Source organism: Rhinolophus hipposideros, assembly GCF_964194185.1.
Source record: "Rhinolophus hipposideros genome assembly, chromosome: 16".
NCBI lineage: Eukaryota > Metazoa > Chordata > Mammalia > Chiroptera > Rhinolophidae > Rhinolophus > Rhinolophus hipposideros.
Window position 1 is genome coordinate 61,035,840 of NC_138062.1, and position 204,975 is coordinate 61,240,814.

At 55.2% G+C, this 204,975-nt stretch overlaps 13 protein-coding genes and 1 pseudogene across 31 annotated transcripts; 3 read left to right on the forward strand and 11 right to left on the reverse strand.

The window, feature by feature from the left end:
* Positions 1-9,725: 9,725 nt before the first annotated feature.
* On the reverse strand, positions 9,726-18,149 carry MISP (mitotic spindle positioning). Its single transcript, XM_081075757.1, has 5 exons — positions 18,097-18,149; positions 13,009-14,721; positions 12,301-12,431; positions 11,603-11,641; positions 9,726-11,035 (listed from the first exon to the last, which is right to left on the reverse strand). Exons 2-5 carry the CDS (start codon positions 14,678-14,680, stop codon positions 10,946-10,948), a joined length of 1,932 nt encoding a protein of 643 aa, XP_080931883.1. The 5' UTR covers positions 14,681-14,721; positions 18,097-18,149; the 3' UTR covers positions 9,726-10,945.
* A 1,798-nt stretch (positions 18,150-19,947) lies between these two features.
* PALM (paralemmin) lies at positions 19,948-43,658 on the reverse strand. 4 transcript variants are annotated; one of them, XM_081075758.1, is made up of 9 exons: positions 43,409-43,645; positions 33,242-33,293; positions 32,774-32,854; positions 32,469-32,599; positions 30,377-30,503; positions 29,063-29,084; positions 27,885-27,944; positions 25,356-25,487; positions 19,948-21,957 (listed from the first exon to the last, which is right to left on the reverse strand). In XM_081075758.1, exons 1-9 carry the CDS (start codon positions 43,411-43,413, stop codon positions 21,425-21,427), a joined length of 1,143 nt encoding a protein of 380 aa, XP_080931884.1. In that variant the 5' UTR covers positions 43,414-43,645; the 3' UTR covers positions 19,948-21,424. The 4 variants fall into 4 exon arrangements, with proteins under 4 accessions (XP_080931884.1, XP_080931887.1, XP_080931886.1 ...); XM_081075761.1 differs by having other exon boundaries at positions 27,885-27,947; positions 43,409-43,639; XM_081075760.1 differs by lacking the exon at positions 25,356-25,487 and having other exon boundaries at positions 43,409-43,658.
* On the forward strand, positions 43,457-51,223 carry PRSS57 (serine protease 57; the record flags this gene model as incomplete). Its single annotated transcript, XM_081077416.1, is given in 10 exon segments — positions 43,457-43,895; positions 46,675-46,778; positions 46,782-46,818; positions 46,821-46,866; positions 47,866-47,960; positions 47,963-48,006; positions 49,436-49,574; positions 49,577-49,701; positions 50,633-50,823; positions 51,220-51,223. Coding segments are annotated over 10 exon segments (1,224 nt in total).
* A 260-nt stretch (positions 51,224-51,483) lies between these two features.
* On the reverse strand, positions 51,484-57,517 carry FSTL3 (follistatin like 3; the record flags this gene model as incomplete). 7 transcript variants are annotated; one of them, XM_081076394.1, is made up of 5 exons in its annotated part: positions 51,484-52,748; positions 52,839-53,066; positions 53,529-53,744; positions 55,854-56,039; positions 57,337-57,517. In XM_081076394.1, 5 exons carry the CDS (start codon positions 57,437-57,439, stop codon positions 52,696-52,698), a joined length of 786 nt encoding a protein of 261 aa, XP_080932520.1. In that variant the 3' UTR covers positions 51,484-52,695. The 7 variants fall into 7 exon arrangements, with proteins under 7 accessions (XP_080932520.1, XP_080932519.1, XP_080932522.1 ...); XM_081076392.1 differs by having other exon boundaries at positions 51,502-52,748; positions 52,839-52,893; positions 57,337-57,513; XM_081076393.1 differs by lacking the exon at positions 57,337-57,517 and having other exon boundaries at positions 55,854-56,289.
* A 5,772-nt stretch (positions 57,518-63,289) lies between these two features.
* On the forward strand, positions 63,290-73,644 carry RNF126 (ring finger protein 126). 4 transcript variants are annotated; one of them, XM_081076385.1, is made up of 9 exons: positions 63,290-63,479; positions 70,218-70,276; positions 70,532-70,595; positions 70,833-71,077; positions 71,728-71,796; positions 71,869-71,938; positions 72,468-72,561; positions 72,774-72,889; positions 72,973-73,644. In XM_081076385.1, exons 1-9 carry the CDS (start codon positions 63,405-63,407, stop codon positions 73,120-73,122), a joined length of 942 nt encoding a protein of 313 aa, XP_080932511.1. In that variant the 5' UTR covers positions 63,290-63,404; the 3' UTR covers positions 73,123-73,644. The 4 variants fall into 4 exon arrangements, with proteins under 4 accessions (XP_080932511.1, XP_080932513.1, XP_080932512.1 ...); XM_081076387.1 differs by having other exon boundaries at positions 73,086-73,644; XM_081076386.1 differs by having other exon boundaries at positions 63,315-63,479; positions 70,866-71,077.
* A 762-nt stretch (positions 73,645-74,406) lies between these two features.
* On the reverse strand, positions 74,407-78,400 carry FGF22 (fibroblast growth factor 22). Its single transcript, XM_081076302.1, has 3 exons — positions 77,943-78,400; positions 75,555-75,658; positions 74,407-75,469 (listed from the first exon to the last, which is right to left on the reverse strand). Exons 1-3 carry the CDS (start codon positions 78,154-78,156, stop codon positions 75,275-75,277), a joined length of 513 nt encoding a protein of 170 aa, XP_080932428.1. The 5' UTR covers positions 78,157-78,400; the 3' UTR covers positions 74,407-75,274.
* A 5,641-nt stretch (positions 78,401-84,041) lies between these two features.
* POLRMT (RNA polymerase mitochondrial) lies at positions 84,042-108,035 on the forward strand. The gene is made up of 21 exons (XM_081076759.1): positions 84,042-84,165; positions 84,682-84,777; positions 90,791-91,392; positions 100,200-100,330; positions 100,487-100,679; positions 102,061-102,210; positions 102,475-102,639; positions 102,732-102,902; positions 103,186-103,410; positions 103,677-104,465; positions 104,826-104,948; positions 105,283-105,405; positions 105,677-105,856; positions 106,210-106,296; positions 106,375-106,488; positions 106,587-106,639; positions 106,840-106,938; positions 107,430-107,502; positions 107,585-107,676; positions 107,763-107,821; positions 107,914-108,035. Exons 1-21 carry the CDS (start codon positions 84,078-84,080, stop codon positions 107,961-107,963), a joined length of 3,663 nt encoding a protein of 1,220 aa, XP_080932885.1. The 5' UTR covers positions 84,042-84,077; the 3' UTR covers positions 107,964-108,035.
* A 74-nt stretch (positions 108,036-108,109) lies between these two features.
* HCN2 (hyperpolarization activated cyclic nucleotide gated potassium and sodium channel 2) lies at positions 108,110-133,320 on the reverse strand. The gene is made up of 8 exons (XM_081076760.1): positions 132,725-133,320; positions 123,805-124,228; positions 122,950-123,111; positions 121,731-121,949; positions 120,613-120,759; positions 111,273-111,513; positions 110,894-111,058; positions 108,110-109,527 (listed from the first exon to the last, which is right to left on the reverse strand). Exons 1-8 carry the CDS (start codon positions 133,303-133,305, stop codon positions 108,803-108,805), a joined length of 2,664 nt encoding a protein of 887 aa, XP_080932886.1. The 5' UTR covers positions 133,306-133,320; the 3' UTR covers positions 108,110-108,802.
* Positions 133,321-135,119: 1,799 nt separating this feature from the next.
* Positions 135,120-145,475, reverse strand: BSG (basigin (Ok blood group)). Of its 5 annotated transcripts, none has more exons than XR_013995123.1 (9): positions 145,247-145,406; positions 139,928-140,084; positions 139,253-139,335; positions 138,996-139,132; positions 138,645-138,921; positions 138,221-138,245; positions 137,986-138,068; positions 137,523-137,567; positions 137,300-137,411 (listed from the first exon to the last, which is right to left on the reverse strand). XR_013995123.1 is itself a non-coding variant. In XM_081076762.1 (8 exons), exons 1-7 carry the CDS (start codon positions 145,311-145,313, stop codon positions 138,005-138,007), a joined length of 810 nt encoding a protein of 269 aa, XP_080932888.1. In that variant the 5' UTR covers positions 145,314-145,475; the 3' UTR covers positions 135,120-135,381; positions 137,986-138,004. The 5 variants fall into 5 exon arrangements, 3 of the variants coding, with proteins under 3 accessions (XP_080932888.1, XP_080932887.1, XP_080932889.1); XR_013995124.1 differs by having other exon boundaries at positions 137,523-137,775; XM_081076762.1 differs by lacking the exons at positions 137,300-137,411; positions 137,523-137,567 and adding an exon at positions 135,120-135,381 and having other exon boundaries at positions 145,247-145,475.
* A 1,788-nt stretch (positions 145,476-147,263) lies between these two features.
* LOC308509145 (ras-related protein Rab-11A-like) lies at positions 147,264-148,619 on the reverse strand (annotated as a pseudogene). The gene has a single exon. The product of its transcript is annotated as a ras-related protein Rab-11A-like (transcript).
* Positions 148,620-160,397: 11,778 nt separating this feature from the next.
* On the reverse strand, positions 160,398-165,214 carry GZMM (granzyme M; the record flags this gene model as incomplete). The annotated part of the gene is given in 7 exon segments (XM_081075589.1): positions 160,398-160,571; positions 160,963-161,159; positions 161,162-161,205; positions 161,207-161,223; positions 161,325-161,460; positions 162,478-162,637; positions 165,151-165,214. Coding segments are annotated over 7 exon segments (792 nt in total).
* A 4,225-nt stretch (positions 165,215-169,439) lies between these two features.
* On the reverse strand, positions 169,440-177,674 carry CDC34 (cell division cycle 34, ubiquitin conjugating enzyme). 2 transcript variants are annotated; one of them, XM_081075654.1, is made up of 5 exons: positions 177,345-177,674; positions 174,353-174,439; positions 174,172-174,269; positions 173,350-173,484; positions 169,440-170,498 (listed from the first exon to the last, which is right to left on the reverse strand). In XM_081075654.1, the coding sequence occupies exons 1-5, from the start codon at positions 177,519-177,521 to the stop codon at positions 170,456-170,458; spliced, it is 540 nt and encodes a 179-aa protein (XP_080931780.1). In that variant the 5' UTR covers positions 177,522-177,674; the 3' UTR covers positions 169,440-170,455. The 2 variants fall into 2 exon arrangements, with proteins under 2 accessions (XP_080931780.1, XP_080931779.1); XM_081075653.1 differs by having other exon boundaries at positions 169,440-170,502.
* A 2,584-nt stretch (positions 177,675-180,258) lies between these two features.
* TPGS1 (tubulin polyglutamylase complex subunit 1) lies at positions 180,259-190,353 on the reverse strand. Its single transcript, XM_081077245.1, has 2 exons — positions 187,784-190,353; positions 180,259-181,064 (listed from the first exon to the last, which is right to left on the reverse strand). Exons 1-2 carry the CDS (start codon positions 188,155-188,157, stop codon positions 180,527-180,529), a joined length of 912 nt encoding a protein of 303 aa, XP_080933371.1. The 5' UTR covers positions 188,158-190,353; the 3' UTR covers positions 180,259-180,526.
* MADCAM1 (mucosal vascular addressin cell adhesion molecule 1) lies at positions 189,723-194,887 on the reverse strand (the record flags this gene model as incomplete). The annotated part of the gene is made up of 6 exons (XM_081077417.1): positions 189,723-189,865; positions 190,560-190,931; positions 192,309-192,632; positions 193,082-193,354; positions 193,845-194,041; positions 194,658-194,887. The coding sequence occupies 6 exons, from the start codon at positions 194,885-194,887 to the stop codon at positions 189,723-189,725; spliced, it is 1,539 nt and encodes a 512-aa protein (XP_080933543.1).
* Positions 194,888-204,975: the final 10,088 nt, after the last annotated feature.

Sequence of the window (204,975 nt, forward strand, 5' to 3'; positions counted from 1 at the left end):
TGCTCCTAACTCCGAAGGCTGCCGGTTCGATTCCCACATGGGCCAGTGGGCTCTCAACACACACATACACACACACACACACACACACACAAAAAGGCAAAAAAAAAAAAAAGTAAAAAAAAAAAAAAAACATTGATGTGAAATTCACAAAACGTAGAATTAATCATTTTTAGATGAATAAGTCAGTGCATTTAGTACATTTAGAATGTCGTGCAACCACCACCTCTATCCAGTTCCAGAACATTCTATCACCCAAAAAGAAGCCCAGTCCCCATCGGCAGCGATCCCCCCCCCCAGCTCCTGGCAACCACTAACCCACTTCCTGTCTGTGGACGTGCCTGTTTGGACATTTCCCATAAGTGGAATCACACCCTGTGTGGCCTTCTGTGTCTGGCTTCTCTCATGAGCACCGTGTGTTCAAGGTCCATCCACGTTGTGGCGAGTGTCAGCGCCTCCCTCGTTTTCACGGCTGAGTGACACTCCCGTGTGTGGACGGGCCACACTGTGTTTCTCCATCACCCACGGATGGACACTTGGGCTGTGTCCACCTTTTGTCTGCTGTGACTAGTTGTGAACACATTTTTGTTTGAACACCTGATTTTGGTCATTTGGGGAACATACCCAGGAGTGGAGCTGCTGGGATAGGGGTAACACTCTGCGTTTGGCTTTTTGAGGGTCTGCTGACTTTCCCGTGGTGACTGGCCCATTTTCCCTCATCCCACCAACAAGCAGGGGCCTTCCCGGTGTGAATGCACACAAAGCCCAGGTTCGGGCCCCCGCCGTGAGCCTTTCCATGTGGCCCCCACGGTCATGCTGGCTGAGTCAGCACTTGGAGAGGCTGTGCATTAGACCAAACCGTACGCTTTCATCATGTGAAACCTGTGTGCACAGGAGGGGAATTGGGAAATTTGGACAAGCTCAGGCAGCCCCACAGTGAGTTACCACCTTGGACTCTATGGCTGGAAAAACCTGCCAGGGATGTTTGGTGTCCTGAAAATGTAAACCCAAAGAATAATATCCACACACAAACCACACAGGCTGTTTACAGCAGCTCCATTCACAATGGCAGAACCTGGGCACCACCGAGATGCCCTCCAGGGTGGTGCACAAACTGTGGTCCATCGGATGATGGAAGGTTGCTCAGCACTAAAGAGAACGGGCGATCGAGCCACGAGAAGACACGGAGGAGCCCTAAGTGCTTATTACTGTGAAGGGAGCCGGTCTGAACAGCTACTCGCTGTATGGTTCCAACCACAGGACATTCTGGAAAAGGCAAAACTGCGGACATAAGAAAAGGAGCCGTGGGTGCCGGGGCTGGGGGAGGAGTACATGGGGAGCACAGAGGGTGTTAGGGCAGTGACACTACTCTGATGACTCTGGGATGGTGGATCCGTGTCACTGTGCCTGTGCCCAAACCCACAGACCATCCACCACCCAGGCAACACAGAGGCCTGCTGTGCACTGTGGACTTGAGTTAATAACACATCAATATTGGCTCATCAATTATAATGTACCACATCAATGCAAGATGCTATTAATAGGGGAGAAAATAATGGGGAAACTAGGCTGAGGGATATATGGAAACTCTCTGTAATTTATGCTCAATTTTTCTATAAACCTAAAACTGCTCCAAAAGATTAGAAACAGGGCGGGGGAGGCGGAATGCTAAGAAGGGCAAGATGGGACCCCCCCTAACACAGGTCCAGATGTGACATCGGAATGACAACCCAATTAAAAAATGAGCAAAGGACCTGAAGAGACATTTCTCCAAAGAGGACACACAGATGCCTGATAGACACATAAAAAGAGGCTCAACGTCACTAATCATGAGGGAAATGCAATAAAAACCACAATGAGATACCACCTCGCCCCTGTCAGGATAGCACCATCCATAAATCGACAAACAAGTGCTGGCGAGGCTGTGGAGAAAAGGGAGCCCTCGTGCACTGTTGGTGGGAATGCAGACTGGTGCAGCCGCTATGGAAGGCAGTGTGGAGGTTCCTCAAAAAGAAAATTAAAAAGAAATGGAATTACCCTGTGACCCACCAATTCACCTCCTGGGTATCTACCCAAAATACTAATTTGAAAAGATATCTGCACCCCCATGTTTATTGCAGGGCTATTTACACTAGTCAAGGCATGGAAGCAGCCTAAGCGTGCATCAAGAGGTGACTGGATAGCAATGTGGTGCATTTATACAATGGAGTATTACTCGGCCATAAAAGAAGAACGAAATTACTGCCATTTGTGACAACACAGATGGACCTAGGAGGTATCGTGCTGAGTGAAATAAGTCAGATGGAGAAAGACAAACACCATATGATCTCACTTACGTGTGGAATCTAAAACTGTCAAACTCATAGAAACAGAGAGGAGAGTAGTGGTTGCCAGGGCTGGGGTGGGGAAATGGGGAGGTGCTGGCTAAAGGGCACACATTTTCAGTTATGAGATGAGTAAGTCCTGGGATCTCACGTACAGCATGGTGACTGTAGTTAACAATAGTGTGTTGTGTCCTTGAAATATGCTGAGAGTAAATCTTCAATGTTCTCATCACAAAAACAAGGAAAGGGGTGAAGTGATGGAGGTGTTAACTTGATTGTGCTGGTCACTTCACAATGTACACATACAGCAAACCATCACCTTCCACACCTTAAATATATACAATTATACGTCAGTCAGACCTCAATAAAGCCAGGGGGGAAAGTGCTTGTATACAGATGGATTGGTGGAATTTTGCAACATGGTGAGTTGGAACAGACTATTTTTTAGTGTATCCTTCTATATTGTATTAATTAAATTGTACACAAACCTAGTGAGGATATATTTTTAAATTATACAGGAAAAATAAATTATACAATTCAATGGTTTCTAGTATATTCAAAGAGTTGTGCAAATATCACTACTATTGATTCCAGAACATTCCATCACCAAAAGAAGCCCCGTCTACATCAGAAGTCACCCCCATCCCCCGCCCCAGATCCTGGCAAACACTAAGCCCCCTCCTGTCTGTGGACGCGCCTGTTCTGGACATTTCACGTAAATGGAATCACACACTGTGTGGCCTTGTGTGTCTGGCTTCTCTCATGAGCACCGTGTGTTCAAGGTCTGTCCACTCTGTGGCAAGTGTCAGCACCTCCCTCCTTTGCACGGCTGACTGACACCCCATGTGTGTGGATGGGCCACGCTCGTCCATGGGTGGACACTGGGGCTGCTGTAGACATGTATGCGGGCCGTTGCGTGGAACATGTGCTTTCAGTCCTCTTCTTCATTTCCACCTAGGAAGGGAATTGCTGGGTTATACGGTCAGTCCATGCTGGAACTTTCAAGCACCATAGACATGAGGAGGGTGAGGCAGTGGCTCCCTTGGGAGGACTAACCCCCCTGCTAATGACTTAATCATGAGAGCAGCTCAGCCAGATCAGGAGAGTTTTCTGCAGGTTCTTGTTATAAATACTGTGTTTCCCCGAAAATAAAACCTTGCCAGACAACCAGCGCTAATGCATCTTTGAAGCAAAAATTAATATAAGACTTGGTCTTATCTTACTATATTTTACTATGAGATATATTTTACTATAAGATAAAATATAAGACTATATTTTACTATAATATAATATGATAATATAATATATAATATAAAACCGGGTCTTATTTTACTGTAAGACCGGGTATAATATAATGTAATATAATATAATATAATATAATATAATATAATATAATATAATATAATACCGGGTCTTACATTAATTTTTCCTCCAAAAGACACATTAGAGCTGATTGTCCGGCTAGGTCTTATTTTCAGGGAAACACGGTAGGGCCAGTGTGATGGTGCAGGGGGAGGGTCCCGGCAGGATCCCGGCAGGGTCCTGGCAGGGAGGGTCCCTGCCACTTTCTCCCCAGGCTTCAGATCCTGCCAGTGGCACCTTCCAGGCCCCTGGAGTCGAGAGGGGTGTGGCCAGGGCTGCCTTGCCCCTCAGCCACCAGCTGATTTTCAGTTCTTTTGGGTAGAATGTGAGACCCCAAATATTTAATGCCCAGAAAGGCCAGGCACTGAGGACCCAGTGTAATACCTCCCAGCACCCATTGCCCCTGGAGACCCAGAAGTGGACAGAGGGCCCTGTGATGGGGATGGGACACAGGCCCTTGGGGAGCCCTTGCAAGTGGCTTCATCCTCATTCCACCCCACGTAGTTACACAAATGAATGACCTATGAGGCAGCCAGCCAGCGGGGACGAGACATAAACAGTGGCCTTCCTGTCCCCAGTCTTTTCCACTGGACTTGGCAAGAAACAAGATTTTGTAACATGAAATTGAGAGTTTCCTGCCAAAGCTGCAGATTTGCTAGAAATACCCTAAAGTGGGCCAGGGAGAGCATCTTCTGGAAACATCCCTCCCAGGCTTCTACTCAAATCAGGGGCAAGAATGCAGAGCTGGGGCTGCTGCCCCAGGTGACCCAGGACAAGTCAGGGTGCTTCTGGGAACCTTGGTCTCTTTATCTATGAATGGAGCCCCTCTCATTTTCACTGCCTTCCATGTGGAAAAGCAGTGCTGCTGTTGGCGAATCATTTCCTCCATGACTCACACACTGAGCCTCCTCTCCTACAAAAGTTATTTCTAATTAAAACATTTAGTCTTTTATCTTAAACAAGTTGGTTTGTCCAAATGCACCATTAGTAGAGTCCAAGGTCAAAGCACAGGCTGTGAGAAGATACTTGCAGTGCATAATTCAACAAAGGACATTGGTCTAGCATATGCAAAGAGCTCTCACAAATCAATGACAAGAAACCAGCCAACCCAAGTTTAAATGGGCCAAGGAAAGAGCCAGTTCTGAGGAAGGATGCCCAATGGCCATAAGCATGTACTGGATGGCTCCAGTTCCAGAGAGGGGCCGCTGCAGGAAGAACAGCTACAACCAAAAAAATCAGCAGTGGAAAGCGCTGGCCAGAACTTGCCGGCTGGAACCTATAATATCACAGATGAGAATTGGGGGAAGGGGTGTGTGTGTGCAGAGGGAGCCAACTTTGGAAAGTTCTGGAAGCATCTTTTTAAAATTGAGATGTAATCATGTCCCATAAAATCCATTCTTTTAAAGTGTACCATCCAGTGGTTTTTAGCGTCTTCACAGACTTGTGCAAGCCTCACCACCATCTAATTCCAGAACATTTTTGTCACCTCTCAAGGAAATACCCTGCCTATCAGCTGTCAACCCCGACTCAGCAGGTCCCAAGCAGGAAACCATTACAGGAAATGCAGTTTGCAGGGGCAGGACTGGGACCAAATTATACATTCTGTTTGGTGTGTAAATACAAAACATGCATTTAAACCTAAAAGAACGCTGTGAGTTTTTTAATTTCTAAATTTTTAAATTTTTTTCCAACTACTTCCATGTTTTTTGGGAAAAATCCATTAAAAGATTTTTTTTTAAATTTATTGGGGTGACAATTGTTTGTGAAATTACATAGATTTCAGGTGTACAATTCTGTATTACATCATCTATAAATCCCATTGTGTGTTCACCACCCAGAGTCAGTTCTCCTTCCATCACCATATATTTGATCAAAACATTTTTAAATGTATGAAAACATATAGAGGGCATGTATTTTTCTGTCAAATATGGCTCTGTGGGCTCTGCCCACCACCGCTCCCCTCCTTGTTGCCTACAGCAGCCTAGGGGCATTTTGTGGGGCTTGGAGCTGAGCCTTCTGGGAGCTCAGGAGAGCTGGAGAGCCTCTGCTCGCTGGAGGAATGGGAACTTGCAGGAGGGCAGGGGGCAGGCTTCTCTGGGGGGCGGGGGGAGGGGGGGCGGGGGCGGAGCTGTTGCTGCATTGCTGCTGTTTTGCTGCCCTCTGGTGACAACATGCAGTTGCTCCTCTCAAATCTGGAAGTTCCTGTAAGTCCTTGCCTGGCTGTCTGGTGAGGATTGGTTTGTTTACTTGGTCAATAGTAACCAGAACCAACATTGATTCAGCACCTGTTTGTGCCAGGTGCCTGGTAACACTCATAAGGTGCCCCTCCCCCCAGGCTGAATGAGGCTGGGAGAGGAATGGGCAGTGACAATGGATACTTGGGCGAAAGAACCCAAGCCAGGGGACACATTCGCTCCACGTGGGAAGGCAGGCACCGACAACCCCATTGTGTCACAGGTAAGTACACTAAAGGACAGAAACCGTAGGTGTTCTCTCCAATGGATCTTCTGGGAGCCCACCTGGATTTCACCCCCTCTCCCTCACTGCTTGAGCAGGGCTGTCCAGATGGGTTTTACATGTTGTCAAATTCTTTTTTTTTTTTTTTTTTACTTTTATTTATTTACTTATTATTATTTTTTTAAGTCATTCTTTTTTGGGGGAGGAGAACAGGACTTTATTGGGGAACAGTGTGTACTGCCAGGACTTTTTTCCAATTCAAGTTGTTGTCCTTTCAATCTTAGTTGTGGGGGGCGCAGCTCAGCTCCAGGTCCAGTTGCCGTTGCTATTTGCAGGGGGCGCTGCCCACCATCCCTTGCAGGAGTCCAGGAGCCGAACCAGCAACCTTGTGGTTGAGAGCCCACTGGCCCATGTGGGTGGGAATCAAACCGGCAACCTTCGGCGTTAGGAGCACAGAGCTCCAACCACCTGAGCCACCGGGCTGGCCACTTTTATTTATTTTAAGTGTGTTTTTTCAGGTCCCATCAGACAACTCCCTAGCCACTTGTGGAGGGCGCCGCTCACAGTGGCCCATGTGGGGATTGAACCAGCAACCTTGCTGTTAAGAGCACCGCGCTGGGGGCAGCCGGTTGTTCAGTGGTTAGCGCACAGTGCTCATAACACCAGTGTTCTGGGTTCAATTCTCACATTAGCCAGTGAGCTGCGCCCTCCACAACTAGATTGAAAACAACGACTTGACCTGGAGCTGATGGATCCTGGAGAAACACACTGTTCCCCAAGATTCCCCAATAAAAATTAAAAAAAAAAAAAAGAAAGAAAGAAAAAGAAAAAGCACCGCGCTCTAACCAACTGAGCTAACTGGCCACCCCCAGCAAATTCTTTTTTTTTTTTTTTTAAAGTTAAACATTGATGGCCAAGTAAGAGAAGTGTGTGTTCTAAACTTGGCCCCTGGGCCTCCAGTTTGAGACCTCAAGAGCAAGGAATTCTTGGTCACTTCGTTTCATTGGCCCACCAGTCCTATGGGCGAAGGGGTTATCTCCCCTTTATTGATAGGGAAACTGAGGCACAGAGAGGGGAAATGGCTGGTTAATTTAAGACACCTGATGAGTAGGGAATGAGGTTTGAACCCAACTTCCCATGGGAGCCCATGCACACCCCACTTTAGGTCCCCCCAAAATGGCCAGAATCCTGAAGTGGCCCCAAGATTCCTGCCCTCCTGTACACACCCTGTGTAACCCCCTTGAGTGTGGGACGGATGTTATTTTCAGATGTAATTAATGTTCCCAAATCAGTTGACTTTGAGTTTGTTAATTCAAAGGGAGATTATGCTGGGTGGGCCTGACCTAAGCAGACAAATCTTTTTAAAAAAACCAGGGAGCAGCAAACAGCCCAGAGTGAACTGCTTGTGGAGGAGGCCAGGTGGTAAGGACCTGGGGGGGTGGGCAGCAAGAAAACCAGGATACCAAGGACTATTCAGCTGGGAGAGGTCGATTTTGGGGCCGTTTGTTGCCTGACTTCTCTCAACAAACATTTCTCATCCACTTGCCCCAGCAAAGAGTCGGGGCTCCACGATCTCCTCCAGGTAGGTCCCTTCTTCCAACTCCACCCCAGCCTCCACGGTCTGTCCTCCCGCAGCCACTCAAGGGCGCCTGTGAGCAGAGCACAGAGTTTCCGAGTCCTTGCTCTGCCTAGAGCCATCCCCTCGGGGTAAACGCCCAAGTCCCTCCGTAACCAGGGAACCCTGCCCGACCTGCGGCGTCCATCACCTTCTCCCTCTCACCTCCTCGGCTCAATCAGATCCAGCCACACCAGGTACAGACCTGCCCCAGGGCCTTTGCATGCACTGTGCTGGCTTCCTGGTTATATTCCTCTGGCTCATTCTCTCACCTCATTCTGGCCTCTGCTCAAAGGTCACCCTTTCTGAGAGGCCTCCCCTGACCGCCCTGGCTCAGGAAGCTGCCCTGTCACTGTCTGTGCTCTCTCTGCTTTTGGTTTTTATTGCCTCATGTTGTGCCACAGCCATTACATCACACATTTAAGTGTAATTGTTTGATTCCTGAGAGCTACATGGTGAGGACACTGTGTCCCTCAGCCACAGCTGGGTCCCGGTGATTTGAACAGTGCCAGACACTTACTAACTAATGAGAAACTGATTATTTATTGAGTGCCTATGGTTTGCCAGGAGCTGGTCTGGGCACTGGGTCCATGACAGCGACATGATACTCATCCCACCAGGTACCCAGTCTGGTGGGACAACAGATGTGAATCATCGCACAACAGTTCATCAGAGCCAACACTAATTTGGTGCTCACTGTATACCAGGCGGTAAGTACTTGGTTAAACAGTTAATCCGTGCCTCCACTGCCCTGTGAGGGGGTACTATACCATTCATATCCCCATGCTACAAATGAGGAAACTGAGGCACAGTGAGGGTAAGGGTCTTACCAGGTCACACAGTCTGGAAGATTATTCCAGAAATTGTCCTGGTGATCAGGCCTCTGTGCTCCTGGGCAGCCCCATTCTGTCCTGACTCAGGGCTGGTCATGTGCTGGCCAGAGGGAGGACAGCAGCACAAGTGATGCCGGCATTTGAAGAGCTTGTGTCTGAGACCTGCCTGCCCTACTGCTCCAGGATGCCCGCAAGTCCCTCTGGGGAAAAGCCAGCCAGCCTGTCAGTGGCCCCATCCAGGGCAGTCAGATTCAGCAACTAAAACTGCAGGATGCCCAGTTACATTTAAACTTCAGATAAGCAATGAATTATTATTATTATTTTTAGCATACGTATGTATGGGGCATGCTTATGCTAGAAAAATCACTTACTTTTGGCTTGAGATTCACATTTAGCCGGGTGTCCTGGATTTTATCTCACTACCCTGCCGCTTCTCCCCAGCAGACAACAGCCTCTACTCCCCCCAAAGTCCGCCTGCAATAGTCCACAATCCCACAGGAGTCGATTAACTAAGAGTGCCGCTCGGAGGGGAAGGTGGGGGACCCTGCAATTGCCGAGAAGCAGGCCTAGGAAGGAGGGAGGATTCTGGCATTTTAGTTCGACACTCAATTTGTATTTCAGCCTTTCTAATGGCCTGGGAGAGAACTCTCCTCCCTTCCTGGATCGCAATACACTGAGCTGGGGGAAAATCGGGGAAGAGAGTACCCACCCTTCCCACGAAAGAATGAGGCGCCACCAGGGACCTACAGATATGGGATCTGAGCCGTGCCGCCCAGTTTCCAGACAGACCCACCCTCCTTTGGGAATTCCACTGAGAATTTCTTTAAATCTCTCACTGAATACCTCCTGGGCCATCAGCCCAGCAGGTGGATAGAATTCTCTCCCCACTTTGTAAAGGACCTGCCTCATTAACAGAATTAAATGAAAAGCGAATCGTAGACACAAGACATTTCCAATGGTCCTGCTTCTGGCCCCATCAGGACATACTGGTCAGGATAAGTCAAGAATTTCAAAGAGAATGGTGCATCTTTAGGGCACTTCTAATTTTTTTAAGCATCCCCTGGTTGGTCCTCTCCAAGGACTTTTTTGACTTTTTTGCCTTCAAGACAGCCAGTACTTTTCGTTTTTTTCTTTATTGTGTTAAGAGATGCATAACATCAACTTTACCATTATAACCATTGTTAATAAGTGCACAGCTCAGTGGCACTGAGCACATTCACACGATCCTGTAGCCGTCCCCACCATCCATCTCCAGAACTTCCCATCTTCCCAAACTGATACTGTCCCCATTAAACACTAAGATCCCTCCCCTCCCCCAGCCCCTGACCCCACCATCTACTTCCTGTCTGTGAATCTGACTCCTCTGGGGACCTCCTGTGAGGGCAGTCACTGTGTTTGTCCATAATAAATACTGTGAGTATGACTGACGAGCAGTGACTGATTCAGTGGGACAGGGTGACATGGAAAAAGGCCTGGGGCTGGTGCCACAGAACACCATCACTCCACAAGCACTGGTTGAGCACTTACTGTATGTTGAGTGTGACCCTGACAGTCCATAGAGGGGCTCACAGCCCCGTGGGGTGGGGTGAGGGCCAGAGGTACCCGTGGAGTAGTGAGTATCACCAAGAGAAATGAACCAGACAGAGGAGGGAGGGTTTATTTCATGGTGGATGTGGACAAGCACTTTGAAGGGGGGCAGAAGGACCCCTTAAAGCCCTCAAATCAAGCCCTTTTCTCTGCCAGGTCAGGTGCTGTACACATGGTACCCCATAATAGCAGGTCTTTGCTGGTGCACCATGGAGGGGACTCCAGGGAGGCATGGAGGCCCTCAGATTGGGAGCTCAGGTCTCCTTCCTCAGACTGGAAGTCTCCCCCTGGTTGGAGTGGGACAGGTCTCCCCTCTCAGATTGAGACTTAAAGGGATGGGCCAAGTGTCTCCCCACTTAGAGCTGTAGCTCCTTAATGTGGCAGGATCCACGCCCACCCTCAGACCAGCCCCTTTGCCCTCAGACTAGCAGGAACAATTACATATGGAAGGCGGGGCCCTGGCCTCCTTCCTTCTTGGATCTAAGAGTGTTTGCAAAATCTTAGAAGCAAAAAGACTCAACAGAGGTCCCATTTCATCCCTGGCTTGAGACCCAGAAAGCAGAACAATTTCTCCAGGAAGGTGAAAACAGAAAAGAAATCCCTAGAGTCTGAAGGTGCACCCACCCTCAGGATTGTCGGCACTTCACTTGTGGTTCTCAGATGGTGAATTTAAATGGGGACCTGTTTCCTAAGGTGGGGGCTCTGTCAAGGTCTTGGCAGTTCCCACAGGGCCAGGCATGGCAGGGGGGTGGGCGCCTCCATCTCCAGACTCAGTCCTCATCCTCGCTGGCATAGACTCCAGCTTCCCAGCGTTCTGCCATGGCATTCTTGTGGCGGGTGACCCGCGTGGCTTCCAGGACCTGCAAGAGGAGCCTCCATCAGGGTCCTAACACCCACCCCGATATCTCCTCACACTGCTAACTCATAGGACAGACCTAGAACAGGGGTAATGCAGGACCATCCCCTCCTCTGTTTCAGACCTTCTACCCCTAGTAATACCACCAAGGAACATGCCAACTCATGCTGAGCTTCACAGCAGAGGAAATCCCGGGTCTGGCATTTTGGGCTCAGCTCAAAGAGGCCCACAAATGCAAGCCACAAATCCAGTGAGGTAGCTGGCCTTTACATTCCCGGACAAGCCCCTCCCTCAAAGAAAATGCCCTTGTCTTGGACTCAATCTACCCCTAAACCTTCACCATCTGACAAGGAGGCTGCATGTGGACTCCCTTTGCACAATCTGTGCCCACAGCAGGCAGCACAAGCCAATAGCAGTCAAATCCACCTCAAGCAGATACTATCAGTCATGGAGATACCCAACGAAGTCTCCACACCCAGGAGAAAGGTTTCTGATGGCCCTGATGCCATAGAGCAGGTGGCACAGACCAGGGAGGGAAAGACTCGGTCCTGGCCCCCAGGAGCACACTCACCTCGGAGTTGACGTGGTCTAAAGGGTTGATGCCAGCGTACTACAGAAAAGGAAAATATGTCAGCCCCCAGACCTCTGGCCCTCCCCCACCCCAGAGCCACGTGAAACCCAATGCAGAGCCCACTCAGTCACCACTTGGCCCACCATGGTCCTCCTGAGTGCCTCTCAACCACCCTAGATGCAAAGCCATGCACCATGCTGTTCCCTCATGCTGTTCCCCTCAGTGCAGCCTCAGTCTATCACTTGCATTTTTTTTTCTCCTTGTCAACTTCATAATAATAAGGACAGTTGACATTTATGGAGCTGTTCCTGTGGCCAGGCCCTGCTGTAAGGCTCTAAGGGGGCTGGTCTTATCATCATTCTCATTTCTCTCAGAGGAGACTGAGGATCAGAAAGGGGCAGGGACTCGCCCAATATCACACAGCCAGCAAGGAGCAGGAATGAAACTTGAACCCAGGTCCCTGAGCTCCACTCTGTGCCAGCCTACCAGGCTAAGCTGTGAGTATCAGGTGGGCAAGGCCGGAGTTGGGGTTATTCTCCATGGTGTCCCCAATTACCCACATGAAGGGTGTGGCTAGGCCTGGGTTCAAGTCCCAGCTTGGGTACTCACGGGCCATGTGGCTCTGGGCACATCTTGACCCACCTTTTTGTGGCCCTAATGGGGGGTGTCAAAGGGTACGAGCAGGGCTCTACACCCACCCACTGTTCCTTCTTCTTTCTCTGCCCAGGAGCAGCCTTGGCTGGGCTCTCCGCCGTCCACACCAGGCCTGAATGCAGGTGGATGGGGGTGAAGTAGTGTGACTCGGACACAGAGTAACTGCCCATGATGCCTGTGTGGGGCAGAAGGAAGGAAGGACCGTCAGGGAGGGTCCCAGAGTCCCTTGAAGACAGAACATCTGTCAGATCCCAGCCTGGGAGACACAGTCTCTGGCCAAGAGGCTGCACCAGTTTAGGAAATAGATGAATGGACAGACAGACAGAGCAGACAGCTAGCTGGGAAAACTGATAGGAAGACTGACCAAAATAGCCAGTCATGAAAGACTGGACAGACAAATGGGCCAATTATGAAGCGTGAAAAACAGTAAAAGTGACATGGGATATTTCATATTGACCAAAAGGAGCAATTGACAAAGGCTCCAACATCTGTAAACCTTTATGCATTTAACAACAAAGCATCCAAATCCATAAAGCAAAAACCCCAGGGCAAAGTTGACATCTGTCTCTAAAATCTACAGCTTAAGCAGACAGGCAGGCGACAGACCATCCAGCCTGGGGAGTGGATACAGTCCCCACATATCCCTCTAACCTCAGCCCTTCCTGACACCCCCAGACTCCACTGCCCCACCCTCCTCGGCTCCACCCTCCCAGACCCAGATCGAAGCAGTCATTCCCGGGAGCCCTCCTCACCTGACGCCTGGGAAGAGCTCCTGGAGTCTTGGTCACAGCCCTCGTCCGGGTAAGGGGAGAAGACGTCTGGGAAGAGAGCATTCCGCCGCTCCTCCGCCACCTCCCTCTCCCGCCTCAGGACACTCTGCACCTCCCTCTCCAACAGCTCAGATGACTGGGACTTTTGTAGCCTCAGCGCTGGGGCCCCAGCCACCTCCCAGCCCCAGATTCGTGGGGGCTCAGCTTTCTGGGGCACATCTGGGACCCTGAACCTCAGGGGACGCAGGCGAAAGTATTCCCATCGTACCACACCCCCGTTGGCTCGCAGGGGTCCCCTGGAGGGCTTCCAGCGCTCCTGCTTCGTGCCTGAGGGTTTTGCAGAGGTTGCCGAGAGCAGCCTCTGAGACCCTGCGGCCTTTGGAGAGGCCACCACCTTGGCCTCATCGGCAGAGAGCCCACTCAGCTTGCCGTCTGCGCGGAAGGCTGGGGACTCTTGCCGGGGCGTCCCGGGGCTCAGGTACGGCTGGTAGGCGGCAGGTGGGATGCGGTTCACCTTTCTCACATCTGGGACGGGATCGACCACACTGGCGTCTGGGGCCAGGCCCAGGATGGAGTCCGAGCTGAGGGCTCTCCTGAGTCCGGGCCGAGGCTCCTCCGAGACCCAGTCGGGCGTGCACGCCCGGCCCACTTGCAGGCCTTCCCGCCGGTGGTCCTCCTCGCGCTGCGTCTCCTGCGCCATGTCACGCTGCACGTAGAGCGACGGGCGCCCCCTGTCCCGCCGCGGAGCCGTGCTCAGGCTCACCTTGGTCAGCAGTGGCCTCGTGGGGATCTCCACCAGCTCCTGGGGGCTGGCGCCCCTCTGCAGCCCCCTCTGCTCGCGCAGAGCAGCCTCGCGCTCCTGCACCAGCCGGATCTCCCGCTCGATGGGCGTCTCCTTGCGGGCCTCCAGTGACTCCGCTGGGGACCGGGAACCACGGTCCTTCACAGCTCGAACACCAGACACTGTAGACACACCACGGACCTTCTTCTCTTCCTTCTCCTGGGGCTGGACTGAGACAACATACCCATTGGCCAGGGACAGCCCATTCAAGGCCTTGGGGGCCTGGCCGAACCCGGGTGGGGCACATGTGGGGGCCACCCTGGCCTGAGGGTTCTGAGGGATCCCCGAGTTTGCCTGCTCCAGACTCAAGAACTGCTGCCTCGCTGCCAGGAAATCGATTTGTTCCCTGTCGATCATGTTTTCCTCCAGGGGCATGGACTGGGGTCGGCCTGGGGTCCTGGGGTCCCCGTGGTCAGGGGTGCCACGGAGCGTGGCTACTGTGCCACTCCTCCTGACTGCCTGGTCCTGGATGACCACCCAGCGCTCCCGCTGCAGGTCTCGTGGCCATCTGGGCGTGGTGTCCCTGGTATCCAGCTGGGAAGCCTTCACCTCCTCGTCCTCGTGCTCCTCCGGCTGCAGGAACCGTTGGCTGGGGATGGCACGCATGCTGCAAGGCGCCCTGGTCCTCACCACGTCCAGCTGGGCTTTGTGGTCAGCCGTCCATGCCTGAGGCTGGTCCTGGCCCCAACCACTGGCCGAGGGCCCCACCTCCACCAGCTCAAACGTGTAGCTGGTGTCCCCATTGAGGGCTAGGCCAGCCACACCTGGTGAGTCAGGGATGCTGAAGATGGGGTATCTGGTCACACGGTCCATGCTCTGGGGGTTTCAGCTGGGGTGAAGATGCTCTCGGCTCCCTGAGTTATGAGAAGAAATAATGGCCATCAGGTCAGAACACTTGGGGAAAGGCACAATGTCCAGGCTCTCAAATGGCAAAGTCCTGCCCAAGTGGCCTCTGTGACTAGTTCCGGGATGGGTAAGTGATCCAGCCCAGCCAATCAGAATATTCCATCTCTTGGCCTCTATGATTGGTTCAGGGATGGACATATGATTCAACCTGGTCATGACATGAAATCCTGGGACTTGGCAATGAATATGGAAGTTGTACCCTTTTCCCTTTAGACTTGCCGGGGGCTATATGTGGTCCCTTGTGGACACAGCCTGCTGGAGAGCAACCCCAACCCCAACACAACGTCCTAAAAATGTTATTTGAGCTCCTGGATCCAGCCACACCTGAATCCCACACCTGAATCTTGCCCCTGTATGCACCCAACAACTCGCCCCATGTTTATCTGACATTTGCAGGTGTCCCTGCCTACCTCATCTTCCAGACGCTGCACACCTTGTCTTGTTGAGCCCCTGCTGCTCCAATTCAACTCCTCCTCTCTCCCTCTCAGTTCATCATGTCCGAACCCAACACCACCCCTGGGCAGCCTCCCTGGGTCCCCACCAGTACATGTGTCTGCAGTTCCCTCTGTAATTGCTTTCCTCTGACATTTACAGATAGCCCCAGTGGGCTTGCCTCTCACTGGGATGTCAAGAGGGGTAACTGAGGCCCGGAGAGGGGCAGCAAATGGCAGAGACTCCAGCTTCCTGGATCCCACATCCTGGTTCTCTCCCCAGCACCTGCTCAGCAGGATACCTTGTCCCATAAAAGACACCCCTCACCGCCTTGGTGCCATAAATCCAGGACAGGCTAGGGAACGCCTTGGACCTTGTCCCACTGGCTGGGCGACACCCTAACCCAGTGCCCTGGGGGCACCGGCCCCCACCAAGTGTCTGGGTTTCTGCTGAGTATGACTCTAGGAGACTTCTCAAAGGTCACACACCTGATCTCACACCTCCGTGGCTCCTGGCACCTCCAGGGTACAGTTCTCACTACCCACCCCAGGTGCTCAAGGCCTCCATCTGGCCTCATCACAAACCCCCAAACGCTGCAGGCACCCCCGACCAAAACCTGACCCTCCTCCTTCCCCTGAAGCTCCCTCTTCCTGGAGCACCCTCATTTCTGCTCCTCCACAGCCTCCTTGGCTGCACCCCACAGGACACTTCCTCCAGTGAGCCACCCCTACCCAGATTGTCCACACTATTGGAGCCCATCATGTGAGCGTCTCCTGTGTGCCCAGCCCAGCACACACATGTCAGACGTCACCTTTTTACAGCTGAGGAAAGGAAGACAGCCTTCTCAGGCAGCCCTCGTCCTTGGCCTTGGACCCTGGTTCCACCAGAGCTACTGTGTACATCCACTGACCTTTTACACCAACTTGCTTATAAAAGCAAAGTGTGGTTCTAAAAAGGAAAACACAGCTGGTTCCTGAACTGGGGAAGTGGCATCAGGCAACATAAAATGAATCATGGGGACAGTGTTATAACTAACACATTATGAATCACCCAATCTTTTGTATGTATCAAATATTGAAACTATAATTAGGAAAACATTTAAAATAAGCAGTCTTGGGTAGTGAACCCCAGGCACTGTCCCAGTGACCACGCAGCCCCCCACAGAGACTTTATCCTTGAAAGTTATTGGGGGGTGAACGCATTGTTGAAAGAGGAATAAGGTTATTTAAGCCCTGTCTTCTCCCACCTGAAAAACCACCAGCCCAGGATCCTCTCTTCCAGTGGCCCCAGTTGAGCACCCCTCCTGCAGCCCAGAGTCTGGTGTTCAGCAGGTGCTTAATAAAGGCTGGCTGAACAGGGTGTGGTCTCTGCAAACACCACTCACTCTAGCTGCTCAGGGTGTAGGAATTAGGTTCTTTTATTAGCTGCAGACAAGGCTGCCCCTTCAGGCCTGCCTTCCAGACCCGAACCTGTCCTCTGGGCCAGCTCTGTCCCCATGCTCTGGGGCTTCCCAGGGAGTGCAGGTACGGCAGCGGTGATGCAGGAGTGTTTGCCAAGTGAGTAGCTGTATCTTCGCTCACTACCATTTACAAGCCACATGGCACACTAACTCGGGCAAAAAGATCCATTTGCCCAGAGGATCTTGGGTCTCCCCATAGGGTGGGGCAAGGGTGGGGCCTCACTTCCTCCACTGCTCACTCCTCCCAGGTGATTCACTGAGGCCAACAAGGGTTGGGGCTCAGTCTGGGTCTTGGGTTCAAGGTCCTGGGGCCCCTCTCACTTGTGGCTTTGGGCAAGTCTCAGCTCATGACTCACATTATTTGCTCCTCACAAGAGCCTGTGATGAAGGGACCATTTTCATCCCCAATTTACAGCGGAGGGAACCGAGGCCTGGAGAGAAGAAGTTGCTCACCAGAGGTCACACAGGAGTGACAGAGCAACAGGTCCTGAATCCCAACCTCTCACTCCCAGGTGGTTGCCTCCTCCTCCAGGAAGCCCCTCTGGGATTTCTCCTCCCTAGCCCCACCTCATACCCTGGTATATACCGAACTGCAGCTGGGTTTCTGGCCCCTGGTGCCATGCACCTGCTTCCTCATCACTGCAACTGGCCTCCCACCCTAGGGGCAAAGGCCTACTGGAGGGGCCGAGGCTCAGACAGGGCAGCTCACAGAGCAGGGAGGGGCTCCAGGCGTTCTGCTTCCATCACACAAGGCTGCAATCCCCCTGAGCCCCTGGCTGAGCAGACCCCCCCAACCCTTTGACACACCTGGACACTGGGCCAAGTCTCTGCCCCATGGGATCCCGGCTACCCTCCTGGGGGCTGGACAGAGCCTCTGCTGACACCGCACATGCTGACTGTCCCACCCTCACCCCTTGTCCTGTGTGCCCCATCAGACCTCAGACCCCAGGAGTGTTGTGTGCTGCTCCCCAAGCAAGGCTCTGGCTGGTGCTCAGTACCTCCCCAGAAGCCTCCAGGATCCCTAGAACCCATGGGAGGGCTTCTCTGGCCTCTCCTTCAGAGGATCAAGGGCTCACAGTTCATGGATTTAGGAAGCCCGGGGTAGAGACTGAGGCCCTGGCAAGGCTCAGAGCCAGGCCCTCTGCTCCCCAGGGTGGGGGGGAGCCAAGGACACAGACCCCAGGGTCTCAGAGCCAGAGCAGAGCAAGGGGAGCCCCCCCCACACACCAGCCTTTGAGACACCAGCTAGGTCCAGAAGGGTATGAGGCAAGGATGGGGGGGCCTCTCTTTCTTCACCCCAAGGACCTCACAGGTGAGTGGGGGGTACCAACTGGCACAGGAACCCCCATGCCAAAAACAGACCCCACACCATGCCGGACCCCACCCTGCTGAGTTTTGTGTATCTCCTGTCCCTCTCATGCCCCAGCCTCACCTGCCGGCTCCTGGCCCCCGGGCAGCCTCCAAGCCTGGCTCTGCTCTGGAGACAGGCAGGGAGGCCTCCCAGTACCGCCCTGCCCACAGGTTGCCAGGGGACAGGGCCCCGCCCAGGGAATGCAGGAGCGCCCCCTCCTCTGTGGCCCCACCCAGGCTCAGGAAACAAAGTCCAGGGGAGAAAGGCGATACTCAGGCAGGGCGGAGGGCAGGCGTCATGCCCACTGCATGCTGCCCCTCCCCCTCTCAACCCCTCACACCAGCCCCACCGAACCCAAAATCACCCCAAAACCTCCCTCTAGCTGCCTTGCTCTCTCACCACCTATCAGCACCACTCAGAGAGGGGCCATCACTTGCCCAGGGTCACATAGCAGGTCCATGAACCAGCTGCCTGTTTCTCAGTGGGAGGGGGTCTGAGTCCCAGGCCCCTCCTTTGTGAGACCTGGCTCCCTTCACCCTTGGGCTACTCCAGAGCCTCTTTCTGGGACAAGCCCAGTTTGCCCATCTCTGGGGGTTCAGCTGGGTCTGGATTAGAATCCCTATAAACTCTCTGAGCCTGTTTCCTTCTCCATGAAATGGAGTCATCGCACAGCTGGGAGAATTCACTTGGACATAACAAGCTGATTGAGGACATCACAAGTACCAGAAAATGTTGGTGGGTGGGCAAGGCAGACAGAGGCACTGAGGGTCTAACTGAGGGGTAGGTCCTCCCAGGTGCTCAACTGTCCTGCCTGAGCCTCAGTAAAGGTGCCACAGGAGCCCAGTGTCTGCAGGCCACTGCAGTCCAGAAGTCAGTCTACCAGGGACGGGACACAATGGTTGGACTTCCATCCCCAGGGCTGGGACTCTGTCCTGCCCCTTAGCTGACTGTGGAGCCCCTCTGAATCTCAGTCTCTGCTTCCATCGAATGGGTCCCCAGCCCCGAATCTGGCAGGGCTGCCTGGGATAGGGGGATGTGAGACAGGTTCGGATAAAGGGCCCAGCCCAGAATGACAGCTTGAGCATGCAACATGGGCCAACTCCATCAAAGCCTGGAGCGTTCAACCTTGCGGTGTCCTTGCCACACTCCTAGGGGTCCTTTTACCTGTTTTGCAGACATGGAAACTGAGGCATGGCGAGCTTCAAGTCCTGCCTAAAGGCAATACAGTGTCAGTCGTGGGGCTGCGATTTGAACCTGAATCCACCATAACTGCCACGGTATTGCTCATGTGGGGAAACTGAGGTCCAAAAGAGCAGAGACTGCGTCACCCAATAGGCTGGGGCACTGTCGATACGAGGACCTCACTGTCCTGCTCCCAAGACAGGGTGATCCTTCACTCAGGGTTCAAAGCCCATTGAACAGATGGTCAAACTGAGGCCCAAGGGGACAGTGACTTCTCCCAGTCACAGTGAAAGAGAATGGGGTGGCAGCCCCCATAAATGCTTCCTTCCCTGTACTCTTACCTGTTTCCCAGAGACTGGGATCCCTGCAGAACTTGGGGGTTCCTTCTGAGGCCTTTCTGTCCCAGTGGGGGGCTGAGCCCAGAAAGGGGCAGCCTTGCATTCCAAGCACCAGAGTGAGGAGGGGCAGGTGTAGGAGGGCCCCACAGGAAAGAGAAGGCAAATCCTCCCCATGGCCGCATCCTCCTTACCTCCAGGCCTTACCTGCCCAGATGTGCTCAGGTACAGGTAGGGTCTGCACCGATGCCCCCACAGCGCTGGGTGAGCCTGAGGGGTACAGGGGCCACAAGCGGAAGAAGCCAGGCCTCTGGTCTGCGCAGTCTCCCTTTATGGTCTTCAGTCCTGGGCGGGGCCCCACCCCCTGGCCGGCCACACCTTCCCCCCCAGGGAAATCCAAGAACTGCAGGACCGGGGCTGTTCACACTGTTTATTCGCTTCTCTGGGAAAGTCAAGAACACAGGGCCTGTCACACATCAAAAGCAGAAGGGCAGCAAGGGCACTTCAGCGGAGGCTCGCAGCTCGAGGACTCAGCGACTGGAGGGAAGGGGTCCACACCGCTGCCTGGGGCCACTTCGGAGAGGACCTCTCCTCCCACCACCAAGGGGCAGAGCTGAGATGGGCCTGGGCCCCGGAGAAAGCCCCCATGCCCCCCGTGCTGAGGTGGGGGCAGTCTGGGCCTAGTCACCAGGCGGGGGGCCTGGTGGTCCCACAACTCGCACAGGAGAGGGTCTGTGAGTGTGGGCATGAATGCGCCGGCGACCTGGGAGACATATGTGCACACCCCAGGAGGGGAGCCCTTCACCCCTTCCAGGGAGATGGAGGGTAGGCTCCCATGGGGCTGGGGGCCAGTGAGCGTCTCCTGCTGCAACTCGGGAAAGCTCCCTGCTCCAGGCCTGCCCCCGTCAGCAGCCCAGGAGAGCTGGCAGTGGGTCCGACTGATCTCTGGGGTTTGAAGTGTGTGTGGGGATGCGGAAACAGGACCCTGGCCCAAGCTGGTCAGAGGAGATGCGGGGGCAGCCCCCCCAGAATCACCAAATTAGCACCAGGAAGGAGGGCCCAGTGGGGGTGGGAGCTCAGGATGAGAAGAGGTTTACATGGCCCCACCTCGTGCAGGGGCAGCTTGAAGACCCTCTCCTGCACCTTCCAGAAGACAGAGCAGTGGTCATGGAACCCTCCTGGCTGGGGTCGTGCCCCCAGGGCTCCCTCTTCCCAGGCTCCATCATCCACTGACCGCGCCCACAGAGATCATAGAGGTGGGGGCACATCAGGCTGGAGGTATCCAGAGGGGCCTATTCTTCACTTGAAGACCTAGAGCCAGGTCTCTGTCCGAGGCCACCCAATGAGGCACAGCCTCACCCCAACTGCCTGAGATCCGGCTGCCAGAGCCTTGGCTGGGGAACCCCACTTCCAGGGGCTGAGCAGGGACAGAGTAGGCCCCCAGGACCCCCTCGGCTCCTCAGGCCCTCTACGGCGGGACGTTCCCTTGGGGACCTCATTGGAGGTGGCAGGAAGGCACAGGCAGGAGGCCCAAAGGTGGGGGGCTGGCCTGGAGCTGGACAGAGGCCCCCGGTTCCATCAGCCAGGACCACTGTGGGGAAAGCCTATCTGTGGAGCTGCCGGGACATGGCGGATGGGCCTCCTCTTGGGAAAAGTGGGACTGTCCGTGACTCTCCTACCAGGTGCATGGCTCAGTGGTTTAGGGTATGTTGGGGTGGTGAGGGGTGGGGGACCCCTGTCCCTCTCTTTCCAGTGAAAGAAAACTCAGAAGGAAGATGTGACAACACAGTGTGTCCTGGGGCCCGTGATTGTGGGTGGAGGGAGGGCAGGCGCTGCCGGGCTGCGGGTGTCTGTGGCGTGAAGGGTAGGGCCTGGGACTGGGGGCAGGCATATCACATGACCGAGCAGCATTTACAGCGCTGCTTCTTCATGTCGAGGTCCTGGGGGTCGCTGGCAGGGGCCTCAGGCCCCACCTGGTTCTCCTCCCTGGAGCCCAAGGTGGCAGGGGGCTCAGCCGCGCTGCCGTTGGGCGGGGCATCGGCCTTGGGCTCAGCCGAGTCCTCGATGACCACCAGCTCCGCGGTGATGGTGTCCTGCAGCCCCAGCACCTTCTGGGTCTCTGCCTCGTCCTCCACATTCTGGTAGCCCATGAAGATCATGGTGACCGGGGGCTCCTGGCCAGGATGGACACCCGGCGGGCCTGACGTGGCCTCACCTGGCTGCGCCTGCACCCCGGTGATCTCCCGCCGGGAGGGCGTGGTGGTCCGCACGGCCTCCTCAGACACCCCCCGGGTCTCCGCTGCCCTGGCCACGGGCCCTGCCTCGCTCAGCGTGATCTCGTCCGCCTTGTGGATGAGTTCGTCCACCTCGGAGGAGCTCAGGGGCTGGATCCCATTCACCGCAGTGCCATCCACAGCGTGGACCACTAGTGGGGGGAGAGAAAGAATGAGACCGTGGACCACTGGTAGGGGGAAGAGAATGAGGCCCGAGGGAAGGCCTGACAGGTCTACAAGCGACCCTACAGGCTAAAGAGAAAATCATAAATTAAATGAGACAAACAATATAAGCTCCATATTGGGATCTGTGGACACAGCCGAACTGGCGCACAGAAGAAAACTTATGGGCACAAAAGCACTTGTTACAAAGACAGACTGGAATTCAATGAATTAGAATATTATTGTCTTGCATTTTGAATAATCTGAACTTTGCAAAGTAGCTGTGTTTTTTGTTTTATCCCCCCCTTTGAAAAGAGGGTGAAAACAAAGTTGAGAGAAGGAAATAATTAGCCCTAGGTCACACAGCTGGCTGGGGCAAGCGAGGCCTGTTTCCCTGACCTGAGGAGTTGCAGGCATCCTGATTTCTACCTTCCTCAGGGTTTATGATTCATCCTGAATTAAATTTAATCCATTTGCCCATTCTTTCTTGTTTTCTTGTAAATACCCCAAAGGCTACAACTTCTCCTCTGAGTTCAGCTTTAGCTGCAGCCCATGGATTAGATTACCATGTTCTCTTCCAAGTGTAAATATCTTATAATTTCTATTTTGATTGATTGCTTCTCTTAGCCAAGATTTATTCAGAGGATGTTTTAAATTCTGGGGAGTGAGGGACTGGTCGGAGAACACAGAGCATGAGACATAAAGGTTGCAACGGTCTTTATAACCACCTCTGTAGCTCAGGACATGGCCACTTTCTGAAAGTGCTCTCCCTGTGTCTGACAAGAATGGTCATTCTCCATGGGTCAGAGTTTTATACATGCAGTCAGTCTTTTTTCCCCCCACCCCCCTGAAATCAGTCTTGTTAAATGCATTTTCCAAATCTCTCCAACTTTTTTGCTCTGTCACTTTCTGAGCTGTGTTGCAATCTCGAAGGACAGGATTTCAGCACTGGGCAGAGTCCTGGCCAATGTGTGATGCTAGTCCCAGATCACAGCCTGAAACTCCGAGAAGCACAGCTGCCTGGCTGTTCAGGGAGAAGGGAGGGACCCACGGGGGCCCAAGGACTCGCCTCCGCCTGGGCCAAGGGTCAGGGTTCCATTTCCTGACTTCTGGCCAGAAGGAAAGTGCTCTCAACTTTCAGTTTCCAAATCCCCAGGGAGGGGTGTCCATGCTTCAAGGCCTCGCAGTGACTTTGGGCTGGAAGCCCAGAGGGTGGGGGTGCCTGGGTGACACAGAGTCAAGCTGAGTATTTCCCACTGGCCACTGCCCCAAGATTGGAATCTGAGTCCTTGGCCGCCATGGAAACAGATCACCTTCCCATTGCTAAGCAACCAGAGTCCAGTCTGACGGGTCCTGACTCCCAGGGGCTGGGCCAGGCTGATGAGAGTGGCCACAGGGAGGACCTTCTGTGAGCACAGGAATCTCATTTGCCCCTCATCCCCATGCAGTCATTTTTGCTAAGGAGACAAGGCAGCTGGGACTTGCCCAGGACCACGCAGCTGGTGAGGGCTGGAGTTGGGACCCCACCTGGGTCTGTGCCCCAAACCACAGCAGAGATGGGCTGTGACAGGACCCCATAATAACATTCTGGACATCCCAGAGGCCCAGACAACAGCTAAGAACATGAGGCTTTGGGAATCAAAACCACAGTGAGATGTCACTTCACACCCAATAGGATGGCTACAATAATAATTAAAAAGTGAACAGTAACAAGTATTGTCAAAGATGTGGAGAAATTGGAACCCTCATGCACTGCTGGTGGGAAAGGAAAATCGTTCAGCCATTGCAAAAAATGCCCCGCAGCTCCTCAGAAGGTTAAACCCCGAGTCCCCACAGGACTCAGCAATTCCATTTCCAGCTACCTGCCCAAGAGAAGTGAAAACATATGCCCACACAAACTTATAAAAGCAGAAGATGAGAACAACCTAAATGTCCATCAACATGGCTGGATAAACACAATGTAGCCCATCCAAACAATGGAATATTATTCAGCCATAAAATATGAACATGGATGGACCTTGAACACACGGTGCTCAGTGAGAGAAGCCAGACATACAAGGCCACACAGTGTGATTCCATTTATGTGAAACGTCCAGAACTGGCACCTCCAGAGACAGGAAGTGGGTTAGTGGTTGCCATGGTGGGGAGGGGGACTGACAGGTTTCTATTTGGGAAATGAAAACGTTCTGGAATTAGATAGTGATGGTGTACCATGTGGTAAACATACCCAAACTCACTGAATTATGCGCTGGACACTTCATGCACAATCTTCTCACAAGGGCAGTGTTTTGGACTCACTAATGCACTCCAGAGCTGAGCTATATTCATCTAAGATTTGACTCAGGAGATTGGTTCTGTGAACTCCATTCCATGAAGAGATCAAATGTTTGCCTTGATTTTGAATGTACCTTTTTAATATCTTCTTAAAACATATTTTGTTTACTAACATGGGTTTTTTTTCCATTTACTAGCAGCACAGTAAATATTGCCTAGAATTTCCCCCTCCCCGGCATCCTTTATGTATATCCTACAAGTCATGCCAAAAATGAACAAAAGTTTAAATGCCAAGATGTTTATGAAACTGCTCTGTAAATACTGATAAATTGCATAGTTTAAATAAGTTTTCCTTACTAAAAAAAAGAGTGAATGTGATAGTATCTGAAATATATTGAGAGAGACGTGTTTTTGCCCCAGGATCCCCTGCTCCTCCCTGTTCCAGGTTCCCTTGTAGGTACCTCCCACAGCCTGTTCCCTTCCCAATCTCCAGAAGGAACCCTAAAAACCAAACCAGATCTCGTTGTCATGCCCCTGGTTACCACTCCCAACCCTTCTCCCTTCCCCTTCCTCCACTCTGTACCAGCCCCCTCAGGCTCCTCTTGGTTCCTCCAGCCCACCAAACTCGATCCCACCTCAGGGCCTTTGCACATGCTGTGGCCTCTGCCGTGTGCACTGTCCCCCCCGTGACCTGCTATACATCCAATGAGCTCCTACTCACTTCCCCCGAGGAGCCCTCCTAGCCCTGTTCCCATCCTGCTAGACTCACTCATGGCCCCATCTACTCTCTGGGATTTTTGTAGCCTCTACCACAGCAGTAATTATTCCTATGAGTTATTTGTGAGCTGGGGACTAAAGAGCTGGGCTTGCTGGAGGGGCAGTCCTAACGGGGATTCAATTTCCAGAGCCCAGCCCGGCATCTGGCACTCAACCAGCCTTCAAGGCAGGTCCCTGGAGTGGAGGAAGGCCGGGGCTGCAGGTCAAGCTCTAAGCAACAATGGGCTGAGGGTGATGAGACCCTGGCCCTGAACAGCAACGCTGTGAAGTAGGATGGGGTTAGGCTCTGGCTCAGGCCGCGAGAGGGGCGTTGGGGGGGGGGGTGAGGGTTGCGTACCTTTGGTCTCGTCCTCGTAGACTTTGACGCCCTGAGGGAGAGGCTCCCGAGGGAGCACGGTCGTGCTGGACAGCACCCGCGTCTCCCCGGTCACCTTGTCCTTCTCCACTGTGATCTCGACCGAGTACATGGCTGGCACAAGAGGCACGGGTTATGCCGCAGCCGCCGCCCAGGTGTCCCCCCCCAGGCTGCAGCCAAGCCAGGGAGAGGAGCCGGGCGCAGAACCAAGCAGCGGGGACGTCCCAGGTGCGTCCCTCCCCAGCTCAACCTCCTTCCGTGGCCCCCCAGTGCCCTGGCAGCAGGTCTGGACGCCTCTGCTCCACCCTAGGCCCTTCCTTGCCTTTCCCACCCGGTCTGGAAAACCTCTAACTGCCCTGTTTGCTCCGAGGAGCTGGTGTGCAGAAAGGGCTGCCTTGCCCACGGTCACAGCCACAACTGGAACTGGATCAGCAGGCCAGGCAGTCCTGGGCCCCGCGTTGTCTGTTCTTCATGCCTCTTTTCAGTTGCCCATCGAACTTGTCCTCATCTACTTCTCTATGAAGAATGGATAACTCCCTCTTGAAATAAGTGAATGTCATTATCATAGGGCCACCACAATTTGATACCCAGCATCTCACCCCCGCTCTGTAGAAATCATTACCACAAAACCACACGGGACCTCACCCTGAATTCCAGTGTCACACCACCTCCTCTGCCCCCCCCTTGGTATCCCACAGAAGCCTCCAAATCACCACACCCAACAGCCCCTCCCAATCTGCGCCCTACACCTGCCTCTTCTGAGTCTTCCCAACCCAGTCAGGGCAACTCCGTTCTCCCTCCTCTCTCTCTTCCACCCCATGCTTTGTCCTTCTGCAAATTCTGTGGGTTCCACCATCTGAACATCCGGAACCCACGCGCTTCTCAACCCTTCTGCAGCCCGCGGTCTATCCTCCCCACAGCCACCAGAGCGCACCCATGAACACCTGAGTCCAGTTTGGCCCTCAAACCCCACAGCCTACCCTCCCCGAAGCCACCAGACGGCGCCAAGGAGCACCGAGTCAGCAAGTCCCTGTTCTGCCCCACCGCTCTCCATGGCTCCCATGTCCCTCGTGGTAAAAGTCCAAGTCCTCCCGTGTGCATGACCTGCCCTGTCACCTCTTTGCCCTCACCACCTCTCTCCCCATTACTCATTTTGCTCCAACCAATACAGGCCTCCACGTGTTTCCTCCAACACTCCAGCCGGGGTCCAGCCTCAGGACCTTTGCACATGCAGTGCCCTCTGCCCGGACCTCCTTTCCCCCAGATGTCTGCATACCTTGCTCTCTCACCTCCTTTGGGTCCTTGCTTAAATGTCACCTTCTAACTTTGCTCTCCCCTGAGTCCTCTGATTAAAACTGTCCCCTCTCCAGCTCCACATGCTCTGCCTTTTCTCCATAAGTTAATTGTATGGGCTGTCACCCCCATCAGAATATCAGCCTCCCTATCCCCCAAGCTGTGTCCCCCATGCCTGGCACATAGCAGGGGCTCAAGAAGCACTTGTTGAAAGAATGAATGTTATTTAACCCCACCTCCCTATACAGCCTAACACCCCTTCCTCCAGATATACAGTGGGGCAGGTCGTGCACTCCACAAGGTTGCTGGCTGAGGGGACAAGTGGGGGCACCTGGCCTCAGTGCTGGCAGGAGCTGGTCTAATTGGCACAGAAGCCCTGAAGGCATCTGCCTCTCTGGGAAACGCTACCCTCTGCCTCCTGCTCCCTGGGGCAAAACTCACCTGGGCCATGCAGGTGACCCTGGGCCTCCCCTGTAGCCCTCTCCTTTCCTGGGTGTCATCACATCCTGGCCACCCTGACCCTCAGAGGGTCTTCACCTCCCAACTCGCTCCAATAACAGCAGCAGCAGCAGCAGCCAGAAGGCCCTGCCATCCGTTATGACTCATCTTCACGTGGGCTCACCTCTGTGCCAGCCCCAGATGTGAGGTCACTGCAGTCCCACCCCTCCTGAGGTGCCAGTTGTCAGGGGGCACAGCAGGACTTTGAACCCGACCTTGTAAACACTCAGCACTAACCCTGTCTCTCCCTGCTTCCTAGAAGCACAGAAATGATGGCGGTCCATCTTGGTCACCTCCAGGGGCAGGGCCCTCACTCCCTCTCCTGGGGCACCTGAGGATGGTGAAGGAGGGGGATTTGCAGCGGGTGTGTGCGGGCATATTCGAGCGTGTGCGCCACCCCTAACGAGCCCCAGGAGCGAGCGGTGTAGTTAAGGAGATGGAAGCTGTGAGGAAGTGACGGGTTAGAGCAGCCATGCGAGGGGGCCCGTCTTCTCTGGGAAGCCAGGCCGGTGTGTGACCAAGGTACCAAAGCAGAGGGGTGCGCAGGCCCAACCCCAGGTTTGGAGCCATGGCCTCGGTCCAGCCACCGCCCCATAACCACGGCCCCTATGGAGAGTGCGTGCGCATCTGACTTCGCTCTGGTCCCTCCAGGGCCCCAGAGCCAACACTTGGCCCAGGACAGTGGCTGGACACGGGAGCCAAGGTTAGGGGCTGACCCACCTGCCTTCATCATGGTGGAGCCTTCGGCCATCGTCATGGGGGTGTTGGGGACATGCTTCTCTGCTTGGTGGGCAAAGAGTGGAGAGAGAGAGATGAGGGTCAAAGGAGAGAAGACTATGCAGCATGCCAGACACCCCTAAACACCCAGACACCCGCCAGACACCCTCCAGACACCTGGACACTTGCCCATACATCCAGACAACCCCCCAGACACTTAGACAACCCCCCCAGGCACCCAGATACTCCCTCGGACACCAGACACACCACAGACACACCTTCCCAGATACCTGGCCCCTCCCCTACTGTACGCATGTACCTGGACCCCTCCACATGCCCAAAGCCCCCCAAACACACAAGGAATCCCTCCCTCACAAAACACATCAGCTTACAGTCCATTTCCTGTCCCTCAGCCCAAGTGATTTTCACAAATTCCTGAGAGGGCTGCATGGATTTTTTTTTAATTATAAATTTTTAATTCCACAGTAAGATAAGGAGACACACTCTCCTTATGAATAATTAACACACAAGAAATCAGGCCAAAGACACTTCTGGCTACCACCTCCAATCCTGGGTGATGGGTCTCCTCCCACCCTTTAGATATGGAAGTGGACAAGTTTAATATATGTTTTAAAAATAGAATTTATGTTAAATAATTTTAACATACTTAATGTATTTAATAAACTATTATATTTGTAGATAAACACATATATTTAAATGTTCTATACACATGCGAAATATTTGCAAATATGTATATTATACCTGTAATAATTGGGAGGGGGGCATAAAGTGGGTCCCAGAGCTCAAACTTTAGTTTTTTTTCTGGTGTGTTTCCTGGACCCTTCCCCTTTTAAATGGCACCTGACGCCCAGGAGGGTGGGAACCTTGTTCTCCCAAGCAGCCCTCTGAATTCTTGCCCCCACAGACCTTATTTTACCGATGTGAAAACCGAGGCCCCACCTCACCTGCCTAGGAGCTCAGAGAAAGTGGATGTGGGACATAGCGGGTCGCCAAGCCCAGGCGCCCCCCGCGTGGACAGGACTGACCCAGAGCCTCAGCTTGGGGCTAAGACCTCATCAGACAGGCCCCTGTGAAGCAAGGCATGCACCCCCCCGCCCGCCATCCCCGCTCTGGCCACCAGAGGGCGCCGAGGCCCCAACCATCCCTTCCAGAAGCCGTACCTTTGGGCGTGCCCACGGGAGTCTGAAAGAAAGAAAGGAGAGGGGTCAGGGGTGCCAGCGCCCCCTCTCACTGACCAGGTTCCCACCCGTGGGGGGAGGAGCCTGGGGAGGACCTGTCTCAGCCGTGACCTCACCTCAGGTGCATCTCTTCCTAGACCCATTCCCTGTCCCCCCAGCCTGTGATAGCCAGATGTCCCTGCCCTGCTCCGAAGCATGCGTGGCTCCTGACTGCCCCCGAATCCTCCTTGATGATGCCCGGTGTCCTGTGTCGGTAGATCCCTGTCCACCAGCCTCTCCTTCCTACCCCCACTCCGGTCAGCTTCCCTGTCCTCCAAACTGTTCCTGGACCACATTCCTGTCCCAGGGCCTTTGTGTGGCCCCTCCACCTAGAAGGCTCTGTCTCAGGTTCCTGCTTGGCTGGCTCCCAACTTGGATCCCTGACCACGCAATCCACAGGAGATCCCCCATCACGTGCTAGTCCCTCAAGTTACCCAGCCAGCCAGTGTCTGTCTCCCCGGACAGGGGAGGCCATCAGCCCGGCCCACACCAGCACATGGCCTGTGCTCAGTCAGCCTCACTGAAAGCCCCCTCTCATCTCATGTCTATGCCTCCTCAACCTTCGAAACCCACCTCCTCTGGGAAGCCTGCCCAGCTCTCTCATGAATCAGATGCCTCCTTGGGTATCTGGGGTGGGATAACGAGGATGGGTAGGAGGAGAGGAGAAGTGTCCCACAGGCCCCTTGAGTCCTGAACTCAACAAAGGTGGTTGGGAGACTCCTGGTTTTGCATGGACGTATTGTGGCGACCATGAGCTTAGGAGCCAGCGTTCTAGTCTGGTTTTAACAAAACCTGGTATAGACATCAAGCCCTAGAATAAACAGCTAAGCCAATAAAGACACCTCGTTGTGTGGCTTTGAGTCCATCTCTCAACCTCTCTGGGCCTCAGTTTTTGTCTTCCATCAAATGGGGACAGTTCCCTCCTGAGGGGCTCTCACGAGGTGGTACCTGGAATGTGTTCGGCATGGGTCAGGCAAGCATAAGTGCTCAGTAATGACAACGATGACAAGTGGGTGGCATTCATGGAAAGCTCCCTTTGTGTCGAGTCTTGTGTAAAGTGCGTGTCATCCGTGGATCCATTGAACCCTCAAGACATCCCCGGCACATAGGTGCTCTTACCAGTGGGGAAACTGAGGCCCAGAGAGGCAAAGCCACATGTCCCAGGTCATATGGCTGGGCAGTAGCAGGCCGGGATTCGAATGCAAAGGGTACTAAAATCTGGCCATGGCAGGGGTGGGGGCCCTGGTACCTCCTTACCTGACGAGAAGTCAGTACCATCGCTGCCTTCTGGGCCTCCTTGGCCGGGCTTGGGGTTGCCATGTTGTCCTTAGTGGTGGCTAGGGGCACATCTGCCTTCTCCAGCACCTCAATTTCCTTCTCCAGCCTGAGGGAGGGGGGAGTCCAAGGTGACAGCCGTCAGCAGGCCTTTCTGTGAGCCCGGCACCATTCTGGGCCCTTTCTGTATGTACAGGGACCCCTTGACTTTGATGTTTCCTAACACCCTGTGAGGTATTCTTGTTACTTGCCCTCACTTTGGGGAAACTGAGGCCCAGCGTGAAGAATGCAAACAGCCAGGGACCTGAACCCAGCCTGCTCCGTCCACCTGTCCCTCCACGGCCCGTGCCACTGCTGACTTCATTCGCTTCCAACTGCCTCTCCTTTTTTCCACTCAAATACATTTATTTTTACAGGAAGCTTTATCTCTCCAGGAAAGCCGGAAAAACCATGTCACTTTCCAAGTATCCGAAGATAACAGTACACCTAAACCCCATGCAACAAAGCCAGTGCGTTGAATCCTGCCCCGCGGCCAGATGGCTCAGTTGGTTAGAGCGAGAGCTCTGAACAACAGGGTTGCTGGTTTAATTCCCACATGGGCCAGTGAGCTGCGCTCTCCACAACTGGATTGAAGACAATGAGCTGCAACTGGGCTGCCAGTGGGGCAACTGAACGGCTCAGTTGGTTAGAGCGTGAGCTCTTACCAACAAGGTTGCCGGTTAAATTCCCGCTTGGGACGGTGGGTTGTGCCCCCTACAACTAAGAATGAAAATGGCGACTGGACTTGGAGCTGAGCTGCACCCTCCACAACTGGATTGAAGGACAATGACTTGGACTTGGAGCTAATAGTCCCTGGAGAAACACTGTTCCCCAATATTCCCCAAGAAAAAAAATTAAAAAAAAAATCCTGCCCCAGCCATCACCCGCCTGAGGGACAGGGTGAGTCTGCAGCCCCTCAACACAGTGAGCCCAAGTCAGCAGGCTAGACACAGCTAGAGTCAATCTGGAGGGCTTCCTGGAGGAGGTATCCAGACAGGGGGCACTGAGTAAGCAAATGACGGTGGTGGTTCCATGGGTTACCTTGAGAGGGAGAAAGCCAACGCCCCCCAAAGCAGTCAGTATGTGTCAAACTCACAGCAGGGTTCAAGCCAGCCCCCCAGGCTGCACCCAGAGGGTGGTAAGTAAAGGAGCCACTTTACCCAGCCCCCAGTGGCTGGTAATTCCCTCAGGCTTTTTGACCTACCCAGCATGTATCCTCCACCCGGACACCCAACATCTCCACACAGGCCTATCTCAGCCTCCAGCTTGTTTGTTGGAATTAAGATTCAGAGGTCCTTTCTGCTCATTCACAGGTGGGGAAACTGAAGCCTGGGGATGGAAATCCCAGCAGACCCCTCACTTTCTTCCAAACCAAACACATCAGGGCAGGATCGGAGGTCCCCACGGCAGGGCCAACCAACCTCAGGGCTATGGCCCAGTGTGCTTTGGGACTGGGGCAGGCCACATGCCTCTCAGGCTGCTGCTTGGCTAAGTGCACATTCGGAATTTTGGCCGTCACTTCCCTCTGCCCTGACCCTGCTGCCCTGGAGCTGAGCCTGGGCCTCCTGGCCTACCCGGAAGCTCCAGGCCTTTTGTCCCAGCCCTGGGGGGATGGTCACTTTCCCCAGTCCACTCCCCCTCCTTCCTGCAGGCCCAGCTGCTGATGCCTCTGTGGTCACCATTAGAATGGAGCCGGGAAGAGCTCGCCAGCTGGGCTGGCGCCAGGAAGCCCCTTAGGGAGGTGGCTGCTGGCAACTCCCATCCTTGGGGACTCAGGAATTCGCCAACCCCACATCCCTCATGCACCTGCTTTATTGGGGTTTCAGGAGAAGGGAGGGGTCGTGCGTGGCCCAGACAGCCGACAGCCTAAGTTGCCTCCCTCAGTCACTTGGACTCTGGTCACGTGCCTGTGAGTCTCCATTAAAGCAGTGAGGTTTCGGTTTTCTCCCATCCCAGCCTTTGGGGGTCCTCAGGGCCTACTGCTTGGGCTGTGCCACCTCCGACTGTGTGCAGGTCCCAGCGGTCCCCCACCCACCTGGAGATGGACTCCTCCAGGGCCCGGGCCTTCTGCTCATCCTCCTGCATCTGTCTTCTCATGTCCTCACCCCCCTCTGACGTGGAGGACGGTGTCCCCTCCAGCAGCCAGCGTTCCCGCAATGCCTTGGACTGGGGGCAACAGGGGTTGGGGGCAAAGTTAGGATCAGGGTCTGGGTTAGGGTCGAGGTCAGGGTCACCTCAGCCTTCCTGCTCCCCCCGACCCCCGTATCTGGCAAGACTCAGGGTCCCTGGGCACTGCCACCGCCCCACCCCCTACAAGGCTAGGCTCTGCCCATTTGGTACCTTCAGGTGCTGCAGCTGCCGTCGGTCATCCTCTAGCTGCCGCCGCTTGCTGTCCATCTCCGCCTGCCTCTTCCGCTTCTCCTGACCAAACAGACCAGACTGGCTCAGGACTGGGCAGGGGACCACGGAGACCCCACCAAACCTACCCAGGGCTCTATCTACACAGACCCTGCTTTTACTGTAAAAGGCACTCACTTGGCCCACTGGCTCCCCACCTGCCTCCCCAGCCCATTCCCCCAGCCTTGGCATAAGGGCAGGGTTCTACTATACACCAGCCTCAGTTTTACCACCTGCATAGGGGGTCTAAGAGTCCACATTCGAAGGACTGAGGGGTTCTCTATGTTTTCATTTGTGGGAAAGTGCCAGCAGGCACTTCTGAGTCGCAGGGCCTCAGAATGAGTGTGGGGAACCCCTGAGACCCCAGGTCCTCCCACTGGCCACACCGTATGAGGGGCAGGAAGAACTCACTGCAATGGCCTGTAGCCGCTCCTGCTGGGATGTGGTCTCTGTCACCAGGACCCTAAGGGGGATGGGGACAGACAGGGTCAAGCAGGGAGGGAGTCCACCCCACCCCTGCTTTCAGCAGATCTGGTTCGAATTCCCACCCTGAATCTTCCAGGTGGGTGACCGAGTTTCTCTTCTGTACAATGGGACCCTTCTCTGCCCCCCTCAGAGGCAGCACCAACTTCTCTATCCACCCTTCTTACCTCATTAATTCTCCCCGCAAACCCTACTGCCACCCCCTCAGGGCAGGACCAAAGGACTAAGGGAAAGGTGAGGTTCTGTCTAGGGACTCAGGAAAGGTTTGGGGAGGAAAGGACATTGAGACTGGGCTGTGAAGGGCACATGGGGATTCATTGGCCTCTAAAGGCTAAAGGGTCTTCTCGGATGAGCTGTATAACCTCCTTGCCCAGACTAGGAGTCTGATCAGGACAGCCTCCTCCTGGCCCTCCTGCCCACCAGGCATTCTCCAACCCTGGGGGTTGGGAGGTAGGTCTTGAGCTCTGCCCCAAATCGTGAATGATCCTATAACCCTTCTGGGAGGCCTGGACAGGAGACTCAGTCTCCTTGGGGGCACAGTGGGGGGTCTGAGCATCGGAAGCTCCCTCTCCACTGTTCAATTACCCCTTCCCAATCCCCCCCCCCAAGCCTCTGATCTTACAGGGTCTGAAATTACAGACCGTGCTTTGATTCTGCCGCCACCCCCCAACACCCCTTGACCTTGTATCAGAGCCCGGAGCCACCCCGTGGCCTCCAAAGATCCTCCACCGCTCTGGGCCTCAATGTCCCCATCTGTACAGTTGAAGCAGACACCCCAGACACCCTTCTGTTATGTCCCCCTCCCCCTGTGTGAAACAGAAGTCCAAAGTCACAGTGTGAGAGTCCACCCCCAGCAGAGCCCCTGCCCCCACCTCCCCCCCCAAGGGCCACTCCCCAGAATCTATCCTGGCCCCCCCCCCCCCCCCCCCGTGCCTCATCCACCCGCCCCACTCAGGTTCAGTTTCCTGGCCTCACTGAGACCTCTGAAGTCATCTGGCTCCCACGCCCCAGCCAGGTGACCCCACCCAGATTTTCCCTTCCTGGAAGGTAGCACCTGCCAGCTGTGCCTCCTCAGGGCCCAGCAGTGCCAGCTGCACCCTCTGTGGCTTCCTTCTTTCCTGCCTTGGGAGGCCGCTTTCGGCTGGGTGGAGAAAGTCTTGACCCACCTACCCAGCTCACGGCCCTTCATGAAGGGCCAGATCAGCTAGACCCTGGGTCTGCCCCATCACCCTGTGTGATGCAGGCAGGGTGCCACCCCTGTGCTCCCTACATAGGCGCATCCCCTCACTTCTTGCAAACCCCACATTTCCCATCGCAGCCCAGGCCTCTACCATTACCTGCCACCTCTCTGGCCCCTGGCAGCCCCCTGTCCACCCCACAATCAGAGGGAACACCTCAAAACGAGAATCAGACCCTGTCACTCTCCTGCTCTAATGTCTCCCCGGCTCACATTGCCCCTTGAGAGAAACCCTGAGTTCCACATAGCCTAACCCCCACTCACCTCTCTGCCCCTGCCCCCTCTGCTCTCCATCTCCCTCACTCTGTTCCAGACATCAGGACTTCCTAACTGTGCCCCGACTGCACCAAGCTCATTCCTACCTCAGGGCCTTTGCACTTGCTGTTCCCTCTACCCAGTATGCTCTTGCCATGGCTGGAAACTGAAGCCCAGAGAGGGCAAGTTACTTGCCCAAAGTCACACAGCTAGTTAGTTGCAGAGCCGGATTCAAACCACAACTGCCCAGCTCTGGGCCACACACAGGCCTTCCCTTTTCCCAGCTCTAAGTAGGCCTCCAAAGACCCATCCACCCAGGAAGGAGGCAGAGCTAGGGAAGGGGGCATATAGTAGCTTAGAGCTCAGTGCACACAGGGCCCCACTGGGCAGAGGGACTGGCCGCCTAATACCGGGTGTCAAGAGCAGCGGTCAGGTGGCCACTCAGGCTGGACACAGGGACACAGGGACGGCAGTGAGGCCAGCTCCCCAGGCAGCTGACAAGGCGGACAGTGTCCTCGCTTGGGCGGCCTGCCCCTGCTGGCCGAATCAGGGCAGGGGAAGGTCAGGCGAACCCAAGAAGAGAATTTCCATCCTTCCCATCCGCGTCTCTGTCACAGCCCAAGAGGCTCAAGTTGTGCACCACGCTCAAGGCCCCTTCTCAGGCCCGGGGGCGCCAGAGCCGCCCTGCCCCGCCCAGGGCGCCGCAGCCTCTGGTGATGGATGGTGGTGCCCGGGGGAGGCGGTTGTCCTGGCAACTGCGCCGTCCCCATGGTAACGCGGAGGCCCAGCACGCGGGGGTGGGGCCGGCGCCACGCAACTCCCGCCCCCAGCCCGGCTCTGGGGGGCTCAGGGGCTTCCCGCCCTGGGCTTGAGGGGCTGCCTAGAGAGGGTGGGAGGCAGAGGGATAAATGGGTCTACCCCGCCCCGGCTGTTGGGGTGGAGGTTCCCTTCCGGATTTAGGGGCGCCCGTCCAGGGAGGGGCTTCTACCGGGGAGTGGACTGGACCCGCTCCTGGCGCGAGGTAGGTCAAGCCAAGATAATGCTCAGCATCATAAATCCGAAAAATAACACAAAATAGGACCACAGAACCCTCATGAAACAGCGACAAATAAGGACACCTTCCTCGGCGCACCCCACCTTCCAGGCGGGTCTCAGGTCCACTTTACAGGAAGCGAAACTGAGGCTGGGGTGGAGGGAGCCTGTAAACAGCCTTTGCTACGCGTCCATCCTGACAGTCCTGCGAGGCGGGGCGGGGGCGGGGGCGGGGTGGGGAGGATTACACTCGTTTTCTCTGTGGATGAACAAGCTGCTAAATGGTGACGTTAGCGCCTGCGCCCAGACAGGCGGGCTCAGCAAACGGAGCACAGGGTCTCCCTGAGGTCTGGCAGGAAGAGGCATGGTTCAGACACTCACGAGGGCACTGTGAGGGAAGCAGAGGCCAGATCACAAAAGATCTTAAGCGCTGGACAGAGAAGCTCAATTTTGGCCAAAAAGCGGCATGAGGAGGATTTAGAGTAGCGTGGCAGCTGCCCCCATTGGCTGTGTGACCCAGGGGGAATCGCTGGCGTCTCTGAACCTCCAATGGCTTCACTGTGCAATGGGCCACAGCTTGCAGCTGCTGGTGGGGGAACATACCCTCCTCCCAGACGCCCACCCTCAGGGCTCGCTGGCTCCTGTCGTTGCAGGATTATTTTTAAGGCGCCTGGAGCAAATTCTGGGGTGGAGCCGCGATGTGGGCGGCCCAGGACAAGGCGAGGGCGTCGGCTCCCAGCGGGTGAGATAATCCCTGCTCCAGGAGATGAGCTAATGAGGCCCAAACCCAACGAGCCCAGCAGAGGCCTCAGCTTTGTGGGGCGTTTATTTTGTAAAGGCCCAGAGAGGTTACACAACCGGCCCAAGGTCACCCAGCGGGCAGGACCGGCAGGGCAAGAGGCCGGTGAGGGGATCGCCCTTCCAGAGCCCATTCCCCAGCAGCTCCAGCAAGAACGAGGGGGTCCCGGCTCAGGCAGGCTCAGAGCCCAGCGCTGGAACATTCCGGTGCTAAATGAAAGGAAACAGCTGACAACGACCTTGGCAATGGGGGTGGGGGTGAGGGGGCTGGAAAAGGGAGGTGGCAGAGTCACGAGGGGCTGGGAGGTGGTGGTGAGAGGGGGAGCCCTGCTGCTCAATGGGCCCCTTCCCCCACTGGGCAGGAAATGTAGTGGGGGGAAGTCCCCATTCCACCCTCTGGTTCCCAGCTCCCTGTTGGGCCTTTGTCTCCCCAGAACCTTCCTGGCTCCGAACCCCCTCCCACAGCTGCATCGCCCTGAATAAACCTCAGCCTCTCAGTCGCCATTCAAGCCCTCCTCTGTTTGCTCCTTGCCCTTCATCAGCTTCTCACCTTCCCCTTTCCCGTCTCCACCTCCAAGCACAGCTTATGCATAGCCCCCTCTTCCAGGAAACTTTCCCGGGTCTCCTGCCCTCATCAGGTGACCCCCCAGGACCACTACTGTCACTGCTGAGGTGAAGAGCCCATGAGGCAAGAGCTTACTAGAGGTTGAAGGCAGAGAGACATCACCCCCATAGTGGAGACTGAGGTCAGAGCTGGCCACAGACCCAGAGGAACAAACCTGTTGCCTATTAACCTGGGCTCGGGATGGGGAGGAGATGGACCCTGCCCTGGGCCCTCGAAACAGGAAGGGCAGTGGAACATGGATGGAGGCACTGAAGGCAAAGGCATTCCCTGAGGCGGGATGCAGGGCAAATCCAGCTTCGAGACCAGCCCTAAAGACCTCTGGTTCCTGCCTAGCCCCCACTCCCAGGCCAGTCCCCGCCCCACAGCCTTTGCACTGGCTCCGGCCCCTGCTCTTCCTCCACCCGCAGGCCTCAGTAATTCCCTCAGGCCTTTCCTCAGACATCACCTCCTCCTTTAGGCCTCCTCTGACTTGCCTAATTCAGTTTCACCTCCAAATACCCCCACCAGCTCTCACCACCATGCAACACCCTGGACCTTTACTTATTTTGTTTCTTTATTTCCCCACAAGGACAGTAAACTGTCTCTTTTTGTCCCTGCCATGTCTCCACACCCAGGACACAGCAGGTAGGAGTAAATGTTGAGATTTTTGGACTGGACCAGCAAGTCAATTAGGGTCTTTCAATTTTCAGAGGAGGCCCTCACCTAAAGGTGTCCTTCCCTCATCATATTCCTGTCATCTGCATGGACCGACCATGTGGTCTATGACCATTTCCTTTTTTTCTTTTTAAAGAAACTCTGTCACATTTATCTGAAACAGGACCTGGGCTCCCCACATCTAACAGAGAACAAGGGACAAGCTCCAACTACCTTAGAAGTGACTTTACAAATTAATATATAAAACAACCCAAATATTCATCAATGATGAATGGACAAACACAACATGGCCCGTCCACACACGGGAGTGTCACTCGGCCGTGAAAAGGAGGGCGGCGCTGACACTCGCCACACTGTGGATGGACCTTGAACACACGGGGCTCATGAGAGAAGCTAGACACACAGGGCCACACAGTGTGTGATTCCATGTATGTGAAATGTCCGGAACAGGCACATCCACAGACGGGAAGTGGGTTCACGGTTGTCAGGGGCTGGGGCGGGGAATAGGGGGAGGAACTGCTGAAGAGGATGAGATTTCTTTTGGACTTGATGGAATGTTCTGGAATGTTTGATAGAAGTGATGGTTGTACAACTCTGTAAATTACCGAAAACCACTGAACTGTTTAAGTGGGTGGATTGTGTGGTGTATGAGTGGTATCTCCACACAATCCACTGGTAAAAATAAATATATACATTATATGTAGCAGAAATGCTGACCTTCTCACCAAGAGCCAGGTTGGGAACAGAGATAGGGCCCCGCCCACCCTGGGTTGCATCGGAAGATCTTGCAGGCCCTGCTCTGAGACTCCGCGATCAAAAGAGTGCGATACAAACTAACTAGGGAATCACCTGCCCATCATGGGGCCTTCCAGGCCCCCCCGTTGATGCCCCCCATAATCCCAGCCTGGCCCTGTCCATGAAGCGACTCCACCCAATCTGCCCTCACTCTGGTGCTTACCTAGTCTGCCCACCACAAGTTCTGGGCTCCCCTCCCGATTTCCAGCCTAATCCAGACTGTCCCTGTGATGGGCTCTGACAGTCCCTGAACTCCTGCTTGAAAGCCTTAGGCAGGAGACAGACAGTCCAGCCGGATTTCATACTCCTCAGACAGGAAGACCTCCATTCAGCCATCCTACACTGCACAGGGACCCTTTGGCAGCATGGCTAGGGCCCCCCTAGCCTCCCTGGCATCCAGAGACTGGGCTGCGTTTCTAACCAGGCTGGCCTGGCCCTGTGGGCAGCTCTGACACCACAAAATATGAAGTTGGATCTATGCCCAACCAAATGTTGGGCCCTGGTTCCCTGGCTCAGTGTTTCTCCCTGAGTTGCCCCCACAACCCCTGTCCAGGCTCAGCCCTGACTTGCTCCTCCCTGAGCTGCCCCTCCCCAGCTACCAGAGCCCCTTTCTGGTGCCTGACATCAGCCCTTGCTCCTTCCTTGCCCAGACGCTATCGATGGCTCCCCATGGCCCCAGGCTGGAGACTCCAGGCCTAGCAGGATCTGGCCCGAAAAACACAAACCAAAGCACCCCCGTCTCCCAGCACTTCCCCCTCTGGGCCTTTACGCAAGCCAGTCTTTCCACCAGGTACTCCGGTCTGCCTGCCTGGATAAATATTTAAATATCTTTCACAGAAAAGGTCCATGAAGGAATGGATCAGGAAACCCTCCCCCACACTTCAAGGAAGGCCCACCATGGGCTCCTGCAGGTCCCTCTGATCCTGCAGGGGGCTAGGATGGTCAGCAGGGAGCGTTTCTTAAATGATCAGATGAGAAGCTTCCTGGAGCAAGGATGGACGTAAACAGGGTCCCAGACTTGGAAAAAGGTGATGTGATTTTTTTCCCTGAACATTATGGGGCTATAGGTGGTGCTTACAGGGTCCAAGTCCGTGCAGCACCCACCCCTCTTCTAACTGAACCCCACCCAGGAAGGGTCTGGGTGGGCTCATGTCTCCAATCACCAGATGTGAAAAGTGAGTCCTAGGGAAGGCAAATGACTTGCCCAAAGTCTCATAAGGAGTCAGGACACCTCCTTTCCATGCTCCACTCCGGAATCAGCACTCACAGAAGAGGTCTCTAAGAGGAAGATGCAGGATCAGATGTCCTCAGGGACCCAGGCCACAGCTACAGCCACCAACTAGGCTGAAAAGCTGATGCCAGGGTACTGAGGAACTCCACAGACTACAACCTCTGGGACACAGGAAGGTACAAAGACACCTTCCCCATGTGCAACTCCTGCCCTGGCAGCTAAGAGGGCCACCCAGAAATCCCAGTCCCATCCCTTTCTAGCTGTGTGGTTTCAGGCATGTCATATCACCTCTCTGTGCCTCGGTTTCCCCAGGGCTGCTGTAAGGATCCAGCGAATTCCCACAAAGCACTCAGAACAGGACGTGGGTATAGAGCAAGTGCTCACTAAATGACTGCTAAGTGAACAAATGACACTGGCACTTCACCACCATCCCATGTCCCTGCCGTTACCTCCAGTGTTATCCTCAATGTTCCTTCCCCTTTACCTCACTCACTGTTTAAATCAAATGCTTGTTTTAAAAGGAAACGCTTCATTGTTACTAAGCCTGAGAAAACCAGGAGCCACTGCCACAAACATCAGAGTAAAAACATTGAAAAAAATAGATACACTGGGCGCTGGCCAGATGGCTCAGGCGGTTAGAGCTCCATGCTCCTAACTCTGAAGGCTGCTGGTTCGATTCCCACGCGGCCAGGACCAGCCCTAGTGGGCTCTCAACCACAAGGTTGCCAGTTCAATTCCTCCAATCCCGCCAGCGCCCCCTGCAACTAAGATTGAACATGGAACCTTGAGCTGAGCTGCCATCCCGGATGGCTCAGTTGGTTGGAGCACAGGCTCTCAACCACAAGGTTGTCAGTTCGATTCCTCAAGTCCCGCCCAAGGGATGGATGCCATTGCAACTAGCACAACAACTTGACTTGGAAAAAGTCCTGGAAGTACACACTGTTCCCCAATAAAGTCCTGTTCCCCTTCCCCAATAAAATCTTTAAAAAAAGAATAGATACAATGAAAACAAAAGCTTGTTATTCAATTATCACTAGATACTGTTGCTTTTTAACTGGCTGTGCCTCTCATTAAAAAGGGAGATGAGCAAGTGTAAAAGAGAAAGACCCAGTTAGCAACCAATGGAGACTTTCTCCTTGAAAACGTCCAGGCCTAAGGGGGGAAGGGATCTGGGAAGATCCTGTCCCAGCTTCCCTCTCCTTCTCCCGTCCAGGGTGCGCTGCACTCACCCAGGAGAGCACTTGGACATCTGACAATGGCTGCTCCAAGCTAAAATATCGTTACTTTAGGCGCCCAGAGGAGCAGCACCTCCCCGGGGGCCACACAACAAATCCTCCGCAGGGCAAGCTTTGCACCCAGCTCTTGAGCCCCACTCTTGAGCCCCAGGAGTGTCTCCACGTTCTGCCACCCCCACCCTTGTCCCACCTTTGCAGCATCAGCCATCTCTCTCATGGCCTTGGTGATTAGATACTTGCTAGTTTTTGATAATTCCTTAAATTTGTAAACTAATGAAAATTAGTTTAATCCTTAAATTGATGAAATTTTGTCAGATTCTCAAATTTATTTTTAAAAGAAACTTTCAGGCACCGCCATAAGCTGCAACCATTTCCCGTGACTCTGGTGACAGAATCCTTGGAAACGGGATGAGGTGAGTGACACGTTCTAGTGGCTGTTGCCTCTGTGTCTGGAACCTGCCTGTTCTGCCCTCTTGGAAAAGGACGAGGGGCAAGGGGCAGGTGTTCCAGTAGGGTCAGTACCAGATGGAGCCTCTCCCCACCATCGTCAACTCAAGCACTGGGGAGACACTTTCTTTCATGGCTATTGAGGCCAAGTAACACCAAGTCCCATTCCATCTCTGTACCCAGAAAAGCCAGTGATCCACCTAACAGGGGGACATGGCGCCACATCTGACCCAAAATCAATAAGGCACAGGGCAGGGCACCCTACTTGTGCTGTGTGACCCTGGAGCAGTCTCCACCCTAAGAAAGGGGTGATGGGAAAGGAAACAGTGGGGTCCAACCACAATATCTCCCCATTCCTCTACTCTAGGTGGGCGTTTTCCTTGCTTTTCACCTCTCATCTCCTTAGGCAGCCCCCCTGCCCATGGCCACACCCTGCCCGGGGCCTGCTGTCATGAGGCCCAAGGACTCCCCTTGGGCCCAGGGAGCAGAGCAGATAAACAAGTGGGGTATCATAGTGTAGACAAGTCCAGGCTCGGGCTCCCCTGAGCCCCTGGCTGGGCTCCCAGGGCGGGTGGGGAGCAGCCAGGCCTTTGTCTGAGTTTTCAAAAGCAGAGGACACTGGGTGTCGCCTTCCCAGGGCGGGTGGGAGGCGGGGGCTCCCACCCAGCTGAGGGTGTGGTGGGTCACGGGTGAACCCCTGGAGTGAAGTTGGCTGCTCAGAAAACACACCCAGTGGGAAGTGCAGGGAGAGCTGGACTGGCCAGACCTCTATGTTCAGGCCTCTGGTACGGTAGGGCCCTGGCCCAGAGCAGGGCAGCTGTGGCCCCCTGCACACAGGAGGCACACTGCCAGTCCCCAGACACCTACTTCCCACTCCCCGCCCTTGCAAAAACACCCCACAACCTCCCAGCGCCCACCTGTGGTAGTGGGGGCGTGGGGGGGCCATCCTGACACAGGAAGAATGACCCTGTGTCTAAAATGACCACGCACACTCACTCATCAGCTGCCCAGCAGCTCCTCAGGAACCTGACACAGACCCAGACCACCCACTCCATTCGAACCGGGTGCTAGCGTCCTCTTGGCTACAGCATTTGGGGCCCCATCTTGGGGACACTGTCCCGGGAGGGAATCAGCCCCAAGCTCCCCTGTTGGAAAGCACCTGGACCTCCGGTCTCACACATCCCAGACCGGAAGCCAGGACAGAAACCCCTCCCTCCAGCGGCAAGTCGGGATATCTGGCGGCTGGACTGGCCTTAGCAGGGGCTCCCTACAACACTCCAGACCCTTGAGGAGGGCAGCCAGACGGAGGGAGGACTGGCCGGCGCGTGTGTCTAGGGAGCAGAGAACAGCGAGGTCAGGCTGGCGGAGGGGGGGGCTCACTCAAGGCCTGGCCGGTGCAGTGGGAGGGGTCGCTTCATCACTCCAGGGCGCCCACAGGTGGCGGAGGGCCGGGGCTAGCCCAGTGGGCGCGGGCAGAGCACGGGCGGGGCGCGGGCGGAGACACCGACCTCCCCCTCCCAGTGTCCTGGGCTGCCCCCAGCCGCTACTGCCCGAGTTCCTACGAGGCCGTGGGCCGCTGGGGTCGGGTCGGGGTGAGGCCTCAGAGCAGATGTGGCCCAGCCCGGTCCCGCCCGAGCTGATCTGGGGGTCCCGGAAGCCCCTCGCCACCTCCCTCTCCACGCGGGGCCGTGACACCCTGGGTAGGGGGATGTAGTAGGGGCCTCGCCCCTCCCTCGGGTCCCCAACCCTCCGAGTCCCCGGCCCTGGCTGGAGCGCGCCTACTCACTCCATTTCCCCGCTGAGGTCCGGGTGGGTCCGTGATGCTGGACGGGGGATGGCGCGGGCGGGGGTGCTGGGAATCCGCGGGCTAAGGCCTGGGGGCCTGGGCAGCGCGGCGCGGGGGCGACGGCACCCGCCCTGGCATTGCTCCGCGCGCGGCTGTTTATTGTCCGGGCGGCGGGCGCGGGGGGTGGGCTGGGCGCGCACGTCGCCGCCGCTGCCACAGCGTTTCTCTGTCGTTCTCCTCCCCGCCCGGTCCCCTCCCACCTCCCGGCGCCGCGGTCCGCGCTGCGCCTCCTGCCGGCAGCTGGGGCTGCCGCAGCGCCCCCATCCCTGCGCGCGGGCCCGGCCGGAACCTCCCAGCAGCGGTGTCCCGTCCCTCGCCCCGAGTCATTCATCACATCTCCGAGAGGGGCTGATGCTGGCGGCCAGGAGGGTCAGCGCTCTGGCTCGGGACCTAGCCGTGACCGCGACAAAATCCCGTCTCTTCCCAGGTCCTGGTCCACAGGGGGGAGCGGGTGGGGACAAAGAAACGGGCGAAGGACGAGTGGGACCCGGGGGAGGTCCGGGAGGCCGCTGGGGGGAGCTGATGTCTGTGCTGCAGTCTGGTGGTCTGGGGGAAGAACTGGGGGGGGGGGGGGCGGACGGTGGGAGGGAGCCGGGCCCTTTGAGGAAGAAGAGCAATAACACAGCAGTTGCTGAGCTTCTGAGCACTTGCTGGGCCTGGGCCTGGGCCTGGGCCTGGGGTTGGAGGACGGTTAATGATTAAAGTCTACCTCCCAGCTCCTACAGCACGCTGCAAGCCTGTGTGGCCACAGTGAGTGAAGGGGACAGTGGGGGGCAAGGAGAGCTCAGGCTTTTTCCTGAGGGCACTGGGGAGCCACGGGAGTGTAGAGCAGGAGAGGGACCAACCCGGTTTATTTTTGTGAAGGCCTCTCTGGCAGCCAGGTGCAGAGTGGATCAAGGAGGGCAAAGAGAGAGGCTTAGAGGCTGGAAAGAAGCTGAACTGCCCCCTACCCCCACCTCCAGGACATGACAGACTCTGGACCAGGCTGAGAGGCAGGTGAATTCTGGGTGGATCATGAAGGGGGAGCCGACAGGACTGCCGGCAGATGGGATGTGGGGTGACAGGTATTGGGGTCCCTCCATTTCCAGACTGAGCCCCTGTATGGGAACTGTGGGGATGACAAAGGGTGCCCAGGTTGGAGTTCACAGTGAGGCCCAGTCTGGGTTAGGGGCGGGACTCCCTGGCACTAGGATGCCTGGATGAGATCCTGAGGGGAGCAGGTGCAGGCAGCAGACAGAGGCATCCAGGCCCACTGCTCTCCCCTTGATTTCTTGAAGTCTGTGTTGAGGTCTTCATGCAGCATGTGTCACCATGTGGACCCCACAGACCAGCAGAGAGGCAGAACCTATCACTGCCAATGTGTACACTGTGACCCTGAACTCCCAGGTTCTTGTGAGAACTCTAGTCCCCTGGTTCTGAACACACTTACTGGCTGGGGGGAGGGGAAAGGAGAAGGGGGGCGGCAGGAGAGGGAGATTCTTCCAGTCCCCTTAGTTTTCTTGTAAAATGGTTCTACTCAACAGGGCTCAATAAATGGGTGTGTGCAAAGGGAAATAGTTTTGGATGGGCTCTGGAGAAAGAGGCTGCAGGATGCAGCCCTGAGGGGGCAGGAAAACTGCTACTTCTTTCTTTACAAGCCTTTTCATTTTCCCCCTTTTACAATGAATGTGCATTCATTTAGCACTAAAACCATGAGATAAATTAGCAAACAGAAAGACCTTGACAAACATCAGGGGCTCTGGGTTCGGGTCCCAGTTTAGCACCACCTATGCTGTGTTACCCTGGGTCTACTTCTTGACCTCTCTGAACCTCAAAGAACCTCCCAGCTGCCTTACCTCTTAGGGCAGCTGGGAGAATGAGTATACGTGAAAGGTTTGGAACACGGCCCAGCACACAGTAGCTCAGGGTTTGGCAAACTCCGTAAAGGGCCAGATAGTAAATATTTTCAGCACTGCGGGCTCAGGTGTGCCATTGCAGGGTGACAGCCGCCAGAGGCAATACAGATAGGCATTAGTGTGGCTGTGTGTCAATAAAACTTCACTTACAAAACAGGTGGTGGGCTGGATTTGACCTGTGGGCAGTAGTTTTTGCCCCAGGCACTCAGCAAAAGTGAGCTGTAAGTAGTTACATCGCTGCCCCTTGTCCTCTGAATCCATTCAGTCCAAAAAGATTGATGGAGCATTTCCTGTGTGCCTGGCACTGTTAGGTTCTGGGCATGCAGAAGTCTTGTCCTCACAGAAAGAGCTTCTCTTTGGTCTATTAAATAAATGATTCAAGGTTTGAGGGATGGTGCATGCATTTTGTCGATAAAGAGGGTCTGCTAGGAACATCTCTCTCATACCCACAAACCATTCACGGGCCTTTCCCTGTCCTAAACATCCCAGGGCTCCCACCTCCCTCAGATGGAAAACCAAAGTCCTCGCGGTGGCTCTCAATACCTTGCCCAGGGCCTCTTGGGCATTCACACCCCAGACTTCGGACATGCAGGCATCGGCTTGCAGGGAACCAGCCAGGAGATGGCGCCATAAGCTGGGGAAATCCCGCCAGGCAGAGGTGGTGGGAGGAGGCATCCTGGGTGATAGAAACAGCCCCGGCAAAGGCGTGCAGGTGGGACAAGGCGAGGTGTATCTTCTAGAGCAGCGGGCTTGAGTTGAACTTTCTCCCTCCAGAAAGGCGTCCACACCACCCACCTTCCCCTCTCCACTCAGTACCTGCAGCTCCCATTCGTCTAGGAGAGGCGGGCAGTCACGGCACCCGCCGCCCCACTCCCTTCCTGGACCACTTGCAACTGGTTTCCATGTAAACGCCCTGTGCTCACCTTGGATGCCTCTGTCCCCAGGGACTCCACTTGGGAACTCCCCAGGAACCCCAAGGCCCCCACACAGACCCACCGCAGGAAACACCCAGGTGCCACCCATGCAGGCCCAGACCTGGTGCTGCTACACAGCCCCCCGACTGACTGCCCTCTGGGGCTTCAGTGGGGAGTGGGGCAGGAGGCCATAGGGGTCTCGACTGGGCCCAGGCCCAGGTTTTCTGGGGTGCAGACCCCCTCCCAACAAACTTGAGGGCCTTCACTGTGCTCCTGGTCGCGCACTCGCTCTCTGTGTCTCTCTGCATCTCTTTCCATCTCCATCTCTGTCCATTTCTGCTTCTTTCTCCTCCAGCTTGACCCCTATGCCATCTTGTGCCTGAGCTGCCCCCATTAGCCCTTCTTCCTGCCCCTCTTTTGACATGGCCCCGGACCCCACCTGCAGGTTACTGGGGGGCCCGGATCATTGGGGGCCGTGAGGTGACACCCCACTCCCATCCCTAGATGGCATCAGTGAGCTTTGAGGACCAGCACCACTGTGGCTCCTCACCTGCTGGGTGGTCTCAGCTGCCCACTGCTTCAACAACAGGTGAGCCCACCTTGGGGGGCTCTCCCCTTGCCCGCTGCCATTTAGGACCCTAGGATGCTGTAACTGCACTGCAGGGGAGGAGGTGTTCCTGGCCTGGGTATTGCCACATTCCAGGTAGGGGATGGGCAGGACGATAGACCCCACTGCCTCTCAGACAGCAAAGGGAAAAGGGTGGGCGGCCACAAGACATATGCTGAAGGAGCCACCTTCGTGACAATAAATAGATGTTATCACTGCGCTTGGTCTAAGTATATTATTGTAATAATTGCTAACGTTAACATTGAAATTGTTGGAAGAAGAAATTCTCCTGTACCTTTTTAGCTTCTTCCAGCTGGTTTAATAATTAAGTCTACATGAGACAGAGGAACAAGAGAAAATAATCTAATTTAATACATACGTACAGATGGGAACCCCGCACACATGACCGGTTCCAAGATGCACAGGGAACATTGGGGTATGTGGTACCCAAAGCTATGGACGAGGCCAGGGGTCTGGAGCATCAGATTGGAGCAGGGCCATTCTCAGGCCGATAAGAAGAGCAGATGCTCAGAAAGTAGAAGCATGCCCCGCCCTCTAGATAGGTCCTAAAATCTTATCTCCGCTGACAGCACTCATTATGGGCAAGGTCCCCAATTTAGATTCCTGCAAGTAGTTAAGGGAGGGACAGAAGTTTCTCATGGGCCTGCAGGGTCTTGATGGCTCAAAAGAATTCGCATGCCAAAGGGGCACGTGTTGGGGAAGCCTGTGTGGACCCTCGTCAGAGGTAATATTATAATTGGGAATTACAATAAATGTAATAAGCATTCAATTCATTCTAAACATAGTTTATAAGTTATTAAAATTAATATTGCAATGATTACAGTTAATGCTGTAATCAAAGTGGGAGTGGTGACAGACATTGTGGGGTTGACATTGCATTAAATGGATTGCTCCACCCCCATTTTGCGGATGGGGAGACTGAGGCCCATGACAGGTGGCCGTCCCCCCCACCCCTTGCAGAGACCCCCAAGCAGGCCTGGTGGTGCTAGGGGCCCATGCCCTGCGCACCTCAGAGCCCACCCAGCAGCTGTTTGGCATCCCGGCTGTCATCGAGCACCCTATCGGCCCATGACTCATGCCAATGACATCTGCCTGCTGCAGGTGAGCTTCGTGGAGGGGGGAACTGGACATAGGTCTGGCCTGTCCCCGCAACCCCCATGATGACTGGACATGTTTTAAAAAACAGCCAGAGAATCTTGGCTTGAAACACCTGAGTCAGGTCATGCCTTTGCTCCAGCATCCCCTTCTTAGGAAGTATCCCTTGAAGTGTCCATCCTGCAACCTGCCACTGTCCCCTCCCCGTCCTTTCTCCTTGTTCCACCTTTCTTGTGTCCACGTGCCAGCAACACCTGCACATATGCTACTTCACCATCCTTCACTGCCTCCTCCAAACCTCGCAGGCAAGACTTTCCCCTCATTTATGACACACAGCAGACCTCTGCGTTCAGGCTGACAGAGGGAACAAGTGAGGCACTTCTGCCGTGAAAGACTCCAATCCCTGCCCCTCGGTCCTTGGGGGGATTTTTGGCAGGAAGCGGCTCCTCCTACAGGTGGGAGTCCCCCCACACAGACAGTGCGTTCTTTTGGACCACCTCCCACAATTCCAGGCATCCCGGGGGCCTCCGTTTTAAAGGGAGTACATCCCAACCTTGCCCTCCAAATGTAAAAAATGAAAATGGAGAGGACAAAACGAGTCCCTGGGAACAGGAGGGTCTAGGGTGTGGGGTTCTCCCAGCAAATAGGAAGGAGGCAGTGAGTGTCAGCAGCCACAGTCTGGAACCTGCTGCTCCGATCCATCCATGTCATTGTGCCCAGGGGGAAACCAAAGCTGGGGGACAGTCAGGGATGTCCCCAAGGTCAGGGAGTGTGTACCAAAACCAGGGGTCCAAGTCATTCATTCCGTAACTGTTAATTGAGTGCCAGCTGTGTGCCGGTCACCAGGGACACAGCCATGAACAAACCCCAGAACTGGCCCCTTTAGAGACTCCAGTCTAACAGGGTGGCAGCTGGGTAAACTGGCCTTAACAGGGGCAGATGGGAACCCAGAGGACGCACGTGTTGTAGCCTGGAGGAGGTGATGTCTAAGCTGAGACCTGAAAGATGGATAGGAAAGGTGCTCCAGGCAGGGGGTACACTGCGAGCAAAAAGCATGGAGGTGGGACCAGGCCACGGCAGTAAATTCATTCTCGCTGGAGGGGAGGGTTGAATGGTCAGCTGACAGGTTTTATCCTGAGGGCAATTGGGAGCCATAGGAGGGCCTACGTCAGGGAAGGAGATGCTGGTGAGAAAGACTGTTTGGGCAGCTGGGAGGGGGTGGTGAGAGGAGGCCACAGTCCTGGTCTGAGGGGCTGAGGCCTGATGGGTGGGGGGGGGAGGAAGGGGAGACACGTACTGGCAAAAGCAGTAAGCCTTCTGACAGCCGAATGATGCCGCTGTTGGTTTCTCTCCATAGGCCAACAAACCAGGTGTCACAGATGGGTAAATTGAGTCAGGAGCAGAGGTGACAGTTGGGGGTGGTCTCTCCCTGCAGCTGAACAGCTCTGCCATCCTGGGTCCTGCAGTGGGGTTGCTGGGGCTGCCGCGGAGGAGCACCAGGGCACTCAAGGCTGGGGCACAGTGCCAGGTGGCTGGCTGGGTATCTGTGTCCAACTTTGAGAAGCTGCCTCCGGGCTGATGGAGGCCGAGGTCCGTGTGCAGGGCCTGGACATCTGCAAAAGCTCCTGGAAGGGCCTGCTGAGCCCTGCCATGCTCTGCACCCACAGTGGGGACTGCGGGCGGCGGCGAGGCTTCTGCTCGATATGATACCAAGGCTCGCAGAAGTAAGCGCAGAACAGATCTTTGGGAACTAAGTCCCAGCTCACCTTTGATCAGTGAGGCATGACTGCTGCACTTGAGGCCCTGGAAGGGCAGGTTGTTGCCCAGGGTCATAGGGCTACTCTGTGCAGGTTGTGCACTGCACAGCTACAGACTTGTGTATCTATAAGCAGTGTCCAGTAGGTGGCGGTAGCAGACCTCAAAAGAAGAGCTCCTCCTCCGATGTAGTAGCCTGTGGGGACCACGGGCAACGCTGGCCCTGCATCTTTTGTTCTAGGCAGAAAAGGGCAGTGGTTCAGAACGCAAATTCTGGAAGCCAGCTGCCTGGGTTCATATCCAGACTGAGTCCCTTCCCAGACGTGTGGCCTTGGGAAATTCACTTCTCTGGACCTTACTTTCTCCATCTATAAAACTGCCACTTCATAGAGTCAAAGCTGATTCCACATGACAATTAGAGTGGTAGGACTGGGAGAGGAGGGGAGGGGAGGGGAGGAAAGGAGAGGGGAGGGGAGGGGAGGGGAGGGGAGGGGAGGGGAGGGGAGGGGAAGGTGAAGGAGGGGAAGAGAGGGGGGAAAAAAGGGAGGGGAGGGGAGGGGAGGGAGGGAGGGAGGGAGGGGAGGGGCAAGAATTTCACAGTGGGGATTCAGAAAGGCCTGAGGGCAGCACCTTTGAGCTGAGACTTGAAGGAGCCTTAAGCCCTGAAAGAAGGCATGCCAGGCAGGTAGACCATCAGAGGGCTGCCATGAGCAAAGGGCTGCAGACTTGTGTGTTTAGTCTTTGCTGTAAGAAAACGAGGGGGCCATGGGAGGGTTTTGGGGCAGGGAAGGGTCCTGGTGGGATTTACACGTAGAAGCTCCTTTCCTGGAAGTAAGGCTGAGAGAGAGACGTGGCCTTTCTCTCCATCCCCAGGCAGACTGGGGGTGGGGTGGGGCTGGTGTGCAGGAACTGGGCCCATGGCATTGTCTCCTTTTCTGGCCTCTGGTGCTGTGACCCCAAGACCCCTGACGTGTACACGCAGGTGTCCTTCTTCATCACCTGGATATGGGATGTGGTTCGGCAGCACCGGCATGGCCTCCAAAGGAGCTGCCTGAATCACAACACTGGGTATACAAAACAGATGGCAGCTGATGCAGACAGCTCCAGCCTGGAAAATTCTATGGCCAAGGCAGGGGGTCCACGGGGGCCCCCAGACCCAGGAAGCCCGGGGTGGGGGGATGGGCATTAGTTCCAAACAAAAAGGGCCAAAATAACTGAATAAAATGTTAACTGAGGGGTGGCCAGATGGCTCAGTTCGTTAGAGCACGAGCTCTTAACAACAAGGTTGCCGGTTCAATTCCTGGCTGGACTTGGATCTGAGCTGCTCCCTCCACAACTAGATTGAAGAATGACTTGACTTGGAGCTGATGGGCCCTGGAGAAACACACTGTTCCCCAATATTCCCCAAGAATAACCAGAAGCAATGGTCCACCCATATTCCTGGAGCGTCTCCTTGGCCTCCAGGTGACTGAGGTTCTGGCTAGACCCACTACCTCCAAGCCACTCTCTTGGACTCCTTTCTCTGCCACCCACCCCAGCCCACCTGCCTCAGCCCTCTCCCTGGTGGCTGCTCCAATGACATACACCCATATCTATCCCCCAGTAGCTTCCACCGCCCACTACTCACCACCAACCCAGCAACTACTACTACTAACAGCAACCCAGGCTCCAGGCTAGTAATCCCTTACCAAAGTGCGCAATACAGAGGCTCAGGGAGAGATGGGCAGACCAGGTCTGGACCCCAAGGTGGCTTTATACAGTCTTTATTTCTTTCTTTGGCGAGGCACGACCCCAGGGCAGGGGAGGTTGCTTTGTTGAGGGGCTTGGGTGAACCCTCTACTCAAGGGCACTTTTCTGGGTGTCACAGATAAGGCACTTCCTGTGGGCTAGGAGAGGGTGAGAGTACACTGGCCCCCTGTGCTCCTTGCCCCAAACCTGAGGAGCTGGGCCCCCTCCCTGTTGGGTGTCCATATCTGGTTGGAGCTGCTGGTCTACATAAAGGCGGGGGGATGGGGGTGGGGGTTGGCACTGAGCGACAGTCCGGGGGAAATGGAGGGAATTGGCCCTAGGCCAGCATTGGGTGGGGTCAAGACCCCTGAGCCTGGCTGGTGGGTGAGGAGGGTCCCGCGGGGAACTGGGCCTAGAGGCCCAACAAAGGAGGGTTTGGTGGCACCGAGGGGTCCTGGGTCTGGACCTCACTTGTGGGCAAGGCAGCAGGTACTAGGGATGCTGCTCAGACACACGACTCCAGGAAGCCTTGGCATCTACACCCCACCGGGGTCAGTGGGTGAGCAGGGACTCCTGGGTTCCACCCTCAGTGGGCTGGGCACCACTGGACATAGTGCCATGTTCTGTGCTGATTCTGGTGGCTCCATGCCTGAGGCATATGTCAGGAAGCACCAACAGTGTGCCCACCAGGGGGCAAACTGGGCTTTTCTCAGGGGCCTTCACAAGACCTACTGGGTAAATGGAGGCAGTAGGGAAGGAAAGCCCTGGGTTCTTGGGCTGGTAGGCGACAGAGGCTGCTTTCTTGGCCTGTCCAGGGTCTGGGAATATTCATCTATACACACCTAGGCTGTGGACCCCCCTCCTCACTCCTGGTCCATGTTTTAGAAGGCTGGGGTGCCTTTTCATTAATTGCTGTCAGAGAATCCCCAGCCCTCTCAGTGGCAGCGATAGTTAATAGTTATCCCTAAGAGAGCAGAAGGGTGAGGTCCTCTTGGACTGTAGGGTGCCTCCAGAAGGAGCCCCATCCACCAGGACCACCCTCGGGCCACCTTCTCCCAATCCTTCCAAGATATCCTGTGTGGAGGGATCCAGGGCTTCCCCCAGTGGTCCAGGCCAGGCTCTGGGAAGTGTCCATGGGACATAAATTAGGCTCTACTGTGGCAATAAATAAAACGGAAGGCTCTGAACGCCAGGCCGAAGCCGCCGCGCAGGTCACACGAAGTTCTCCTCCTCCTCTGACTTGGCATCTGACAGCTTGGGGATGCCTGCAGAGCAGGAGGTACAAACAGAGAAATGGGCGCGCAGAGAGGGGCTGGGGGCTAGACCCCGCCGCTGCTCCCCACCCTGCCCCGTACCTGTGCAGCTGCCGGCGTGGCGCACGCCAATGGAGCGGCCCAGGAAACAGGTAGCCTGGCGGAGGTGACACGAGGACATGTAGGTGACGTTGTTGTTGCCGCAGAGCTCCTGGCCAGGGCTGGAGGGCGCGGGGCAGGGCGCCGAGCGACACACCACGCAGTGGGCGCTGCCGGTCTGGTCCACCACGCACGACTGCGGCCGCGGGCACACCACGTGCACGCACGACTCTGCAGGCGGGGCGCCAGGGTGGGTCAGAGGAGCCACCGGGACCACGAGCCACGCCCACAAGCCCGAGTCACCCTCAGGCCCCGCCCCTTTGGTTTTGCCAGAAGCCACATCCCTTCTACGAGACCCCAATCCTCAGCCCACGTCCACCCTCAAACCCTGCCAACTCTGATTGCACCCAGAAGCCCCTCTGAGTAACGCACCCATACCTCTCACCCCACGTGAGCCCTAGAACCCAACTTTCCAAACCTCCACCAGGCTCTTCCTTATTCTCGACTCCACAAAAGACCTAATCTAGTGACATTCTTGGGAGTATGGGCTCCGTTTATTAGACTCCGCCCACTACCAAGCCATCTAGGCTCCGCCTATCATAAGACCCGCCCCAACCCGCGAGACCAATACAGAACACTACTAAGCACACCGGACTGGAGGCCCCGCCCTTCCCGCAGGCCCCCACCACGTACTGCGACAGCGGCCCGGGTACATGACGCTCAGATCCAGGTGACCGCGGCAGCGTGCGGCGCGCAGCTCACACTCATCACGGTAGGTGGCGCCGTCCGAGCCGCAGACCTGCAGGCGCGCGGGGAGCTCCGCGCATTCCGGCGCACACTCGCAGCGCGGGCGGCCCCCCAGCATACGGCACGTCTTTCCCGGGCCGCACTCCACGCCCTCGCACGAATCTGCGGACGCAGGACGCGCGCGGGTGGGCTGGGGCGCGTGGCCGGCGGTCCGCGGTGCCTACGGCGCCCCAGCCCCCTGTTCTGAAGGACAGAGGCCAGGCTGGAGTGGGGGGCGGTCCGGAGTCCCGGCTGATTCGGGGTCGGAGTGCGGGGTCCACTGTGGACGAGATTAAGCTACGGCCCGGGTGGACCGCTGCGCCTGAGGCTGAGGGCTGTGTCTGGAGGCTGGGCTTAGCGTGGGCGGAAACGGCGTCTCTACCCGGAATATGTGGGTCCAAGAACCGGCTTACAGTCCCCCCCAGCCCCGCCCACCATCCCGCTGCGCAGCTGGGCCACCGGCTCGGGCTGACATCTGTTCCCTGATTTACTTGCGTTTCTGGGAAGGCGGGCGGGGGGCCCAGCTGCGTCAGCTCGGGGGTGGGGTAGGATCCACCCCGTCCAGGCGCGGGTCTGGGAAGGACCGGCAGCGTCTTTTCCCTGTGCCTGCCAGGACCTCCCCGGAGGAGGCGACGGGGAGGGCGGGGCGTCGGCGCCTGGCATGAAGCTCATTTCCTGGGGAGGGGGCCTCCCACAGCCCGAGCAGTCTGAATCGGGTTACCCACGCCCCGCAACTCCATTTCTCAGGTAGGGAAACAGGTCTGACTAGGGGAAATCTCTCTCCGGTGTCGGCCCCCACTCAGGCTCAGGACCTTCGGAAATGCAAATCAGACCCCACTAATGGCTGCTCCTGCCGCTCAGTCCCTCCCAGGCTCATCGCAGCCTCACAGCCATCCTATGAGGTCATGCCATTTTGGCATTATTTTACAAAAGGGGGAAACTGAGGCATTGTCACAGAGGTGAGTGGAGGGAGGAGAACCAGGGGCACCTCAGCAGAACTCCAACAGATCCTGGATGGATGCCTCCAGTTCTGTTGCTTGTAGGTCTGAAAGGCAGACTGAGCATTCCAGCCTCAGTTTCCCTGCGTGTAAAGTGGGGCTGATGGAGGGACCCACCTTACTGGGTGAGCATAAAATGAGCTGCTGCTCCTAAGAGAATGGCCCACGCCCCCATGTTTGTCGCCCTGCCAGGGCATGTGGGCTGCACCTGGGTGCCTCCACCCACACACATCTGGAAACGCTCCTTCCCTGTGGCTTCATGCAAGAGGGAACTGAAGTGGGGGGCTGAGTGTCCCTCCCCAAGGCCAGATTGGGAGGGCAGTCCTGGACCATCGCATGCCCAGGCCAGGCACTTTGAAGTCTGTCCTCCCAGAAGCCAGAGGAGGTTCTGGAATGAGCCAGGGCACATGGCAGTGAGGTCAGGACCACCCAGCCAGGCTGATCTGGGATTAATCACATCCCATGGGCCGGCCAGGCTCAACTTGGCCTTCAGGTCTGCAGCCCTCAGCTCCAGCCTCCGCCCTGCTCCCCTGCCCTGACCCCACCCACTAGGGCCTCATCCCAGGCCATAGTCTCTGCTGATGCTCTCCCCCATACCTTGTCCAGCTTACAAACTCCTAATCATCTCCCATCACCCTGGCTCTAATGCCCACCTTCAAATCATGTCCCTACACCTCCTCTGAGTCCCTATAGGTTCAGCCCTGACCATAGGCACCTGGTAGGGGCTCCAACCCCTTCTCCAGGGCAGAGAATAGATCTTGACCTATTCCTTCAACCCCTGAAGAGCTCCTAGTCTGGTGGAGAAGGCAGCATTTCTCAGAATGTGGTCCATTAAACATGCAGCTGGGGCCCACTGCAGACCCCTGGAATCTGTGGGGTTAAGGGCAAATAAGGACAGTTGGGAACACTGAGTGTGGGGTCACAAACCAGATAGGTCAGTTGGGAAAATCGCCTTCCCAGGAGTGTAATTCAACCAAGTAGGGTGCAGGAGGGAAAGCCATCCTGGCAGAGGGCGGCGTAAGCAAAGGCCTAGAGGCTGGAAACCAAGCTGGGGAATGTTCAGAGCTTCCTCCTGAATCCACAGCTGAGGGAGGCGGAGGCCTGGGACCCCTCCACAACTGCTCCTCCCAGCAGCCTTGACCTCCTGCACACCCCTGAGACAGGGAGCTCACTCCCAGTCATTCCACATTCGACTACAGTGACCCTGGCCTGTGGCTGACACTTAGGGCCTCACCTTTGCAGGGCAGGCAGTGGACAAGGCCCAAGAAGCCCAGGAGACTGATCTTGTTCCCGGGGTGAGTGAAGTTGGACCAGGCGGTGTCGATGCTGCCCGAGGCGCAACACTCAGCCTGGCTCACATCGGTCTTCAGCACCAGGCTGCAAGTGGCCTCTCGGCCCTGCTGGAGCCAGCAGACACCACCTATGGACAAGGGGGGCCATTTCTGTGGGGCCGGAGGTGCCCTCCTGTGCCACTCCTGACACCCAGGCCTTGACCTTCCACCCAGCTTCTGCCCCCAGGGATGCATACAACTGGTGCTCAGTAATTACAGCGAGGTGAGCTGCTCCCAAGCAGGAAAGAGGGGCTCTGAATCCTTGTGAGATCCTTCTTTCTGAGCTCCAACCCTCACATTGCTCCACTGCCAACCTCAACCCATCTTGGGAAGCCCCTGCCCCCACCCCCAGGCCTGGCACCCTGCCCCATCAGTCAGACACCCAGAGCTGGATGTGTCAGGATCACTGGGCCCTGGAGGTGCCTGTCCCTCCTTTGCCCTCTGTCTAGATAGCACCCGAGGGCACTCCGAGCCCCCCTCGCTTGGCAGCACCCCCCTCGCCTGGCCTGCCTCTTACTCACTCCATCTTGGGAACATTCCCCTTGCATGAGCTCACTGTCTCCCTGGGGACATGGCCTTCGGGGAGGGGGCTCAGCTCTCCCCTCCCTCCCTGCAGGGCTGGGGTGGGGCTGCCGGGTAGGGTGAGGGGGGCAGATGGCCTTGGTTTCTTCACCCTTAAGTGGGGGAAGGAATGGCCACAGCCCCCCATCCCAGAGAGCTCACTGGTTCCCAGGCGCTGTACTGAGTGCCTTCCAGGGACTAGCTCTGGGAACTCAGCGCCTTGGCACTCATAAAAGGGGAAACTGAGACCTGGAGTGGGGATGTTACTTGCCTGATATCTCCCAAGTGGCAGGTATGGCATTCTAATGACCTGTCTGCCTAAGCAGGCCCAGGGAAGATATGAGGCTCCAGCTAGATGTCCTGGGTCCAGCCACCCAGCCCTGCCTCTCTGGGGCATCAGGACCCAGGTGTCAGGGTTCGAATCCTAGCTCTGCCACTTACAAGCTGTATGACCCTGTGCCTCAGTTTCCCCATCTGGAAAACAGGCGTGATAAGAGTTCCCATACAATTTAGGCTGTTGTATGGATTCAGGGAGGAAAGAGGTAGACACTAAGCACTCAATAAATGTCAGCCGTCATTGTGACTACTATTCTTGATCATAATTGGGAGAGTCACATCTGTTCTGCTGACCTCCTGGTGACCCTCCTTCAGGCCTTATGGGGCTGGGGGGGGCCCAAGCCCTCCCGGATTCAACCTGCATCAGCCGCCCCCATCTGCCCCCCGCAGCCACCGCCGCAGCGACCCCCAACATCCCAACCGCCTGCATTCCCGGCAGGCCCACGTGGGTGGCCCGCCCCGCCCGCTCCTTCCGGCTGCCCCACTCACCGGGCATGGGGTCCACGGAGCCCACGGAGCCCACGAAGCCCACGGCCCAAGCCAGGGCCCCCCAGGGCAGTGGCCACAGTGGCCCGGGAGTCCCGGGACGCATGGCGAACGCAGAGACGGCGGCGGCGGCGGCGGCGTCGGACGCGCGGGAGGGCGGCAGGGAGGGCGGCGACACCGACTTCCAAGCGCGCGGCGGCCGGGCGCTCCCTATAAAGGTCCCGCTGGCCGCGGGCGGGGCGGGGCCGGGCTGGGGCGGGGCGCGTGTATGGTGGGGCGCGAGGCAGAATCGTGCGCGATGTGTGCAGGGGCTGGGCCTGGCCACCCAGGTGGCAGCTGGTGGGCGGGCGGGTCTGACCTGGGAGCCAGAGGATTCATCTGGGAAGGTGTGGCTGGAGGGGGGGAGGGGACCGAATTCTGACCGTGGGTTTGAGTTTGAGTTTGAGGTGCTTTTGGGGGTCTTCAGCTGTAGGTATGCTCTGAGCTAACTGGTGTCCCACGGGGAACATATCCATGAGTCCGTGTTCCACGTCGTGGATTGCATGTAGTCCCTTTCGTGGTCCAAGTGAGGTCCTCCTCATCCCTACACACCCACATGCTCTGGGACTTCAGCCCCAGGTTTGCTGCTAATGCCTCAGGCCACCGACTAGGCCACCTGGCTGCTGGAGCCAGTGGGCACAGCTGGGTGTGAGCAAATGGGGAGGGAGATTGGGTGCCGCAGGGAGAGACCCAGGGACACAAATGGTCCCAACAACATCAAGGCTGCAGTAATCACACCACAGGACTTCCAAAGTGCCTACCATGAGCCTGGCCTTTACCCCTCATACCCTGGGACACTGTGCACTCTCCTCACCTTTGCAGATAGTGCCCCCCAGGCCGCACCCACGAGAACTTATTGTCTTAGGGAGATTTCCTCCTGTCTGCTCAGGTCCAGCTCCCTGGGATCCTGGGTATCCATAGTTTATGACAGTGATCTCAGCGTGGTCTTGGAGGTAAGTCCACGGGGTCCTTGGTGCAGCTGGACACTTCCTATTTTGGAACTGACCCCTTCTGCCGTGGGAGCCGCCCAAATTATCCAGGCCCCCTCAAAGTGCTGCTGGATTCTGTGCAGCCCCCTCTGTATTTATGATCCTAAAATAATTACTGACCATCTCCTGGTGGCAGGGACTGTTGCAGGGGGCTGGGGTACCAGGGCGACCTAGGCAGCCCCCGGCTGTCACCATTGAGCTCATGGTTTGCAGGGGCCATTGACAGCAAAACACATACACAAACAACATACAACTTCAAAGAATGGTAGATGTTTTCAGGAAAATTAAAAAGATGGAAAGCAATTGGGTGTCTGCCTCTGCTTCATCACCCCCCTTTCCTGCTTCTGCCTCCTCCCCAGGTGTGGAAATTGAAGGTCCCTGCGGCCACACAGCCCGGCCCTGCTCTGCACACACAGGGACTTACACCAGCAAACGCTGCACCCAGACCCTTTTCTCCACCTGAGCTGCCCAGCCTCACCCATGTCCCCAGCCAGTGGCCAAGGGCCATGGCACGGCCTAGTGGCATTGAGGGAAGATGCCCAGCTGTCTCAACGTGGCCGTGGCCTCTAACACTCTGAGGGGATTCTCCCCTGGTTAGGGAATGGGGCAATGATGGGACTTTGTGTTTTCACCAAGGGTGTGCGGGGGCTGGACAGTGCGACCTTGGCCGAGATCTGACCCTGCTGTGGCTTGGACACCCAGCCTGGGCTGTGCATATCAAAAGGTTATTGTCGGCCTGGTGCGGGTTCCAAATGGAGGCCAGCTGCCAGCGGCCGCCTGTTGCCTAGCCTGGTGTGTCCTCCCAATGCAGAGGCTGTGTGCTGGGTGACCTCAAGTAAGTCACTGGCCCTCACTGGGAGCCCTCTTCTCTCCTTTTCAGTGTCTCTCCTGTTCGTGCCCTTGTCTTCACCCTGACCCAGCCTCTGCCTCACACCCTGCATCCCATTACCTACCCCAGGTGCCATAGGCTCCTCCCCAGCTCAAACACCCACCATGACTCCCCGTGGCCCCTGCTCACCAACCCAGGCTTCTCTCTGTCCCAGACCCCACAGGCAAACAGGCAGTGACAATCCAGTGTGATCAGAGCTGTGATAGAGAATGCCCCAAGGCTATCTGACCCAGCCTGGGGGGAATTGAGGAAGACTTCTCAGAGGAACAAGACATTTAAATTGAGACTTGGCAGTTGGACTGAGTGGTGGGGAGAAAGGGGTAGGGGGTCAGGGTTAGGAACAGCAGTACAACAATGGGATGTTTGTTCCACAAGTGAGAGAGAGCCCAGCTCACAGATGGTCTCCTGAGATGACTGGTCCTAACCCCTAGGCTCTGTGAATATGTCACCTTCAATGAAATCTTTGCATCTGGAATTGAGTTAAAGCCCTTCCAGTGGGAGGATGATACTGGATTACCAGGTGGCCCAGTGTCATCACAGGATTCTTAAAAGCGGAGACATCTCTCTCTGTGGTTAGAGAGATGCTACATGAAAAAGACGTGACCCATCATCTCTAGCTGTGACAATGGAGGAAGGGACCTTGGGCCAAGGAATGTGGGCTGCCTCTAGAAGCTGGAAAAGGCTGGGAACAGCTTCTCCCCTGGAGCCTTTGGGAAGGAATGCTGCTCTGCCGACACTCGGACTTTCACTCGGTGAGACCTGTGTTGGACCCCTGACCTCCAAAACTGTAAGAGAAACATTTAGTTGTTTTACACCACCAAGCTGGTGGTGATTTGTTACAGCAGCCATAGGCCACTAGTACAAGCGGGAACTGCCCATTGGATTCGGTGTGTCACCACAGCGATCCAGTCCCTGCCAGGCTAGAAACAAACCAGGGAGTGAACAAAGTTGTGAAGGCAGATGGCAATATGGAGACCCGGGGAGCATGAAGTTCATGGAGTCTCCAAAGAGGTGACCTTGAGGCCTGAAGGGAGAAGGAGGTGTTCGTGGAAGCTCAGTCCAGGCTTTGCCACCATGGCCAGGCCACGTGTGCCCTCTGTGTGCCTCTGTTTTCTCATCTGTGAAATGGGCACGGATCCCAGTACTGCAGATTCCAGCCAAGACAGCAGGGACAGTGCCTGGTGCACAGTGAGGGCGTGACATGTGTACATGGCTTCTTATGAATCTACTGATGGGTGTTTGGCTAGGGCAGTTGCATGGTGAGTCTTCTTTGCCACTCACCACAATACTGTGATGCAGGCAGCCCTTTTACAGAGGGGCAGCTGAGGCTGGAGGAAAAGAAGTGACTTTCTGGGGGTCATGAAGTCCAAAAGCACTGGGACTGGAGTCAGACCAGATAGGCAAGATTCCAGGAACTGTGTGTGGAGCTGAAGGGCAGGGCCATTCCCTCTCTGGACTGGACAATGTGGACTGGCCCCTTGATTGTAGCTGGTAACCTCCCTTCTGGCGCGAGCATGCTCCAGGCAGAGGAGAAAGCCTGTGCAAAGGTGCAAAGGTGGGGAGAGCCAGGATCTACAATCACAGTTGCCAGTTACGGAGCAGCCTCCCTGGGAGTTCTCTGGGTGCAGGCGAGAGACCCATTTTGCAGATGGAAGACTGCGGCTCAGAGAGCTCTCTGTCCTTGTCCTGCAGTGTCTGAAGGGGAAGGCACAAGCATGTCATGGGGCCTGGGGAGGCATGGCGGCTTGACATTATGAGGAGGCACATAGCTTTGCTTCTGCCCTGGGTCTGAGGGAGAAGACACAGCTTTGGCCTGAGTCTGAGGGAGGAGGCATGGCCCTGCCCTGGGTCTGCGGGGGAGGCACAGCCCAACCCTGCATCTGAGGTGGGAGGCATGGCCCTGCCCTGGGTAGTCTTAAGGGAGAGATATGGCCTTTGTTCTGGGGATCTGTAGAGGCCAGGCCCCACTCAACCTCCACTTCCAAAGCCTTTCCAAGGAAAGTTTCTGGGAAACATTGAAACCTGTGTCTCGCGATACCCAGCAGTCGAAGAGCCTCTCAAGTCTGCCCCATCAGTGGCAGCAACAAGGTGGTCACAGGTCACAAGTGGATGCTGGAGGCTGCGGAAACTCAGGGCTGCTGGGCTACCCATGTGACCACGTATGAGCCTCAGTCTCTGTCTGTAAAATGGGGTCGTAATTGTCCCACGACATGGTGCTTGTGTGAGATTTAAACTTCAGGCCTGGCACCTCCTGAGCTTGTCATTTTAAAACATACAAAACTGTGTTCTCGTTCCCACTGCATTTCCAGAGCCTTGCCTGGGCCTGTGCACAGCAAGCACTCACTAAATGTTCAGTTTTTCGAGACTATTGAACATCTACTATATGCTGGCTGTTGGCCTCACTTATTGGGAGACATCATTGATAACTCCTGGATCATAGGATGGCTGTGGGTGAAGAAATCAGGGTGCTAAGCAGAGGGGTGTAGTGGGGGATAGGGTTTCCCCAGGGAAGGGGTCAGGCAACCTTCTGAGAAGCAGGGAAAGAGAAGGGACAGTGGGAGGGGCACTCCCAACAGAGGGCATGGTCAGGCAAAGGCCCTGAGGTGGGATCCAGCTTGGCCCACCCCATGGGGCCAGTGAAGCTGGGCGAGGGACAGATGACCTTAGGGCAGGCAGCAGAGCCAACCGAGGACCGAGGAGATGCCATGGGTACCCATGTGTGCCTCAAGTCTCATCTAATCGTAAAACCCTGGGAGGCAGTTTCTGCCACCTGCTCAGAGAGGTTAAGCAAGTCGGCCAGGGGTCACACAGCCAGTGTGGCTTGTGGGATTTGAACACGAGTCCTCCGGTTCCAAGGCCTCTAGGGTGGTACCCATAAGCTTCTGCAGAGTGAATGCATGAATGTCGGTGGTGTGAAGTGAGCCAGGGCAGGAGAGGCCTGAAGCAAAGGACCGGCCCTCGGTGGACCTGGGGATTTCCTGGATTCCCAGTGATGGAGCCGGCGCGCCCTCTGGTGGTCAGAACAGGAAAGGCTTGGAATTACCTGTGAGCTTTGAAGGGAAAAAGGCCATGGCTGGGCAGATCCCTGTCCCTAGCCTTTTGACATTCAAGACCGGTTATACACAGGCTCTCATGTTTAATTCCTCAACGCCCTGGCTCCGATGCCTCCTTCTCCAACCGACTGCTATTAATTCTTCCAAACCTGGCATCCAATGCTTACTCCCCTAGGAAGCCCTGTCTGTCTCCCCAGGCAAAACCAGGGCCATCCGAGAGTCCCATCCTTTCGCTGAACATCAGGGAAGGGGGTGTCTGCATCCATCTCTGCCTCCTGCAGCCATGGAGTATTTCAGAGCACCGTTTTCATTGTCGTTTCCCTGCTGTGTCCTTGCACCCAGCACAAGGTCTGGCACGCCGCAGTTGCTCAACGAATGTTTGTTGAGTGGATAAATAAATAAATGCATGACTGGGCTGGAATTTCCTTCGATCCTGTACACATTCATTCACCGAGTGTTTATAGACTGCCTGGGAGGAGACACTGTTATTGAGTTCAGCCGAGAACGAAATACAAACATCCCGTCTGCTGTGGAGCTGACCCTCCATTTCACTGGGTGGTAATAGGTGCTACTGAGAAGGGCATGTCAGTAGGTGAGATTTGCAAGACGTGAGGAACGCCAGGCGGGAGTCTGGGGGAACGGAGCGCCAGACAGGGGCACAGCCCGCGCAGAGGTCGGGAGCTGAGAGCGCGCTAGTCGCGTCCCAGGGTCAGTGAGGACAGTGACGGGAGATAGTGGGACGTGGGGTAGGAGAAATCATGAGGGGAGTGAGGGCTTCTGTGGGTTTGGCTGGACCTCGTTAGGCTCAGGCCCGGCTTCGCGGTCTCCGAAGCCTCCAGGCGAGGCCCCAACCCCTGCCCAGCGCTCAGGTCAAAAGCCTCCCGCTTCTACTTTGCCCCTCGGCGGCCACCGTCGTCGGCCCCCCGCTGGCCGTGCGCGCTGCTGGTCCTGCTCCCGCGCGCCCCGCTCCGCCCCACGCCATACGTGCCGTGCGTGCCGTGCGTGAGCGTGCGCGGGCGCGTCGGCAGGCGAGGGAGCAGCAAACGGCCAGCGGCGGGCGCCGCGCGGGGGGCGGGCGGCGCGGAGGAGGTGGCGGTGACCATGGCCGAGGCGTCGCCGCAGCCCGGACGCTACTTCTGCCACTGCTGCTCGGTCGAGATCGTGCCGCGCCTGCCGGTGAGCCCCGCGTCCGGGCGGCGGTCGGTGGGCCCTCCCCTGCGGCCTGAGGCGAGCTGGCACAGACGGGGAAACTGAGGCCCGGTGGCGTCGGCCCGGGGCTCAGCGGAGGGCCCCGAGGCGCGGCCTGTCCCCGGTGGCGCAGCGGGGCCGGTGACCCCGGATCGCGGCCTTCCGCCCCGTGAGGCCCCTGGGTCACCGATGGGGAAACTGAGGCCCGCAGAAGCCGCGTGACCGGCGCCGGCACGCCCGCCCAGGAGGAAGCGGGGCGCCGGCGGAGCGGGGTCGGGGGCTGTTCCCGGAGCGCGTGGTCGGCGTCGCTGCGGGCCGCCCGGGGAAGCCCCCGTCTGCGCTCGGCCGAGGGGACGAGGCGGCTGCGGCCCGGCCCAGGTCCGACAGCCGCCCGGAGCTGCGTCCTCGCGCCTCCCCGGGGCTGGAGCCTCGCCTGCGGCTCGCTGCTCCTCCGGCTCACTGCGGCCGGCGTCTGCCACGATGGCCCGATGGCGCCAGTTTTCCGGGCCCTCTTCCTAGGAGGTTTGAGTTCGCTACCCCGGGCTGGCGGGGAAAGCGATGGTCCAGTCCGACTGTCTCCCACGTTCCAGGTGGAGAACAGGCCCCCGTCCTCTCAGGCTGGCCGCGGTCCTGGCGTCCGCCGCTGGTCCGCTGCCTGCGAGCGGGAGAGGAGCGGTGGGCTCTGCAGGTGACGTTTATCGGGCACCTCCAGGGTGCGCACCTCCAGGGTGCGCCGCTCGGCCCCGTCTCCACAGTCGCCCGGCTGCTGGGTGGTAGAGCCGGTTTTGATTTCAGAGCCAGACTCAGTCTTGTCTTTCCAGCTCTGGGTTCCCTGGGAGGGGCCAGGAGGAGGAGTCCTCAGCGTGATCCCCGCCACGGAGAAGAAACGGAGCTAGAGCAAGAGCTAGGGTTGGAGAGGAGAGACCGCGGAGCGGGGGGCTTTCCCCGCCCCAGGGGGAGGGAGAAATAAAAGGAAACCTCAGGGGTGTGAGCACGGGCCTGGGGAGCGGGGACTTGCCCCCCGCTGCGGCCTCCCGGAAGTCTTGCTTCTGCCTCTGCGGCTTCCTGCACACCCCGTCTTCCTGCACACCCCGTCTACCTGCACACCCCGTCTTCCTGCACACCCCGTCTTCCTGCACACCCCGTCTACCTGCACACCCCGTCTTCCTGCACACCCCGTCTTCCTGCACACCCCGTCTTCCTGCACACCCCGTCTTCCTGCACACCCCGTCTTCCTGCACACCCCGTCTTCCTGCACACCCCGTCTTCCTGCACACCCCGTCTTCCTGCACACCCCGTCTTCCTGCACACCCCGTCTTCCTGCACACCCCGTCTACCTGCACACCCCGTCTACCTGCACACCCCGTCTTCCTGCACACCCCGTCTTCCTGCACACCCCGTCTTCCTGCACACCCCGTCTTCCTGCACACCCCGTCTTCCTGCACCCCCCGTCTTCCTGCACCCCCCGTCTTCCTGCACACCCCGTCTTCCTGCACACCCCGTCTTCCTGCACACCCCGTCTACCTGCACACCCCGTCTTCCTGCACCCCCCGTCTTCCTGCACCCCCCGTCTTCCTGCACCCCCCGTCTTCCTGCACACCCCGTCTTCCTGCACACCCCGTCTTCCTGCACACCCCGTCTTCCTGCACACCCCATCTCGGAGCCTTTTTCTCTGGACCGCACCAGGAAGGGGCCGGTGGCCCGACAGCCCAGCAGCCTGCATTAGTTGCATGCAGCGCTTCACAGGTGGTGCGAGTCCCGGGTCTCAGGCTCCCAAAGCAGCCTGTCTGGAACCATCCGGAAGCCGGGAGCTGTGGCTGCTGTGGCAGGGCTGGGCAGTCTGCACAGCTAGGGGTTCTGGGCCTCCCTTCCTGGGGCCAGCACAGGGCCTGCGGCCGGGCCGTGTAGCCTTGGGCCAGGAGGACCCTGACGTTTTATGACTGTCACTGGTCTGATGAGGACATTCCTAGTCACAGAATCCAGTGGTGACAAGGTAGCCATGATCTTTGCTCTCAGATTTTAGAGGCTGGTCAGGGAGCCAACCTTGAACACGTGATTGTCAAATATTTAGTCAAGAATGTTGGTTAAAGTCGGAAGAGCAAGTCACAGAGGGGAGGGGATGTTGGGGTGGGTGGGCGAGTGCCTGCTTGTGGGTTTGGAGTGGGGTTCCAGGAGGCTCAGCAGACAGGGCGGCGATTATCAGCAAGGGGCCCGCCTGCTGTTCTGGGCTATGGGAAGTTGGCTGTTAACTGAGTGACGGGGGGGGGGGGGGGGGGGGGGGTCCAGCCAGCACTCACCCGGAAGTGGGGACTTGTTTGTGGGAAACTAGCCCCACTTTGTGAGACACTCTCGCTGGCTTTTATGCAGCTTCTGGTGCTGTTGTGACAGGAACTGGCTGTCATTGTAGCACCTGTTCAGGACCTTGGACTCACAGATGCCTCTCTGGACCAGCTGGCTTGGCTGGAGGGTCAGGCTGAGGTCACTTCTCAGCTGTGTGGCTCTGGGCGAGCTGCTCTCCCTCCCTGGGTCTCAGTCTCCCCGCCTGTCAGATGGGTTTGTTGAGGTCCAGTGGGAGCGCGTGTGTACAAAGGAGCCTAGCGCCTGATTCCTGGAACGTACCGGGAAAGGTGGGCGGTGTGGCCGGGGTGCGGCTTGTGGGAGCAGGGACCAGACCGGCTGGCGTGGAGGCCTCAAGGCTGGTGTGCAGGCCCAGGCTTGATCCTTACCAGGAAACGGAGCTCTGGGGCCATGGGGGGGTGTGATGGCAGGAGTGTGACGTGGGCCTCATGTGCAACTGCTGTACCCTACGTCCTCAAGGTTTGTCCAAAAGTCAAGCTCCGTCTGCAGGTTCCCACATGCCTGTTGTGTGTGTGGGACACGGTGTCTCCGTCGGAATCTCCGTCCCTGTCGATGGTGTCAGTAGCAGCCTGGCTTGAAGTGTGTGTGGGATGGGCACATGGCTGGTGCAGAGCGGGCCTGAGATGACGTCAGGTCCTGGCGGGGCCCAGCTCCCCAGCATCTAGCAGGGTGCCTAGGATGCTTTGGGGGACAGATGGGATGTGACTGTGGGATGTGGGGAACATTTGGGGTGGGGTCAGCTTTCCTACCGGGTCTGGGCAGGTGTGTCGGCCCAGTGACGTCTGAGGAGGGTTGTGTGGGGCGGAGGGAGCAGCCAGTGCACCCCTAGGGTCCATCTGTGTTTGTGTCTGAGGCCAAATACCCCTGACGCAGTTCTCCGTCTGCCCTCCCTGGGTCTGCGTTGCTTCTGGAGCTCTGCCTCTCCTGAGGGGCCTGCCTGTGAGTCAGTGTGATTCAGTGGGGCCAGCCAGCCGTCTCCAACTCAGTTTCCCCAATTTCACTGTATGCCCCTGGCCGTGGGCCCTTTGTCTGTGTCGTGCGAAGGCGCTCTTGGATAAAAGCTGGTGCCTATCCTGTGTCAAAACCCCCAGGTCCTGTCACCAAGGAGGGGCCGAATAGTACCTTGGAATAGTATCTCCTGGGCGTGTCCTGGGGCCCAGTGCACGGAGCAGGTGCTCAATGAATCTAGCATCCGTCTGTCTTTCTTGGTCTCTGCTTGTTGTGGCTGTGGTGGTGATGCAGGGGTGGGCCCCTTCCTTCCCAACCCTCCTCCAAGGGCAGAGGTAACTAATTCACAAGTCATCAGCAAGGCATAAGTGCTCGCAAGTTGGGGCCCAGCGAGCGGGCTGTTCCCCCATCTGGGAGAGGAGCTGTAATCACCTGGGCCCTGTCCAAGAGACAGGTTCTGCCCTTTGGGAGGGACACACTCTATCTTGCAGTCCCTTTCTGGGATGCAGCTTTCTACCTTTGGCCACTGTGATTTAATATAAACCTCGGGGGTGTGCCCTCGGAGGGGGAGAGCATCAGGAGAGCTCCGGTTCTGGCCCTTTCCCCACCGCCTGCAAACAGACGCTGGAGCCCTGCCTCAAGTCTGGGGCTCAGAGGGTGGCTCTGGACTTGGTGGGGCTCTCTCAGAGGCAGGGCCTGACCACGCCCCACGGTTGGGCCACAGTCCTCAGGTTCTGGTGACTTCGGATTGCAGAGCCCTGGGGCTGAGGCCATCCTCTGTTTGCAGGTGGGGAGACCGAGGCTTGCAGCTGGGAGGTGATGTTTGAACAGAGACCCAGCTTCCGCCAGGGGGCCAGCCAGGTAGATATCTGGGGAAGAGTGCTCTGGCAGAGGGGACAGTGTACAGGCCCTGGATGGGTGGGACCAGCGTGAGGCTGTTGGGGAGAGGGCCAGGTGGAGGCGGCCTGGGCCGGGTGGAGCTGTGGGAGTGGCTGGGCCAGCTTGTTCTGGAGCTGACGGTGTGCTGATTGTGCCCTGTGCTGTGGTGACGTGTGCAGAGTGGTTGGGTTCAGTGAGGTCAAGGACAGTGGGACAGGCTGCGTGGGCTGAGAACAGGGAGCACCCAGGGGCCTTAACAGTGGGAGACGGGTTGCCCATTTTCCAGCAGGGCAAACTGACGATCAGGCTGAGGCCATGTGGTACATCTGCGGGCTGGATGACAGTCTGGGCCTTCCCCTGACCCTGAGCTCAGGGTTCCCTGAGCAGACCAGGCTTGTCTGGCCTCGCCGTGTGTTCCCAGCACCCTAACTGGCCGTCACTCTTCCCCCAAGGGTCCCACGAGGCTGGAAACCCTGGGCCTCTTCACAAAGCCTCCTGGCTCCTGGGAAGCCTTGAAGTAAACAGGCTGGGGGCTGGCGGGGATAATGGGAGCGCCAGCCCCCTGGGAATACCACACCGCCACGAGTGTCATGGTCACTCGCTGTGACAGAGCTGACATTTACCCTCATGTCCCTTCTCAGGAGATCAGAGAGCTGCTTACCGTTTCTTGTAACAATTTATGGCGATACGACTTCAGTGTGTTTGGTACCTAGCCCCTCGATTCAATTCCAGAACATTCCATCACCCAAAAGCAGCCCAGTCCCTGTCAGCAGTCACCCCCTCCCCCCTCCCTAGCCTCTGACAGCCACTAACTAACCCACCTCCTGTCTGTGGACGCGCCTGTTCTGGACGTTTCCCGTAAGTGGAATCACACACTGTGTGGCCTTGTGAGTCCGGCTTCTCACATGAGCACCGTGTGTTCAGGGTCCATCCATGTTGTAGCGAGTGTCACACCTCCCTCCTTTCCATGGCCGAGTGACACCCCATGTGTGTGGGTGGGCCACGCTTGTCCATGGGTGGACACATAGGTTGTGTCCGCCTTGTGGCCATTGTGAAGCGAGCTGCCGTGGATGTGCGTGTGCAGGTGTGTGTGGACGTGTTTTCATTTCTCTGGGTGGACCCCTAGCAGGGGCGCTGCAGGGTCGTGTGGGGAGCGTGACCTCGGGGGAGGAACTGCTTACTGTCAGGCAGAGGCGCCTGCTGCACGTTCCCATGTGTGCTGGAGGTTCCGATTTCTCTGTGTTCTCGCCAGTACTGGTCATTGTCGTCTGAGGGTAGCCGTCCCGTGGGTGTGCAGTGGGTGTCACCGGTTGTGACCTGCAGTTCCCTGTTGCCTGGTGGTGTCAAGCATCATTTCATGGGCTTCTTGCCATTTGCGTGTCTTTGAAGAAATGCCTATTCTGATCCTTTGGCCACTTTTTCACTGGGTTGTTTACCTTTTGGTTGTTGGTTGTAGGAGTTCTGAATGTCTTCCGGGTGCCAGGCACCTGACCTCGCAGCCCCCACCTGCCCTCCCCACTCGGCTCCAGGAGCTTTGCCTTTGGCAGCGGGGCAGGCCAGGGGCACCTGCTGCCCAGATGGAGGTGCCCGCCCCCTGGCTTCTGCACAGGGTGGCCTGCACCTGGGACTACAAACAGCCCCGTCTTCCATGCAGCTTGCGGGTATGCCTCTGAAATGCCGCCTTGGGCAGAAGCAGGCCTTGTACATGCGTCTTGTCTCCTGTTGTGTGAGTTCCGACTTGCACATGTGCGGACCTGCCCAATGAGTGCAGTGTGGGCTGGGCCTGTTTCGGGGACATCAGCGTGGTGTCCGTGTTTACTCACCTGGCTGTGCTGTGCCTGGGGCCGGCCCTCCTCTGCCTGAGGACATCACCGTCCTCTGCCCCTTGGCTGGGGCCATGGCCAGTATGGATGGGTCACAGGCCGTGGGCCAGGGCTGCCAGAATCGTCCAGAAATGCCTCTGTGGGTTGTCCACAGGCTGACCCCTCTGACCAGGTGGCGCTTCCTGCCCTCAGTGGCTGCCTTAGTGGGAGCTGACCAGCTCCAGAGCCCCACAGACAGTGACTCGTGTGGCCCTGCGGGAGTACAGCGTCAGGTGCCTGCCCGGGGCCTTGGCTCCTGTGGATACGTGGGGTGGGGGGTCACTCAGAGGATGTTCCTGTGTTCCCGTAAGTTGGAAACAGCTTGCTGGACTCACATCAGCTGGCCTGTTTGCTGCAGGCCTTGTCAGAGCCTTCGTCAGCTGATGTGCAGAGTGGAGACCCTAAAACTCGGTGATTGTCTCCGTGGGGGGAGCAGGCTGACAGATTCTGGCATGTGGGCGGGGGGGGGGTCACCTGTCATGGAGCAGGTGGAGACAGGTTGTAGCTGTGGGTGACAGGCGTCCACGCCTGGGCCTCCGCTGAGTCCAGCTCCGCACTAGGGCAGTTTTGCAGGTGGGTCTCTTTAGGTGATGCCCATCCTGGGCTCACTCCTGTCCTCTGCTGTCCAAGACGGAAGCTGGAACCCCAAGATCGTGCTCACCTGCTCTCTTGTCCGCAGGATTACATCTGCCCGAGATGTGAGTCTGGTTTCATCGAGGAGCTTCCGGAAGAGACCAGGTAACACAGCCCCTGGGTCACAGGCCGCGGGCCGGGTGTGTACTGGCAGGAGATGGGGGGACATGCAGTGGCCAGGGCTCGGGGTGATGGAGTACTGGGCAGCTAGAAGAAGTACATGCCTACTGTTCTGACTTGGAACAAGGGCAGGGCCTGCAGAGGGTGAAATGTAACCCTGAGGCTGTGAGGGTCAGGATGGGGGCTCCTGCCTCTTCCCCATCATGCACCTCATTGCTGACTTGGCTTGTGTCCTTCCAGGAGTACAGAGAATGGTTCCGCTCCCTCCACAGCGCCCCCGGACCAGGGCAGGCAGCCATTCGAGGTGAGTCAGCTGGCTCACATGGCTGAGGGAGCAGACGCAGCCCCTCATCCTCTGGGGGAGACACCCACCCCACAATGTGCAGGCTGTCCTCCCAACCCCGAGCCTCCTGCACTGTTCTCCTGGCCCCCACATGTGTGCCAAGACTTTCTTGCTGGCCCCTGTCCCCTGGGAGCCCTGAGCCTGGGACCATGTGGGGCCCGTACAAGGGGCCTGTGGTCATGGCCTTCCTCCCTGCAGAACGTGGACCAGCACCTGTTCACGCTGCCACAGGGTTATGGGCAGTTTGCTTTCGGCATCATTGACGACAGCTTTGAGATCCCCACGTTCCCCCCGGGGGCGCCGGCAGATGACAGCAGGGACCCTGAGAGTCGGAGGGAGAGAGAACAGCAGTCCCGGCACCGGTATGGCGCCCGGCAGCCCCGAGCCCGCCTCACCGCGCGGCGGGCCACTGGCCGGCACGAAGGTGTCCCCACGCTGGAAGGGTGAGGAGGCTGGGGAGTGTCTGGTGGGCTGGCGGGACCCTGGTGGGGGCTTCCAGCCTGCTCCACCCCCAATCAAGAAGAGTCCTCTGAGCCCATCATGCAGGATGGGGTGCGGAAGGACTGGAGTGTGGCTCAAGGACCTGGGCAGCGTTGGGAGCCTCGTGTCCACTGGGTGTCCCCCATCGTCCTGAGCAGGGTCTCATTGGCATGGCGCAGCTGGTTCGCCATGGGGTCCTTGGCTCACGGTGGCGGCGAGTGGGTGGTCTCTGGCATCCTTGACCTGTAGTTGTCCCTGGCCCCCTCCCCTCCCATGTGCTCAGGACAGAACAAAAGCTACAGGCTCCTTGCAGGCCCCGTTGCACCCCGAGGGGTGGGCTGGGCTCCTCACGCCCAGGATGGACCTGACACCACCGAGCTCAGGCTCCCATGACCTCGGTTGTGAAGTCGGGTGGAGTGTTGTGATGTGCATGGGTGCTGTTCAGGCCTTGGAGGACCTGGCCTGGAACGTGGCGGGAGGTGGCGCTCTGGGACCATGTAGCCACGAGTCCTGCTGGTGGAAAGCACAGCCTTTACATGCTGTGCGTTGGGCAGCTGGGCGCACGCCCCCCGGCGCAGGCGGGTGCTGACCGCCGTCCGCCTTGCCGTTACAGGATCATCCAGCAGCTGGTCAACGGCATCATCACTCCGGCCACCATCCCCAACCTGGGCCTAGGCCCCTGGTGAGTAGTGGGGTGGGTCCCCCAGCCCTACTCGGTCCCTCCGCCACTTGAACCCCACACGTGTCTGCCCAGGGGTGTCCTGCACTCAAACCCGATGGACTACGCCTGGGGGGCCAACGGGCTGGACGCCATCATCACGCAGGTACGGGAGTGAGGGACCCCCTCCTGAGGCCAGGGTGCACAAGCAAGTGCTCTCCCCTGGCACTGGCCCCACAGGTCCTGGATTTGTCCCCTGTGGGTGTCCATTGTGACCTCAGTGACCCTTGTGAGGCATGAATGATACCATCTTCAGTGCCATTCACCAGTGACCCATTAGAGTGTTTTGTCTGTGGCATGACAGCCCTCTGGTTCTCACTGGTGTCTCACAGCACCACATGCGCCCCTGGGTGGGACCCTCGGCCTTGTGGGAGGGCTCTGCTGTCCACAGGGCACCGCCCTCCTGCCCTGGCTTCGAGGTGACACTGACTAGACAAGCAGAAGAGCGGGCAGGAGCCTGTGGCTGGGCTTCGTGGGGTGACTGACCTCTGATCCCCATATGGGGGATCTGGGGAACAGGACAAACACGTCCTCGGTGCTTTTGCAGGTAACCCAGCCTTGCATTTCAGAGCCAGGCGGGGCAAGGGGCCCCGCCCGCCGACCGAGCTCCTGCCCTCTGGCCTCTTGTCTTTCAGCTCCTCAATCAGTTTGAAAACACGGGCCCCCCGCCCGCAGACAAAGAGAAAATCCAGGCCCTCCCCACCGTCCCTGTCACGGAGGAGCACGTAGGTAGGAGGCCCTCAGTCGCCCAGCTTCCTTTTTTTTCACGACACTTTCCCTGGGACTTTTTTGTTGGAGCCCAGTTTGGCTTGAACAGGAGGCTTTGTCAGTGTCCCCGCTGTCCCCTTGGGTCCAAGGTGGCCCTGGACAGGCAGACTCCCCAATGGGCAGCAGGACACCTTTGATTGCGGGTGTCATGGGCTCCCGCTCCGTCCCCACAGGCTCCGGGCTGGAGTGCCCCGTGTGCAAGGACGACTACGGGCTGGGCGAGCGCGTGCGGCAGCTGCCGTGCAACCACCTGTTCCATGACGGCTGCATCGTGCCCTGGCTGGAGCAGGTGAGCGGGCGGCCACTGTCACCGGGCCTCCCCGCCCCACCAGATTCTGAACTGCTCCCTTGTCCCCCTCTGTCCCCACACAGCATGACAGCTGCCCCGTCTGCCGAAAGAGCCTCACAGGACAGAACACAGCCACCAACCCTCCGGGCCTGACTGGGGTGACTTTCTCCTCGTCTTCGTCCTCCTCCTCTTCCAGCTCGCCCAGCAATGAGAACCCAGCAAGCAACTCCTGAGGCCCCCCGCAGTCCCAAGAGAGCACAGGACCCGCCTCACACAGGCCCGGCAGGCACGGGGACACCAGTGTCCCAGAGCCCAGGAGGTGCTCCCCCGCCCCTCCACCGTGGACTCCAGTGTGGCCGCACCCCACCTGTGGGCAGAGGCTCGGATGACCCACGGCCTCCAGGCTGCATAAGAGGCCGGCTCTCCCCAGAGGCGCCGCGGAGCGGCATGGGTGCCCCGGCCTCCCCATCCCGTTTGTCCAATCTCACCCTCCACATGTCCAACAGTGGGAAGGTTTTATAGTTTTAAATTATTACTGCTTTGAAATAAATGGCCCTGCATGGTCTGTGGAAAGACAGGGTGGGGCCACTTGGCTGGCATCTCGGCCCCGCTGGCTTGGCCACCCTGAGCGCAGGGGGCTTGGGGGTCACCAGGATGACCAGCAAGACAGGACGACATTGCTCAGAGACTTTTTGTAAAGGAAAAAATATGTGTATCTTGAAAGTTATTTAAAAATACACCTACTTAGAAAGGAGGCTGGTGGTTGGTGTTTTCCTTTTGTGCCGCCCTCTGGGGTTGTGCTTCTCAGGCACCAGCCAACACTGCCTCCCAGACTGGAACCCGGGAGTGGCCAGTGATCGTCACCACGAAGGTGCAGAGACCCTGCGTGGGAAACCCCGCTGCGCCGCACTGCCAGGTGGGGCCTCCCCAGCTGCCCCGCACCCCGCCCTTCACACAGCCTGTGGTGTCCGTGCACGTGTGCTGTTCTAGAACGCAGGATGACCCAGGTGGAACCACTGGCCCTGACCACAGTGAGTGTCCACTCTGCAGGCCCCCACAAGTGCCCTCCTACTTTGTTTTCTGTGTTTTAAGTGGAAGGCAGTGGCTGGGAAGGGTGGGAGCGCTCACCCCACCCCCAGGGACGGTCACCTGCTCTAAGCAGAATGTTCCACCTCCGCTTGGGAGGGGCTCCCGTGTTAGCCCCCACAAAACGCCATGGGGTAAATGGCATCATCATTCCCATTTTATAAAACAGGAAACAGGCCCAGAGTAGAACTGCTTGGTCCAAGGCTGCAGAGCTAAGACCCGGGCTAGGGGCCTCAGGTGCTGGGAGGGCAGTGGGCAACCTCCCTCAGGCATGGCATGCCCCATGTCCCTTCACCAGCCCGTAGAGGAGGCTGACATAAAGCCCCTCGGCCTGTAACTCCCCCTTCCCAGAACTCAGGAGCTCTGAGGACATTACTCAATCTCAGATCCCGCGTGTATGTTCCTATGGCTGCTATGACATCACCAAAACTGTGGGTTGAACCACACACATTTATTCTCTGACAGTCCTGCGGTCAGGAGTCCCACACGGGCCTCTCGGGGCTAAACCCAGGTGAGGGCAGGGCTGGTCCTTCCGGAGGCCCTGGGAGAACTGTTCCTGGTCTTTTCCAGCTTCTAGAGGCACCGCGTCCACCAGCTTCTAGGGGCCACCGCGTCGTGGCCCCTCCTCCATCGTCACAGCCAGCAGGGCAGCGTGTTCCATCTCTGACTCTGAGCCTCCTGCCTCCCTCTTATGAGGACCCCGTGATGACACTGGGCCCCTCCCCAGCCCCCGCCCCGGAGTCCAGGGTCACCCCCATCTAGCAGGCCTTGACTTAATCCACTTGCAAAGCTCCTCAGCCACGAGAGGTGGCATGTTCGCAGGTCCCGAAACCTTAGGGTGTCTGTGTCACCCGCAGCCGCCTCGCTCCCCCTGGGCTCCCCTCCCCTCTCTTGCTGCCTCAACATCCTAAAGGATTCCCAATGCTGTCCCTAGGAAGGCCCTTCCCAGACCTCGCAGCCACCCAGGGCCAGATCCTTCAGTCTCCAGCCCTGGAGGTGCCTTGGCTGGGCCTCCTCGCCCCCTAGCTTGTGACTGGACACCTGTAGCCCCTGCTCAGCTCAGTGTACACTCCCCCTTAGACTCAGACAAGAGCTCCCTGAGGGCCAGGCCGCATCTGTGGGGGTTCTGCAGGGTCACCAGAACTCAGCACACAGCAGGCACTCAATACTTGGGAAATGAATGCGTGACCGAACAAGGCTCGGCCATGCCTGGGCCTCCCCCAGCCTCCCGCTCCTGGCCACCTGCCCGGGGCATCTTCTGGAATCTCCTCCAGCCATTTCTCACAGCCCCTTGGGGCCTCAGGAGACTAGAACGGGCAGGAAGTGGGTGGACACGTGTTGCTGCCGGGTCTGGCTGCCGCGCCGCGGGACTCCTCTCCGGTCCAGCGCCAGGAACATGGGCCTGCCGTGATGACGCCAGTGGAGCGAGGTGTAGGTGTTGTAGCCGTTTTCCTCAATGCGCTCCCGGAACCTGCAGTGCACAGTGTAGACCCGCTGCCGGGTCGGGTGTGTGAGGCAACCACTGAGCCCACCCCAGGCCAGTGCCCACCGCCACTGCACACCCCTGCCCTGCACTCACCGACCCGTAGAGGCGGCCCCGGCGGCTCATGGCTACGAAGAAGCCGGTGTGCATGGCCTTGAGGGCCACGACGCCCACACGGATGGAGCGGATCTCAATAATACCTGTGGGGGGCGGCTGGGTCAGGGCCCTGGTCCCCAAGGCTCCCCGCAGGCTCTCACTCACTAGTTCACTCATTCATTTATTCATTCCTTCATTCAGGTAACATTCTTTAAGCAGCACCGGTATACCTGGCCTCTTACTGGGTGTGGGGGTGCACTGGGGGCCACATAGGCCCTGCCAGGAGCTTCCCTGAGGATGTGGCTCGTACAGGCTGGAGGACGTAAGTGGGGAGGGGGTCTGGCTTTCTCCAGAGGTCACTGGGGAGCCACGGCAAACTATGGAGCAGGGAGGGTCTTAGTTATGACAGGGGTGAGGAGGCTGGTGCCTGCCTGGTCAAGGTGCTGATTTCAATAAGAACAAGTAACGAGTGTAAGTGATCCCGGGCCCTTCTTCCCAACAGTCTTCACTGCCACTGCCAAGTCCAGCCGTGACAACTCGGCCAGCTGCAGCAGCACAGTTATAGGAAGACAGATGCCAGATGGGAGGCATGGCCCAGACAAAGGCCTGGCGGGTGGGACATGGGGTGTTTATAGCTTAGTGCATCCCACTCGATGATTGATAGCCGGTAACACTGCTTGAGCACCATGCCACACGCTGTACCCCCACTAAGCACACAGCAGCTCCAGGCAAGAGGTGCTGACTGTGCCCACTTCTGAGAGTGGGAAATTGTGGACTGGGAAGTGATAGAGCCAGCTTCAGACCCCGTCTGTCAGTGGGTGACCCTGAGTAAGCTCTCCTTGGCTCTGAACCGATGTTTCCTGTCCAGCGAAACAGGACCGCAGGATGAGTGGCCGCACACAGCCTCAGCCCTACCCATGCATTGGGACATAATCTGGAGTCAAGGCCTTGCCCTCTGGTCTTCAATCTAGACTTGAATGCCTGAAGCGATGGGGAACTCACCCCATGACCTTGAACCTGCTGTTCCCTTGGCCCCTGGCTTCTCTTGTGCATGGTCAGCTCCTGTCTCTATGAGGCTCAACTCAAGTCTCCTTCATCTGAGAGGCCCCCCCCAACCTCCTAGATACAGTGGCCTCCCATCCTGTTTTCATTTTCATTGCACCCCACGTAGTCCCCTCTCAAATTATCATCTTACTTGTTCACTTGTTTAACTGCTTTATTACCCTTTGCTCTGGAACCCCATGAAGGTGGGATGTTCTGGTCACTTCTATGTCCCCCGTGCCCAGCACAGCATACAAGAGGTACCCAATTAACCACCAAATTAATGGAGACAAGAGCTCCAAGCCCCACCCACACAGAGCCATCAACCATCTGCCACCCCCATCATCGCCCAGATCGGGAAACCAAGGCTCAGAGAGAAGCAGCAACTATCCCAGATCACCTAGTAGAGCCAGGCCTCATCCCCAGCCTGAAGCCATCCTGCCTGGCCGTACCCACCACCTAGCCTGTAAGTTGGCTGGCCCAGCCAGTCCCCTGTCATTGCTCTGGTGAGGCTAATGAGGGCCTTGGGAGCCCAAATGAAGGCATCTGGGAAGGGCAGGGGTGATTATGTGCCCTAATGGTGGTGATTCAGGCAGTGGCCAGTGATTAGTTCAGCCTTCCACCCCCAGGCCTCCCCCTGCTCAGACCTCAGAGCTGTGGTTCACCAAGTGCCCTGGCTGCCCAGCTGTCCCCAGCCTCCTCCTTTCCGCCCTTGCTTCTCTTGCCTCAGACATTCCACAGATACTTATTGAGTGCCTGTTGTTTACTGGGTGGGGCGGCAGAAACAGTGACTCCAACTCCATGAGGTTCTTGAGCATCGAGGAATACCAGCAAACACCAACCCCCTGACAGTGTGCTCCAGGGCAGGTCATTTCCCCTCTCTGCCTCAGTTGCCTAGGAAGACATAGAGGGGTCCCCAACCCAGGCAGGTCCTGAGCTTTCTTCTGCATTGTGGGGAGTCAAGTTTAGACTCCCAGTTCTGCCCCCACTGCGTTACATAACAGGGCCCTTCCTGGAGCCTCAGTTTCCCCTCTGTCAATGGGCCCATTGAGCCCAACTTCAACTATTCTGTGAAGACCCTTCTCTGCTATTGAGCCAGGCCTGGGAGTGTCCTCTGTGACCATTCGGGTTGGGTCCATTTTACAGTTGAGGAAAATGAGGCCCCGGACAGAAATGAGTTGGCTAATGACACACGACTAGAGGAGCCCCCGGGACCCTTCGGTGCATGAGGGAGGGCCCCGCTAACTAGCTTATTGTTATGATGACTGCTGCAGTTGTTTTTGTCCTCCGATTTGCCCTGGCTCTCCCACCCCCACCCCTGTCCCTGGACAGCCCCCTGCGACTCACTGTCAGCGCTGTGGCGCCAGCGGGTGCCCTGCACGCGGCCGCTGTGGTCCACCCGCAGAAAGAAGTGGGTGGAGGAGAAGAGGCGCCGCCAGCGCACATCGCCCTCCAGGTGTGGATAGCTGCGTGGTCTCCGCGGACCACCTGACGTCGCGGCGGCGCGGGCTGCCTGTGCCAGCAGCAGGCACGCCAGGCCCAGCCACAGGTGGCCATGCATGGCCTCGCTTCCCGCCCGCTCTCGCTCTCCGTCTGCTCTTGCCTCCCCAGGCACGTCCGCGGCTCTGCCATTGCTGGGTCAGGGGCGGAGCGCCCAAAGGGGACGCCCGGAAAGGGCTAATAGGGAGCCTCAGGGGCGAGGCCAGAGCCGCAAGAGCGGGGCAACTGGGGCGGGGCCAGGACACTGGGCGGGGGTCCCATTCAGGAAAACCCGCTTGGGCCACCGCGTGTGTTTGTCTTGTGCCACGGGGAGGGCGGCGCATGTCTATGAGTCACTGAGTGTGAGTATGAGAGAGGCGGGCCGCACAGACACCGGCTGGGGGGACAGAGACAGAAACCGAGACGCAGAGACAGAGGCAGAGATAGCAACAGAGAGAAACACAGACAGGGACAGTGAGAATGAGACAGAGACTTGAGAGACCTAGAGAAAGGGAGACAGACAGAACCTGTGAGAGATGGGGAGAGCCAGAGACACAGAGAGTGTCAGACACAGAGGCTGAGGTGGGGAGGGAGACTGTGAGACAGGGAAGGACGCGTAAGACAGGCGGAGAGAGATGAGAGAGACAGGGAGAAGTAGGGCTGCTCCGGGGTCAGAGGCTGGGTGGGAAGGTCCGGTCCGAGTGTCCTCTGTGTGGACGAGGCCCCTGGACTGGCACGCCCAGGTGGGACTCGCTTACCCTCCCGAGCTTCCCGAGAGCCAGGCAGGCCCTGGGGCAAGGGACTTCCCTGACGGGTGGGCAGGGGAGTGTGTGGGTGGGGCAGCAGGGGACCATTTGGGGGACAGTGTGCACACAGGTGTTTGGGCAGGTGGGTGGATGGATGCATGGGGTCTGCTGGGTGGGCAGGTGGCCCGTGGGAAGATGGACACATGGGCAAGTCTGTGGCCAGCTGATGGGGACATGGATGAGCACGGCCCGCACCCTGTCCCCAGCACCCAGAGCTGCACATCGGAGGCCTGAAGAGTGGGGTGGGCGATGTTTACACCCACATCTGCTCAGCATTTACACCCGAGCCCCACAGGGAGCCACCCCATGGCCTGGGCCCTGAATGGTGAGTGTAGTGAAACTTCAGACTAGAGCCGAGAGGCATCATTGGCAGGTGGGCAAACCAAAGTCTAGGAGGGACAGCGACTTCCCCAAGGCCCTACCCAGGTCACATCCCAGGGCTCTGATCCCTGCCCCTGCCCCCAGTCCTACAGCCATGGCCTCTGGCAGCACCTTTAAATAGTACCGGGTGAAGAAAAGGTGACAAGCCTGCCCAAGGAACACTGGAGGGGTAACCGGTCCGTCCAGACTCTGGGGGGCCTTCCTGGTGGGTCTGGGGATTTCCCAATGCCTCTTCCTGGCCCCAGGAGCCCAGGACTGAGCTGGAGGAGGGTGTCCCTATGGCTTGGGCCCAGCCCAGCCTGTCTTCCCACACTGGGGACCCTGCGGCCAGCACCCGAGAGACTTGCATGTGTGTATCACTGCCCCACGCCTGGGTTCCTCCTCTGAAAACGGGGCCAGGAAAGGGAAGGTGAAACTTGGTCTTCCCTTCCTGGAATGCCCCCATCCCAAACCCCAGGAATACCATCATTGGGGCTTTGCGTGATGGGCGGGACCCAACCCGGGAAGCTGGCCCTACCCCAGGTATTGTTTGAGTTTAATAACCGCTTCCTTGAAATATAGTTCACACAGCACACAGTGTTGTCAACCACCTCTCTCTACTTCCAGAACATCCCATAGCCCCTAAATGAAACCTTGTCCCCATTAGCATCCACTCCCCCCCCCCCAGCCCCTAACCCACGTCCTGTCTGTGGACGTGCCTGTTCTGGACATTTCCCATAAGTGGAATCACACCCTGTGTGGCCTTGTGTGTCCATCCGGCTTCTCTCATGAGCACCGTGTGTTCAGGTTCCATCCACGTTGTGGCGAGTGTCAGCGCCCCCCTCCTTTTCACGGCCAAGTAAACACTCCCGTGTATGGACAGGCCACACTGTGTTTGTCCATCACCTGTTGATTGACATTTGGGCTGTGTCAACCTTGTGGCGCTGTGATTAATGTGTGTACAGTTGTTGGTGTGAATGTATGTTTTCAATTCTCTCGTGTACATACCAGGAGTAGAATTCCTGGGTCGTATGGTTCTTCTATGTCTAGCTTTGTGAAGAGCTGCCAGACTGTTTTCCCCAGGGGCTGCCCCATTTTACATTCCCGTCCACCACACTGGAGTTACTCTACATCCTTGCCAACACTTGTGATGGTCTATCCTTTTGATTAGAGCTACCTTAGTGGGGGTGAAGCACAATGAACGCCCTGTTCCTGGAGTCCCCAATTCGATCTATCTTTCATTTTTGCTGTCCATCAGCAGGGTCACTGCCCTGCAGGAAGCGCACACAAGGGAATACTACATAGCCGTGAAAAAGAGTAACCCCCAAAACACACAACAACATGCATGCATCTCAGACGCCATGGTGAGTAGAAGTGGCCAGACACAAAAGGGGTTTATTCGTGTGACATTCTACAAAAGGAAAACTAACCTATGGTGTAAGTGAGGCGTCAGGATGGGGGTGTCACCCTCAGGGGTAGTGACAAAGGGCATGAAGGGGTTTTGCTGGCTGGGTATTCTTTGGAACACCTGTGTGTTTGATTTGTGAAAATTAATGGAGCTGTATTCTTGATGTGTGCACTACTTATGTTATACCTCAAAGAATACACACAGTGATATTTTTATGTAAGTGAATATTTGAGAGGAAGCCCTAGGGAGGGTGCCACTTCACCGGTAAACACACTGGACGTGTCTCCATCATAACCAAGCTGCAATCTAACCCACCATCTGGCTCAAATGTACCGTGTCCCCATAATGTCCTTGAATAGCTTATTTTCTGATCACAAACCGTAAAGCACATTCCCTTTTGCCTCTATGATTGTCCCCCAAAGGTATGTATGTCCACATTGTAATCCCTGGAACCTCTGCATTTTACCTTATTTGCAAAAAGAGTCTTGGCAGATGCAATTCAGATTTTCAAATGAGGAGACCATCCTGGTGGGTCCTAAGTGCAGTCAGTCACAAGAATCCTTCTGAGAGACACAGGGAGACATGACAGACACACAGGGAGAGGCCACGTGACTAGGCAGAAGCTAGAGGGGTGCAGCCATAAGCCCAGGGATACTTGGAGCCCCCAGAAGCTGGGAGAAGCAGGAAGGACCCTCTTCTGAGTCCTTTGGAAGGAGCGCAGTCCTGTAGACACCTTGAGCTTAGACTTCTGGCCTCCAGAACTGGGAGACAATACGTTTCTGTTGTTTAAGACACCAAGTTTGTGGTAATTTGTTATGGCAGCCCCAGGAATCCAATATCGTCTTCTTCTGTCTAGCTGTCCCCTTCCTTTCTCCTTGGCTTTCTCAGTAAGAACACTTCCCAAGTCTCATAGAGCAACTCATAATCCAGGTTTATCTGAATATATCCTGGCTCGATTTGCATGAAACGTCTTGGGTGAGAACCCAACATACACAAACAGTTCCTGAAATACAGTGTTACCCAAACGCCAACCTCCTGACGCTGTGTTCTCCACTTATGTGCATCCTTCTCCACCTGCTTTGTGTGTTAACATTTTTCTTGCTTAGGAAAATAAGGAAAATTGATGTCGCCATCAGGAGTGGAAAGCCAATGCCATACATTGACACATAGTCAATAAGCCATAAATAGAAATACAAGGTGAAAAATGAGGTGACAAATTCTCAGATCAATAGGATCACAGCCCAGGAGCTAAGACAGAAGCTAAATGTAGGTGAGTGCTAAGTGAGACCTCCCATGTTGAGTGGGAACTGAAAGAAAAACTTTCTTGCTGCCCAGATCCAGGAACCCAGCTCTTGGGGAAATACTGATTCAGGGTATCTGATGTCCCACAGAACAGAAGGAAAAACTGAGGCATAAGGAAAGGTGAAAGAATTCAGAAGTGTTGGCTCGTAGCTCATGACCCTGACTCTGCCGGACTGAGGGAATGCGAGGGGATGTCTCTAGGTCTTGGGGGACCAGGCCCTGCTGATTCAGCCCCTCCTGCCAAGGCAAGGAAGGCAACCTCTGGTGTGAGTCAGGTCTGAGGTCAATGCCCCTCAGGGCATCTTGGGGTGGGCTGGGCAGGTTCGGGAGGATGCTGCAGTCTGTTGAAACCATTCCCAGCCGGTCGCATCACTGCATCTCACTGCACAGGCCCACGTGGGCCGCTGCGTCTGGAATGTGATGTCAGGCCTTCTTCAGGCCCGGAAGTCTGGCCTTTCCAGAGCACAGGTCCAGCCTCCACTCTGGGAGAGTGGGCAAAGTCCTAGCATCTGGGGACAGGTGGCAGCTTGAGTTGAGGCCTCTAGGACCACTGTGAGCTGGCCCCTGAGCACCCTTCCAATGTGCTCTCTGCTCCCTTTCCACACTCTGCTTGATTCCCCCCAACTATCCATGTTTGTTCCAGCCTCAGGGCCCGTACACTTGCTATGATCCCTGCCTAGAACACAGTTACCCCACATATTCTTCTCATCCGCCACATGCCAGCTGATCCCGGACCAGATGCTCCCCTTCCCTAGCCTGTTTCTTCAACTGAACCTGCCAGAAAGTACTCTTTGTGGTTAACTGGGATCAATTTCACAACCAGAGACTAGCAGCCATTGTTTACAGGGGCCTCTCACCCAAGCTGCATATCAGGGAAAAGCCACAGGCTGGGGCCGCCAGCCTCCTGCCTGTGCTCCTGCAAACCAAGCTGACCCTTGTAAGAGAGCACCCAGGACTGCAATTTGACCAGTGAACTGAAGACTTGCCCTGCCCAATTGGAGCTGAGCAATGATGTCCTCTTTGCATTTTTACTGACCAATCAGAACTCATACAGCAGACCAATCAAGACAGTGCAGATACACACAGGAAACCTAAAAAGAAAAAAAACACAAGACAGACAGTGGTATACCGATCAACCAAACTGTAAAAGTTGGGAGTTATTTGCATGGGAATGGACCAATCACCAACCTGGGGTGGGTGGACACTCTTCTCTATAAGTCAGCCTCACCTCTAATTCATCAGAAAGGTTGGCTGTATTTTCTGTGTTTGTCATTTGAGCTGTAACATGTGACCTGCTTCACCTAAGCTACTTCAGGTGAGCCATCCCTCAGCTAGGGCTCTTTTTACTGAATAAGGTCTCTCCTGTGCCACACCCAAGTTGGGGACTCCTGTTGGTGTTGAATTGGTGGCTGAGACCTTAGGTTGGCAGTGGCCATACTCAATTTACTAATTTGTCATCTCAATTTAGTAGGTTAGTCTATTCTTTCTGCCCAATGTCTCTGTCATTAGAAGCTTGGGGACTACTGAGGCCCCTTACTACTGAGGTGGGTAAACTGAGGCCAGAGAAGTGGATGAGGCTCGGCCAGGGAAATGTCCCAAAGACATCTGTCTGGGAGCCTGACAGATCGGGGGCTTTCACTCCAACTCCCTAATTAACGTTCGTGCTGTGTCTTTGAGCAACTTGAGTGACCTCTTGAACCCCAACTTCCTCTACAATAAACTGGCGGAGTAATAGTTCTTGCCTCAAAGTTGTCGTTGTGTTGATGAAGACTGCGAACAGGAACCTCAAAATTGCAGAACGCTGTCCTAATTATTAGGCGACTATTTCTTAATTAAGAAAAAAAATGCAGGTTCTGAGTCCTCCCAAAGACAGTTTAGAATTGCCCGGTGTAGTCCAAACGACGACTCTGTCCCGCCCCTGACAGAGGGAGAGCCAATCAGAGGGCTGTGTCGGCACATGCCCTTTCGCCTCCGGGGTTCCGCTGCCTCCTGGGAGTTATGGTTCCGAGGGTATTCCGGCCACCTATTCCCTTCGTAGCCTCCGTGTGCCGTGGAACTACAACTCCCGGCAGGCGCAGGCGGCGCAGGCGCGGAGCGGGCGGTGCGGCGGGTCCGCGTGTGGACAGCATGTCGGCGCTGCGCTGGGGTCGCGGCGCCGCAGGGCTCCGGTGGGCCTTGTGGCCGGCGGGCTGTCCCTGCCTCCTGGCTGAGGAAGGTAACGCGGGGGAGGCTGGGGGACGACGTCGCGGCCGCTGCCACCCCCCCATTCCGGCAAGTTGGCCGTGACCTTTGGCTTTTCAGCCCGGGATCTAACTACCCCCGACCTTTGCTCTTTGCGGTTCTGGGGAACCCACTGACCCTGCCCTGCTTTTACTGAGCCTTGGCCCACTCTGCTGACGGGGCTCGGCAGGGCACTTTGACCTTTGACTCCTGGTTTCCTTTGGAGCCTCCTGACCCCCTATTTATGACCTAGGGCTCTTGACATTTGAACTCGCTGTGCTTTTAGTTCGAGGAACCCTTTATCCTGTACCCCTCACCCCAGTTTTCTTAGCGTGTTGGGTCTTATTCACCTTTGACCTCATGGTTTCTTTCCATGGTGACAACTGTATGCACGGACAGTTTCTACTGAATTTAGGGTTTCTTTGCCCCTGGATTCTGCTATGTCTGTGCATGTGAGGACCCCCCAGGCCCGCGGCACCAGCCCCTTTCAGCCCTCCTCCCTCTCCCGCAGGAGCCCTCCGTGGCATCTGGGGCCGCAGAAGGAGCTCTGCTAGCCCCTGTGAGCAGGACCGCCGCAAGGACTGGGGCCACGCGGAGCTGCTGGAGGGTGAGCTGGCGCCCCGACGGCTGGGGGCTTGAAGCCCCTTTCTCATTGTTCTCCCTACCCACGCTGGTCTCTCTGCTAGGGGTCACCTCCCTGGTTCCTCACAGTGACCCCAGAACAAGGGATGTCAGCCTGTAAATTGGTGGTCCCCAGGGCCCATTGCAGTGATGACACAGTGAGCACTTCTAATTCCCTCCTCCCTAAAGCCCACCAGGTTCCCCTTTCCACACAATTGAGGTGCAGAATTGTGGCTGGAGAGACTGGCCCAAGGCCACACACAGGTGCAGAGCCAGGATTAGAAGCCTGAACTGATCCATGTGTGCCTGACGGGATTGTTAACGTAAAAGGCCTTTCAAAGTGAGAGGCAACGAGCCATTTATTTGAGATCAATGAGAATAACTATTTGGGATGCATTGATTCGGGCAGAAACCCAAATAGTGTTCCAATGAGGATATAAAGGTGATGGACATTTAAAAGAAAGGGAAGGGGAACAGTTACATCCATAGACGGAATGCTTTGCTATTGGTGCAGATGACAACGTGGTGATGCTAATTCTAAACAATGTTTTAAATTTTCCATCAGGTAGTCACAATATCTGCTTTCTTGTTATCCTTGCAAACAGTTCTTTGGGGTACAATGTTGCTTTAGGCCTGGTCCAAAGATTATTTTGCCCTGTTTTAACATTTCAGAGGTTTGAGGCATGGGACAAGCAAGGCAGTTCCTCTGGGATGGCAGCTCCAGCTTCATTTTAAAGTGGCTCCATTTATTTATTTTTACATTTTCTCCCTTTTATTCAAGCTCTTTGCTTGAAAGCGTCAGTGGTCAATTATTGGAAAGCAGCACTAATCAGTTATTAAAAGTATATTTGGGGGCTGGCCTGGTGGCGCAGGCGGTTGGAGCTCCGTGCTCCTAACTCCGAAGGCTGCCGGTTCGATTCCCACATGGGCCAGTGGGCTCTCAACAAAAAAAAAAAAAGAAAAAAAAAAAAAAGAAAAAAAGTATATTTGGTCCTCCATTGTTAGGTGGTTCGTTTTGGGTAAGTCATCCCATTGTTGGTCCCCTGTCACCAGGAAGGTCATTCCAGGTGTGGCATGCCCCACCTTAGAGGGATAGTGGTTTCTTAGGGGTTTTAGGCCACATTTGAACAGCAGGAGCACCAACCAGCACAGAGGAAGGCTTTGCCATCATGTTTCCTTAAGGGCAAACATCTTTAGTTTCTGGAGGTTTTTCCTGTGAAGTCTCGTAGGTCTTAGTGATTATTTCAAAATACTGAGCAACCGTTATCAGAGTGGTGTCTTATAACACCGAGCTGTGCAAAACAAAGACTTGTAATGGCAAGCATTTAACAAAATGCTAAGTCCGATTTGAAGACTCGGTCTGAACCAGGAGGCAGTGCCAGAGGGCAGTCAGCGGAAGATATCAGACAACCATGAGGTGTCAGTGGGCAGGCACTGCATGTAATCATTTGGTTTGTGCCTGGATTTCATCTTGTTCCATCTCTGTTTTACCAGAGGTGTTTTATCCAAGCACAACAGGAGGTAATAACAACGACAGAGCACACCCCATCTTGCTCAGCTGGGATATATGGCCAAGAGCAATTCCATTGTCTAATATAACTCAGGCAAGGGAACTTAAAGATTTTTCCTGGCTGTGTTTTGTTGTTAGCTCTAGCAATTTCCTCTGAGGTTTTGGATACGTTTCTAATTGTGTATTTATTCATTGCAGTACTTGCCCATGGGAAAAGTACTCTTCCAAATCTGGTACCTTCTTTGGGGCTGACATTGCCACGTATTAAACTTGACGATGTGTGTAACTACCGTGTTTCCTAAAATATAAGACCTAGCCAAACAATCAGCTCTAATGTGTCTTTTGGAGCTGAAATTAATATAAGACCCGGTCTTATTTTACTATAAGACCAGGTCTTATGTTAATTTTTTTTTGTAAAGATTTTATTGGGGAAGGGGAACAGGACTTGATTGGGGAACAGTGTGTACTTCCAGGACTTTTTTCCAAGTCGAGTTGTTGTCCTTTCAATCTTAGTTGTGAAGGGTGCCATTCAGCTTCAAGTTGTTGTCCTTTCAGTCTTAGTTGTGGAGGGCGCAGCTCAACTCTAGGTCCAGTTGCCGTTGCTAGTTGCAGGGGGCACAGCCCACCATCCCTTGCGGGATTCGAGGAATCGAACTGGCAACCTTGTGGTTGAGAGGACGCGTTCCAACCAACTGAGCCATCCGGGAGCTCAGTGGCAGCTCAGCTCAAGGTGCCGTGTTCAATCTTAGTTGCAGGGGGCGCAGCCCACCATCCCTTGTGGGACTCAAGGAGTCGAACCGGCATCCTTGTTGTTGAGAGCCCACTGGCCCATGTGGGAATCGAACTGGCAGCCTTCGGAGTTAGGAGCATGGAGCTCCAACCACCTGAGCCACCGGGCCGGCCCTCTTATATTAATTTTTGCTCCAAAAGACGCATTAGAGCTGATTGTCCGGCTAGGTCTTAGTTTGGGGGAAACAGGGTAGTTGCTTGTTTTGACCTGTGAAGTAGGTTTAAAGATGATGCCCAATGTTATCTTCCCAGTCAGAAATTAAGGGGGAAAGGGAAACAGTAACTATGATAGTGAGTGCTTGGCCTCTCAGGTTATTTGTGAGAAGTAAGGAAGAAAGGAAAAGTGAAGGTGTAGATTATACTGGCCTGATGTGGAGTCTTGGGTTACCTGTCCAGCTGTGCTTCACTTCCTAGTAACTTTTAAATTTCAGATCCCCTGTTGGTCAAGTAGTCCAGTTAGGTGTAAGGGCTTTTTTTAAAATTGGGAAACATGAATCCAAGAGTCAACACCTTTAAATTTGGTCACACATGTATTAGTTAAGAGCACCTGAAATTCTGGAGGGATCAAGTAGGAAGGAAAAGATACATGTTTCGTTTCTGCCTACAAAGGTGTAATATTGCTGTTGGTCATAGATAATTTAGGAGAAAGAAATTCCTATATCTGGAAAACGGCTCAAAACCCAGTAATATTTTATATAAAAAGTCATAAAAATTATCATCATCCTTATCAGTTCACTTAGTCCCATGTTATCCTTGTTGTTCTCGATCATTTTGTTGGTAGTTTCATGAATCTGGTTTTTCCTCAGAGTTCTGTACGTCTTTACCATGTTCAGTGTTGTGATTTTAACGTTAATGCGAAATCTGGATCTTACAGTGTCAGTCTTTTCCATGTATTTCTCTAAAGTTAAAACATCTTTGTAGAAACAGTTTCATAAAAGCATTCAGAGTGAAACAATAATTGTCTGTAAACGACAAAAGACTTAAAAATGACATGGTTAAAGATCTAGTGAGCGTTCACGTATATACAGAGGGTGACAAAAAATGTATATACATTTTAAGAAAGAAAAAAACAATTAAAATTGTAATAATATATACCAATAACAAAAGATGAGTACAGGTCACGTTTGACTTCTGCAATGACAAGAGGTGCTCAAAGTGGTTCCCATCCGCGTCCAGACACTTCTGATGACGGCGAACCGCTGCTTGAGCAACGTTGTCCACTTGTGTACATTTTTTTGGCATCCCATATACTGTTGTAAATAATGCAACTGACTTATTTTTCATTCCAATTTTAGTTAGCTTGACCACATGTAAAATTTCTCAGGATGCCGCCTCCATGAATCTTCCATAACTTAGACACACATCTGCAACTTACACACTTTCTGCAACATATACAAATCTTCTGAAACTTACACAAACCTGCAACATACACCTCCTGCAACTTATACACACTTGCTGCAACTTAACACACACCTTCTGCAACTTACACACTCAGAAGTAAGCACACAAGTATCACAAGTTTCCACAGAAACCCTTTTATTTCTTACCCACCGGGTTATTTTAAAGCAAAGCCCAGATAGATTCAACCAGAGGAACGTTCTGGAAATCTGTTTCACGTGACAGCACTGCCCAGCCTAAACATCCCATACAGAGCGCACTTTCAGGCCTGTGCCCACCTCTTCAGCCTCCGCCAGTAGCCACTGGGGCCGCCTCAGGGCTTATGCCCCCCACTCCTCGCCCCGTCTCTCAGGCCAGCTCAGATGTCCCTCCTCCCCTTCAGTCCTGCCTCATTTCTTCCTCAACATGTCCTAGCCTGTGACTCCCCTGTGCGTCTCTAGTGTCTCCTGTATGCCGGCCACTCTAGGGGCCGAGTTCATACCTGTCTGTTCATTTGTAGGCATGTTTCTAGTGCCCCTGCTGTGTGCCAACCCTCTACTTCTGGGGCAGATGTTAGGGACCAGCAGAGGCAGAGGCAGGTACATTGGCTCCACACGCAGCATATTTGCCAAGTCTCTTGAGTGTAGACCCGTGCACCCCAGATCAGTGCCTGAGGCGCCCTCCTGGCCGTGTGTAGACCCGAGCAGTGTGGCAAACTGGAGTTTCACACTGTACAAACGCCCTCTGGGCTGGGAGCAGGGGTGCTCTGCTTTGTCCTGGTGCTTCCTGTGAACCATGTCCTTTTCAGGGTGTACTTGGTGCCGTGCTTTTGCATTTTTGTGCTGTTTGTTGGTGATGTTGCTGTTTAAATGGCTCCAGGTGTAGAACCAAGGTGCTGTCTTGTGTTCCTGAAAGGAAAGCTGTGCCTTGGCTTTTGGAGAAAATGTGTGTGTTAGGTCACTGCGTCCAGGCGTGCGCTTGGTGTCACTGAATCAGCAGTGTACGTGAGGTAAAGTGTCCTGAACAGCAACACACAGGAAACACAGAACACGATGTATGTGAAGTAAGGTTCTTGCACAGAAATACAGAAAACAATGGCCCGTGTTTTGCCGTGTATAATGTGCTCTCGTGCGTAATGCAGACACATGTTTTTGGTTCAGACCTTCCGGGAAAAAATCTTTCATTTTAATTTTTTAATTCAAAATTTTATTTGTTTACATTTAGGTACTTGATTTTGTATTATAAAGGAATTTTAGTATTTATTTTTTTTAACACATATGGTATAAGAAATTTTATGTAACAAATAATTACAAAACACAAGAACAGGTACAGGGTAGAAGAAATTTTATGAACTGGTAACAAATTTACTATATTTACACATCATTGAAGGCCAAGAACTCTTCCTCGTTGTAAGTTTGTTGTAAGTTCAGCAAGACTGATTATTGTATTCCAAAAACTGATTATTGCATGCGGATATCATTGTTGATTTCTAGAGTTACACTTAACTCATAAGCAATAAGCGTAAATAAAAGGATTAAGAACAGATAGATAGGTAGGTAGGTAGGTAGGTAGGTAGGTAGGTAGATACAGAAGTAGTACTACCATGTATAATGTGCAGCCTTATTTCTCCCTCACAAATTTGGGCAACAATGTGCACATTATACGCAGCAAAATACGGTTTGTGAGGTAAGGTGTCTTAAACAGAAACAGAAAACAAGGTTCTGTGTTGATCAGTTGGCGGGTATGTGGCTGGAGGCTCATGGGAGCCCTGCATCCCCAGGAGACATGGTTCAGGGCTTGTAGCCTGGTGTCCTGGCAACTGTGGGACAGGTGACAGAGAACAGAGTTGCTAGTCATGCTTAGCATGGGCAGGGCTGGGCTGGGCACCTCGGTGACAGCCTTGCGCTCAGAGCAGCATGTGCAAAGGCCCTGAGGCCATGCTGGCTGGGGCACAGTGAATGGGGGCACCTGGGTAGACTTTGAGGCCAGAGCCCTGGGGATGTGTCGATAGACTGGACGTGGAGGCAGAGCAGTGGGGGTCCCCTGGGGTCCTGGGCTCAGCACCGCGAAGGGCAGCTGCACTGACAGACGGGGAGGGGATGCCAGGAGCTTGTTTGGAACACTGAACGTGAGGTGCTGAATGGGTGAGTGGGGTGCACACGCCCAGAAGTCCAGGGACATGTGGGAGTGTCCTGGAATACCTACAAGTGGGGCCCGCAGAGCAGGTGAGACCAGTTACCTCCTACCTGCAGGCCGGCGGGGTGTGGACGGATGAGAGCTTGGAAAGGGGGCCCCAGACATCCTCATTCTTTGCCCCCCACAGTGCTCGAGGCCAGGGCGCGGCAGCTGCAGGCTGGCCGTGTTTCGGAGGTGACGGAGAAGCGGGTGGATGTGGCTGGACTCCCAGCGGCTGGCAGCTCCCAGCCGCCCAGGAAGGCGCAGGCCGGGGTCGAGGCCACGCTAGGGCTCAGCGGTCGCTGGGCTCGGAAACTGGACAAGGAGAAGCACGCGATGCAGACGCGCAAGCAGCAGCTGGAGAGGAGGCTGCAGCAGCGGGCGGAGCGGCGGGCGCGGGAGCAGCAGCTGCGCCTGGAGCCCCGATTGCTGAGCGGGCGTCTGGCTGCGCGCCTGCAGCAATGGCTGCTGCGCAGCCCTGGGAGTCCGTGCGAGGAGCAGCTGGCTTGGCTGCTGCAGGAGGCCCCGCGGCGGCTGCACGCACAGGGCCAGAGCCCGGCGGACAGCAGGGCCAGGGCGCGCTGTGAGGGCCAGCAGCACAGGCTCCTGGCCTTCTTGCAGTGCTGCGTGCTGGCAGACCAGCTGGCGCTCGCCCACCACGTGCTGGTCCTGCAGCATGGCAGGGCCCGGCAGCAGCGTGGGCTCACGCTGCCCATGTATAATGCTGTCCTGCACGGCTGGGCGCGTAAGGTGAGTGGTTGCAGCCTCGGGGGAGGGGTTCCCGCCTGGCACAGGCGGCCTGTGGCAGCACTGAGGTTCCAACCCTTGTCCTCTGGGCCCAGAGTTCCAGCGCTGTGTTATTGTTTTAATAATTCTTTTAGGCTTTTTGGATATACGACTAAGTCCCATGTGGCCCTCAAAGGAAATTTTGTAAAGGACTAAAGAAGGAGATACCCAAAGAAGGAGATTCTAGGGCATTCCTTCCCATCCCTGAGCCGGGCTTCGGAACCTGTTAGGTGCTGTGGGCATCTGGGGCAGCTGCAGACCCTCCCTGGGATGGTGACATCCGTGCTTTGGCTTCAGTACGTTCCCCTTGCTTTCCTGAGATGGATTGTCCTGAGACCCTTCCATCTATACGCAGGCATTCGTGGCCGTGCTCGTCCCAGTCCCAGTGGGTGCTGCATTAGCAACCTGTGTGGGTTTCCTTTTCTTCGTCTCCAAGTCCTTCCCCGCCCCCTGTGATTCCTCCCTTGACTCTGGCTGTTTAGGAGAGTGTCCTTTACACACAAGACAAAAGCTCCCCCACCCTTCCTCCTGTGGATTGGTGGCCCTAACTCGAGGACCCGTAGGACAAATTGGTACTGCTTAGGGGACCAAGGAGCCACTTGTTTGAAGATACAGGGACCGACATGTGAGCATATCTGTGGTGGAGACTTGATGAGCTTGATTGACACACCGCGAGGCCCAGGAGCAGCCTGGTGACTAGAGTCTGCGTCACCATGATGTGACGTGGAGAAGCCTGCTGTCTCCCTGGGTGACAATCAGGTGGTGTCTCGCCAGCATCTATCACTGTAAGAGGTGTACTCAGTTCCTTGAGTTAGTGGACATGAAAGGGTTGTGCCTTCCTGTCCAAGGCCACGAGCCCTCCGGAATCCCCAGCGAAGAGCCCTGTGACAGCAGGACGTGTCTGTGATCAGCCCTGGCCCGTGATGCTGTGTGGCAGCTTCATGGCGTCTTTGACTTCCCGAGCAGTGGTTCCTGGTGGCCAGCATGGGGCTTGGCAGCCTTGCCGCTCACGTCTCTCTGATCCTCAGTTTTCTCATCTATAAAGTGGGGTCCCGCTGGCTTCTTGGGAGGGGCAGGCCACCTAACCTAGGGCTTCCAGCTCCACGTGTATTTAGGAGAGCTGGAGGGTACGTGAGATTTAAAAATGTGTCTCTTCACATAGATGATATTACTAAAAAAATGTTTTCAAAAGGTAGAATAGACATGCTTGTTTTAGCCTAGTGGTGTCAATAGAACTTTCTGCGACATTGGAAATGTTCTTTTTTAAAAACTATGTTTTTATTCCCATTCCCTACCCTCTTCCCTTGGGTATCTATCAGCTGTTCTCTACATCTGGGTCTGTTTTGTTTATTCAATTGTTTTGTTCTTAGATTCCACACGTAAGTGAGATCATATGGTACTTGTCTTTCTCTGTCTGACTTATTTCACTTAGCACGATACCCTCTAGGTCCATCCATGTTGTCACAAATGGCAAGATTTCATCCTTTTCTATGGCCGAGTAATACTCCATTGTATGTACGTACCTCCTCTTTATCCATTCCTCTAATGATGGGCACTTAGGTTGCTGCAGTGAACATAGGGCTGCATATATCTTTTCAAATTAGTAGTTTGGGTTTCTTCGGATAAGTATCCAGGAGTGGAATTGCTGGGTCATAAGGTAGTTGCGTTTTCAATTTTTTGAGGAACCTTTATACTGTTTTCCATAGCGGCTGCACCAATTTTCAATCCCACCAACGGTGCCTGAGGGTTCCTTTTTCTCCACAGCCTCCCCAACACTTGCTGTTTGTTGAGTTATTGATGATAGCGTTCTGACAGGAGTGAGGTGGTATCTCATTGTGGTTTTTATTTGCATTTCCCTGATGATTAGTGACGTTGATCACTTGTGTATCCTCTTTGGAGAAATGTCTAGTTAGGTCCTCTGCCAACTTTTTAATTGGATTATATTTTAGTGTTACATGGATTCTTTATATATTTTGGATATTAATCGCTCATTGGCAAGTGAGTATCTTCTCCCATTTTGTAAGCTGGTGTTTTTGTTTTGTTGATGGTTTCCTTTGCTGTGCAAAAACTTTTTAATTTGATGTCCTGTTTATTTTTTGTGTTGTTTCAGTTGCCTAAGGAGACATATCCAAAAAGATATTGCTAAGATGGATGTCAAAGAGGTTACTGTCTCTAAAGAGTTTTATGGTTTCAGGTCTTACATTTAAGTCTTTAGTCCGTTTTGAGTTTACTCTTGTATATGGCATAAGAAAGTGGCCCAGTTTCATTCTTTTGCATGTATTTGTCCAGTTTTCTCAACACCATTTACTGAAGAACCTGTCTTTACCTCATTGTATGTCCTTGCCTCCTTTGTCAAAGATGAATCGAGCATATAAGTGAGGATTTATTTCTGGACTCTCTAGTCTGTTCCACTGATCTACGTGTCTGTTTTCATGCCAGTACCTTGCTGTTTTGATAATGGTAGCTTAATGTCAGTACTCGCAGACCCAGGGAAAAGCCCCGAGACTGAAAACATACCTCTGTATGTGGAGGGCAGGTTAAGACTGAAGAAAGAGGCTGCCACTCCAGTCTGATAATTAATAGAGTTTATTAAGAGAACTTCTACACAAGATATACCTTGGGCAGAGGTAAGACAAAATGACTATCCTCTGTGCTACGTAAGAGGCTAAGGGATTGTATGGGACAGCAGGATGGGTGGGGATACTGGGGTGTGACCTGCTCCAGATAGGGGAAAATGCCTTCCATGCTTGTGTGGGGCAGGGTGAGGGCCCATCCCAGGAACCAGCATGTCTGGGGCACAGGGGAGGGTTTGGACAGTCTCCATGGGGGCTTCGGGGAAGCAGTCTCTATTCTGGCTGGATCTAGTTCAAGGGTCAGGCAGCATCACTGTGGAACCGTCTCTCCTCCACACCTCATGGTATAGTTTGACATCAGGAAGTGTGATACCTCCCACTTTGTTCTTCCTCAAAATTTCTTTGGCTATTTGGGTTTGTGTGTGTGTGTGTGTGTGTGTGTGTGTGTGTGTGTGTGTGTGGTTCCACATACATTTTAGGATTACTTCTAATTCTCAGAAGAATGGCATTGGTAGTTTAGTAGGGATTGTGTTGACTCTATACTCCTTTAGGTAGGAAGGACATTTTAGCAACATTAACACTTCCCATCCACAAGTACAGCATATCCTTTCATTTCTTTGTGTCTTCTTCAGTTTCTTTCTTCAGTGTCTAATAGTTTTCAGAGTAGAGGTCTTTCACCTCTTTGTTTAAGTTTATTTCTAGATATTTTCTGCTTTTTGATGCAATTATGAATGGGATTGCTTTCTTAATTTCTTCTCATCATTCATTATTGGTGTATAAAAATGCAACAGATTTCTGTATATTGATTCTGTTTCCTGCAACTCTACCCTATTCATGTATCACTTCTAATAGCTTTTTGGTAGAATCTTTAGGCTTTCCTATATATAATATGTCATCGACAAGTAGTGAGTGTTGCTCTTTCCTTTTGGAATTGAGTGCCTTTTATTTCTTTCTCTTGCCTGATTGCTTGCCTGAATAGACATGGTGAGAGGGGGCGTCCCTGTCTTGTTCCTGGTCTGAGATGACACACTTTCAGCTTTTCACCATCGAGTATGGTGTGAGCTGTGGATTTGTCATATATGCCCTAATTATGTTGATGTACTTTCCTTCTATACCCATTTTATTGAGAGTTCTTATCATAAAAGGATGTTGAACTTTGTCAAATGCGTTTTCTGCATCTATTGAGATGATCATACAGTTCTTATCTTTCATTTTCTTACTTTATCACGTTGATTGATTTGTGGATATCGAACCATCCTTGCATCCCTGGATTAAACCCCACTTGGTCGTGGTGTATGATCCTTTTGAATCCTGTTTACTGATATTTTGAGAATTATTGCATCTATGTTCATCAAGGATATTGGCCCGTAATTTTATTTTTGTGTGATGTCTTTTATCTGGTTTTGGTATCAGGGTAATGCTGGCTTTGTAACATGAGTTTGGGAGCCTTACCTCCTCTTCAACTTTTTGAAATAGTTTAGGAAGAATAGGTGTTAATTCTTCTTTGAATGTTTCGTAAAACTCATCTGTGAAGCCATCTGGTCCTTGTTGGGAGTTTTTTGACTACTGCTTCAATTTCATTGCTAGTAATTTCATTGTTTAGATTTTGTATTTCTTTCTGGTTCAGTCTTGGAAGATTATATACTTCTAGAAATTTGTCCATTTCTTGTAGAGTGTCAAATAATTCGTTGGCATATAATAGTCTGTAATATTCTTTAATGATTTGTATTTCTGTGGTGTCAGTTGTAACTTTTTTCATTTACAATTTTATTTTAATGAAAAAATAAATAAAATTTTCTTGATGAGTTTGGCTAAAGGTTTGACACTTTCTATTTTGTTTATTTCCACTCTGATCTTAACTGTTTTCTTCCTTCTGCTTCCTCTGGGTTTGTTTGTTTTTCTTCTAGTTCCTTTAGGTGTAGAGTTAGATCGTTTACTTGGGATTTTTCTTATTTCTTGATGAATGCCTGTATAACTACCTGTGAACTTCCGTCTTAGAACTGTTTTTGCTGCATCCCATAAATTTGGAAAAGTTATGTTTTCATTTGTCTCAAGGTTGTTGTTGATTTCCTGTTTGATTTCCACTTTGATCCATTGGTTATTTAATAGCATGTTGTTTAGTCTCCACATATTTGTGTATTTTCCAGTTTTCTTCTTGAAGTTAATTTCTAGTTTTATGCCATTGTGATCGGAAAAGACGTTTGATACGGTTTCAGTCTTCTTGAATTTATTGAAGATTGTTTGGGGGCATAATAATGCGATCTATCCTGGAGAATGTTCCACGTGCACTTGGAAAAATGAATGTTCTGCAGTTTTTGGATGAAATGTTCTATAAATGTCTATTAAGTTGATCCCATCTAATGTGACATTTAAGGTTATTATTTCCTTATTAATTCTGTGTCTGGATGACCTATCCATTGATGTGAGTGGTATTAAAGCCCCCTACTAGTGTATTACTGTCGGTTTCTCCCTTTATGTCCACTGCTTTATGTATTTAGGTGCACCTATGTTGGTGCATAGATGTTTCTCATTGTTACATCCTCTTCTTGGATTGACCCCTTTATAATTATGTAATGTCCTTCTTTGTCATTTTTACATTTTTTGTTTTAAAGTCTATTGGTCTGATAGGAGTATTGCTACTTTAGCGTTTTTTGTTTCTATTTGCATGGAGTATATTTTTCCACACCTATACTTTTAGTCTTGTCTTTCAATTTTTTTTCCTGTCATTTTTTAATTAGTTTCAGGTGTACAAAACAATATAATGATTAGACATTTACCTCCCTCACAAAGTGAGGCCAACAAAGTAGACCAACAAGTAGGCCAACCAAGTAGACCTCAGAAAGTAGACCAACAAGTCTACTACCATCTGACACTGTACATAGCTATTACAATACCATTGTCTATATTCCCTATGCTGTACTTTACATCCTGTGACCATATATATATATATATATATATATATATATGTGTGTGTGTGTATATATATGTGTATATATATATATATATATATATATATACGTTTTAATTATATTTGACATCTAAGTTGTAAGCAGCATAAAAATGGGTCATGTTTTTCAATTCATTCATCCATCCTGTATCTTTTTATTGGATCCTTTAATCCATTTAATGTAACTATTGATAAGTACGTATGCGTTGCCATTTTGTTTATTGTTTGTTTTTGTTCTGTTTTTGTTTTTTAGATTTTATTGGGGAAGGGGAACAGGACTTTATTGCGGAACAGTGTGTACTTCCAGGCTTTTTTTTCCCCAAGTCAAGTTGTTGTCCTTTCAGTCTTAGTTGTGGAGGGCGCAGCTCAGCTCCAGGTCCAGTTGCCATTGTTAGTTGCAGGGGGCCCAGCCCACCATCCCTTGTGGGACTCGAGGAATTGAACTGGCAACGTTGTGGTTGAGAGCTCACTGGCCCATGTGGGTATCGAACCGGCAGCCTTCGGAGTTAGGAGCACGGAGCTCCATCAGCCTGAGCCACTGGACCGGCCCTTGTTCATTGTTTTTGGTTGCTTTTATAGTTCTCCTCTGTTCCTTTTTTCTTCTCTTGATCTCTTCCCTTGTGGTTTGCTGGTTTTCTTTAGTGTTTTGTTTGGGTTCCTTTCTTTTAATTCTTTGTATGTCTTTTTTAAGTTTCGGTTTGTGGTTACCATGAAGTTGATGTATATCATTCTATATCGATAGCAGTCTACTTTTAGCTGATAGGTGTTTAAGTTAGAATATTTTCTATAAGGACTCCATTTTCACTACCCTCTCCACATTTTGTTGTTGATGCCATGCTTTAGATCCTTTTGTGTTGTGTATCTAACTACTTATTATTGAGTTTGAGTTGAGTTTGATACTTTTTTGTTTGAACTTTGTAGTAGCTTTTTAAATGTCTTATTTGCTGTATTTATTAAATATTTAGCTCTGGCTGTGTGATGTTTTTCTTTTGTCATATTTTCCTATTTCTGGTTATTACCTTTCCTTTTCTGCTTAGAGAAGATTCTTTAACGTTTTTTGTAAAGCTGGTTTAAACGTGTTGAACCCATTTTAGTTTTTGCTTCTCTGGGAAACTCTTATCTCTCCTTCAATTCTGAACGATAACCTTGCTGAGTAAATTATTCTAGGTTGTAAGTTCCTTTCTTTCAGCATTTTGAGTGTCCTGCCTCTCCTTTCTGGCTGTACCGTTGCTGCTGAGGAGGCAGCTGACAGCCTTATGGGGTTTCCTATGTACGTAGCTCATTGTTTTCCCTTACTTCCTTCAGGATTGTCCTTTCATCTTTAATCTTTGCCATTTAACTACAGTATGTCTTGGTGTGGGGCTCTTTGCGTTTGTCAGGTTTGAAGCAATCTATGATTCCTGAACCAGGATGTCTGTTTGTCTTCCCAGGTTAGGAAAGTTTTCAGCCGTTATTTCTTTAAATATAGTCCCTGTTCCATTCTTTCTTCTCTGTGGTCCGTATTATTGCAAATATTTGAATGCTTGACGTTATCCCAGAGGTCCCCTAACTATCCTTGTTTTGTTAATTTTTTTTTCTTTTTGCTGCTCTGATTGGTTGGTTTCCACTAGTCTGTCTTCCAGGTTGCTGATCCTTTTTTCTGTGTTAGCTTATCTGTGTTGATTCCTTCTCATGTTTTTCATTTCAGTTACTGTATTCTTCAGGTCTGCTTGGTTCTTTCTTACACTTTCTAACTCTTTGTTGCAATTCTCCCTAAGTTTCTGTATTTCACTTTCAAGTTTGATGAGCCTCCTTATGACCTTTTTTGGACTTCTTTATCAGGCAAATTACTTGTCTCCATTTCCTGGGTTTTTTTTCCTGGAGACATTTTTCTTGTTCCTTCATTTGAGAGATATTCTGTCTTTTTGTTTCATTTGATTTCTGTGATTTATTTATATGAATTTGGCAGAATAACTCCCTCTTCCATTATTGAGAAAGTGGCCTGAGGTAGAAGCGGCCTCTGTGTCGGCTGTGTGTGCTGCATGGTTGGCAGGTTGGTAGGTGCCTTAAGCAGGTGCCTAAGGCATTGGGGACACTGGCCCACTGAACAGGAGCAGCTCCAGGTGGGGAGGTATGTGTGGTGACCCAGGGACCCGGCTTGCTGCCTTTGTGCAGGACGGAAATGGGCTGCAGCTATGTGTCTGGCAAGGTGCTGCAAAGGCCTTGCAGGTAGGTCAGAGTCCCTGGACAAAGCTGCCCTATGGATGGAGAGGACACCCCGGCCCCAGCCTTCTCTGCTCGTCTCTTTCTCCTTTGTTGTTCAGAAGCTGTTTATTCAGCCCTCGCTTGTCGCGGGAGTAACTGTTGTCTATGTGGCTGTGTGTTTGTTTACTCGTGGGAGGGGGTGAGTTCCGCATCCTCCTTGCTCCCCATCATGGACCCTCTCCGGATGTGTACTTCCTCTGCACCAGCCTGGATAGCTACTGAGCACTTGAAGAACTGGATATTTAATTGAAATTTAAACTCAATGACTGTGTGTCCCTTGTGACTGCAGAAGTGGGCAGCCATCCACGGTCATTCAGACCAGTACCTCCAAACCCAGGCTATTGGCCAGTGGTCCCTGACAGGACAGTTCATCTTACGTGAAGGCTGCAGGATTTTGGCCAGGGTGTTGGGGTAATTTTCCCTTTGAAAGGATCAACAGTGGCACTCCTAAGCCACCAGCAGGTCCAAGAAGTTATAAGGGAAACTGGAAAGTACTGGGAGATGACGGGAGGAAAAGAGCATTCCACAGTCACAGTGCAGGAGAGCGGCACTCGGGAGATAAGAGTGTCTCCAGCTGGTAACACAATGCCCACCTTAGGAAACTAGAGGAAAGCAGGTGGCTGGGAGGAAGTAGACCAAGGTAGAGAAGACAAAACAGAAAACCAGCAAACCTGAAAGTGGGTCCTCTGAAAAGGTAACAACTTGAGGAGCCTTTTGTAGCCAGATGACCTTGGAAGGGGATACTTTTTAGCTGCTCCGAAATTGTGCACATTCATATCCACAAAACTGAAAAGTATTAACACCCCTCCCTCCGAGGACCCTAAGCCTCTTGTGTGACCCAGCCATGTCACCACTGTGCCAGCATTTCTGCTACACACAGCAATGTCAGATGGGGCTGTCTGTCCGCTGAGCTCCCCGTTCCCCACGAGTGACCCTTTTCTGGCCTGATTCTGTGGCTGCAGATTCTGGGCCACCCCCAAACCCTCACTCTGACTTGATCTTCCCAGGGCTCCTTCAAAGAGTTGGTTTACGTGTTCTTCATGTTGAAAGACGCCGGCTTCTCCCCGGACCTGCTGTCTTACGCGGCTGCCCTGCAGTGCATGGGGCGGCTGGACCAGGATGCCAGCACCATTCAAAGGTGGGGGGTGTCGGTGTGGTCCTGCTGGGGACACAGTTACGTGGCAGGGGCTGGGAAGGGTGGCCTGGCTTGTGCTGCCTGGTGCTGAGACCTGCAAGGTGGCCAGGGGTGACTCAGTGAGTTGAGGGTCCACCACCCACCCCGCGTTCCCCGCAGGTGTCTGAAGCAGATGGCCCAGGACGGGCTGCAGCTTCAGGAGCTCTTCACAAGTGTGGCGCTGTGCAAGGAGGACCAGGTCACACTCCTGAGCGCCGTGCGCAAGGCTGAGCCCACCTTCAGCCCTCCGCAGCCTCCCCTGCCCTCGTCCCAAGTCAACACGTCCCCACTGCTCAGGGACATCTACGACAAGGTGAGCCCCAGCCCTTTGCCTGGCACCTGCAGGTGGGGTCTCATTGCATGGGGTTTGAGCCAGGGCTGCCCCATCTCCGTGGGGTCACCAGGAATCTCAGCTTTCCCTTTATTTCTCCTCACTGAGTGCCAGCATCCTAGAGACCCCATTCCTGCTCCTTGGAGATTGAGAGGCCAGGGTTGGCAAGTACCTAACGACGGAAGCTGCAAGGAGCCTGAAGGAGGAATGGGCAACCCCACGAGCTCTGACCACCCCAGCCACAGCGCTCACTGTCCCACTTGGGGACTCAGCTGTAGGCTGAGCACAGACAAGTTGGCAGAGCCAGCGTAATTCCCTTGGGATGGGTTAGCCTAAGCAGCAGTGGGCAGCGGGCAGGCTGAGACCCCAGCACCCCTTTCCAGGGTAAGGGCAAGTGCCGAAGGTGGGTGTAGCCATCCAGATGCCTTTGTTTTCATTGGGATATAATCCTCCCACCATACAGTTCACTTTTTAAAGTACAATTGAGTGTTTTTTAGTACATTCACCTATAATTCCAGAACATTCTACCACCCTAAAAGGAAATCCCAGCCCATCAAGCACGGACCCACTTCCTGTCTGTGGACGTGCCTGTTTGGACATTTCACATAAGTGGAATCACACACTGTGGCCTTCTGTGTCTGGCTTCTTTCATGAGCACTGTGTGTTCAAGGTCCATCCACGTTGTGGCGAGTGTCAGCGCCTCCCTCCTTTTCACGGCCGGGTGACACTCCAGCATGTGAATGGGCCACACTGTGTGTTTATTTGTTCATTAGCTGATGGACACTTGGGTTTTGTCCATTTTTTAGCTGTTGTGAATCACGCTGCTGTGGGTGTGCGTGTACGAGTGTGTGTGTGGACGTATGTGTTTGATTCTGTGTGTTGGCTTTTGCTATTATTAATTTATCTGTTTTGGGGCAAGTCCCACATTCATGCAGTTGTCCCACACTCATGCAGTTGTCCCACACTCATGCAGTTGTCCCGCACTCATGCAGTTGTCCCACACTCATGCAGTTGTCCCGCACTCATGCAGTTGTAAGTTTAGAAGGAAAACAGTGGCATCCAGGGAAGTGAACTGTCTTCTTGGGCTGTCCCGCACTCAGTCCAAGAGGCTGGGCAAACACACAGCTGTCTGTTTATAAACTAGCATGGCTGTTTTACATGCGAGCCTCTTTGCTGTGATGTGCAGGGTGCATGATTTTCAGGAGAGCGGGAAAACTGCATGTGCTTTGGGGGTGGGAGGTCTGGGCAGTGCAGGGTGCCCAGCTGGTCTTCTCCACGTGCGGGGTGGACACGTCTTACCCATGAGGAACACAGGTCTGGAGGGCAGGTACCTGGGCCTCACGGACTCTGTCCCCACCTGCAGAACCGCCCTGCGTCCTACCCAAGGCAGCACATGCCCCTGAAGATGCTGAAAGGCCTGTTCCAGGAGCAGCTCAGCGTGGAGATGGCCACCACTGTCACCGTGGCCTCTGTGGAAAAGGCCCCATCGCTGACCAAGGAGGTCCTGCAAGCGGTAAGGGGGCTCGACTGCACTCCGGGCTCCTCTGGGCGTCCGGCTGTACTGCAGCCTGACTGTCCACCCCGTCCCACCGGAGATTGGCTTTCTCTCCCACTGAGCTGGGGTCGCTGTGTGCCCACTCACCTTTGAGGCTGGGCCGGTTCCTGAAGAGTGCTCAGAGCCACTCGGTTCTCCAGCCCTCTCAGCACCACCTCTGGGTGGACTCCTGGGGGCCTGTGGGCGAGGTGGTGACCCTGTGTCCTTCACCCACCCCTGCAGCGGAAGACCCTGCAGGGACTGCGTGTCCAGTGGGAGGCGGAGCTGTGCCAGGTGCTGCGGGAGACCAAGGCCAACGAGGCGCACGCCGCCCGCGACGGCCGCCCCTCGCTCTTCCCCTACCTGTGCCTGCTCAGTGAGGGGGAATTTGCGGGGCTCCTGCTGCAGGTGGGCAGCCAGCGCGTGGGGCGGGGCCTGGGGTGGGGCGGGGCCCGGGTGTGGGTGGGGGCAAGGCAGGGGGCTCATGGCTCCACCCCCAGACCCTGCAGGCGCTGCCTCCTCAGGGAGAGTCGCTCCTCTCGCTGGCACAACAGCTAGGCCTGCGCATCTTCAACCGGCATGTGGTGCAGAGGAAGCAGCTTAGCGATGAGGTGCGCGCGCTGGAGCGGCGCTACTTCAAGTACCTCCGCCTGCTGGCCTCCGACAGCCCGGTGAGGCCCTGAGGGGGCAGGGGTAGGAGCTGCTCCGGGGCCTGCTCAGGGCTGGGGAGAGACTAGGTGGGCTTCCAGGTGGGGAAACCGAGGCTCCCAGCAGAGATCACATCCCTACTCCCCTCCTCCCTGGGGCAATGGGATTAGCCCCCAGGCCCTGGCTTTGCTCCGCTGCCCCCCAGCTTTAGTTTCCTTCTCTGTAACGTTCCACATGAAGAGGCGGCTGGGTGTGTACAGCCCTGCGCCCAGACCTCCAGACCCCTGATCACGCTCCTTCCCACAGGTGGGGGTGTCCCGCCTGCCGCGGCAACACTGGGAGGCGCTGGGGGCGCCCGAAGCCCCCCACGAGCAGCCCTGGCCCTTGCCTGTGGTGGTGCAGCTTGGCAAGCAGCTGGCTGAGGTGCTGGTGCAGACGGTGAAGATGCCTGGCCGCTTGGCTGAGCACCAGGGCTCCTGCAAGCTCATTCCTGTGCTCTACCACGTGTACTCGTTTCGGAGCTTCCGGCAGGTGGGCCGTTGGACCCAGCTCCCGGACCTTGAGACTCCTCTCCTGTTTCCAGTGGCAGGAGGCGCCCAGAGCGCAGGGGCCTGAGATGAGGCTGTGGGCTCTGGGTGGTGTTGGGCCCCTGGGCTATGGTGGGGTTCTGTCGAAATCCGGCTGCGGTCGCAGCCCCTCCCAGGATCAGGGCGACTGATGGGACCTTAGGGCCGTTTGCCTGTGGTGTGCCTAGGGGTGGTCAACCCCTTGACCAGTTGCGCGCGCTCCGCCCCCAGATTGGGATCCTGAAGCCACACCCAGCCTTCATGCAGCTGCTGGCAACGGCAGCCGAGCGCACGATGACTTTCGAGGCGGCTGAAGTGCCCATGCTCTGCCCGCCGCTGCCCTGGACATCGCCGCACTCCGGCGCCTTCCTGCTGAGCCCCACCAAGCTGATGCGCTCCATGGAGGGCACCACGCAGCACCAGCGCCTACTGGAGGCCTGCCCCCCCACCGAGCTGCACGGTGCCCTGGACGCCCTCACGCAGCTGGGCAACTGCGCCTGGCGTGTCAATGGGCGTGTGCTGGACCTGGTGCTGAAGCTCTTCACCGCGAAAGGCTGCCCCCGCCTGGGCGTGCCGGCCCCACCCTCTGAGGCCCCTCGCCCTCCCCAGAGCCGCCTGCCGCGGGGAGCCTCGCCTGAGCACAAGGCGGAGCTCCGGCGGGAGCTGGCCCGCTGCCTGAAGGTGGCACGGGAGATGCACAGCCTGCGGACTGACGCGCTGTACCGCTTGTCGCTGGCGCAGCACCTGCGGCACCGTGTCTTCTGGCTGCCCCACAACATGGACTTCCGCGGCCGCACCTACCCCTGCCCACCCCACTTCAACCACCTGGGCAGCGACCTGGCGCGCTCTCTGCTGGAGTTTGCCCAGGGCCGCCCGCTTGGCCCCCACGGCCTCGACTGGCTCAAGGTCCATTTGGTCAACCTCACAGGGCTCAAGAAACGAGAGTCGCTGCAGGCGCGCCTGGCCTTTGCCGACGAGGTGATGGAGGACATCCTGGACTCAGCAGACCGGCCCCTGATGGTAGGGGCGGCTGGGGCTCTTCTCCCACTGTGCCCCACCCTGGTTCCTGCCGCCTCAGGTGCCCTCCAGGCATCCCCCTCCAGGCCAAAGTCAAAACCCCAGACTCATCTGGCCTTTGCCTCTGCCCCATGTATCAGTGCTCCCCACCTCCCACTGCAGGGGAGCTGCCCCACCCCTCCCCGCGCTGCTCCCTCATAGCTGCACCAGGTCTCCCTTCTTGGCCCTGCTGTCCCGTCTCGCTGTTCTCACCTCACTTGGCCTGGCCCAGTTCCCATGCATGTGCAGGGAGCCGTCCCACTCGGGCCCCTCCAGGCCCTGGGACCAGGCGGAGCCTCGCCCAGCATTCACTCCCTTCTGCAGGGCAGGAAATGGTGGATGGAGGCCGACGAGCCCTGGCAAGCCCTGGCCTGCTGTATGGAGATCGCTCAGGCTGTGCGTGCTGGTGACCCGGCCTCCCACGTCTCCCACTTTCCTGTTCACCAGGTGAGCTGATGGGGACCCTGTGTGGAGTAGGCTGTCCCCAGGTGTCACGAATGTGAGGTTCCCCAGAGTACTGTGATGTGTAGCTGGTGTCTGTGTGGAGGCCAGCCCCGGTGGGTCCAGCTGTCTTTGTAGTGTGGCCTCCTGAGGTATGCCCCTGCCTCACGTGCCTCAGTTTCCTCTTTGTGGTGGGGTAACAACACCCGCCCTTCAGCACTGGGGTCCAGCGAGCTGGCGATGTGAGCCGCGTGCTGGGCAAGCACGGAGCTGTGGCCTGTTGCCCAGGGACACGTCGCCAGCCCTTTCCAGCCCCCTCAGCGCCTCCTCTCTGGCCCAGGATGGCTCCTGTAACGGCCTACAGCACTATGCCGCCCTGGGCCGCGACAGCGTGGGGGCCGCCTCCGTCAACCTGGTGCCATCCGACCTGCCGCAGGACGTGTACAGCGGGGTGGCCACGCAGGTGGGCACCGCAGTGCCCCAACCCATTCTGATCCCAAAGTCCACCTGGGGCCTCTGGCCCAGGAATATCTGAGCGTTGCAGACTGTGGCAGCAGCTTTGACTGTCACATATGCTGTGACTGGGCATTTAGGGCGGGTTTCCTCAGGGAAGGTGTGGGAAGAGGGAACTGAAGAGAAAAGGCCTCAAGGGGGCATGCTGGGCCTGGTAGGCGGGTCAGAGGGGTAATGGGCGGGTCCCGTGGGCCTGCCCGCTGACCCCAGCGCCTGCCTAGGTGGAGGTGTTCCGCAGGCAGGATGCGGAGCGGGGTGTGCAGGTGGCCCAGGTGCTGGAGGGCTTCATCAGCCGCAAGGTGGTCAAGCAGACGGTGATGACCGTGGTGTACGGGGTCACCCGCTACGGGGGCCGCCTGCAGATCGAGAAGCGCCTCCGGGAGCTCAGCGACTTCCCCCAGGTGTGCCATTTTACCCCAAATCCAGCTCGCAGCTTCCAATGAGCAGTTTGCCCCTGGGCCACAGGCAGCTCTGACGGAAGGGCGTGTTTCTCCCCATTGCTGGGCAGGGAGGTGGGGGTGGGGATCCATACAGACGAGCCGACCCTCAGCCCCACGGGCCTCGGTTTTTCCACCTGAAAAATGGGGGTATGGACTTAAGGAATTTGGTACAGTCCTAGGAGGTCATCTTGCCCTGGGCTGTGGGGCGGACGTGGAGGAAGCTGCCCCACCCACCCTGCCCCCACTCTTTCTGTGCCAGCTCCAATGTACCATCCATTCAGTGCACCCCCCTTTCTGTGCCTGCCCACCCTCAGGAGTTCGTGTGGGAGGCCTCTCACTACCTGGTACGCCAGGTGTTCAACAGCCTCCAGGAGATGTTCTCAGGCACACGAGCCATTCAGGTGTGTCCCCCCCCCCTCCCTTCCCAGGTGTGGCTCCCCAGACTGTACCCCACCCTGAACCTGTCCCCATCTCCGCAGCACTGGCTGGCCGAAAGCGCGCGGCTCATTGCCCGCACTGGCTCGGCGGTGGAGTGGGTCACGCCCCTGGGCATCCCTGTCATCCAGCCCTACCACCAGGACGCCAAGGTGTTGGTAAGTGCCGCCCCCACCCCCCACCCTGCCCTGCCCCACCCCCAGCCCAGTGCAGGGCAAGCCTCAAGCCCCCCGCCCATCCCACCATAACCCTGCAGATCAATGGTGGGATCCAAAGCCTCACCTTCAGCAACAGTGGGGACACCAGCCAGTGAGTGCCGGGGGTCCCTCTGGGCCGGGATGGGGGTCAGCTGGGCAGGGGAGTAGCTGGGTGAGGACGGAGGGGGGTGCTGGGCCGGGATGAGGGTCAGCTGGGTGAGGACTGGGCCAGGGGATGCCATGTGGGTCAGGCCAGGGTAAAGGTACCTAGGTCCCCCAATTCAGCGCACCCCCACGCACACACACACACAGGAAGCCCAACATACTGAAGCAGAAGAACGGCTTCCCCCCCAACTTCATCCACTCGCTGGACTCCTCGCACATGATGCTCACAGCCCTGCACTGCTACAGGTAGGCCTGTGTCCACACGACACTCGTTCAGTAGTCGCCTGCTGCAGGCAGGCCCTGTTCTGGCTGCTGCCGACATGATGGGGACCCTCACAGTGAGGGCGCCAGGCTGTGAAGCCAGGGCCTGCAGGTGCGGGCTGGGGCAGAGACCTACACTAGGTGGGGACCCCAGCCAGGTGTCTTTCAGACCTGGTGCCCAGGAGAGGACTGCATGGGGACCCCTGGGACAGAGCTCTACAGTGCAGGGAGACAGCATCTGCCAAGCCCTGCGTGGAGCTGAGAGGATCAGCCAGGCAGCAGTTGGGAGCAGGGTGGGGGGACACGGAGCAATTTCTTCCTAAGATGAAGCTTGACCTGCATGCCGAGGGGATAGTCGCTGAGCGTGCAGAGTGGGGACAACGGGAGGGACTGCATCGCTGCGCTCAGTCCCCAGACCAGTGGGCGGAGCCGGGCCCTCAGTGGGCCTCCTCACAGGAACCCCTCCCCCGCTGCAGGAAGGGTCTGACGTTTGTCTCCGTGCACGATTGCTTCTGGACCCACGCAGCTGACGTGCCCGTCATGAACCAGGTGCCCACCGCTAGTCCCATGGCCCTCTCCGTGTGGGATGCTGGGGCAGGCCCTTGTCCCGCTCCTGACGCCCCTCCTCTAGGTGTGCCGGGAGCAGTTCGTGCGCCTGCACAGCCAGCCCATCCTGCATGACCTGTCCAGGTTTCTGGTGGAGCGCTTCTGCTCTGGCCCGAGGTGAGGCACCCCCATCCCCAATGTCCTTGTGACCACCCTTCCCTGTCCTGCAGGGGCCTCACCGCCCAGTCTACTCTCTGCTTCAGGGTGAAGAAGGTCCGAGTTGCCAGGCTGCTGGACATGCTACTCTCCGTACCCAAGACAGGTAAGTCCACAGGCAGGGGAAGGGGGTTCCTAACTGCCAGTTGGGGTCCTGCCCTCCTCAGGGCCCGGGCCCACGGCCTCTCTACTCCACAGGGTCCTTCAACCTGGAGCAGGTAAAGCACTCCACGTACTTCTTCAGCTGACGCAGGCCCTCCTGGCTGTCCCCGGGGCCCCTGTACCATAGTGTAAATAAAGCTCTTGCCACGCATGGGAGCGCTGCCATCTGTGGGGAGAGGGTGTGTACTGCCCTGCCTGTCCCAGGCGCCAAGCAATCAGATGCAGGCAGGCTGGGTGCCAATGCTGTCGTTTATTGCGCGGAATGGGAATGGGGGGGGTTAGTGGAGCATGGGGGGCGTGGTGGGGGTTCTGCTGCCTCGACTTGTCAGTACATTCATCATGAAGGCGGGGACCCCCAGCCTCGCCCCCACACCCATGCACAGCCGGGACTGCCAGCTCCTCGGTGCCAGGCACTGGAGGGCGCTGTGTGTGCCGGCTCTAGGAAGGTCACTGGGGCGCATGGACAGGGGCCAGGCCGGTTATTGCATGAGCGCGATGGAGGGAGCGGGAAGCCGGCGGGCCAAGTATTGCACTTAAACAGAATCCTCATCGGACTGAGGGCCACCTAAGAGGGTGGGGGTGGGCAGGACTCCACAGCCATCTCCTCTCGGCCACGGGGTGGCCCCGTCCCCTTTTCACAGTTGGGGGAACTGAGGCACCGAGGTGAAGGGAGCCCCCTCGCACACTTGCGAGGCCACCCCTGTGGGTGGGGGTGATGTGGGTGGGCACAGGGTGATGAGGGGGGATGGCGGGGGCTCGGAAGGGGCTGCCCCCCTGGCCGGCCCGCCCGTCCAACTACAACTACCTACGACTCCTCTATGGCTTCTGGGGCGGGCGGCCGGGGCAGCGCGCAATGGCATGGCTTTGGTCTGGATGAAGGCCCCGCCCCTGGCCCATCCGGGCCCGCGGGGCGGCGCAGCGAGGGTCACAAGTTGGACGAGAGGCGAGAGCGCGCAGAGTCCAGCGGGTCGAGGCCTCCAGCGGCAGCCGGCGAGGCCGAGTCCCTGTGGTCCGGGCTGGGCGCAGCAGCCCGGGAGGCGGGCGCGGGCCCCAGGCGTGGCGTGGAGCTGCTGGCTGGACGCGCTGAGGCTGCGGGGCCAGGCCCGGGGGCGCCGTGGGGCAGCGAGGGCTGCGAGGCAGAGAGCGGGCGCGAGGCACGGCTCAGGCGGCGCGCCGGCAGCGCGGGCCCTGCGCGGGGCGCAGCTGGAGGGCTAGGCGCGCCGCCATAGGGCGAAGTCCGCGGCGCTCGGGGACTGGCAGGCGCACCCAGGGGGCTGGCAGCTGGTGCGGGCCCCGGTGAGGCGGTGGCGGCAGGAGCGGGCCCCGGTGAGGCGGTGGCGGCGGGTGCGGGCCCCGGGGGCAGGCGGCGCACAAGGCGCGGCGAGCCAAGCGCCAGCGGCCCCACTAGCGGGCGTGCCACCTGTGGGCAGAAGCTCATGGCCACCGCCTGCTGAAGCGTGGCAATGGCCGAGGTGACCTGCGGCGGTGGCGGCGGTGGGAAGAGGCCGACGCGTTGGCCCAGCTCGGCCTGCTGCACCATCTCACGGTCGTACTTGACGATCTCCTGGATGATGGCATTCTCCTGGTTGTTGAACACCCCCGAGTGCAGGTCATGCTGGACCTTGTGCAGCAGGATGGAGTTCTTCTTGCCTGGGGGCGAGGCGGGGGCGTGTCAGTGTGGGATGCTGTGGGCATCCCAGGAGGCGTATGGCTGCGTGTGCTGAGCGCCGCCTGCATACAGCAGCCAGGTGTTGGGCACCAACTCTACTGCCAGTGTGCACAGAACGCCTGCACACAGCAAGCAGGGGTCAGCCACTTACTCCACAGCCCGTACACAGCTTCACGTATTGAGTGCCTTCCATGTATGGAGGACAGGTATCTAGTTCTGCTGTGTATGGGAAGCAGAAACTGAGAGCCTTTGTATTTAGCAAGTACACATGACCTGTATACAAGCACGATTCAAGCACCTGATGTGCGTAGCAAGCACATAGAGCGCCTGCTGTATACATAAAGCAGGTATGAGACACCTGTAAACTGCCAGCGCGCATGGAGCATTTCTTGTATACAGCAGTCATGTACTGAACACCTGTAATATAGAGCAACATGCCCAGAACACCGCCTGTTTACAGCCGGAGTGCCGAGTGCTTACCACCTGTGTCGTGAGCACCTGCTGAGTGCCTGCTGAATATAGCAAATACACCGAAGTACCTGCCACTCGGATTTATGTTGAACACCTACTGCACAGAGCAAATTGTTGAGTGCCTGTTATATATAAACACGTGTTGAGCACTTTCTGTATACAGGAAGTCTTCCCTGACCCCTTGCCACCTTGCCTAGTCCTGCTTTTCCAGCCATGGTGTTTATTCCCTTAAGTAGCACTGAGGTCTACCATCTCCCTGCTCCTACATCTAGTCACCAGGAAACCCTGAGGGCTCCACCTCTCAACTATTCCTGAGATCCCCCCACCTGCAGAATGCCAATCTGATCGGGTCTCCTCCTGCCTAGACTGGCTATTGTTCCTGCTTTACCGTCCAAATGCCTCTCCCCACAGCTCACAAGGCCTTGTGTGTCCAGTCCCTGCCTGCCTCCACAGACTCCTTCCAGCGACCCTGGCTCTCTGGACTCCAGGCCTCTTTCCCACTAAGGGCCTTTGCACATCCTGCATCCACTCCTAGAACGTGCCTTCTCATCCTGATCTCCACTCAGCATCACCAGGAAGCCCCTCCACTCCCCCTGCCCTCTATGACATCAGCTTCCTGAGGGTGGCACCCAAGCCGGCCTCATGGTCCACCATCTATACCTCTTGGCACATGGTAGGTGCTCTCCAAGTAACTGCCAAATGAGCAGAGTTGTGCACAACTGAACACACCTAACACTTTCTTGTTCATTGGAACGTGGGCTGTGTTTGCCCCAGACAGAGGTACAGACAATCTTGTCTCCTGTCAGCTGGCCATGCCCCCTCCCATCTCGTGCGATCCCCCTGCCATCACAGAAGCCGACAGCAAGACCCACTCACCGATGCGGTCCAGGCGGTCGATGGCCACCGTCTCGAAGGCCCGCCGCATCATGGGGTACTCCTCCAGCACCTCGTTGAAGTTGTCCACGCTGAGCGAGTATAAGCGGCAGTAGGTGTCGGCCCGCACGCTGGCGGTGCGCCGGCCCCGCGTCAGCAGGCAGATCTCTGTGTGGAAAGGGAAGCACCTTGGTGACTGCATCGCCCTGGGGCCCTCCCACTGCCGTGAGCGTCGTCCAGCCCTCTGGGATAGGGCTGCCATTCCACCCAGAGGTCCTTCCCAATGGCTATGCCTGCACCCGTGTGACCTCCCCACGTCGCCCTCCATCCCCAGAAAGAGTCCAGCTCTGTTACCTGCTCCCCAGCCCCTGCACATGCTCACCCCCAAAATAGGAGCCATCGGACAGCTTCATCTCTTTGTTGCCCTTGGTGAGCACGCTGACCACACCGTGCTGGATGAAGTACATCTTCTTACCAATGGTGCCCTCACGGATGATGTAGTCACCTGGCTGGAAGACCTCGAACTTGAGTTTGGTCAGCATGGCCGTGACAAAGTTGGGGTCAGCATTGGCAAACAGTGGCATCGAGGCCACCAGCTTCCGGCAGTTGAAGTTGACAATCTCCTATAGAGGTGGGAGGCAGGGGTGACATCAGGGCACAGGTCCAGCTCTTGATTCCATCTCACCTTTGGGACTGTTCCACCACTCAGACCCTCAGTTTCTTCATCTGTGGAAGGGGTTTAACACTTTAGCCTGAAAGCCAGCATCTTCCTTATTTAATGGGCAAACACTAGATTTTGTCACCAAAGACAGGAAGAAAAGATGCATGCTGATTCCATACTGAATGCTACTGGCAATGCCGACCAATGCAATTAGACAAGAAAAAATGACTGCAGACGTAAGACTTGGAAAGGGAAAAGGAAAACTCACTTTACTATCACTTTTAATGTGACTACTGGAAAACCCAAAAGAACCAATGGAAAACTAACAAATAAGGGAAGTTAGTTATAATAACAACTGATAGAAAAAGTCAACATAAAAACCAAGAACATTAAAATGAATCATTGTGGTAGAAGTCAGGCTGACAGTTTACCCTTGGCAAAAAAGCTTCTGGGGGACTGAAATGTTCCATGTTTGATCTGGGTGGTGGTTACATGGGGATTACAAATTGCAGAACATCCATTGAGTATGCCCTTACAACATGAACAGTCTTCTGTAAGATGAACTTCAATAAAAAGGAAAACTCTCTTTAAAATCAACAGCTTTTGTATATGCAAATGAAAACCTTAGAAGAGGACATAGTGGATGAGAAGACCCCATTTAAAACTGCATAAAGAGCTACGTAAAATGCTGTGGTAGGAAGGTAACAGGACATGTCCAAATCTGTATAAAGAAAACTCAGAAATGCTCCTGAAAGGCACAGGAGACATGAACACACTGTTCTAAGAGAACTCCTCACCATCATAAAGACAAAAGATACCCATTCTCCCTGTTCATATACACATTTCACATGATACCAATAAAAATACCATCACATGATCCCAATAATAACTGGAGATAGTCAAGTTCATTTAGAACAAGTGAGAAAAAACAGCAGGAAACCCATGAAAAAGGAAAGCAGCGAGGACTAGCCCGCCAAGATATTAAAACACATTTTAAAACTTCATGCTCTGAGAGCAGAGAGACCAACAGAATAGAGTAAAAACCCAGAAAAGACCCAAGCGCAATGGAACTTTAAAGGGGTGAAACCAGATGTTTCAGCCCCATAGCAGATGACCAGAAAACAAAATGGCAATGCATACATACTTATCAATAATTACATTAAATGTAAATGATTAAATGCTCCAATAAAAAGACAGGGTGGATGAAGGGATTAAAAACATGACCCATCTATATGCTACTTAACAAGAGACTCACTTCAAATAGAAACACACAGAGCCTGAAAGTGAAGCGATGGGAAGAGATATTCCATGCAAACAGAAATGACAAGAAACCTGGAATAGCAATACTCATCAACCAAACAGACTTTAAAACAAAAAAATGTATAAACAAAGACATTACATAATTATAAATGGGTCAATCCAAGAACAGGCAATAACAATTGTAAATATCTCTACACCCAACATAGGAGCACTTAAATACATAAAGCAAGTATTGATGGGCATAAAGTGAGAAACTGACAGTAATACAATAGTAGGGGGCTTCACTACCACTCACATCAATGGATAGGTCATCCAGACAGAAAATTAATAAGGAAATAGTGACCTTAAATGTCACGTTAGATGAAATCAACTTAATAGACATTTATAGAACATTTCATCCCAAATGCAGAATACACTTTCTTTTTCAAGTGCACATGGAACATTCTCCAGGATAAATCACATATTAAGCCCCCAAACAATCCTCAATAAATTCAAAAAGATTGAAATCATATCAAGTGTCTTTACCCACCACAATGGCATAAAACTAGAAATGAACTACAGGGAGAAACCTGGAAAATACACAAATATGTGGAGACTAAACAACATGGTACTAAACAACCAATGGGTCAAAGTGGAAATCAAACAGAAAGTCAACAATGACCTTGAGACAAATGAAAATGAAAACTTTTCAAAATTTATGGGATGCAGCAAAAGCAGTTTTAAGAGGAAAGTTCATGGCCATACAGGCTGACCTTAAGAAACAAACAAACAAAAATAAACAATCTAACTCTACAGCTAAAGGAACTAGAAGAAAAAAAAACCCAAAGGAAGTGGAAGGAAATAGTTAAGATCAGAGTGGAAACAAATAAAATAGAAAAATCTAAAAAAATAGTAAAGATCAATAAAACTAAGAGCTGGTTCTTAGAAATGATAAAAATGAAGACACTACCGTGAGAGAAAAAGTATAGGCCAATATTCTTTATGAATATAGATGCAAAACTTCTCAATAAAATATTAATAAACTGGATTCAACAAGACATCTAAAGCAGGGGTGTGCAAACTGCGGCCCGCAATCCATTTTTTATTGGCTCGTAGCAAATTCAAAAAATATATTTAGATTACTTAAAAAAACCAGGTGAGGCAATACGTACTTCACCTCGAGTGAGTGGCCCGGCTGTGTGTGTATTTTACCGCATATGGCCCTTGGGGAAAACCATTGAAAAAATTTGGACACCCCTGAGCTAAAGGATCATACACCACGACCAAGTGGGTTTTATCCAGGGGATGCAAGGATGGTTCCATATCTGTAAATCATTCAATGTGATTGATTCATTAACAAAATGAAGGATAAGAACTGTATGATCATCTCAATAGATGCAGAAAATGCATTTGACAAAATTCAACATCCTTTTATGATAGGAACTCCCAATAAAATGGGTGTAAGAGGAAAGTACCTCAACATAATAAGGGCATATATGGCAAGCCCACAACTCACACCATACTCGATGGTGAAAAGCTACAAGCATGTCCTCCCAGACAGGAACAAGACAAGGATGTCCCCTCTCACTGCTATTATTCATCATATTATTGGAAGTTCTAGCCAGAGCAATCAGGCAAGAGAAAGAAGTAAAAGGCATCCAAATTGGGAATGAAGAAGTAAAGCTCACTATTTGCAAATGACATTTATATATATATATATACACATATATATATATATATGTATGTATGTATGTATGTATATACATATATATATTTGTAAATATGTATATATTTATAAATATATATATATATATATATATATATATCCCTAAAGACTCCCTCAAAAGACAATTAGAAACACTAAAATAGCAGGATACAAAATTAATATACAAAAAGCCACTGCATTCCTATATACTAACAGCGAACTATTAAAGAAATTAAAAAAACAATACCATTTACAACTGCAACAAAAGGATAAAATACCTAGAAATGAACTTAACAAAAGAGGTAAATGACCTGTACACTGAAAACTACAAGACATTGTTGAAAGAAATTGATGAAGACACAAATGGAACGATATTCCGTGTTCGTGGACTGGAAGCATTAACATTGCTAACATGGCCATATTACCTCAAATGATATACAGATTTAATGCAATCCCCATTTGAATCCCAATAGCATTTTTCACAGGAATAGAACAAAAAATACTCAAATAGCATTTGTCTGGAACCAGGAAAGACCCTGAATAGCCAATGCAATCCAGAGAAAACAGAACACAGCCGGATGTTCCACACTCCCTGGCGTCAAACTATACTACGAAGTCCAAACCGCACGGTACTGGCCAAAAGCAGACCCAGACCAAGGGGACAGAACGGAGAGCCCAGCAATGAACCCACTCATATGACCAACTAATTTTCAACAAAGGAGCCCAAAACATTCCATGGAGAAAGGACAGTCTCTTTAATAAATGGTGCTGGGAAAACTGGACGGTCACATGCAAAAGAGTGAAACTAGACTGCCATCTGATGCCATACACAAAAATTAACTCAGTGGATTAAACACTTAAATGTAAGACCTGAAACAATAAAACACATAGAAGAAAACATAGGCTCTAAACCTATTGACCTTGGTCTCAGAGAAGTTTTTGTGAATTTGACCTCAGAGGCAAGGAAAGTAAAAGCAAAAATAAAGGAATGGGATTACATCAAACTGAAAAAGCTTCTGCACAGCCAAAAAAAAAAAAAAAAAAGATCAACAAAACAAAAAGGCAACCAACTGAATGGGAGAAAATAATTGCAAACGATACCTCAAATAATGGGCTAATATCCAAAATATATAAAGAACTCATACAACTCAACAACAAAAAGACAAACAATCCAATTAAAAAATGGGCAGAGGACCTGAACAGACACTTCCAAGGAAGACACACAGATGGCCAACAGATATATGAAAACATGCTCAACATCACTAGCTATCAGGGAAATACAACTCAAAAACTTAAGAATAGAGCTACCACATGACCAGCAATCCCTCTTCTGGGCATCTCCCTGAAAAATTTGAAAATACTTATCTGTAAAGATATATGCACGCCTGTGTTCACTGAAGCATTATTTGTGGTGGCCAAGACATGGAAACAAGCTAAGTGTCCTTCTACCTATGACTGGATGAAGATGTGGCGCGCACACACACACACACACGATGGAATACTGCTCAGCTGTGAAAAAGATGAAATACTGCCATTTGTGACAACGTGGATGGATCTTGAGAGTATCATGCTAAGTGAAGTAAGTCAGATGGAAAAAGACAAGAAGCAGAGGATTTCACTCACGTAGGCTATAAAACAAAAAGCAATAAACAAACTCCGGCAACAGAATGGTGGTTACTAGAGTGGAAGTGGGTGGGGGGAAGACATAGAGGATAAAGGGGGTCAAATATATGGTGACGGACTTTGCATGGTTAGAACACAGAGTATACCTGAATTATGAAGTTGTACACCTGAAATTTATATGTTGTTAACCAATGTTACCCCAATAAACTTTAAATTACAGCATAAAGATCAACATAAAAACTGGTACTGGCATGAAAACAGACACAGAAAATAGATCAATTGAATAGAACAAAGAGCCCAGAGATAAACCCTCGCTTATCCAGTCAACTAATTTATGACAAAGGAGGCAAGGACGTACAATGGGGTACAGACAGTCTCTTCAGTAAATGGTGTTGGGAAAACTGGACAGATACATGCAAAAGAATGAAATTGGGCCACTTTCTTATGCCATATACAAGAGTAAACTCAAAACGGACTAAAGACTTAAATGTAAGACCTGAAACCACAAAACTAGACATTAATGGGCAGTAAACTCTTTGACATCTGTCTTAGCAATATCTTTTTGATATGTCTCCTCGGGCAAGGGAAACAACAAAAAATAAACAAATGGGACCACATCAAACTAAAAGGTTTTTGCACAGCAAAGGAAACCATCAACAAAACGAAAACAACTTACAGAATGGGAGAAGGTATTCACCAATGATATATCCAATAAGGGGTTAATATCCAAAATATATAAAGAACTCATACAACTCACAACCTTACAAACAATCCAATTAAAAATTTGGCAGAGGACCTGAATGAACATTTCTCCAAAGAAGACACACACATGACCAATAGACACGTAAAAGATGTTTACCACCACTAATCATCAGGGAAATCAAATAAAACCACAATGAGATTTCACCTCACACCTGTCAGAATGGCATCATCAATAAATCAACAAACAAAAAGTGTTGGTGTAGATGTGGAGAAAAGGGAACCTTCATGCACTGCTGGTGAGAATGTAATCTGGTACAGCCATGGTGGGAAACAGTATGGAGGTTCCTCAAAAAATTAGAACTAAACATAGAAGAACTACCTCATGAACTACCAGCAATTGCAGAACTACCAGCAATTCCACTTCTGGGTATTTATCTGAAGAAATTTGGAAAGATATCTGCACCCCTGTGTTCACTGCAGTGCTATGTGCACTAGCTAGGGTACGGAAGCACCCTAAGTGCCCATCAATAGAGGACTGGATAAAGATGGCACGGAACATATACATAGAGTATTACTCGAACACAAAAAGGAATGAAATCTTGCCATTTGCGACAACATGCATGGACCTAAGAGTGTATTGTGCTAAATGAAGTAAGTCAGACATAAAGACAAATACCTATGATCTCACTTATATGTTGAATCTAAAGAACACAATAAACGAACAAACAAAACAGAAACAAACCTATACATACAGACAACAAGTTGATGATTGCCCAAGGGGAGAGGGGTGGCAGCTGGGAACAAGAACATAAATGGGAAAAAATGTAACTACAAGCATTAGAAGAAAACATGGGTGAATTCTGCTATAATCTATGTGGATACAGCAAGCATGAATTGTGAACCTGCTCTGTTCAGTAAGCAGGTGTTGGGGTCTACTGTGTACAGCAAGCATACATGGAACTCCTGCTGTATGCAACATAAAAATCACCCATGTCAAAAAAGAAAAACAGAGTAAGCAAAGTTAAAAGACCAATGGCCAGGGGCCGGCCCGGTGGTTCAGGCAGTTAGAGCTCCATGCTCCTAACTCCGAAGGCTGCCGGTTCGATTCCCACTTGGGTCAGTGGGCTCTCAACCACAAGGTTGCGAGTTCAACTCCTCGAGTCCTCGAGTTCCACAAGCAATGGTGGGCAGTGCCCCCTGCACCTAGCAACCGCAACTGGACCTGGAGCTGAGCTGCGCCCTCCACAACTAAGACGGAAAGGACAACCTGAAGCTGAACGGCACCCTCCACAACTAAGATTGAAAGGACAACGACTTGGAAAAAAGTCCTGGAAGTATACACTGTTCCGAAAAAAGTCCTGGAAGTATACACTGTTCCGCAATAAAGTCCTATTCCCCCTCCCCAATAAAAAATAAAAAAATAAAAAAAAAAGACCAACGGCCATAAGGATGGAAATTTGTATGACAAAGAGTTAAAGTCCTCCGTGTACAGGTCTGACAATTAAGTTCATGAACTCATCCTAGAAAAAGTGCTGCATCCCTCATTGCTGAATATCACTATGGTCACCTTCAAAGTACTCCCCTTGGGAAGCTCTGCACCGACGCCAGTGCCTAGTCCACCCTTCAAAGCAATTTGGGAACTCTTTTTCTGGAATGGCCATCAGAGCTGTCGTCCTATTACCCTTGATGTCCCGAATGTCATCAAAATGTCTTCCTTTCGATATTTCCTTTATCTTCGGGTAAAGAAAGAAGTCACTGGGGGCCAGATCAGGTGAGTGGGGAGGGTGTTCCAATACAGTTATTTGTTTCCTGGCTAAAAACTCCCTCACAGACAGTGCCGTGTGAGCTGGTGCATTGTCGTGATGCAAGAGCCGTGAATTGTTGGAGAAAAGTTCAGGTCGTCTAATTTTTTCATGCAGCCTTTTCAGCACTTCCAAACAGTAAACTTGGTTAACTGTTTGTCCAGTTGGTACAAATTCATAATGAATAATCCCTCTGATATCATAAAAGGTTAGCAATATTGTTGCAACAAAGTTCGCGAACTTAATTGTCAGACCTCGTATATAATTTCTTTAAAAAAAAAAAAAAGACCAGAAGTTCATTAGAAAAACAAGCAAAAGTTATGGACAGTTCACAGAATGAGAAGCACAAATAAAACAGCCCTGAACACACAGGTCACTGGTGCATCTGGAAACGTCCCTCAGCCGGGATCCGGGGCCCTGGCGTTGCGGCTGGGCGTGCAGCACAGCGTAGGCCGTCAGCAAGGACCACACACTGCGTTGGACCCTCTGCCCACTGTCCAGCCGCAAATGCGCGAGCAAAAGCGCCAAGATGCGCGCCCTGTACTGCGCCCAGGGGACCCACGGAAGGGGCGGGGCGTGCGGAGAGGTGGCCGCAGCCAGAACCGGAAATGGAAGGGTGTAGCAAGAGGGAACCTGCTGTAGGACGAGGCCGGAATTTCCTGAATACATGTGGTTTTATAAACTGGACTTCGGAATTGTGTAAACATTTAAGTAATTATCAAATACAGGTTGCCAAGGCCTGGGGGAGGGACAGGGAGTGATGGCTCGGGAACGGGTGTCTTTTTGGGGTGATGGTAATGCTGTGCCATTAGACAGTAACAATGGTTGCACAGCTCTGAATATACTAAAACCCACTGAATTGTATGCATCTTGTTGTCTATGAGTCATATTATAGGAATGAATGGATGGATGAATGCATGAATGAATAATTATCAAATACAATTAAACATCTTCAGTGTCATTAACCACAGCACCTGCTCCCTAGGAGGCAATGTCTGTGAATGGCTCCCTACCCTCAAAAACCCAGCACAGGGGGTGGGGGCAGGTTGGGGGGCGCAGTGCCCCCTTCCTCTAGCCCTTATTAGCTTCCCTCTCCATCCTTGCCCCCTTTCCTAAGGGCCCTGGCCTTGCCCTCTACCCAGGACAACACAGGCTCACATCCACCTGGCTCAGACATCACCATCTCAGCCCCCTGCCCACTCCAGTCATTCCCAGAGCTTCTCCCTTTGGTCCTCCCCAAGGGCACAAGGCAGGGCTCACAGATGGCACTCAGTAATTGCTGGGAGAGTATTGTGGGCTGAACTATATCCCCTAAATATGTTTAAGTCCTGAACGTCCGGTATCCAGGAACAGGACCTTATGTTGAGATAGGGTCTTTGTAGATGTCATTAGTTAAGATGAGGTCACACTGGAGTAAAGTGGGCCCCAAATCCAATAACAGGTGTCTTTATAAGAAGAGGTGACACACAGGGAGAAAATTGTGCAAAGACAGGCAGAGGTTTGGAGTGACACATCTATAAGCTAAGGGACACCAAGGACAGCCAGGTACACCAGAAGCTGGAAGACATAGGAAGGACCCTCCCCTGGAGCCTCTGGAGGGAGCGGGACCCTGTGACACCTGGATCTGGGGCTTTTGGCCCCAAAATGTGGAAGGATGAATTCCTGTTGTTTTAAGCTGCGCAGTGTGTGGTCACTTGTCACGGCCGCCCCAGGAATCTTGCCCAACATCCCCCGGGCTGTTAGAGGCAGAGCGGGCATTCCCAGGACAACCTGCCCTGGGCTGCCTTTCCTCTGCCTGCCCCCTCTATCTAATGCACACCCCAAACAGGGTAAGTGGAGTCGGCTAGAGGGTGAGAGGACCCAGGGCTGCAGGGGCTGGAGGCTGGCGGAGGCACCATCGAGCTTGCGTCCTCCATGCCCATCTCTGGGACTGGCAGCGTGACTGGGACATCGGGATCCCCAGTGGAGCCAGGGCCCACGGCCACCTCACCTCCCGCAGGGGCCCATTGAGCTCGCCCAGGATGCTGTCCTCGTCGAACATCTTGCCCTGGTAGCGGTGCTCGTAGTAGTCGTGGATCTTCTGGCGGAAGTCGGCAGGCAGCTTGTGGAAGGACATGTACTGCTCCACCTGCTTGTACTGTAATGGGCGGGGGCCTGGGTCAGTCTCACCGGGTAACAATACACATGGCCACCCAGTTACATCTGGCTCCCAGATCATCGCCGATGACCTTTAGTACGAGCAGATCTTGGGCCAGCCTTGGGACATGCACATGCTAACAAATTATTCCTTGTGTCCTGGTTTATTTGGCAACCCCGCCCCTTGGAAATGGGTGCACAGCCTGATCCAGGCTCCCAAGATGCTGGAGCCCCGTTCCAGAAGCCCCCAACTCTGCCGGTGGCCCTGGCACCCCTCCCCCAGTATCTTCCTATAAAGCACCTGCTCAGCCCCTCCTAAGGAGGGCAGGGATATGGGTACCAGGCGGGGGTGCCAGTCCCTGCTGTCCCCAGGATGGCACCCCCAGGGGAGCCCCAGCCCGGTTTCCGCCCCAGCCCGGTTTCCGCCCCAGCTCCACCCGGCCACAGCTGCCCTGAGCTCAGCGGAACCCGTGACGGCAGGCGGGTGGCGGCACCAGCTCATGTTTGGGTGTGAGGCCGTGGCTTCTGGGCAGCCAGGGTGCCGGGCACCGGGCCCAGCTGACCCGGCCGACCTAAATGGCACTGCTGGGGGTGTTCCTAGCTGCCCAGCCAGGGGCAGCCATTGGGTAGCAGGGCAGAAAGACAGCTAGGGCATGGGGGGGGGGCCATGCTCGTCTTTGGCCTTAGAGAGGGAAACCAAGGCAGAGTAGACCTCGAGGTTGAACTACAGAAAGGGCTGGCTTATGGGGACCAACGCCTGCTGTCTCTCAGCCCTTCCCGGTCCCTGGCCCTGAGACTAGCTCCATGGAAGCTCGCCCCACCCCAAGGCTCGGTCCAAGGAGCCAAACATCCTTGCTCCCCCAGAGGCCTCTGCCGTGGGCCCAGCCAACAGGTATGTCCTCGAGTGACCCTGAGGAGCTTCTACTCCTAACCACAGCCACAGACCCCTCTAGAATCCCCATGCCCCCGGACCTTCTCTTGGTACTGGCGCCTCGAAGAGTCCAGTGACTGGATGAGGGCGGTGGCGTGGCCGATGAACATGGCGTAGCAGGTGGCGCCCACAATCATACTCAGCATTGTCAGCCAGATGTCTGTCATGCTCTCAGGAGCCTGCCGTCCATACCCGATGCACAGCATGTGGCTCATAGCCTTGAAGAGCGCGAAGGAGTAGAGCTCGCTCCACGAGTGGTTCTGCAAGGCCACCGGTTGGTGGGTGGGCAGGCGCTCATGGCCCCCAGGGAGCCCCTTGGCCCGAAGGGCCCCACCTGCCTGTCCTCCCCCAGGTATCTGAGGTGATGAACTTGCCACGTCCAGAGGTAACCGAGAATCAGCACATGTGCTACAGTGAGTGGCAGGGGCAGGTATGAAGCTGCTTCCCCACATCACTCCTAGGGAAACTGAGGCTCAGAGGGGCCATAGCCTGGCCCATGGGTCTCAGGAGCCGCTATCCCTTTGTAGCCGCTGATCAATGTGTCTATGAGGCCAAGAGGATGTGAAAGTTTCAGGGACACTGGGGCCGGTAAGCTGGGGACACTGGAATCCAATCAGAGGGGTCCAGGAGGGTGGAGGCATCAGGAAAAGCCAGGAGGACACCCCCCCCAACTCCCCCAGCAGTCCTCAGTTGACCCGGCAGGGGGAGGGGTGCAGTGGGGCCTGTTCAGGAAACAGGACAGCATGCCGGGTGTCGGGCCAGACAATGAGCTGCCTCAGCCAGGCAGCTGTGCCAGGCGCTGGTGCACGCCTGAGGGTGTTCCCTTTGCTGCTGCCCCTCGCTCATCAACGCCCCCCTGCTCCTGCCCAGCTCCGAGCACATCCCACCCCACATGTGCCAGAGGCTCAGCCCTCTGGGGCAGGAAAAAAGTTCCTTGTGGTGCTGCCGGGAACCCAAGACTTGGCCCATTCCGCGGTCGGTATTTCAGCCAGGAAGCAACTGGTGACTGGGACTCGCTTGGAGGATTTTTCTCTTATGGTCCATGATATCAGGTTCCTATTTGTCTTTTAAATACATTTATGTACATAGAAAGTGGACTCAATCGGAAAAAAACGTGATATGTCTAGGTGACAAAAGGTGTCACAGTCACACTGGAATGGTCCCAGAGGGCACGAACCTGGGACCTTTCTGGGATTCACTTTGGGGCCTGTAAAGCCGGCATGGGACCTAGCGGGGCGGGGCCCAGGGCGGGGCGCTCACCACCATGCCGTTGATGGACACCCAGCAGTTGCGCGGGAAGTCCTGCAGCATGGGCACCAGGAACTGCAGGCAGCCGTCCCAGTGGCACAGCAGGAGCATCATGCTGATGAGGTTGCAGATGCGCATGACCGCGCTCGCCAGGTCGTAGGTCATGTGGAAGATCTGGGGCGGGGCGGGCATGTGAGGGAGGAAGGCGCCTCCAGACCGGACCTCAGAGCCCTCCTCGCGCCCCCCACCCCCAGGGGGCCCCACTGCCTTTCGGATTAATGACATGTCCTGCAGGAGAGCACGTGGCCCCTGCACAGCCTGCCCCCACGCCCCTCTCCCAGGACCACCTCTCTTCCTGCAAACCTTTCCCCCCCCCCCCCGCCCGATTACCCCCCCCCCTTGGAGTCTTGTCGCTGCCCTGGAAACGGAGCAACATCGTTGGGCACGGGTGGTCCAGAGGCAGTTTTCGATTTGGGGACAAGGGCGTAACTTCACTTCCCTGAGCCTCAGTTTCCCCATTGCCAGTGGAGCTGTGGATTCCTCCTCTTACAGGGCAGAATGAAGGGAGAGGGCGCGGGTGTGTCAAGGGTCCACGCTGTGTTCTGACCCCAGCCGGCGGCTGTACACCCTTCTGGGACCCCGCTCGTGGCCTCCACCATGCCCAGGTTCCACCCCCTAAGGTTTGTAGGCCCCTTACAGCAACCCTGAGGACCCCGCCCCAAGCCCCCGTGACCCTCCTCCTGTGCCTGTAACCTCGTTCTCCCTGTGGCCCGGCTCCTCATAGCCGGGACTAGAGCCTGCCATCATGGCCCCACCTTGTTGCTCCGGGTGTCCTCACAGCCCCACCCCTGCAGCCCCTGCCCTCACCTCCTCCCACTGGTGGATGTAGCGGATGAGGCGCGACAGGCGCAGCAGGCGGAGCAGGCTGAGGATCTTGGTGAAGCGCACGATGCGCAGGGCGCGCGCCGTCTTGTAGACCTCGGAGTCGATGCCCTTCTCCACGATGAGGAAGATGTAGTCCACGGGGATGGAGGACACAAAGTCCACCACGAACCACGTGCGCAGGTACTTCTTCTTGATCTTCTCGGGGTCCAGGATGATCTCGGTGTTGTCCTCGATCACGATGCCCGTGCGGAAGTTCAGCACCAGGTCCAGGAGGAAGAACGTGTCTGAGACCACGTTGAACACGATCCAGGGGGCCGTGGTCTCGTCCTTGAAGAAGGTGATGCCCACCGGGATGATGATGAGGTTTCCCACCATGAACAGCAGCATGGTGAAGTCCCAGTAGAACCTGAGGGAGGCGCGGGCCGTCAGCCCCCACCCTTGCCCGACGCGCGCAAGCGCCTTCGAGGGCCAGCCCAGATCCCGCCTCTCGCAAAGCCAAGACTTTGGCCCTGGGTCATGGCTAGTGGACTCCGCCTTCAGGAAGTCCTCCCACCCGCCGACAGCAACCCACTGCCCACCGGAGTTCCCCAACTCGAGGTCCTCCCACTGGCCCAGTTCCGACCTTCCCTTCGTGAAGAAGCACGAGACCTCACAGAGCCCAGGAGATCACTGAAAAATTGGTTGTGTTTCCCTTGATCCAAAGGCCCAGTGTGCCAGGCACAAGGTTGGTGTCCAAGGGGCAAGAAAGAAGAGGGGAGACAGAGAGGTGGTGAGTAGAGGGCTTAGACTGAGGCGGGGGTGGGGGTGGTGGTGAGGGGGGTCTGGAGGGTACAGGGTGGGAGCTGGGCATGGCAGCTTGATGTCGGGCCGCAGGGCCTGGACGCTCCCCTGAGCAGGCGGGCTTCCGCATGGGGCACTGGCTATATTTCCATTTCAGGAAGCACCCTTGGGGCCCATCAACAGGGGGGCGGCGGGGTGCCAGTCCAGCAAGGAGAATGCCAAGGCTGGGCAGGGCCAGAGCGGAGGGCTGAGACCATGGGAGCTACCCAAGCAATAGGACTTGGCAACTGCTGGGACATTTAATGTGACAAATAGGCCTGAAAAAGTGATGACTGGTTGCTTCCATTCCCAAATACACTCAGGACAGTTACTGTGTTTCCCTGAAAATAAGACCAGGTCTTATACCGTATTTTCCCCAAAATAAGACCAGGTCATATTAATTTTTGCTCCAAAAGACGCATTAGGTCGTATTTTCAGGGGATGTCATTTTTTTCATGTACAACAATCTACATGTATTCAAATACAGTCATGTTATCTACTTCTGGAACATCGTCATAACATACTAAATGCGTCTGTCTGGCTGATGATCTTAACTGGGGCTTATTTTCAGGGTAGGTCTCATTTTCCGGGAAAGATGGTACAAGTCCCCGAAGTCGATTCCAAAATTCTACCTGGAAAGCGCTCTCAGAAAAGGACCTGTCCATTCAAGCAATATTTATTGATGGCCAGGCACGGCATTCTGAATAAAGTGTCCATGAGGACAGATGCCGCAAAAGACCACATGGACAGATGAGTGGCCCTGCAGCAACCGAGAAAATATAAGCCAAAACCACTCTGAGGGAGAACTGTCTGTTCCTCAAAAAGTTAAACCAAGTCACTATATGAGCCAGCAATGCCACTCCCAGGTGTGTACCCAGAGGACTGAAAGTGGGGACTCAAATAGGTGCTTGTGCTTCCACGTGGAAGGCAGAGATTCACCGCGGCCACAAGGTAGACACAGCCCACATGTCCATCCACAGATGAGCGTGGCCCATCCCCACATGGGAGTGATAGTGGCCGCACCACAACGTGGACGGCGGCTCAGTGACAGCCAAACACACAAGGCCACACAGTGTGTGATTCCATTTACGTAAAATGTCCAAACAGGCACGTCCACAGACAGGAAGTGGGTTCGTGCTTGTCAGGGGCTGGGGAGGGGGGCGGTAGAGTTTCTGTTTTGGAAAATGAAAAATGTATAGAAATGGATGGGGTGATGGTTACGCAACACGTTGTGATTATACTTTATACCACTCAATTGTACTTTTAAATGGTTAAATGCCAAATTTTATGTTTTATACACGTTAACATTATAAAAGAAAAAAACACTGATGCCTTGGGGCGGGTCTTAGTGATGAGCAGGTGCCCCAGATTGGGGGGACTGAGTGCCACACGCTGTCTAGATTCAGGCAAAGGAGGGTGTCAAATTTTGAACAGTCAATTATTTGATTTTGCCTTTAACGCTGCGAGAAGAGCCCCCACCCCTAGATTATGTCAGCCTTTTCAGGTTTCTTTGGGTCTTCAAACCCAGGCGGGTTATGCAGGGCCCTCCCCATGGTGACTGGAATCCCTACGTCCACTCAGAGAAAGTTCCATCACATGTGGGTGGGACAGTGTCTGGAAGGACAGTGTCTGGAAGGATGCAACTCCCGGGGCTCCTCTGGGATGGATAGAAGATGAGACTGAGGTTCCCAGAGGCTGGAGTGTGTAAATAAAAAGTTGTGAGCCCAGAACTGGCTGCAGTGAGCTCCCTACTTCGGAGCCTCTGTCATTTGGCTCCTTCTGGACAGCACAGCAAAGGAAGAGCTATTAACACCACGTCTGCTGGCTGGTGCTCCATTCCAGGAAATTGATCCCAAGGAAACTGTCCAAGAGGAAGAGAACAGTGATTTGGACCAACATGTTCACAGGAGCTCAGTACGCGAGAGCCAAAGGTTGGAAGGGACCCAACGTCTACCAGCATGGGGGCAGCAGCCAGCCCTGGCTGACACCCACTTCTCCCTGCCTACTGGCAGGCGTGACTTTGGGCAGGTCCCTCCAGCCCCTGGAAACCTCAGTCTCCTTCCATCCATCCCAGAGGACCGAGGGAGTGGCATCGTTGAGGGTCCTTCCAGGCACTGTCCCACCCACATGTGATGGAATCTTCTCTGAGTGGACGTGGGGATTCTGGTAATGATGGGGAGGGCCCTGCCTAAACTTGCATGGGGATGGAAGAGCTCAAAGGGCTGACATAAAGTGGGCAAAATTGCCAGAAATTCCAGACCTTCTTTTGCCTGAATCTAGACAAGGTGTGGGGCTCAGACCCCGGATCTGGGGCACCTGCTCCTCCTTGAAACCCCTGGGCCCCAGCATCCAAAGGGGTTCAGGGGCCCCACCTGTCTGCTGCCCCCTCCCCTCCCCCCAACCTCCAGAGCATGCACTATAGAGCTCCTAATCCCACCTCCACCCTCTGGAATGAGACCTGCCCCTCCCCCATTTCCGGGCACGTGCCCTGGTACAGAGCAAGCAGGAAAGAGTAAGTGAAGGCCAGCAGGCCTAGAAAGCAGCTAAATGGCCACAGAGCATGAGGGCATGATCCTTGACAGGTGACACTTCAGACATTCCTTTTATTCTTGGGGTGCGGAAAGGGGCAGGCAGCAGTCTCCCCCACTGACAGACCAGAGAGTGGGGGCAGGAACTGAGAGCTGGCCCAGGGCCTGTCCTCTGTCTACGGGCCCCCTCTGGAATCTCCTCCCTCAGGACTCGAGCCCAGCCCCATTGCATACTGTGTGTCCCCCGGGCTTATGAGGAGTTGGACCAGAGGGCAGGGGACTGGACAGGGGCTGAGGGACAGGATGGCCTTCCCCAGGGCCTCCTGCTCCAACTGGGGTGACCCCAAGTGGGCCTGCTGTCTCGACCCGTGTGCTCTCCAGCCAGCCTGATTCCCCTGGAAAGGGAGAGGCGAAGCAAGAGTCCTAGGGTAGGTGTGGCGGAGGACAGAGGAAGCCGGGGTGCCTGCCCCAGCACGCCACATTTTCCTTGCCCTGCCCGACCCCCTTGGGCTGTGCAGCTTGGGACTGCACTCTCCTCTGAGCCAGCCGCTGTGCCTCATCTACCCAATCCTGGCAGCCCTTTCCTCAATGGGTCACTGGGATGTCATCAGGCAGCCAGCAGGGAATGGCACACAGTCAGCCCTCAGCTACCCAGAACCTTCGATACCGATAATTAAATTCTGTGTTCTAAAATGTTCCCTAACAACAGTGGGGTCCCCGCTTCTGTGGACACACCGGGAGGGCAACGGCCAGCGGGCCAGTTCACAGCTTGTTTGCGGAGAGAAACGCAGGCCAGAGGGACACAGGGATGAGGCTGGGGTTTCCCTGTAGACGGGAGGGAGCCTGGACCCTCTCCCAGGTGCAAATGCACAGACTGGTGACCTCAGTGGGGCTCTGGTGGCTACCAGCATGACCTCAGTCCTGCTTTAGCAGCTGCCCAGCCATTCTCTTGGCTCAGATGGAGAAACCAAGTCTTGCCAAGTATGAAGTGACAAGACCCTGGTGGCCAGACACACCCCACTGGCTGGAGGTCGGCTGAGGCCCTGTGGCTGTTGGTCAGGGACATGGTGGGCTCCCTCCCTGCAGTATGTGCAAACCAGGAACCTGGGGAATTACAGATGGAAAATCCAGGGATTAGGGGCCCGGTTAGTGATTAAGGATGAGCAGGGGACTAAGAATTAGGGGCTTGAGCCCTCAGATGTGAATTATGGAGACGTGAGTGTCACGGATTAGGAAAGGGAGACTCCTATGGGGGAAGACACTGGACTCTGGGGTAATCCCAAGGCAGTACAGACTGGGGGCCAGTGACGTGCAAGGCCTGAAGGATACACAGCGACCAGATAGACCCCAGGCGGGCAGGGAGATGGGCCCTCCACACAAACAGACGGCAAGGATGCTTCAGAGGGTCTACTCTAGCCAGGGTGGACAGGGAGGGCTTCTTGGAAGAGGTGGCAAAATATGGGAGACACTGTACCCCTGGCAGAGGGAGCAGCAAGTGCAAGGGTCCTGCGGCTGAGTAGGGTTTCCCCTTTCAAGGCTGGCTGGGCGGCCTAGGGCTGGAGCAGACAGAGTGAAGGAGGTAAGAGAAGATGAGGGGAGGCGGGCAAGAGCTGGACTCTGCAGGGTCTTGGAGGCTGTGGTCAGGGGGAGGTTTTAAGTGAGGGGGAAAGATGGACACATGTATCTTGAGATGCCCCTGCTGGCAGCCGGAAGGCCAAGAAGAGGACAGAGGATGGTGTCTAGGCAGGAGATGGGGGTCACCTGTGCTGGCTGGATTTGGGGTGGGTTTGCTGATGGGGGAAAGTGAGGCAGGACCTGGCCTGTGTAATCAGGTGACTGAGGAAGAGTCCCCCTGAACCTTGGGGATTATGCCTGGGCCCTGGGGTGTTGGAGCAGGAGACTTGGGGATGTAAAGTTTTAAAGCAGGGAATTCAGGGACCAGAGATTCAAAAGTCTGGCAGGAAGCCCCTGGAGTGAGGAGGCCATGGCCACCCGCCGCCCATGATCTTCCTACCTGGGGAATGGGTTTGTCCACTGCTCCCCACTCCGAGTGCCTTTGTGCAGGGTCTGCAGTCAGGGAAACCCTCACCCTCGCTCCCCCCACCCTGCCCTGGATAATGTGGGGTTTATTCCTGTAAGCTAATGTAGGGATTTGCAGAGAGCCCCCCATCCTGATCTCCTGTTGATCCACTGGGCCATCTGGCGTGGGGGACAGAGGCCTCCAATGCAGTCGGGTTGTTCAAGCCCCTTCCAACACCACAGTCCTGAGGGGGACCCCAGAGGAGGTAACAGAACCCATGCAGGTCCATGGGCTCTGGCTTTGTTTAAACTGCTCTGAGGGCCGGGAAAGAGACCGACTCATCTCTGTCTCCCACACCAAGCCTCGAGTGATAGACAGTTCAGGAACATTGAACTGAAAATCAGCAGCAGCAAGAGTGACTAAAGTCAGACCTCAGAGGCACTTATAGACTTAAGATGAAAGGCAGTAAGGAAGCCACTTGCCCAAACTCTCTAGGAAGATGAGGACTCCACTTCCCCAGACCAGAGCTCCCCCAGACCTGCCCTGTACCCATGCATGCCCCTCGGCAAGTTCAGAGATATCCTGGGCGCTCACTGTGACGGGACCTTGACAGAGCCTCACGCCCATGGTGGGGGCTGAGGGGCAACTAGGCAACACCAAGTGCAAAGGCTGCTTCCGAGTGTCCAGGCAGCAGACATGGTAACAGGTTGGGAACAGCAGGGCACATGGCCTGGGGGAGGCGACGTGTGAGCTGGGAGTTGAAAATCAGAAGCACTGGGGTGAAGGCATGCACAGCAGGGGAGACCAGCTCCTGCAAAGTCACTCCATAGGCAGGGGAGGAAAAAGGTGCGGGATTTGGGGCCCAGAGAGCTGCTGGCATGGCTGGGAATGCCAGACACCTCCTTCCCCTCGTACCACCACCATCTCACATCTGGGGAAATTGAGGCAGGCAGGCCCGGAGAGCACTCAAGGCCAGGAATAGGCTTGAAGCAGAAGGCTCTGAAACACCCTCTGCTCACATCCCTGTGCCCCGGATGTCCCAGTGAGGCTCTCGCGGAACGAGGCATAGGCAGAGCTGTTCCAGTTTACCCAACAGTAATTGTCCCGTTCTTGTGCCAGGCAGGTGCCAGGCCAGTGTGCATGGGACAGGCTCCACTGGCAAGCAACGAAGTCACAGCTCAAGGAAGTGGAGACACCACCTCATCACCTCCCTTTCCCTTTTAACTCGGGTACAGTGTGGGCACGGACCCACCAACGAGGAGATGGTAACTGTACCACTGGGTTCTGGGGACACGAGGAGACAAAAGCAGAAAAGTGGATCAAGAAAGTCCCCTCCCCATCACTCCATGAACAGTTTTTAAAACATAGACTTAAACAGAGAGGACCCATGGCACACCTCTGGGCACCCCCAACATCTGGAACACCCCCAGAATGTCTTTTCCTCTCGTCTTCTTGGCCTGGATGGAACATGGCCAGAGGCCAGGCTGCCTGGCAGTCAAGAGTGTGGACACAGGGGCCAGCCTGCCCAGGTGGGAATCCCTGATCTGCCCCAGATGAGCTGTGTGGCTTTGGGCAAGTGACTTTACTCTCTGCCCCCTTTCCTCAAGTGTAAACACGGGTGGCTGCACCACTCACCTCACAGCTGACGTGAGGATTGAATCAATATTCATAAGGTGTTCCCAAAGCACCTGGCCCAGGAAAGGAAGCACTGTTCTGGTCACGTGCTTGGGTCCTGTCTCTAAATCAGAAGGGTCTAGAAGAAGCACACTTCCCGAAGCATGGGAGTTGTAGAGGTCCTGCTGCACCCCAGCTTTGTTACAGTCTGTTTTTCAATTTGACTGTGGCTCCCCTAGTCCCCACTACAGGTCATTAGCTCCCTCAATGCTTGTTCACCCTATTTACAATTTATCTCCCCAGCCCAGACCATGTAGCCTGCCCAGGGTCACACAATAGGGCACAGGATAGGGAGCCCGACTGCTCTTGGCACCCTTCACCTAAACCCCACACTACCTCTTCTGTAGCCAAGAGGAAGACCAGGGGCACCCACTGCCCCGGGGAATGCTGCAGGCAAATGTCCTGGAGGAAATAGGGGGAGTGGTCACTTTCTGTAGCTATCTCCCCCAGCCCACATGTCCCCATTGTCCCTTCCCAGATAGCTGGCACTAGCTCCCCATTTCTATGACTCTTCACAACTGGGACACTGACCCAAGGGCTCCCAGCCTGGACCACCTAAAGAGGAATGCTGAGGCCCCGTGCAGGTGGGGGCCATCCAGATGCACCCTATCTGGGCTGGCCCTGGGTCCCCCCCTCCACTGGCCTCTCAAAATCCAAGCCATTGGTCAAGGCTGTATTCACCTCCCAGGGAAGGTCTGGGGGGTGAAATGTTGGAATCCTGGACTTTCCTCCAGCCTTTGTCCTGGACTTGCGTGCCCCTGGGCCTCAGTTTCCCCAGCTGTCAAGTGGAGACCCCCGACGTTGGGGGCGGGAGGGGCTCAGGCCTGGGGAAGGGAGACACGCAGCGCGCTGACATCTGATAGGCTCCGAGAGGCGGCTGGGCCGCTGTCCGTGGTCCTGAAACCTCTCTTGCTCTGGTCGCGTCTCACATGGCCCCCACTCACGTACACATAACCTCACATCCACTGCCCACCGGTGCACACCCACCCGGACACACACACTATCTCCCTAACACAGCACTGACCCACCGCGCTGACACACCCCTAGGGACACGCCTCCTCGGCCCCCGTTACTCGGCCCACACCCTCAGGACACTCGGCCCCCCTAAGTCACATGCTCGCGATCACATACACAGTCTGCAGTGAGACGCACAGTCCACACTCGCAGGCCACAGAGCGCAAGCCCAGGAACAAGAACCGCAAACATACACCGCGGTGACCCTGCACCTGGCCTCGCTGGGCCTTTCCACGAGCCAGTCAACTGGTTTAAGTGATACCTACAGCTACACACCCACCGACACGTGCACACCACCAGCGGCAGGGACTGACGTGGCTCAGAGAAGACACAGCCCGGAAACCCCAGCACGCTCAGCGCCCCCTCCTCGCGCCACACTCAGGCCGGCCCGGACGCGCCTCCCTGCGGCACGGGGCGCAGGTGGACATCGTGGGAGCAGGCTGCGTCCGCTTAACCCTTTCCTCGCCAGCCTCTCCTGGACGCGTCCTTCCCGGGCGCCCTTCCTTCCTCCTTCCTTCCGCTCCGCCGCTTCCCCGGCGCCCACGTTCCCCTCTATTCGTCCTCTCCGTCCATCCGAGCACAGACCCTGGCCCTGCGGCCGGTGATACGAGACCACTCCGCAGGGTGGGGGATGTCAGGGTGCGTGGGAGGGGGAGCGCCAGGGTCCCGGCGGAAGTATGCGCGCGCCTCCCAGTGCCCCTCCAAGGGCGGAGCTTCCCGCCCAGGTCATTCTGGGGCGGGTCCCGGACGCGCCCGAGGTCACCGAGGGGCCCCGAGGTCACCCTCGGGTCGCGCCGCCTCACCCTCCCCGAGGCGCTCCAAGGACGGTCCCTCCGGGTGACGGTACCTGAAGTCGCTGTACGGGTGGATGATCCAGGCCCCCGCCGACTTGACGCGCTCCTGCTCGCGCTCCACGGCCTTCTGGCTGCCGAACATCCGCAGCGAGAACTTGTTGACGCCCGGCTGCAGGAGCGCGCCGAACTGGCGCTGCATGAAGCTGGCCTGGCTGCCGCGCGGCTCTCCCGCCGGGCCCGCCTCCTCGCTGCCGGCTTCGTCCGCCGGCCCCGGCCCCGCGGCCGCCCCACGGCACGAGAACGACACCTTGGGCCCCCGCGCCGGGCCCTCGAGCCCCGCGGGGCTGCACTGCGGCTCGCCGCGCCCGCACTCTCCATTAGGGCTGCCCTTGGCCGTGCTCGCGGCGCCCGGGGTGCCCGGGCGGCCGCACGAGCTGTCGCGGCTGCGGAGCCGGGCCCGGGGGCCGCTCTCGTCCACCGCCTCCGGGGGCGCCGCCTCAGCTCGGGATGACTGCTGGAGGGGCGCGGGCCCGGGGCCGGGAGGGGGCGCGGGCGGCGGCGGCGGCGCCGACCCAGGCGCGGTGGTCGCGCCAGGGCTCTCCCCGGGCCGCCCGCCGCCCCCGCGCGCGTCCATGGCGAGGCGGCGCCGGGCAGTGCGGAGCTGAGCCGCCGCCGCCGCCGCCGCCGCCGCCGCCGGCCCCAGCCCGAGGGAGGGGGAAGGCGGGGCGGGGCGGGGCGGGGCCGCGGGGCGGAGCCTTGTTTGCTGGGGCGGGACGGGAGGAGTCCCGCCTCTGCCCGCGCCCCCTGCGGGAGCTCGGTGCCACAGCCCTACGCCCGGGAAACTGAGGCCGCGAGGTCCGGACAGCCCAAGGTCACGCGGCCCGAGGCCTGAGACTCGCCCACTCCTCGTCCCAGAAAGGGCAACTGAGGCCCGCGAAGCGGAAGGACACACCCAAGGTCACCGAACCCAGCCGCGGGGCCGGAGCCTCTTGCGACCTTGGCGAGGGCCTCGGGTTCGCCTCTGCCCAGAGCGCCGGGGGCGCGTTAACCGCTGCCAGTGGGGCTCAGAGAACTGGGGCCGCTCCGGTTCCAGCCTCTTTCCTTTCTGTAGGTTTGAAAATGTCCATAATAAAAGAATGCTTTTAAAAGCCACGGAGGCCATGCAGGTTCACTTGAGGGCCCTGGACAAAGCCCCTTGGGAATTGAATTTGTTGTGTGGGGCGGAGCAACATGGAGTCAATGCCACCAGTCTCCAGGCCCACAATCACCCCCTCACCCCCACCTCCTGCATATGAGGAAACTGAGGCCAGTAGGAAGCTACCCAAAGGTGCTGGCGACCCCCACACTTAAACAGTGCCCTAAACCACAGTGGGGACTGGGGTTCTTCTGTGAGGCTGGTGGGCTTTAAAATGGGGAAGTGTCTGGGGTCACGGGTCCCAGAGCCGGCCACCCCTTCCCACCAGATGCCCACACGGGAGCCTGAGAGTGCTGCCCCATTTCTCTGCCCCAGCCAGCCCCTAGCTCTGAGAACACACCTGAAGATCAGCTTCTGGGGCCGGAGCCAGGTTGGTGTTGGGGGAGGTGGGAGCATTAGGTCCAGGACTCTGCCTCTAGAGCCCTATTCCCATGCCCCCCACACACACCACCCCCGCAACCAGAGTGGCACAGGTGTCGTAAGAAGGGGGTGGAAAGACATGGTGACAGAGGGAGGAGACAGAAGAGTGGGAGAAATACTCCGGCCTAGGAGGCAAGAGCCCTGGCCTCTTAGGACCCTCGAGCCTTTGTGGCACTTTCAGCCTGATGTCCCCCTGGGAGCCCCCAGCCACCAGGATGTCAGGGCCGTAAGGGCAGGGATGTGACTTGTCCCTGCACGTAGCAGGTGCTCAACAGTGACTGGAAGAGGCTTATCTGGACATCGGGTGCATCCCATGCCAGTCAGGCGTCCCCAAACCCAGGGGGTTCTGCGCAGGCACCAGGTCTGGCCTCCCGGGGCCACCTCTGCAGTGCCTGACCGGACCTGGTCTGATGGGTGGGTAGGTGGGGCCACTGTCTGTCCCAAGGCAGTGAGACAGAGGCTGGGTGGACAGAGTTGGCAGTGCCAGGCTGTGGCCCATCCTAGGCAGATGTGTGTTCCAGCTGAAGGGGGACCTTTTATGCTCGCTCTGGGAAGATGTCAGCCTGGGCAGGCTGCCAGAGCCCTGGGGCTCGCTGCTGAGAGAGGGGAGGTGGACCATGGCCCAGTCTGAGGACTTACCATGTCTGGCAGCCGGTGAGGCAGACCAGCAACTGCTCCCCAGGGACCTGGCTTGGACTTAGGCGGTCCCAGCGCCTCTCTGAGCCTTGGGGCCTTGTCCCCAAGTCCTGAGGACTCCTCCCCAACCACAGGCTCTACCCTGGGCCCACCATCTCTCCCACCCACTCACCACTTGCCAGGTCAGAGTATTCTTTGCACTGAATACACTCATCCATTCATTCCAACAATACTTACTAAACACCTGATCAGAAGTGAACCTAATGGGCCACCCCTCCCTGGCGAGGCTGACAGCTAGGCAGAGATAGATAACCCAACACCACACACATTACGTTTAGGAGATCTTTGTCCGTTAGAAGGTGGTAAGTGCTACACAACCATTCAGAGCCAGAAAAGGGGGTGAGGAAGGTACAGGCATGATGTCCAGAGGCTTCGCAGAGATGACATCTGAGTGAAGACCTGGAGGAGAGGAGCAGTGTCCTGTGGACATCTGTGGGAAGTGGCAGGCAGACAGCACAACCTCTGCAAAGACTCTGAAGCAGGATGGTGCCTGCTTTGTGTGAGAAGAGATACCGAGGACCCAGGGGGTGAGTGCAGATAGGACACCCAGAGATGGCCGTGGGACTAAACATGTGAACAGGTATAAAACGCTAAGTCACTTCACAATGGTCTGCTGCCTCAAACTGCGGCCTCCCCACTGCCACTGAAAGGAAGCCAGCCCCTCTGCCATGCTGTGTGTCCCCTTCCTCACCATCATAGGGCTCTGAACCTCCAACAGGCTTCAGAGTTTGGGGGCCACAAAGGGGCCCCAGAATTTAAGCTTCAAAAGCTGCTTGGAAAGTCCACTACAGACTTAAGAAATACTGAATTTGATCAGTGTGCGTAACACGACTGGGACCCTACATTTACCTCTGGCTTAGGAAGGGGGGTGCTGTGTCTCATGTCTGAGTCACACACATAAACGCCATTGTGCAGGGTGACACCAAGTGGCCAGTGACCTTAGGCAGCGTCCCTCCCCCAGGCCTATTTGCAACATACTGTGTTAACCTAGGACTCCTGGACCCCCTGATGGGGCAGGGATGGGGAGAATACTAGTCTGAGGGTGCCCCCCCCCCACCTCTGGCCCTTTCTGGTTCAGCTCTGTCCTCTGCTTCCAGGCAAGGTCCCTAAATCTCTTACTGCCAACCACTGTGGGATCTTGGGATGCCCCCACTGTAGAGCAGAGGTGCTCTTAAGGTCACGGCACCATGTCGGGGCTTGGGGAAGGCCCCCCCAGAGACACTGGTGGGGCATTTCCAAGCTGTCCCAGGATGGGCCCTTGTTTGTCCAAAGGTCCCTTTGCCTGTGTGGGCTGAGACTCTGAGACTCCTAGACCCTCCAAGCACATGCCAAAGATGATCTCATGAATCCTGACACTTAGCTGCTATAACTTCTCCATCCCATCCCTGGGGAAACTGAGGCAGGTCTCAGCAGACTGTCACCAAGAACGCGCCCCATGGCACAGGGCTGCATCCAACGCTTGCTGGATGGATGGACATGAGTCCTTAGTGGGGATGAACAAAGCTGCCGCCCAGTGGTCATTTTTATAATCAGGTTTATGTGCAAAAAGATTGGGCGGTGACCCACGCAGGTCAAGCAACACTCCTTCCTGGGGGTCGGGTGCTTTGGGCTGTCTGCTCGCCTGTCCACAGCACACCCCATCTGCTGCCCTGTGCTCCAGGAAGTCACCCCTACACCAGGTTCTGGCCCACCCTTTGGATGAGGAACCCAGTGCAGCAGCCCAGCCAGCCCCAAGCACGCAAACTCCCACGCATGTGCCCGTTGTGACAAGAAGGCCCAGTCAAGCCTGTGAGGTGCCAGCCTCGTTGTCACCTCCTTGATCACGGGATTGGTTCTCACTGGACCCGGGGCCTGCCCAAACAACCCCCAGCCCCAGGCACACCACTGGTGCCCAAACAGTGCTGCTGCACGAACAAGTGGGTATAGGTATCTTCCAGGCCACTGAAAAGCTTCAGGGGCCCAGGTGTGTACAGCTAGAGGGCACAGAGGACCCGGCCTAAACCAGGGGCTCTGCCGATGGGCTGCACAGCCCAAGTCCCACTCAGTGGTGTGCATGTGGCTTCCTCTGGTGGTGATCGGAGGGAAGCATGGCCGGGCATTGTCCAGAGCCTCTGAAACAGCTGGTGACCGCCCCCTCGCCCTGCCTTTACCCTTTGTCCTGAGAACAAGGCCCCTGGCCCAGCTGTCAGCCCTGCTCCACCACACACCCCAACGTCACTTGGAGCCTCAGCACTACCTGGCACTCGGCCTGACCAGCTGACCGCCCCCAAGCTCTCCTGGTAAGACCCAGGCCCAGCACAGACATGAGCCGGAAGAGGACAAGGTGGGGCAGCCTTTATTGGTGAGCAGGCAAGTGGGGTGGGGGTTCCCGTGGGAGTCAGGATGCTGTGGACAGGAAGAAGCCTCAGGCCCAGCTGGTGAGGGCGATTCTGTGGTCGCCATAGGCAGACAGGAAAAAAGCCGTCACAGAAACTCCCGCTGCGATGGTCAACCAGACCACCCCTCAGTGCGGGGACTGCTGGAGCAGTGAGGGAGGATACCTGAGAGGTGGCCATGCAGGCTGGACTGTCCCATGTCACACAGACCTGCAGTGACACAACAGCAGTGGCTTTAGACGAGCAGGATGCTGGAGCCATGGCAGGAGCCTTGGAAAAATGCAGTCTGCCTTCCACTGCCCCCCAGTGTGATGAACTAGGAGGCTAAATGCCCAGGTTATGGATGGGGGGGCCAGTAAGGGGACAGGCAGGGGCCAGCAGGAGTCTCACACAGAACCTCACATCTAGCCGAGGCGCTCTTAAAAGAAAAAATAAAACCCCTAAGGAATGGAACTCCATAGAGAAAAGCCTAGCTTAATTCGTTTAAAAAGGAGAGAAGGTGTGATCTGAATGCAGTGTGGTGTGCTCTCACTAGTGTGGGTTTGCTCTACGACAGCCCTGGGAATAGTACAAATGTGCCACCCGCAGGGCGGGCAGGATGGAGACCCCAGCCCACAGCTGCCCTCACCTCGGGCATCGGAGCGCGTTCAGCTAGCATTCCTCTGGCGGACATTCTTGCCTTTGTCGTTCACGTGGTGCCCACTACTCTTCCTGGAAACAGGAGGGGAACTTTTCAGTGCTTAAGAGGACAAAGCAGCCGCCCCTCGCCCACCAAGGTCGTGCCCCGCCCCTCAACATCAGGGATAGAGGAAATCCTCCAAGCCCAGCCCAGGGCCCCAACCCCCAGCAAGGCCAGCACTCACAGGGGAGCGGAGCCGGTGTCCTCATCTATGCAGACGCGTAGCCACGTGCAAGAGAAGAACAGGCATCAGGATGGCTCCTGTCCTACTGGGCCCCACCCTTAGTGTCCACGACCGGACACGTGCGGAGCCAGTCTCACTCCTGGGACATGGACTCCTCAATAAACCCCCACCTGCCTGGGCAGCCCTGGTTCACCAGTTCCACCAGGCAGTCACAGCTCACTCACGCACAGCCAGGAGGCCCCAAGCAACCGAGGGCAGCCACTCACAGGAGTTACCCACAAGGCTATGCGGGCAGGCAGACCCCACCCACAGCCGAGGGGCTGCCCCTCAACCACAAAGTGCCCTCTTCTGTCCCGCACTTCTGGATGGTGCCAGGCCTCAGGCCCCCCACAGCTGGGACGCAGAGGTCACTGGGCCGGCTCACCATCCAGGACCTCGTCTGGCTTCCGCCGCTTCTCATAGATGAAGATGATGGTGACCAGTACAAGCACCTCTGCCACGATGCCCAGGAAGGGCCAGAGGGCGGCGAGGTGGCTGCGCACGCGCAGTGTGATGACAGCCTGCTCGCTGCCCTCTGCATTGGTGCCGTTGCAGATATACTGGCCGGAGTCCACCTTCAGGTCCAGGTCCCGGATATGCAGCTCCGTCTTTGTCTCCGTGGACACCACGAACATCCTGTCCTGGGAGTTGTTGGTGAGGACCTACAAGGCAGGCAGACCTTGCAGGGCACCGAAACCTAGGCCCCATGCCCCCCCCAGGCAGGCCGGGCCCTCACCTGGTCTCCGGCATCACTAATCTTGTACCACTCCCAGTTGCTGACCGGGGGGAAGGATTCCGACTTGCAGACCAGCACGACCTCCTCCCCCTCAGTGGCTTGCTCCGACTTCTTCACAGCATTCACCTTGGGGGGCCCTAGTGGGGAGCAGAGCACAGGAGCCTGAGCCCCATGGCCTGGAGCAGCCCACCCTCCCCCAGTGTGTGGGCTCCTGATGCCCAGCTGTCGACAAGCCCCTCCGGGGTCGTAGGCCTCACCCTTCACGTTCACGCTGGCCCTGCCCACAGGCTCCGGGAGGAACACGCAGAAGTACTGTCCCGCACGCTTGTCTATGTCCACCCTGCAAGCAGACGCAGTTGTGAGCCAACCTACTGCAAGCTGCAGGGGACCCTGCGGGACCACAGCAAGGCCGGGGTGCTCATGGTCAGAAGACCCTGCAGGAGGACGGCTGAGGTGCGGGCACGGCAGCCTCCTGCCGTGGTGCTCACATCAAGAGCCTTTGTGCCCAGCATCCTCTAAACAGGAGCGCTGTGTTTCCAGTTAGGGCCCCACTTAGCACAAGGCTTCAGTGTGTGGCCTTGAGTGCCAGGGACATGGGGACTCCAGGCTGGGGCTGTGTTGTAACCCCTCCCTGCCAGCTCCCCAAGGAAGGGTCTTGGAAGCCAGCTGTGACGTCTGGCAGCTACTGGGCCCTCCAGGTCTCCTGGGCTCCTCACAGCCCGGAGTCTGAGCAGACTCTGGGTCTAACACCTATCCCAAGCAAGCCCACTGACTTCGTTCCCGCTGACCAGAGGCGTCAGCAGCTAAAAGATGTCAGAGCAAGCAGGACAGGTGGGGGCCGGGGTAAAACCACTCCCAGAAACCAGGCCCCACCCTCTTCTGCTAGGACCTGCGGGAAAAAGGGCCTGGGCGCCTCCATGGGCCTCACGCACTCGTACTGCGTTGTCAGGCCCGGCTCCGTGTCCTCTTGCAGCACCTTGTCCCCCTTCATCCATCGATGGCCAAGGATCGGGACATTGCTGTCATTCAAGGTGCAGGTGAGACGTGTTGTAGAGTTCTCATCAACTATGGAAGTGGAGATCCTGCTGTCTGGTGGCCGAATGACAGGAGATCAGCAAGGAGAGCGGCGAAGGACAGAGCCCGCCTGCCGCCAGCCCAGCCCCGTGGCTCCTCCACAGCCACAGTGTCTTCCCGGCAGAGAAGCCCAGCCTTGTAACAAGTCTGGAATTGCACTGGCTCATTCACTCAGGACACTTCCCACAGAGTTTTCGTGGGGAGGCCATTAACTGGGCTCAGGTGGCGGAACAGAGGCCAACGCCCACCCGGGCTTCTGACGCCCAGGCCCAGCACTGACCCGAATTCCTTTTTTTTAAATTAGTTTCAGGTGTACAAAACAATGCACTAGTGAGACATTTCACCCCTCACAAAGTGATCACCCACCTCCCCCAACTGAAATTCCTTTTTTAAAAGTAAATCTATCACTGCTCAGGCCACCACTCCTCTACGAGACGGTCTTGCACCTTCTCTCTGTCCTTCACCATAACAAGGCCACCCATGGTGGACACAGGTGTGCTCGGCTCCCAGGCAGGGCAGCACAGGTGATGGCAGGGACAGGGGCTTCCAGCTGCCTCCATCCTGGAAGGAACCTTCTTCCCAGAAGGTCAAGAGCTCCCACAGCCCACTTGCACTGGCCACAAATCCACTGTATAGAAGGCAATCTGATGTCCACTGAGGGTGGACTCTCAGCGGCCAAAGTCCCCTGCACTCATTTCCAATAGGCAAATGTCCCATTACTGTAGGAGGTTCTCTTGAGAAGCCAAAAGGTAAAAATTAGCTGGAAGCAGAGGGTGAGAAGCACGCGAGACTGGGCGATAGTGGGGAGGGCTCCTCTCCAGGGCTCAGGGAGTGGGGACAGACCCCAGCCTCCATATTCGGGAGGGAGCTGGGCAGGTGCTCGATGGGCTGGAAGTCAAGGGTGAGGGGAGAGAGCCCAGCTGTGTCCACACTGCAGCCCTGTCTCAGGGCTGGGGCAGGAGTCGTGGGGACACACCCAGGCACCACGGGGCTGCCCACACTGGCCCCACCTGCCTCCTTTGGGAAGGCTCCCAGCACAGTAGCTAAGCTTTACTCAGAAGTGTCTGTTTCCCTGGGGCCCCCGAGTTGCCCCTTCTAAAGGCTGCACCCATCGGATTGGCCATGAAGAGGTCCAGCCAGGGCTTGGAAGCTTGCAATAAGCTTCCCTTCCTTTTAGTTTGTGGCACAAAGTGAAAAAAGCAGAATACGAGACTATATGTGAACAACTTCCTCTGAGAAAAGCAATCACAAGAAGCCCGGCAGGGTGGTGGCCATCGGGACCCTCGCCTCCTTGAGGTCATAGTGATTTCTGACAGCATAACTGAAACTGCAGAACAACACATGTGAAACTGGGCAGAATGATCAGAGGTCGTTAGCCCTGTCTGGACAGTCATCTTAGTGGCCTGGCCTCAGCACCAGTGTAAACCGGTTCCGCGGGGAGAACACTTGTGGCTCACTGTACCACCCCAACCCAAAAGTAAAGGACAGGAAAGGCCTGTGTCAACTGGCCGCCACACCAGGGTCCCCGAGAGCAGACTCCGCTCCGCCTCCCTCGTCCACACACAGCACGCACACAGACAGGGGAGTTGCTAAGACAACTATGCGACATGCCCCAAAAAAGAAAACTAACCCTCAAAACCCGAAAGAGCAGCAGGAACCCTTTACCCAAGGGACATCACAGCTGGGCTATTTTCTGGAACGATCCATGGGCACAATACGCTGTCTCCTCCTCAGGCAGAGATCGGAGTGGCCCCAGCCCCTCACCAGGTCCCAGGGCAACAGCCAGGGCCCGGAACGTGGTCCTCTGTGGCTAACAGTGCCCCCACCGTGCCACTGCAGACTGATGCCCGCAGTCCCAGCTGCCCAGCTACGTGTCTAGTCTGGGAGGATGGTGGCCAGCCCGTGGACAGGACACGTGCACAGCCAGGAGGGGGCCCCTTCCTGGGCAGGCCAGTTCTCACTGCCCCACTGCCAGTGACCTGCTGGCTCTTTCTTTAAAAGAGGACACGATGTGTCAGAACTCCAGGCAAGCAGGGGATGAAGCAGAAAACTCGACCAAGGCCAGACAGGAAAGGCAAGGAGGCAGCTGGGGCGGGCGCACCCTGCTCCAGGCCATGCCCATGTGCACACCACAACATGTGTGCGCGTGGGCAGAAGGGACACACAGACGTGTACCCGCAGAGCGCACATGGACACACACACACTCATGGCCCTGGCTACGACCCTGGGGCCTCAGGCTGTCTGCTTTGGGCTGAGGTGGCCCCAAGGCCCTGGGACAGGTGGACCTTCATGTCCCCTCACCTGGGATGACCCAAAAGCAATTCCCAGGACTCAGGACAGGAACAGTTACAATCAGACAAAGGTGTGAAGCTGGAAGCTGGAAACTTCTGTGGCAGTGCCACTGTCACAAAAGAATCACCTCCCGGTAATCCATACTTCTCAGGAGTCAAAACTTCCCACGATTGCAAAACACCAGCTATGTGCAGAGCTGGGAGCAATGAGTCACGGCTGGAAGTGAGGCCCAGTCAGGCCTCCCGCTAGACAGACCTGCTCTCTACCCTAGGGCCTCGGCCCCTGCGGTGCTCTAACCTCCTCACCCAGGGCCGCTAGAAAGCTGGCTCAGATCTTGTCCCAGCTGCATCTGCCTCGGGTGTGGTAAGAGGTGGCCTGACAGCCGGCCTGACAGCCCCTCAGGCCCACACCTCTGCCCTGGCCTGAAGGCCACACACAGCAGGGGACCAAGCCAGGCCACACCTGGGCCACATGACAGTGGTCACACGAAGGAGCCCGTGAGCTAGCCACCATGCGGCCACCTCTCTTATGTACCCTCAACAGGGCCACGTCACTCCTAAGGGTGTGTGTGAGTGTGTGTGTGGAGGGGCGTCTTAGGCATTAGTGGTTGTGACCCTACTTGGGGTCAGGCACAGAGACATCTGTGGTATAAGTGATGCTAACATCTGTGATAGTAAAACAATACTGGGATAGGACCATTAGGAAAAAGGTCTCAAAGGGCTTATTGGGAGGATGTCCATGCTGGAGAAAGTTTGAAAAGCACGTCTTCTGGCAACCCCTGGCCAAACGCAGGGCCTAGGAGATGGTGGGGAGCAACCCCAATCCACAGGGAGTGGAAAGTGAAAACTGCATTCCGGACCTGTGACTGTAACCCGCGCTCTCAAGTAAAGTCACCTTCATCTAAAAACAGCCACCCCTGCTCAGTGCCCACTCGGCAGCCAGGCTGGGGAGCAGGGCCAGGCAGGCCTCGTGGTGAACAGCCCGGAAGCTATCAGGATGAGGCTGCAGGTCCCCACCCTCCTCCCACCCATAGCAGCACTGCAGGCCCCAGATAGGCACCAAGAGCATTTCTGGGGACCAGCCGTGGGCTCCTCACCTCACCACCCTCCCCACCATCCCACCAGGAGGCAGTTCAGAGAGGCCAAGTCATCAGCCTTTGGAACCCAGATGGCAAGCCCGTGCCCTCCCAACCTGCTGGCCAGAATGACAGGACCCTGGGCAATCCTAGGGATAGCCAGGGTCTCCCAGCAGAGCACCCAAAGCATTCCTGGGGTGCTGCCCTGGCCTGAATATGCAAACACTGTCACTAAGTCACTCCTCCCAGGTAGAAAAGGAACATGTGGTGACATCCTCTGAAAGACTTTCAGATCTTTTCAAGAGTTCCTGGGAAAGGGGGAGCTGTCAAAAGTAAAAAAGGAGAACAAAACAGACAGGAGTCCCAGGGGGTCAGAGGGCATAGTGAACCCCATGCGGGAAGCATGCAAGAATAGCCCCCAACCTGCACCCGCACGGAGCCTCCTGGCTTCCTGGCTGGGGCTCTGAGGCGAGGAGCACACTGGGGGGCTGTGCTCCACAGCAGAGGAAGACTGCGGGCCCTTCACCGCCTTGGCTGTCTCCAGCCACGGAGGCCCCAGCTGCTTATCTTCTGAATTCACTTCGACTAAGGGGTCCTACCTAAGTCTTTCCAGAGACCGCTGGTGGGCAGACAGGTTGCCCAGAAGTATTCGATAAATGTCCGTTTTGATTATAAGAAGAGGAAAGAGGCGAATTGAGATCTTAAAGTAGGTCAGGAGTAACCCGGTGAAGCTTCTACAAGAGGCAGCCCCTCCAGAGCTCAGTGCCGCAGAACTTGCACGTCTGCACTTTGCTCCCTACGTGCCGGTCACTAACTTGTTAACCCAGAACCAGAAAGAAAGTCTCGACAGGGGAAGAAAATGTCTATCAGGCTTTCTCCTGGAAAACTGCGCCTTTATGCATTTTCCCAGGAGCATTCTCCAAACCACATCTGCCCACCCCCAAAACACTGCCCACTCCTCGTAAGAGCTCTGAAAACTGAATGCTGTTTGAGAGTCGGAATAAACGAGGCTTTCCACTTCCTGCTCTGAACTGAGTGGCCAGGGCGACCTTACCGTGACCTTGGAACATCCCCCTCCCATCCGGAGCCTCAGTTTCCACCCCTGTAAAAGGAGGCTGGTGGATTAGACCAGTTTCATCTGTGCCCAGAAATCAGACAAAACCTAAGGCAATAGAGCCTGTCGGCTTCCCAACAAGGGTTTAAAAGTTTGGGTACCACCAGGAGCAGATACACACCCAGGAGACTCGGGACTAAATGCCAGCACGAATGACAATCCCTGCCAGTTCGACGGCCGCCGGGCTCCGCGGCGCTCGGCTGCCTCCGCTCCCAGCGCCCACTCGAGGACAACGGCCCGCTCTCCAGATGCGCGCTCGGCGCCCCGGGGAGTCCGGAGGGCCGGTGCCCCTCGGCCGCACACCCAGGCCGGGGAACCTCACCCTCGCGTGGCTTCCTCAGGTCCTGGCCCCGGCCGAAGGGACGACCCAAGACCCGGCCGCTTCGTCCCTTCCCCAGCGCGGGGCGGTGGGGGCCGCCTGCAGATCCCTCCCCAGGAGCCCTCGCAGACCCCGCCGCCCCCCAGGCCGCCGAGAACCTGGGACTTCAGTATCGCCCTGGTCGGCTCCCGGAGCCCCCAAGCCGGGGCTTCCCACACAGACCACCTCGGCGGGGAGTCCTCGGAGCGCCGCCGAACCCCAGGCACTGTCTCCCCCGGAGCTCACGGGATCCCCTAGGAGGACGGGGCTTCACCTCCACCCCCGCCCGGCTGGACCCCCGAGGGCGAAACCACGGCCCCCGCCCGCCCGGTTCTCACCCGCCGCGGTGCCTCTGTCAGCGCTCAGCAGCGCGAGCCCCAGTACTACAAGCAGCGTCGTCGCCATGTCACCGCCTTGCCCGACGCCAACCACAGCCCGCGGCACTGTAAGAATCCAAGGGGCTGGCTGGGCGCGCGCACGCAGGGCGGCGTCGCAAGGGCGGGGCGCGCGCGCAGGGCACGCTGGCCGCCGCCTGCGCACGCGTATGGACGCACGTACGCACGCGCTGGCCCTGGCAGGCTTGCTCTACGGAAGCCGGGAAGGCGGCACATGTGACTCCGGCGCGCCACGCCCTCCGGCCTAGGGGCGTGGCTACGTTGCTAAGAAATGGGAGCGAGGCTTTCATTCTTTCAGAAAGTGTTGAGAACTGAACTGTACACTCAAAAGTGGCTAAAATGCTCAGTTTTTATTATGTGTATTTTACCACAACAACAAAAACATAAAGGGATCCTTGTGAACAGGTGGGATATGTCCCCTGGGGGGACAGGGGCTGCCAGGTTTACCAAATAAAAATACCTGGACCACAGTTAAATTTGAATTTTACATAGAGATCGAGTGATTTACTAGCGTAACTATTCCGTGCAATGTGTAGATATAGAGATGCAAGAAAAATACTCGTTATTTATCTGATTGTTGCTATTTATCTGAAATTCAAGCATAACGGTCAGTCCTGTGTTTTGTCTGGAAAACCTACCCTGAAGTCCCCATAGTTTTACCGTGTTTCCCCGAAAATAAGACCTACCTGGAAAATAAGGCCTAGCCTGATTTTTTTCAGGATGCTCTTATTATAAGCCCTACCCCAAAAATAAGCCCCGGTTAATATCGTCAGCCAGACGGACCCATTTAGTATGTCTGACGTATTGAATTATAAAATAATATTAATATATAATTAAATATAAATAATATTATTGACATTAATACATAAAATAAATGATAATATAAATTATAATTAAGTATTTGTAAATACCCAAAGTGGGTGCCTTTGGATGAGAGGTAAACGCCTATGTAAACAGATGAACTCGAAACTTATTGCCGAATGACAAATCAGAGTATAGACACAACTCACGAATAATGTGTGCACTTGATAACGAACGGACGTGGTTGTGTCTAATATGAATCTTCATAATTCAATACGTCGTGTATTGTAACGGACATACTTAATGCACTCGTGTGAAATAAAGAAACGTTTTCTGAATTTTGGTGCCTTCAATTTTCCACCGCTTTTGTGTGGACCATCATTCTTTTTTTTTTTTGACCACAAGAATTACACATATATTTAAATCTCAGACCTGGGAAATGGACTATACACAGGCTTCTAGGGGAGTCTATCGATAAGTATTATCGATTGCTGTGCACAGACGTAATTTCAAGGCCCGATAAGCAAGACACACCACCACAAGCCGGGATGAAGGGGTTAAAGAGTTTTATTACACAGTGAAAGTAAGTAAGACAGGACAGAGATTAGGGGAATATATTATCATACCACTAACAATCAAGGAGGCAATTCATCATACCACCAGGCCCAGTCAGTTAGAGTCGTAGAAACAGCAAGGGCCTTTCATCAGCACGGGCGAAACATCATGCGCAGAAACAGCACCAGCCCTTCATCAGCGTGGGCAAAATCCCAGTCAAGTAAAGTTATCAACACGGGCAGAATATCTTGCTGCAGCTGAGGCGGCCAGGGAACAACAACTACCTCTATGCCTGCCTCAGCTTTCTGGGGTTTTGAGAACTTCACTAACAACAGCAGCAAGGAGCCAATAAGTATACGTGTTAACAACACAAGGAACTGGTCTCGGATCTGGCTAGGAGCCGGGGCCAGTCCTTGGTACGAGATTAGATGTATCAGAGCTCGGCCCACCTGCACCAGGGCGAAGGCCAAGCTCCACATCCTGTAAATATTTTCTTGGTCCTTGGGAGGGTAGCCAATCCTTCCAAGGCCAAGCACGTATCCCAGCCACTGTGAGAGTTTACATCCCCAAATGTTCCCAGGCAGACCTTCATATATTCTATGCCTTATATGTTCTGACAGCACTGCACCTTTGGCTTGTTTTCAGTGGTTGGTGGAACATGAATAGGAACCACATTGTTGCTTGTCATTTTCACGTCTGTCTGGCATTTGCTTCTGGGAAACAGTATCTCTGTCAGAATTGTCTGAAAAGCAGCTTCTACATTTGTAGAATCTAAAGCAGATGTCTCAATGAATGACAAACCATTCTTTTCTGCAAAAGCTCTTGCTTCATCTGTAGGAACTGCCCTGAGATGACGCAAATCACTCTTATTGCCCACAAGCATTATAACAATGTTACTATCAGCATGATCTCTCAGTTCTTTCAGCCATCGCTCTACATTTTCATATGTGAGATGTTCAGCAATGTCATAAACCAGTAAGGCACCTACAGCTCCACGATAGTATGCTGATGTTATAGCTCGGTATCGTTCTGTCCCATATCTGTGCCTTTATTGTTTTCCCATCAACCTGGATGCTTCTTTTTGCAAACTCTACTCCAATGGTGCTCTTGCTTTCAAGATTAAACTCATTTCAAGTAAATCGAGACAGGAGATTACTCTTTCCAACGCCAGAATCTCCAAAAAGGACAACTTTGAAGAGGTAGTCGTACTCATCATCGCGGGTGCCCATTGCGCAGCCAAGGAGCGAAGGGGCGGGAGCAGTAGTGGTACTGGTGGGACTAGGGGGCGTCGCTGCAGGGGTAACCCAAGCGCGGATCTTCAGCAGGACCATCATTCTTAACTATCATTCTTAACTATTCTTAACTATCATCATTTTTGTTGCCATTCCTGTCTCGCAAGTCTTCAATTAACACTTGATTTAATGGTAGATTTAAAGGGAATAATATTTTGACCCCCAGACAAGATGAGAAAGAGCTATTCCGTCGAGTACAAGAAAGGCATCGTGGATTACTCCTGGGGCAAGAATCTTATGGCTTTCTGCAAAGAGAAGAAGTTGGCTCTCCAAATGGTCCGAAAATGGCGAGCAGAGTATGATAACCTCAGACAACAGGTGGACGAGGGAAATGCTAAGAAGCGCAAGTGTGGATCAAGTCAGCAACCATTATTTCCTGAACTGGAAGACATCGTCTGTGAATGGATTGCTGACAGGAGAGCAAAGGCTTTGGCTGTTCGTAGGGCTGATATTCAAGCATTTGCCCTTGCAATGGCACCACAGTTAGAAATATCCCCAGAAGAACTCAAAGCATCACAACACTGGCCAGATGGCTTCCTTCAGCGATGTGAACTGTCTCTAAGAAGATTGACAACACGGTTCAAGCTGGAAGACACTGAAGTTACTAAACATGCACTTGCATTCAAGTCCTTTGTTGATGGCATCGACTTTTCTAAATACCAGCTCTCCAAATGTGATTGCTATGGATGAAACTGCAGTGTTTATGGGCCAAGGATTTCAAATGACAATTGATGAGAGGGGTGCCTCATTAATCTACATTCCCTCCACTGGTTACGAAAGTGCACGTGTTATCTGTATTTTGGCAATTCATCTGGATGGAAAGAATCATCACTAAGGGCAAGAAAAAGTTGAACGTGTTTATGTTTTTAAAATAAAGAACGCCTGGTGCACACAAGCAGTTATAAGGCAGTAGGTCGATTTAATGCTGCCATTTGTTTTGTGAGGTGGCCAAAGAGGTCTGCTAGTCTGGGATTCAGCCAGCACTCACCGCGCTAAAGACATGAAGAACTTCCTTGCAGAGAGAAGAATAGATCAAATAATGATTCCCACAGAAATGACTGCCTATCTCCAGATTCTCAATATTGCAATAAACAAGCCATTCAAGGACCATTTGCACATGGAAATCAATTACTACATTAAAAATATAATGGAGAGAAATCAGGGTGGAAACTTTGTGAAACCTAGCCTGGAAGAGGCTGTGACTTGGGTGAAGAATTCATGGAATAAAATCACTAACAGCTATGTTGCCAATGCACTATGAGAAGGCTACATGGACAAGACGTGCTTATTTAAGGAGAGCTCTTTTGCTGGACATGCGAGATTGGGACCAATGGTTCTACAGGAAATGGAGTCGCAAGAAATTCAAGCTGGAATTCGGGGTTTGGAGAGTTATGACGATGTTCCAGATGAAGATGACATGACTGTATTTGAATAAATGTAGATTTTTGTACATGAATAAATGTAGATTGTTGTACATGAAAAAGTAAGACATCCCCTGAAAATAAGCCCTAATGCGTCTTTTGGAGCAAAAATTAATATAAGACCTGGTCTTATTTTGGGGGAAATACAGTATAACAAATGCTTTTTAAAATGATAAACTAATTTAAAACAAAAATACAGTAATGTAATCTTCGTGACTTTGGATTAAGCAATGATTTCTTATACATGACACCAAAAGCACACACAATGAAAGAAAAAAATAAATGAGACTTCCTCAAAATTAAAATTTGTGCTTTAAAAACATTTAAAAATTAAAAATTTGTGCTTTAAAAACATTTTAAAATTTGTGCTTTAAAAAACAACAAGAGGCCGGCCTGGTGGCTCAGGCGGTTGGAGCTCCATGCTCCTAACTCCGAAGGCTGCCGGTTCGATTCCCACATGGGCCAGTGGGCTCTCATCCACAGGGTTGCGGGTTCAACTGCTCGAGTCCCGCAAAGGATGGTGGGCAGCGCCCCCTGCAACTAAGATTGAACACAGCATCTTGAGCTGAGCTGCTGCTGAGCTCCCGGATGGCTCAGTTGGTTGGAGTGCAAGCTCTCAACCACAAGGTTGCCAGTTCAATTCCTCGAGTCCCGCAAGGGATGGTGAGCTGCGCCTCCTGCAACTAGCTGTGCCTCCTGCAACTAGCACCGGTAACTGGACCTGGAGCTGAGCTGCGCCCTCCACAGATAAGACTGAAAGGACAACAACTTGACTTGGAAAAAAGTCCTGAAAGTACACACTGTTCCCCAATAAAGTCCTGTTCCCCTGCCCCAATAAAACCATTAAAAAAAAAAAAAAAAAAAAACAAGAAAGTGGAAAGATGAATGGGAGAACATATTGGTTAATCATGTATCTGATAAGGAACTTATATCTAGGATATATAAAGAACATGTACAACAGTATTTAAAAAAAGATAATAATGCAATCTGAATGCACTTTTCTCCAAAGAAGATATGCAAGTGGACAATAAGCACATGAAAAGGTGCTCAATGTCACCAGCTATCAGGGAAATGCAAATCAAAACCACAGTGAGACACCACTTCACAGTCACTAGGATGGCTGTAATAAAAGGCAGACAATGACAAGTGTTGGAAAAGGTGGAAGAAACTAGAACCCTTGTGCACTGCTGGTGGGAATGTGAAATGGTGCAGTCAATACGGAAAACACACCAGCAATAACACACAGAGTTATCATCTGGCCCAGCAATTCCACTCCTAGGTATATGCCCACGAGAACTGAAAACTCACAGTCACACAGAAACTTGTGTCAACCGAAGGTCGTCCTCAGCAACAATTCAGTGCCGCCAGGAATGCCTAACTTGAGGTACAATGAAGGGGAACGTGATTCAGGCATCATAGCCCCAGCCAAGGAAACACAACATTAAATGGAAACTGAGGGTGTGCTCTACAAAGATGTCAGGGAGGCAGACTTATAGAGAAGTTCCCACGCTGGCCCCTGATTGGTCCACTTCTATGCAAATTGGACTCCAAATCCTCACAGCTTGATTGGTCTGAATAGGACTGCTCTGATTGGTCAAAATGGAGCCACTCTGACTGGTGGGGAAAGATGCAAAGAGGATATTGCTGCACAGATCCGATTGGACGAGGCAGGTCGCTAGCCCATTGGTTGAATTTCTATCCTAGGCGCTCTCTTCTAAGGATTGACTCAGCCAGCAAGGATCACAGTACAGGAACCTGGCAGCCCAGTGTGTGTGGATTTTCTCTAACATGAAGCTTGGGTGAGAAGCCCCTCTAAACAATGGTTGCTCCATTCTGGTTATGAATTACAGACACTCAAGGCCACTGTTGACATAAGAAACATCTAAGCCTGTAGAGAATTTGTCTTGCTGGAGACCCAGCTCGCTGAGCCATTTGTCTTGTGGGGCGGCCTGTGGGGCCTTGGTCCCGCTCCCCACATAAGAACGCAGGACATGCTGAGGCCAAAAAGGAACACCCACGGAGCCATACATAGGGGAGTCATATCACTATATTCTCTCTGGCGGCTGGGCGAGACACATGCAGTAGTAGCCACACTATCCGCAGTATGCCATTCACTTCTCTGCCTGCCAACCAACCAACCAATCAACGCAGCCCCACAGTTACATCAGTAGCCAATTGGCTAACCAGTTACAGCTGATGGCCAACCAATCACAGCTGATGGTCATTCACCACCTGAGCCTGCACCTCCCAACGCGAGGCCAAGAGCCTGGAAACTGCTCTCTGGGACTCTGTCCCCACACTCCACCCCTCCAGGGTCTTGTCTCACAATCTACACGACAAGCATAGAAAAAAGCATTGACCAAGTCCACTACATAGTGATTTGTTTCCAGGCGGACAGTCAGACGATCCATCAAATCGTGAATTGAAGGCAGTGCCGTGTGCAAAGGTGGCGTCACCTTATTTAACTCCCTATAGTCCACAGTCATTCGCAAGGTCCCATCTGGCTTCTTGACAGGCCATACTGGGGAGTTAAAGGGACTGTGCGTTGGCCTCACAATATGTGCCTTCTCCAATTCCAATATTATACAACCAATCTCCTCCTGCCCTCCTGCCAGGCGGTACTGTCACACTGTAACCGTGTGCTGGGGCTATGGCAACACTTGAGGAGGGTGGTGAGCATGCCCGCGTGTCACCGCTTTCACCACCCGGATCTGGAGATGGAACTCTCCTACCGACGTCTGTAAGCTGAGGCCATGTAGCACGTCCACCCCTAGAATATACGGAATGGGGGAGACATAAACCTTGTAGGTACAAGGGGAAGCCTTCCTATACCCAGTGGTAAGGAAACAGCTTTTACAGTCACAGTCTTTGCCCCGTAGCCATCAATGCAGATTGGTGGTCCGGGGAATAGTTCTGGGTTCCCATAAACAAGACTGCAGTCTGTGCCAGTGTCAATTAGGGCCAAAACCCTCTGCACATTAGAAGGGGACCAATGTATGGACAATTCCACGTGGGGCCTCCGGTCCCCGCTAGTCCCCTCTGATCGGGTAGCTTGGCCCCACCCCTAATCAAGCTGGAAGGAGTTGGCCTCAAGCAGCTGCATGAAGTCCTGGAGGGACACGGGTCATGCCTTTCCAGACTTCTCCTTTAGGCTTCTCCGGAATTGCTGTGCATCGGGTTGTCAGTCTGTTTTCCCGATCGACCACTGCTGCCATGAGATCACGCCACATCTGTGCGCATGTTACTCTCTGAGGCCCGCCACCTCGCCCCTTTACTTTTGATTTGGGCTTCCAGGTCTCAACTGTGCGGACCTCCTGTCTTAACTTTCTTCGCCTCCGGCTTTCAACATCCCCTAGGGTGGCCATGGCAGTTGTAACTTCATGGATCCGCCGCCCCACATAGGGCGTGAGAATGGCAACGAAGGATCCAAAAGCACTCGCAGGTGCAGTATCCAAAACCAGATCTCTCATTCTGGCTGTAAAAAGCTCGTCATCCGGCCCCTGCATATTAGGGTTGAAAATAGCATGTCTCATACCCATTTCACGGATGATTTGAGTAAGTTCCGTATATGACTGCCATTGACTCACAGTGTCTGGCAGCTCGCCAACCTGTCCCCATACTGTGTGTACCACAGCAGTGAGACTCCATTAGAGTGGTTGCCCTGGTCTTGGGCCAACCTGTGGCAGTTCTGTAACCTTTGTCGCAGGGACGGATGCACTGTCACAAAGGCTAGCTTTTCCATCTCACCTAGAGAATGTTGTCTGCTCCCTCATCCCATAATCGTAGTAGCCAAGCCGAGACTGGCTCTCCAGGGTGCTGTCGGCACCGCCCCCCCAGCTCCTGCAACTCAGTGGGAGTGTAAGGGGTGTAGGTTGTGAACTCAGTCACAGCTGGGCTGCTGGCAGCAACACCCCCAGGGCCCAAAGGTTGCTTCAAGAATGGCCCGGCTTGGGGGTTGGGAGCTACATTGTCTCCACTCGCTTCCTCCGCCTCCGCCTCAGAGTCTCCACTGTGGGGCCCCTCTTCTAACAGGCCGACCCGAGCTTCCAGGGCCTCCAACTGGGACTCCTGGTCCGGCACCTGGGTCATTTCATTAAGCGCACTTTTCCTGTTGAGACTCAAGGCCTGAGGAACATCCAGCCCACGCCGCCGGCTGTAGCCTTCTTCTCTGGCAACTGCTCAGCCAGAGCCTGCAGGGCCCTCTCCATGCTGGCCGGAGAGCCGTCCATGTCCTCCCATCCTTCCTTGGGGGTCCAACTCCTGAAAACAGTGGCCACCGGGCACCACACACTGTGTGGGGGCCACATGTCCTCCTGCCCAGGGTCAGACTCCATTGCTACCTGGTCGGAATCTTGCTCGCCATGCCAGGTGTCTGAGTGGGTGGAGGCCTCCATGTAAGATGTCCGCAACCCTCGGAGCCTACAGCAGCAGCAGATTACCAAAATGTAGGCGACGCCTTCTATGGCCAGGAGGGAGGTGTCCCAGCTGGAGGCTTGAGCCTCTCAGGCAGACTGTGCCTCCCATTCCCGGCGCAACTCCTCTCGGGCCTTCTGAAACTGCACTTTTACACACACAAACTGCTCCACCATGCTTCGGTAGGTTTTGGCCTGCACCATACCCTGCTCGGTGCACCATTTGTTATGCAGGGCGGCCTGCGGGGCCTCTGGTCCCGCTCCCCACATAAGAACGCAGGATATGGTGAGGCCAAGAAGGAACACCCACGGAGCCATAGATGGGGGAGTCGTACCACTATATTCTCGCTGGCGGCTGGGCGAGACACACACGGTAGTAGCCACACTATCCGCAGTTCGCCATTCACTTCTCTGCCTGCCAACCAACCAACCAATCAATGCAGCCCCACAGTTACATCAGTAGCCAATTGGCTAACCGGTTACAGCTGATGGCCAACCAATCACAGTTGATGGTCGTTCACCACCCAAACTAGCACCTCCCCCTCGAGGCCGAGAGCCTGGAAAACTGCTCTCTGGGACTCTGTCCCCACAGAATGTTAATGAATTTATTTGAGCCAACTGAGAACAATTTGTTGGGAAGCAAAATCTGAACAGATTGAGAAAACGTTCTGGAGAATGGTAGTTTCGCAACTTATTTTATACATTAGAATCAAAGGGGGAGACATAAGGAGGGTTGTATGAAATCCATGGGTGGTAGATTAAAGGAGTGGGGTAAGCAAAGCGGGGAAATCTCTGGGACTGAATAAAAAGCAAAATGGAGAGAGACTTCTTTTACATGGGTGGGTACATGAAAGTTAATAGTTAACATTTACAGCACACAGAGATGGTATTCGGGAACAAGATAACAACGAGGGGTTCTGTGGTCTCCTGATCTGGTGGGCGATTGTGCCCTGAGGGGTCTGGGGAAAAAGGGATTACTCTGACATTTCAAAGGTATGTTATCTTAAATGCAAAAAGACAGTAGACAGGCTCGTTTAAGGTAAAGACTGTCCTTTGTCAAGGAACCTACAGTCCAAGGATTTGACTAGAAGCAAGGACCCTACTGGCCATGACACGCTCATAGTTAAGAATTCTATGTTCAGACCATGCGATGTGGTCACTTTCAGTCTCTTGAATTTGTAGGACCCGCCATGCAGGCCTCCCCTGAGCTTGTCAGTTTCATTATGTGGTCCCTTTTTCATCTACACCACACAGCATGTAATTCCATTTAGTGAAATGTCCAGAACAGGCACATCCACAAACAGAGTGGGTTAGTGGTTGCTCGGGGCTGGCAGGGGATGTGGGTTGCTTTTCAGGGTGATGAAAATGTTCTAGAATTAATTGTGGTGATGGGTGCACAACTCTGGGAATACACTCAAATCCACTAAAGTCTGCACTTTAAATGGGTGAATTGTATGGTATGCGAGTTATCTCAATGAAAAAATAGGGTGCTGTGAGTAAGGAGGGCAGATTTGCATAAGGGGTCAGGCTGCTTCTTGCAGGCGATGACATATGACGTGATACAACAATGAGGAGGAGGCAGCAGCTGTGGGAAGGGGTGAGTGGTGAGTCTGAGAAAAGTCTGTCGAGTGGGGACGGCAGTGTCCCAGGAGGAGGCTGGGCAGAGCGAGCAGAGTCCCAGCTGTGGTGGACGGTCAAGGAAAACGCTGGAAGGATGAGGCAGAGAGGCCAGACTTGCTGCTGAAGAGCCTGTGGGGTGAGGCTCCCGCTCCTGGATGCCTCAGAACTGCCCATAGCGCTGGGGCCATCAGGCTCGTCAAGGCTACGTGCAGAATGACTGAGGAAGACAGCCAGCTGGCTTCAACACCCCTGCAGCCTGGGAAGGCTGAGAACAGAGCTCGTGGGAAATAGCCTTTGCCCTTGTTTGCAAAATAAAGCTGCACCCTCTGAGGACCCAGTTTTCTCGTCCCCTCCCAGTCCCCAGATCCCTGCTCTGCTCAGTCCTGGCCCCACCCAGGACAGGAGGGTCCAGGCTCTGTCTGGGGCCAGGACCACTCTGTTAAGGGTGGCCAGACTTAGAAAATGAAAATACAGGACACCCAGTTAAATTTGAGTTTCAGATTTTTTAAATCAGTAATTTTTTAGTATAAGTATATCTCCATGCAGTATCTAGAATGTACTGACATTAAAAACATGATCTGAATCTCAAATTTAACTGGAGGTCTGGTATTCCATTGGCCTCTGACCCAGTGGAAAGCAGTGTGGCCCTATCCCCCTTTGTAATTCTCCTCGTTGCACTGGTCACTCTCTGCCCTCGTGTCTGTCCCATGCCCACGTGTGAGATCTCATGCTGTGTGCCCATCTACACATAGCAGTGCCCCTGTCCAGATGTGAGAGGTCATCCTTTACCTGCTCCCTCTGTGGGATGGACCTGGATTCCCGCCTGGACAGAAGGGCAAGGCAAGCAATTATCTTCTCCGTCCTGTGTCTCCAGTTTGCTGGGGCAGCAGACGGGCCTCCCTTGGACACCAAAAGAAGGCCGGGAGCCCTTCCTTCCTTGTTCCAGCAAGTCTTGCTTGCAGTGAAAGCCCAAGCCCTCCCAGCAGCCTCAAGCCTGGCCCTCTGACCCTTTAGCACCCTCCACTTCCCCCATGCCTTTGGCTGCAGCTTCACGGGCAACGGGCACTGGGCACCATTTCCTGCCTCCAAGCCTAGGCTCCTGGGCTGTGCCTGACACCAGCCTGCCCCTCCCAGGTGACTGTCTGGCTCATCCCCTCACACTCAGGGTACTAGCCACTGTGCCTTCACAGGGTGTGGGCTTTGGTTTGTTTGCTTTCCACCTTTTCTTATGAAACCTTTTGAACTCAGACGTAGGGAGAGAAGAGGGTGTAGGGTTTTCACTCTCCTTACACCTCCCATGCCTCCGTCCACACTGAAATGTTCCAGCTCAACCACCTCTGTGCATTTTTCTGAAAGGTGGTGACTAGGGAGGAGGGTGCATTTTATTCTCAGGGTGCTTGGGAGCCCTGGGAGGGATTTGAGGAAGGAAGGGTCATCATGAGCTGTGTGTTGTAGAGAGGTTCGCGGCCAATGAGGGGGAAGGAGCCTGGGCGGGTTAGGAGTGGACTTGGGCAGGGAACAGGATGGTGCGGTGGGTTGGATGGTGTCCCCAGAACCTGTGAACAGGACCATATTTGGAGAAATGGTCTTTGCAGATGTAATGAAGTTCAGAGTCTTGAGATGAGGTTATCCTGTATCGGGGCAGCCCTAAACCAATAACAGTGAACGTCCTTGTAACAGACAGAAGCTAAGACAGACAGATGAGAAGCCTCATGGAGACCGAGGCAGAGATGGCAGGGAGGCAGCCACCAGCCCAGGAGCCCCCAGCAGCTGGGAGAGGCAGAAAGAACCCTCCCCTAGGGCCTCGCGAGGGAGGGAGGCCCCGCGGCACCATGGTCTCGGACATGTGGCCCCAGAAGGTGGAGGAATAAGTTTCCATTGCTCTGAGCCTCCTGGTTTGTGGTGCTTTGTTCCAGTCGCCCTGGGAAAGTCATTCAGTGGCATTGCCTCACTACTCTCGATACCTTCAAAGATCTGAGCACGGCCCACTTGGTTGTGTCCTTCTGACACCTGAATCCCAAGGAGGGACAGGGGCTTCCTTGGCACCTTCCTGCCTGCCAGCCTGAGGGGAGACCCAGAACATCTGATTTGAGCTGGTGGCTTGCTCTGTCCCTTTAAGTCCCCTCCACTTAAAGGGGGTGGACTCCACTGGGGGTGGAGTGGAGACCCATTTGGGCCGGGAAGGAACAGCTGAGAAGGCAAGATAAGCCTTCACCCTTAGGGTGGTTCCAGCTCTCCAAACACTGGCCTGGCCTTCACTGATCTCCATGCACTTGGAGCCAGGCCAGGACCCTGCCAAGGGGACAGGGACCTCTAACTTCTGAGGGACATGGGGAGGAAGCTGCTGGCCTCTGAGCACTTCTTGTCCACTCCTCGCTGGGCTTCCTGCCCCTAAACCAGTCTTACTACAGGATGTTGAAGAATAATGAAAACCAAAGCTTCCTGCAGAGACACGCAGGGGCCAAAATGCTGGTGGGGCTGTGACAATGCATGTCTGTGGAAGGGTCAGTGCAGGAAACCGACAGCCAGACAGGCCAGGCCATGAAATACTCAGGGCCAAGAAGTAGAGAAACAGCCTTAAGGTCCATGGGCAGGTGGGGGACAAACATGACACGGCTCATCCACACTCAGGAGTGTTACTCGGCCATGAAAATGAGGGAGGCGCTGACACTCGCCACAAGGTGGATGGACCCTGAACACTCGGTGCTCATGAGAGAAGCCAGACACACAAGGCCACACAATGTGTGATTCCATTTATGTGAAATGTCCAGAAGAGGCACGTCCACAGACAGGAAGTGGGTTCACGGTTGTCAGGGGCTGGGAAGGCAGTGGGAGGTGACAGATAAGGGGCATGGTGTGTCTTTCTGAAAACCTCCAGGACAAGCCCCTAATTCAGGCAACTGCCTGGCTGCCCCCTCCAGGCCTGCTCCAGAGGGCCCAGCACAGGGCAGATGAGGGACAACACAGGGCAGTGTGGGACCTGTTACAGCCAGAAGGAAACCAGGATGTGTGCCCCCCTTCCCCCGGGATGAGGGAACCAGGAAGCTGTGCTAGTTCCCTGGGCCTGGCCATATCCACTAGGACAGGGTGCCCCGAACAGAGCCCTCATGGCCCGGGGTTCTGAGGCCATCGAGGACTCTTCTGCCAGATCCACTTTTCTGTTCTGCTCTGTGCGGGCTGATGTGAACACCCAGCCCACGTGCCCAGGGCAACCAGAAAGGAACCCAAGTCCCTGACTCGGGTTTCAGACACAGCCACAAACAGGGAAGAAGGGACCCTGTGAAACACTCGCCAACGTTTCTTTGCCTGCAGTGACCCACCACTGCTGGTCGGCCTTTAGAAATGCAGACAACAGGGAGTAAGACAGGTGGTTGCTTAGGGCTGGGGGTGGGGGCAGACAGTTAAAGGGCCTGCAGTTCTTTCTGGAGTGATGGCTGTGTCTATGAATACGCCAAACCCACTCAATTGTACCCCATAAGGGGGTGATGTGTGGTGCATGCACCCTAGCTCAATAAAGCTGTTTAAAAAGAACGAGTGCCAAGGGCTCCAGGAGGGGACGAGGCGCCACGCTAATGGGCACAAGGATTCGTTTTGGGGTGATGGGAATGTTCTGGAACTAGAGTGGTGATGGGTGCATGTATTGTGAAATGTGCTACAAACTGCTGAGTCGTACACTTTGAAAGGGTAAGTTGTACGGCACGTGAATTATATCTCAAACTGTAAAGATTTACCAAACAGGAAAGACGAAGAAAATTCTGGGGTGTTTTTGCTTGGTGACCCCCACCCCACCCCGAGCGCCCAGCCCACCTGGCCACCAAGCTCTGGCCTTGGCCCCCAACACTGGCCAATGCCACTCACTGTTGTCCTCTGGTGCTCCACCCTGGAGCCCCTCCTGGGAGACGCCCACCCTGTCCTGATGCTGGGCTCCCTCCAGCAGCCTCAAAATTGCAACCTCACCCAGAAATAAAACCACATAAATATGGACAGATAATTTTTGACAAAGAAGCTAAAAACATACAATGGAGGAAAGACAGCCTCTTCAATAAATGGTGCTGGCAGAATTGGATAGCTACATGCAAAAGAATGAAACTGGACTGCTATCTGTCACCATGTACCAAAATTAATTCAAAATGGATCAAAGACTTAAGCATAAGACCTGACACAATAAACTGCATTGAAGAAAACATAGGTACTAAACTTATGGACCTTGGGTTCAAAGAGCATTTTATGAATTTGACTCCAAAGGCAATGGAAGTAAAAACTAAAATAAACGAATGGAATTATATGAAACTGAAAAGCTTCTGCACAGCAAAAGAAACTATTGACAAAATAATGAGGCAACCAACTGAATGGGAGAAGATTTTTGCAAACAGTGCCTCTGATAAGGGGCTAATATCCAAAATATACAAGGAACTCATGAAACTCAACAACAAAAAAACAAACAACCCAATTGAAAAATGGACAGAGGACCTGAAGAGACATTTCTCCAAAGAGGACATACAAATGGCAAATAGACATATGAAAAAATGCTCAACATCGCTAATCATCAGAGAAATGCAAATGAAAACCACAATGAGATATTAGTGGTTACCAGAGGGTAAGGGGATGGGGGTGGGTGATGAGGGTAAAGGGGATCAAATATATGGTGATGGAAGAAGAACTGACTCTGGGTAGTGAACACACAATGGGATTTATAGACGATGTAATACAGAATTGTACACCTGAAATCTATGTAAATCTACTAACAATTGTCACCCCAATAAATTTAATTAAAAAAAAATTGCAACCTCTGTTTCATCAGTGGGAAAACAGGCTTGTCCCAGGCCGCACAGCCAGCACGGCACAAGTGGGGTCAGGACCCAGGCAGGACTCCTATGCTTTCTTTACTACAGTTTATTGGTCCTCTGAGCTGTGGCCACTCCCCTCTCCACTCCTCCCCATAACCCTGCAAGGAAGGACCAGCGAGTGAGGGAATCAGGGTCGTCCTGGAGCTTCAGGCCTGAGATGGGACCGGCCAGCGGCTGATGGTCTTCTTGATCCACGACACGTAGAGGGCCACAGCGGTGGCCACAGGAGGCTTGACGATGTCAGTGCAGTCCTGGGAGGCGAAGGACAGGATTCCAGCCACCTTGTCTTTGCTGCACACCAGGGGCCCGCCTGAGTCCCCCTGCGGGAGCCAAGGGACACAGGTCACCCTCAGTGTCCGCTGGAGGGGGCCTGATTATCCCTGGGGGCGGGAGATGATTCCAGGGCAGACCCCGCATGGCTATATAGCCTGGTCTCACAACTCACTGCTCCTGTTCCCACTTTTCATTTGCTCCTTTTTCCGACCACAGGGCCTTTGCACAAGTGTATCCATGCCATGACCATTTTCCTGGTGCTACAGTTCAAACCCCATCTCCACCTCCTCCTGACTGTGTGACAGTGGGCAAGTCATTTAACCTCTGTGCCTCAGTTTCCGCATCTGAGAAATGGGCTAATGCTAACGCTCTCAGAGAAGGGGGCGAGTAGGGTGTCTGGTTTGCCCCTGGCTGCAGGCTGCCCCCAATGCCCGTCACCTTGCAGGGGGCCCAGTTCCTTGACACGGCCTCTAGGCAGAGCATGTCGAGGGTGATGCCACCGTGCCAGAAGCGACTGTTGCTGCACATCCGGGCATCTCGCAAGTGTACACCCGGCTCCCGCAGCACTCTGGCCGGCCGCCCATCCTGCTGGGGCAGCCCCCAGCCAGCCACACTGCACTGCGTGCCCGCCGCCACTTCTGGCGCCCGGGGGGCGGGGCCAGGGGTCTGATGGTCCTGCTGTCTCACTTTCCTGTCCAGCTACAGCGACAAGAAGGGGTGGATGGAGAGGGGCAGCAGGGTTGGGGCCTGGGCTCACGGTCATTCCTCCTGCCCACCTACACCCACCCGACCCTCCGCACCTTAAGCAACGCGAGGTCATGCTCCAGATAGGGCAGCTGCTTGTACTTGGGGTGCAGGACTGCCGCACTCAATCGGAAGGCCAGGCCGGGTTCTCTGAGCGCATGCAGCCCCAGCACCAGCCTCAACAGCTGGGTCCTGCAGGTAGCGGGGTCAGGGCAGCCTGGGGACTCCCCACACCCCAGGCCTTGTCCCCGCCCCCATCCTCGGCTGCACTCAAGGCAAGGCCAGGGGTTACTCGCTGTGCCCCCGCCCTGCCCCTGGCTGGTCCTTCCCATCTCCTTCTCAGTCAGCCTCCTCCCGCCTCCTCCAGGAAGATGGCCCTGCTCCCAGCCTGCCCCAGACTCCAGTCCAGTCCTGGCCAGGGGCAGGGTTGCGTGTGTCCAAAGTGCTGGCCCCTCCACAGGGTCCTCAGCCTTATCCAGTGTGTACATGAGGCCCCAACCACAGCGACATGTTCCGAGGCTTGCACGTGACTGAAGTTGGGCCCGTCAGAACCTTACCCAAACTACATAGAAACAAGCTCTTTCAACAGGCTCTACGGGGCCCAACTGGGACACCATGTGACAACCTTCCTGATAATGCAGACAAAGGACCCGGCAGCAGAGCTGAGAGATGGGTCAGCTCCTGACCCCCTCAGATGAGCACCTGGATCGAGCTGGGCCTAAAGCCATCTTTGCCACTAGACTTTTCAGTTATGTGAGCCAACGGACCCCCTTTGGCCACTTCAGCAGGTTTGATCTGCACCCTTTAGTATTGGCCAGGCCAGAGGCAGGGCAGCTCCAGGATGGCTTTATTTGGTGGCTTCCTGGGTTGGTTCTGCCACCCTTGTAGGCTGGCTCTACCCTGTGGCCACAGTGGGATACACATTCCTGGGTGTCACAGAGGCCCAGCTCCACCTAGTTGGAAGGCACTTTGTTGTAGCAAGTAAAGCCTCCTCAGGAATCCCACAGCCTCATGTCACGTACGCAGGCCTGTGGTCAATGTCATGAACACTTGCCTCAGAAATTCCAGGAGAGGATAGGGGACCCCCATGCCCCTACCATTGGCATAGTCTCTCAGGACCCACCCCTAGTGAGAATGGGACAGGGGACTGTGGCATGGATTCTGGGACACCTGGGGTGCAGAGGGGCTGGGAAGGGCCAGGTCACTCATGGCTGGGTCACGCGGTGGGCAGCTGTCAACACCCACTGTGGGTGCACAAGGACTCCCCCACACAGGTGGGCACCAGCTTCCTGCAGCGAGACCATATGTGGACGGGAGTGGGGGACAGCCTCCTTACCCCCAATGATGAGGGTTTCGGATGTGTCGTCTCCTGGGGAGGGAGACAGAGAGCCAGGTTAGCTGGGTGCCTCGCCCCACCATGACCTTCCCACCCCAGGTCTAGGGCATGGACCCTGAGGTTAACCCCTAACACAGTCCCCTCTGTGCCTCCCCATGTGATCCCTCCCCACCCTTCACCCCCACATGGTGATCACCAGCATGTGACCATCTGGCATCCACCCCATCCCTTCATTCTGGGCCCCTTCAGGACCCCTCTGGACACCACAGCGTAGCCCCCATGCAGCCAGAGGGGCTGTTTAAAGTGGAGAAACTGGACCCTCACACCCCCCGGGTGGGATGTAAAATGGGATAGCCACCGTGCAAGCAATCTGGCAGTTCCACAAAGGTTCAACAGTTACCACCCGCCCCAGCAACTCCCCTCCAAGAGAAATAAAGATGCATGTCCACACAAATCTTGTGCGTACACGTCCACAGCAGCACAATTCACAGTGGCCAACAGGTGGACACAACCATCCATGGATGAACAGACAAACACAACATGTCCCATCCACACACGGAGTGTTGTTACACGGCCGTGAAAAGGAGGGAGGCGCTGACGCTCGCCACAACGTGGATGGACCCTGAACACATGGGGCTCATGAGAGAAGCCAGACACACAAGGCCACACAGTGTGTGATTCCACTTATGGGAAATGTCCAAACAGGCACGTCCACAGACAGGAAGTGGGTTCGTGGTTGTCAGGGGCTGGGGAAGGAGGTGGGGGGATGACTGCTGATGAGGACGGGGCTTCTTTTGGGGTGATGGAATGTTCTGGAATTAGATAGAGGTGCTGGTTGCATAATACTCTGAATGTGCTAAAAACCACTGAATTATGCACTTTAAAAGGGTGAACTGTGTGGCATGTGAATTCTATCTCAATAAATATTGAGATAGAATTTTTTAAAAAAATTGTTTTAAAACCAATCATGAATTGAAAAGAATTGATGAAAAGTTCGTTTAATGCTAAGGGGGGGTGGGGGGTGGAAGATGAGGGTAAGGGCGATCAAATACATGGTGATGGAAGGAGAACTGACTCTTGGTGGCGAACACACAATGGGATGTATAGATGATGTATTACAGAATGGTACACCTGAAATCTATGTAATTTGACTAACAATTGTCACCCCAATAAATTAAAAAAATAAAAGTTCATTTAATGCAAATCAGGTCAAAATCTTCCTATGATTCCCCACCACGCTTTAAACATCCAAACTCCCCATGACCCACATCAGCTCGCCTTGCCTCCTTTCCACGCCCCCTCACTCCACTGCAGCCACACAGACCGCCCTGTTGTTCCTCCAGGACACTGCCTCCATTCCCACCTCAGGGCCTTTCGCCCCAGACATTCCCAAGTCTGGCTTCTTCACTGGGTATCTGCTCAAATGTCTTCTCAGAGACACCCTCCCCAAACTTCCTTAATATAACCCTCCTCCCCTTACTTTGCTCTGCTCTCTTCCTAGCACTCACTCCTCCCTGACAGTGTATCACCCATGGACTGGCTGACTGCCCTCTATCCCCACGAGTTGTTAAGGGCAGGCCCTATGCCTGTCTTGTTTACAGCAGGCCTAAACAAAATGTGCTTAGCAAATATGGATGGCTAGGTGGATGAATGATGCATGGATGATGGATGATGGATGGATAGTTGATGGGTGATGGATGGGTGATGGGGGATGGATGGATGGATGGATGGATGGATGGATGGATGGATGGAATGGTGGATGGATGGATGGATGATGGAAGGAAGGAAGGAAAGAAGGAAGGAAGGAAAGAAGGAAGAAAGGAAAGAAGGAAGGAAGGAAAAAACGATGATAGGTGAATGGTTGGCTACCTCACCTGCTGGATCCCCAATTCATCATAGAGCCATTCTCATCCATCCTGGCCAGAATTCTGGGCTGCCCACTACCTACCGTGTTCCATCTCATGCTCCCTGGTACCCAGCCCTTGTCAAGCATATATGGTTTGGGGAGGCCATCGGGGGGGCTCAAATTCTAGCTCTGTGCTTCCTACCTGGCGATTCTGGGCAGGCTGCATAATGCTGGGCCATGGCTTCCTGCTGTGTAACCTGGGGTCGTATACACATGTGGCTATGGACCCTGCTACCAGGAGGCAGCCAGCCAGCCTGCGCTCCGCCTTCTGTGGTTGAGGGAATGTCCTTGTTCTCAAAAAACAGAGGGGCAGTGTGCCTGCAAGTCCCTCTGCAACGGTTCAGGAAAATGAACTATGTATCGGTACCACGCACAGACACCTAGCACGTTTACAACCAAGGCACCCAGGCAAGAGCAGACGGGAGTTCTCTCTGTAAGACGGAAATGAACAATACCTCTGGCCTGAAGTGACCTCTCCTGTACCCCAGGGCCCTGGCTCAGGCCTTGCTTCCTTTTCAGAGCAGCCGCCATTTCTTCCAGCAGTCCCCTTCTGAGGACAGGGGACTTGTTTCCAATCTCCGTACTGACATCCACCCATGGACTCCCGAACGCCAAACCTCCTTGTTTCGCTTCCACTCACCTGCACACAGGGTCCCTGAGGCCACCAGCACCAGCAGCAGAAGCAGATATAAGGGGGCCTCCATTGTGCTGCCTGGGCCCCCAGCGCCTCCCACACCCCACCCATCCCTTCCTATGGGGGAGGGGACAGTCACAGCTCCACGCTCCAGAGCACACACAGCCCCCAGCTGGTTTGTCACCCCCAAGCATTTCAGAGAGTGTTCTCTGCAAACAAAACCACATCACACCGGGAAAATTCACAAAAATTTCTCCTTGTCATCTCACATCCTTATTGTGTTCAACCTCCATCTCATACACAGGGGTTTTTATGTGTATAATTTTAATGTGATTGTTTTATTTGGCCCCATTCTCTTATCATGGCAAAATAGATACAACGTAAACTTTACCATTTTAACCATTTTTAAGTGCACAGCTCAGTGGCATTAAGTACATTCACATCATTGTGCTGCCATCCCACCATCATTTCCAGAACTTTCCATCTCCCCAAACTGACACTCTGTCCCCATTAATTAAACTCTTACTCCCCTGCCCTCCCCCAGCCCCTGGCCCCCACGATCTACTTCCTGTCTCTATGAATCTGACTCCTCTGGGGACTTCACATAACGGGGATCACAGTATTTGTTCTCCTGTGTCTGGCTGATGTCACTGAGCATCATGTCCTCAGGGTCCGTCCACGCTGTAGCAGGTGTCAGAGTGCTTCCTTTTCATGACTGAGTAACACTCCACTGTATGGATGGACCACATCTTGTATATCCATTCACACGTCCATGGATATTTGAGCTATTGCTAGTCTTTGGTTATTATGAGTAAAGATGGTACAAACGCTGTGTGCTCTGAGCACTTAGGGGAGTGGCCACACATCCAAGCTGTACCCATTAATGACGCTTGCCCTGGCCAGGCAGGGAGGGGGAAGGGTGCTGGCTCCCTGGGGCTTCCTACCTCACTCCCTCACATCCACTACTCAGCCCTCCCCCACCCACGTGATCCATCGCAGCCAATCACATTGCTCCACCCCCTGGCTACAAGGGGTTGGTTCAGGGCAGAGGGGCCCTAAGCAGGCTCGGTGAGGACCATCGCCTGGGTTTCGTCGACTGGGACTTTTCAGAAACAGCCCTCACTCTGTTCTGGACTTGAAGCTGCAAGGGTGTCAGCCTGGGGTGGCCCCAAGGTGAGAGGAATCCACCTGAGAACGAGGCCTGCAGACCTGCACAGAGGAAGCTGAGCATAGGGCTGTTTCCTCCTGCAGCTCTAACAAACTAACAAACCACCTCACATTTCATGCCTGAAACCACACAAGCTTCTTCTCTTAGTCTGGAGGCCAGAAGCAGTAAGTGGGCCCCAACGGGCTAAACCCAGGTGTGGGCAAGGCGGCTGGCTCTGGGGATCCAGAGGAGAATCATCCCCGCCTTTCCCAACTTCTAGAGATGCAGACTCTGGGGTGAGTGCGTGGGCATCTTTGGGGCTGTTAGCGTGCTGCCGGGGAGACAGAGTCTGGACAAAACCACTGCCTGGATCTGGCTGTGCATGAAGCCCCAGGCTTTTGAGTCACAGAAACCAGTGAAATTCCTTTGTGCTCAAGTCAGTTTGAGGTGGGCATTTTGTCCTTGGCTACTGCAAGGGTCATGACAAAGGAGAGGTGGCAGACAAACTCATCTATGTGCTGGGACTCTGGAGGCAAGTTCCCACCCATTCTCTCATTGGATGGCGTCTGGCACAGTTGGCTGTGGAGTTCTGTGTCCACCCAGTAGACTATGTGACATAGGGATGACTTTGTCAACCGAGATCGTGGTTACTTCAATGCCAACAGGAATCCCCATTTGGGACGTGGTGAGGAAAGACTTTATTCAGTGCAAAGAGCTCGACTGTGATGCGGCACAGCCATGGGACGGCCCAGGTGAGGTGGCCCAGTGTGACAGCCCCAGTATAATAAGCCACCTCCACCAGAAATGTGCCCTAGTGGGGTGGGAGTGGGGAAGCTGACTCAAATGTCCAAGTTTCCAATTGGCCCATTTCGATGCAAATAAGGACTCCAAATCCTCAGTCTGGTCAGAACAGAGCCACTCTGATTCGTCAGCTAAGATGCAGACAGGATATAGCCGCACCGTTTTGGTTGGACAAGGGAAGTCGAAGTCCTATTGGTTGAGTTTCCATCCTAGGAGCTCTCTGGTAAGTAAGGGTGACTCACCCTGCAGGAGCACAGCACAGGAGGCTGGCAGCCCAGTCTGTGGATTTTCTCTAACAGCAAACATGCAGCTTGGGTGAGAGGCCCCTGTAAACAATGGCTGCTTGACTCTGGTTATGAATCTGGGCTCAGTTAACCACAAGGAGTCCTTGTTGGCAGATATTCTTTTCGGAGTCAACAAGTTTAAGAAAAATTTACAAATATACAGAGGGTGCCAAAAAATGTATACACATTTTAAGAAAGGAAAACTGTATTAAAATTGTAATCCTCAATATATACCGATAGCAAAAGATGAATACAAGTCACGTTTGACTTCTATAATGACAAGAGGTGCTCAAAGTGCTTACCATCAAGTGTCCAGACACTTCTGATTACAGTGAACTACTGCATGAGCTACGTTGACCAGTGTCCACTTGTGTACATTTTTGGCACCCCCAGTATATATGTATGTGTGTGCATGTGCATGTGTGTATGTGTATATATATACACATACACACAATGTGTATATATATACACATTGTTAAGGTTCTGTCCTGCTTATCTTAACAATCCCAGGAATTAGGTTCCATTAGTGTTAGGGCGGTCAGATTTAGCAAATAAAATAGAGTGCCTGGTAAATTTGAATTTCAGATAGACAATACTTTTTTTGTGTAAGTTATGTACCAAATAGTGCATGGGATACCCTTATAATAAAATAAAAACTACTTGTTGTTTACCTGAAATTGAAATTTAACTGGGCAACTCTAATTATTATCCCCATTTTATAACTTAGAACACTGAAGTTCTGAATGGTGAAGCCACTTATCCTCGGCTAGGTTACAAGATTTGAACCTAGAGGCCTAGGATATTGTAGTCAGATCTGTGTGTGCAAAACCTCCTTTGGCAATCGTGTGGGATACAGTCTGAGACGGGAGATGGAGACAAGGTTGTGGCCATTTTACAACATGGCCCGTGACTCACGGTGACTGCTCCTATCAATGGGGTGGGTTTGCGTCCCCTCTCCTTGAATCCAGGTGGGCTCATGTCTGTTTCGACTAATCTTGTAGCAGCAGAAGTGGCACCATGTGACCGCCTTCTGGAACTGTCGTCATGGAGCCTGCACTGCCATGCTGTGAGGAAGCCCAAGGGGTAGATGTGGGGAGGTCACCTGTGCGCACTCAGTCCTCAGAGCCAAGCCCTAGTGTCGCCCCAGCCCAGGCACCAGACATGAGTGAAGACACCTCCTGATGACTCCAGGCCCCAGGTTTCCAGTCACCTAAAGATGAGAGTGGACAAGCCACTTGATTCCTGACCTACAGAATCTGAGCATAAAGAGGTGCTGGTGCCATGTAACTAAGTTCAGGTGGCGTATTCTGCAGCAGCATGTGGGACAGGGAGAAACCATCCGAGGCAGAGCAGAGGCCTGACCTACAAGTTCCACGGGGGTAGTCACAGGGGTTGGGTGACTAGGACAGCAGTTGGCCAGACTAAGTATCCTTGGCCTTTTGGGCCAGACAGTCTGGTTTGCAAGTACTCAGTCTGCAGCCGCACTCATGAAGAGCCCCAGACAGTAGAGAAGCGGGTGTGGCAGGTCTGGCCTGTGGTTCTGGTGTGCTGACATCAGGGTCTCCTAGTGCAGGCCGGGCTCTGGGACCCCAGGAGGCCCTTCCGTCTCACTGCCACTTGCTGGGTTCACAGGAAATGGCTGTCCCACTGCCCTCTATGTGCAGAAGCCGACTCAGCCCCCTTAGGAAATGCCTCCCCAGAAGAGGAAGGGAAGCTGTACACCCCAGGCCCAGGCCCCAGGAGACTGCTGGCCTGGCCATGGGCCTGCAGTGCTTGGAGAGGGTCATGTGCCCTGGGCCCGACAAAAGGGACCGGGTACATGTGGATGCTCCAGGGGCTGGGTCCTGGTAATGCAGTGGGGTTCAGAGGCACCTTGAATCAAGTGGACAAAGCCCGGATGAGGGGAATGGGTGTGGCTGCCACGGAGGCCGGACTCTGCTCAAACCTGGCCGAAGACACCAGCACGCAGGGGAGGATGGAGAGGCATACACCTGAGTGGCCCCAATGGCCCTGTGCTGCCCACAAGCCAGATACAAGGAAAGCCAGAAATGGAGACGACTGGGTGAAACCTTCCACATTTTAATATAGGAAAATCATTCATGTTAAAAAACAAACAAAACTATCGAGGCCAGCCGTGAAAGCTGTACTTGTGGGCCAGGGCAGCTCGGTGGGCGCCGTGAGGCTGGATGTGGCCCTGGGGTGCACCTGCCTCTCACCTGTGGGGGGGTCATCTGGGCTACAGCTGCAGTGACTCACTTGGGCCTTTGTCCTGATGACGCTAGCCACCCTGCTCCTGACTTTCTGTTACACAGAAATAAAGCCAGAGGCCTGGGTGACGCCGGGGTGATGGCAGGTGTGGCATCTGCAGGCAGCAGGTGGAGCCACCTGAGGGGTGCTCATGTTTCTGGCCTGGGGCTCAGGACCCTTGGGGCCCACATCCCCGGACGCTGGGCCTGCCTCTGGGTCCCACGCATGCAGTGCTGCTGGCACTAGGCCTGGCTCCTGGCCCCCAATGTCCTTTGGGGAGACCAAGGAGACGTTGGTTCTCTGGCTTCTCATAAAGTCGTTTTATTTAGATTCCAAACAAACCAAAGCAGAAGGAAGAGATGACCACAAGTTAATCAGTCCACTAACTGGGATCCCCAAGTCTCTGGCTCCAGCCAGTGGGGCAGCAGACAGGGTGGGGTCTGGGACCCCAGGCCTGCCCGCCGGGTGCCCAGCACAAGTGAGGCCCCTCCTCTGAAGCCAAAGAGCACCCAGAGCAAACATGGGAAAGGAAAGCAAGACCAAGGAGAGTGCAAGCGCAAGGCCACCTCCCTGAGGTGACCTCGGCGTCAAGTCACGCGATGCCCGAGAGCCCACAGAGTCTGGGCGTGCTGAGGTAAAATCTGTGCATTTATTCGGTAGGGGACACGCCGTCAGGACTCCTCGTTGCCGGAATCGTCCTCGTCGTCCCCGAAGCAGCTGTCGGCCTCGGCCTCGGCGTCCTCGTAGTAGTCGTCGTAGAACAGGTCCGAGCCCTCATCTGGTGCGGGAGCCCGGGTCTGCACACAGTACTCAGCCAGCGTGGTGGGCACCTTCACGCCATCCCGCTCCGCATCCACCTTGGTCCCCTGGACCTGCTTCCTGGGGGAGACGAGTGGGAGTCAGGCCATGTACCCACCACCTGCTTCTTGGGGGGGGGGACGCCGGAGTCAGGACCCGTACCCAGGGAAGGGTAGGGAGCGACGGGCTCACTCAGGAGGACACACACAGAGCACCGCCCTGCACATGAGGCGGTGGGTGAGGTTTACAGGCAAGGGGGGACAAGTGAGGTGACAGGGAGGTGGCAACCCATGGCACACACACCTGACGGCCTAACGCCCTAGTCCCAGCACAAAGCACCTCTGAGACAGGAACCCCACCAGACTGATCCGCAGACGTGGAAACCTCTAAGCCCGCGTCACCTGCGGGGACACGGGTTGGGGTGAGCAAACAGGCAGGCGTAGCCAGCTCTGCTCCCCACGTGGGCACATGTGAGCTGGCCCACAGGGAGTCTGCAGGGATAAAAATAGTCTGGATTCCATTTCAGGGCCTCGTGGGCCGCCAGGAAGAGCTGGTGGAGGTGTGAGCACGCTCAACCTGTGCCCAGAGGCTTGTGCAGCAGGCTGGCGGCGGAGCAGGCAGTGTTTGCTGGGGTCGGGGGGCAGCATTGCTCATCCATCACAGCCATTCCTGAGCGCTACAGACGGTCAGCTGTGACTGTCCAGCATCAGGGATGCCAGGGAGACGCAGAGAGGCAAGGAGGGTTCACCCAGTACACTCATGGGCTCCCTGGGGCCACGTGTGCGTCAAAATCGTTTGGAAAATTCTTATGTAAGACACTACAGAACCACCAGCAAAAACAGGCCAAGCCAATGTCAGGAAGCCAACACACTTTAGTGACAAAAACAAAAATAACAAAAAAAACCGCGGAAGTAAATAGGAGGGGGACCCCAGGACAGATAAGGCTGGACAAAGCCCTGCGCCCCGTTGCCATGTGCACGACGTGCATAAAACAGGACCAGGCAAAGCGGGTAGGATGGCGAGCACTGTGACCAGCGAGCAGCTCGGCGCAGTGAAGATGACCGTGCAGAGACAGGAGGAGCGAGCAGGTTACGCAGGCCAGCTCCCGGACAGCCTGAGGACGAGCACCTACGAAAGGCCATTCTCTAGTCTGTCCGGGCCAGAGGGATGCAGTCACAGCAAATGCACCAAACTGAGCCCCGAAAAGGACGAGCTTTACTGTCCATGACACCGCAGCAAACCTGACGAAAAAGCTGGTGACAGAGTGGCACATGCACTGTGGTCCCATCTTTCAGATCAAAGTCTAGAAGGATATACCCAAATATGTTAACGGTTGTGTCAGGATTGCGAGGTTTTTGCTTGTGTAATACTTTTTGCCTTCTCATTGCTCGCTGTTTCCATAGCTTTATGACAAACGTGCACAGCGTCAGCAATGAGCTGACCCACATGTGGCCGTGAAAGCGTCCCACACATGAGCTCATGCACGTGCCCATTGCCCCTGGAGGCCCCCACATTCCTGACACGGACATGGACGCGCTGCCCACGTTTGCCCGGCTTCTCTCGGCACGTTAGCACCTGGAGACCCAGCCTCATGGCGATGTGCACAGGCCATGGCTTACTCCCCCTCACCCGCTGGCGTACACTTGGGTCGTTGCTGGTTTATGGCGAACGAAGGCTATCTTTTTTTTTTTGTTTGTTTGTTTTTTGTTGAGAGCCCACTGGCCCATGTGGGAATCGAACCGGCAGCCTTCGGAGTTAGGAGCATGGAGCTCCAACCGCCTGCGCCACCCGGCCGGCCCCGAATGAAGGCTATTTTGAAAACATCTGCATGGGTGCTGGTGTGAACGCGTGTCCAGTTTCTCTGGAGTAAATACTTAGGCCTGGAACGTCTGGGTCTAAGGTAGGCATGTGTCTAACTTAAAATGTATTTGGAAAAAAAACTAATGAAGGGCTGCTTGTCATAAAACAAGTCAGTAAACCCTATGATGAAAAGTGACAATGGACACAGCAGCTCACATAACTTGACAAACAAACGAGGCAGACAGAACGGGTCACACCGCCTGGGGCGAAAGCTGCCGGCTCGCACACCCAGGGCCTTACCCCCAGCCCAGTGTGGCACCCGCAATGCTGAGGACCCGCTCTGTAGTGTCGCTGCCCTGTTCATGACAGGAGAGCCCTGGGAACAACTGAGACAAGGGGGATGCTGGTTCTGGCAAACCCTTAGGCAACATGTTGCTTTAGAAGCAGAAGAAAAAATTGTGTTTTAGAAAAGAAGGCTATTTTCTAAATATGTTGATACCATGATGGTTTTTCGGCCTTTAGAAATGATTCCAAGTTTCAAACTCACAAATGTTAGGTGATGTTCCCAGCAGATTATTAAGAGGGAAAGAGAAAACCCTGCACAAAGCCCGGTCTCACTGACATGGAAAACAACTGCAGGAGACACGGGTGAGGGGCAGAAGCAAGCAGCGGAGGACACGCACATGCCCAGACATGGGTTGTATCATGCCTAAAAGCAGACAGGCAAACCACACCCCTGTTCACTGGACACACAGAGACGGACCCATGTGACAGGACCACTGCCATCCTCAGAGGCGCTGCCTGGGAGGGTGAGAGGGGAGCAAGGGGCAAAGAAAGCCCGGGAGGAGCTGCTGGAAACCTGCGTGTCTATTTCTGGGCCACACTATCAAGCCCATGTGTTATGCACCCTCACTCCAACACGCACATACATGGTATATCTACAGACCACAGTAAATACATGGACATGCACGACAGATATTTCAAAATGGGCAAAGGAAAGAAAAACACCCCCTTTTCTAAAAAAGACCAGGAGAAAAGCAACGGGCTAGGCTTCTGTCTGGCTGTGCCTTTCCCCACCCCACAGCCTCAGGGTCTGCTGTGACCCAGCAGACACGGGAGCCTCCTCACCGGATGATGTCTGTGTACTCCCGGTCCCTGCCTTTGCTCTCCTTCCACTTCCTGTACATCACTGAGGCGTCCACGTTGGCCGGGGAGAAGGTGTTGGGTTCATTGAGGAGGGAGATGACGCTCAGGAGGATGGTCCTGGGAGAACACGGAGGCAGCGGGTGGGGGCCGCGGGGATCCTCACCGGCCACACCCTCCTGGACTGACACTGCCCCAGGAACCACAGGCCAAACACGGCCCCCCAAACCACCCCTGATGGGCGGACGCCCAGAGCCCCAGCTTTCTGGCCTGAGTCACAGGGGAACTTCTGGACACACCCTAAAGCCACCCCAATTCCATAAGTGACATCTGTCTGGACTTTTCACCCTGCTGCCGCCTCCTCCCGCCCTGCGCCTCGTGCCCACGTCCCTGGACAGGACCACCTTCCTTCCAACTGAAGCACACTTCTCTCTATCCCCTAGAGCTCAGCCTGGCAAGTGGGTCCCCATGTGCCACCATCTTTTACCATGGCCTGGGCTGCTGGCCCACTCAGAGTGAGAGGTCAGCCAAGGATGGGAGCTGGCTGGTCTCAGTGGGGGTTGAGAAGGAGGGGTGACTCCAGAGCAGGATATGCACACAGGATTCCCGGTGAGTGGGGCAGGGGTGGCAAGAGATGAGAAGCAAGGCCAGCGGAGATTGCGCTGGCTCCTGAGGCCCCAGCACCCTGCAGATGGCCAGCTTCCAGGTACCACAGCACTGCAAGGAGGGGTCTCTCCGTGTCTGTCCCCAGAAGTCTAGCGAGGGCAGGAGTGCTGGGGGCGGGGTCCTACCTGCTGCCCAGCTCACCTGACATTCTGGGTGGGGTTCCAACGCTCCGAGGGCAGCTCCCCGCTCTGGGGGTCGTCCACAGGGGGATGCAGGATGGAGATGCACACATCGCCCGTCTGTGAGGGGACAGGAGGGCAGGCTCAGTGCCCACAGCAGCCCCCGCTGCCCCCACTACAGCGGCTGGGAGGGGCGGGCTCACCTCGTAGATGTTGGGGTGCCACATCTTGGTCAGGAAGCGGAAGGCCGGCGGGGAGTAAGGATAATCGATGGGGAACTTGAGGCGTGCCTGGGAGTGGGCAGAAAGCAGGAGGCTCAGCCAGGGCCAGCCCCATTGTCACCTCAGTGCTGTGTGTGGCTTCAGCCCGGACAGGATAAGCCAACTGGGGGCTCCGCCCATGAACATGTACATAAACGAGGACATCAGCCTGGGATGGACACGCGTGTGGGTACGAGTCACTAGAGACGCCGCCTGCAGCCCACACTCCTCACGGACCTGGGATCAGGTGCACAGCAGGCTGCCTGAGGCTTTACTGGGGTCACCTGAGCTGATCCTGGCCCCCACCCTGCACTGGGGAGCATGGGCACCTGCCCAGGGAGCAGCTCCGAGTCCGTTCGGGCCCAGGCCAGTAGGAGGGCTCAGACTCACATACAGCTACACAGACTGGCAGGGTCTGGGGCTGGGAGCCTCCAGCTGGGCGCTGGACACCCGCCTCAGGTTCTGGGCTGTGGGGAGGATTAAAATAGATGCATGCACTTGGCAAGTCCTCCTGACACCTAGCTGTGCGGGCCCCGTGGGAGATGAGTCAGCGCTGGGTGGGCAGGCTCTCTGCCCACAGGTGTCCGTCTTGGGGAGGGCAGGTCAGGAAGGCAGACAAGAAGGTCACGGGGTAGACGAGGGAGGACCACCTGACTAGGTAACAGAGCTGCACAGGATCAGCAGGTAAAGGAGCTTCGTTTGCTTGCTTCAGCTACAGGTCCAGGCGTAGTGACGTCTGGCCTGGATCCTGGCAGTGCTCTGGGCTCTCAGAGCGAGCAGGCTGGGGGCCACTCAGGGCATTTGGGCCAAGTCCCTCTGTTCTTGGGTGAACTTGCAGAGGCCGCTGGCCATGGCTGCAGAGCCAGCCTGGAACCTGGGTTTCAGCACCTGCCCTGTGGTCCCCAAGCCCAGTGCTGGGTTTCTAAGTGATGAACCCAAGAACAGCTGAGGCCCCCTCAGTGGAACAGTCCTGCCCTACACCAAGCACCCACGTGTCTTGTTTCCAGGAAGAGCCTGAGGCACCCGCTTCAGCACACCACATTGCCCGGAGGCCTGTCCCAGGCTGAGTGCTCCTACAGCTCACAAAGAAGTGGGCGCGGCTGGGCTGCAGGAAGTGGCTGGGAAGTGGTGATGGTGGCCCGTGGACACTTCCCACCCCTGCATTTCCACTTCTCCTGCGGAAGAGGGTCTTTCCCTCACGCCCACCTGACCACACTGGGACCCAGGTGGGAGAGTCAGGTGGATGGCAGAACCACCCTACGCTGGCTTCCTTGAGGACAGACCCTACGACATATGTGATACAAGTCTCGCAACACCTCCTCCCCAATCCATTCTTTTCTAAGTAAATGGGATTATCCCAAGAGCCTGGGAGGCTCTACCCACAGTCCCTTGCAACCACTTAGTGAGCAACAGCCAGACATCCTTGTCCTTTCCTCTCAGACCTGCAACCTTGCTTACACTCCTGGCCTGGCCCGGCCTCCGGGTAGGACTTCATTATCTGGATTCTGAGCCATCCCTGATGCTCAGAGACAGCTGTTCTCCAGGGTAGACAAAAGAAGCTGGAGAGGAAGCTGGTTAAACCTTTCTGAAACCAGCCCCAAATCCATTCTCTGCATGGGGTGGCGGGATTCCAGACATGGAACTTAGCCCAGGACTGTTCACACTCCTCCTCCCATCACAACCCAGCATCTAGGAAGCACCCCCAGCAGACCAGGCTGCTCCCTCATGGCCACTGAACAGACTGGCTAAAATATTAGCCAAAAGTGCAAACACAGAAATCTGTCCGGGCAGCCTGGCCTAGCTGTGGTTTCTGCTCCCCACCCAGGCCTCCCAGCCAGGCTCAACCAGGCTCTTGGCAGGCTGTGGTGGGGTGTGTTCCTACGCTGATGGCTCATTCCTCACCTCTCCCACAGGGAGACCCCTTGCCTTGTCCCTTTGGCTCAAGAAGCCAAGAACTGCAATCGGAGAGGAGTCCTTCCAAGGCCACCTCTGGGCTCAGATCATGAGGTCAAGAAAGCTGCCCAGGTTTTGGCCTGAATCCTTTGTCACGCCAGTCCCAGAAAAAGCACCCGCCTCCCCGATCCCCACAACAACAAAAGGGAGCTGCTTACAATTAAGCCAACACATAGGGCAAAAGATATGATGGCCCAGAGTGTGAGATTCTGGCCCCAAGAAGCCACCTGCTCAGGACAGCCTGAGAAAGGCCTGTTGGGGAGGTGATGGAGGGGCCCGAGCGTGAGGCCCGGGTCCGGGATGCTGGCCGCGGCCAGAGGCCTGGGGTCCGTGTGGGCACGTCTGCAGTGTGGCTGGCAGGGAGACGGTGGAGGGTGAGAGCGACGGTTCTGCCTCAGGCTCGCAGAGAAAACGGGTTACGTAAAGCTCAGGAGGAAGCTGCAAGGGCCTGGCCCACTGCTATCTGCAAGGGCGGCTGCTTTTCAAGCAGGTCCTGGCTGCCAAAGCCCCACCGAGGCCTTAGCCGGAAGCCAGCAAGCAGCCAAGTGGCCCAGCCACTGCCCCCGCCCCGCCCCCGCCGGCTCCCGCCCCCAAGGCCGGCGCACCCCAACAACAGTGCTTGCCGGTTCTGGGAGGCCTCCGCCTCTTCCGCGGGCAGGGACGGCGGCTGAAGGCTGGGTCGGCCGGGGCTCCCCCTTCACCTCCCGCAGGGCGGCGCCGAAGGAGGGGGCGCACGGGACTGAGCCTTCCCGGCGCGAGGGAAGCGGGAACCCCGCACAAACTCGGCAGCATGGCCCCGGGCCTCCTCTTCGGGAAACCTGAATCTGCTTAGGGAGACTAGGAGGCTGTCGGGGACTTCTCCTGGGGCCGACGACGGTGATGGACGGACCTGCAGCGAGGGCGCGGAGGCCTCGGGCAGATGTGGAGGGGGCCACCCCGACAGGACAAGGGTCGCGGCGTCCGCACTGAGCTGCGGGCTCACCTTGAAGTAGCCGCCCTCGTAGTATGTGTTGGGGGGCCCGAAGATGGCCACTTCCCAGTTGTACAGGTCGCCTTCGTCCACCAGGGTCACGCGGAAGCCTTCTACCGGCTCCTCCTGCAGCCCCTTGAGCTCGAGCATCAGCGCCTTCTGTGAGCTGGGCACCAGCGGCCGGGCCATGGCGGCGGCGGAGGGGCCAGGGGTCGAAGGCGCGCTGGGCCGCGGGGCCGCCGCGGGGGCGCGGGACGGGCCGGGGCCGGGGCTGCCTTCCTCCTCTACGCCTCCGCCGCCGCCCGGGGCCCCCGAACGCTCCACTCGCTCTGGCACCGCCTCCCGCCCGGCGTTCTCCTCCGCCCGGCCCACACGCCCCGTCCCGCGCTGCGCCTGCGCGCCGCCGCCGGGCCCCGACCGCGCCTGCGCGCCGCGGCCAGGACCCGACTGCGCCTGCGCACCCGCGGGGCACACCGGGAAATAGAGTTCTGCCTTTTCCTGAACCGCCGAGTGCGACAGCGGGGAAGGAGGGGGCCGAGCGCGCAAGCGCCTTGGCTCTTTCGAATCCTTACAAGGCCGCCGCAGCCCCTGCTCCGACGAGCACCCCGAGGCCTGTGCGCGGAGAGGTGGGCAGGCTTGGGCTGCGCGACCCCAGCCCGGCCCGCCAGGCTTTTGGGGCCTTTTTTTGTGACGTCTCCGGCGCGGGGCGGGGCCTGGGAGTTGGGAGCTGGGCCCGGGCGGGCGGGGTCCAGCGGGGCGGCGAGTCTTGGCCTCCGCGACCTGCCGGCCCTGAGCCTGTTTCCCCACCCTTGAGAGGGACTGGTGAACTCCTTTTCCGAATCTCTGGAGCGAGCAGATAGGACGCGGAGCCCATGGGGAGGCGGGGGGCAGGTGAGAGCAGGCGCTGGGGCCCGCGCCCCGGGTCCTAGGCGCGCGGTGCCAGTTTTCCGTCGGAGGCGGTGAGGATGGGGCCGAGCTCTGGGCTGGGGCGAAGGCCCCGCGGGGGCAGTGCGGACCCGAGGGAGGCGAGGAGGCCTGCACAGAGCCTTCAAGTTACCACTCTGTTCGACAAAGGCATCAGAAGAGATGGACAAGGCGCTGCCCCGCAGGCAACCCGGGGAAGCCATCACCACTCATAAGACACCCAGCCTGGCCAATCCCCCCCCTTTGACCCCCTGGCCCTGGCCGCCCTCATCTCAGGCTGACCTTTGGCCACACCCGAGTCCCGACCCCAGCTAGCCCTGACCCAAGGTGTTCCCCTAAGTCAACTGAGCTCCAGCCTGGCTGAGTCCTGGGCCTTGACATCCACCCACCCCTTGCTAGGTCATTGGTCAGGAGAGTTAGGTGTGGTGCGCTGGCCTCCATCCCTCCCCCTCCGTAATGTGACAGCGCCCTGTGAGGGTGACCTGTTGTGCCTCCGACCCTCCCGCTGTGCCTGCAGCCTTCCTAGCAGGTATCCTGGGCAGCCAACAGCTGCAACACTTTGGCTTGGGCCAAGGTGACTACCTCCCTCAGATGCCCCAACACCTGGCCCCTCGCCTTGTGCCAAATGTCAGGCAGCTGAATCTGTCTGGGGGAAGGAAAACAGTGGGGAGGGAGGGCGAGGAGTCAGAGCTCAGGGCAGAGCAGCAGCTCAAATGGCTGCCCGGGACTGGGCCTTGGCTTTCTCATGCCTCAAGCTCTAGGCTTAGTCTCTCACGCCGTCTGCCCTGCACTCTGGGGAGCTGGGGTGGGCCACTCATCTGTCAAATGTGCTGTATCTTTGCCAGCTGGTTCCGGTTTCATGTGGCAGCTTGTCAATAAATAGTAATTAATCAGCATTCTAACAGGTTTCCCAAGGTCTCTGCCTACGAACACCCCACATCCCTAGGAAGTGCTGGGGGGCAGTCCTGCAAGTGTAAAGGGAAGTACCGGATTTGTGCCCCATCCCAGCCAACCCACCGGGGGCCTCACCTCCCAGGAAGCCTGCTGTGGTGGCAGATGTCTGCGGTTTCTCCCTGTCGGTTTTCTGGCCCCAGCACCTTGATTTTCCTGGGGGGGGGGGGGCGGTTACCCCATCTGCCAAATGCAGGTAGCGACCCTCTTCATAGGGCTGTGGTGAGAGTCAAATGAGATGTTGCAGGCCTTGAATGTGACATCACTGCCATTAGTATCTGCCCAGTTGACCTCTTCCTTGAACAGCTGGGATAACTGAGGCCCAGGGAGGAACTGCTTGGGCGGGGCATGTGCAGAGAGTGGGGCTGGGGACTCAGTTTCCAGCTTCCAGAGCAGCTGGCCATGGGGGCCCACATCCCTGGTGTGGGGACAGAGCCCCAGAAAGCAGTTTCCAGGCTCTCGGCCTCACACGGAAAGGTGCTGGCTCAGGTAGTAAATGGCCGTCAGCTGTGATTGGATGGCCATCAGCTGTGGGTAGCTGGCTGTCAGCTGTAACCTGTAAGCCATTGGCCACTAATATAACTGCCATGGCTACGCTAGCAGAAAAATGGGGGCTAGCAAGAAGATGGTGGCTGAGCTAGCAAGCGCGGATTGCAGTTAGCACAGCGGCTAGTCAGCAGGTAGCAAGTGAGGTTGGTTGGCAGAGAGGAGTGGACAGCAGGTTGTGGATAGTGTGGCTCCTGCTTCCTGGCCAGCCGCCAGTGAGACTAGTGGTGTGACTCCCCTACCTATGGCTCCGTGGGTGTTCCTTTTTGGCCTCAACACATCCTGCGTTCTTATGTGGGGAGCGGGACCAGAGACCCTGCCTGACACCCCGCACGACACCTGGGGAAGAGCCTGCTGGGTCCAGGGCTCCTCACCAAGTGCCTCAGTGCCCTCCACTCCCATAAAGCCGTCTCCCTGCGATGGTGGGGCCCACGGGCTGGCAGGCATGCAGCCAGGTGGACAAACGCTTCTGGGTTCCGGCTGGGGGGTGGAGCACACACTGAGTAGGCCTCAGGCACAGACTTTATTACTGCTGGGGGGATGGAGGCTTTGCGGGTAAGTATAGGGAGGGGTGCCCGCTTTCTGGGGCCCTTGGCCCGCCCCTGAAGGGGGCTGGAGCATCATTTTGGTCCGAAGCTGGGTGTGGCGAGGGCTCCCCACACCCACTGCATGCAGAGGCTCCCAGACAAATGTCCCACCAGGAGCTGTTGAGCCAGGCCTCGCATTGTCCCGAGCTGTCTGGATGGAGGAGACAGGTGAAGCATGAGTGGAGCTCAGCTCACCGGCTTGACCTTGGCGATGAAGAGGGCGGCGGCCTTCTCCAGGAACTCCTCCCGGGTCATGGGGGAGCTGGGCCGCCGGGCCACCAGGGCGCGGTCCATGGCCAGCGCCAGGCTGTCAGGCCCCAGGCGCGAGCCGGCCTCCAGGTATCGAGCAGGCGCGACAGCACCGTCGCTGGCCTGCAGGGCCCCCTCCAGGGTGTCCAGCACCGCCTGGCCCATGCGGCGGTCGGTGGTAGCCAGGGCCGGGTCCTCCAGCAGTCGGTAGAGGGCGCCCGCCCGCGCCACGAACTCCAGCAGCACGAAACAGGTGAGCATGCCTGCGCGGAAGACGGCCAGCGGCACAGCCTCGTGGTCCCGGCACTGGATCTTGCGCAGCAGAGGCGCCACCACCTCCTCAGGCGCGTCCCCGTCGCGGCAGATGCGCTTGAGCAGCTCGCTGTAGGTGCGCCCATCCAGCCCCGGCTTCTTCTTGCGCCCGCTGGCCCTCAGGCACTCGTAGGCCACGCCGACGTTGTTGTTGAAGGCTGCCCTGGGGACAGATGGGGGCATTGGGCTAGCCAGGCGGCGCCCAGCACTGCCTTCAGCCCCCGCAGTCTCCAGTCCCCATCGCTTTTCCTCCAACACAGCAGGCCTAGCCCAGCCTCCAATGCCTGTCCCCCAAGTCACCTTTCTGGCGGGGCCCTCCCGAACTCCTTCCTCCTCTATTTTCCTTGGTAACAGTTAACCACCATCACACTTACTATATGAGGCCTTATGAGTTCATGTCTTTCCCACCTAATCGTGAGCCCAGGATCCCATGTCAATATTTTTCTGTCACTGTACTGCCCCACTGCCTAAAACTGCACAGCCTACAGCACGTTCTCTGTAAACATCTGCTGAATCAGCTGATGGGCATCTGCCCCCTGGGACACACCAACTGCCCTCCTGACAATGATGCTTGCATTTATGGGCTGGTCACCCTTGGCCACACTGCGTAGCCATTTAACGTGGATTAACTAACTTCACTTGTCTTCAGTCCCATTTGCCAAGAGTTGGCAAACGCCAGCTGTGGGTCAGAACTGGCCCATGGCCTGTTTCTGTAAACCAAAGTTTACTGGCACACGGTCACATCAATCCACTGACGCACTGCTTGTGGCAAGTTTTCTTGCTGCAACAGCAGAGTCCAAAGCTGACAGTACAAGCTGTGATCAACAAATATGGTGAATGTTTAAATAAAACATTTTTTATTACAGTAAAAGACATTGCCATTAATCACCTTCAAAAGACTCCCCCTGGCTTTGGATACACTTATCCCATTGTTCTTGCCACTTTCTGAAGTGGTTCTGGAAGTCCTCTTTCGTGAGTGTCTTTAGTTGTGCTGTCATGGCTGCCTCGATGTCCTGAATCAATTCAAAACGTGTACTTTTCATGGTCATTTTGTTGCACGGTGCCAGATCCACTGAATAAGGTGGATGAGGACACACTGTAATGTTTTTATTTGACAGAAATTGCCATATGCTAGAAGGAATGTGTGACAGAGAGCCTTTCTGTGGTGATCAAAATATACGGTGAATGCTGCTGCCCAGTGCCATCCAACAGAAAGGCAGGGTCTTCAATACGGGATGCGGTGCATTGAAGCTTAGTTTCAACTTGTTTGCTGCAGTCAGTTGGGTGTGAGCCATGGTTGAGAAAAGGTATTTTAAAGTGTGCCATAAGTCTTCCTCCATCATGACAACGCTCCGTGTTGCACATTGCTTCTGGTGTACAGCAATTTCTGTCCAATAAAAACATCATGGTGTGTCTTCATCCACCTTATTCGCCTGATCTGGCACCGTGCGACTTCTGGTTTTTAACCCAAAGTCAAAAGGATTCAGGACATCAAAGCAGCCACGACAGCGCAACCAAAGATGTAAAAGAGAACTTTCAGAACTGCTTCAGAAATGAGAATGATCCCAAGAATGATGGGATAAGTGTGTTCGAAGTGAGGGGGAGTACTGTGAGGGGGGTTAATGGCAATGCATCTATTTCTGTGACACATTTTATTTAAACATTCACCATATTGTTTGATCACACCCTGTACTTGCTACCTGGCCTTTACAGAAGTCTGTCAGCCCTGCTGTGGGCTGTGAGATGGGCAGCTCCTTGCTGAGGTCCAGCCCTGTGCCTGGGCAGGACTGTGAGCTTCACGAGCAGAGTTGGGGAGCTCAGCAGTTAAACGTGCTGGCTGGAGGGTGAGCCTGGGTGGCTAGCTGACCCCGTCTCACTCCCATCATCAGATCAACAGGCCCAGTGCTCAAGTGGCTGGTGGCCCGTTACTAGTTCCACAGTGACACATGGGTAGTGAGGCTTAGGGCGGGCTGATGATCAGGCCAGGGAATCCCAGGGAGGAAGAGGCTGACCTCAGACCTCACACTCGTCCTTTCTGGGACATCAGCTCCATGGTTAGGGAAGATTGACACTGAAGCTCCACTCTTATCTTGTGTGTGACCTGGACCTGTCACCTTACCTTTCTATGGGTGAGCATGCAGTGGGAGCCCAGCAAACCCAGGCCAGTATGAAGCAGGAGCCCAGTGAATGCCAGCCAGTACAGAGAGGGAGCCCAGTGAACGCAGGCCAGCATGTAACAGGAGCCCAATAAACACTGGCCACTCAGGTCACGACTGCTGCCCAGCATGTGGTTTTTGTGTATGGGTGTGCTGACCTGGTTAGCTGTGTGGGCAAAAGCCGTCACAGAGGAAACCAAGGCCCCGAGGCAAGAGGGCTGTAGCCTGGGGTCTCTGTCCTAGCTGGGACTCATTCCCCGCCTATCTGGCTGTACACTCATCTCTTCCTGCTCATTGGGCCCTTGGGTGGGCTGGGACCTCTGGGTGTGAGGGTCGTGGGAGTGTCGAGGGTGCAGCCTCCACTTGGCCAGCACTGGCTGCTATGATTAGGGCATAATGCATAACCCTCGGTGGGAGATTGTATTCCTAACTCCTTTCACCAGGAGGGAACTGGGAGACCCGCTGTGAATAACTGATTGTTGTTGAGTGTCCTGTCGGCTACCCGTTGCTACAGCACAAGTTACCCCAAATCCTGTGGCCTAAAACAACACTCACTATGTTGGGTTTTCTGTGTGCCCGTGGTCTCTCCTGAGGTTGAGGTCAGGCTGTTGGCCAGAGGAGGTGTGCCACGTGATGGCTGGGACATGAGGCCTCAGCTTCCCACCCTGGGGTGTCCCCGCCCAGTGGCCTGAGCACCTCCACACACGGCAGCTGTTCCAAGGGCATGGGACTGAGGCAGGAGCCCAAGTCTCTCTCTGGTCTGTGATGCCTGGTGGAAGTGGGACGCAAGTGCACACAGATACCAGGAGGTGAGGGTCTCCGGGGTGCTCCGGAAAGATGGCCTCCACTGTGCTGTCCACCTCTCTCCTCCCTGTGGCTGAGACCTGTGACTTGCTTCAGCCACTGAAACATGAGCGTGAACAACCCACAGTCAGCGTTCAATGGCGTTCTCAGCCAACCAGCACCCCCCACCCCCAGTCCATGCCTGGGCCCCGTGGTGTGAGAGGCAAAGCTGAGTTGTGTTACGCCCACTGAGATTTCAGGTGTCTGTTCCTGCAGTGGGACTCAGCTCACCCTGACCAGTGCGACCAGCTCTGGGCCCAAAGCCTCTCACGCAGGAACCTGGTGGACACACCAGGGGCATTCATTGGCCACCCTCACAAGTGTTCACTGAGCACAAGTAGCCTCACCCCGTGCTCATGTCCCCATCCCTGTACCTCAGCAACTGCATGAGGACCGGAGGGCTGATTTTGTGCCAAGGGCTTAAAGCTGTACCCCATGCGAGCTTGTCATTGCACGGCCAGGGCTGCGGTTTGGCTGGGCTGTCCATAGGCTGGCTACCCCATCCCTGGCCTCATGGGGCAGGAACACAGCAAAGGGGTAATTACAGCCCAGTGAGATCACAGTCATGTCGGCGAATTGGGCAAAAAACCCAGAGGAAGACAAGACCACCTGCCTCATACCTGCCCCTCCCGGGGAGCTCCCCAAGTGGTTCCTGGCCACGAGGTGCACCCATGCCATCTGCTGAATGGTGGTGGGGCAGGCAGCCCACTCTGGACGTGGTGGCTAAACAGGGAGGGGAAGGGACTCTGGGCCTCAGCAGCCCTGTCTGTGAGGTGGGACTGGGTACTTACTGAAGGCTCCCTCCTATCAGCTCCTACACAGAGTAGTTTGTGAAGCATGTGAGCATTTGTTAAAACACAAAAAGAATGTTTATGGGATGTCTCCAGAAAGAGACAGTTTTCACTTTAGACCAGCGGTTCTCACTGGGGGTGATTCTGGGCAATACCTGGAGATAGGAGACACTGGGCAATACCTGGGGGCATCTGTAGTTGTCACACTTGGGGTGCTCCTGGCATCAAGGGGATTGGGGCCGGGGAGGCTGCTCATACTCCCCCCCCCATCCCACCCCGTGCCCAGGATGGTCCTCCAAAGGTGATCTGAGCAGAGGAGAACTGGCCTAAAGCCACTGGTGCCTTTTGCGTGTCTTCCAGGGTGAAAGGAACCTGCCGGGAGTCACAGGAACCTGCAGGGGACAGCACTGTGGCTTAGGAGGAGGCCTTGGGGCCACACTGCCTAGGTCTGACTCTGGCTCTGCCCTTCATGGCCACGCAGCCCTCGGCAAGTTCCCAGACAATTCCTGGGGCTGTGAGGCTGGCAGGGGGGCTGATGGGACAAGTCTGCCGCTGTTATCCGTGCTGGAGGCCAGCATTTCTGATATCTTGAGACACTGGCACAAGGGGTTTTGGTTGACTTCTTCCCAGATCTCTCATGGTGATGACACTCTCAAGAATAGCCCCAGGACAGCCCGGCCCACCCCTCAGCGTTGGGGCAAAGCTGCCGGGCCTCGGAGCACCTGTCTCCCACACCTGGCCAGGCTTTTTCTGCTCCTGACCCACTGGGCATGGGTAAGGGGCTCCTGACTGTGGCTCCGTTCCTGGGGTGACCAGGTAGTCTAGGCGCCGCCAGGACCTGCTGTCCCCCTGCTCACTGCTCTCCCTCTGTACTCCTGCTGCTCCCAACTGCCTCCAGCAATGGCCCCAACGTCCCTGCAGTGCAGTGACTAGTGTCCCTACAAAATGCATGTCCATCTGGAACCCATGAGTCTGACCTTATTTGGAAATAAGGCTGTTTGAGAAGTAATTAGTTCAGGACCTGGAAATACGATGAAGTGACTCTAAGTGCAATGACAGTATCCTTAGAAAAGAGAGGACAGAGACACAGGCGACAGCGGTGTGACACCAGAGCCTAGAGTATGCTTCCACAAGTCCAGGGACACCAAGGACTGCCAGCTAGACCAGGAGTTGGGACAGGCAGGGAGGACCCTCCCCTAGAACCCATGGAGGGAGCACAGCCCTGTGACACCTAAATTTCAGACTTGTGGCTTCCAAAACATTTCTGTTGTTTTAAACCACTAAGTTTCTGGTTGTTACAGCAGCCACAGGAAACCAAGTTTCCTGTTGACCCTAAATCCAACAGTTACTCAACCCTCACCTCTTAGGCCACTGCTGCCAGCCCACAAAGTACCTTTGTGTGAATTAGGAAAAAACTCTGCAAAAAGCCTTCATATAAACATCCTCATCTGTGACGTCTATGGTGTGAGTGGCTTGTGCAGTGCTTGACCTGAACAGCTGTACGTGTGGCTCTGCCACTGACTACTTTTCCTCGCTGGGAGATGTCCTGAGATGCCACCCTCTTCTGGTTCCCTCCTTCACATCAGTTTTGTGGGTTCTTCCATGCTGGGGCTCCTCAGAATTGGGTCCTGGGCTCTTCTCAGCTCTTAAGAGGCCTTCACAACCCCTCCTAGTTGATAACCTCCTACCCAGTTGCATATCTCAGTTGAAGACCCTCCTGTCCACTTTCATGCTGGTTGTCCCAGCCCCCTGACTTAAAAATCCCCAAGCAACTCTGGGAAATTTCCCCAAACCAGTGACCTCCCATCTCAGTGGATGGCCCCATGGACACCTGGCACTGTCCTGCACACACCTCTTCCACCCTGGCCCCAGAAAACCCATCAGCTCAACTTCAGAGAATGTCCCAAGCCCATGTGTCCCACCAACCTGCTTCTCTTCCCAGGTGCCCATCTCGGGGACAGCCCCGGGCCGCAGACACCCCACACTCCCTTTGCCCTGTGTTGGAGATGTGGATGCCCTGCTCAGGTGCCCGTCCTCCACACCCTCTCTCATGGCCACGCTCCCGCTCCAGCATCTCCGCTTTCCTTCTTGTGGCCTACACCTGACTCTCTTGGGAAGTCTGCCCAAAAGCTCCTGTAAATACCCTAGGAGTCAGGCTGAAACACTCCCTTGCTTGGCTTCCTCCCCCTTCCTGGGGTTCTCTGTGAGCTCCCCCTTATCAAATTACCCCTCACATGCATACTTGCTTCAGGCACTATTTCTGGGGGCACCCCTCATGCAGCCAAAACCCAGCCCACCCACATCTACTTAGTGACTTCGTCAGGTTGATGCTGCTTCTCCCCAATCCACCGGACGCAGACCATGCATCCAACACATTTCTCAACTGCCTTCCAAGGGTTCAGAACCCTGGTAAAGGGGGGGACGTGTGGGGAGTAGGCAGGTGACATTCCCTGCACCTCACCACGCTTCAGTCACGGGAAGACTGTGGACGCTGTGCTGCACCTGTACAACCCGCAGGCGGGTGCACCTTTGGTCTCCTGCCTGCAACACCTTTCCCTGTGTGTCATGCACAGCTCTTCCCGGACACCCCTTCTGCATGCCAAGAGCCTCCCTCTAAGACAGGGGTCTTGGGTGACTGGGTTGCTCTCTGTCTCCACGGCCCAGCCCTGTAAATACTCATTTTCTGGCTGAATGGACGGGGATGCTACGACGCTCCAAACGAGGCATCCAGGAAGGACCTGTATCAGAGGACTGGCGCTCCAGGGTGAAGTCATTTCTGGGCTCCATGATTTTAAAAGTTGGGTGGACTGCAAGGGAAAATTCAGTCCTGTAAAAAGGCGCCGTAAAAGACGGAGCCAACATGAACTATCCACGCCAGCGCACAGCACGCTGGCCACGTCCAGGCTACGCTGAGAACCCCCAGCCCATTGCGATCCGGGTCCATCCAGCGCCAGGGAGGCACTGCGAACTACAATTCCCAGCATGCCCCGCTCTCCAGTGCCGGCGCCAGGGGCGAAGAGCCCCGTAGAGCACGCTGGGAGTTGAAGTCTGGCCGTGGCCCCTACCCGCCCAGGCCCTGCCCAGCCCCGCACCTCTGGGAGTGGTGAGCCAGGCGAAGGTGCCACAGCGCGCGGCTCAGGCGCTGTTGCTGCAGTAGGAGTTGGCCTGGGGGCTCCCCGGCGCCGCCGTTTGCAGGGGAGCGCAGGCCCATGTTCTCGAAGTAGTGCGCCAAGAAGGAGATCGGCTCCTCGGGCCGCGCCTCCAGCACCTTCAGCAAGGCCGCACGCAGCATGTCCGTCACGCCGATCTGCCGCAGGAAGTCCTCCTCGCTCTCGGTCGATGCTACCGCCCTGGACACCGACGGCCGGGTGCTGTCAGTGAAACTGGCCGCGGGGGCCACCACCAGCCGCCGCTTCTCCACTGCCGCCATCTTCACTGAGGGCGACGGGACCGGAAGCGCCGCCATATTCCACAGTGCCTTGGCGCTTCTGGGCAGCCATCTTGGTTAAGGGCAGAGAACTCTGGATCACGCTGGGGGACTTTGGGAAGTAATTAGTGCCGGCCACTCTTTTCTCTAGGTTTTAATTGGTACTCTGCTTCTGCTTTCCTCTACCTGTCCTCGGTTTTCTTGGCTTACGTCCGGAACCGAACTTTGCCAGACTCCAAGATGGCTCCCAAGGAAAGGATTGGTTTCTTGCATGAAGCCGGATTGCTGCCATCTTCTCAGTGGGCAAGTCCTTCCTCAGCATGGTCCCCTAACAACCAGTTTCCTCGGTTACCAGAGAAGCCGGGGCGCGCGTCAGGTGGATCCACCTGGATTCAAGAACTGAGCACCGCCACCAAACTCTCTTTTTCTGATTTTCGTCTTTGAGCTCAGCCTGGCCCTCAACGTAACCCAATCTTGGTCTGAGTGTATAGCTCTCTTTGTGGGGACACTCCCCGGCTCCAGCCACCCAATAGGCTGCGTCAGGGGTCTTCTCTGGGCGCCCACCGTCCCTAGTTCCCTGTGTACGTTCTAGGAATGAGTGGACTACCCACAGTCTGCAGTTCACGGTCCCAGGCTGTTACCTTTCATCACCACCGGGGAGGTCTTTCTCACACCGCATCTTCTAGCGCGCTCAACTCGCCCAGAGCTACTCAGTGCCCGCAGGCTCAAGTCCCTGGCATCTGCTGATCTCATTTCCAGTCCTTGTCTCGTCTCTCCCTTTTCCTTACCTCCCTTAATAGGCAACTGCTCTTCTGTGTCCGTCCACACTGTCCTACCAAATACGTCCTCCACTTCTTTTGAGGACACCCGTTTGCTTATTCTTTTTTTTTTTTTTTTTTAATTGGGGAAGGGGAACAGGACTTTATTGGGGAACAGTGTGTACTTCCAGGACTTTTTTCCAAGTCAAGTTGTTGCCCTTTCAGTCTTAGTTGTGGAGGGCACACCAACTGCAGCTCAGCTCCAGGTCAAGTTGCTGTTGCTAGTTGCAGGGGGCACAGCCCACCATCCCTTGGGGGACTCGAGGAGTTGAATTGGCAACCTGTGGTTGAGAGCCTACTGGCCCATGTGGGAATCGAACCGGCAGCCTTCGAAGTTAGGAGCACGGAGCTCCAATGGCCTGAGCCAGTGGGCCGGCCCCGCTTGCTTATTCTTGAAGCTGTGGCATCCCTGCACCCAGGGAAAGGCACAGCATTTGGCTTCTTCCGCCCCAGGCAGAGTGCACACTCCTCCCCCCCCCCACCTCCTGGCCCAGTGGGTCTGGGGTAAATGTCCATTCTAGCTCTCTGGGAGTTGCCCAGGGCAGAGGGTCTCAGGGTCCCGGTTACCACTACAGCAAGCACTGAGATCAGAGCAGATGGCTCTTTATTCTCCAGTTGGGGGTGGCTCCCCCCAGCCAGCTCAGTAGCCTGGATATGCTGACCATCAGGATGATGAAGGGCCCGCGGTCAGGCTTCATGCTGTCCAGAACCCTGCAAATGTCCTCCAGGCACAACTGATTGGAAGGAAAGGCAGGCCACTTCAAGAGGGGCCACTGCCCAGCCCCCTCAATTTGGTCCAGGTAGGGCAGAGGACCCAAGGAGCTGGCGGGCCCAGCAGCATTTCCACAGGCGGTAGGTGAGAAACACCAGGAAGAGCAGCCCCAGCACCAAGCTGCCTGTCCACAGCGCTTCGGATGTGAGGGGGAGGCCTGGAGAGAGAAGCATCAGGAGCCTGAACATCTCTTTGCAGGTTGTGAGGAGAAGCTCAGCAGATCCTACTAGGGGCGTCCAAATTTACTGAGTTCCCCAAAATTTTACACAGGACTTAACAACTTAGAATGTCTTTTGAAATGTACAAAACCTTTGGAGTATCCAAAGGACTTTGGAGTGAGTCTTTTGAAAAGTACGTAGGACATTATCATTACAAGTGGGCTGTCCAGTATGGTGGCCACTCGACATGTGCTTGAAATGTGGCTCCTCATCTGGGTGGAGAGATCAACACACATTGCAAGAACGTAAAATGTCTCGTTCATACCTTTTTACAGATTGCATGTTGAAATGATGATATTTGAGATATATTGCATTCAATGAAATATCTAACTTATTTTTACTTTTTTCTACTATACAATTTGAAATGATCTAAATGGTTATATTCTACTTTTCATTCCACAGGCTGTTGTAGTCTATAAAGGTCAGAGTTTACGAACTGCTGTGAAATCTACATGGTCCCTGAAATTTACAGTCATCGCCATGCCAGGGAACTAATCTTATAGTGTTGGGGAAGCCCCCTGGACGGTTGGGGAAACAGAGGCTGGGCAGGGCACCTCCTTGTCTAAGGTCTTGACTCAAGGCTTCCTTCCCTCTCAGGCTTCCCCAGCACCCTCCCCAGCCTCCCAAACTCACAGATTTCCGGCACCACGTACAGACTGGCCATCTGGCCCCCTGGGTCCAGGCGACACTGGAACCAGCCCTCAGGGTTGCATGCAGCCCACAGCACACTCAGCCAAGCCTGGGCCCCGGCCTCCCTCCTCTCATAGGCCGCTAGATCACCAGGAGCCTGCGTCCAGTGCACAGCTACACCAGGGCCACAAGCCGCTTCACACAGCAGCTCCAGCCCCCCTGGCACTGGCGACTGGTGGATCTCAGGGAGGCAGGGTCCGGTGGAGCTGTTCCCAGGCTTGCCAAGACTCAGTGGGCTGTGGGTGGAACCTTGATCCAGGGTAGCCTCCAGGGAGGTCATGACAGGGGGCTCCCGGGAGGTCAGGTTGTGCAGAACTGGAAAAGAGGGCATCCGTTTTTCTCCCTGCTGCCCCAGGCCCCTGCTACTGCCTGTCTCTCCGTCGGGACCACAGTGCTCACAGGGTTGGACCAGAACTGCTCCGAGCCGCACCCTAGGCCATTTGGGCAAATTGCAGTGTGTCCCAGTAGGTAGGAGTGGGGTCGGGGTCCATTGCAGCCCCCCCAACCCTGATGGGGCTTCTGAATCGCCATGTCTCACTTTCCTGTAAATGGAGTGACAGCCCTCTCCCAAGGTTCACGTGCTCCCAGAATATAGGGTCAGTGAGCACAGTGGGTTTTATTATTATGGAACTGGGAGATGGAGAGAGGGGAGGGCGCGTCCGACACAAACCAAGCACCTACTGTGTGCCAAGCCCCATAGCAAATGTTTTCAGTCATTCATCACCCAGCAAGTATTTATTGTGCAGCTGCTATGTGCTGGGCACCATGGGAACAGTTAGTCATTCATTCAGCATGTACCTATTGAACACCCACTATGCTCCCGGCGCTGTTTTAGCCACTGGGCACACAGCCATGAATGGCAGACACACTCCTATCTCGGTGAAGCCAAAAGCAGGGGAGACAGATAATGGAAAAAAAAAAAGGTAACATATAGGATGTTAGATGTTGATAAAAGGTGTCAATAAACATTCAATAGGGAAAGAGAAGGGCTCGTGTGTGTATACACAAGTGTGAGGGGGAGATGGAGGTTAGGGGGAGCCTCACTGGAAAGGTGACCTGAGGCAGGTGAGTGGGGGAGCCATGGAAATACAGATCTGGGGAAAGTATTCCCAATAGTGAGCACAGCTCGTGCTAAGGCCCCCAGGGCGGGTCTGTGCCTGTGTGGCTGGAGCAGAATGAGCAAGTGGGAGAGACGGAGGAGGTGAGGGCAGGGCAGGGCAGGTCAGGCAGGGCCTTGTGAATGGCGGGGAGGACTTGGGCTTTTACCCCGAGGGAGGTGGGGGCCCGGAAGGGTGGTGGGCAGAGCAGGAACAGGACTTGACTCTGGTGCTCACAGGCGCCCTCCAGTGGCTGCTGTGGGGAGGACAGACTGGGGCGAGGGTGGGGGGGGGGGACCAGGGCGGAGGGCAGAGCAGGGATGGGAGCTCATGGGGCCTGGCAACAAAGTAAGTGCTTAGTAAATCTGTTGAATGAATGAATAAATGAGTGAGAAGCATCACGCTGGCTTCCACCAGGGGCCAGACTAAAGATGGTACTGTGACTGTCCAGACCCAGCAGGTGAGGGGCAGAACCAGGATTCCAGAAGGGCCGCTGGACTCCTCTTATCAAGGCTCATAGGACCTGAGTGGCGTGACTTCGCTCACTTCCTGGGGGACACTAAGAAGCAGGCCAACCAGGACCCCACAGACTCACCAGGAATGGGCTGGCGATGGCTCAGCTGCAAGCCCGGCAGCCTCATGGTTGCCTGGCAGTGGAGGGCAGATGGGGCAGGTGTCCCCAGTGGGGGCAGCAGCCAGCGCTCTGTCACTCTAAACAGCATGTCCTCGCCCTCCTGGGGCTCCTCCTCCTCCTCCCGGCCCAGGGCCTGCACCCCCTCCAGTTCCCGGTCCCCCAGGAGCAGGGACAAAGAGAGGGCATCAGGGTCGGCAGGTGTGACGTTGTGGGCTGTACAGGCCACCTCCTGGTCCAACCCTGCCACCAGGGCCACTGGGGAGACAGTCAGCTGGTCTGGGAAGGCTGTGTGAGGAGGGTTAGAGGGGAGTGGGCTGAGCCCAGAGGGTCAGGACTGGGCCCTGAGGAGGAGGGACGGGAGGGTGGGAGGGGCAGGGGGAAGTGGGGACCGCTGGTGCACAGGGACAGGGAGACCCAGGAGCCACACCCTGTGTGGCTAGAATATAGAATATAAGGTGCTGGAGAGGAGTCCTGAGCAGAAAGGGCAGGGGCTCGGTCATGGGAGGATTGGGGATGAGGGAGTGAAGGCTGGGAGGCCGGCAGGGGTGACACCAGTAGGTCGGAACGAATTACAAAGCAACTCAGAAGCTTCGACGCAGGCTTTGAGTGGGGTTGAGATGGGCAATCCAGGAAGGCTCTCAGAAAGAGGTGGCATAGGGACAGAGACAAAGCAGGGCTGCTGGGTAGGTCCTGAATGTGCAAAGGCAGCGAGGGGAGGAGGGACGGGGTCTCACCAAACACCAGGAGCTTCACGGTCTGCTGGAAAGTGAGGTTCCCGCAGGAGCCCACGCACACGCGGGTCCCCGCCGTGGACAGCGAGGCGTTGCGCACCGAAAGGACGCTGCTGCCAGAACCCGACTGCACGGCGCCTAGGCTGGTGTCCAGGCCCCGCCACTGCACCGAGGCGGCCCTGGGGCCCTCGCAGTCCAGGCGGCAGGTGAGCTGCATAGACCCGCCCACTGCGACCACCACCACGCGCTCGCGGGGCTCCACCTCCAGGGGCCCACCTGCGGGCAGACAGTGCTCTCAGTCCCGCCCCGCCCCCCACCCCAGCCCCCAAAGGCCACCCTCTACATCCCATCACCTCCCTTGAAGCTCCCCACCTGGCTCGCCGAGTTCATCCTTGTCTGCCCTCTTCCGAGCCCCCTACCCTCGCGGAGCCCCCGCCTGCTCACCGCGGCCTTGCTGGAGGAGCCCCAGGAAGAGGGGAAGCACTAGGAAGAGGCCCCTCTCCATGCCGGATTCCCTGCTCTGTTCCCTGACCTCGAAGGAGGCGGCTTAAATAGTGGTGCCCCTGGTACTTCCTGCCGCCTCACGACCCTGTTTCCCCGTCCCCCCACGCCCCTCCCGCTCCAGCTGCTCCCCCGGGGTTTCCCGAGGGGGTTTCCCCGCCCTGACCCCCGACCCTGGAGGCGACAGAGAGGCAGGGACTGGGGACCAGAGATGGAGGGCCGGAGCCGAGACCGCGGGAAGGTATGGGCCAATTCCAGCTCTCACTTTCACAGACGGAAAGATCGGAAGATGGGGCCCGAGAGGGGTGACCGTCGAGGTCCCGTGAATGGAAGTCGGAACAAAGCCCACGGTGGGCGCCGCCCGCGCGCGCTCGGTGGGCCGGAGGTCGGCCTTCACTTCCCCACGCGGCCGCGCGGGGGCGGTGGAGAGCAACCGCTTTCCAGCTCCGGGGACTCCTCAGCCTAGTCCCGAGTTCCCGGTCTGCCCCCCCACCCCCCGGCCGATTTTAGAAGCAGTCCTCTGAGCGCACCGACACCCCCCAAGACTGCCTGTGGCACAAAGGAAAAAACCCAACTCCTCGCTGGCGGGAGCCCTGGGGATCGGACAGCCTCAGGGCCTTCGCACGGCTTGGGCCTTCACCGTACTCAGTCTCTGCCCAAACGCTGCCTCCTCAGAATCCTCCCCAACCACATCCCACCGCCTCCTCCTCTATTTTACTTTCTCCCGGTGCACTCTCCTTGCAGCCTTATGGGATCGTGTAGCTGAAGGAACAACGCCCCTGGTACTGGGGCGATCTTGTCTGCTGTGACCCCCTGGACCCCATCGCAGCAGGCACAGGAGGAAAAGAAGGGAGGCGTCCTGGTCTGCCCCCGGTCAACCTCAGGCTGTGGTCCTTGCCTTGAGCAGCCAGGCAGTGGGGTTTCTAACATCCCTGATAAGACCCAAGAGGACAGGGGCTGGGAGCAGAGGGGGGGAAACTGAGGCTCGAAGGGGTGGGAGCAGAAGAGGGTAAGTGAGACCTAGCAAGGCCAGCGTCCAGGAGTGTGAATTTAGTCTGTCTTCCTTGGCCCCACCCACCCCTCCACCGTGCCGGGAAAGGCCACACAGGAAGGTGGACTCCATGTTTCAGCCTCCCCAGGCCGGAGGTGTGGGCCCTCCTTGGGAAGCTGGGCCCTTAACCCGGGCGGGGGGCAGCGGGCCCGCTGAATAGGCCTCTTCCCAGCCCCTGACCCTGCTTCCTGCTGCCCCCGCAGCTGAGGCCCGTTGGAAGGCGTGACCCAGCTCTCTGGGCCCTGCCTCCCCGCCATGCCGCCCATTCCATGCTCCAAGATCTGAGCTCTACCTATGTGTGACCGGTGAGCTTTCACATCGACACAACACCGGAAGAAGCAGCCCATGATTTGAGGTGGGGGGTGGGGGGTCAGTGACAACCTCTCTGAGTGCAGGTGGGCTGAATATATGAACAAAGCTCTGGGCAGAGGTGGAGCTTGGGGTGAGGGGGGAAAGAAGGGCTGGAGAGAAACAGAGAGGGAGAGAGAGAGAGGGAGAGGGAGAGGAAGACAGAGGGAAGGGGGAGAAGAGAGGGAGGGGCAGGGGGTCCCTTGGGAGCCTAAGGCCAGCACTGGGGGCAAGCCACGGGCCAGAGCTGATTTCCCACCTGCACCTGGGACATGTGGCCTCTTCCCTGGGAGACTGAGCCCATGGGAGCCCCCAGGTAGGCAGCTGAGGTCCATGCTCTACCCGCGCCCCCAACGCTGGGCTTCCGGCACAGCCCGCCCTCTATCCCCCTTCCCGGCATTGTCCCCACCCAGGAGGAAGTCCTTAGCAGCCTAGGCCGGAAGACTTCTTCCCACAGAGGGTCCCAGCCCCCACTTTAAGACTCGACATCCGGCCTCCGGGTCCACCTTCCCATTGACAGCAGTGGTGCTGCTCTGCAGGGGACTTGGGCCAAGGAGGTTGTCCAGGAGAGGGAGCCCCAGGAGATGCTTGCTCCTTCCACGGACATCCTTCCCATCTGGGCTGGGCAAGCTCCCCTCATTTGTATCACCGGTCAGTTGGGGGCATCGTGGCTTTCTTCAGGATGGGCTGTCATTCAGGACCACCTCCAGGTTCCCCTACCCAGCTCTGGCGCTGGACGACCCCAGACCCTGCCCCCCAGGGTCATTCCCTGCTTCGGTGGGTCTCAGGGACAGTGGGAGGCTGTGTGTCATCGTTTAACAACCACTCAGAAGGCTCTAGAGTGGGAAGGGCAGTTCCAGTCCATCAGGCCTTTGATCCCCTGCTGACTCCTAAAATTACATGGCTGAGCTAGGCTGAGGGAGCATGGCAGGAGGGGTGACATCCAGCACACCAAGCTCGGGGGCCAGGACCCCGAATGACCAACACAGAATGCCTGTGAAGACAATGTTGCTTGATGACTGTCTGTGAAGCTGAACCCAAGTTTGGTGAAATAGGTGATGGCAGGTGGCCATCCCAGGGCTGTCAGAGCCAGGGTCTGCATGTTGCCTGGCTTGAGGTGCTGTCTGCAGGCCAGAGATTTAGGTCGTTAGGAGTGACAAAGGGAGTGGAGGCTTTGAGCAGTGAGGTCTGGGTTCAGATGACTAGATGGAAGGCCCCAAAGCTGGAGTGGGGGACTCAGGATGGCAACCCCGAGAGAGCTGGACATATGAGGGTAGGGGGCCTTGAGGGTGCCCAAGCCCCTCACCTGCCCCCAGGGCAGGGAGGCACATCTTGGTGAGAGCAAATTTGGGGGAGCTGACTCCACTATCCAGTGGTGGGGCTGGGGCCCCCAGAAGCCTCACCCCTGACCTCAGGCCCTGTGGCTCTCTCGGGCTATGCTATCCTTCAGCAGCAGCTCCCTGGGGGGCAGCTCAGGCACCCTCCGCTGAGCTTCTTGTGGGTGTTGGGCTGCAGGGCCAGTTGGCTGTGCTGAGGGATAAGAGGAGCTCCAAGAGCTCAGAGTGGGTGGAGGGAGGGGACAGGAGAATGGCTCATGGAGGAGACTGGGTGGTGACAATTCATTCAAATAGTTCAGAAGACTTTGCGGGTAGTACCAGAACTAGAACTGGGCCTGCCGTATGCAGTTTTCAAGCCTGGCTACAACCCCAGGAGGACCCAGTCCGGGATGTGACACCAGACAGGCCAGGTCACAGCCGCCAGTCACTCTCGGGTACTGACCACCTGAAATGCAATTTTTAAACTTCAATTTAAAAACAGATACTCAATTCAGTTATTGGAAAACTTCAGGGGATGGAACATCATCCTCAATGGAAGGTGAAAGTGCCCTCCACCATAGACAGTGCAGGCTGCAACTCCAGTTCATTTCAGTGCAAATGAGGACTCCGAATCCTCAGTTTGATTGGTCCAAAAGGTCACTTTTCTGATTGGTTGGAATGAAACCCCTTTGCTTGGTCAGTAAAGGTATTAATAAAGATATAGCTGCACAGTTCTGGTTGGACAAGGGAAGTCGAAGTCCTATTGGTTGAGTTTCCATCCTAGGAGCTCTCTGGTAAGTAAGGGTGACTCACCCTGCAGGAGCACAGCGCAGGAGGCTGGCAGCCCAGTCTGTGGATTTTCTCTAACAACAAACATGCAGCTTGGGTGAGAGGCCCCTGTAAACAATGGCTGCTTGACTCTGGTTATGAATCTGGGCCCAGTTTACCACAACGAATCCTTCCTGGCAGGTATTCTTCTCAAGGTCAACACTGGTTTAATAAAGTACATTTTACATTTTATAAAGCTCATTTTATTTTATGTATGCCAGCCATTTTTTTTGTCTTTCCATGTGGCTGCTGGAGATGTAAGTGAGCTGTTCAGCCAGACTTCCACTTCTGGCGGGGGGGGGGGGGGGGGGGGCGGGGGGGGGCGGAGGAGGCTCCATCTGGAGCACAGGATGGAAATACTCTTTGGTACTGTGGCAAGCTCCCCTCTCCCCCTCATCCCAGGCTGAGACCTGGGAACACCTGTTGTTTTAGGGGATTGGGACAGTGGTTCTCACTTGGGAATGATTCTGTCCCTCTGCTGGATGGCATCTTGGGACTTTTGTGGTGGTCATGACTGGGGGTGCTTCTGGCATCAAGTGGGTGGGAACCAGGGTCAACACCCCACAGTGCCCAGAGACATCAAGCCCCAATGCCGGCAGTGCTGGGAATGCCAGAGGTTGGGAAACCCTGGGTGGGACAGGACACTGGTGGAGGGCTTGGGAGAATCAGGTGTGCCTGACTGTAACAGAGGGACGGGGGTCATGGTCAGCGACCAGACCAGACCCCCTCAGGGAAGTTCTCTGCCCAAAGAGCTTCTTTCAGGCGCAGGGTCTGCACTTGCGACATGAGGCGGGCCAGGGCGCTTGGGCAGGATCGAGATGATGAGGTGGGGCCGATCTCAGAGCCCATCAAGGTGGCTCTGCAGGGAGGGTAGGGAAACGGGGGTTGCAGGGCTATGCCTGGCTGTCTGGTTAGGGGCCTGGGTGGACCAGGCTGGGTTTGAGGCTCGTGTGTAGGGAATGGAGCCAGGGTTCAGCTTCTGAGACTGGGAGTCCTAGCTGGTCCAGATGGGCCGGGGGTGCCCCGATCGTGCTGGGGGGTGGGTTCCAAACCGGTCGTGCGCTCTGGGTCAGGCTCGCGATCAGGGGCGGGGTCCCAGATCGGGCTGGTGCTCATGGTCTGCGTGCGGCTGACATTGAGGGTCCGAGATCAGGCTGGCACTTGGGTACCCACAGCACGGCCATCCTTGGGGACGATCTTCTAGGCCAGAGGACGCTGCGGTTCATCCGCTGCTTCTCGCTGGTCAAGGTGCCCCGGCCGCCACACCCAGCTCGGCTTGATCCTGTGGGGCGCCCACATCCTGCAGCCCAGCGCCGAGGGGACCTTCGGGTTCCGGCCAGGACTCTCGCTGACGTCACCAACGCCGGGCCCGGGCGGGTCACTGCGCACGCACCGACTCCGCCCACAAGTCCCGGCAGCCCCTGATCCCGCCCCGCCTTTGCCGGACTACCACTCCCAGCATGCCGCGGGCCCCGGGTGGGCGGTCTCCGGCTCCGGGCTGCGTTTTCAGCAAGGCCACGCGCACCTCAGGACCGCTCTAGCCCCGAGCCCTTGGCTCGCCTGTCGGATCGTCGCATCCCTGAGAGACCTGACTCTGCAGTTTGGGGAACGGGCGTGAGGAGATGCGCGCACCGGGTGCCTCCCTCGTATATTCGTGACAAGGCCGTCGTGCTTCTGTAAACCAACTCCCCGTCCCCTAGTTCTCTGGTTGCATTGCATTGTCTAGGACCAGGGACAGGGCAGGTCACTGGGAAGCCTCGAGAGAGCCAGAATGTTCCTGCATCTCCCAAGCCACACGGCAGCAGGCGCTCAATAAATAGGTTCTGAGTGAAAGCACAAAGGAACGAGGCCATAGTGTTTCTGCTCTGTCACCCTCCGGACTTGGATCGCGATACCAGGAGCTGCTAGGGCATCTCGAGTGGGTCTGGGATCAGGATGACAAGGGCCGTGTTGCTTGGATGGAGTCATATTGCCAAGGCTGCCAGGGTCTTACTGCCTGGCCTAGAGTCAAGGTGCTAGGGAACTGGACTGTTTGATCTAAGGGTAGGAGGATGTTTCTGGGGAATGGCTTAAGGGTGCTAGAGACCAGGGGGCGTTGAGGGCTGGTTTTGTCACGAGGGCCCTGGTGTCAGAATCTGAGCAGTTGCTAGGGATGAGAGTCTCACCAACTCAACAAATACTTGAGTGCCTACTAGGTGCCCAGCGTTGTTCCAGGTGCCAGGGTGACAGCAGAGAGCAAGGTTGGTAGACCCCTGCCCCAAGAAGCTTACATTTTAACGGGGGCAGAGAACCAGAGGCCACAAACACTAAGCATAATAAGCAGGCAGCTGTGTGCCTCTAAGTGTTGAACGGCTGGTTCTCCAGGGCAAAAAGCCCTCCTCTGTACTATGTGCAGATTCCTGTGGTGTAAATACTCCCGCAAGGACTGATTTCACAAAACTGCAAATTTAACAGTTTAAGTCGGCTCATACAAACTCCAGCCCACCAATGTGCAACTGGTAAATGCTACACTGCATTAGCTGGTGATAAGGGCTGTGGAACAAAGGAAAAGTAAGACAGAAGGGGGAGTGGCAGTGTGGAGCTGGGAGCTGGGGTAAGTTGTAGAATTGAATTGGATGATCAGAGTAAGACTTGTTCAGATGGAGGGGTTTAAACAAAGACTTGAAGGAAGTGAACTAGCAAGCATCTATGTGGGAAAGGGGTACCAGGTAGAAAGTATGGTGAGTGCAAAGGACCTGAGGCTGCAGCTGGCTTCCTAGTGTGTTCTAGAAAAGCAATGGAACCAGAGGGGTTGTACCAGAGGGATGGAAATAGCAAGAGAGAGGAGAAAGGACCTGCTTGGGTTGGACTTTGTGGGCTCCAGGAGAGGCTGCTGGGACCCCTCTCCAGACCCCCAGTCCTTTGAATGCGAGCCTTTTCTTCCTCTGAACCTCAGTGTCCTCATCTGTAAAATGGGGACTTGGTGGACATGCAGCTGGGTACCCAGCAGAACAGAGAGCTGATCCCATCCCTGCTCGGTCCCATGTAGAGAGCCAGCTCTTTCTGGGGTGGAGGCAGACAGAGAGAGAGTTTGGCAGGTTCTCTGCGTTTTTGTCCTTTGAGAAGAACAAGGCTTTCTTGTTAGAGTCCATGCTGAACAAAGGGGCAGGCGGCCACAGAGGCGCGTGAGTCTGAGTCAGGGGGCTGGCCACTGGACAAAGGACAATTTCAAGTCCCTGGGGAGGTGGACAGTGACAAATCGTGGTGCCTGCGGGAACAGACTGTGAGCTGACACCTGTCTGGCGTGGAGGCCTCTGTGAACACCTGGCTGCCATGAACAGAAAACAACTTGTCATATGATAAACCCAGCCTCCTGGGGGCGCATCGTCACTTTCAGCCCCGAATGGTTTTAGAAAAGGGTGGTGGGAACTCAGCCCAGTAGTAGCAACAACGTGGATGAGACCTCCCCTTCCCCCCTTCAGTAGGTATTTGTCGTGCACTTGCCATGTGCAAGTGATGCCCTGGACTCTCACGACACCAGGGGCACAGCTCCTGCTGCTTCTTGTGGGTGTGCGTTTGTGCATGTGTTTGCATGCATGTTATTCCCGGGGAAGCACGGGAGAAATGGATAATGAACACTAAAGAACGCCGCAGCCATTCTGACTCCTCCTTCACTCTCTCACCTGGCCACACCCCTCCTTTGCCCAGACCCTTTGTGGCTCCCACCTTCCTTGGGGCCACATGGCTAGAAGCTGAGAGTGGCTTCCAGCCCGCAGCCAGCCCAAAAGGGCCCCCAGTCCTATGTCAAGCAAATAAATCCTGCCATGACCTGGGATGCTGAGAGGGACGCCTTCCCCAGTCCGGCCTCCTGATGAGCCCCCAGTGCTGGCCAACACCGTCAATGCAGCCTGGGGGGGAGGACCCGCTCCATCGCCATCGGAACTGAGAGATAATAAACGCATGTGTTGTTTTAAGCCACTGCGTTTCGGGGAATTTGTTGCACGGCATAGACAACAACCCAGTTCTGCACGGCTGGCTGCCCACCAGTGTCCACGTGCATCTCCCACCGGAGCCCCAAACTCACAGTTCCAAGACTGAACCCTTGATCTCCTAAAACTTGCCCTTCCGACATCTTGCGCCCCCTCCTCACAGCAGCTCCATCCTCCGGGTTCTCAGTCCCAAATCCTGGAGGCAGCCTCAACACCTCTAGTTCCCTCAGTTCCCACATCAAATCTGTCGCAAACCCTGCGGGTTTCAGGTTAAAAATAGACCCCGAACCCACCAGCTTGTGCCTCCCTCCTCCACCCCCACCTGGGTGGAGCTACTATCCGCTCCCCCATCCCCCTATTCCCTATTCCTCCTAGTCCCGCGCAGGCCGCTCCGCCCGGGTTTCCCCGCACCGCCCACGAGATCTGTTCTTCTCCGCAACCACCAGAGGACGCCGGTGAGCACCTGAGTCCGCTTTGGCCCTCGGACCCCCACGGCCTGTCCGCCCAGAAGCCACCAGAGGGCGCAAAGGAGCACCGAGTTGCCGCGTCTGTGCTCTGCAGGCCGCCCTCCTCGGCTTCCACGTACCTTGTCCCTTGGGGTAAAAGCCCAAGTCCTCCTGCGCACACGGGACCCTGTACGACCTGCCCCGTCAACTCCCTGCCCTCATCGCCTCCCTCTGTCCCCTCACTCACTCTGCTCTAGCCACGCAGGCCTGCCCGCTCTTTCCTCAACATGTCAGGCACAGACCTGCCCCTGGTCCTTTGCACGTGCTGCGCCCTCGGCTTAGAGTGTCCTTTCCCCAGACCTCCCCCTGGCTCCCTCCTCACCTCCTTCAGGTCTCTGCTGGAATGTCACCTTCTCAGCGAGGCTTCCTCTGACCACCCCATTTCAAACTGCAAACTCCTGCACCTCCTGTCCTCCCGGCCCCTGCGCTGTCTCCTAGGCATTACCTGCCTTCTAAAGCAATGTGAAACTCACATATTTGTCTGCCTCTCTTGACAGAAATGTGAGAAAGGGAGTTTATGTGTTTTGCTCATGCCCATTTCCCCAGCACCTGCCAGTGCCTGGCACTAGGGTTTCCAGGCGGGAATTCCCGCCCGTTCTCAGGAAATTTCTTCGCTTTCCCATTCCCGAATCCTGAGGAAAGTTGGTCAGGAAATCGGGAAAATCAGCTCCTTGAACCCAGTAATACCCACAATGGGAAATAAACGTACTATTCACAATGTATCTCTTAGACATTTTCCCTATGTATCGCTAGGGTTTCCAGGCAGGAATTCCCACCCGTTCTTGGGAATTTTTTTCGCTTTCCTGTTCCCAAATCCTGAGAAAAATTGGCCGGGAAATCGGGAAATTTGGCTCCTTGAACCCAGGTGGTTGGTAGTGTTGGCCATCACTTTGTGGGAACGATTCATCATGGAGAACAGAAAACAGTTTATATCTTGGGATTCGGGAAGGGGAAAGTGAAAAAAATTCCTGAGAACTGGTGGGAATTCCCTCCTGGAAACCATACCTGGCACACAGTGGGCACACAGGTAAACACTGGATGAATTACTAAGTAGGATAAGACCTATAATGTAGGGAACACGCACTGTATTGAGCCTCCAGGGTCCTGAGGCCGGAGGCAGTGCAGTCCCTCCCTGGGTGCTTGGTGGCAGCCTCTTGCTCTCACTCCCAATCCTGGCTTCTTTTTTCTGTTTTTCTGATTTGCTCTCTTCTGTCAATGAATCAGATTGGATTAAAACCATGGCTTGTTTGCATGTGCTTTGAATCAATTAGCATCTCATTTAAATGCCATTTACTTAGCAGTTGGGGAAGAGCTCTAAGTTGAACTTGGAAGAGTCACAGAGAGAAGCCGAGCCACGGGGGCGGCGGTGTGTGTGTGCGGGAGGGGGTTGCTGAGCTTAGTCTGGTGAGATGGCCGGGCCCTGAAGTCCTCAAAGCCGCCCTCACAGGCTCCGGTGACCATTTCAGTCTGACCCGCCTCTGTATATTAGCTCCTGGTTCCTCTCCAAGGTACAATGGGGAGGCAGTCCCCAAGTCTGGTTAGCACTCCATGGCAGGCTGACGTAACCTGGGCTGGGGGTGCTGAGCATGGGGTCGGCTGCGTTCAGGGAACAGCCTCCACAGGGACCCTTGTCCCCTCTGTCCCTGGCTGACCTCAGTGGTGGGGCCCTAGGCTCATGCACTTCTGGCCAGGTTTGGTCAGTAGGAGGCTCTGACTGATGGGAGGAGAGACGTTGGGGTAGCTCTCTGTCATTCCTCTCCTCAGTGCCCAGTTCTGTTCACAGCTCTGAATTTCTGCTGCTCCTGGAAAACAGCACATGTTTCGTCCAGTGGTGGGGCCCACAGGTGACTGAGGCTGGAGCCGACTGTGGCCTCCTTTGTTGGCCAAAGTGTCCAGGTAAGGACGGGCAGGTGCAGGTACCCAGGTGGGGACTGTGTAGGTGGCTCGAGGAATAGCCAGCCAGCCAATGTGGCCAGAGTGGAGTGAGTGAGGATTGAGGCGTGGCGGCAAGGCCAGAGAGGACAGGAGACCCTGTCTGACAGTGAGGGCTTGGCTTTTATCCTTAGGACTGCAGGAATCCACGGTGGATTTTCAGCATTTTCCGAAAGCTGAGCTGGCATTAGAACTTGGGAGAAGACCTGGACCCTTAGCTTTGATTAAAAGCTGAGTCAAAGAGTCTTGGGTTCAAGTCCCAGCTCTGCTGTTGAGTTACTGAGGGACTTTCATGTGTTGCTTCTGCTCCCTGAACCTCAGTTTCCCGACCTGTAATCAGTGAGGAGGTTTAGCCCCAGTGTCTGCCTCAGTGAGATGCTGTGGTACCTGGACAGATGATGCTCGTAAGGAGCGGTGCGATACAGCTCTCAGGGCTGCGTCTGCACGGGTGTCCCCTGCATGCCTGATACTGCTGATCTGTGCCTTCCTCTGTGTCCTTCATCAGTCTGGAGAGAGGTTTATCAAATTTGTTGATTCTTTTAAAGAACCAGCTTTTGGGGAGGGGCTTTGTAATTCTTTCTTTCTTTCTTTTTTTTTAATTTAAATTTATTTATCGGGATGACAATTGTTAATGAAATTACATAATTTCAGGTGTACAATTCTGTATTACATCAACTATAAATCCCATTGTGTGTTCACCACCCAGAGTCAGTTCTCCTTCCATCACCATATATTTGACCCCTTTACCCTCATCTCCCTCCCCCCACCCCCTTACCCTCTGGTAACCACTAAACTATTGTCTGTGTCTATGAGTTTTTGTTTCTCATTTGTTTGTCTTGTTTTTGGTTTATATACCACATATCAGTGAAATCATAGGGTTCTCTGCTTTTTCTGTCTGACTTATTTCGCTTAGCATTATACTCTCAAGATCCATCCATGTTGTCACAAATGTTCCTATATCATCTTTCCTTAACGCCGAATAGTATTCCATTGTGTATATGTACCACAACTTCTTTATCCATTCGTCTATCGAAGGACACTTTGGTTGTTTCCATGTCTTGGCCACCGTAAACAAAGCTGCAATGAACATTGGAGTACACGTGTCTCTATAGAGAAATGCTTTCAAATTTTTTGGGTAGATACCCAAGAGAGCGATTGCTGGGTCGTATGGTAATTCTATTCGTAATTTCTTGAGGAACCTCCACACTGCCTTCCATAGCGGCTGCACCAGTCTGCATTCCCACCAACAGTGTATGAGTGTTCCTTTTTCTCCACAGCCTCTCCAACACTTGTTGCTGTAATTCTTTCTATAGTTTTCTATTTCACACACTTCTACGGTTACATTTTTGACCTTCCTGCCACTTACTCTTCTTTTTCTAACTTTTTAAGGTGGAATCTAAGGTCATTGATTTTAAGATCATTTTTCTTTCCGATATAAGCATTTAAG

What these genes read in the sequence shown, in the direction of transcription:
- MISP (XM_081075757.1), bottom strand. Translation starts at nt 14,680, where the DNA reads ATGGACCGTGTGACCAGATACCCCATCTTCAGCATCCCTGACTCACCA. An exon ending in GAGCTCTTCCCAGGCGTCAG is followed by an intron (nt 12,432 to 13,008) that starts GTGAGGAGGGCT and finishes TGCCCCACACAG; the next exon opens with GCATCATGGGCAGTTACTCT. An exon ending in TAGACCACGTCAACTCCGAG is followed by an intron (nt 11,036 to 11,602) that starts GTGAGTGTGCTC and finishes CTCCTCTTGCAG; the next exon opens with GTCCTGGAAGCCACGCGGGT.
- PALM (XM_081075761.1), bottom strand. An exon ending in TGGTACTGACTTCTCGTCAG is followed by an intron (nt 29,085 to 30,376) that starts GTAAGGAGGTAC and finishes TCTTTCTTTCAG; the next exon opens with ACTCCCGTGGGCACGCCCAA. An exon ending in CTACGAGGACGAGACCAAAG is followed by an intron (nt 21,958 to 25,355) that starts GTACGCAACCCT and finishes TCCCCCCACTAG; the next exon opens with TGGTCCACGCTGTGGATGGC.
- RNF126 (XM_081076385.1), top strand. Translation starts at nt 63,405, where the DNA reads ATGGCCGAGGCGTCGCCGCAGCCCGGACGCTACTTCTGCCACTGCTGC. An exon ending in GAGCTTCCGGAAGAGACCAG is followed by an intron (nt 70,277 to 70,531) that starts GTAACACAGCCC and finishes GTGTCCTTCCAG; the next exon opens with GAGTACAGAGAATGGTTCCG. An exon ending in AACCTGGGCCTAGGCCCCTG is followed by an intron (nt 71,797 to 71,868) that starts GTGAGTAGTGGG and finishes GTGTCTGCCCAG; the next exon opens with GGGTGTCCTGCACTCAAACC.
- FGF22 (XM_081076302.1), bottom strand. Translation starts at nt 78,156, where the DNA reads ATGCATGGCCACCTGTGGCTGGGCCTGGCGTGCCTGCTGCTGGCACAG. An exon ending in CTGGCGCCACAGCGCTGACA is followed by an intron (nt 75,659 to 77,942) that starts GTGAGTCGCAGG and finishes CGCCCCCCACAG; the next exon opens with GTATTATTGAGATCCGCTCC. An exon ending in GGGGCCGCCTCTACGGGTCG is followed by an intron (nt 75,470 to 75,554) that starts GTGAGTGCAGGG and finishes CCGACCCGGCAG; the next exon opens with CGGGTCTACACTGTGCACTG.
- POLRMT (XM_081076759.1), top strand. Translation starts at nt 84,078, where the DNA reads ATGTCGGCGCTGCGCTGGGGTCGCGGCGCCGCAGGGCTCCGGTGGGCC. An exon ending in AACAGTGGGGACACCAGCCA is followed by an intron (nt 106,640 to 106,839) that starts GTGAGTGCCGGG and finishes ACACACACACAG; the next exon opens with GAAGCCCAACATACTGAAGC. An exon ending in ACTCTCCGTACCCAAGACAG is followed by an intron (nt 107,822 to 107,913) that starts GTAAGTCCACAG and finishes TCTACTCCACAG; the next exon opens with GGTCCTTCAACCTGGAGCAG.
- HCN2 (XM_081076760.1), bottom strand. Translation starts at nt 133,305, where the DNA reads ATGGACGCGCGCGGGGGCGGCGGGCGGCCCGGGGAGAGCCCTGGCGCG. An exon ending in TGTCCATCAACGGCATGGTG is followed by an intron (nt 121,950 to 122,949) that starts GTGAGCGCCCCG and finishes GTGGCCTTGCAG; the next exon opens with AACCACTCGTGGAGCGAGCT. An exon ending in CGACCGCCTGGACCGCATCG is followed by an intron (nt 109,528 to 110,893) that starts GTGAGTGGGTCT and finishes CCTCGCCCCCAG; the next exon opens with GCAAGAAGAACTCCATCCTG.
- BSG (XM_081076762.1), bottom strand. Translation starts at nt 145,313, where the DNA reads ATGGCGACGACGCTGCTTGTAGTACTGGGGCTCGCGCTGCTGAGCGCT. An exon ending in GGCCAGCGTGAACGTGAAGG is followed by an intron (nt 139,133 to 139,252) that starts GTGAGGCCTACG and finishes GCTCCCCACTAG; the next exon opens with GGCCCCCCAAGGTGAATGCT. An exon ending in TTAGTGATGCCGGAGACCAG is followed by an intron (nt 138,922 to 138,995) that starts GTGAGGGCCCGG and finishes CCTGCCTTGTAG; the next exon opens with GTCCTCACCAACAACTCCCA.
- CDC34 (XM_081075653.1), bottom strand. Translation starts at nt 177,521, where the DNA reads ATGGCCCGGCCGCTGGTGCCCAGCTCACAGAAGGCGCTGATGCTCGAG. An exon ending in AACCCCACCCAGAATGTCAG is followed by an intron (nt 173,485 to 174,171) that starts GTGAGCTGGGCA and finishes GTGTTCTCCCAG; the next exon opens with GACCATCCTCCTGAGCGTCA. An exon ending in GAGTACACAGACATCATCCG is followed by an intron (nt 170,503 to 173,349) that starts GTGAGGAGGCTC and finishes CGTCTCCCCCAG; the next exon opens with GAAGCAGGTCCAGGGGACCA.
- TPGS1 (XM_081077245.1), bottom strand. Translation starts at nt 188,157, where the DNA reads ATGGCGGCGCTTCCGGTCCCGTCGCCCTCAGTGAAGATGGCGGCAGTG. An exon ending in CTGGCTCACCACTCCCAGAG is followed by an intron (nt 181,065 to 187,783) that starts GTGCGGGGCTGG and finishes ATCTGTCCCCAG; the next exon opens with GGCAGCCTTCAACAACAACG.